Source organism: Chrysoperla carnea, chromosome 4 (genome assembly GCF_905475395.1).
Source record: "Chrysoperla carnea chromosome 4, inChrCarn1.1, whole genome shotgun sequence".
NCBI classification, from domain to species: Eukaryota; Metazoa; Arthropoda; class Insecta; order Neuroptera; family Chrysopidae; genus Chrysoperla; species Chrysoperla carnea.
The window spans coordinates 69,626,195-69,839,754 of NC_058340.1; the positions used below are offsets into that span (position 1 = coordinate 69,626,195).

The 213,560-nt window shown below is 29.7% G+C and overlaps 4 protein-coding genes, 1 long non-coding RNA gene and 5 other non-coding genes across 10 annotated transcripts; 4 read left to right on the forward strand and 6 right to left on the reverse strand.

Moving 5' to 3' along the window:
- Positions 1–53,563: 53,563 nt before the first annotated feature.
- Positions 53,564–55,720, reverse strand: LOC123297704 (phospholipase A1-like). Its single transcript, XM_044879461.1, has 5 exons — positions 55,535–55,720; positions 55,137–55,332; positions 54,925–55,079; positions 53,794–54,412; positions 53,564–53,724 (listed from the first exon to the last, which is right to left on the reverse strand). Exons 1-5 carry the CDS (start codon positions 55,587–55,589, stop codon positions 53,661–53,663), a joined length of 1,089 nt encoding a protein of 362 aa, XP_044735396.1. The 5' UTR covers positions 55,590–55,720; the 3' UTR covers positions 53,564–53,660.
- Positions 55,233–60,158, forward strand: LOC123297705. The gene is made up of 3 exons (XR_006535249.1): positions 55,233–55,316; positions 58,848–58,849; positions 60,060–60,158. It is a non-coding gene; the product is annotated as an uncharacterized LOC123297705 (long non-coding RNA).
- Positions 60,159–79,902: 19,744 nt separating this feature from the next.
- LOC123298891 (hemicentin-2-like) lies at positions 79,903–165,081 on the forward strand. The gene is made up of 5 exons (XM_044880989.1): positions 79,903–79,906; positions 92,720–92,919; positions 113,564–113,774; positions 131,467–131,781; positions 164,957–165,081. The coding sequence occupies exons 1-5, from the start codon at positions 79,903–79,905 to the stop codon at positions 165,079–165,081; spliced, it is 855 nt and encodes a 284-aa protein (XP_044736924.1).
- Positions 165,082–175,576: 10,495 nt separating this feature from the next.
- Positions 175,577–175,648, reverse strand: Trnah-gug. The gene has a single exon. It is a non-coding gene; the product is annotated as a tRNA-His (tRNA).
- A 105-nt stretch (positions 175,649–175,753) lies between these two features.
- On the reverse strand, positions 175,754–175,825 carry Trnah-gug. The gene has a single exon. It is a non-coding gene; the product is annotated as a tRNA-His (tRNA).
- A 94-nt stretch (positions 175,826–175,919) lies between these two features.
- Positions 175,920–175,991, reverse strand: Trnah-gug. Its single transcript has one exon. It is a non-coding gene; the product is annotated as a tRNA-His (tRNA).
- Positions 175,992–186,267: 10,276 nt separating this feature from the next.
- LOC123297490 lies at positions 186,268–188,027 on the reverse strand. The gene is made up of 2 exons (XM_044879165.1): positions 187,918–188,027; positions 186,268–187,495 (listed from the first exon to the last, which is right to left on the reverse strand). The coding sequence occupies exon 2, from the start codon at positions 187,461–187,463 to the stop codon at positions 186,615–186,617; it is 849 nt and encodes a 282-aa protein (XP_044735100.1). The 5' UTR covers positions 187,464–187,495; positions 187,918–188,027; the 3' UTR covers positions 186,268–186,614.
- A 2,753-nt stretch (positions 188,028–190,780) lies between these two features.
- LOC123297491 lies at positions 190,781–192,469 on the reverse strand. Its single transcript, XM_044879166.1, has 2 exons — positions 192,407–192,469; positions 190,781–191,975 (listed from the first exon to the last, which is right to left on the reverse strand). Exon 2 carries the CDS (start codon positions 191,942–191,944, stop codon positions 191,099–191,101), a length of 846 nt encoding a protein of 281 aa, XP_044735101.1. The 5' UTR covers positions 191,945–191,975; positions 192,407–192,469; the 3' UTR covers positions 190,781–191,098.
- Positions 192,470–207,294: 14,825 nt separating this feature from the next.
- Trnah-gug lies at positions 207,295–207,366 on the forward strand. Its single transcript has one exon. It is a non-coding gene; the product is annotated as a tRNA-His (tRNA).
- A 106-nt stretch (positions 207,367–207,472) lies between these two features.
- On the forward strand, positions 207,473–207,544 carry Trnah-gug. Its single transcript has one exon. It is a non-coding gene; the product is annotated as a tRNA-His (tRNA).
- Positions 207,545–213,560: the final 6,016 nt, after the last annotated feature.

The window sequence follows — 213,560 nt, forward strand, 5'->3', positions numbered from 1 at the left end:
TTATGATTTACAAAGTTAAAGAATATTTAACGCATGAAATATTTTACGAATGTGCAGAACGCTTGAGCAAATCTTTAATCACGCGACTAAAAATTACCCAAGAGTTAACGTGAGTGCTCATGAGTTAAACTTATCACTACACTCACATTTATCATATCTTAAAATATGAAATAATGAGGCTCATCGAAATTTCGCATTATTGTGGACTTACGGTCAGTTTATATCTTTATATCTAGACCAAAACTAAAACCTTTATTTTATACAAATATGGGTACTGTGTAGACGACCACTTTTATAAAATATTATATAATATGTACAATGACAGGATTACATTTATTTTACAGTTATATACCTCAGTGTTTTTTACCAGTTATATTCTAATTTTTTATTCTTTTTTTTTTATTTGAGGTTATAATATACAGAATGTCCCTGTTTTATCTAAATCTATGCACATTAGAAACACAAAAATTGTATAGGGATTTCATTCTTTGGATTATGTACTGCAAACTAAGAAAAGCGCCTACACATAAGAAGTCAATCCTCGAAATTTCACAAAAAATCTGTCTAAATTATATCGCAAAATTTGCCCATCGATCGTTCAGGAGAAATTACCAGAATTGCCGCAATAAATTCGTCTTATTTAATATTTTTTCTTAATAATTTTCCTGGAACTGATAGCATTTGTTTTCTAAGCACTGCGATTGGGCGCTTTAAAAAAACCATAAGGGAATTCCGAATTTAATAATCATAACATCAAATATTGATAAAATAGAGAACAAAATTTATATAAATATGGAAAAAAAAAATTTTTGTTTGTCATCGAATTTTTCAACAAACACAATTTTTCACACCACATTAGTTTATTCAAGAACGGAAAAAAAATCCATTTCGTTCATTTACTCTTGTGTAAAAAACAAAAAAAAATACATATAGGTATAGAAAAAGCATTCTCACTCACTCATTACTACTCACCGATGCTTGGTCTAGAGTCAGAGATAGTATTTGATGGTTATTCTTAAAAATTTACATGTGGTCACCATGGTTTTGGGATCGTCACCTTGGTATCGAAATGCTTATATCACGTGTTATATATACTACGTTGCAAGCACCAGTTCACCTTCTCCGACAAGTGTGATGTGGCCTTTTTATTATCTATAATAGTTTTTTTTAACCCGATGTATAAACACATACTTTCTGTTTGTGTGTTTTAGGCCTTATGGCCTCCAAACCCGAAAATAGTTGACCGACTGATTTAAAATTGTGACAGGTTGAATTGAAATCATGCTTACCTATCATTTTTCTTTAAAGTATGGTTGGCTAAAGCTCGATGAATACTAAACTGGGAAGATAATAAAGGAAAAAAAAAAGCAATGATAAAGATAATTGTGTAAAAGAAGCAATTTTCCAATATGTCAGGTGAACATTGTAATCCTCAACGTGTCGGGTAAAATATCGTTCTCAATTAGTAAGCAATAGTTTTAAGTTAGCTGTGCTATTAAAATTTTTCCAAGACCCATGAAAGAACAGTCTAGCAATGAAATTTTTAGAAGAACCAATTATTAGAATTTACAATTGCTAAAAAAATTTTTAGCCTTCTCCAACAATTTTCATTCACGATTATTTCGAAATATAACGTTTTAATTTTTTTTTTCTTTAATTTAACTCAAATTTAAAGTTACTTCAAAAAACAATCAAGATTTTGACATGCATGAACTTTTGCTTAATATCCCGCCGTGCCTTAAAATATGAAAAACTTCTTACGCCATTTATCAGTTCAGAAACAATTTATTTTTTCGCCTAAATTCGTCTAATGGGGATTCTAATATCCCCACCCTTTAAGACCAGTAATCAAATACATTTTCTTCGTTAATAATACTTTCGGCCGATATAACTCGATTCCTTAGTTCACTCAATTGTTTGAGTTACTGGAAAATTAGCTAATGATCCTAGACCTGTTCGATATTATACTAGAATAATATTCACACAGTCTGTTTGTCTGTCTGTTCATTGATTTGATTGCACTGTGCAATATGTATGTAGCTTTACGTATGTAGCTCTACGTATGTATTATTTGTGAAGTTTTTCTCACTTAAACTCTACGAAATTATTTCAAACAAAAAACTTAAGGGAAAAAAACACATTGTAATATAAACGTATATTATGTAAGTGTGGGATTGGGAGTGTATGTGAGAGAGTATGGTTGTACATGGTTATATGGATGTATGTTTGTGGGTTTTCACCATCACAAAATGGTATAAAATAAGTTAAAAACGAAGTGCTTCATTAAACTTTTTTTTTTAAGCAATGTTCGATAATCATTGAGTATACTGTTTGAAAGAAATATTCAGATTTCTGTCTAACATTTGTTTCTCTTCGGGGTAACAAAACACAAAACGTGTAGAATAATTATATTAGTGATTGTCTTTAGTGATAATTGTCTTATCTCATACATAAGTGAAAGTTACAAAACTTAAAAAACCCCTGCCAAATTTTTCGATTATGGAACCCTAAATTTGCACTTGAAACATATGTAATAACACTCTGGATTAAATTACCTTTTTCCTTAAAACCTTTTGAAAAACGCCGCCAATTTTTTTCTAGTGTGGAACCTTAAATTCGAACTTGAAGCTAAGAACACTCTCCATAAAATTACCTTTGTAATGAAACCACAAAAATTAAATCATTAAAATCGGTTCCCGTTTAAGCGCTACGATGCCACAGACAGGCACACACACACACACACACACACACTTCCTTTTTTTTAGGGGGTTTATAAAATAGCAACCCTCAAGATATAGAAAGGCCAAGAACTTTCTGGGTTTTAACCACTTGAAGTAAAAAAGAAAAAGAAATAAAACTAAAATTTACAAAATTTAAAAAACCACCGAGACCACCCCTCCCCCCTTCTTGAAGCATTGGTAGGAACCCTCTTGATTAAATTATACCTTATAAAAAATTAAAAATATAAATTAAGGATGAAAATATCCAAAAGGTTCCCCCTGAGATGCGATGCTATACAGACAAATACACAGAGAGACATGTTAAACTTGCAACACCTCTACTTTAGTCGGAGGTTAAAAATGACTTCATTGTGAAATCTTCAGTGTGCTGTAAAAGCTGAAGTCTGTGAAACTGCACCTAGATTGGATAAAGTTGTTAAATTATTTTCTATGAATATCGAGTCAAGTCACTTCAAGTAAGCTCATTCAGATTCTAGCTCCTACAACAAGACTATTGCTAGCACTAAGTTCTTTTGTTAGTATCTGTCATCGATCCTAACACTAAACGACGCACCAGCAACACACATATAGGCACCTCACGAGCAGCCTGATAGGCATAGTTAAGCCGTCAGTAGTACTAGTTAAAGTTCGACGCTCGATTTCTTCCCCTATACAAAGGTGATTGTCCTCCAGAATACTGCGAAAGTTAGAATTGACTCGAGGGCTCAAAAGATGTCCCGATAAAAAACATGAGCACCTTTTTTCTATCCCAAGTGGGTTTTCCTTACTTTTGGCATCTCAGACAACAAGATAAAAACAATTTTGGTTAGTTGAACACTTTCAGCCTAGCTATGAACACCAGAGTTTGCGGAGATCCTTGAAGTTCACGACTTGACTAACGGACAGCTAAAGCGTCTCATTTTTGATATAAAATTTCTGCAAGAACTATCAATTGATGACTCAATAAATCTTTTCCTTAACCACTCTTTAAATGAATCTAAAAACGTCCTTTCAAGACGAACCTAGTAAAAAAATCGATCGAAAGAGGGGAGAAAGAATTGTTGAAATATAAACGTTTTCAAATTTGTAGATATCAGAATTTCGCACTCGTATATTTCGTATCTAAACAAATAAGTATAGTAGGTAGCTAAACAAAAGTTTTCTCATCTAAATGAATGCCTCTTTATTGTTTATTCCGCTTGTTATACGTTCTCAGTCTCTGACTGGCAACAAACCGTCTGTTTTTCTTATTCTTTAACTAACGTACGTTACCTATCTCTCTGTACTCATTCACTCACTTAGTGAAGGTAGTTTTGTTATATACGTAGAGTTACATGTGCGGGAAAACTTGTGTGGTTTTTCAAAGAGGAATGAAATGAGAAAACTCACATATATGGCAGTGGTGTTGTACATATATATATAAGGTTATGTTATTTATACACAAACCATCAGTAACAAAGGTAACGATAGCCGTAGGGATTCTGTCTACATCTCCAAGTCTTAGGACTAAGTAACGAACTGTGTAAGAATATATTGATCATAGAATTATTTGGTGATGTTTTTTCAGGCAAAGTGTTATACAAATATTTGAGCAATAGATTTCAAAACTAGAAAGTGAAAGTTTTCTAAAGAGCATAATAAGATTTTTGATAAATCTTTTTTATCAAATGGCGGCCATATGAAAAACGTCTAAATATGGAAAAGTTTTGTTTTTTGACATGTTTTAAAAACGAAAATTGGAAGAATGATAAAAGTTTTTTCCAAAAAAACAAAAAGGAAACCGACTTCAAATAAAAAACTTTTCCAAAATAAATCAATATGCACTAAAAAGTAAAAAAATAACGATAGTTTAATGTAGTTAAAACTATTGTTATTTTTGGAGTCGGTTTTCTTTTTGCTAAAAGTTTTTTATTTTTTATTTTGAGATTTTTAGTGAATCTGAAGTACACTAACTAATTTGTCACTAAAACAAATCATCGAAATCGGTTGGCGGGATATTAAGTTAGTTATGCGTACAATTATTGTGCATACTTAATGCTTTAAGACTTTTATAGTTTTCTCAAAATGAAATGGGACCACACGGAAAGCACCAGCTTTAAAACAGATAAAGAATCATCAAAATCGGTTCACCCAGTCTAAAGTTCTGAGGTAACACACATAAAAAAAATACAGTCGAATTGATAACCTCGTCCTTTTTTGTTTGAATTCGGTTAAAAATAATATGCCAGGGCTTAAAAAAAGGTTGTTTAAAAATTTTCAGTGCGATGATTATGTCAAACGATACAGGTTTTTAAATACAAGGGGCCAATTTTTCTCAGCAAGCGAATATCTAGATCCAAAAAGCTCATACGGAAGATTTTTTATTGTTCATTTCCAAGAAATACGAGTGACTTTATATAAAACTTTAATAATTTAAACTTTATATAAAATTTTGCGATACCATTTCGCATACTTTAAATCCTCCGTACAAAGTGATAAGGGGTGATAAAAAATGATGAGCAATAGGTTCCCAATCTAGAAAGTACAAGTTTTCAAACCAGCTATTGCGTTTCGAATGTCGATGATTTTTCGCCGAGATACAGAAATTATGGTAAAATTTTGTGTAAAAATGTATATGTCCAATAAAAAAAAAATGATGGGAGGTAATCTATTCTTAATAAATCAATAATTTAATACAAACAATATTTATAAAATGTATACTTATTTTTTCTCGTTAAAAACGAGAGGCAAAAAATGCTTCTAGGAAGACGTTCGAAAAGACGTTCCTGTATTACACATAATGAAATATAAGTTTTATACTCTGTGTACGATTATTATTTTATGAAAAATATTTTTTAACTTAGCTGAAAATAAATTTTCTTTGTTAGTACTTATTAATATAACTTCGAAAATATATACCAAGAGCAATTTTTAAAATATTAAAGAATGTTTGTAAAATGAAATTCTTAAAAATGAATCCAACCTACCTACGTATGACTATTATTAGCCACTTAACCGGTCCAGTGGCCAAGCTCGTTAAGGCGTCTTCGCTTGCCATGACCACTGGCTGAGAGGTTGCGGATTCGAACCCAGGCAGCAGTAGTGTGAACAAAAATAGTTAATGGGGCGGTAAATTGGTCACACTGTCGTCGCTTGTATAAGAACGAAGTAATCGAATGTAGTTGAAATAAAAAAAAGATTAAAAGCATAATGCTGTGGGTAGCCTCTGTTGGAGAATTAAATGTCTGAGGAACAATAGTAAAACCTTATTATTATTATTATTAGCCACTTAGAATCATTAAATTACGAAAATATGACTCATTATATTTCTATATAAATTCTATTATCATCGAACAAAATTTGACTAAGCTTTTCAAGATCGAATTTTTTATGACGTCAATAAAATTCAAATAAATTATTCATTATATTGAGATTTACTTTGTGGAATTCCTGCTTAAAACTCGACCTGCTAGAGTCACTAGAGGTGCTTAGACACAAAGAAGGTCTTGACATATTGTTAAACGAAGAAACTGACCAAATCTCATTTATTTCAACTATTGAAATAAACAAGAAATTAACATTTTAATATCAGGATCATTGGAAGTTATACAAGTTTAAACTTCAACTTGTCTAATGTTTTTTAGCTTTCCACATACGACTTACATATTACATGTATTTTAATTAACCTGACAAGATTAACTTATAATAGCTATTTTATACATATAACCTACACCTGAATCGATATATTTACAAATTTTTGAAAAACAAAAAATAAATTTATTAAATAATTTTTATTCACTTGACCTTGAATGTAAATAGAAATAGTTTTAGTAAAATAATATTTATTTTTAACAAAATATTGAACAAGTTGTTAACTTGTTTTTTATTACCTTAATTACATAATAAGCAAACAGTTTATAAATCTGTAAAAAATTTTTAATTTTAACTTTATTTTCTGAAGATGATTTTTTTCTTTTGAAAATTTTTTTAAAAAGTGTATTATGCAAAAATAAATAAAGTAATACAAATCTCACCAAAAACATAAATGTGTAAAAAGGCGTAGATGAATTCCAATAAACTCAATTACGTCAGCCCAAAAAAGTTGTGAAATCCCGTAGAGAAAAAAATTCTTCGAAAAAAAATTATAAAAATGGCATAAATTTATTGCGTAACTTTTCCGTAAAGAAACATTAAAGTATTACATTAGCAACTTTTCGGTGACTTCATACCTACACGCACCTGTATAGGAGAACAAAAGATAATCGTTAACCCCCTACTATCTCCCTCCTCCCCTCTAATGTTATGACGTAATAATTTTTTCACAACTTTTATGAAACATCAAAATTTAAATTTAAACAATCAAAGTATTCTTTAGATTAAAGTCAAGCACCTACTTAACAAAGGCCTAATTTTTTTTACTAAAGTAAGAAAATTATTGGTTTAAATTTCTTGTCAAGTTTCTCCTTAGTACGTATTTATTTAATATTTTACTTCGCAAGTTTTCGGAATATAAAAACGAATCTAAAAATAAAAAACTTGCGAAGTAAAATATTAAATAAATACGTACTAAGGAGAAACTTGACAAGAAATTTAAACCAATAATTTTCTTACTTTAGTAAAAAAAATTAGGCCTTTGTTAAGTAGGTGCTTGACTTTAATCTAAAGAATACTTTGATTGTTTAAATTTAAATTTTGATGTTTCATAAAAGTTGTGAAAAAATTATTACGTCATAACATTAGAGGGGAGGAGGGAGATAGTAGGGGGTTAACGATTATCTTTTGTTCTCCTATACAGGTGCGTGTAGGTATGAAGTCACCGAAAAGTTGCTAATGTAATACTTTAATGTTTCTTTACGGAAAAGTTACGCAATAAATTTATGCCATTTTTATAATTTTTTTTCGAAGAATTTTTTTCTCTACGGGATTTCACAACTTTTTTGGGCTGACGTAATTGAGTTTATTGGAATTCATCTACGCCTTTTTACACATTTATGTTTTTGGTGAGATATCACTTCTTTTTGCCAGGCAATAGTATTTAAGTTGAAAGTGTTTGTAACAATTTTAACTCACCATTATGCATACATTGAATTACTGTTGAATACTGAGCCTCGTACGTCAAGAAATATGCCGAACAAGATGTCATCAAAATTGTGTTATTTATAAATATTATAAGGAAAATTTCATTTTCATATAACTGATATTGATTATTATATAATACATTCTATATAATTTACGCCTAATTTGCGTCCTCATGGGTAAACAGTCATGTTTTCGAAAAAATGTTTTATGCAAAAGTTGGTTATTTCTTTATAAGGAATATTTTTTACATTAAAATTTTTGTTATGTCTCTAACGGTTTACAAGATGGGTTCCACAGACCTAGGAATCAATTGACGTATAATGATAATTTACGAACTTGACCTCACTTTTTACGTCCTGAGTACGCATTAAAAATTTCATCTTAATATCTCTTTTCGTTTTTGAGTTATCGTGTTGGCAGACAGATGTGCAAACGGACAGAAAAATATTATGTAACTGCAAATATTTAGGCCTTATTTATGGGTAATACGCACAGCTTGATTTCATATGATAGTTCTGCACATGAATTGATCCTGAAAATTACAACGGCTCATACAGGGGCCTTATATTTTGTATGTGCGCATATTTGGGTCTTATATATTGGTATTGCGCACACTTTGATCCCATATAATTGTTCTGCTCATGGGATAATCTGGAATATAACAACTGCGCACACATTGACCTTAAATTTTGTAAGTGTGCATATTTGGGTCTTATATATTGGAAGTACATACAGATTAATCACAAATTATAGTTCGGCCCATGCATTTATCCTAAATCTTACAACTACGCATACGCTGAATTTATATTTTGTTACTGCGCGTATGTAGGCCTAATATATTGCTAGTGCACGCATGTGGATTACATGAAATGTTACTGCGCATGGGTTGATTCTAAATATTACAACTGCGCAAACAGGGACCATATATTTTGTAAATGGGCATATTTGGTCCTTAAATATTGAAAATGCGCATAAATTAATCTCAAATTATAGTTCTGCGCATGCATTTTACCTGAATCTTAGAACTGCGCATTAGCTTAGTTAATATTTTGCTACTGCGCATATGTAGGCCTTATATATTGCTAGTGCGCACATGTGGATTAGATGTAATAGTACTGCGCATGGGTTGATCCTGAATATTACAACTGCGTATACAGAGACTTTATATTTTGTTAGTGCGCATATTTGGGTATTATATCCGGGAAGTACGCACAGATTAATCAATAATTATAGTTGTGCGCATGCATTTATCCTGAATCTTGCAACTGCGCATACGCTAAATTTATATTTTGTTACTGCGCACATGTAGGCCTCAAATATGGCTAGTACACGCATGTGGATTACATGAAATAGTAATGCGCATGGGTTGATTCTAAATATTACAACTGCGCAAACGGGAACCCTATATTTTGTAAATGGGCATATTTAGTCCTTAAATATTGAAAATGCGCATAAATTAATCACAAATGATAGTTCTGCGCATGCATTTTACCTGAATCTTAGAACTGGCATTAGCTTAGTTAATATTTTGCTACTGCGCATATGTAGGCCTTATATATTGCTAGTGCGCACATGTGGATTAGATGTAATAGTACTGCGCATGGGATGATCCTGAATATTACAACTGCGCATACAGGGACTTTATATTTTGTTAGTGCGCATATTGGGGTATTATATCCGGGAAGTGCCCACAGATTAATCAATAATTATAGTTGTGCGAATGCATTTATCCTGAATCTTGCAACTGCGCATACGCTAAATTTATATTTTGTTACTGCGCACATGTAGGCCTTAAAAATTGCTAGTGCGCACACGAGGATTACATGTAATAGTACTGCGCATGGGTTGACCCTCAATTCAAGCAAGTCTCTGTCGAATGTCCAAAATCGCATCTTTCTATAATTTAGAAGTCCCTTAGAATCGGTATAGCTGAATCATTTATAGATAAATCAATTATAGTGGAAGTGATGGAAAAATAATAACGCCACTAACCTTACCATGTTTTGTTATCAAATCTAAACGTGTATACAAAATTTCAACTCAATCGGTTGAAGATATCTGCTTTAAAATTGAGTAATAAGATTCCCCCCCCCCCCGCCATTTAACAAAATATGGCGGAAGCAACGAGAAAATTCGATCAAGTCAACCATAAAAATTCAAAGTCAGCGTGCTTACAAAATTTCAACATAATCGATTGAGGGTGTCGGCTTCAAAATTGGGTTGCAAGATTATTTATTGTTGAACATAACAATACCATTGTTTTTAAGAAAATAAAATTCGTTGTCATTGCAACAATTAGTAGTAAACACTACAAGACAAATAAGCAAAATGGTTTAAAACTTCTTGTGAAATTATATTTATACTTTTTTTAAATTTAAGGACAAAAATAGTTGGATTTTGCATTAACGAAAAAAACAGGAGTGGTTATTTACTTTCTCGAGGGAAAATGATTGTTTTTTCGAAAAAATGTTTCAAACAAAAGTTGTTTATTTTTATGTAAGGAACATTTTTTACATTTAAACTTTTGTTCTATCTCTTACCGTTTTTTCGAAAATTGCAATTTAATTTTTTACTTTATTTGCTTTTCACGGGAAAACAATTACCTTTACAACAAAATTTTTCATACAGAATTGTTTAATTTTATGCAAGGAACATTTTTTGCATTTAAACTTTTGTTCTATCTCTTACAGTTTTTGTTATAAAAGCAAATTAAAATTTTCCTAATTAATGTAACATAATAATTTTAATATGTTTTCTACATGGTACTTTGAATTTCATAGGGTCTTATTATTTTATTTAATTTTTATAATATTTTAAGTTGGAAATATTGAAATACACAATTAATTTTTGAATATTTATATAATATTTATTCAAATTTAATCAATATTTAATTAAAATTATATAAATAACAAATTTTTAAGCGTATTTAAGTTTTACCATACAAATTGTATAGGAAAAAAAACTAGCCTTCTGATTGGTTCATATTTTACCATGTATTTTTAAATAGGGAAAAAATGCACTTTTAATTAGCGAAATTTCCCATTTCCCGTTAAAAATTTTGATATTTGGTATTTTTTCTGGGGTATGATTTTTCTCTAATTTATTTTAATGAAAACCGCATCTTTCTACCATTTCTCAGTTTTGCTGTGAATTTATGTCAGTCAGTAACAAAATTTCGGGGCGTGGCCGTTTTTTGACGCGTTATTGCTCGGAAACGATGAGAGCCGTGAACGTGAGCTTTGATTTACGGCGTCCCAGGGTATATATCTACTTAAGTTGAAAAGCGCAACATTATAGCTCAAGTAGTTTCTGAGATATAAGGGTGTGAAAAAGGGCTATTTTATGTCCTGTATATATAGTCACAACAAAAACATTCACATTTCACATATACATCATCATACATCATCATACATTACCCTTTCAATTTTCCATTTTACTTATCTACGCTCACGCACTGTTGTGCTATATGATATAACATTTATTGTTTTAATTTCAAATAAATTAATTTGTATAGATACTTTGGAAAAAATTATTTTGGGAAATAATGTTCTTAGCAATTTTGGGCAAGTTATAAAAAGATACGGTACTCAATTTTTTAGATTTTCCAAGAAAACGATGTTACAACTTAAGTAATTATGGTCTTACTATGAAAAAAAACTTGATTTAGTTTGGTGTAAGAATTCTTGACCCGAATTGAAAACGAATAACATTTTTTTTTTCATAAAACAATACTTAAGTTTTTTTTATATAAAATATAATTTTCTTACTTAAAACTTAATAAATAAAATTTGATATTCTTCAAAGAAAATTATTTTTAACTACCATACCACCTAACTTTTCTACCACGTAGGAATACAAAATGAAAATTGAAAAGTTTTTATTAACACAACATACAAACTATAACGTTTACAATATTTCTTCATAAGTTTTTCATAATTTTTCAATTTGTACCTTATTTTTCAAACTGAATTGTGATAGCTGATAAGGAAAAGTAATGCTTTTTTAAAGAGTTTTTCTTTCATAGCAAAATTTCTTGTTACTTTTTTAAAAACTGTAATTTATCAAAATCAATTAATTTAGAATTTCTTTATCATAATATTCAGGAAATATAGGTACAGTAAACCCAAACTCACCTTTCGTAAACCATTTTTGTTTCTGGAAAACAGTTCTTTTACAAAATTTAAAAAACCTCTGACAAATGCGATTTAATTCTTGTATACCGATTTTTGGAAACGTAGCTATAAAATGGTCTCAATCAAGCCGGTTCGACCGTTTAGGGGCTAGGATTCCATTGAGAAACAACACAGACGCATAGATTTTCAAGGACATCAGATGAGATGAAAAAGATACTTAAACAGCTATCATTTTTTGGGACAATATTTTGGAAATATTTTAATTGGAATTCAAATATTTCAGTTGACTTTGTTCTTTTGAATTATTGTTTTGAATTACAGTAGAATCTCGATAACTTAAACCTCGGTAACATAAAAACCTCTGTTACTTCAAAAAATACTATGTTCCCTTCCCATCAGAGCCCAAAACCTCTATAACTTAAAATACGCAACCTCTATAACTTAAATAAATAATCTCTGTATAGGCCCTCAGTAACTACATAGAAACATGTACATACCTCTATATTAACTAGCGTACATAGAAACATGTACATACCTCTATATTAACCTTTACCTAACATAGACACTTGATAACTTAAAACCTCTATAACTTAAAATATTTTGTGTTTCCCTTGGACTTTAACTTATCGAGATTCTACTGTACTTAACTATTTTACCATTTCACTTTTCGAAATGAATGGAGCCAGGTTTATTTGACCATTCATTCCCATAGTAATTATTTATATGTTAAAATTAGAAGAATCATCGCCAATTTTTTAATTTTTTTGGGTACGGAAACCTAATCTCACACTTGAAACATAGCTAAGAAGACTATGCGTTAAATTATCTTTCAAATGAAACCAAAAAAATTAAAATCTGTTAGGCTTTAGGTTTTTCGCTACGATGCGATGCCATAGACTGACAAACACACAGACACACACACATAACGGTCAAACTTATAACACCCCTTGTTTTAGTTCGGGGGGTAAAAAACTCAACATCTACATAGCAATGGTAAACATTTTTTGACTTTCATATTTTAATTTCAGCATACTTTTTGATAATTCTAACTAATTTAACTAACATACCTCTATTGGTAGCTACAAAAACAATAAACTTTTATTATGGTTTTGTGAAAAATTATTCTCAATGTAAAAATCTGTTTGTTTTTCAAGAAATTAAAACTTTTTGTTACTTCTCTAAAAACCACGCGCTGATTGAATGAATCATAAGCGGATAAACAGTATATATATGAAGCACAAAGCTTGAATAACTTTATCCATACACATAATTTATTCGAATTTAATAAACTTTATTTTAAAACATTTCTCACAAAAAGTATTTTTATCGAAAACAAAAAACAAAATGAGAAAAGAAAATTTATAACACACAGTGGTTAATTAATGATGAAGAGGCCGTTTTTTTATATTTTCTTGAAGAAGAATATAAATAGGTATTTAAAAAAGTAAGTTTTTTTGTGTATAAATAAGTAAGACAGAAAAATTATACTATTTAAAACGGGAAGGCGGCAACATTAAAGATGTGAATTGTAATTTAAATGAGTGTGGGAGAAGATCCAGGGCCATGCACGAGTATTTTATAGTCATTTCAGAATGGCTTGAAATATTCGGGGTTCTTGTCAAAGTCTAACAACTTTTTCCTCTCACAAAATTTTCATGCTCGAGTGAACTTCTCTTTCAGGAAACCTGGAAACTTTATAATTGGACGACAAGAGATCTTTTAAGTTTCGAAAACAAAATACTTCTATGTTTATAGAATGTACACCAAAAATTATGAAGCAGAATTCGTATTATTGTTGTAGTTATAAATAATATAAGTTTTTTAGTACAAAACAAAAAATACTAATTATTTTTAACGCGATATTTAACACGCGTAATAACATTCACTTCTGAAAAACTAAAAACTAAAAAAACAGCAAGTTGTGGAACAGGGTAGAAACCTATGAGCAATTATTTGGCTTCTTTTATGATCCAGAAATCGCCGACTAATGATAAGTAAATATATTGATAATATATAATATACATTAAAAAACTTTCAACGGCTTTTCCTCCAAATGTAGTTTTACAAAACGGTTACCACTATTCTGAAAATAGTGTTCGACTTAAATATCTGTGCTACTTGTTGAAAATAACGAAAACCAGTCCCAAAATGACCAAAATCTGCCAAGAAAATAAATTATTCTATTTAATTGACATTTATTGATATTAAAAGACTAGAGAATGTTACTAACAAAATGTGGGAACCGATTCGCACTCCATTTAAGAGCTACCACCGCCAGATAACTGAGATATTGATAACTGGGAGTTTCAACACACCAACTGGCGAAAATCATCTTCTTCTGAAGGAAAATTGCTCGAAAATTCCTATAATTTCTGAAATGAGTGTTATATGTATACTCCAACTGACTCTAGACCTAAAAAATATTTTTGAAAAGAAAATATAGGTTTTTACAATCATTAATTATATCGATATGTGAGTAGAGCAGCGCGCATTGCGGTTAGGGATTTTGAATTAAAAACTAGTAAGATGGAAAACACTGTTTTAATCTTTTGGGGGAAGATTGATGTGATATTCCGTTTTCTATAAAAACGATAATATTAATCCGTTCCTGTTTATTTATGCATATAAATTAAATTATCTTGATATATTTTTCATGTTTTCTTTCAGTTGAAAACAACGACATTCTGTTACACATTAAATTTCATTTATTTCATTTCGAAAACTACACTTGCCATTAAGTTTCCATCGTGCTAGAAGTAAAATATTTAGTTTTTTCTATCCACGTTCAGATGCTGTCAAAAAGATGAAGAAAGCTTTTTGAAAAATGATTTTAGGTGGATCGAAAATTTTTCGTTTTCCATTAATGTGTTAAAAACCCGCTTTAGATAATATCAACTAAATAAAAGTCCTTTATTCCAGAATGTTTCTATATTTATATAATGTCAATTCTGATCGACACTATCATAGAATACTCCCATTAGTATGGCTAAGATAAGGTAGAACGAAAATGTCCACAAAAATATCTGCTAAAAGCAAATAACTTTCTTTTTCTTTATTAGAAAATGGAACACATTTCATTTTGCAATTTGCATTTCTTGATTGAACCTGTAATAATTCTTATAGTAATACGTCAGTAAAATAATGACTAAAACCAACTTTAAGCATGACAAATGACCTTGCACCAAGCATAGCTTACTGATTTATGACGATCGGTGCCCAAATCCATTAATGTTCCGTTTCTGAGTATTTCTTTTTTTTCCACAGGCAAGAAAATAGTTTAGAGATGCTATCTTTAAAGTTATGAAAGCAGAATATATAATAAAAAAAGAATTTTTATTTAATTTTAACCTCAAATCTCTTGTGGAAAAATTATATTAATAATAGTAGTCACACGATGTTCAAGGATAATTTCATTTTAACCTATAATAGGTACATCGTACACAAAACCCGTATTTCCGTATTCATATGAGGTAAAATGCAAAAAAGTAGGTATGCTTTATTATCCAAGGAGAAAAAAGTAAATTTTTTTTTTAAATTACTAACACAACCTTTAGTTATGTCAAAAGGATAACACTACCAAACGAGACAGGCACATAAGGCCATCAGGCAAGAGCAGGTATATATTTACCATACCCAATGTCTCATTTTAATCAGCCAGCTAAAAATACAGTAACACACATATGAGCTGACGATTAAAGACTGTTTTTGCTTTGAAAAATTGTGGTCAAACTCATCTCGTGAAACTACTTTCAGTTTATCATTTAAAATGATGAAAAATTTTCGCAATGAAGTCCCCTTATTTCTAATCTGAAAAGAGACTTACGCCTTAGTAAGCTTCCTTGGAAAAATCTTGTCAGATTTTTACCAGTTCTATAGAAAGTGTCCTAAACTATAAAACAAGTGCCTTAGACTTGACTAATTTGAAGGGCTTGGATAATTCTTCTTCGGAACTTGAGCCCTATTACTTCTCACTGCATAAGAAAATCCATTAAACTCTCATTAATCTTAACCCTGGAATATTTCCAGCTCTAGCAAAGTATAATTCGCCACTGGTCATATTTTTTCCAGTTTCATCGATCCTTGGCAATTCGATCAGTGAATGTGGTGAAGATCCTAGACCTGTTTAACCATTGTTTCTCAAAAACCATATTATTCTAGAAACATCGAGGATTGATTTAAAATTGAACACCTGGTATACGAATACAGAGGTAACACACATTTTTATTTCCCATTGGATTAGTAGATGGTTTGAATAGTTCTTTGCTGTCATCGTTGTTCAACTCTCAGTTGCTGCTTGAGAGTTTGAGAGTATAGCGAGAGATACTGTGTATGCCTGCCTGCCATTTGTGTTCTCTGTATGGTCCTCGTCAACTGTGTGTCGTATATGTCTCTCCCAAACCGTTCCCGTTCCTCTTCTGTACGTTGATAATAACTCGTGTACACACTAACAAGATAACTTTTTTTTCCAATTTTTACTTAATATTAGTTTTTTACTTGCTATGGGATCGTAAACTATCTTATAGATTTTATTTATTTATTTTCTACGAATATAAAATAAATTCCATTAAAATATCTTACGGTTGACGTTTTTCTTGAATTATTTTGCTAAGGTGATTTAGAACTGATTATACAGGATGATCCAAAATGTTTCGTTAATAGCCTCATTAAAAATTTATTAAAAACCCTGGAATATTTTTAATAGTTGTGATGGGCTGGTGTAGTGCATGGTACATTGCACCCAGCCTCTGAAATTGAGGAGCTGTTAAATGAAATTATCAGCGGAAAGGTGCTAAAACACATATATGGTAGCACAATGGGATCTTCTCTCACTCACAAGTGTGTCTTTCGTGGACAGCCAAAAAAACCTGACCTAACCTGGAATATTTATGGGTAAGATATTAAAGAAATTAAAAAAAACAAGTGAAAACAAACAATTGACTGAGTTAATTGTTGAAATACCATGCATAATCAGTGTTGATTTCTTTATCACATTACACATACAAACATGTGACACATACATAACTGATAATCAAGTATAGTGCATATTATAAAATTTCCGCCTAATTGGCGCCCTCATGAGTAAACAGTGATTTTTACGAAATGTTTCAAACAAAAGTTGTTTAATTTTTGATAAGGAACATTTTTTACATTTAAACTTTTGTTCTATCTCTAACGGTTTACAAGATGGGTCCTACCGACCCAAGACCCAGTTGACCTATGATGCTCATTTACGAACTTGACCTCACTTTTTACGTCCTGAGTACGCTGTAAAAATTTCAGCTTGATATCTTTTTTCGTTTTTGTGTTATCGTGTCCACAGACGAACGGACGGACGGACAGACAACCGGAAATGGACTAATTAGGTGATTTTATGAACACCTATGACAAAATTTTTTTCCTAGCATCATTATTTTTAAGCGTTACAAACTTGAGACTAAACTTAATATACTATGTATATTTCATATATACATGGTATAAAAACAGTATCTCTGCGATAAATCATCAAATTTGGAACTGCCATAACTCGTTTGAAAACTTGTAATATATCCCTGAAAATTTTATATCGCCCGTTGCCGCTTTATACGCAGGTTGAAAGGGTGGGGCAATTCCTAAAGTTTAGATTTACAAAGAACAAAATAGAGTTTTTTTTGAAATTTGAGGAATGTATTTTTACTAATTAATTATAATAAGAGTAGGATAATTATCTCGTAAATTAGGTCTCATATCAAAATTTGGTAAAGAATATTTTCTTTTTTTTTTCTCAGTTTTTTCCAGTCAATAGTTCTGCAGCCAATAAGAGAACACCTTGTATATACTGAGTATGAATTTCAATTTAATACTACTTAAGACATCAATGTTAGATTGTATTAATGATAGAAAATGTATCATTTATACTTCAAAATTATATGAATTATGAATAAGATATTCAAGTTTATAGCGAAAACTATATTGTTATCATTGATTAGGGATAAATTTAAGCAGGATAAACATATATTCAACGAACATTATTTACTTTCAAAGATATAAATAATACACTACCGCGAAACATGCACCTAAGTATTAAAATCCTTAGTTACAAAAGGATTTGAAATTGCAACATTCTAAATAATACCAAAATCTACGAACACAAATTGAGACTTGTAAGATTATTATGTACAAAATTTGATAATTTACTAGTATCTTTTTACCCGATTGCGAAACGCACGAGAGGATCATTGCCTATATGTATATGTTTGTTTCTTTTTGACGCTCTATAGACGAAACACGTAGGTGGACTTTAATTATTCTTATGTCATTTGCCTTCAATATGGCGATAAATATGCCTACAAAAGTTCATTATGGCGATAGCCAAATGTTAATAATCTACAATACAGAGGAGGGTATGACCTCGTGACTAACACATTAACGAAACTTCGCGAGTGGCTTCATTTTAGTGTAATTAACAAAATTTTATTTACGAAAACTTTGAAAATTGGAGCGTTAGCATAATAAAACATATAAAAAGTAACCAGGGCAAATATGAGTATCTATAACATATCCAAATCGATAGAGTAGAGGGCATAATCGCAGTGCTTGAAATTCATTGTAACTTTAAGCATTCTTATCTGGAAAACCGCTTTTTTTTTAAATACTTTTTTTCCACCAATTAATATTTAAAAGATCTTTAAAAAATTATAAGAATTCACGCCAAACAAATAATGATTTCACGCTATTGAAAAATGTGTATTAGAACTAGTCATAATGACAAATCGAATCAGCCAGTAAAGTTGTCAATAAATGATTAATTGCAAACTATAGCTAATCATTTAATGCATACAAACACTTTACTATATACGTACCTCTAAATAACTAATCCTTTTCGCTGAACATAACCAAAGTCTCTAAGAACAAGAAGATTACTACTTATGCTTCTAAGAACCATACAAATTACACAAATGAACATAGACTTGAGACACCTTGGTATCAAGTATATAAATTGTATTTCTACGATTTATTTGTCCCATTATTTCCATAGTGGAGGGACGAAAGATTTATACCTCAGAATCCAGGGCCAGTCAAATTGTTTAAAGCTTACTTAAAGAAGTTAAAAATAAAAAGCTCTGCAATCTGAGGTCTTGGGTCTGGAGGATCTATCTTGTAAACCGTAGGAGATAGAACAAAAGTTTAAACATAAAAAATGTCCCTTGTAAAAAAACAAACCTCTTCTTTTTAGTATATTTTCTTGTCAACATCATAGTTTACCCGTTAGGGCACTTATTAGGCCAGAAAATAGGTGTTCATTGACTCTCTATCCTAAGAAGAAGCTTCAAGTGGAAGCTTCTTCTAAAAACGTACGTGTTTTTTATTTGATTATTCCTGTATTTTTAGATCTAGTACAATAATATTATTTAATCCAAATTTCATATTTTTTGTTTAGTTAAGAATTTTAATTAGCTATATTATTAATTAGCTTTATGGAATAATTTATGTTCTAACCTAATTAGCATCCTCACAGGCTGCTAAATGGTAAATGGTAAATTAATAACTGTGATGCTAAATGGTAAATGCTCTTAACGCGAGTGTTGGCGGGTTGACGACTTTTGTTTTAAGAAACCCTAGAAAGACTTTTAACGTGCTCATAGAAACTATCAGCAACCGTAGATTCATAATGCTTAAAAATAATCATTTTCGGTATAGATCGTGCAGAACCTTTCAGGTCTAATTATGAGATTGATATCGCAACAAGCTTTCTCCATGAAACCACTCTAATTTACTTGTATTTTGGATAATTAGTTTTCAAATTCTAGATATATTTTCTAAGCCCATATAATACCATTATGTGTGTAATACCATTGGCTTTGATTCTACTTATAATATTATTATTATTATTATAATCTATATTCAACCAATCAATCAATCAATTGAATTGATTTCGTAATAAATCAATTTCTATAATAGTACTCTCAAAGTAAACAGTAAAAGCATTCATATTACATTACTAGAGCTAAAGGGGTAGGTACATATTATGTGTACGGTATGTATGCAATGTTCGTATATGTATGTATTATACGTATGTATTTATATTATGTTATGTAAACATTAATACTTAGAGTTGATATGTCTTTAAATGTAATATACATAATAATATGTATTATTCAAGTACTTATGTCTTGTATACAGAGTGTATACAGGGTGTTCTTAAATTAATACTCAAAAATTATACTACGAGGTTATGCTAATCAAGATGAATGAAAAAGCTCTTTATCAAATTTAGATTTGATACGTACTTTCCGAGATATTATTAATTGAAAAATCAATAAATCCATCCTATACAAGAGTACGTAGATTCAGGAGGCGTGCACTTTATGTTATTAGGCGTACCATAAAAGTGTAACATCCCTCTTTTTGGGTCAAAATTACCTTATAAACTGAGTTTTATCGAAATTGAAGATTAAACAAATTTTCCCATTTTTTAAAGGGGTTAAAGGGGTACCCCTTTGAAAAAATCGAGAAAATCGCAAAAAAAAATTTTCTTATGGAATTTGATGAAACTCAGTAAATGGGGTAATTTTGGTCCAAAAAGTATAAAAATCTGGTTAATTTAATGATTGGATGCAGAGTTTCGGAGATATCGCAATATTTGGATCGATTTTAGCCCATATCTCAAAAACTATTCGACCAGCCAACAAATGCACCCGAATTTTGTACTTTTTGGGTCAAAATTACCTTATATACTGAGTTTTATCGAAATTGGAGATAAAAGAAATTTTTCGATTTTTTCCAATTTTTTTAAGGGGTACCCCTTTGAAAAAATCGAGATAATCGCAAAAAAATGGTTTATGGAATTTGATGAAACTCATTGGATGAGGTAATTTTGATCCAAGAAGTATAAGAATCAGGTTTATTTAATGATTGGACCTATAGAAAGTTACAACGCCAGAGAGTATCATCAAAGTAGTTCCCCAACCAAAAAATTAAAATCCATAAAATTGTGAACAAAAAGCAGGATATGTGAGGGCTATAACGTGAAAGTATTTGTTTTTACAAGAAGAAATTGTCCAGCAAAGTTGGCGGGTATCTGTTAGCTATTATTATATATTTGCATATAATTTTTCTATGGGAAATGCAATCTTTATAGCTGTATGATAGAATGCAGAAAACAAGCTAAATGAATATAATTATTTCGAACTGAACTTCTTTGAATGGTTTTCTTTTTTTTTAATTTAAGCGACTATCAATCTTTTAAGCTGTATGAAAGAATGCGGTAGACAGCTACCACCTTGAATATTATTTCGAACTGAACTACAGTGTTATAACTTTTCATTTTACTTAAATATCTTTGATAAAATTTACAAACATCACACGGTATATAAAATTGATATCACGTTATTCGTCATAATCATGATATAAGTAAGTCTTTTAAAACAAGTGTTTGTTTTGACAATACAAAGTGATTACATCTTAATGTATTGTATTTGTATTTGTATTATTTATATTTATGTATAATAGATAGTTTTGAATATATCCATCAAGTCGTTATTCATTAAAGTCAGTCTTTACTTTAAATTTAGTTACCATCTTTGAGAATTATAGCAATAGTTTATTATATTGCAAGAATCTAATACAATAAATACTATGCTACTTAATATGGTTCATATAAAATGTACTTTTAGTAAACTTTTGGTAGATTTCTTTCGCATCTTTTAGTTTAGTTTATTAACTTATTTTTCAGTTGATTGAATTTTCTGTCATTTTAACCCAACTTTCTGGCTTTAATTAAAAAATATATGTTAATGTGATTTACATACAATATAACCTTTAGCAGTGCTATCTAGCTCTAGTGTTGTCAACTTATCACTTGATATCACTGATAAGTTGACAACACCAGAGCAAGGTAACACTGCTACGAGTTTACAGAAGGAAGTTTTATCGAAATTGGCAATAACAAAAAAATCTCGTATCCCTTTAAAAAAATCGAGAAAATCGCAAAAAAAAAATTTGCTTTGGAATTTGATGAAAATCGGTGGATGAGGTAATTTTGATCAAAAAACTATAAAAATCAGGTTAATTTAATGATTGGTTGCAGAGTTTCTGAGATTTTGCAATATTTGGATCGATTTTAGTCCGTATCTCAAAAACTTTTCTACCGGTGAATAAATACACCTGACTTTTGTACTTTTTGGGTCAAAATTACCTTATATACTGAGTTTTTTCAATTTGATGACTCTGGTGTTGTCAACTTATCACTGAGACCTCATTATTAAATTTTATTATTTAACTCCCTATGTAAAAAGAGGGGTTTTGTAAGTTTGACTGCTACTTCTGTCTGTCGCGTTGTAGCTTCTAAACGGATGGATCGATTTTTAAAAATAATTTATAACAGAGTATTTTTACTTGTCCATGAATAATCAATGAAAAAAACTGGCTTGATTTTGTTGTAAGTATTTCATAATTAAAACGATTAAATACCCGTATAGTTCAATCTGGTAGTAGAACATTTTTTAGAACCATACAGTCCGTATAAAGTTAATATATTGTATGAATAATTTTATCTGATTAAATTTTGATAAATGAGAAAGTGTGGATTACAATTCACCTTTGTAATATTAATCATTTGTAATAATTATTAATGTTTATCTGTAACATACAGTACAGTATGTTATAAGATGTAGAATTTATTAACAACATCAAAGTAACAAAAACAGAAATTATTTTGACATTTTTAACTTTATCAAATTACCAGTTTTAGTATCTACGTGAAAAATTGCATATTTTTTGTTTTTCCTGAAACAAAATGAAAATTTGTGTAACGTAATTCTTCCAACAGGCATTCTTGGAAAAAATTTGGTAGAAATTTTGATTCAATTAAGAAAATTATGCGTTGGCCTTTCTCTCAAACATCCTATGGTGAAATTCTGACCAGTCAACTTTTTTCTGAAACTTTCCTTTGCGTCGTTTTCTTTAAATTTTATGGGCAACTACAATGCTGGTGTGATATAGAAGCAGATACAATAGTATCTATGTTAACATAAATAATATTACAGTATCCAATAGGGTTTTCCACCAGAAGTATTGTGATATCGCCAACCAGTATGGGTTTGAAGTCCATACTGCAATGACTTGTCCGCCAAAACTTTTGCTAATGTTCCTATTTCCTCAATGGTCAAATTAGTATGGCGTTCGCACCAATACTGGCATAGTGATATCCACAAAAAAAGGAGAACCAACTTGTTTGGGGGAGAAATAGAAAAAGTGTCCAGCGGTTAGCAGCAAATTATAATTTAAAACCTGGCCAAAATAGCGTTAGCGAAGCAAATGGTAGGTATTTGATACAAGGTGTGTTTTGTTACAAAGCGAATCACAATAATTTATATTTGATTAAAAGATACTTAAATTGATTAAAGTAGTTTCGATAAAACCATAATGCGCCATTCTGATCCATAATACTTTAAATACTTTACATTCTTAGTCGATAAAAATTTTGTTAACGAACAAGAATTAATTTTTAAAAAGAGAAAAATTTCATTATCATTACAAATAAATTATTCATTCTAAGCATGTCTAATAATTTGCTAATTAGCTTTCGATGATAATTCAGTCAATTCTGTCACATTCCGAGTCACAGTCTAATTTATATTTCAGTCAGTGAAAATTTTATTTTCAAATAAAACCAAAATAAAAAGTATAGTTACAAAGAGAAAATCACAAAAACTTTTGTCATATTTGTAATTATATTTGAATATATTTTGAATTTTTTTTTGTATATTTTTTAATAAATAAATAAAAATATTTTGTACATATGTTAAAACATCATATATTTTAAACTGCCCTGAACACACAGTTTGAGAAGGATTATGATTTCAAAAAATTTTATGTTGAGTTTTAAACCAAAATATTCATGTCAAGCACTCTGGAATCCATTATTACAAGTTTCGGTTTAATCTATTTGTACTTGCATATCTAAATCTGTTCCGAAAGTCCTTAATCACACTTGACAAATATATCGTAAGTCAGGCAGAAAAAATATTTCAACGAAATCTTTTGGCATTTTTGTGGGGTATTTTCAAAAGTCCTTGAATTTGACTTTGTCATCAAAGGTCATATAAAAGTTATTTCTAAGATATCGCGTTCTCACTCACCCCAATAAAAAAAATATGGGCAGTGATAAGGACTGCCGATAGAAGTGAAAACCTTTTGAACTTTTAGTATAAAAATTTGAAATTTCATAATATTTGAATTAAACTGATCAACATCAATCTGGTTTTCTGATTTTGACATTCCAAGCAACAATTATATGCATGTTTATATAATTTTTATCATTTAAATATATTACGGGCTGTACAAGATTATGACATAAAAAAAAAAACTTTTAACAAAAAGAAAACCGACTTCGAAAGAAAAACGTTTCCAAAACAAATTAAAATGCACTAAAACATAAACAAATAACGATAATATAATGTAGTTAAAATAATTCTCTCAGTTTGCTACATTAGCTTGGCTGACACCGACTCCAAAAATAACAATAATTTTAACTTCATTATATCATCGTTATTTTTTTACTTTTTTGTGCATTTTAATTTGTTTTGGGAAAGTTTTTCTTTTGAAGCCGGTTTTCTTTTTGTTAAAAGTTTTTTTTATTTTGTGATTTTTAGTGAACCTGAAGTGCACTAACTAATTAATCACTAAAAAAAGAATCATCGAAATCGGTTGGTGTGATTTTGAGTTATTCGTTCTCTTGTCGTGCATACTTAATGCATATTTAAGACTTTTATGATTTTCTCATAGATATCGTTATCAGAACTCGATCAAAATGAAATGGGACCACACGTCGCTAAAGAAGTTTTCACTTCAAAAACCTTAACTTACTTATTTCACATTAAAAGATAGTGTTTCCTCCCATAAGTCAGAACCACTATCTCTTAGGGTTCATTTTGTAAAAATATATCGCCTTCAGGATAAAAATGGGACCTGATGGGGATATATTTTAACAAGTTGCATAATACAGCTCATAGAAATGCTCATCTTAGGCTAGACGCAACATCTTGTCGTGTACTTCTGATTCGGTACCTTCTTCTATGAAGCGCAACCGTAAATTTGATTATGAAATTTCAATAGAAATAGCCATTTTGACCAACTGATTCAGTTTCATTTTGATTGGTTTAACAGCGTACAAGGAAGTAATTTAATATCTACATCAATTTTTTTTTTCATACATATTTATATATTTTTGTTTTTATTTATAATAATTAGGTTGTCAGAAAAATCATATTTTTGTTTATTTACAAAACACACATACAATTTTAAAATACAAAACGAAATTTTTATTTATGTCAATGAGATAAAATTATGTTTAATTTAAAAATCCCCCATACATGTTTTTTTTTCTTTTTTTGTTCCAATAGTTTTTTTCTTTTGTTCACAAATTTAACTACAGAATGTTCCAGGATAATTACGTGCAGCCCAAATTACAAGCATTTCGAATATATATTTTTTTAGTGACAAGTATTTGATTGTACTAAAATTTAGAGAATAATGTTTAAAAATTGCTTATACGAGAGAAAATACTTTCTTGAGAAAAAAGCTAAAACGTAAGGGAAAAAATAAACCCTTCTTCTTAAGGTAGAAAGAAGGTAAGAAGATTGAGTATTTAAAAAAAATCCCGATATCTACCAATATCATAAAATGAATGTTATAGTGCCCGCATATAGATATTTTTCTCAGATACGTATATTTATAGATTTTACCTACATTTTTGCTACACTAGGTAAAAGATAAGATATATACAGGGTGTAAAAAATAAGATACGATCCCAACCTTTAAATTTTATTATCATTACGGTCAGTGAACTATTTTTGATAAACTGGAGGATTAAATTCATTCCGAAACGGTTGTAAAAATCAAATTTGTATACGTGTAGCAAGTTAATGCTCGCAATCTCGAAACACTTAGGAAAGTATGTCCCCCATTTGCTCATACACGCCACCTGCCACGCTCTTCTGTATTATCGTGTACAAAGGTCTTTAAACTTCTCCTTATGATAAAACTGTCATTAAATACATCTTAAAATTATCATTGAAATAAGTATTTTTATTATGAAACAAAATTTTTACATTTGTTTCAAATTTGTCTGTACTTTATATAAGTCAAAGTCCATATATGATATTTTTACTAGCTTTTGCAATCTCAACACATTATACCATATAACATTTGAGGGCATTCCATTAGAAAGAAACAAAAAAATTACTTAGTAGCCAGGATTTGAAGCCGAATTCCCTAGATATCCATTCTAGGACATAGTCAACTCCGTCACTTCTGCTCTATGTAAGTAACTCAATTGTATGGAATCCTTCTCGTGTCTAATTCTATTTGTATGTTTGTGTATATAGTACACACAAACAATTCACACTGTTTAAATAAATGATACCTACAAATTATCATTAACTATCCTTTTTCATTAATTAGTATCACTTTCTCTTTCTAGTATGGGACAATCATAATAAATAACTAAAATATTGGCGAATAGATTAAAATGAGATACTTTGTATAAGGAAATAGAAGCTTTCGATTTGTTATGACGCGTTGGTAAAAAAACTTTACCTGAATAAATTTACAAACAAGAAGAAATAATGTAGCACACAAAATTCGTCTTAGCTAGTGATTTGTAGGTAAAAAGAAATTTTTCCATATATTTAAATTTTAATCGAAAATTGAAATTATATAATTTAAAAAAAAAGGTGGAATACATTTTTCTTTTCATTTACATTTAATATCAAAATAATTATAGGCTCTTCTATTGGAAATTTATTCAAAAGTTTTTTCTCATTTTTTTTGAAAATATTATTCTTTTTGGGTAAACGAATAGAATGGGAAATTGATAACAGTGCGTGGGTATTATTTCAATTACGCTTGAACAGCTACGTTTCAATTACGCTATTTAAAGAAAGAAAATTTTTGTAACACGGTAGAATTTACTACTTTTACCATTGTAAATGAATTTCACTCAACTTTCCCTGGGTCTTCATACAAAACTAGCAACCCGCCCCGGCTTCGCGCGGTTGCAATGCTGATACTAAATGTAGTACTGAAAGTCTTTATATACAAAAATGTGTTTATTTAGGACAGCACATAAGAAACCTCTCAGTGTGTCTCTACTATATTATGCATGTATTAATCATAAAAACTTTCTTCTTGAATCAATTTATCTATTATAAAAAACCGCCTTAAAATCCATTGCGTAGTTTTAAAGATCTAAGCATACAAACAAACAGACAGACAGCGGGAAGCGACTTTGTTTTATAATATGGAGTGATAAGGAAGTCATAGGGAATATGATCCGTTTGAGATCAGATCACAATAATTCTGATTACGTAACTAATCCTATTCATTCCGAAAGGGCTGTAGTCTTAGTTGCTTAAATGTGTATACAAATGTTTATTTTTATACTAAATCTGAAAAAAAAAAAGTTCATTTTATCAAAATTAAACTCATAAAGCTCAAAATATTGGACAAGATGAAAATATAACGAAAAATAGTTCCATGTACAACAATGCATTATGTCTGTCTTAAAAATACATAGAAAAAATTTATTTTTACACAAAAAAGCAACAAAGTAATTTACCCTCACTCCAAAAACCCTTTCCATATCTTCTTTTAGCCACTTAAAATGTTTTCAAAAACATACCAGATGATTCGTAAGCTTAAAGACAAACTATTACCGAAAAATATTGATTTTTACAGCTTGTATATTTAATAAGTATGCATTTTTGTTGGATATTTGGAAATATAATTTTTCCGAGATACTCCTTAAATTGTTTTCAAACATTTTATACCTCACAGCACTATTGGAATCATAATAAAGAATCTGGAATCTCCTTTCTTGCATTATCTTTTTAAGTCTCATCATATACTAATCGTTCAGTTTACATGTAGGCATTGCCGTACCACGAGTATGGCAAAGTACATGCGTTTAGCAATGCATCTAAGTAAGAGGTATTATAGATGTTCTATGAAATTGCAAAAGTATGTCATACAACTCCAAGCGTCTTACAACTAATTCAACGCATATCGAAGCTTCAATACAAGTCTATAACATCTCTTTCTTAGATGCATTGCGTAGCGCATGTATTATGTCATACTCGTGGTAGGTCTTACCTAGATGTAAACTGAACACTAGGTATAACAAATCGCTCGGTATGCACAGAAAGCAATACAAACAACTCACTACTCATTTCTTAATTCCCTTTTTCCTTGAGTTCCTGTCACACAGTCATGATAATACCAACAATATTATTTCTTCTTCTCCGTTTTTCGTCCTTCGTTAGGTTATTGTTGTTGAATGATGTTGTTGTGTTGTATAGTTCGATCTCGATATTTCCATGACATTAACTAAAGGTACTTAATAGTTAATGGTACGTGTCACTAAAAGCTCAACCTAGATAAAAATAATAAGGTCTAATATTACGTATGTACATATTATAGATGTGTGTAGGTATACCATACCCCGAAAAAATAGAGGAATAACTTCTTAGAAAGAAAATCCTTTATTTAATATATAATTTAATATAATTTATACATAAGAATTATTGAGAAGAACCATGAAAAATATATTCTGTAATTAATTTATTATACAGGAAGAAAGTACTGATGAGTTTCAAACATATTTCGAGAACTACGTTTTAATAGCGATGGAGCTTAAAATATTACTAAATATTATTATGTGATCCGATCTTATTGGAATTTAAAAATAACACTAATGTGCTTTTACCGAGACCCGGACTCCACATTCTTCAAACCTAATAGAGCTAGGTTAATTTTGATGATAAATTTGAAAAGTGTGGCCCAAATTTAGTAGAATTACATACTTGGTTTATAAAAATTGGATAAAATTTGGATGAGATAGAGCAAAATGAAATTTTTTGGATTCTGATGACGTCATAAAGTTGAAAAATTCGATTTTTTGAAAACATAGGCAAATTTCGTCCGATTTTATTGGAACTTTTTTTGAAACCCACTAACTTTGGGTCATTCTTTTCAGTCGTGATGCCAGTTTTTCGCTAGCTATCACTAATGTGCTTTTTCCGAGACCAAGACTCCACATTCTCGAAACGTATTAAAGCTAAGCTAATTTTGTTCACAAATTTGAAAAGTATGACTCAAATTTAGTAATTTAGTAGGATTACATACTTTGTTTATCAAAATTGTATTTGGATGTGATAGAGCAAAATTAAATTTTTTGGATTCTGATTTTTATTTTGGTTTCAGGTGAGTTTTAACAATGAAAATCTTTCAAAACTACAATTTTTATGGGTGGGGAATATATAAATTTAAGTATTCAACTTCAACTTGGACAAAACGGACCTCGATTCTAGAATGATGTTTGCTTACATCAACTTTCGAGTGAGTGTATTCTATGATACTTAATTTAACGATATTCTTCTTTTTTATATAATAACGAAACACATATAACTAACCATCGCGTTGCTAAATTGCTATTTACGTTTTTTTCGACGTTAGTAGATTTTTTTCTTCGTCAATTCAATTCTATATCTTCCTATGTTTTTTTTTCGTTTGATTTTATCGAAAATATTATTATTATCGAATTTATGTGCTTATCTTTCTACCATTTCCTCAAAAAAAAAGTTACAAAAAGGTATAATAATTTAAAACAATTATTCGAAATGGTTTTCGAGTAGTGATTCAACTCGATTTAAAAATCAATGATTATGTATTTGGTTCGTGTGATAAATATTAAATTAGGGAATATTTCCGATTATGGTTAAATTTTATTTTTGCGATAGCAAAATGGAATATGAAGTGTGGTTTTATCTTATATTATGGTCGAAATCACTTTCTTCGTTTGGATTCAATTAATATTGGGAATATATATCGATGTGATAAGGATATTTCAATAAAATGTATATGTTAAACGTTTATTGGGTAAAAATTGAAAAAATCTGAACCGTTAAACGATTAAGCGAGTAGTTTTTGGGATCGTTAGAAAATTTGTATACGAGAGGTCATAACGAAAATAGGAAAGGTGTCCCACATAAATAAGTAAGGCAATTATTAACAATTCTTAAATTTTTCATGTTCATATTTCCCTCTCCAAAAACAAATTTATAAATCCTAGGTCCCCGCTGGTGCATTTTAACCATAAAAAGATAATAATAAACTTTTATATTTATAAATCCATTTTTTGCAGTATTCATTTTTATCTCTTTGTGAAGGAAAGAAATGATAATTATTATTCTCAAAACATATATTTCAAAAAGAAAATAAAAACATTCTGTTTGTTTGTACCTCTGTAGCTCGATTGGGTCTAGAGTCAGGTGTAGCATTTAACAGTCATTTCCTAACGATTGAAAATTTGAAAAGCTGTTATAGAAGCCGAATATAGCAACTTCTTGTATACGAAAACTAAAGTAAAAAAGTCGATTTAATTCAGGATACTAAATCGGTTTTACGGGATGATAAGCACCAAGCTAATATTATTTATTAATCACTATTTCTCTAATTTTCACAGCTAATATTTCCTTAATTTTACTTTAACAACTGAATTTTGTTTTCTTTCATTCGCTGGGCCCATAACCTGTTAAAGATCCGCAAAATACGAAAGGATTCGTTGATGAAATTATACCACGTTTGTTCTGTAAAAATAGTAAAAAGAAAGTTATTTATTATTGCAATAATTAACTTACAACTTAAAAGCAATAATAAAATTATGTAGAGGTTATGAAAGCTCTCATCACGCGTCTAAACCGAACGATTAGCGCTAGTGCTGCTAGATTAAACATGGACTTGACTACAGCATCTCACATTTTCTTTCTGAAATGATGGTCGCATACTTCTAGTTGACTCTAGACTTACTATATATAGAATACTTCTTGGCTTCTTTCAGTGAATATTATAATATCGCTAAATCTTCTTCTCCTTTAAAACATGTCATCAGATAATTTACAATGCTACAAACAATAACTGTATAACATACGTGTTAGCTGTTTGTAAGCTGTTAACTGGTACGCGCGCCTGTACGCTGTACCTATGTAGAGAAAGGTGCTCTTTATATAACAATACTACACACAGAGGGGTTTACTTAGTTTAGCAACTGTTACAAATTTCTAAGGAATAAGAAATACTATTATTTTAGTTATAGTTCTGGTGTACAGAATGAAACGGTCAAAGTATTTTTTCAAAATATTTAGATTGACTTAATTTCCTTTAATCCCTAGGGGGACACAGGGGCACAACAAGGGATCCCCAGCGAACGCGATTGCTGGCCAGAGTCTTGACTTTACTCAAGGTTTTGCATTCATGTTCTATCTCTTTTTCTACGATTCTTCGCCAGGTCTTCCCGGTTTTCTCCTGCCTTGTGGATTCCAATCGAGTTCAATTTAGATTAGAACTAAAAAATCTGAAAAATTCAGATAATTTAGCAGGAAGCCATATTCCCTATAGTTTTTGCAAGGTTATTTACGAGAAATCTCGTTTTCAATACTCGTACGTTTGAGACTGAAAAGTCAAGAGTTCGAATCTCAGTAGTAGAACAATTATAAATATCGTATTGATGATCTCTGTCTTTTAAGAGCTTCAGATGGATGACTCTTATGATATAAAGCCTGCGTACATTTTTTTGAAAATTTACAATAAGTCAAAAATATTGACCGAAGTCCTTAGCAAGAGTGGAAACATAACAAGAGAATAAATCAAAAGCATATTTCAATTTTGTCCTCTTACCCCAAAACGGATATCATATGCCAGAATTTTTAGGGTTAACATAATATCGACTTGTTTTTTATTGGGATATCATTTTAAGAAATTATCTCGAAATCCTATTATTTCAACTGGATCACTTAGTATATGTTTATATATATGTTTGTCATTAAAATACTCCTACTCCTGGTGAGATCTATTCCCATAGGTAATGTTTATATTCCCTGTTAACTTTGCAAGCATATAGTTAGCTACTTTATTCATGTTTTATCGTTGCATGCTTTTTATAATATCTTTAGAATCGAGCAGAATCAACTGATATTCTTACAAATGCAGTTTATTTTCTTTGAGTGAGGTTGTACTGGCATTCCGGGATACATTTGTATACCAATTATGGATGCCTAGAGTTATCTTATTGGCTCCTAACTACTGGCCATTCGATTTTTTACAATTGCAAATGTTTTCACTACCCAAAAATTATTTTATCTTCCTCTGCACCAATTTTGCCTTTAAGTTGGCTTTAGCTTTCTCATATTTCGAAAACCAAGGCAGATATCGAAAACTTATCTAATTTTATTTTGTATTCTTATCTAATTTTATTTTTGCCTTAGCGCTCGTACTACCTTAACATGCTCACATACTGTGGGATTTTGATCGCTAAAAACGTTCACACTCTTAGTTTAATGTTCTTTTCAGCAAACATGAGTGGACGATTATTGTCTTCTCCAAGATCTAGAGAGAAATTTTATCTATTTATCGCTGACAAAAGATTATTTTAGACTCTTTACTTACAGTTGTCGCTGTTATCCATAACGAAGAAAAATTAGATTCGATATCTGAATGTTGTACTCATTTCACTAGCGGTATTTTTTTAACCTCCTCAAAATAAGATGCATTAAAGCTTTCTAGCACCGCGAATCGCTACATATAAACCATGCATACATACATGCACACATAAACACGACTTGTTTGATAAATTGAAGTTTACTGCACATTTGGAAAATAGCATAAGAAGATGATAATAATATATTTGTTAGCTCCAAACTTGCTCCCTTATACATTCTACCTCGGTGCTTGTGTGCTACTAATGTTGTTGTTGCTATGGGATGGTAGCTAGCGTATCATGTTGGTAACGCGATAGAAATAATGGTATATGGTATGTATGTATATATATGTATGAAACCAAGGTTTTAGTTTGGTTTTAGGATTTACTCACTTGCTTCGTTCACACATATCTACATACATATATGTGCACCTCTCTACTTTATAGAGATGCATCGATATTTATACAAAACCTCAAAACTTGTTTGATTGTTTCCTAACGCTAATTATCACTAGTTAACAAATTTTAGAATAACCGCAAGGAAATAGAGTTAACATCATTTCCTCCATGGTGACGTCAATCAATCAATCAATCAAGCAATAAGCCCTTTATCCTGAACATCCGTCTATTTTGAACTGTTTGTTTTCCTCTTTTAGAGGATATCTCTAAGTTCAGAGTGCCTTTCGACAAAGGCCTCCTCTAACATTTTCCATTGTGTTCTATCTCTGGCAATCCTTCTCCAAAAAGGGCTCACTGTGAGCTTCAACTCATCTTCCCATCTTTTAAATTGTCTCCCCCGTTTCCTTTTTCCATCTCGAGATACCAGCCGGTCACAATTTTACTCCACTTTTCCTGAGTACTCCATTTTAGTTGGTCTATCTTGTCTTGGCTCATATAAAGGTGTTTCGTTTCCTGTCTTGTTTCTTGATTCCTATCATGCTTCTCTCGATTCTTGACAGCATTGTAGCTTATCTCGTTGATGTTTTGAGAAAGAACATGTTTCACAGCCGTATGTGACGCAAGCATATGCCACTAAATACTTTCAAGGCTTTCTCACTTTCTAGGCTAAGCTTGTAGCACTCTAGTGTCATAATTTACATCGATGTATCCCAATGTTTATACACAAATATTGGCTAATAGCCAAACAGGATAACATATAGAATCCCATGTAATCTGGATAGTACATTCTTCATATGATGACATTATTATCTATTGTTCAACCCCTTACTAGTATTACACCATTCCAGGAATTTTAGTTGTGCAAAGTGGTGTGAAAAAAATTGCACGCTAGAATACATCGTCAAGGTTACAGGAAATAAGGTATTTGATTTATGACACTATACCAAAGTTTCTTACAAAAAAAAAACGATATTATCTCGTTTCAAATCTCTGGAAATTTTGTTGTATAAAGTAATCCACTGCAGAAAAAATTATAGTGCAAGTTATTGCAAATTAGAGAAAATTTCAAATCTTACATTTTCAATCAAACCCTATTGTACGGTGTTTGTTTCCCTACAGTATTGTCAAAAGTTTTGGTTGACTGCACGGTACGTATGCTTTTAAATAAATCAAATACATGCTTTGTAGTCAAATATAATGTGTTATTTTTTGCTTTACAATACCACACAACTACAAAAGTATATAATATATATTGTGTGCAAGTAATGCTTATAAATTTGATAATATAGATATCTCTCTTCAATCATCAATACTCTAAATATAGTTGTCTCTGTTCATCAAATGATGGATCGTCGATGGATAAACTACAAGATTGTCTAAATATTTTAGACAATTTTTTATCACACTCTCTAGATTTTTTGATATAGAAATGTCCAATTGAAAAAGATAACCTTTATGATTCATCATTTTTTCAGCCAACTTTGAACGATAAAATAATATTAAAAAGCCCGATGATCTAGGAATTTTTTATGATTTTTGGAAACTTATTTAATCAAAAAATGAATTTATAAAGCTTTATTGAAATCCCTAGTATTATTCAATCCTTGCATATCACCTTTGAGTAAATAAATAAATTAAAAATATTTTACAGAGTAATTTCGACGAACCAACTTGTAAATCAATATAGATTCATTCCATTTCAAATTGTAAACTTTAGGCATTCATATTAGAGAGCTCACAATACGAATTTAGAATGCACATCAAGGCTTAAAACCAATAATTTCAATATTAATACTAATGTGTTTGATGCACACGCTATCTTTATTTCGAACATATAATGGGTGGTCCCTTTTAATCTACATTGGGACACAGCTCGTTTTGTTGTTAACCAACTAAAAAAATAACTTAAATAAAAATTGCAGAGTATGATGGGGTACATCAGATTCTGGAGTAGTTCTTCGGGTTGCTTTTATATCATGTTCTGACATCAAAGTCTGCAACTTTTGTTTGAGTTACTTCTTGATTGGTTTACCATTTAAAATGGTCCATCCTATATATCGATCTAAAAATATTGGAAAAATTAAAACTAAACAAATAACTTTTAATTAAAAAATAATAATTAAATTGCAATAAATAAAAATTATTAAAAAATTCAATTGAATTTTTTCGAGATACCAAAATTTCCTTGCTTTAAGAAAACTAAGAAAAAAAGTATACAAATAAATAAACTTGTTCAAAAGAATAAATTCAAATTATTTTTTGTAATCAATAATTTCTAATTAAAAACATGTCAAAAATCATGGATTTTTTCGATTAAAAGAAGTTTTTAAATGTATTATTATTATTTACTTTTGATAGAATTAAATTATAGATTATTTAAAATAAATATGTTTTGACATATTTAGACATGGAGATAGAAACATTAAAAAGTCAAAAATATGTTAAAAACGTAAATATAAAAAAAAATTCAAAAGAAAATCAAATTTTAAGAAAACTCCCGCTGCAAAAGAGTTAATCTTTAAGAAGTAAAGAAAAAATTATAAAGCAAACATTGATCTCATTATTACTGCCCAAAACAACATAAAGAATTCCAAGTCATTTCGTTACGTGACGACAGCCTACTAAAGTAGACAGCCGATCAGTTCCTCATAATACACAATACATTGTCTGAAGACTCTTTCTTTGTCGTATACATAGGATCGGCCATAAAAACTCTTCTTAGTTCACATATTTTAAATAGCTAATCTCTTGTTTGCAAAACTGTATATACACGACTGTGACTTTCTCAGAGTGGCTATTTTTCTTTACTTACATGACGTAAACACAACAAACATTTACATAATCCATGCTGACTGTACATGGTATTTCAACAGTTAGCTCAGACAATTGTTTGTTTTCTGTAGGTAATATAGGGCTTCCGTTAGCATTGTTCATTTTTGCCATTATTACTGGTTCGTTGTTATTATCAATGTCATTTTAACCGATTTTGATTCCACTTTTTAACTTCCGAGAGGAAGTTAATGTTATGGATCCGATTTTGAATATCTCCAGTTTTACATATTTCTGCGGTATCAAGGCCGCAATATCCGAATCAAACATTTTCAATGTGATGTCTGTGTGAGTGTGTGTACGTATGTGCGTGTGTTCGTATGTTCGTTCGGATTCTTCTGCCTCGATTATCTTGCGAATCAGTAATTACATTAACACGTGACTGGACTTATTCGACGCGTAATCGCGTATTTAAGAACTGAACTGTTTTTAGCAGAATTAGTTGAGCCGTTTTTAAATGGTAATAAAAAAACTAGAAAAAACTGTATAAACAGAATCTGAAAAGTGGATAAAAAAAACAACGTTTATCTATGGAGATAATGATCGTTCCAGCATAAGCTACAGTGCATCCTCGAAGAATAATCTATGAAGGCAAACAATACCTTTTTTAAATGTTTTTCCCTCTCTGGGAAGTTAGTCGTGTGAACTACAGAGTTCGCACTCAGACGACTTCAGTACCACACAAACTATGTACTGCCAATTTTTCGAATAGCAATATTCTATATCTTCTTACTCCTAGTCTATAATATTTTTTTCCAATAAATTTTCCTACAAAAAACTCACTTTTTCCTTTCGTCATTTCATAAAATATAATATTGAAATTAGTCCTGATATCATGATTTTTAATAAACTTCACAAAGAGTTTGAAAATACAAAAATTAAATTTTTCATTCAGAATTATAATCAGAAAGGAAAATATCATTAAAAGTTATGTTTATGAATGGGAATAAATTCGAATAAAATAAACATTTTGTTGTTGTTGTTGTTGTGTAAAATGAAAAAAATAAAATTGTCAATACCTAATTAAAAAGGTGTCAAATAATATATTTGTATGTGTATTATTTTTTTTAACACTTGACGATACTTCTCGATTAAAAAATTCGATTAAGCATGTATGTATTCGTTTTGATACAAAGTCGGTTAGTTAGCACAGTCAATTTTTATACCATGTATATATGTAGTTACCATTTAATTTTAAAAAAAATTTCGGAAATTTGCTTTAGGATGGATAGATGAACGCATTACCTTATTTCATACCTTTACTTTTCGTCAAGCATATGACGCGAAACCCGTACATTCAGTAAAGTCTACACAGCGTCGGATCAAAGCTGGAGCAAGTGTAGTGGGCGCTCCAGGCCTCAGATACTCGAAATTGTGTTGATTATTGAAATACAAGTTAATTTTTGGAAAAAAAAGACGCCGAAAGACGATCTCGCTCTACCTTGATTTGGTGGTAGAACCGGCGCTAAGTTTACGGTATCCTAGAAAAAAATCTTTGAATAAAAAAATAATAATAATAATAACGACACAAATAGAATAAAAAACAAATACATCTCACACCATTAGAAAAAAAATAATATCACACTTCGCTATAGTGATATTTCTAACACAATTATGTACATACGGTAAAGTATTGTACCTAAGAGACTAATGTTCCTTGGATTGTATATATTTGTTAAATATTAAGAAACTAGTAATTATCAGTTGGGCATTTTTTTCTGTGAAATCAAAAATATTTGCGAATATTAAAGTTTATGAATTTGTAAAATTTATTAAAAAATGTTCTTGAAAGTTCCGGATATTGATCTCAGTCCTTCTTATATATCTATAACAATCAACAAGTTCATATTGGTGAAATCCCTCGTAAAATTATTTATTAAAAATAAGTAAAACATGATACTGGGACGTTTTTTTCGCTAAAAAAATTTGAACGAAACATTTTCTCAAAAAAATGAGTAACATATAATTCAACAAAATGTGTTATGTTTATATTTATTAGTATCAGGAAAGTTTACAATCGGATTCACATGACAAAATAGTTTAAAAAAAGATATGAAAATCTTCATATATAAAAATTACGTGTCCCGTTGTTTGTACGCTATGGACTACTAAACTACTGAACCGATTTTAAATTTTATATTTGCAGGCCGTGTGCGATTGATTCAACTTGAAAGGTAGGGTAGCTTATGTCTATTATTTGACAGTCACGATTATCTGTTAGTTCCAAACGATTTTAATAGATGGCAATATCTGAATTGAGTAAGAATTAAATAGATGGCACTATGTTAAAAATACAAACGTTTCATATCAGCTACAATTACTGTTCCCCGTGAATAGTTTATTACAATGTAATATAACAGGAACCACTTAGCCACAGCAACGCTTGGCTGGGTTTGCTAGTATAATAATATAATACAAAACTGGGATTGAAGGTAAGAAACTCTTCCCTACATATACTGTATATAGGTGATATAAAAGGCCTATTGAGAATATTTCATTTAAATACATTCACTCCAACTCTCTTACTTTTGTGTGTGTGTGTACGTAGGTGTACATACATAAAGGCTTTTTTTTATGTTAACAATTTTTGTAATAACAATTCAAAATGAATAGAATATAAAATCAAGGACGTACGGACTTGATTGTTTGGTGTACCTACACTACACTACAACCCTACTACTAATACCTCGAAAGTATATCGAAATAATAGAAACAATTTAGGTTGGTTCGTTGATTGCTCTTTGGTACTTACGGGAGACATATTGTTATGTGTATAATATATAGCTCCCTCTGTATGTGTGTAATGTTATTGTGTATAACGATAATTACGAAAGTAAATGGGGTTTTGTTATCCTATGGAACACAAAAAAAAAATTGTAATCGTTAAGTCCATACGGCATTATACAGGTGTCAACATAGAATTGATGGGACGGGGCATAATGAAAAATTGTGATTATTTCGAAAAATGTTCGTGGAAAGATAAGATGAAACAACTATTTATTTATTTTAAGCTTTTTGCTAAAGTAATCTGCTTGAGTTTTCAATCCAATTTTCTTTAATTTGATAATACATCAATTTTGCGAATGTAATCACAATAAGGTCAGAATTTCTGGTGCGTTTCTCCACGCTTGTTTGTCAGTAGCAATTCTCTACCATGTATTTCCACCGTAGTTTCTAAACTTATCCGACGATCTCTTACGTTGTCTCCCACAATTTCTACGGTTCAGTCGTAGTGTCCAGAATATAATTCACTTTGCCCAAGACTGTATTTAACCCACGAACTAAAAAAAAGGGGTGCTATAAGTTTGACCGCTATGTGTGTGTCTGTCTGTCTGTGGCATCGTAGCGCCTAAGCAGATGAACCGATTTAGATTTTTTTGGTTTAGTTTGAAAGATAATTAAATGGAGGATATGTACCTGAAAAAAATTAAAAAATTGGCGATTATCTTCAAAATCAGCTCAGTTTGGAAAACACTTTAAGGGAAAAGGTATTTTAATAGAGGGTAATCTGAGATATGTTTCAAGTGCGAGTTTAGGGTTCCGCACCCGTAAATTTCACTTGTTATAAAGTTATTTTGACATAAAAATGAAAAAAAAAAAAAAAAAAAATTAAAACGACCGTTCGAATACTAGATTTACAAATATACCCTTTTTAAGACTGTCGAATTCAGAATCTCCCAGTTGTAAGAGCATAAAAAGTCTGTATGCCTGATACTGTTTTTAACTGGTACTTTTTTTTTTACAAATTTTGAAAATCAGTAGAAATATATCAGAACGAGGTAGAATTTTTTTTTTATATAGAAACAGGAAACATAGAGAGATCTATTTATAGATATGATTTTCTTAGAAAAACTAGAATAGCATGAGTTTATACATAGAAAAATATATTCATGTTACATGGTAAGACTATTTTTTTGTACCTACTACACCAAACTAAAAAGGACATACTGTGTGGATTTATACAACGAAAACTCTCTACTCTAAAGTTATTTGTCTGTTCTTTAACATAAATAATAATATTGTTAAAGTTATTGTTTATTTTTGTATTATTGTAACTACTCTTAAACTAAAAAGAAAATTGTCTACCTTCAAGCATTATTTTCTTTCACATATACAAACAAAAAATAAAAATAAAAGTAATAATGTCATTAAAAATAAATAGGCCATTTTATATCTGTTTATCTGTCGCATAACTTTTGTGTTTATCGTAATAAAAGTTTTAATTTTACTTTTTTTTTGACAATATCTATTTGAAAAAGAAACAAAAATTACTTATACTACTTGTGAAAAATATGTTGTTGTACAAAGAACGAAGAAAATGGCGATCAACGTAAAGTGAAAAATTATAAACGACCTATGAGTATGGGGTATGGGTATGGAGGTTAGCGGGCCATGCTCGAGCATCGGGCCTCGAAGCAATGGTTCAAAGCACCTAGCCAAATAGACCCTTGTACTCTATCCCCACTGCGCTTTTCAGTGGCTATTATAACCAACTGATGTACTGAAACCCAGGATCTGCCTAGCGCTGAGTTTCCTAATTTCTTCTGGTTCGACTGTGGCCGGACCAAACCATTTCCTTCGCTGCTGTATGAGCGCCGAGCAGTAACAGAGAAAGTGTATCGATGTTTCTTCTGAATTTTCTCCGCATCTGACATACGCGGGAGATTGTCTTTTTCCAATCTGATATTGGAACTTGTTCAGGTTATCATGCCCTGTGAGTAACTCTACGATGACTCTAATATCAGCTCTGTTTAGTTTCAAGATCTTCTCGGCTCTGTTACCGAGCGAGTTTCTTTCACCCAACAGGCTTTTGGCGATTCACCCTCCCTCGTAGCTGGTCCATGCCTTTAATTGTTGGTTTTTCAGATTATCTCCTAATCTGTTAAGACCTTCTTGGTATGCCATCCTCGCAAGCTTTTCTTGAGTGGGAGCCATGGTGGTTCCCACTCCCAGTTTGGCCAGCTTATAAACGACCTATTATTCAGCAAATTGTTTGCAAAAGCAACACTACTGCAGAGGTTGATGTGCATATTACTCGATTAATCGATAATTATATGCCCAAACGGTATCTGGATTTACTGCAAAATTAGAGATTGCTTACAATAAATAATGCAAATTTTTCGTGCCAAAATCAATTACTGCTGAAATATCTCAGACCACTTCATAAATAAGAACTTTATTTGAATATCTGAACTACTACATATAATAAAGCTGAAGAGTTTCTTTCGTTAAATACTTGTTTAAACGCACTAATCTCTGGACGTACCAATCGGATTCGAAAAATTCTTTTATGGTATAAAAGATACATTATTAGCGAGTAACATTAGCTGTTTTTTATTTTATTATTTGAAATATTTTTCCAAAATTTTCCTATAAAACTTTATTATAATACATATATATTATATTATAATGGAACTTAAAAACTACATAATCGATTTCAAAAACTATTTCACCTCTTTTATTTTATCGATCCCCATTAAATTGTGAACAGAAGGGTGGGTAAGAAAAGTCATGACTGTAACGCACTCCATTATGCTTTTAAAGTTGAAATTTCCCCAACGAAGCGGGCGAACAACTACTAGTTTTGCATATAAACACATACTGTTTAAATTTTTATGTAAGCTAGAATGGAATCGGAAAAAATTCAAACATTAAAATTTCAAGAGTTAAAATTCTGTAATTTTCGTTTCCTAGCCTTTTACTTTCAAGATTTATAAAGGTGATTTAACTAACGAAATATTCGCGTTAATAAAAAATCAAATTTTTCTGTTTCTGGACGATTTCTTTGCTACTATTCATGTTTAAAAAAAAAGTTATTGACATAAAATACTTCGATCAAAAATCAATTTTCATTAAAGTGGACTTGTGACCCACTTAAATGTTCAATTCAATTATAAATAATAAACTGACCTCTATCGATTCTGACGAAAGAAAAATCGAATAATCGTAGTTTAAATTCAATTCGGACCTTTTTTTAGTCTTTAAAACATAAATACAACATAAAATTTTTGCTTTATATTACGGGGAAGAAACGATATCTTCCTAGCAGGAACTAAATAACCTCACATAAAAAAAATACATATTGTACTCTCCGTGTTTTAAACTAGTAATTTTATTTTGGAGTGTTATTTCCTCTACTTTGTGTCATTTTTTTAAATAATATTCACACATTATTTTCTTTCTGATTTTATTACAGAGTGCGAATTCATCACATATTTGTTATAAGAAAAATCAGTCAATTGTAAAGCAATCCATAGACATTCAATACTTTTACCTCCGTCATTTTTTAGCCATTATACTGGATAGTTTACACAAACATCTTAAAATCAATATTTCGCTCATTTTAAGAAATCATGCTAAATTTAAAACAAAAATGATTCAAATTCAGTAATATTAAGAATATCACTGTCGTACTAGTTTCAACATTGCCCAAAAATTAGACAATTTTCTTACACTGAGTTTCTGCACCTCTTTCTAAAATCGTTGCTAGCAATCGAAAACTGTTCATAAAAAAATTAAGTAAATTTTAAGCATGTCTTAAATTGTTACCACTGACCCCGAATACTTGATATTTTCTAAATTTTTTTGGCATTTTTGAATTTGAATTGAGATCGTTTCAGTTTTCGGTTAGAAATAGATGAAAAAAATTGGTAATCATAAAACATATATGCATTTACTTTGAAGAAATAAACAAGAAACATCAAGACCAAAAAATTATCCGTCTGTGGGTCGCTCTAACCCCTCACTGTTAGAACAGCAAAAGAAAATTATTAGTATTCATTTGTATTAAATATCACACAGGGAAAGACGATCATTATAACACAGTGTAACCCAACACCGTTACCGTATTCTTTCTACTCCCCGCTGCTCCCACTAACATCTCGTTTCAACTTTCTTTCTTCTTTTTTTTTTTAAATATAATGACACAAAAAAATATATGACATAAATAATTGGTTTTGTAGTGGGGGTGTGAAAAAAAATTGAAAGGATATATTTATTAAATGTCCTTGGAGTACATTTTCTACTTAATGAACAGAAACAAATGGATTTTACTCTTTTTTTTGTATCTTTACAATTTTTGTAAAATCAATATCGCCCATACTTTAATAGTGATGATCCTTTTTATTTATTCGGCATTCAGTATTAGTCTGCGGAACAGCACTTTTTTTGCTAAGTGATCAATACATACTTTAAACTACGTGAGTGGCTTCTTAAGGTATTTCCAGCATGGTATTTGCAGTTTCTATGTTAAAGCAATGGTACAATTTTTTTTTCGACAGAATTTAACGAAAAATTAAATTTAAGAATTTAATAATGCTTACTATTAATTCCCCAAAGTTTCAGAAATTTTGACCGTTTAAAATGGGAAATAATTATGCCAACGTCCCAATTTCGATCAATTTACGTCAAAATTAATATCTCAAAAGTGAAAATTAATTTCTAAATTTTTTTTTTAGAATTTTATTGTATAAACATTTTTTTCTATTTTTTCTTCAATATATAATAATATAATAAAAAATAGTTGGAGAGACCGGACATTTTACATGCTTTAAATGGGACATGACCCTCAAAATCGCGAACTTTGTCTTTAAATATCTCGCGATCTAAACGGTCAAAAATTATGAAATTTTAGGAATTCATAAATAAAGCTATTATAAACCCGAGAAAAAAAATTCGACCAAATCTGTCGAAAAGTGATTTCATGCTGGTACTACCTTAATAGCGAGTCTACCATACTTTCTATCAATGACTTTTTTCGAAAGTACTGCGTTTTCCAATTAAAGCTATCGGTCTGAAAAATTGCAGCAGGGAATAACCTGTGACTTAATATAACCTATGATTTAACTATAAATCCTTTAAACAATAATTCTTTTTTTTGTATGCATTTCGCTCCGAATTAAATACACTTCTTCTCTAGGTTTATTTAAATTGGATCGTAAGACTATATGATTATGATGAGGCAAATTTTGGATTTAAGTAACGTCACCAAGGACAAAAATAAATTTTTCAACATCTAACTTCTTACTTTAGAATCAAAAGCTTACCACTTACCACAGTATCATGTCTTGATCAATTTTATTTAACATGATGTTTATATCATACAACGATAATAAACACAGGTGCGTAACAATTTATTTGCCTTGGGGGGAACTAATTTTGTATATTCAATAATAAAAAAAAAACAACTAACCATCCAGATAAGGTTATTTAAGTAAAGTTTCACCACAAAATAAATGAACTTTTCACATATCGAAAGAAAATAAAGAAAATGTGCCGCAATGAATACGACTCTTATACGGCTGACCAATTATTTTCTGTTTAATTAAATTATTGTTTTAATCAGGTCTATTGCATTATGAAGCCGAAATAATTTAAGTTTTAGATTTTAAGACATTAGAATCGCAAATAAATATGTAATTAATTGAATTACACCAAAAATCTTTGAATAATAAATTCTAACAAAATTACATCTTTGCTGAATATGTTTACTTTAATTTTGATTACTATTTTCCGAGAAATTTTTATAATTTAATGTTTACGTTGCAAATCTAAGGGATGATGGAAATTACATGCTCATCGACACAAACGAATTTTAAACAGCTTTGAAATTTTGTGAAAAACAATTAGTTGATAGTCTAAAATTTCAATATTCCAAGTAAATATTTTAATAAAGGTACACATGGATTAGTTACTTAACTTGAACTAAAAATCGATTCAAAAAGGGTCGAGAATTTCATCAACATAGACCTTTGGTTAATAGTCTGTCTCTCCTTTCAAAGCTATCAGTTTTTCAATAGTTTGCAACAGTCACGATCTATTAATTGATAGACGTCATTTATCGGCATCTTTTATCGGCATTATAAAGGGTTTCAATTATTTTTCAAAGCATAAACGTGATTGAAAATTATTAAAGCAAGATAGAAATGTTTTTTGAGGGAGATCAGAATTTTTCGGCAAAATGAACTGATTTATTTATATCGATTTACGGGGAGATCATTTTAATTTTCTAGTATAAATTTAATAAAATCGGGGTTAAAAGTGAATTAACGAAAAAACCACTATTTATCCTTCATCGAATTAAAATATTAATTAAATCAACAAAATACAGAACAAGAGCAAATATAAAGAAAAAAATAACATAATGAAATTAACAACAAAGATAGGAAAGATCGAGCGTAGGTGGGAAAAAACCAGGAAATATATACTGTAAGAGACTAAAGAAAGTTGATGGTTTTGTGTGTGTGTATACAGCATGTCCTTAAATTGTTGAGCCTTCCTTTTATGAGTTGTTTATTCTCAGATAAAAGTGGGCATAAAATAAGTTACTTTGGATTGGACATTAGGCTTCAATTTATATAAATTTAAACTAGATTTAATTTAAAAAAGTTTAATAATCAGGTTAATTTAATGATTGGATGCAGAGTTTCTGAGATATCGCAATATTTGAATCGATTTTAGTCTGTATCTGAAAAACTATTCAACCAGTCATCAAATGCACCCGATTTTTGTACTTTTTGAGTCAAAATTACCTTATATACTGAGTTTTATCAAAATTGGAGATAACAAAAATTTCTCGATTTTTGCAATTTTTTTAAGGGGTACCCCTTTGAAAAAATCGAGATAACACGAAAAAAAAGAATTTGTTTTTGAATTTGATTGTATGGGGTAATTTTGATCCAAAAAGTATAAAAATCCGGTTAATTTAATGATTGGATGCAGTGTTTATGAGATATCGCAATATTTGGATCGATTTTAGTCCGTATCTCGAAAACTATTCGACCAATCATCAAATGCACCCGATTTTAATACTTTTGGGGTCAAAATTTCCTTATAAACTGAGTTTTATCGAAATTGAAGATTAAAAATATTTCTCAACTTTTTTAAGGGGTACCCCTTTAAAAAATTCGAAAAAATCAGGTAAACTTAATGATCGAATGCAGCTTTTGCAATCTTTTATCTCTTTGCACTGTACAACCTCTGCAGGAAGGTATATTTTGTTCCCCCATTTCTGATAATGTTCTTTTTATAGAATTGTTAATTTTGGTCAGTCTTAAATGTCACAGGCACCTTATAATATCTTTTACTGACTTTCAAAGCGTTAATTCCAAATGCCATTGAGATGCTTGAAATATTTTTCTATATCTGACTTACCTTAAAACAAAGACCTCTTTAAATTATGGTTAAGTACTTCTGGTACACAGTGTAAACTGCAGTATTATTAAAGAGATATGAAAAGTCAATAACAATTTTCACATATCAAATTATATGATGACTACTTTTCTACGTTGGTATGTATTTACGTATAAAAGTATATTCTTCTAATTTTCCTTTTGCTATGATTTTCCAACACACTTATTTAAAGAACGTCAGTCAATTTTCATCTTTTATGAGTATACGTAAATACATACATATACCTAATAATTGTGGAAATAAAAACGTAAGAGAGAACGTAATGTGCGAAATTTCATTTGTTTTGTATTTTAGTTCGTAATTCCTTAGCAAAAAAAAATGAATTAAATGATTTTACTGCCAGACTTCTAATTGATAATCAAACACGATACCTTTTTAACAAGCTTTTATTTAGTTTCACCTGTCCCGTTGTCTGTCTGTAATCAAATCTTCAAAGTCAAATTTGACCCTCTTCCCGGATTCTGATTGAGCTGAAATTTTGCATATACATGACAATTTTGCATGGTAAGGTTGTAGCGTCCTGATTTTCTTACCACTTCCATCATATTTGATATAAATACACTTTTTTTTAGTCTTAAATTAAAAATTTCTATATAAAATACTTTTTTAGGGACAAGCTTTTAATGTTCTAAAAAGTAGAAAATAATTTTACCTACGAGTCACTCATATACGACTATTTGCAAAAGCTTGAGACGCTTAATATCAAGAATGAATCGAAAAATAATTAGGCATGTGGAGTAAATGAGGCGTTCCGATTCATTTTTGATATTTTAAGTGGAGCGACTCAAGATTTTACAAATAGTCGGGTATGAGTGCCTCATAGATAAAATTATTTTTTACTTTTTAGATTTTTATTCCTCTCAGTAATACATGGATGAAAGGTCATATTCAAAATAAAACAAAAATAAATAAATATAACCAAGAACCACTTTTATAAAAAGCCACTCGCATGCAATCATACTTAACCGAATCAAATTTAAAAGATGTAAACGTATCAGATTTTCAGAAGTAGATAGCAATTTATAATATTCAAATGAAATAAAATGTTGAAAGTATCTTTCTTACCTTACCTACTCCATTTTATACATTTATTAGTGAGCTTTACTTTCATGTACTCATAAATATGGGCAGCTACCTACTACCTTTGTTTTTCATTTGTAAGTTATGCTATACTTGATTCAGGAATATCAGCAGCGTGAAATTAAGTTGGACTTAGACTGGATCATTCAATTAAGATATTTCTTACGATATGAAAGATCACGTAATATCTAAGAAGAAAAAATATAGTTCTACAAAAGTAAATCTTTCAACGCTACAACGAATACACTTATATATAACTCATTTGTGTACACAGTATGGTAGTACCTAAATGGTCTCCGCAACCAGATAAATTGTTCAGCGTTGCCGCTTGTACAACCCACTTATAGATTAAACTAAATATTCGTCAAAAAATAATCTTTGTTTCTTGTTTTTTCGTAAATTAAACGGTCAATTACATTCTGTTTAAGCTCATAGCATCCCTTATTTATTTATTTACATAAATCTAGTTTTGTAGCTATTTTTCTAAAACAACGCGAACTAAAAATGTATGCAAATGTCTTCTAAACAAAATGGATTCCTCTCCTTTGAATGTTAAATTTCAACGACTGAAAATTTATATCAATTTACAGGGCCACATCTATGGAATTTTTCGTGCAAAATTACTGTTAGTCATGTGGCGTTGGAATTACCTTAAGTTTCTATATATACAAGTTCGTTTTCAAAATTATTGACGAGAATACGTCAATGTTTTCGTTTGTCATAGGGATTATTTCGTAAACAAGAGCTCATGGCCTAATGCTATGCTATCTAGTAGTGTATACAAGAATCAAGTTGATATATTTGAGATCTACTATATCGACACCCCTCTTTCGTGGCGAAAAGTGTTTCAATTACTGGACGAAAACGAATATCGAATGTTCCGATTATCGAGTGGACAGTTAATATTTCCAATCAACAAAAGTGACTAGAACCTTTAACTTCTCTCTACTTTTTTCTCTTGTCTATATTAAAATAATTGAATAGTACTTCCAGAGAAATGCAAATAATATGCAGATATTTTCGAACGAACTTTAGCGTTCACTTAAAATTACAATACCTTAAGAAAATAAATAAATAAATATAAATAAAAACAGTTATTTAGAAGAAACAAATGTTATAATAAAATAAAATCCTTTTTTAAAAAGCAATTAAATCCTTTTTATTTTACATAAAATGAAATTGTATATAAAATAATTATATTGTTTGGTGTAAAATTTAAAATATAAAATTATTATGCTTTGTTTTTATATATTTAAATAATATAATATTTATTATAAAATATATATTACGGGTTTTTTTTCTCTCCTTTGTCTGTAATACTAAATTTTATCTAGAGATATTTTGTTGAATATAATATCTTATATGTCTGTGGATATTTATCTCTATTTATGAGATTTGATCATTAAAAGTTGTATTAAAAGTATTTTTAGGTAATCTCACAAGTATTTTTGTTATTTAATTACAGCAAAAATAGAAAATATCGTTAAATTAAGATTTTAATTTTATAAAAAGTTCACAAAAAGCTCCTACGGACTCAAGACCTAATTGACTTATGATGCTCATTTAAGAAACCCGATCTCACTTTTTACATCCTTAGCATGCCATACAAATTTCAGCTCGATATCTCTTTTTTGAGTAATCGTGTTGACAAACGGACAGACTGACCGACGGACAACCGGAAAGGGACTAATTAGGGGATTTTTTGAAAACCTATACCATAATTTTGTTCGGAACATCAATATTTTTAAGCGTTACAAACTTGGGATTAAACTTAGTATACCTTGATATATTTCATATATTTCATATAAAAATTGAAAAAGGTTAGTTTTAGACTTTTAAATTTTTGTTAATAGCATTAAATATTGAAATTTGTGAGTGTATTGTCCTCGGATAATTTGTCGCGGGTGATTTGATTTGCCGGTGTATTTTCATCGGGTGTGTTGTCATGATGGTTTCATCGGGTGACTAGTCCAGTGATAATGGTTTCAATAATTGAGTCAGGTATTAAAGTGGTTCGGCTGTTACGTAATTACTATTCAACTAGTCAAATAGGCAATTTGTATGACGTAAATGTAGGAAAATTCTCTAAAAATATCGTAAACTAGGCAAATTGTTGACGAAAATGTAAAAAAATGCTCTCAAAATTTCGAAAAAGCGTCAAAAATCAAAATTTTGAACAGAATCTGTGATAAATTTTGTTCATGAAAAAAACTTTTCATGATTCACCAATTTTAAAATAAAAAAATTCAAAACTTTTCACCAAAAATGTGTTGAAGGGGCTTTGAACTGTTATTTAACGCAAAAAAAAAAAATGAATATTAACCCGTATTAAAACATAATTTTTTTAATTAAATAACAATAAATAATAAATGGATTTAAAACGTTGTTGTTAACTACAATTTGTTATTGTTATATAAATATCATTATTATCTCGATATGTAATAAAATAACAATAACAATAAATGCATAATAATAAATAAAATGTTATGCAGTTTATAATATGTAGCATTCATTCATTCATCATAAATCAAACAATATTATATGAATGAGTTATAAATGATAGACAACCATCATTCAACTGATGTCTAGCATGGTTGCATATCAACTAGGTATATAGACATAGAAAGATGACTTCTATTGTTTCATTTATATAAATGTTTTACTGTTTTCAATAAAATTGAATCAAAAAAATTCATACTATTATATACAATCGATGGGCAACCTTTAATGTGATTGTAAACCTACAGTATTGTAAAAAAGTTTTGGTTTATTGCACGGTACATACATATAAACCAAATACATGGTTTGTAGTCAAATAATGTGTTATTTTAAGCTTTACAATACCACACAAATACAAAAATATATAATATATTGTGTGATTATAAATTTGATAATAAAGATATCGCTCTTCAATCATCAATACTTTAACTATAGTCGTTTCTGTTCAATGATGGAACTTCCATGAACTCATTATTAAATTAAAATTTTGAATTTATATCATCGACAACCTTATATTTTTATGGTTTTATTATAAACTACAAGATTTTCTAAATATTTTAGATAGTTTTTTATCACACTCTCTAGATTTTTTGATATAAAAATATCCAATTGAAAAGGATAACTTATATGATTCATCATTTTTTTAGCCAACTTTGAACGATAAAATAATAATAAAAAGCCCGATGATCAAGGAATTTTTTGTGATATTTGGAAACTTTGTTAATTAAGAAATGTATTGGGCGCAAAATATTTGACGCATGTGCAGAACGCGTAAGCAAATCTCTCATTACGGGACTAGATAACCTAACGTTTGACAGAAGTTTTGACGGGTTAAAGAAAATACACTAGTAATGAATGGACAATTTGCTTGGACTATCAATTTTATTATGTAACATCATGTACTTCTTTCTCTGTTCCTGTTCCTAGACTCATCAAAATAGATACACGTGTACCGTTAGATATTCAGTATATTGTGTAAGCATTTTTATACTATGTATATATGAAATATATATCAAGGTATACTAAGTTTAGTCCCAAGTTTGTCTTGCTTAAAAATATTAATGCTTCGAAAAAAATTTTGGCATAAGTGGTCATAAAATCACCTAATTAGTCCTTTTTCGGTTATCTGTCTGTCCGTCTGAAAACACGATAACTCAAAAAACAAATTGAGAAATCAAGATGGATCGTCCTTATGACGTTTACAACGTCATAAGGACGTAAAAAGTGAGATCGAGTTCGAAAATGAGCAACATAGGTCAATTGAGTCCGTAAGACCCATCTTGTAAACCGTTAGAGATAGAACAAAAGTTTATATATAAAACAATTTTCCTTATATAAAAATAAGCAACTTTTGTTTGAAACATTTTTTTTTTTTTAAAACACTGTTTACCCGCGAAGGCGCTATTTAGGCGCAAATTGTATAGTAAGTATTATATGGGTATATCAGTTATGTATGTGTAATGTGACAGTGTAATTAACACTGTCTATACATGGTATTTCAACAATTAAGTCAGTTAATTGTTTGTTTTCACTTGTCTCTCTTATAAAATACATACTCTACAAACGTACGTACACAAAACTGTAATAAAACAAACATAATTTTATTTTATTTCTTCCCTACTACGTTCAACGTGTACATAATACGTAGAACGTAGTCTATCTATTATCTATTTTGTAGGAATAACAATTTTATATAATCATTATATTATATTGTGTATTGTACCATTGTTATTATGGGTAGTTAGTTGTAGGACTTGTGTTTACAATACAGGAATAGGTAAATAGGAATGTTTATTGGGAATAAATGGATATCTAAATAACAAAGATGTGTGTATATCGAACTTTAATCGCTATCAAAATATTCTGTTTTTATTGTGAAATATTATAAATGTGAATGTAAGGTTGTTTGTTTGTTTGTTGGTTTGTTTGTTACGCCTTCACGCATGAAACTATTGAATGAAACTTGACAATAATATCAGAATAACACATGAGCTATAATTCATAAAGATATATTTAAAAAATGAAAATAGAAAAATTACATTTAGTCTAGCATTTCACTACGTCATCTATGGGCATCATTTGGAACCATAAATTAAGAATTTCTATAAAAATGGTGAACAAGATACAATTCATGGCCCCCCGTTCTTATATACTGAATGAATTAATTGAAATCTGTACATGTATTTTAACTGTGCAAAACAATTTCTACCCCTAAGATAAGTATGAGAACAAGGGAGGTGAATGGTATCAAGCTATTAATGAATAAATTGCAATTTAAAAAAAATTCAAATGACTCGCTTTATTGCAATAAAAAACTGCTTCTTAAATTAAATAAGAACTGTTATTGTTTCTTAAGCGATCTAATTTTAGATATATTACATCTATGATATATTTACTATCGAAATATTGTGTCCTTTACCCGACTGCGCGACGCAAAGCACTGGTAATGTGTTTATCAGTCTACATGGCCTGATAGTTGCTTGGTCCAATTTTGATGATTCTTATGTCAATCGATTTCTCTTAAGATATGGCAGTAATGAAAATATGGCGATCACCCCATGCTTTAAATTTTTCATTAAAATTATAATTTTTATAAATTTTTAGTGTAATAATTGATGGTTATTTAGTTAATTGTAGAGCGTTTTAGAAATAACACATTTCTCTGCTCTGCCCTGTTTCTTAATTATATAAGACGAACTATTATTGTTGCTTCAGCTATCTAATTTTAATATATTACATTTATGATATACATGACGTTATAAATGTAAACAGAATATCTATATAGATAGATATTTATTGTAATGACCTAATTTTAAAAATTATTATTATTTCTGTGTCATTTGAAATAGATTACTTTTTTTATCATAGATTATTTATTATACAACATCTACAATACAAACAATATGAACCGATTTTGATTCAGATAAATGATATATAGTATGTCCCCGGATAGAGGTAAATAAAACTTGTAAATTTTCTTATTTTTCATTTTAAGAAAAAAAGTCATTCTTTTTAAAAAATTTTGGTTATTCTGAAAAGTATTTAGGCATATTTGAAACTTCTAAATAATGTAGCCAAAAAATTGGAATCACTATTTTTCTTTTTGGTAAGCTAACCTTTCTTAATGAGTTAGCAATTTATAACATATCAAAAATTCTGATTTCTACATATTGCTTTAATTTAGGATCATATCTGTTTTGGGTCAAATTTCAATAAACACCCTATACAAAACAACCCATAAAAGAATCCATAAAGGTAAAATATAAACTAACAATGTACACTAAAAATCATATATTATTGCTTCTGGGCAGGTACCCAACTATATAGGTATATTGTTGTACGAATAAGTTTCGTTTTTATTTGTGTGCGTTCGTTAAGAAAATAACGTTTTCCGTTGAGAAAGACAAACGATAGACGAAAGGTCTTCAGAAATTATTTACCATTGTGGAAAGAGTTGTAAGATATTTTTAGGATCAAGTTACAACATCTATAAAATATTAACTTACAGGGTGTGTATTAAAACATACGTATATGTTAATAGCATGAAAATTTGTAATCTGGCTAGCTAGAATGATTTTTGGATAATTTTTGGAAAAATTTTTTGCCACTACTTTGTTGAAAATGTGTTATGTAGTTCCATTGCTCCCAATCAACGCTCTCAATCATATTTTTGGACTTTTTTTTATTTATTTTGGACTGGCATATGGACTAAGGAATCAGTACACACTCTGTTTAGAAAAGATAGGTATGTATAAATATGTATAACATATCTTTTTTAGTATTCCCAATGCGTTGTTACATAGTACACTCTTTAATGTTTACGACCAGACGATTGGGGTTCACTTTTACTTTTCCACCATCAAAAACTTTCTTTTTCTTTCTGCATATACGAGAAACTGAAACAAAAGGAGTGTCGTACATCATCGTAAACGAAGTATTTCATCTTTTACAGATCTTAAATAATAATTTCTATTTACTTATGGGTGTATTTTAGCAAAAGGTTAATAAATGAATAAATAATTATGGGGAAGGGATCAATTAAAGCTTCAATCTTTTAAAAAAGTGACAAGAAAATTTATCAATTTTCCAAAAATGCACTACAATGACTTTTTTAAGGTACTTTTATTAACAGACTAAATTGTACAAAATAATTAAATAGAAGAAAAATATACATAATAAATAATTTTTGTGGTAAATATCACATTTTCAAAATTCTCGTTTCGAAAACAATAATGCTCTTTAAACATCTACATTAATAGCAAAAGGTTTCTCACTCCTGGTTTTGGTATAAAAGATTCGATTCCTGTAAATAAACAAAAAAAAATCGAATAATTATTTCCAAAAAACGAAAACTTTCATAATAAAAACTTACTCTTCATCTTTGAAAGTTCTGTCACCCATATTTGGTGCATCACTTCGAAAACTATCACAGCTACCATCTTTAACTTGTTTTAAATTTTCGCATGCCCTTGTTGGGAATGCTACAGCATTTGGTATAGTTTCAATAAAATATTCCCAGGATCTAGAATGACTACAACTTCCGCCTATATCAAAGTTACATCCTGGTTGGGAAACTGTACCACCGTTTGGATAATAGTCATTATCTCCTAATGGAAATAAGAAACCTAATAATCCACTTGCAGTGTGAATTACATCCACAAATTGAGCATCGTCTTTAGTTAATCTCCATTCAGCATCACCAGGTGCAAGATTGTATAATGGTAAAGCTGGATCTAATCCAGTGATACGTTCCACACGTCCTGATTTAACATTTTTTCCAGCAATTCCAGCCGTATGTGCGCCTAAACTATGCCCAATTATGTGTAAATTTTCTAATTTCATTCCAGCTCCCTGAACTAAATTATCAATCAATTGGGCTGTGGTCTGTCCAACTAATCGCGTATTTTTAGAAGCTGTTAAGTACCATGGTGCACGAGCTAATTTTCGCCAATCGACAACTATTACATTATATCGGCCACTATTTAAGTAACCTAAAAAAAAAATAACAAAATTTGAAAAATGTATCTGAGACATAAATTAAAATCGAGATTTCCTTGGACAAAATATCTCCTTGACGAAATATTCCCGCTACAAAATACAAGAGACTTGTAGACCCGTGCTAACTCGAACTCCTTAAAGGCATGGTCAGCCCGTGAATCAGTTAGTGAACCCAATCACAAGGTTATCCAAAAAATCAAAGACCCGTAGACCCATGCTAACTGGATCCCATTAAAAGCATGGTAAACCCGTAAATCAGTGAGTGAACACAGTCAGAGGGCTTAGTCAAAATGCCAAAAACTCGTGATAGCTTGACCCCATTAAAAGAGTGGACATTTACTTTGAATATATTTTGTTTTGGGAATATTTTTCAAAGACATATTTTTTATCCGGTGATACTTTATCGTAGGTATTTTATGAATCTGAATGATAAATTTTGTCCGGGGATATTTTGTCTGGAAATATTAACGCTTGTTATCTCGAATGATATATTTTATAGACTTACTATTTTTCGTTTGTTGACCAAAAGGGCTTTTATAGGAATTCCCAAATCCATGAATTAAAATTTTTGTAGGGTATGCTGGATTAAATGGAGAATTTTTCAAATTAGTCGATTTATTTACAAATAATTCGTAATGTTGATCAAGACCAGCTCCGCCCCTAAAACAAATTCCATTTTAGCCAAAATATTTTACATGGATCAAATTAAAAACTTACTTTGTGTATAAGTAAAAGTGGATATTTTTGGCACTCGCTTTTTTCTGTCGTGGATCTGATCGATTTGTTTGACCCATAACAACTTCACCGTTATCCCCTAAGACATATATTGTATTGTTACCAATATCCCCAATATCGGCAGGATCAATGTCCACATTATAATCATCATCTTCGTCTTCGGTTTCGACTTCTTGAGCTAGAAAAAATAATTTTTAAGTCACTACAAATTTTGTTCAAAAAAATGATAAAATTCGAAAAGAATAATAATATTGCTATCGAATACTTCGATTGTTTCTATGCAATTAATAAAATCGTAACCCTTCGACAGCGCTGCATTATGTTCAAATTTTAAAGCAGCTAAGTTTTTTTTTATCTCGGTCAGAAAAAATTTTACTTACCACTCAAGAAACTGATCGTTATTGAAATTACGAATAAAACATAAAAGAACTTCATCTCGATTGTTGCAAAAATAAACTGATCACGAAAACAAACTTGAACTGTGATTTTCCTTGGACAGTGACAAAGTTTTATATAAAAACAGTTTGTTAAACAAAGTGTTTACAATCAGTTAAACAATTCTTTGTTCTCCTTGAGTGATTAAAACCAAAACTATTTCCTTCTTTCGTATTAATAAGTCAAAGTTGGTAATTCTAGCCTGCGGCGTAGGTTGATTAGTACTTCCCAACAAATTATTCAATAAGTAGTGAATTTCCAGCAAAAAAGTGTTAGAAAAATGTAAATTGATGATGATCTTGTGTGTGATTCCCCATTGTTTTGCAGAGATTCACATTAAAATTATAAAATACCGTAACTATAAAGGTTGTATTTTTTAAAGGTTCACATATTTGAGTTTACAAATTTCTAATGTTTTTAACCGATTTGATTTAAAAAACCCCCGAGAAATTTGAAACGTATCCAAGAACAGTCTTCATTAAATTACCTTTCAAACTTTTCTGAGGTATTTTGTTTACCTTTGTAGTAATAATTGTGTCATACTGAATTGTTTACGATATTTCCGTGACAGCTTATCTCATTGTCTTGAGTCAATTTTGAGATTCTTGGGTAAACTAATACTTCATTTCTTTACCTGATATAACAGTAAAACGATCATAAAACGTAAGAAATGGAAAAAGCTGACAAGTTGATAAATGGACAATACTAAGTCGAAAAATAGGACTAAATTTTTCGATATTAAAAAATTGCTCAAATATATGAATATACAATTTTAAAATATACACGTCAAAATACTTAATTTTTCAATAATTTACACATTAATCACTTTATCAGCGGAAATATATATTATATATAGTATATTTTTGTCTAAAAATAATTCCATTATGGTTTAATCTACTGAACCTTCTAGATCATCGACCGTCTACACGAATGCAACACTTAATTATTATGATCATAAATATTTAATTAAGTCCAATTGCATTTGAACTTGAACAGTTGAAGTTTAGATAGAGATAATAATTTCTTATGAAAAATAGTAGTTTTAATCAAAAATTTAAAATGTGGTTTTCCCGTTGATAAAACAAAAGATTTATTATTTATTTTATTAATTGTATAATTATTATTTTTTTCGTAACTTTTTCCTTATTGATTCTTTTTTTTCTTCATTAATTCTTCGTAGTCTGGCATGATAAATATGACGTATTTTCTAGAATCTAGATGAATGTTTGTCATAACATTAATAAAAAATGAGTTAATAAACTTGTTTTTGTTAATTAATTTAAAAAATTGTTTATTTTTTTTTTAAAACAGTTATTCATTAGGTACAGCCGAATTCATTTACTGTGACACTTATTGAGAATAAAAAACTGGGAATTACAAATTTTTGTGCAATCTGAACTTTTTATTTCCTTTAGCTTAATCGTAAAAAAAAGATAAATGAAATTTTAAATATCAATGTTATTGTACTCAGAAATTGTATTAATTCGAAAAAATGCAGTATAGGTGTCACCAGGTCCGTAACTAGGGAAACTAACTAATTTGAAACCCACTAACTTTGGGTCATTTTTTTCCGCTGTGATGTCATTTTTTCGCTATCTATCATAGAGTAAGAGCCAGCGCCTGCCAGACATACGTTGAAGTATAAAAGCTGAAATTTTTTTTGGGTATTCTCACTGGTGTAGGGACCAATCTTTGGGGGCTACAAACCTTGACTAAGGGTTCCTTCGGTAGGTAGCAGGTAATCAGGGGCGCAGCACCCGAGCTCTCTCACGTTAAAGTATAAAAGCTGAAATTCACACAGAGTGTTCAAATGACCATTTTAAGTCAATATTGAAAAAGACATAGTTATAATTTTTACTCCATACTCCACTTTCTGGAAACCTATTAGAACTTGGTTAATTTTGATCACAAATTTGAAAAGTATGAGTCAAATTTAGTAGGATTACATACTTGGTTAATTGGTTTATCAAAATTGGATAAAATTTAGATGTGATAGAGCAAAATTAATTTTTTTTGGATTCTGATGACGTCATAAAGTTGAAAAATTCGATTTTTTGATAGCACAGGAAAATTTGATCCGATCTTATTGGAATTTTTTTTGAAACCCACTAATTTTGGGCCATTCTTTTCAGCTGTTATGTCAATTTTTCGCTAGCTACCACGTTTGTGCTTCATTTCGGGACCAGGACTCCACATTCTTGAAACCTATTAGAGCTAGATTAAAGATCACAAATTTGAAAAGTATGGCTCAAATTTAGTAGGAAGTAGCAACTAAAATCCCAAGAAAAAATAATATGATCCAACTTTTGAGACAGATCGGTATTGTTTTTTTTTTTTGTAAAATGCTGGAACATTATCAAATTTTTCTTAAAGAATATAGCATAAAAAGTCTTTTACTATTTTTTCTCTTTTTTGAAATGACAATGACTGTCTACTCGTACATAAATTGTTACGTACTAGTTAATATGCTTTGGGCATACAGACTATATGTAAGCTACAATAATGTTTTTTTTTTCTTCGTCATATTTATTCATAAAATAATATAAGAATAAGAAAAATGAATGGCATAGAAAAAAAGAAAAAAAATGAAAAAGTAAATTATACCTTTGAGATTTATCTTTAACATACGCTATGCTGCGTAACTTACTGATGGTAGTTAGCTCAAGTTGCGTTATTCTTTATATTATTTTAAATATTTTATTATAAACTAAGAAATAAATACTTTATATTGGACAAATATATCAAAAGACAAAGTCTCTTATTACTTATTGTTGTTGTTTACATTTAATCATGCACACGATATTTACATCATGATCTATTCGACTAATTTTGATATATAATTTGATATATAATATGTTACACATTCGTAAACTAAATATTGACAAATATCTTGTCTAGTAATCTTCGTTAAAGAGAATTGAAAAAAATACACTCGAACCAGGACTCGAACCTGGACTTCTTGGATTCATGTCAAGCGCCCTACCACATTTCAAATTTTGATTAAAACTACTATTTTTCATAAGAAATTATTATCTCTATCTAAACTTCAACTGTTCAAGTTCAAATGCAATTGGACTTAATTAAATATTTATGATCATAATAATTAAGTGTTGCATTCATGTAGACGGTCGATGATCTAGAAGGTTCAGTAGATTAAACCACAATGAAATTATTTTTAGACAAAATCATTTATAATCTATATTTCCGCTGATAAAGTGATTAATGAGTAAATTATTGAATTAAAAACAACGTATTCAGACGTGTATATTTTAAAATCATATATTCATATATTTGAGCAATTTTTAAGTATCGAAAAAATTAGTCCTAGTTTTCGACTTATAAGTATTATCCATTTAACAAATTTTTTAACCGACTTCAAACAAAGAAGGAGGATGTTATCAATTCGTTTTTTTTTTTTTTATGTTTGTTACCTCAGAACTTTTGAATGGGTGAACCGATTTTGATGATTCTTTATCTATTTGAAAGCTGATGCTTCCCGTGTGGTCCCATTTAGCCGCGTTCTGACAACGGCAATCATGAGAAAAACATAAATGTCTTAAATTTTCATTAAGTATGCACGACAAGAGGACGAATAACTCAATATCACGCCAACCGATTTCGATGATTCTTTTTTAGGGACAAATTAGTTAGTGTACTTCAGATTCACTAAAAATCACAAAATAAAAAAAAACTTTTAACAAAAAGAAAACCGACTTCAAAAGAAAATTTTTTCCAAAACAAATTAATGTGCACTAAAAAGTAAAAAAATAACGATAATACAGTGCAACCTCGATATAACGAATCTGAAGGGAACCAGTAAATATTCGTTATATCAAGTAATTCGTTAAACTGAGGTTTGTTATATTGAGGTTAAGTTGGTCTAAAATTCGTTATAAAGAGGAAAAAAGTGTCGGAACCTCTCGCGACATGAATTACATACTATGGAGTATACTAACTGTCATATATTGGTGGGACTTTATACGTTATATAAAGGTTTTGAATTGACGAATTTCGTTATATAGAGGTATTTAAATTTTTTATGTAGTTGAAAATTCGTTATATAGAGGCTGTTCGCAAAAAATATTCGTAATGTAGAGGTATATTTTATATTGACTCTTATGGACAATTCAAGGGGATTGCGAAAAATTCGTTAAATCGAGGAATTCGTTATATTGAGGTTCGTTATATTAAGGTTGCACTGTATAATGTAGTTAAAATTATTGTTATTTTTGGAGTCGGTCGCGGTGTCAGCCAAGCTAATGTAGCAAACTGTTCTGTCAGAGTTGTTTCCTTGGCTGACACCGACTCCAAAAATAACAATAATTTTAACTACATTATATTATCGTTATTTTTTTACTTTTTAGTGCATATTAATTTGTTTTGGAAATAAATTGTTTAACTGATTGTAAACACTTTGTTTAACAAACTGTTTTTATATAAAACTTTGTCACTGTCCAAGGAAAATCACAGTTCAAGTTTGTTTTCGTGATCAGTTTATTTTTGTAACAATCGAGATGAAGTTCTTTTATGTTTTATTCGTAATTTCAATAACGATCAGTTTCTTGAGTGGTAAGTAAAATTTTCTTTGACCAAGATAAAAAAAAACTTAGCTGCTATAAAATTTAAACATAATGCAGCTCTGTCGAAGGGCTACGATTTTATTAATTGCAAAGAAACAATCGAAGTCTTCGATAGCAATATTATTATTCTTTTCGAATTTTTTTGAACAAAATTTGTAGTGACAAAGTCTCTTATTTTTATGGCTGAGCTTTTCATAACAACGTATAAAATTAATGTTTTATTAAAATTCATAATATCTATTTAATACTAAGCTTTCAAGTTTCATTGAAGTTTGCTTCATAAAATTCGATACTAAACTCTTATAAACAACAATCCGTAAATTATTGCCAAAAAAAGTAATAAAACCACGCTTAACTGCATTAAAAAGTTAATAATAATTTAATTTTTTTTTTTCGGATTGTTTGCTTATTGTGTTTATTAAATTTAATTATTCAAAGCTAAAATGAAAAAATCATTTTGATTATAATAGTTTTGATTTCAAAATAAATATTAAAGAACATTATTATTAATATAATGCAAAAATTGAAGTATCTATAGATTTAAAAAAAAAATCAGAATCAATATTTGCATTATCAATGATCATTTTAAAATTTATGGTCACGTATGATAATACACTCATGCATTTTATCATAATAACAAATTTTATTGTTTGATCATATACATATATAAAATAATATTTAAAGTGTGGTGTAAATATTGAATTTTGATTTGTGGTTAGCGACATGCTTTTTGGATCACAATACTCCGCAAAAAAATGCACATGTTAAAAAAAATGCAACATTTTTTAACATGTTTCGATTAACTTCACTTATTCGTTGTGTGCGTAGTCATGGTAGGGCCAATAAAATCGATGCCAGCGCTTCCAGTGAAAAATTTTGGCGATAAAGGAGGATGTTATGACTAATTTGCAATTCTTTACATGTTAATCTTATAGAAAATGTCAAATTAAAATTATTGAAAAATACTAATTAATTAAACTTAATGCATTAAAAATTGTGAAAATAAGAAATCAAATTGCACAAATTTTATTTTTCAAATGTAAATTATCATAATTATTTATTTAAATTTGTGAGACATTAATATTTAATTTTCAATGTAAGCCATAAATGCAATCCATACAATTATATATGCAGCCATACAATTCTATAATAAAGTAAGTGTATCGTTACCATGGAAACGCCTCCAATAAAATTCACTCACGGTGCGAATAAATATACTGTAGGAAAAATGCATTCGACCAAGGAAACGACTCGCTTGGTGATGGTTTATTTTAGGAGCCGGTGGAAAATGTTTGTCCGAGCTAGCTAGCCAAATCCATGCCTTTTTCGATTTACCCCCACAGGGTGGGAGAGAAGTACTCCACTGACGTGACGGTAATGAATAGATACAGAAGGAATATATGGCTTACTCAGATTTACTCTAAGAATCGAAGTATTGTCATGTTAGAAATAGGAAAATATTTATGAAAACTGTTATGCTTTCAGATATTCATATTTCCCTTCTCTTATTCTCAGTACATTTTTAACTGTTTCTTTATTGCAGGAATAATTCAAAAGCCCTGTAAAAGGCGTCGAGGTTATAAAACTGATTTGTTTTGTGAACTGGAATTTTAGTAATTCACAGCATATTTATTCATAGATAATAAATAAATTTTCATTTTTTTCCCAAGTAATAAATGTCATATAACAAAATGTTTACATAAAAATGGTAGTCTATGTTTTAAATTTCTCCATTTATTATTTTTTTTTAAATTATGTAATCCAATATTTTTATTGATCGTTTCAAATAACTAGTGTAGAGATATCACTCATATTTAAAAAAAAAAGTAATTCTTTTATTTTCATCATAACTTTTAATGGCCATTTGAAACTTGAATTTTTTTTACATATTTTTTTTTTAAATATATTTTTTTTATCCTACGGATACATTAAATAACAAGTAACTAAATATCAGAAAAAGTATTTTTAATTGATTTTATTTCAAAAATTATTAAAAAATAATTGAGTGATGGCCAATGGAAACTTGAACTATTTTTATTATATGTAAGGTAAATTATTGTACCTTTTATTTGTTATTTTGCTTAAAAATACAAGCACCTGGACATCTATGCTCTTGTTTGCTGACTCTCTGATAAGAAAACTTTGTCTTCATATAGTTACTGTCTCATGGCTGTATCGAGTCAAACCGAGCACTAGCTAGCGATCAATTACTACCACAATTATTGATTATCTGGTACTCACTCAGGACTACAAGGCCCTCAGATCGGCCAGACGTAGTCATTGCTATCTATAATAATAATAATAATAATAATGGGGTTTAATCTCCGTTTCTCTGACATATACGCCTATAACAGAGGCCACCCACATCATTATTTGTTATTTTTTATTTATTTAATTACAAACATATTTACAATTACATTTTGATGTGGGTGGAGTCGGTTACTTCGTTCTTATCCAAGCGACGACAATGTGATTAATTCTTCACTCCCATTAATTATAAATTGTTCACACTGCCGCTGCATGGATTCGAACCCGCAACCTAAGTCTAAATGGATAAACAGACGAAGACAAACGCCTTAGACCGCTCAGCCATTTAGGCTATCTATAAAACAGTGGTATATGAAAAACAAATTGTATTTTCTTTGGCAAGCAAACAAAAGGAAGGTTGTCTGTGTGTTTTTGTTTTGAAGTACAAAAAATACAATTTTTATTGCAAAAAGTAAAACAACTGTTGGTTTTCGTGTTATTTATTATTATCAAGTTGACTATTGTGTTTGAGATGGTAAAGTTTAAAAAAAACGTCCCCAAAATACCTTGAATCAAGACAATATCCTGTACCAATTAATATAGAAATTTTTTATCTTTTATTCCAGGTCAACATGCCACTTAGTTCTTAATAGAAGAATTCCTATTGACTTTGAGTCAATGAAATAAACAGATTAAGTAGAAAGCTTCCTCCATACTTTAGAGACAAGAGTACTTATAATAGTGGAACTTCAAATTACATAGTGTATAAGAATAATGGTGCTTTTAGAAGATAGTGTTTCCTAGATTATATTTTAAAAAGAAATGGTTCAACGCTCTACAATTAAAACGTAAAATAATATCGAAAAAATATAGAAATTAACATCGAGAACAAAAAAAATATTTTTAATTATACAATATCGAAACATTTTTACCTAGATTTTATAATTAATTTCGAATATAGTTTAAATGCCTATCAGCAAATATACAGCTTTAGAAATTATTGCCCACAAATCAAAATTACTGAATGAGAATAATTCATAGTCTGGGCACGATCGATACGTACGATTTGAAGAAATAAGCTTTATTGCTTTTGCTAACCAAAGATTTTTATTCCTAATTTTTCGTTTCTTTGGATTGAAAAAAAAAAAAAAAAAAAAAAAAATGCAAAATATAAGTCAATCTAAAAATGTATTCCTTTATATATTTTTAATCTTTTATTTATTGAAAAATTTCCATAAATATTTTTTATAAAGTATTTTTTTCTGATATAACAATCATAGTACAAGGGCTGAAGAGCCGAAGGCGACTGAATAATATTTGCTACTTTAGTCGATCCCATTATTATTTAGAATTGGTGAATGTATACTAGGCATGGCCAGAATGTTTCAGGAGCAATGATGTAAACCTTACAAACTTAGTTTTTACAATTGTAGAATGGCAAAATTTGCTCGATCTATTATCGCTTTGATGTAATGAGCTACTTGAGCGGCTTCTCAATGTGGTTTTTTAAACCTCCGAACTAATAAAATAGGGGTGTTATAAGTTTGACTGCTATGTGTGTATAGTTCGTAGGTACGTTTCAAGTTTGAGTTTAGGGTTCCGTACCCGAAAAAACTAAAAAATTGGCGATGATCTTCAAAATCGATTCCATTTCGAAAAAGCTTTTAGGAAAAAGGTATTTTAATGGAGAGTCTTCCAAGATGTGTTTTATGTGCGAGTTAAGGGTTCCGTACACGACAAATCTATCGGGGTTTTTTAAATTTTGTAAATTGCACTTATTGAGGAAATATTATATCAATTAGTTAAGACCTGGGCAGCAAAAGATTTGTATTCTGACCTCATTCCCAAGCGGTATTATTTTTTTACCGACTTCAAACAAAAAAGGAGGACGTTATCAATTCGACTGTTTTTTTTTTTTTTTTTTTAATGTTTGTTTCCACAGAACTTTCGACTGGGTTAACCGATTTTGCTGATTCTTTATCTATTTGAAAGGTAGTGCTTCCTGTATGGTCCTATTTCATTTTGGCCGAGTTCTGATAACGGCGTCCATGAGAAAATTATAAAAGTCTTAAATTTGCATTAAGTATGCAGGACAAGAATACCAATAACTCAATATCACGCCAACCGATTTCGATGATTCTTTTTTAGTGATAAATTAGTGCACTTCAGATTCACTAAAAATCTCAAAATAAAAAAAACTTAACAAAAAGAAAACCGACTTCAAAAGATAAATTTTTCCAAAATAAATTAATATGCACTAAAAAGTAAGAAATAACGATAATATAATGTAGTTAAAATTATTGTTATTTTTGGAGTCGGTGGCAGCCAAGGAAACAACTCTGACAGAACGGTTTGCTACATTAGCTTGGCTGACACCGACTCCAAAAATAACAATAATTTTAACTACATTATATTATCGTTATTTTTTTACTTTTTAGTGCATTTTAATTTGTTTTGGAAAATTTTTTTCTTTTGAAGTCGGTTTTCTTTTTGTTAAAAGTTTTTTTTTATACTAGATTTTAGAATCTGCATGTATTCCTCCTTTCGTTAACATTTTTTAAGAGGTGAAAAGCAAGAATATTTAAAATATTTATTTCATGTGATTTGAGAATCTCTCTTCTTTTCGATGAACAGTTCTCAAATCAAATCGTCGTTTTTCTGGAAGACTCAGTAGTATCGAAATCCTGTAAAAGATAAAATATTAAAAGAGATAAATGGTTTTCGTTTTCATATATTTTTTTTTAAAGATAGATGTAGTGGGGAGGGGGTGAGGGTGAATATTCTAGCAAAATTCTAGTAAGCGCATCGTGGAAAATAGTAAATTTGTGTAACAACACATGGAGAGTAGCGAACAATGTTTGAAGTAATAAATTTTAAGTGGAGATAGTTAACAAAAAAACAAGTAAACATTTGGAATAACAAATTGTCAAAATATTTAAATTTTTTTTCGCTGTTGTGTACTAACAAAACAAAGGGAAATAAATATTTATAGAAAATATATAAAAAGGTCGCCCGCGCGACATCCTCTCATTGGAGAAAATTGTTCTCGCTTGTTGTTGTAAGTCGATTGCCATAGAATAGTATAGCTGTCCGCCTTTTATGTCTTGTGATTACGTAAAACACTCTGTTTAAGGCGTTAACTAGAACAAATTTTCTTAATTGTTTACTGCAGTGTTTCTCAAGTAAGTTGAAGATTCATTGTATTTCAAGAGTACAGGTGTGTACCTTAGCTATTATTCTGAAAGGTAGAGGATTTAACCTTCTGCAATTTATAATACAGCTCTCGCAATAAATTTTCATGAATCTTTATTGGAGAAAGGTGGACTATTGCATAAAAAAAATTTCAATTAATTTTGAAAGAAAATTCCCAAAAACGTTATATAAGAATCAGGTTAATTAACTGATTGGATGCAGATTTTCTGAAATATCGCCATATTTGGATCAATTTTAGTCCGTATCTCAAAAACTATTCGACCAGTCAGCAAATGCACACGATTTTTGTACTTTTTGGGTCAAAATTACCTCATATACTGAGTTTTATCGAAATTGGAGATAAAAGAAATTTCTCGATTTTTTGCAATTTTTTTAAGGGGCCCCTTTGAAAAAATCGAGAAAAACGCAAAAAAAATTTTTGTTTTGGAATTTGATGAAAGTCGGGGTAATTTTGACCCAAAAAGTATAAAAATCCAGTTTATTTAATGGTTAGATGTAGAGTTTCTGAGATATCGCAATATTTAGATCGATTTTAGTCCGTATCTCAAAAACTATTCGACCAGTCAGAAAATGCATCCGATTTTTGTACTTTTTGGGTCAAAATTACCTTATATACTGAGTTTTATCGAAATTGGAGATAACAAAAATTTCTGCAATTTTTTTGCAATTTTTTTAAGGGGTGTCCCTTTGGAAAAGTTTCATTGCATTGTATACTTTTAGGATATAAAAATGTGACTTTTAACTATGTTAACAAATAAAATTTGATTTTAATCATGTTTTAAGGAAAAACATTGTATTTATTTGGAAACATGCCGAAATATTTGTTCAATCGTAAATCCGATTTGTGTAATACACGTTTTAACGGAAAATTAACCGAAATTTTCAATCATAAAAATAATTGAAAACTATAAAAATAGAAAAACCTATTCACATATTTTCCTAATGGACGGTTATAAAACATATTTTATTATAGTTTGCTTTTTTTTTTTTTTTATAAAATTAAATTTAGGTAATGTTTTTTCTTTTCTCGAGAAAGTAAATATTTCATTTCTGTGTGTATAAATGTTCATTGACGCAAGACTTAAGACGGTTCACTACTGCGAATCGCTAAATGATTTTATTGGGTGTACAAACATAATTTGACCAATTGAATTAAGCGGTGTCTAAAATTCTTAGAGTAGTTCACTTCTTCTTTCAACTGATTTCAACCGTTCACCAATTTGAGATGCTTTTTCTTGTAAATGAGTTTCTTTCTTCAGTGTTTTTTCAAGTAAAGTTGTTAAATTATCGAATTTTTGACCTCGGTACAAAAAACTGAAATTTTCAAATGACGAGAAATTAAAAAATTTCTCATTGCTTCAAAATATGTCATGATTAAAAGACTCGAAAATATGTCATTATTGCATTTAATCGAAAGAAAACACGCTAACTACGGAAAATTGCTTTAGTCAAAAGTCAAGGCAATAGAGGACATTCACCTGTGTCCATGACTAAGACCTACAATTATCGATAAACTTAAAGCATATTTTCCCTCGATTAAATGCAATAATGACATATTTTTTTGTTGCATTTCTTCCAAAGTCTAACGTTTTACGAAAAAATGTTTCCAACAAAAATTGTTAGTTTTTATGAGGTTCAAGTTTCTAATTTAAATTGTTATTGTATTTTTTATCGTTTAGGATTTAAATTAGCTATTAGAGAAACCCGAAGAACTATACATCCAATCGAAAAACAATACAAATTATTTTTTGATTAGCAAACTGCAAAACGAGATATTGGGCGTATAGTTTAAAATGGCCCACCTTGTATATCTAGATATACTAAGTTTAGTCCCAAATTTGTAACGCTTAAAAATATTGATGCTACGAACAAACTTTTGTTTTAGGTGTTTATAAAATCACCTAATTAGTTCATTTTCGGTTGTCAGTCCTTCTATCTGCCTATCCGTGGACACGATAACGAGTTCCAAAATTTCTGTTCTTTAAAACCATAAAAGATAGGTATTTAATAATAATAATGGGGGTTTAACCTCCTTATTTATGACATACGTCTTATAACAGAGGCCACCCACATCATTATTTGTTAATCTTTATTAATTCAATTACAAACATATTTACAATTACATATTTGATGTGGGTGGAGTCGGTTACTTCGTTCTTATCCAAGCGACGACAATGTGTATAAATTGTTCACACTGCCGCTGCCTGGATTCGAGCCCGCAACTTAGTCTGAATTGTCCAACGTTCTAAGGCCAACGCCTTAGACCGCTCGGCCATTTAGGCTATCAAGATTAGCTAAGATAGGTAATTGAAAATTTGAAGGTAGCTTCAACTAGTTTTGATGTTGCTTTGAACTACAGGTTGTTCATCAAACATATGTGCTCTAATTTAAAACGCTTTAAGAATCCAATTCGATATAAAGCATAATAATTGACAATAGTTTTTGTTACATACTGTTAAAACATGTAGTTCTTGTATATTTTCCAAATATATATTGCTAAGGGACAGTATATATATGGTATAACAACAGTGTTATAACAAGCGCGTATTTGTGGTGAACCAATGTGAAGTTTTGTTTTTGTGGTATTGGGTACTGCTGCTGGTAGGGTTTTCTGTTTTCTCTCTGTGTGTATATTCTTCTCTTCAAAAACCATGCTTTCTATATCAATTTATGTGTGTATGTATGTATTTTCCACAATGTTTGTTTGTATATAAATAAGATTTATTGTACATAAACTCAACTATATTTGCTTTTTAGCTTACAATATAAATGTAAGTGCGAACGAGAGAGATAGAGAGGTAGCGCTTTTTATTATTGTATAGTTTGTATTGTATTTGTTTTATATTTGGTCTACGACGAAAGAGATCATAGTTTGCAATAAGGTGTTACTACAGCAAATAATTAAAATTAGCAAATACGTAGCGAAAAAATAATTTTTTAGAAGTTTTTTTAACTACGTTAAGGATATTCCCAAACAAGAGAAATAAACAAAATTAAAAAAAACCCTCGACAAATTTCTTGTAAACCAATTTTTGGAAACTTTGCTGTAAAATATTCTCAATCACATCGGTAAGACCGTTTAGGGGCTACGATGCCACTGGGAAACACACAGACGCACAGATAAACACTTTAAACTTATAACACTCCTTCTTAAATCAATATCAAAGTGACATCAAGGACATCAGATAAGTGGTCAAGGACATCAGATAAGATGAAAAGGATACTTAGAGAGATATCATTTTTTGGAACAAATTTTTGGAAATATTTTAATTTAAATTGAATTATTTGAGTTGACTTTGTTCTTTTGAATTATTGTTTTGAATTACTTAATTATGAAATGAATTGAGCCAGGGTTATTTGACCATTCATTTCTACAGTAATTATTTATATGTTAAAAATTTTCCAAGCTGAATCGATTTTGAAGATCATTGCCAATTTTAGTGTACGGAACCCTAAGCAGGAACTTGAAACATAGCTAAGAACACTCTCCGTTAAATTGCTTTTCAAATTAATTCATCCGTTTAGGATCTACGATGTCACAGACAGACACACACACATATCGGTCAAACTGAAAACGTCCATATTTTTTTAGTCCGGGGGTTAATAAAACCCACAAGATGGTCCCCTAAAAATTTTCGAATAATTACCTATTATTTTCGAAATGGATTTTTTGGGTAAAGTTTCATCAAATGCCATGAGCATATGCAATATACAACGTATGTTAAAAATACTTTTAAAATAAAGCCAAAAGCCATCGTTAACTCCCCAATTCCCATTCTAATATTTTGAAAGACGGTAACAACTCCTTGGCAATAGCTTATCTCAACGAACACCATGTACTCTAAACAAATATTTCTTTCTTAACACAACTCGAACTACTCTCACTAGCTATGGCAGAAGAAGAGTATGTTCAGATAGGTATTATAAATTTGATTTGTAGTTTATTGGTTCAGTTCTTCTATTTCATCATCATCATCCCTTATGTGTGACTGGGTGAGGGTGTATGTGTGTGTGTGTGTTAGTATGCCCAACTATCACTAACCTCATTCTTACCCATCACTTCCACTCCAAACCTCCACCTCACTGATTCACTCACTCACAAACTGTCTACTTGTGCAATCGTAATTTATACGTTAGAACAACTCTAGTAACAGGCAAATACAAACATATTCAAAGGTCTGGGGTCGACGTGTTACTTGATGGCCATTTTAGACCTGCAGAGCATTTTTGTAGCCAAGAATTTCTTTTCCAAGGTGCGTGGAAGGTTTTAATTTCACGGTAAGTTTAAAATTAACGGGATCAAACCAAAAAATAGCTGAATAAAAATTCCGGAGATTATTTTGTCTGAAATTCAATAACGCAGAGGGGTGGGATCAAAAATATTTCGACCTTTGGAGTATCGAACAAAATGATTTTGATTTTTCTTTAATATCGTCCTTAGTAAATCTCTACTGGAAAAAAGAGAATTTTCAGGCTACGAGCGACTGTTACTACGCCCGAACCTAGACCAAACTCAGACACAGGCACAGACACATTTGTTATTGAGAAAATATTGTTACAAACATATCATGATGGTTAAAGAGTTGAAGCAAGATGCTACGATTTGTTATAACACAACCAAAGCAAGCAATAATAATATTTGTGCTACGATCTGTCAAAACAAGTACCTACTATCTGTTCATAGACAAGCAATGAGATATATATCTTTTCTACGATATGTAATTGTACAGAAAGTCTAAGAGTATCTATTTATACTTAAAATTTTTATTCTATTTTACTTGAAAACAAATACACATGGACAAAAATAAAGTGGTAGCTTGCCCTGTGGTCGTTCAAGGTACATTATCTACGAGGGTACAAAACTTTGCCACTTATTTTGATTTGAAGGTGGTTTTATTTGACTAGTCGATGGAAGTTAAAAAAAATTCGTTGAGCCCGACTAAATTAAGGAAGTATAAGCACGGTAGTAGGGACACAAATTTACTAAAATATATATTTTCAATTTTTATGTTTTAACTTGACAATATAAGACGAAAAGCAAGAATAAAACTTTTCGATATCTGGAGTAATTTTCAAAATATTGCAAATTAATAATTTTGTTTGATTATTTAGCTTTCGATATTTCGAAAACCAAGGCAGATATCAAAAAATTTTATTATTATTTTTCGTCTACATTCATAAAGATTTAAAAAAAATGCATTATCAAAGTTGAAAAAAAAATGTACAAATAATTTCAACCCTAAATCTAAAATTGACTCGGTGCTTAAAACTTTTGATTCTCAGGAGAAAACTTTGATAATACTGACGTACAATAAATTTAAAAAGATACATTAATAAAACTATGATTTGATTCAATTTATTAGTGGTTTTCCTGGCATATCCTGTAAATATCAGACTGCATCTTCCCTCGCTCACTGCTTCAATAAGTTCAATAAATCATTCATAAAATCTATATATCCGACATATATTGGTTTATATACATAAATTTCTAATAATTCATATCATAAAAGATGGATGAATTACTTAGTTATGTAAATATTCCAGTTTATTTCAATGGAGATTTCTTGTCTCTCCTTATATTAAATTTGTCATTATTTGTCTGGAAATTGAAGGTTATATTTATCCAAATTTAATACAGTGTAAATTTCCGGTTGAATAGAATATTGTGTTACTTATTAATGAAAAGTTCCTCGTTTATATCTGCTTTTAAATTATTGCCATCAAATCTTTTTTCAAGCTTTTCATGATCATATAACCGTAAAAAAATGATTAAAAAACAGAACCTGGTGCCCAATTCTGTCGCGATATTCGTGTTCAGCGACCCAAAAAAACCTCCGAGTAACGAGTTTGGACCGATTATATAACGAATTTCTCGAAAATTCCGAGGAGATGTTGGGGATACCGTTTATCCTTGGCACCAGCTACATAAAAATTGCAAATTTTAAATTTCTTATAAATCAATTTATGTCAAAATATCCTGACGCTCGAACGAATCGAATTCAGAAAACAGCATTCAAATCCGCCTTACTGTTCAAAATTTTCGAACTTTGACTGTTTTTAGTGTATCGTTTCCGCGACTAGAAGGTAGACATTTATGAATAACCTAATCCAAAAAATGTTTTTCTCAGGAATGGCAGTAGGTACCATATTTTACAACTAAGTACTTTTGAATTAATATAGTACTTTTGAATTTGAATTAATATAGGCTATACATATTACATATAAGTTATAACTTTTCCCATTTTGTAGGAACCAGAGCGAAATAATGTATGCAACTGCATCAACTATTTTAAGAGCTATTAATATATTATTTAGCTGCTAAAATTTGCACCCAAAAATAAATTCAATATTTTCGAACTTCACATGTTCATTATTTGATAATTCCTCTGTGAATCAATTCACAATGATTTGTTACGACGCAGCTTTGACCTACGTTAAAGCTAAAGTGTTTTAGACAGACCATAAAAATTTTGTCCTATATATATTACGTTTCTGATTAATAAATGATCGTTATATTGAGTTAGGACATATCAAATTAATATTTGAAATTGCCACAAACATCTCGAGAATATATCACCTTGTATTCCTGTGGGTAATAATGAAGTAGGTGCATCTTTTCCTGAGAGAGCTAAAATATTGATCTAGAATATTTCAATCAGGTGAAAATTTTTTATTTAATATTGTAATTGATATCGACGGATAAATTTAATACTTTCCTCTATTATTAAAAATTAATCCAAATAAATAAATTATTTTATTCTCAAATCAGTAAAATACATTTAATTAAATTATTGGAATTTTAGTTAGTTAATAATAATAAATTTTAGGAAAAATGCCATTCGCAGGCATTTTTGTTATTTCATTTAGAGTGTATATATTTATTTATTTATTAGCAATATCATTATTTCATCAATTTTATTTTACATTAATTAAATAAATAATTGCTTCAATAAAATAATTATTGAGAATAAATTTCATAATTTCTAGGAATATAAAAATAAAGTTATTGTTTTGATAACTGGTAAATGCCTCCGGATAGAAACTGTTAAAGAAATTGACATTTATCTTTCCAAAAATCGTGGTGTTAAAAAATCCGGTCAGTAAAATTGAAGCAACACAGCTTCAAAATAATTAAGCCAAACATATTTTGAAAACAATTTATAACATGTTGATAGAAAAAGATAAGATACGCGAATTATGTATCTTAAAAATCACTATAATAAAAGAAAATAGAATATGCGAGTTCAGGAAATTGTTTGAAGGCGAACAAGAATGTTTGGGTACTTTTTGAGCAATTAATGATTTGAAATTTTTCCAACTCTTACTTTTAAGTTTGTCTCGTTGCTTACTGACATTTAGCGATTGGCGGACTAACTTCTGAGATATTCACTGAAATTTTTCCGGGATGTCCCCCTTTGTAGCCGATCTTCGACTATATCTCAAAAACTACAAATACAATGCTCAAAATAACTCGTTTTTTTTGTACTTTTTAGGTCGAAATTACTCTAGAAAATGATTTTAAATAAAATAGGGGACAAAAACAATTTTCATTTTGCATTTGCAAAATACGAATTTTTATCTGCCATAAATAATAGAGAAATACTCAAATATGGTTCTTTTTGCGATTGAATGAGAAGGTTCTGAGATATTTACTCAAATAATAACTCCAAGAAATCACCCAGCGATACAGTCTTGGTCGATAACCTTATTATCCATATTTATTTGCCAAATTAATCTAGTAAATGACTTTAAACCAAAAAGTGATCAAGAGTGATTTTTTCCAATTTTACTTAAGGGGAAATTTCTTTGGGAAAAATCGATAAAAGTACCAAATAAATCGATAAAAGTTCTTTTTTAGATATTGCCTAAAACCTTATACAAAAGATATTTATTTTGGAGTGAACTCGAATGAAGAGACGAGGCAAGTAAATGACGGGTTTTTTCCGGTTTCCACTTATTTTTACCGACACAGACTACCTTATCGTGAGTATCCCCAGCATTTGAGATATTTTCCACTTGAAATCGTTCTAGATTGGCCTAAATTGTTTATCGAGCCAAGAGCACTCACTAATGATATAAAAAGTGAAAACATGAAAATTTATGAAATAAAACATTAAAGTAAATGACATACAAAAGGTTAAATATATCCTCATATTCTCTATTTTCCTTGAGTAATAATAATCACCTTCACTTAACTAAAACAAGCAGAAAAAGTAACACCTATAATATACATTATAAAAGTCAGTATTAAATAGTGTGACACAATGTGACATGAATGACACCACACACACACACATACTATCATTATCGTCACATTTTACCATAATTTATCAATTTATATAGATGGTGAGAAAAGAAGGTGAGAGAGAAGAGAGGAAAAACTTTTCTTCTCTGCATTAATTCATTTTCCGATATTAATATTTATATCATAAATGTTACTACAAATTACGATATATAATATATAACAAGACATAGGTCGGTTTGGTATAATGGACCATTTGGTGTCGATCATAGTAAATCCTTCCAAAATAACACAGGATATTCAATTAGAAGTTTGGTCAGATGGAAAAGCTCGGTTGGAAAAGCTAAGAATCACTTGTAAATCTGTGGTGCTTGAATGAGAAACACTATAAATCTTCTTAAGACCATCGCATTTCATTCCTCTGAATTCTGAGTCTTGGAATGATTTTTGTTTTTGCTGTTAAAACTGTGTTTTTCTTCCATCCTGTGGGTCTCACCTTTTTTTCCTCCAAGATTTTGTCTCCGATTGTATAGTAACCACTTCCAATAACACACAAATTTTCTTCTATTTCCACTTCCAATAACACACAAGCAACTTCTATTTCAAAAGAACTCTCTCAGGCTGAAGGGTTTGGTTGGCAAAGCTGACAGTCCATCGGAGGTCTGAATCTATTAACCTATTTCAAATCTTCTTTAAACCTACGCATGTCACCTCTCGAAAGGCTTAATCTTGGAGCACTTTTTACTGCCATTTTTTTTACGCACCTCTTAAGTTTCAGGACTATCTCCGACGATACCTGAGCTGTGTTTTTCCTCAATCCTGTGGTTCCCTCTGTGATAAGGCTAATAACGGTAGGGCTCTTTCTTTTTATCTTTCGGTTCATTTTCCTCTAAGATAAAGTTTCCAAATGTTTTTATCAGGGTACATCCCGATTTTATCATATATGGTTGTAGACATTCCATCAAGTTTCGAAAATTTAAGTAATTCGTAAGAAATAGTCCAAATGCACACTTTCGAAATCAAAATTAGCATTTTCAAATGCGAATTACTTTGTAGGTATTGACTAATCGAAGAAATTTTTTAGAACATCCTAAGCACAATATAAAAATTTCAGCTTGATATCTTTTTTCGTTTTTGAGTAATCGTGTTGTCAGACAGACAGACAAACGGACGGAAGAACGGACAGGCAAACAAACTGACAACCGGAAATACATTATATGAACACCTATACCAAGATTTTGCTCGTGTCATCAATATTTTTAAGCGTTACAAACTTGGAATTTAACTTAGTTTAAAAAGCTACGTTCCATTCCTGGACTGCGAGTACGAAAACAGGATATAAAGGTTTCCAAATCGTTTTGCTCAAAAACCTATAGGTTTATTCAAAAATGAAATTTTTTCAAGACAAATCACAGTCCCGAGAGTCTAGGTCTTCAGGAACTGTGCTGCCACCTTTCAATCATACTAATACCAAATCCCTTTAAGACTGTCAATTCTTCATAGTTACCAAAATTCAAAATTGGTTGTCATTTTTATTAACTTCTGTACTTCCCCCAAAAAACCATAAAATTAGCTAGAACTAGAATTTTGGGGGAGTTAACTACAACCAGCTCTCTTTTACGATAACGCTTTTGGTCGTTTAGTTAGTTAACTTAAACAGAGAGCTTTGTGAGGAGCTTGTATGCTTGTGTATGTATATGTGTGTCGTTAGTTTATTCGAACAACAACACTTCGTTCGTTCATCGATGAAATCAAACGTTCTAGCCCATACATACACAAATACAATATTATAACGTGTTCTGACTTGAATATTATCGATATATAGAATAAATTTTCATCAACATTAGATATATATATTTACTATGAAAGTCGAAGGGGTGAATGGGTATACTTTGTGTATGTGTCGTTCTTTATTTCATTCTATCAATCTATCTTCTTTTATTATAGTGACTTGGAAAACTGTGTTTTGTAGATGTGTGCCAATGTAAATAAATTTTATACAAAGATATAAATATTGTATGATCTATTTTACTTGATAACAAAAAACACAGGGTTTACAGACCAGCTAACAAAATTTTCAAATGTTTTATAAACCAATGATTGAGGTCACTTAAGCTACCTGAGCCATTTCATCAGACCCCTGTAAAATTTATAGATAAATTTTTGATAATTATTACTCGCTATTCTTTTCTATAAACAAAAATTGTTGCAAACGTCGTTTCCGAACAACTCGTGGTTAAGTTTAAAGCTAGTTAGAATTGGGCGTAGCAAGCAAAAGCAGCCGATGGAGCTTTGAAGGTTGAGATACAGCTTTCTCTTCCCAGACACTCCATCATCAAAAAAATCAAATCGGAAACTTGGGCTCTCATAGCAAAAGTAAATTTATAGACGAAAATTGTGAGTTTTTTGTTAACAGAAGCATCTAAAATAATTGCGAAAATAATAAGGAAAAGTCGAGAAATAACATTTACTTACCAGCCCCTACACCAAATTTCAAATTTCATTTTGTGACGACATTCACTTCATCAGCACAAATTTTTTTCTGAAATTTTAACTAAAATCACTGGAAGGTTTTATAAACCCCAAAGTATATCTTATCTACAAAAAAGAGCCATATCTCAGGTGCATTTTGATACCAAGCCTGATTTTTTTGCTAACGGACTTTTCAAAATGTATGCATTGTTTTCCATAGGAAACAGAATATATTTGAAAACCGTCATTTTCAAAAAAAAGTCCCCAAAACATCCTTTATATTTTTCTTTGGCCCAAAGAGTATATGTGTACTCCCGTGAATTGCTAAGGTCCAAGCTACAGTTTGATACCAATTTCAAAAATTGTCATTCAGTTAAGATAACTGATACAGCTCTATATATTTCTGATTTCTGATGGCTGTGGTATTCATGATAGGATATATTAACAATGAACACTAAACGTTTTGATTACAGAAAACTTCCGAACTTGCAAGCGATTATTTCTTTTTAACCGACTTCAAACCAAAAAAAGGAGGTTCTCAATTCGACTGTATTTTTTTTTTTTTTTTAAATGTTTGTTACCTCAGAACTTTTGACTGGGTGAACCGATTTTGATGATTCTTTATCCATTTGAAAGCTGGTGCTTCTCGTGTGGTCCCATTTCATTTTAATCTAGTTCTGACACCGACATCCATGAGAAAACCATAAAAGACTTAAATTTGCATTCATTATGCACGATAAGAGGACGAATAACTAAATATCACGTCAACCGATTTCGATGATTCTTCATCTATTTGAAAGCTGGTGCTTCCTGTGTGGTCCCATTTCATTTTGGTCTAGTTCTGACAACGCCATCTATGAGAAAACCATAAAAGTCTTAAATTTGCATTCTTTATGCACGACAAGAGAACGAATAACTCAATATCACGTCAACCGATTTCGATGATTCTTTTTTAGTGAAAAATTAGTTAGTGTACTTCAGATTCACTAAAAATCACGAAATAAAAAAAAACTTTTAACAAAAAGAAAACCGACTTCAAAAGAAAATCTTTTCCAAAACAATTTAATATGCACTAAAAAGTAAAAAAATAATGATAATATAATGTAGTAAAAATTATTGTTTTTTTTTTGAGTCGGTGTCAGCCAAGCTAATGTAGCAAACTGTCCTGTCAGAGTTGTTTCCTTGGCTGACACCGACTCCAAAAAAAAACAATAATTTTTACTACATTATATTATCATTATTTTTTTACTTTTTAGTGCATATTAAATTGTTTTGGAAAAGATTTTCTTTTGAAGTCGGTTTTCTTTTTGTTAAAAGTTTTTTTTTAATGCTAGTATTAGTTTCAATAAACCAAAAATAAGCTATTTGTATTCTGATTATACTATGGATTTACTACCTTTACAAAAGATTTATAGGATATAATAGATCATTCAATATAACGTAAATATTACTGTAAATATACCTTATAATATATAAAATAATATATAATGGTGACTGTATATATATTTATAAAAGAAAAGTATGTTTCAAAAAATATATAATAATTTATTTGTTACTGTAACAATTGAAAAACGTGTCAAGAAATATAAAATAAAGAGGCAAAAAAAAAGTTTTACATTTTACTGGTACATACAAAAACATTATATTTATATATTATATTATATTTATATTTATATATTATATTATATGAAATATTATATAACTTTAGGTGTTACACTTATTTCTTTAAATAGTGGGACGATATCAAAATTATAATTATACCATGCATATATGTAATATGCAAAGTATACTAAAATTAGTCCCAAGTTTGTAACGCTTAAAAATATTGATGCCACGCACAAAATTTTGGTATAGGTGTTCATAGAATCACCTAATTAGTCCATTTCCGGTTGTCCGTTCGTCTGTGGACACGATAACTCAAAAACGAAAAATGATATCGAGCTGAAATTTTTACAGCGTACTCAGGACGTAAAAAGTTAGGTCAAGTTCGTAAATGAGCATCATAGGTCAATTGGGTCTTGGGTCCGTAGGATCCATCTTGTAAACCGTTAGTGATAGAACAAAAGTTTAAATATAAAAAATGTTCCTTATCAAAAAATAAACAACTTTTGCTTGAAACCTTTTTTCGTAAACATCACTGTTTACCCGTGAGGGCGCCATTAGGCGGAAATTTTATAGTACTTGAATATCAGTTATGTATGTGACACATGTATGTATGCGTTATGTGATAAAGAAATCAACACTGACTATGCATGGTATTTCAACAATTAATTCAGTCAATTGTTTGTTTTCACTTGTTTTTTGATTGAGTTTAATTTGGAACGGTGGAATCATAGTAATTCAAGCGATTTTTTTTTAATTATTGAGAAAATTAACAAAACGAGTTTTTAGTTATGATTTTTACAGTTTCATATTTGGAGAAATAAATATAAAACATTTATGAATTTTTACCCATTAAATTTAATCTCTTGAGAATAAACGAAAAATTTTGAGATAAAATAAAAAAACCAATTGTAGTCATACGCCAATAATAAAATTATTTTTTATTATTTTAATTATATATTGTAATATAGTATGTACTACCAAAAACCTAATACAAATTCAATTAATTCTTGGAATGTTGGTAAAACAGTATTCAAAACAATTATTTTCTTTTTTATACCATGTATATATGAAATATATACATAGTATTATAAGTTTAGTCCCAAGTTTGTAACGCCTAAAAATATTGATGCTACAAAAAAAAAATTGGTATAGGTGTTCATAAAATCACCTAATTAATCCATTTCCGGTTGTCCGTCCGCCCGTCCGTCCGTCCGTCCGTCTGTGGTCACGATTACTCAAAAACGAAAAGAGATATCAAGCTGAAATTTTTACAGCGTACTCAGGACGTAAAAAGTGAGGTCAAGTTCGTAAATGAGCATCATAGGTCAATTAAGACTTGGGTCCGTAGGACCCATCTTGTAAACCGTTAGAGATAGAACAAAAGTTTAAATGTAAAAAATGTTCCTTATCAAAAATTAAACAACTTTAGTTTGAAACATTTTTCCGTAAACATCACTGTTTACCCGTGAGGGCGACAATTAGGGCGGAAATTTTATAATATGTACTATACTTGATTATCAGTTATGTATGTGTCACATGTTGGTATATGTAATGTGATAAAGAAATCAACACTGACTATACATGGTATTTCAACAATTAACTTAGTCAATTGTTTGTTTTCACTTGTTACCCATTAAAAAATGAATTGTTTTTTAAAAGGTGCTTGGATTTTGTAGTTTGTAGGAAAATGACACTTAGATCATTAAGGTTTTACTGTAGTCAGTTTGAATTTTCAATAGAAATAGTGATCGAAAACTGAAAAGACATTTCTTAAACCCTTCTGCGATATTTTAAGTGTTAAGAAAAGATTTTGTTTTATTTCAGGAAAAAATCTAAACCATTAAAGAGCTACATGGGCTTTTCATTAAAACTATAATTAGGAAATATTCGAATTTCTTTATTTAAAACATATTAGAATATTGGATAAAGTTTTGGGTACTGAAAATATTTTAAAATGGGTGAGTCAAAGCAAATCAAGGCACTGAATCAGTCAATGAATGAATAATTGAGTCATAATTCGACAAGAATGAAAGTCAGAAAAATGAGAGAAAAAGTTTTAAAAGATATGTTTTCATTTTCTATCGTTAAATCGAATTCTATTTTATCTATAATCCATTTGACAAATTATTAGAATTATTTAAAAAAAAAGGCCTAGGTCGATTTATCTTTTAAAATTTATAACCATTTCAACTTTATTAAGAACTTATATTAACGAAAATTGCATTCAAAAATTTTTTTTTGTACAACATTTCACCTTAAGGGCTTTAGAAAAGACACACCAAAAAAAAGATACAAAAGTTTCCTACTTTTGCCAAACACTAATTCATTTTTGTATAAAACTATATGAAATATTATCTAAAAAGCTTCTTAATAATTCTTAATACATTGCCATAAAAATAAGCCATGGGTGGATGTGACTTTTAGCAAACAAAACAGTAACTATCGTTTGAATAACTGGGAGATAGCATCATAAATAATTGGGAGATAGCATCATCCATCTAAATCCTCCGATCCTTCCAAAAAATTTCTAGCATTCCAAAAAAGTTTCTAAGGTATATAAGTTTAGTCTCAAATTTGTAACGCTTAAAAATATTGATGCTAGGTACAAAATTTTAGTATAAAATCACCTAATAAGTCCATTTCCGGCTGTCCGTTTGTCTGCCCGTCTGTCGCCACAAAAATCAAAAACGAAAAGAGATATCAAGCTGAAATTTCTGTTGGGTGCTAAGGACGTGGAAATTGAGGTCGAGTTAGTAAATGGGCAACATAGATTAATTGGGGTTTGGGTCCGTAGGACTCATCTTGTAAGCCGTTAGAGATGAAAGAAAAGTTTAAATGTAAAAAATGTTCCTTATAAAAAAATAAACAACTTTTGTTTAGAAGATTTTTTCGTTAATATCACTGTTTTCTCGTGAGGGCGCAAATTTTGCGCAAATTATATAAAAGGTTTTATATGGGAATGTCAGTTATATGCGTGTGACATGTATGTATGTGTGGCTATCTAAGAGGGCCTATCTTCTTAGAGGGCCTGACTTACATGACGTAAAAATAACGATTGCGTAATCACCACTGTCTACGCATGGTAATGTTCTTTTTTAAGTTTCGATATTCAGGTTAACAACAATAACTTTCTACCAAAAAAAGTAAAATTGCTCGAATGCTTGTGAAACAAAAAAAAAGAAAATAACAAAATGAAAAAAGTTTAAATATTATTTGAATATGTCATTTTTAAGTAGGTATTACTAGAGTATAATTTTCTTCAACATGATTGTGGGTGTGAGGTTTGTGAAACATTGCTAAAACATTGTATGAGGAGCTAGCTATTGTAAGTAAGTTAGAGCTTTAATGCTTTATACTATCTATCTATGTATGTATGTATGTATGTATGACATATACAATACCACGCTGTACCTCATTAGCTTAATTGCCTTGAAGCTTTAACATTACTTATTACTAAATTGTACCGTATACAGACAGAATGATCCAAGTTATAACATCAGAGATGAAAATGATGAAAATATTTTCAAATAAAAGCTTTTCTTTTTACTTCAAAGAACAAACATCATCTACAAAAATACGTGGGACGTTTAAAAACGTAAAAAAAGTTGATCCCACGTCAGCCATGAACACGTCTCATAACAAGTGAAATTCACAAAATTAAAAAAACCACCGACAAATGCGAATTATTCCTTGTAAAGCGATTTTTGTAAACTTTGATATAAAATGTTCTCAATTGAGTTGATTCGACCGTTTAGGGGCTACGATGTCACTAAGAAACACACAGACGCACAAATAAACACTTTAAATTTATAACACTCCTTCTTAAATCAATATCAAAGTGATGGTCAAGGACATCAGATGAAATGAAAAGGATACATAGAGAGCTATCATTTTTTGGGAAAAACTTTTGGAAATATTTTAATTGAATTTAAAATTTATGAGTTGACTTTGTTCTTTTGAATTATTGTTTTAAATTACCTAATTATTTTACCATTTCACTTTTCGAAATGAATTGAACCAGGTTTATTTGACCATTCATTTCCATAGTAATTATTTATATGTCATGCCTTTTCCAAACTGAATCGATTTTGAAGATCATCGCCAATTTTTTAGTTTTTTCGGGTACGGAAACCTAAGCACTTGAAACATAGCTAGGAACACTTAGCGTTAAATTACACCTTTCAAATGAGACCAAAACAATTAAAATCGGTTCATTCGTTCAGGCGCTACGATGCTACAGACAGACAAACACACAGACGCACACACATAGCGGTCAAACTTATAACACCTCCTTTTGTTAGTTTGGGGGCTAAAAATGAGCTGATATATTATTTTGAGTTGGATCTTTTCAAAAAATCACTCTTTATATATTCATGATAGTATGTGTAAAATATGTGTTTTATACAGTACAGAGACAAAAACTTTATTATTATTATTACATGGGAATGATGGATATTGTAACAGAATACATAGTGGTTTTTCCATTCCTGATCCATTCACACCCCCGCCCCTCATACTCGTCGACCTTTCTCACCCAACCTTACTCTATATATTTAGACATACACACATACATACATACAAAGTCTATGTAATAATAACATTGAAAATATGTCAACTTACTTAAACCATCTATTTTGTGATATTATATCCTGCTATCGTTTGTTAGTATAAACGAAAAACTAACTCTCATCATTATGCTTCATTAGGGCACATAAGGATTGATGAAAAGGACTAAAACCCGTTAATAATCTTTTATAATATCCTATCTTTAAGGAACGAATGGTATGGTATTATTATTATTATTATTATCAAAATGTATTTAGTAAAAAAATTCTAACTTTACAATATTTTAAAATTTATCGTTTTTTTTTTTTGCTTCGTCTTTTTTACATGGCCCAGGTAATTAGTTTTTGAAAATTTCGTATAGATATTTTGATTATATTTGCTTTCATCTTTTGACATAGGGCATTCCACGACATACAATTTTGAGATGAATGGAATAAAAGACAAAAATTAAACTTTTAAAAAACAATTATTATAAAACTGCAAATATTTTCTAGGGCTAAAAACAAATATATTTCGTACAAAAGCGCAGAAAATCCGGAAATATATTTCAAAGTTAAAAATTTACATTTTTATCTTCTAATAAAGTATAACTATATAGTTTTAACGTTATTTTCGAGCCTTTATACAAGAGATTAAGTGTTTTAAGCTGAATGTAAACTTACAGTATTGTAAAAAAGTTTTGGTTTATTACATGGTACATACATATAAACAAATACATGCTTTGTAGTCAAGTAATGAGTTATTTTTTGCTTTACAATACCACGAAACTACAAAAATATATGATATATTGTGTGCAAGTGATGCATATAAATTTGATAATATAGATATCGCTCTTCAGTCATCAATACTCTCATCAAAACTATAGTCGTCTCTGTTCATCAAATGATGGATTTCAATGAACTCCTAATTAAATTATTAAAATTTGTTTTTTATATCATCGGCAACCTTATACTTTTATGTTATTATTATAAACTATAAGATTGTATAAATATTTTAGATAGTTTTTTATCACACTCTCTAGATTTTTTGATATAGAAATATCAAATTGAAAAGGATAATCTAAATGATTCATCATTTTTTTAGCCAACTTTTAACTATAAAATAATAATAAAGCCCGATAACCTAGGAATTTTTTGTGATTTTTGGAAACTTTGTTAATCAAAAAATGTATTTATAAAGTTTTATTGAAATCCCTAGTATTATTCAATCCTTGTATATCTTATATATATATATATATATTTTTTGTAATAACTTGTGAAAAAGGCCGTGTAATTATAGATTCAAAATCCATGATGCATCAAATAATTATATCAGATCAAGTATCATAAACGCATCCCCCAACAGAGGTGGATTTAGTTGATAATAATCGCTTTATTTCATAAATAAAAACAAACAAAAATACAACATTAAACATCATTGTAAAAAAAGTTTTAACAAAAAATGTCAAAATGTCATTTTGTACTTACTCGTGTATTTTAAAATGTGCTCTGCTATAATAGCTATGATATTGTTTCGTTGTATTATTATCTTTCGTTCCGTCACCTAAAGGCTTATTTATTTTATATTCCTATTAAAATTGATGAATGAACACACCACCACCAATGCCAAGCCAATGCGTTCGTTGTATGTATTTATTTATTATTTTGTAAAAAGATAAAATTTTTTAATCATATTGAACTAATATTCAAACCATTTTCTATAGACAAGATTAAGGTACAATAATATAATGAGGTTTGTACACTGATGGGCAAAAAAAACACATCACAAAATATACCAAAATAATTGTTACTTTATATTATCTAACTTTGTCTAAAACCGTCTAGTAACTGAGCTTGTTAAGGCGTCTTAACTTCCTTTGACTGCTGGTTGAGGATTGCGGGTTTGATTCCATACAGCGACTGTATGAACAATGCAGAGTTTCGGAGATATCGCAATGTTTGGTTGGATTTTAGTCCGTATCTCAAAAACTATTCAATCAGTCATGAAATGCAATCGATTTTTGTACTTTTTGGGTTAAAATTACCTTATATACTGAGTTATATCGAAATTGCAGATTAAAAAAATTTCTCGATTTTTTGCATTTTTTTTAAGTGGTACCCCTTTGAAGGGGTATTACTGAACTTAACAAAAGTATATGCTTAAAATATACTAAAAACTGTCTTTGTAATTATTAAAAAAATGTATCATCATCTCTTGGTTTCGTCTCGATTTCTTTGACTGCAAGTATACATTTTAGGTATAATGAATATGCCCTAAAGCTGTAATAAAACTTTGAAAAATTTAATTTTGTTGGGTTTTTAGTTTGAATGAAATTTATGGATAGGTTGTTTGTTGTATTGTCTTTTTCCCTAAAAATTAATTAATTAATATTTAATGAAATTAGTTTTGCAAGAGCTTCGCTAAATATTTTTCATAAAGTAATTGAGGACAATATTTTAAAATAAATCATAAAGGAAAAATAATACATTTACCTTATTTAAACATTTTTCAAATAAGCTGTTATGCAGGGCTGTCCATTAAGATGTTACCACTTAAATGAGAGAGACATATTATCCTAAAATATGTTCATTGTATAACTCATGTATCTTTTTTTTTTGTAATACAAGTCTCCCCCATTTAGGTGGTAACATCTTTTTGGACAAAATGTATTCCATTTACGAGGTAAAATTATTATATAATATAACATATATAATATAACATACTGAACAACTCTGTACCTTTGATTTTATTTTAAACCAAATTTTGAAATCATTTGCAAAAATTTATGATTTTAATGTACATTTTTATAATAGATTTTACGAAATAATAAAAATACGAAAGGCTAATTTTCTTTTATGGTCTCTACTACTTTTTTGAATCACATGGTATATTCTTGAGCTTTAGTGAAATAACATCATAAATTGGATATTGAGAGATAGATTTATCGACATCTATACTAACGTCATCTATATACAAGCAGATTGCCTTAATATATTGCACCGTGTTGAGATCTAATGATCATATCTAAAATATTGCATTTAATATAAGCTGATTCGAAAATCATTACTTGTTTTATTAAAACGGTAAAACAATATCATCCCACTCCACTCTTTACGCATACATGCGCTTAATCGGTGTAAACGCAACGGTATGGATCCGTAAGCAGTCATACCACCATCTTGTCAGGAATGAACGAGACTTTATTGAAGCAACAAGTTACTGTATAGGCTTTTCGCCCTAAGAAACGGTAATTTTTGGATTCTTGAGACGAAAAATTATAAACCTATGCAATAACTTGTTGCTTCAACAATTTCTCAGAAGAAGACCCAAATTCAGTAGTTACAATTTCGACTACCATATGGAAATGCTTGTACTTACCATTTTTTAAGGCCAATAAAATATTCAAATTCAAATCAGATAAATCCCGCCAACTGGCGATAAAAATTTGTACTATTAAACAGGAAGTGGGCCGCTTTTTCAGTAGTTCCAATTTAGACCAACAGATTACTTACCATTTATCAATAATAAATCGTGTGCAATACATTAGATGAGTTTTTTATTTACATTCAAAGAAATTTTTTTATTTAATAGGTTTTTATTTTATATTTTTTTATAGAATAGGCCATATTATACCATTACGGAATAATAAAGCCCAAAAAAGGCTTTTAAGAAATATTTCTAAAAGTTTTAGCTATTGCTGTTATTGTAGTCCTATTTCCAGTTTTCCCAATAATAAAACATCTGTTTGCATAAGATTCGAACGTTAAAGCCATTTCATTGACTTAATATTATATTGAGTTTGACTTTCAAACTTTTCTAACGTATATAATCAATATTAATGTGAATATATTCAAGAAAAACGTACAAAAATTTAGATTCTCATAAACGTCCAAAAGTTTTGGATCTCTTGTACAATAGAAACTACTAGAAATATCATGTCGAGTAAAATTAATTCGTTTGCTGATGAAAACTCACGTTGAGAGCTATACGGAAGGATATTGTATAGATCTGTATAGAAATAATATTAAGTGTTTTACCTACTAAAGTGTGTTCGTTATATTGTTCAATCAAGAAACGTAAACGAATCAAATCTTCAATCTTATATGATTTAAGGTAGTATGAGCGCCAAGTCAAGTTTATACTTGTGGTTGAAATTATTTGTACTTTATTTTTAACTTTGGTGATAAATTTTGTTATAACTTAAAATAATATTAAAATTTTTCGATATCTGCCTTGATTTTCAAAATTACTCTAAATTTTATTCTTAATTTTCATTTTATATTGTCAAGTTATATAACATAATTCACCATCAAAATTGAAAATTTATACTGTTTTTTAATTTGTTTCCCCACTGTCGGGCTCATAAATCCTTAATTAGTCAAACACAACAGGGTTTTTTTTCGTTTTCAATAATTTATTAAGGTTTTGACTAATTTAAATAGTTTTTTTTAATTTCTACCTACTATTATTAATTATTGTAATTGTTGTTTACATTTAATCATGCACACGATATTTACATTCGATTATATTTGATGTAATATGATACATACAGGCGTAAACTAAATAATGACAAATATCTTGTCTAGTAATCTTAATTAAAGAGAATTGAAAAAAATACACTCGAACCAGGACTGGAACCCGGACTTCTTGGATACATGTCATTTCTACCTACTAGTTTTGGAAAAATCTATGAAAACATATTATCCGTGTACCCATAAGACCATAATGTTAAATATGCCTACTTTTACAGTCATTTATTTATTTAAATAGTCGAGTAACGTCCCTTAAAATTTTTCTCAATTGATTTAATTCAAAAAAGAAATCAAATCTTTTATCCAACACTGTTCTGGCGGTCGTACATCCTTAAAGAAAAAAACTTCACCGTATAAACTCATTACAATCATCATAATTCTGATTTTAAGTTCTATAATTGGCTCATTAAAATATTTATATGTATAAATTTACCTAAGAGAAAATTTCAAGAGAAATACTTAAGTAGAACCGTTGTTCTCCTACGCGATAAAAAGCTTGTAAATCTGCCCACTTTTTATCTCGGAGCTATCACAGGATGTTTAATATTATTTATTTTTTTACAGGTCTTATTCACTGATGTCAAAATTCTTACCAAAAATTGTATAGAAAAAAGGAAATATACTAATATTTTCTTGATAGAAAATTCTAGTTTTACCTCGAAAATGATTTTTTTTTTAATTTGCGTAATCTTCTTTTTCCAATATCATTTTAAATATATAAATGTGCAAATTGCACGTGTGCGTATAATGAATAGCTTGAGTTTTCTGCGATTAAACTTTTGATCTCTCAAGGAACGTCTTACTTTGAAGGCTCATATAGTAAAAAATATATGTAGAAAATATTGATGTGTTTAAAAAATAATTGTATACAATAAAAACATGAGTTTTAGCCGAGAAATAATCAGTCTAACCTCTGAAGGTTATATCCACAACGGTACAATACATCTGGCCTATAAATGGGAAAAAAAGACCGTTAAAAAAGAATGGCTTTCATCCATTTTTCAATAAATTTAAATATACATTATGCTTACTATAAAATACGAATATTCTCAAGTAGTAAAAAGTTTTATAAAATACGATCATTAATATCACTTACTACTCGAACATACCATAAATTATTCACATTTCCCACCCAAAAGTTAAAACAACATTTCCATCAAAGCAATCCCTCTTTCTCATTTGCACAATCATAGAGACCGTGAGCCGTGACCGTGATTATTGAATCGAAATTTGTATGATTGTTTTTGTGTTTACCATTTGGGGGATTAACAAATGTACGTTGAGTCTTAGAGAAAAATGTGGTTTTAACTTTGACTCGAGTATCAAATGTCTAGAAAGAGAGTTCTAAGGTTTTTAAGATTTGATTTTCGTACTTCGGAAAATCGATTTACCTGGCGCTGATGTTAAAAAAAAAGCACAATGCGTAGAAACAAATGGTAGAGTGTTTTCAAGTGTCAAATGCTTAAAAAATAGAAAAGTTACACTTAATTTTTTTTATCGGTTTGATAGTAGCATACTTCTCGCCATTTGCTTCTGCGTTTTTTGTTGTCAATGACTTTTCTTTAAGATTCGCAAAGCTTGACTCTTAACTCGACACTGAAGCCACGATTAACCCGTTAGCACTCACGTTATGAGCATTTTATTCACGATCGATTTAAAACATAAATAACTTTAATTTTGCAAAATTTGTGGTTGAAACTCTATCTTCATATAATTATATCTTCAGAAATTGTGAGAATTTCTCTCGTCACGAGAGTAAAAGTATAAACAAAAAAATATTCACTTCGGAAATTTTCGGTCCTGTTTCATGTTCGTGTGCATGTGCAAAACCCATGATCAAATCTGTCAGCATGCGACTAGAGATTACTAAACGGTTCATAGAAATAATCTTATTCGCACCGTGCGTTAGTTTTATTGGAGGCGTTTTCATGGTAACGATACACTACTTTAATTATAGAATTGTATGGATGCATATATAATTGTATGGATTGCATTTATGACTTACATTGAAAATATAATATTATTGTCTCACCAATGTAAATAAATAATTATGATAATTTACATTTAAAAAATAATATTTGTGCAATTTGTTAATTAGTGTTTTTCAATAATTTTAATTTAACATTTTCTATAAGATTAACATGTAAAGAATTGCAAATTAGTAATAACAGCCTCCTTTATCGCCAAAATTTTTCACTAGAAGCGCTAGCATCGATTTTATTGTCCCTACCATGACTACGCACACAACGAATAAATTTCGCTTTATTATGAGCTTGCGGTCAATTAAAAGAGCTAGTATGTCTGGTATACTTCACATACGGTTGTGGGGTACTTCAATCTTCGTCTCTATATAGCATTATTAATAATACGTCATGGTCAATTACACTGTTCGATCTTAAAACAATCTAAAATTGATATAAAATTGGTTGTTGTAGTATAAGGGTGTATTATATTCCCCTATTCTTCCATATTCCTCCCTCACCCAATTCCCAATTTTCATTTTCCCTCGATTTATACACAATTTCCAACATTATTATAATAAAACTAGTATTTGTGTATAAAAACAAATTTACAACTAATAAATCATTTTCCGAAATTTTAGTTTTCCAATTCGTTGGAATAATTATTATTATTTTCAAATTTGTCGATAAAAAAGTTTTCCATCCCAATATTATTTAAATTAGTTTTTCTCTCTTTTGAATATGTGTATTTTTTGTGTGATTTAAATAAATATTTTTTTATTTAAAGTTTTCTTGTAGTTTAGCGATTGACAATAAAAAAGGAAATTGTGTTTATTATATATGGGGTGTTCCGTAAAAAAGTTCTTGTCAAATCAACTTTTAAAGATATTATTAGGTAAAAAAAGTTAAGAAATTAAAACAGTTAATGAGATTTTCATTTATCTGCAGTTCTATTCTGATATTCTCAAAACCCACAAATTCTGTTTTATTCCTTTGGTTTCATGTATTTCTAGAATCGAATCTTTTCTCAAGGAGGAAAAAGATTCGATTCTAGATTTCTTCCCTCAAGGAGGGAAAAAGACTTGTAAGTTGATCCGGAATACTTCGTTTCGTGCAATCACTCCGAGTTTGCAAAATATTGTAACGAGTCTGGTGGGTAGCTGTGAAAGTCGTTTTGAGAGTAATAGAATTAAGTCTGACATCTTAAATGGCTTTGCTAATAACAAAACTTGTACATGGTTTCGATGGAAACGGCTGATATGTAAAATTGTATGTAATATAATAAGTCAGTCGATATAGAGAGTACAGTATGAACAGTCTAAATGAGACAGTTAACCTTCCACGACTCTGTATTTACTTCAATTCTAGTTCGTTAATAAGTGCTATTTAATACATATTTCCTTAATCCTTACCAAAATCGTTGTCTGTTAAAAATACGACCTTATATATTTAGACACCTTATATATTTATTGAATCAGATATAAGACTTTTGTGGTTTGTACTAAAAATAAATACCACACAACATAAGTGTGATAAAAGTTAAATAAGTTTTCGCTTTTTATTCCCTTTTTTCTCCTTCTAAATGTGTAAAAAAAACTACACATTCACAGTTTGCAAACTTAGAAGTTATTACAACAATATTTTGTTTAGCCTCCCAGGTATACGGGTTGTATTTTTTTTAAACTATATATCATTTATTGTGTGCAAATTGGGATTTTGACTGCGTGCTTAGGACTATTCCTCGGTTTTTTCAGTTAATTATTCATTAAATACTGTTTAAATAAATATTTAATACCTTATATTCATAAATATTGACCCAGCACTGAAGTACGTTAACCTGAGTGCTCCTTTTTCTACGCGCTCTATTTCATAAACGGTTTAACGTACAAATAAAAGTTTCAGGAAAAATTTGTAGAAAATTTTATCCTCTACAAATGTTATAATAGATGTTAATACAATTGAAGGTAAAAAAACCAGATATTCACAAAAAACTTATTTTCACGATCTTTAACCTTAAATATCTAAGGACGCGCACGCGTGATCATATGTGACTTTCGAGAGCGCATTTTTACTATCAAAATAAAGGTTTTTTATAAAAATTCAGCTTATTCCGTTGGATTCCGAGGTTTACCACTTTTATTGATTATATTTTTTAAAACTGAATATATATATATATATATATATATATATATATATATATATATATATATATATATATATATGCAGTTTTAAAAAATACAATCTGTATATATGTGTTTATGTACATAATATAGTGGTCTTCTGACTGGAAATAGAATACACTTCATGTAACAATTTTCGTTCACACTTTAATCTTTAACAAACATTTTTATATTTGATTAGCTAATAAAAACTTTCTTGACGTTTTTATCTATCTTTCATTTTCGGGGAAATAAATATTTTTCTTCGTTTTCTCTATATATATTGTATGTTTGTTCAACTTAATATCCTGTTATTCTTTTTTTATTTTTTGGGAATGCAAATTATTCATGTAAAAAAGTTTCCGTTACATCCATACAGGGTGATGTCCACATAAAGTGATCACTCGAGCTTATTTGAAGGGTATTTAAATAAGTACTACAGCTCACTAAAACGTACAAAATGGTTTATTTTTGGAAGCTTATATCTTTTTTTTTTTTGGACAATACAACCATAAATGTTCAGAACAGATTAATCGAAATATAGTAACAAATAATTGGAAGTATAGGAAATTTTCGCCATTGCTTTGTTTGTGAATTGAAAAAACGTTTGAAGATAAAGAAATCGTGGGTAAAAAGTTCTTCCTCGGCGAATTTAATGAATACTTTACATGTCAGCTCTCGCGTTATAAGCATTTTGTCCTTCAGAAATTGTTAGAATTGCTCTCATTACGACAGAAAAGATTCAAGCAAAAAAAAATTAAATTCGGAACTTCTAGCCTGTTCGTGTACTTTCGTTTGTTTAATATAAGTCTTACCCCATAAATTAAAAACTGTGTGATAGAAATATGGTGAAACTAGTTAAAATGAATTTAATAAACTATTTCTCTGCTCTAATATAATCACTCTCAAACAACAATCAATAATCGCGTAACCAAATTAATTAGTAAGTGCAGTTAGAGGTTCTGACTTACATGTACAGAACGCGTGAGCAAATCTCTCTTCTTATCGCATGATTACCGAACGTTTGACGTGAGTGCTGATGGGTTAAAAACAAAATAAAGCAAATTGAATGTGATTGAAGTCAAATACACAGTTGACACCCTGTAAAATAATTTATATAAATTACTAATACATGGAATAATGGTTCTTTTATGTCACAGTTTTTTTTTTTTTTTACTTTCTTCATTTTCATTTTGATTTGACATTTATAATATTCTTTTGTTTCAAATTTAATTAGTGACCCATTTAACTGACAAATTATATCATTCATTTCCTTTCTCAAATATAAGTAAATTTGTTTGTAATAGAGAAGAAAATCTTTTTTGACATCGAAAACTGTTCAGATTGAATTGATTAATAATAAAAATGACCTCGAAAGAAGAAAACCAACAGTTATTTTTTTAAACTTTTCTAATTAGGTAAAAGTCGTTTGGTTTGGGTATTATTTCTCATACTTGCAACTTTCAATTATGTAAAAGCTTCGAAGAAATTATCTGTTTGAAGTGATAGCAAATAACAGCTTTTTGAATAATTAACATTATCTAATCTAATTCTTCTTTTTTTTCTATTTACAGCTGAAATTTGGTGCAGTTCAGTACTAATCAGTAGTAATGCTCGATCGCCAGGTGGAAGATTTCTAACAGAATTTCTTCATGATTGGCCAACGCCTGGTACTGGACCATATTTTGATACATCTGTACCCACAAATATTACCGGTTTAGTTGGACAACCAGTACATTTATTATGTCGGGTGAAAAATTTAGGAAATCGAACGGTAAGTTTCAATTTTTTTTAAACAGTTTTTTTTTTCGGTTAGGGAATATGAAACTTGTCAATAAGTTTTACATAAAGTTTCAATATTATATGTCAAATTAATTACATAACAAATTATTATCTTATACTTATTATTTGAAGCTCATTAGTTAATTTCAGTAAATATCATCTCATTAATTATTAATTTTATTAATTAAGAGGGAGCCAAGTAGACCTCTTGTTTATAATATCGAGAAATATTTATTATATGGTTAATGTACACAGGGAATTCGTTAAATTTTAAAGGCGAAGTTCATTCGTATATATTTTATATTTGTTATCTTGAACCGAAATGAAACAAAAATGGTCATTCCCGCTCTAAATCTCTCCTCGTTTCATAAGCGTAAAATTTAATTACATATCAATATTTAACTTGGCTTTATTTATTATCCCAATTGAATAATTTACCCTCAGCGAATTGTTCTTGCTTAAACATCTTTGATGTCATGATGCTATTCCACCTTGAATATTGAATAAACTCACAGTTATTAGCATTAGATACGGTATACAAACTAATTATATTAATATTATATATCAATTATATTAGCAGCGAATATTATTATAATCACAAATTAATTGGATTAACACACAGCTTTGGTTCGTAAATTCAGTGTACATTCAGAGTAGCTAACTGAGAGTCTCTATAGAATTTGATTATATTCAATCGAATATAGATAGATTCTAGTTCTAGTTATTATGGTAGAGTATCGTACCTACCGAGGAACATAATTATCACTTGTATGTTTTTAAAGCCATTTTTTAACCCCCGAACTTAAAAAAAAGGGGTGTTATAAGTTTGGCCGCTATGTGCGTGTGTATGTGTCTAACTTTGGCATCGTAGCGTCTAAGTGATGAGCCGATTTTAATTATTTTGGTTTCATTTGAAAGATAATTTAACGGAGAGTGTTCCTAGCTATGCTTTAAGTGCGAGCTTAGAGTTCTGTACTCGAAAAAACTAAAAAATTAGCGATGATCTTCAAAATCCATCGAGTTTGGAAAAAGCATGACGTATAATTTTAACAGATAAATAGTTACTATGGAAATGAATACTAAAAAAACCTTTCTCAATTCATTTTGAAAAGTAAAATGGTAAAATACTCAGGTAATTCAAAACAATTATTCAAAAGAGCAAACTCAACTCAAATACTTCAATTTCAATTAAAATATTTCAAAAAATTAGTTCAAAAAATGATAGCTCTCCAAGTATCCTTTTCATCTCATCTGATGTCCTTGACCATCACTTTAATAATGATTTTCGAAGGATTGTTATGATTTAAAAGTGTTTAACTGTGCGTCTGTGTGTTTCTCAGTGGCATCGTAACCCCTAAACGATCAAACCGACTTAATTGGGAACATTTTACAGCTAAGTTTCAAAAAATCTGTTTTTTTTTTAAATTTTGTAATTTTAAGTCTGTTTTGTAAATTGAAAAATTAAACAGTTATCGATAAAAACACTATTTATGTGTCATTAATATTTGGTGGTACCATTGACCACAGTCTAATGCACCTTGAATCAACCTCATCGATTATACCCGCAGTCCCTGTGTTTAACATGTAATCTTCACAGCTCACTCTGAAGGATATCAATATATGTGATTGATATTTTGATAAATCTATTAATTTTTGTTACTTGAAGACGAATTCAATCAAATAAAGTTTATCTTCATAAAGTTGTATCCATGTATCCAGAAACTGAAGAGTGACACAAGGTACAATACTTGGACCTAGATTGCTATTAGTAACACACATAGTACATAACCAACAAATTATGAGCTTCTAATAGTGATAACAAACACTCACAACACTATTATATAGCGCGACACAACCGAGAATATTAATTATCTATAAAAATTTAATCATGTGTGTCGTAAAATGTAAAGGGATTAATTTTGAAAGGGCGCTGCATAGAGGTCCATAAAACTATACATACTATCTTAGATTAAAATTCAAAATTTATTCAAGTCACTTATTTTAGCATGAAAGGAATTTTTTCAAGGTCGCTAATCGTCAAGAATAAATAATAGATATTTATTTAATAATATATTTGGTAGAAGAACAATTAAATTGGGCAGAATATTTACTCTTAGGAGGACTTTTCAGTTTGTTAGAAAGAAAATCGACGTTTTTTTGGATTCCTCTTTTGAAGAAACTATATTATCTAGGTTAGGTTAGGTTAGAGTGGCGGTCCTGGGGTGGGACACACTTAGACCATAGGGTCCGTTGTGATATCGTAAAAGGGTCGACCCATCCCCGGCCACTACTCCATGAACCATTTGGAGCTGTTTAAGAACAGCAGAAGGGTTTTGACGTCGACTGACTTGAGGTCGGTGTCAAAGAGAGGTTGGCTCAAGTAAGTCCATTTTCTCATGACAAGAGCTGGGTAGTGACAGAGAAGATAAGACATTGTCTCCTCCTCGTCACCACTGTGACAGCTCCTGCAGTAGTCGTGATACACTGCCAGGAATAAGTGTTCAGCATGCTTGCCGCCCAGCCAGTGTCCTGTGATAGCCGCAACAACTTTGCGAACAGAGGCCCTTGGAAGTTATTTTCTAGGGCATTACTACATTTATTAAAAGAGTTTTTTCATCAAGAAGTTGAGGAAAATGTCTGCTATGGTGGTACGGAAAATAGAATTCTTTTAGATTTCCAGGGATCAGGATTCTTTTTAGATAGTCATTGGGTATTTTCGTTTCACTTTGATTCTTTATTTATGTAAAATTTATTTTGCCAATTTTTTGTTTATGAATGTCTCATCATAATCAGATATCATTTTGATATCTATTTAATGAAAATTTGCCAACATTGTATTTCTTTCCTTTCCGCCAGTATTCATCTGTTACTATACTGGGTGCTAGAAATGTATCGAAACTTCAACCAAACTCGAAACAAAATGGCTCTAGGAAAATATCCATCAGCAAAGAATGCTAATCTTATATATTTAAACGAGCAATTCTTGTATATATATATATATATATATATATATATATATATATATATATATATATCAACGATCTTGGAAATGGCTCCAACAATTTTCATGAAAATGAGTATGTAGGGGTTTTTTGGGGCGATAAGTCGATCTAACAAGGTTTCATTTTAAAAAAACGTCGTTTTATTCGTTTTTTCATGAAAAACTGAAACCGGCACTGCAAATTATAACTCTTCCTGACATCTATTGGTGTATATCGTAGTTAATGATTCAAATTGGTATTTGTGTGGAGACATTTAAAACGGTCTTCTATTAGTGATAAAATTTGTGTCTTTTTAAGAATACCGAGCAAAGCTCGGTCATCCAGATATTAAAAATAATACGTCGTGAACATTTTTGTGAAAACTAGACAAGTTTAAAATCGAATGCAAAAACAATCAAGAATATACTTTCGAGTTGTCGGTTTTTTATGAGGAATAACTTTCTAATTTAATGTTTTCCTCTATCTATCTCCATAAAAGGGTCAAAGCTCACTTTTCAGTGATCTTATAAGTTAATGTCATCCTCAACGTCAAAGTTTATACAACTTCTTTAGCTCTACTACTTTTATATGAGACTTTTTTTTGCTAAAATCATAATTTTTCGAGATTGGCTGCTGTTCAGGAACATTTCACTCGGTATGATCAATATTTATAATCTGTTTATGATATTTTATGCAGTAATTATAGACAACAAAATAAACCCCATGTCATTAACTTGATATCAAACTATTATATTTTGTTTATACCTATAATATAATATAAATTGACATTATAATTATTGGTATTTAGACCTATCATTGAATTGTATTCTAGTAAATTTATTTTATATATGGATTATAATAGGTTTTGTTATTGCATTTATACCTACTCATCCACTCATCTAATGATTATAGCTTATTATCAAATATTTTTAATTATTGTTATTATTACATATTGGTAAATTCTATTACTGTTAATTTATGTAATTTGAGTATTCGGAAAAACATTACAAAAAATAAAAATGCCGCTTTTGCTTTATCCTTAAATATTTTCTCATACCATTTAGATTATGCATCCATCGCTTATATCGATAAAATCGATGCCAGCGCTTCCAGTGAAAAATTTGGGTGCTAAAGGAGGTTGCTATGACTAATTTGCAATTCTTTACATGTTAATGTTATAGAAAATGTCAAATTAAAATTACTGAAACACTAATTAGTTAAACTTAATGGCATTAAAAATTGTGAAAATAAGAAATTCAATTGCACAAATATTATTTTTCAAATGTAAATTATCATAATTGTTTATTTAAATTTGTTAGACAATAGTATTAAATTTTCAATGTTTGGCATAAATGCAATCCATACATTTATATATGCATCTAGACAATTCTATAATAAAGTAAGTGTATCGTTACCATGGAAACGCCTGCAATAAAACTCACGCACGAGACGAATTGGTATAATCGATGATTTTATGATAATTAATAAACACTTGAACATATTTGTAATAAATATTGTACCCTATAATACATATTATTATAATAAGTATATTTTTAATTAGAACCAAGTGAACTGTATGATAGTTTCAGCAATGAAACGTGAAATTTTCAACTATACTGGCATTACAATTCATTAATATTATAAAAACATTTCATGATGGTTTAGATACATATAATCGAAATGAGAGAATCATAATGAGTTACCAACCATACAAACAGATTCTTTGATATAAGTAGCTTTATCTATTGCATACTTTCTCTGTTTCCCGAAGGATTCTGTTTGTTGGTAAATTCAAACTAGAAATAGACGAAGATAAATAATAATAAAACGTTTGTTTAGTCTGTAATGTTTTATATGATTACTAGAGTGATATCCACCCGCTTCGCTGGGTTTAAAAGTAAAGACTGCTCTCGCTTATACCCTTTCTGTAACACTCGAAATAATGGTAAGGATTGTTTTACACCGGTAAAATAAATGTATGGTTTTCTATTTTTTTTAAATGTATAATAAACATAATTATTCATTGAGTATATAAGAAAAGATGGCCGTGAAATATTTTATATTGACTATTTTTACAGAAATCTATAATTTATGCTAATGTCAAATGACTACTTTTACAGAAATCTGTAATTTATGGTAATGTCAACTCCATGAACAATTTGGAGCTGTTTAAGAACAGCAGGAATGCTTTGACGTAGACGGACTTTAGGTCGGAGAGGCTCTCAAAGATAGGCTGGCTCAAGTAAGTCCTTCTCCTCATGGTAAGAACTGGACAATGACAGAGAAGATGACACATTGTCTCCTCATCCTCACCGCTGTGGCAGCTCCTGCAGTAGTCGTGATACACTGCCAGGTCCAGTTTTCAGCATGCCTGATGCCCAACCAGTGTCCTGTAATAGCCGCAAAAACTTTCGTAACAGAGGCTTTTGGAAGTGATATAAGATCTTCGGAACGCCTACGATTGTACTCAGTCCATATCGGTCTTGTTGTACCACAAGTACGTTCCTCCCTCCATCAAAGATTGGCCTTTTTATTGATGCTTTTGTCTGGCAGCATTGTGCCATTTTTAGCAAGCTCATCGCTTCACATTTTCCTGTGCTGCCAGGCTGTTGGTGAAAATTGTAATGTCCGTACACCTAAAGAAATGCCCTTAATATAAACGAACCTCGATAAAAATTAACCCACTGCCTTTTCTTTTGCTCATCAGGTTTTTTCTTTTAAATAAAATAACTTGATAATAATTACGTTAAGTCATAAATAATTATAAAGAAATAAAACTCTTTGAAATAGATTTCAAGTGACTGGCACGCGCAAATGAAAGTGGTTTTTCCAAGCCTATGGTTCGGTTTCCTATTACTTTCTTACACTGGTTCTACATAAAGTAAAATTTTCACAAATCAAATTAGAAATATGGTAAAGGTGGGAAAACAGGAGAATAAAAAGGGGAGTATATAGTATAGTGTATATAATGAAAATCTAGACAGAAGTAGTAAAATTGTGAATGTTAAAACGGAAGTGATTTTATGATTCATTAACATATAAATTTTACGTCGTCGTATATTCTACCACATTCCCCTTTCATCCCCTTCAACCTGTTCTATGTGTATGTATATTATTAAGGTAAAACTCTCATAATCATTATACTTGACGAATTTCAGTGTGGTAAAATGGGGTGGAGAGGATAGATTTTATAATATATAAAACATCTTTGTCACAAAATATAATCAGATTTTCATATATAAATCTTCCTTCTGTAAGTAGTATTTTCACTTTAAAGATCTGAAAATTCTATTTTCCGAAAATTTCTAGAGTATGTATGTTAGATTTAGTTAGGAGTTTTCAAACTACACAAAGTTTCTTCTACATTTTAATAAATATGTGATGGCGATACACCTAATGTACTTATACAGGGTGCTAAAAAAATCGCATCACATGAGTGTTTCCAGTAACGGTAAATGTAAATTTTTTACGCATTCTAAAAATGGCTACCGGTTGTGTTTTTCTAATATAATAGTAGCCACTACCGATTCGTAGCTATGATTAATCAAACCAGAAGCTGCCATAACATAACAAGAAGAAATCCTTTCAACCGTCTTTATGAGCACAGATTTGTAGCCGCATATGAAAAAGTGTTGAGTATTTTCAGTACTAAAGTTTTATTCGTTACTCCCCAGGTCTTGCTTCGAGAAAATTCACTCACCTAGGCCAACCATTACCTTTCATATTTATAATTTCTTGACTTCAAACCAGTCTCTCTATTTTTGAAAGCTCCAAATGTTTCAGAACATGTCTTCTTTAATATCAATATAAGCCTCACGTTTTAAATGCCTTAAACTTATAGCACCTTATGGTCAGGTGATATAATGTAGTTACCTGAGAAGAAATACAGCCTTGTTTGTCCCCAAGATATTCAACTTTTGAAAAACCATGTATTTTATACAGTGAATTTAAAAATTGGATGGATTCGAATTTCATTAAATTCGATAGACTTTAAATAAATATCGGGCAAGTGTATTTTTCGGCTTTCAAAACAATGTGTCTTTCTCGAGTTATTGGACTGTGAGTACCCATACTTTTTAAACACCTTGTACTAAATATATTTATATGAATGAATGAATAATATTATTAAACTTTAAATAAAATTTACATAAATAATGAATATTTCATAAATATAAATACTTTCTAGATAGAATCTAGGTATATACGTATCTCTAGGTACTGTAGTCATATTCTATACTATTATTATATACAGAAAATAGATAATAGCATCATATAGATAAGGCGATATATAACTTGCTTTGCTCGAGTAAGTATTTATAAATACTTTTTATATAGAAATATGGAAAAACTTAAAATCGTCTTTTACCTCGAGCACTTCTTTTATAAAGATAAAAAAATCACTGATGTTAAAAGAAACTTAAAATAGTGATTTTTTTTTAGAAAAAAAGGTAATCTCTAATTATTATTGAGAAAATCATTATCATGCAATAGCTTAGAATTGAACTAAGATAACAAGCTCCATTTCATTTTCAACCGGCTTTGAATTAATAGGAGAATCTTAAGAAACTATAGTAATTTACAACAATACTGTTCAAATGTATAAATAAACTGTCTAATGAAAATGGTATACCATTAGGGAAAAATAGTAGTAGTATAGTCAGGCCTCGTAATTGCCTTGTTTTTATACCAAGTGTATATGAACTGTAGTCAAGGTATACTAAGTTTAGTTCCAAGTTTGTAACGCTTAAAAATATTATTGCTACGAGCATAATTTCGATTTAAGTGTTCATAAAATTCCGGTTCATTTCCGGTTGTCCGGTTGTCGTTCGACAACGCGATAACTCAACAACGAAAAAAGATATCAATCTAAAATTTTTATAGCGTGCTCAGGACGTAAAAAGTGAGGTTGATTTCGTAAATGAACAACATAGGTCAACTGGGTCTTGCATCCGTAAGATCCATCTTGTAAAGCGTTAGAGATAGAACTAACGTTTAAATATAAAAAATGTTTCTTATAAAGAAATAAACAACTTTTGTCTGAAACATTTTTTCGTAAACATCACTGTTTACACATGAGGGTTTCACGTGTTTGAGAATGAAAATTGAACTATTATCGATTAGTTTGACTCTCAATTTGACTCAGATCACGTCATATAATAGAAATTTGGTTAAAAAAGTTAAAAGTTTTGTGAACTTTTTTTTTCTATGTGCGTTTACGAAAAATTGAATAAAAAAAAATTAGAAAAATCAACTGTTACCGAAATATGAGTAGTTCTTTAGGACAACCTTTAAATATCCGGATGTTTTCATATCAAAAAAGGAAGGCTTTTTATTATAATCCTTTTATGATGAAATTATTTACCGTGTATCGTTTTTAGATATAAAAAAATAACATTTTGAAATAAGAAAAAACATAAATAACTTTAGGGAATACGCCTCGCATCGGATCGGATCGGCTGATATTTTCCTTGGTGAATTTTCCAATTACATTTTTAATATGTTTTAAAATCCTTATAATCGGATATGTTTATTTTATTTTTGTGTGTATGTAGTTTTGTGTTAGGAGTAGTTACCTGCGGGATATTGAGGATAATATTACAGACAGAATACCTAGAATTATTTATTATGTATGAAAAAATAAGTCCAAATATTTATTTTTTTTTTTGCAGTTTTATACTGTTTATTTTTATAATTACTAAAGCTTTAAAAATATTTAAACAGCTTTGAGAGAGAGAGTGTGTGCTATTTTATTTTGACGATGTAGAAGAGAATAGCCATTTTAATCGTACTCCTTAACTTCAAAAGCCTGTTAATCATCAAATTAAGGATGTATGAGCACGGTAGTGGGGGGACAAATTTAAAAAATATATATTTTCAATTTTGAAGAATAAAATTTTTCGACATCTGGCGTAATTTTCAAAATATCGAAAATTGCAAATTTTGTTTAATTATTCAGCTTTCGATATTTCGAAAACAACGGAACATATTGAAAAATTTCATTTTGATTTTTTTGTCTACCTTCATGAAGTTTTAAAAAAATTGTCAAAATTGGAAATAACATAAAATTAATTTCAACCCTAAATCTAACCTGGTCCTACATCCCTTATATGGACGGTGACACTTGGTTTTGTTTTTTAAGATTCCTCCATAAGAGTCAATGTATTTTATATCGATTCAGCAGTTGAATATGGAGTAATATCCGAAACATGTCACATTATAAATTATAATAAAGTAGTTTCGCGAAAATTAAAGTGTTTAAATTTCTAATAGAAGTTTTATTTCTTCAAAATCCTAATTTCATTTTAATTATTTTAAGTTGTTGATTGGGATCCCTAATCGGGAACTGATTGGTATTGCCCAATCGGGAACTGGTTGAGGTTTTCCGTATACCGTTGTTACGTATTTGCGCTACATTTAGGATGAAAGTTTCTAGTCGGAATGTCCATAAATAAAGATACAATAATTTATTTAATCAAAACAATAATGATCTTATCTTTAACAGTCCAATTCACCGCACATTCTTGTGCTATGTGGTCTTTAAAACAAGAACAACAACAATAATTACAATAGTTATGATAACACTAATAAAATGTTTTGATTATTCAAATTTTAATAATCATCATTATTTATTTAATAAGATATATTTGAGAGAATCAAAACGAACCTTTTTAGACATAAAAGATATGGAAGTTTAAGTTTTTGGTTGACATTTGTAGACTTTAAATGATGGTTTGATATTCAAGTTTTGTTCTAACCATTCAATATAAAAGATAGATATGAGAAATTCATTATCAGGACTGTATTTTAATCTTTGTTTCATAATACAGTGTGATTCGATATAGTGTATTTTCTGAACGAAAATTCAGCCTAAATCAGGTTAATTTAATGATTGGTTGCAGAGTTTCTGAGATATCGCAATATTTGGATCGATTTTAGCCGATATCTCCAAAAATATTCGCCCAATCGTTAAATAAACCCGATTTTTTAATTTTTTGGGTCAAATTTACCTTACAAACTGAGTTTTATCAAATTCCGCCTTAAAAATTTTTTCTCGATTTTTCGATTTTTTTCTAAGGGTTACTCCTTAAGAAAATTGCAAAAAATCGATGAAACTCGACCAATTTCGATGAAATTAAGTATAAATTCATTTTCAAAAAAGATTTAACTCACCAAAAAATTAAAATCCATAAGATTGTGAACAAAAGAAAGGATAAGTGAGGTCTTTAAGCCTAGCAAAGCGCTTCTACAAAAGTAATATATATTGCTATTCAGTATGTTTCAGATATTAAGCCCTACCGTTTTTTTCGTTATGAAGCCAACTTGTAGGAAGTGAATACAAGGAAACATATGATATTTGTTCTCATTATATCTGAGATAATCTAACCGAATTAAAAAACTTCCAACAAATGATTCCACCTCTGGTTTAAATAGAATCGATAAAACCGATTATCAAGATTTGTGTTGTTTTATGTTTTATATGTTTGTTGACTACAAAACTAATAAACAAACTGATATAAACATTATAATTGTTTTATGAAGGTCCTTTTTAATTACAAATATAATTATTATATAACATGTGAGAGAGAGAAATGAGAAAGTAAAACCACTCAAATATGTATATGATGATGATTTAAGATTAAAATAATAATATGATTATATTTTGAAATAAATATATACAAGGTGTTCTATTATTGATAGAACAGATAATAATATCAGTAAATTATGCTTATCAAGGCAAATGGAAAAGCTCTTTACCAAATTTAGATCTGATTCCGAATTCAGGAGATTTGATTATGGTAAAAATAGAAGGATGTATGCATTCACGTACCAATCAAACTTATTAAACGAAGTAGGTGTCACTTTATAATGTAGAGGTGACGATCATAAAACAATAATTGATTATAAATTGATTAAATTGGGAAGGCAATACTATAAAAACTATTTTGTTGTCGATATTTATAAAGAAAACAAAAAGAAGAATACATATTTATCAAATTATTTAACCAATAAAGAGACACTTAGAGTGGATTGAAAAGTGTATTAATAATTAGTTTAATACACTGCAGGTAAGTATCACAAATGTCTTAGGATCTAACACAACAACTTTGATAGAGCAACCAGCTATCATAATAAATTATGTGATTCTTATCTGCGGCGTATTGAACTAATATTAATGCCCTATTTAATCCCCTCCGTACGTTGATACTTCCCACATCTAAGTGTCTCTGTATTGGTTAAATAATTTGATAAATGTGTATTATTTTTTTGTTTTCTTTTTTTGTTTTATAAATAAAGACAACAAAATAGTTTTTTTAGTATTGCCCCAATTAAATCAATTTACAATCTATATGGTTTGTATGATACTCCCCTCTTTATTTTAAAGTGACACTTACTTCGTTTAATGAGTTTGATTAGTCTGTGTATGCATAAATCCTTCTATTTTTAACCATAGTTACATCTCTCGAATTAGAAATCAGATCGAAATTTGTTAAAGAGCTTTTCCATTTGTCTTGATAAGCTTAATTTACTGGTATTATTTTCTGCTATCAATAATAGAACACCCTGTATATCAAATATTTCATTATATTTTATGGAAATGTATCTTGTGGATATGTATCTTAAAAACCACACAAATTTGAAACTTCAAGAAATATTGATTTTATCAGATATATGTCATTTTTGTTTGAAATTAAATTATTTAAGACCGGAACAACATAGTGACGGGTTTGAGCGTACTGTTTGCTTGCTTTTACCTTGAAGAGAACCTAAAAGTATTTCACTGAAAATTAAAAGTAATTCCTTTGTCATTGGGCTTTTTATTATTATTTTATCGTTCAAAATTGGCTGAAAAATGATGAATCATATAGGTGTTATCCTTTTTAATTGGATAATTCTATATCAAAAAATCTGGAGAGTGTGATAAAAAACTATCTTAAATATTTAGACAATCTTGTAGTTTATAAAAATACCATAAAAATATAAGGTTGTCGATGATATACCAACAAAATTTTAATTTAATAATGAGTTCATCGAAGATCCACCATTTGATGAACATAGACTACTATAGTTAGAGTATTGATGATTGAAGAGAGAAATCTATATTATCAAATTTATAAGCATCACTTACACACAATATATTATATATTTTTGTAGTTGCGTGGTATTGTAAAGCCAAAAATAACACATTACTTCACTACAATGTATGCATTTGGTTTATATGTATGTACCGTGCAATAAACCAAACCTTTTTTACAATACTGTAGGTTTACAATCATCTTAGCACTAGATATTATCAAAATCATCATACAAGATAGCATTTTAGAAATGAATAGCCAAAATTAATTAAAACAAGATATAAAATATTACCCAAAAATTGAATACAGCAATAAAAAAATTGGCCATTATTAATTCATAAAAACCAATATTTTATTGAACGTGTGTGCATTTAGAAAATTAATAAAAAAATATAAAAAAAAAAAAAAAAAAAAAAAAAAAAAACCGAAAATAATAATTTATTGACGATGATAATATTATTTAACACCGCTAGCAAGCTCCATAGCTTGCTCCAACAGTCGCAGATAGTATTAGCAAGTAATAATAATTGCACGTGTTTGGGGTAGTAAGTCATAAATAATGAATATATTATTTATGACAGGCAATAATAAAAATTTTTGATTAATTATATTGTTGTTTAAATGCATCAAAATTATTTATTTAAAAATAAACAGTTTTTTCATTTTAAATATATGATTTATGCAGTTATTATATTTAACATTCATAAATACAAACCATATTCGAATAGGGTATTATCGTTAGTCAAAAATAAATCATGAAATTTGAAAAAAGTTAGAATTTATGTAAAAATATACTTAAATATTCTGATTTCGAGTCATAAAAACACATTTTTCTTTTAAAATTTTAAAATTAAAAATCGTAATCGTTTTTTTTTTATATTAATTTCTATATTTTTTCGATATTATTTTACGTTTTAATTCGAGAGCGTTGTACCATTTCTTTTTAAAATATAATCTAGGAAACACTATCTTCTAAAAGCACCATTATTTGAAGTTCCACTATTAAGTACTCTTGTCTCTAAAGTATGGAGGAACCTTTCTGCTTAAACTGTTTATTTTATTGACTCAAAGTCAATAGGAATTCTTCTATTAAGAACTAAGTTGCATGTTGACCTGGAATAAAAGATAAAAAAATTCTAAGATATTTTGTGTGACGTTTTTTTAAACTTTACCATCTCAAACACAATAGTCAACTTGATAATAATAAATAACACGAAAACCAAAAGTTTTTTTACTTTTTGCAATAAAAATTGTATTTTTTTTTACTTCAAAACAAAACCACACAGACAACCTTCCTTTTGTTTGCTTGCCAAAGAAAATAAAACTTCTTTTTCATATACTACTGTTTTATAGATAGCAATGACTACGCCTAGCCGATCTGAGCGCCTTGTAGTCCTTACTGAATACCAGCCCCTCATTTGTGAATGGATTATCAACAATAGGGTATTATCGTTAGTCAAAAATAAATCATGAAATTTGAAAAAAGTTAAAATTTATGTAAAAATATATTTAAATATTCTGATTTCGAGTCATAAAAACACATTTTTCTTTTAAAATTTTAAAATTTAAAATCGTAATTTTTAAACTGTTTATCACGTGACCTAAAACGCGGGTAAGCCCTGCTGTGATGTCATGGCGGTATGAGTCATAGACCATCAGTTAGTTCAGTGTAGACAGCTGGGTATAATATATGCATAGATAAAAAGTATTTATATTTATTATAATCAGATGTCTATGAATATATCTGACAAACTTATTTGTGTTATTTCATATATTGATACCCATATTACGTCATCAAATTGGATGCCCGCGTTTTTGACAGTTTAAAAAAGGTTTAAAATTTAATTTAAGTTTTTGGCAAGAAAGCGTGTGTATTTTTCCGAAATAAATTTTTGGTGGCTTTTTATTAGCAAAATAAAAAAAAAAATAGTGGAATACCCTATTGGACTATTTCATAAATATTTTAAAAAAGTAGAACGAAGGACAGAGGGTTAATTGAACTATTAGAACAAAGCAAAAAGTCTGTCGTCACGGTAATATTTGAACAACAAAACAGGAGAAGTTATCATATACCATAAATGGCTATAATCTGCCTAATCTTTCTTAACTTATAAGTATATTAAGTTTAGTCCCAAGTTTGTAACGCTTAAAAATATTGATGATACACACAAAAATTTTATTATAGGTTGTTCATGGAATCATCTAATTAGTCCATTTTTGGTTGTCCGTCCGTAGGTCCGCCCGTCTGTGAACACGATAACTTAAAAACGAAAAAAGATATCAAGCTGAAATTTTTACAGCGCACTCAGGAAGTAAAAAAGTGTCTTGTAAACCGTTAGGGATAGAACAAAAGTTTAAGCGTAAAAAATGTTCCATATAAAAAAGTAAACAACTTTTGTAAAAAAATATATTTGCATATTGTAGGCTATGATCGAAATTTAAAAGAGACTATTTTTACCTGCATATGAAAGTTGCTTGAAACAACAATTTTTACACAACTAAAAAAAAATTTAAAATAATGACTTCCAGGCAATGAGGTTTTGTTTTTATTTGTAAAAAAATTTATTATTCATTTATAATTTATAACATACAAAATGAAAATAAATATTGCAAAACAGATAGCTAGCTAATTAGCTTCGTACAAAATAAAAACAAACAAAAAAATAATGCAGTAATTTAGTTATTATTAGGTCAGAAACAAGTGAAAACAAACAATTGACTGAGCTAATTGTTGAAATACCATGCATAGTCAGTGTTGATTTCTTTATCACATTACACATACAAACATGTGACACATACATAACTGATAATCAAGTATAGTACATATGTAAATGACTTTATAGGTTTCTGCATTACCGACCGACATTTAGTGTATAGTTTGTACACATATTATAAAATTTCCGCCTAATTGGCGCCCTCACGGGTAAACAATGATGTTTACGAAAAAATGTTTCAAACAAAAGTTGTTTAATTTTTGATAAGGAACATTTTTTACATTTAAACTTTTGTTCTATCTCTAACGGTTTATAAGATGGGTCCTACGGACCCAAGACCCAATTGACCTATGATGCTCATTTACGAACTTGACCTCACTTTTTACGTTCTGAGTACGCTGTAAAAATTTCAGCTCGATATCTTTTTTCGTTTTTGAGTTATCGTGTCCACAGACGGACGGACGGGCGGACGGTTGGACGGACAACCGGAAATGGACTAATTAGGTGATTCTATGAACACCTATACCAAAATTTTGTTTGTAGCATCGATATCTTTAAGCGTTACAAACTTGGGACTAAACTTAATATACCATGTATATTTCATATATGCATGGTATAAAAAACGAAAGATAAATTTTTGAAGTTTAAAAATAGAGATGATTTTAAAATAATTGAAAATCTTGAAAACTGATTTTAATAATTCTATTAAACGATGAAAATTGTTTTTACAAAATCTTTGTTGCGTAAAATACAAGAAATAAGGTTGAAAATGTTTTTTTTTTTTAAATTTCATTTTCAAGGGAAAAATTATCAATTGAAAATGATTGGTCTGGTTACTGAGTGCTTCAGGCACTGAACCAGATACAAGCTTCTGGTTATAGTAAGATACAAAGTATGAAAATTTTTCGGCTAGAATCAGCATCCTATAGATTGACGTTTCATTTTCTGGTCATCGCAATGTATTAACAAATGTTTTGGAACCAGCGTCTCCTAGCCGAAAAAATTTTTGGTATAGGTGTTCATAGAATCATCTAATTAGTTCATTTCCGGTTGTCTGTCCGTCTGTCCGTCTGTAAACTCGTTAACTCAAAAACGAAAAATGATATCAAGCTGAAATTCTTACAACATGTTCAGGGCATAAAAAGTGAAGTCGAGTTCGTAAATGGGCAACACAGATCAAATGGGTCCGTAGGACCCATTTTGTAAACCGTTGCAGATAGGACAAATGATTAATAGTAAAAAATGTTCCTTATAAAAACATAAACAACTTTTGTTTGAAACATTTTTTCGTAAACATCAACACAGTCTATACATGGTATTTTAACAATTAACTCACTTAATTGTTTGTTTTCACTTATATGGCCTAGAGATTGGCCTACAAGCAAGTATGTATGCAAAATTTCTTGGAAATCTCTTACGTTATAAATTAAAACTTTTTATCCAGAGTATTGAGAAAAGAGAAAATGGGCTAAAAGATTGCCAATACTGGAACTCATTACCTTACTTCGAATAGAAAAAAGGACGCGTTGTGGTGGTGTATTAACATAATTTTATTCAATCGTCTTATTTTACTATTGTTTTCTATTGTTGTAAGATTGTATAAGAATATATAAGGTACACACACAGAATCCTTAGGGAACAGTTAGAAGAAACACTAGTATAAGGTCTAAACTCACTGAGATATTCACACTATACAATTTGTATATAGATTTGTTGTAGTTTAAAATCCTTATTGTATTCCCAACCTGTTTTAAATATTATTTTTTCTTACATATCTTTGTTTTTAAAGCTTTACCTTGATACCTAAAAACGGAATAAAATTTTGTGTTTTTTTTTTCTCTTCATGGTCGAGGAACTCAGTATATTTCTTCAAGAAGTCCATCAAAATTTTAGAGCAGTATGAAAAATGATACTAGTCAGTCTCCTAATAAATAAAACTCTAGTTTTTTTTTGACAAGGAACTCCTAAATCAAAATAAATTTGTATGTTTAGTATAGAAATTCTAATATAATTAACTAGCTGTTACCCACCCGCTTTGCTGGGCAACATCCCCACTTGCACCCCTCCCTCCACATTTCCTTGCGTTGGATAACATTTTTGTAATGTACACGTCATGCTCTTTTATTTGATACCCCACTTGGGTATATTTGTAAATATTCGATATTTCCTTCCCACTTTCTCGCTACACCTTTCTACCCTCCGAAGATTAAAAAAATTTCTAAATGTAATTTAAAACATTCTGACCAAGTTTTGAACTATTAAAAGCCATAATTGAAAAATATGAATTTTTTATTCATGAACACCCCCGCAACCCCCCTTGTGGGTGGAATTTCGTAAAATCCGTTCTTAGCTGACCTCTACTTGGCAAAAGGAATATTCCTCCCAAATTTCAAGTCTCTAGGTCTTATAGTTCCAGAGATATCGTGATGAGTGACTATCTATCTATCTATCTATCTATATCTATAGAAAGTCTCCTATATATTTATAGATAAGCAACTTTGTATTGGTACGAATTAGAAAACTTGTTATAGAATATGCTTAAAGTTTATCGATAATTGTAGGTGAAAGTCATGGACACAGAAAAAGGTCCTCTATTGCCCTTGTCAACTTTTTTCTGAAAAATTTTTCCGTAGTTAGCGTTTTTTCTTTCGATTAAATGCAATAATAAAATATTTTTAAGTCGCATTTCCTACAAAAGCTGACGTTTTTCGAAAAAAAGTGTATAAATGAAAAAGTTTCTTTATGAGGATTAACTTTTGAATTTAAAGTGTTATTCCTATCTCTTACCTTTTAGGATCTTAATTGGCTATTAAAAAAAACCCGAAGAAGTGTGTCCAATCTGATGTCAAAACACGGTGCTCCCTTCAAACTCTGCAACTTTTGTGTTGATTTTTTAATTACAAAACGATTTATTAGCCATTAGAGATTAAAATTAACCATCCTGTATAATAAAATTGATCATAAGATTTCTCAAAAAAAAACCTCCAGTTATGAGAAAACCGGACGGTACGATTTAAGCATCGGTACGCTATAGCCTAGTAATTACGGTACGCTATAGCCTCCCCCTATCCATTCAATTTTCTGAGCAATAATCTGGAACACCCTGTATTAATATGTTCCTAATAATTGGTACATATTATATTATTACATACATAATTTATAAATTGATCCGATACAAATTATTTTCCTAAAATGCATTCATGTGTTAATATTCGATGTATAGTACCTAACACTGTGGTATAGGTTAGATTTAAATAATTCATCGCATTAAGGTTACGATTATTTAAGGGATGATGTTGTAATAATATACAGAGTGACCCAAAACTACCGCATGAAAAAAAATCATAAGATGAAATTATACGGAGAATATATAAGGGTGAATTTTTGTTGACTTCGAGTTGAGACATAGTTATTCAAATAAATACCTCGATATTCGAAATAAAATTGTATATTAAGAAATTCTATTTAAAAAAATACAATTAAAAAACATACAACAGACTTACATGTCGCTAAATATCGATATTTTATACCATTTATCGATTTTTTATGCCATGTATATGAAATATACCAAGGTATACTAAGTTTAGTCCCAAATTTGTAACGCTTAAAAATATTGATAGTATGAAAAAAAATTTTGTTATAGGTGTTCATAATATCACCTAACTAGTTCATTTCCGGTTGTCTGCCTGTCTGTCCGTCAGTCCTCACGATTACTCAAAAACGAAAAGAGATGTTAAGCTGAAAAGCTGAAACTTTTATAGCGTTAAAACCTTAATAAATTATTGAAAACAAAAAAATCCGTTGTGCCCGACTAATTAAGGATGTATGAGCATGGTAGTGGGGACACAAATTAAAAAAAATATGCTACGAACAAAATTTTGGTATATGTGTTTATAAAATCACCTACTTAGTCCATTTCCGGTTGTCCGTCCGTCCGTCTGTGGGCACTTATCAACGAAAACTATCTGGGCACTTATCAAAAATGAAAAAAGATATCAATCTGAAATTTTTACAGCGTACTCAGGACGTAAAAAGTGAGGTCGAGTTCGAAAATGAGCAACATAGGTCAATTGGGTCTTGGGCCCGTATTACCCATCTTGTAAATCGTTAGAGATAGAACAAAAGTTTATATGTAAAAAAATGTCCCTTATCAAAAAATAAACAACTTTTGTTTGAAACATTTTTTCGTAAACATCACTGTTTACCCGTGAAAGTAAAAAATATGTATAGCATGTATTACATGGGAAGATCAGTTATATAAGTGTGACATGTATGCATGTGTAATGTGACAGAGTAATCAACACTGTCTACATATGGTATTTCAACAATTAACTCAGTCAATAGTTTGTTTACTCTTGTTCATTAATGGTACATCGAATTCAAAAACTCTAAAGGAACTTTCTGATTAGAATTGTATCCTCTAAATTGTTCTACATTTCGCATAACATATTTAAGGATCATCCCGTATGCAAGGAATGATATAATATTTTAGTGTGTGTGTGTATTTAATTTTAGTAGATATCACATGTATTTAGTTGTTAATTATTTGAACTCAAAATGATAATTACTAGAACATTATCAGTACTTAGAGGTACCTTTAAATACATCATATTATTATCAGAGAACTCATTTACATATTTATACCAAATATTATTACATATACAGTTAGTTGAATATATCAAGTAATAATATATGCTAATTATTATTTTGGGAAGGATTTAGGTAAAACAAGGTATTAAGAAATAAAAAAATATATATAATAAACAATTAAAAGACTTTTAAAAACAGTTTTAATACTCAGTATATACAGAGTTGTCGAATAAATAAAGGTATTTCAATTTGACCGAGGTACAGTTCAATCATTAAACAAGTGAAATTTTCAAAAAAAAAACCGGCAAATGCGATTTATCCCTTGTAAACCGATTTTTGGAAACTTAGCTATAAAATGTTCCCAATCAAGGCGGTTCGACCGTTTAGGAGCTACGATGCCACTGAGAGACACATAGACGCCCAGATAAACACTTTAAACTTATAATACTCCTTCTTAAATCAATATCAAAGTGATGGTCAAGGACATCAGATGAAATGAAAAGGATACGTAGAGAGCTATCATTTTTTGGGACAAATTTTGGAAATATTTTAATTGATATTGAAATATTTAAGTTGACTTTGTTCTTTTGAATTATTGTTTTTAATTATCTAATTATTTTACCATTTCAATTTTCAAAATGAATTGAGCAAGGTTTTTTTGACCATTCATTTCCATAGTAATTATTTATATGTTAAAATTATACATCATGCCTTTTCCAAACTACATCGATTTTGAAAATCATCGCCAAGTTTTTAGTTTTTTGGAATACGGAAAACTATACTCGCACTTGAATCAAAGCTAAGAACACTCTTCGTTAAATTGCCTTTCAAATGAAATTTAAAAAATTAAAATCGGTTCATCCGTTCAGGCGCAACGATGCCATAGACAGACATAGCGACAGACACACATAGCGGTCAAACTTATAACACCCCTTTTTTTAGTTCGGGGGTTAAAAATTAATCGGTGATTCAGCTTCAAAAAAGTTTTTATCAAGAAGAAAATCTATCACAGATTCTGTTTATTTCGAAAAAGGAAACATAAAAAAACTTTGATTTTTGATGCTTTTTCGATATTTTCATAGCATTTTTTTACATTAACATCATACAAATTACCTAGTTTACGATATTTTTAGAGCATTTTCTTACGTTTACGTCAAACAAATTGTCTAGTTGACTAGTTGACTAGTCACGTGACAACCGAACCACTTTAACAAAACTAAAAGATATAAAAATGAGAATGTTCGTTCTTCTAAATTGTTTTTCCTTATGTGTTCCAGGTATCATGGGTCCGTCATCGTGATATACATTTATTAACCGTTGGCCGTTATACATACACATCAGATCAACGTTTTGAAGCTGTACATGCACCACATACAGAGGAATGGACGTTACGAATACGTTATCCACAACCACGTGATAGTGGAATTTATGAATGTCAAATTAGTACAACACCACCAATTGGTCATCCATTATATTTAACTGTTGTTGGTACGTTATAGTAACTATCCAGTAGTAACATTGTTATTATTATTATATTAGCTTAGTACGGAAGCCTGAATGGTTCATGATCAATTTATCAAAAAAGTGGCGCTACACTAGCGTTTTGTTTTAAATGTGTACTACCCACAAGTATCAAAAAGTGCAATTGTGACACTTGTGGTTATGGATTCAAACCTTGAAAATGTCAGTCGGTGATAACTATTCTTTAATTTGCCACTACCGAAACTGTCAGGAATTATTAATAATTGTATATCCGGATTTAGTGATAATATGATAATATTTATAATTTGTATTATGTAGTTAGTTAAAATTTTTTATTTGTATTATTTATATAATGCTTTAAGGATGTATGAGCATGGTAGTGGGGGCACAAATTTAAAAATAGATATTTTCAATTTTGATGATAAATTTATATTATTACTTGACGATATAAGACCAAAAGTAAGAATAAAATTTTTCGATATCTGGCTTAATTTTCAAAATATCGAAAATTGAAAATTTTGTTTAATTATTTAGCTTTCGATATTTCGAAAACCAAGACACATATCGAAAAATTTTATTCTTATTTTTCGTCTACATTCATGAAGTTATAACAAAATTCATCATCAAAGTTGAAAATAAGATAAAAATAATTTCAACCCTTAATCTACCCTGCTCTTACATCCCTTATATGGGCGGTGACACTTAGTTTTTTTTCTTTTCTAATTCATTGCTAATATGTTTACTTTCTATTAAAAAGTTTTTTTTAAATTTGTTTTCATTCATTCCAAATGAAAATTATCAAAAACTTCCAAAATATGTCGTTTTTTGAGATTCCTCCATATAAGAGCCAATGTATTTTATATCGATTTTTTATGACTTTTTTCTTAAAAATTTGCACGATTACCTAAGCTGAAATTTTAACCACATATTCTTTGAGTAAAAGACTACCTACAAACAAATTTTGAGCCTTTAAATCAAACATTGTTGTCATGCTCATACATCCTTAATTAGCCTTTTCCCTAAGAAGATTAAACAAAGATTCGCTAGATGGCAGAATTAGGGAGATGCAAATATTTTGATTTCCTGCCGTCTAGCGGATCTTTTTTTTAATCTTCTGAGTAAAAAGTCTAATTAAAGCATTATATTTTTTAAATAATACTAATACAAATTTTTAACTAACGACATAATACAAATTATAAACATTATCATATTATCATTAAATCCAGATATACAATTATTAATAATTCCAGACAGTTTCGGCAATTCTTTGGTTTCGATAATGGCTAATTAAAGAATAGTTATCACCGACTGACATTTTCAAAAAGGTTCGTTTCCATAACCACAAGTCACAAGTGCACTTTTTGAAAGTTGGTTTATATACTTGTGGGTAGTACACATTTAAAAAATAAGCTAGTGTAGCGCCACTTTTTCATAAATTGATCATGAAACATTCAGGCTTCCGTAGCTTAGCTATACATATAACAGTTAATAATATTATTATATTTGTTATATCATTTATGTGTGTGTGTGTTGTACGGTTCATTGTTGTAAATTAGTGTCATTCAATGTGTCATTGTTGACATATTGTTGTGGAAATTTATATATTATATGTATATCAAAATAGAATTTGTTTTATTTGATGTGATAATTGGAGTTTCGAAAATATTTAGTATTAACATAGAAAATATGATTCAATTCAAAATGCACGGTTGTTTAATTTTTAGAAAATGTCGTTTTACCCGTGCTTTCAGGAAAAACAGTAGCAAACTGAACAATGTGACTCTTACTGTCATCTATTAGCGAATAGTAATATTTTTAATTTTTAACTGTTTTACCGACACAGTAACATTAAAAATATATTTCAATAGAGGGCAATGTTAAACGATTAGTATGCAGGGAGCTTTTGGGATGAAAATTCGATCTAGCTACGTTTCGTTTTAAGAAAATTGGGGGTGAAAGTATATATGAAAGTCTGTAAATTTGGTAGTGAATAGGGAATGATAGTTTATATGAAAACTCATCATTTGTGAATTAACTACTTAACCGATTTAAAGATCTATTTTTGAGAAATCGCAATATTTTGATCGATTTTAGTCCGTATCTCAAAAACTATTCGATCAGTGATCAAATGCACCCGATTTTTATACTTTTTGGGTCCAAATTACCTTATATACTGAGTTTTATCGAAATTGGAGATAACAATAAAAATTTCTCGATTTTTTGTAATTTTTTTTACCCCTTTGCGAAAATCGAGAAAAACGCAAAAAAATTTTTTGTTTTGGAATTTGATGAAACTCGATGGGTGGGATAATCTTCCAAAAAGTATAAAAATCCGGTTAATTTTACGATTGGATGCAGAGTATGACTTTCTGAGATATCGGAATATTTGGATCGATTTTAGTCGATATCTCAAAAACTATTCGACCAGTCATAAAATGCAACCGATTTTTGTACTTTTTGGGTCAAAATTACCTTATATACTGAGTTTTATCGCAGTTGGAGATAAAAGAAATTTATCGATTTTTTTTTTTCATATTTTTTAGAAAAATCATAGAAAGTATTCAGAATTCATAAATCATTATTAAAATGAACAAACAAAGTCCCTATTAAAAAGAAAGTCGACGTATAATTTTTGATAAAAATTATCACACACACGTAATACAATCGATACAACAAAATTTACAACCAAACATCGAAAAACACACTAACAAAAAAACCTTCTGATTTCTTTTTACATACAAATACCGAACATGATACCGAATGTATGAGAATCAACGAACAAAAATCAAGATGGAATATTCTATATCTAATATAGATTTGTGCTATGTCGAACATGTATCAAAAAACCTTTCTTTCGGAATAGGTTAGACTAAGTTATATTGGCTACCCACGAAGGGCACACTCAGGCCATAGAGCCCATTGTGATATCATCTATGTGTTTTACCACCTTTTCCACTGATAATTTTATTTATCAGCTCCTCATTTTTAGAGGCTGAGTGCACCTTCTTCATACATATACCATGTACTATACCAGCCCATCACAACTATTAATTAAATTAATTTTGTTGCTAGGGTGGGAATCGAACTCACTACCCTAAGCATACCGCGGACGGAATTGTTTACGCTTTAACCAACTGAGCTAATATGAACATTTTTTCTGATACACCCTACATAATACATACTAAACTTACATACGTATACGAACAACAAAACAAACGTAGTAAAAGAAGATATTTATCGTTTGTATAAATTTTTACAAAACTAATATATTATTCAAGTCAAATGTTTCCTCTTCTACCACTCGTTTACAATACACACTAGTTATATTTTAAGTGGGTAGGTGTCACCATATTCCAAGCACACCATATCTCATCACTTTAATAAAACATTAGATGCGAACTGTGGAAGGTGGAATGAGAAACTACGAAAATATGTGTAAAAAGTCATTTCCGAACAATGTTTTTGATTATGTAGTATTTACTGGATGTTTCAGAATCTGGTTGTGAAAATTATTCATCGATGAAATTATGTTTAATATTTCGTATTATAATTTTCTTTGAAATTAAAGAAGCGGTAATAATTATTGAATTTACATCCCGAACATACAATTTTTTGATCCCCTTTACAGCCTAGTCAATCCCTCTATAATAGAGAGCCGTAAGGTATAAATATTTTAAAATTTCGGAATCCAAGGAAAGTCAGTGAAACTTTATAAAAACTGTGCGACTGCACTGTTTAAAGCTTACTTAAAGAAGTTAAAAACAATAATTTGTGCGTCTTGTCCAGGAGGTGAGAGCTACCGTTTCTTGGGGGTGGAAGCCACTCTTTCTTGGGGATGGAAGCCTCCCTTTCTTAGAGGTCTAAAATTTATGCTGAAAATGACAACAGGAATCGATATAAGTATGAATTCTAAGCAAAAAGTGTTATCGAAACATATTTCAAAAAGTCAATACTGTCCGAGTTATTGGCGATCGAAATTCCAAGTATTTAACGTCAAATAATAGAAAAATTTGACGTTTTTTGAAAAAAGTATATCGTACACTTTTTAAAGTACTATACAAAATCATGAAAATGAAAAAAGTTTCAAGTCATTAGCATGAAAATTGATGGAGTTTTGATGAAAACAAAGTTGATCGGCCCTTGATTTTTATGTTTTATTCAGTACATAAGCTGATGCATTTACCGCGGGAACTAAAATTTATACTTTCTAGGTTCTAAGTTCTAGCAGTTTCGGATAAATATTTTTTGAAATTTTGAAATTGTAAATGCAAAAAAAATTTTTGAAAAATACAAAAAAATCTCTTTATCGTTAAATAATTCGAAAAATAATAAAGTTTCAAAAAACGAACGAACCAGGGACGTATCTACCGCCGTATCAATGATACGGGGACCCTGGACTACAGAGGCCCCTAACGTGTGTAAGCAAAAATTAGTAAAATCTTTTTATGAACAATTAATTGCTCTGAAAACATGCATAAAATCTAAAATTCAAATAATGCATTGTATTAATGAAGCCATGGAATTATTGCTGATAAAATTCAATAGCCATGCATCCTGTTTTCCGGTGGTAATAACAACATGCTTCCTATTCTTGACTTTTCCAAATACAACCCCAACAGCTGAAAGAAATTTTTCAAAATTTAAACTAATAAAAAATTACCTATAGACTTCGATGGGCCAGGAAAGGCTATCAGACTTGTCACTAGTGTCTATAGCGGCAGAAATTTTAAAAAACTGATATCATCTTCAGCTATGATTTAATAGATTCTGGTTTGTAGATTTTCTTTCCTGATGTTCTTGTACATACGCAAAAATATGTTTTGATTATACTTATATATAAATAATATTGGAACTTTCTGATTTGTGAACAAACAGATACAAAAATTTAAAAAAAAGTTGGTATGAAAATTTTTATTTATTGATAGAAAATTTGTAAATACATACATATAGAAATAGACGAAAAAACGAAGGAATAAAGTTTGACAAATTTGAGCAGGAAAGTCGGATTTGAATGCCGTTTTCAGCAATCGATTCGTTAGAGCGTCAAGAAATTTTGTGACCTAATCTGATTTACAAGAAATTAAAAAATATGTAATTTTATGATTGCATTTTAAATTGTCCGTTAATATTAAATTCACAATTCGGTAATAGTGATGAAAATGATTTCAAACTTGTTACACGGTGGTTTTTGGGGTCGCTGAACACGAATATTATGACAGAATTGGTCTCAGAGGTACCTGGTGCTCAAGGTAAACGGGTCGTCGTCGTCTGGTGGAGTTTTCGGGAAATTTGTTATATAATCGGTCCAAACTCGTATCACGAGGGTTTTTGGGGTCGTTGAACACGAATATCGTGACAGAATTGGTCTCAGAGATATCTATAGTGCAAGGTATTCTGGAATTTTCGAGAAAAACGTCATATAATCAGTCCAAACTCATTACTAAGGAGTTTTTGGGAACACTGAACACTAACATCGTGACAGAGTTGGCCTCACAGGTACCTGGTGCAACGGTATCGCCTTCTGGATTTTTCTCTGATAGGAATTCCGTCATTATATTCTTGCTCAGCGACCCCAAAAAAAATTTTGTCATTTTTTGTGCTTCGTTTCTTCGTCCAAAAATATATTTTTTGAGAGTATGATATTTTTGTTATGTTTACCCATACTTTTCACATATATATATTCACAACGAAGCCATGTAGTACCTAAGTATTTCGTTGTGTTTCAGATTAGATAAGTTTTTTCCGTTTTGTTTTTGTTTCATCAAGTTTCTTCTCCATGTTACTCTCGCTTGTGCTGCTGCTCCATCCTCATATAAGTTTTAAAATGTATATAATAATAATATATTCAACATACATAATTTATGCTACTTATACAATGTTTAAAAGTTTAGTATGTTTTAAAATTTTTACTTTTTTTTTTCTTCATAACATGCAATGTTGAATAATTAATTTTCTTCCGTTGGATTTTAAACTTATAACTTTTCGTGTTTTTCGTAAAAGCAACAACGTGCTTGTTGTTAATTTTTTGGAGGAATTTGGTGATCCATATTTTTGAAAATAATATTTATAGTTACTAAAAGATCCCGGACCACTGTATATAGAGAATGGCTTTCGATCAGTTGAGAAATGTCAAATGTTGGAAAAATATTCTTCTTGTCATTCTAAAAAAAAGCCCCAATGAAGACAAATATCGTCAGCGTTTCTCTCTCGCCAACGCTGTTTTCGAGATATTCCATATAATATCCCAATCGTGGATTCAGAAATGTTTTCAGAGAGGGCATTGTAATAAACCTTACATGATTTTTGAGTACTCAATAATTTAATTTGTTTAGTTTAATTAAAAAAATTACTGCTCATTTGCTGCTTGAAATACATTACAGGCTGCGTCAAATCCGGTAGTTCTGATTTTTTGCAGACATCTTATGATATCGGCTTAATGAAGAACCCAAGTTTGTATCCTAGAGCGCCTAACGCAACTTTATCAAAAATCGAAAAACCGTAAAAATCTCGGCTGTTATTTTGGCGATTATCACCCTAACTGACAAGTTTTTGAAATACTTTCTGCAAACGTTATTCAAGTAGACTAAATTTGATACAATATGACACTAGAGCGGACTCTGTAGACCCAATACTTACCTTTCAAGAGGAGATAATTCCTTTCAAGGTTTATCAACATAACTTTATACATCAGAGCTTACGTCCAATCCGGTAGTTCTGTTTTTTCGCAGACTTGTTTATGATGTAGACCCAATGAATAATCCAAGTATTTAACCTCGAACGCCGAACACAATTTTGTCAAAAATCGAAACCAAGGATACTGTTACCGTATTAAATTGACATTACCTCATTTACTTTGCAATTTGACAAATATCTGTAGAATCGATTAAAAAATTGCACTGGAATGTCACCTTTCACATGCAATTTTGGTCGATATCTCTGATAAATAATTCCCTAACCATTAAAAGGAACCACTATTTTTGTGTTTTCTGAATCTAAATTACTCTAGAAAATGATTTTTTCCTTAACCGGAGGTGAAAAATTGTTCCCCGGTCTTTTAAAATTTTCTTTAGGAATACCCTTTAACAAAATATGGAAAATCGAAAACGATTGGATGATTAGTTTTTGATATATCGCCAAAAATGTTCAAAAAGCTTTGATTTCGGATTAGTTCTGAAGATATGGAAAGAACTAAAAATATAGTACATACTTAAAAACTTTTTGATTAAGCAATAAAAATTTCCCAACAATATCCTGTTTATAAAATGAAATCATATATAATAAGCTCATAAACAAAATAAACAAAAAAAAAAATATTGCAACACATTTGCCAAAATTTATTCATTGGTGCCAAGTTTGTAATTTAAATGCAATCTTTTAAACCAAGCAAGCAGCACTCACACAAAAAGAAGTACTTCGTATGTTATTGCTGTATATATTCTATATACGTATATAGAAATGTTATATTGTTCTCTGGTTTTAAAGTGTCATAAGTAGCTCGTATTGTCAAAATGGGAAAAAAGTATTTGTCATATTTTTATTTATTCCATTGAGAGAATGTGGAAATATTTTCTATATAGAAACTGTAATAATCTTATATATGTTTTTTTTAAACATATAATATAACATATATTATAGTCAAATACCTTTGATTACAACACTTTTTAATCAAATATTTGCCAAACAAGCTCAAAAGATCAATTACATATGCATCAGGAATTACATCTTCGCAACATACCCAAATTTACCTAAATTTACAAATTATCCATACATACCTATACTTATTTGCGCTTAAAAACGAAGAGAGATATCAAGCTGAAATCTTTAAAGCGTACTCAAGACAAAAGAAAAGTGCGAGCTTAGGGTTACATACCCGAAAAGACTAAAAAATTGGCGATGATCTTCAAAATCAATTCAGTTTGGAAAAGGCATGACATATAATTTTAACAGATAAATAATTACTATGAAAATGAATGGTCAAATAAACTCGGCTCAATTCATTTCGAAAAGTGAAATGGTAAAATAATTAGGTAATTCAAAACAATAATTCAAGAGAACAAAGTCAACTCAAATATTTCAATTTAAGTTAAAATATTTCCAAAAATTGGTACCGAAAAATGATAGCTCTCTAAGTATCCTTTTCATCTCATCTGATGTCCTTGACCATCACTTTGATATTGATTTAAGGAGTGTTATAAGTTTAAAGTGTTTATCTGTGCATCTATGTGTTTTTCAATGGCATCGTAGTCTCTAAACGGTCGAAGCTAATTTTAAAGCTAAGTTTCCAAAAATTGGTTTACAAGAATTAAATCGCAATTTTCTGGGGTTTTGTAAATTTTACTTGTGTGATATAATTACGTTTTATATTCTATTAAAACACAAAATATGATTTTTTGTCACTTAAACTTTTTAAATTCTATCATAAATGTAAGATAAACTATATTACATTTTATTTCCTGCAACTTTTTCCACTTAACAAAGATCGAATACAAAATCTTCCAAAACCAGAAACGAATCGAATCAAGAAAAACCTTCTTCGAATAATTTAACCTTTCCTTGTTTTCCGAGTTTTCCTCTCAAACCAAAAACGAATGGAATCAAGACAAACCTTCTTCGAAGAATTTAACCTTTCCTTGCTTTCCGAGTGTTATAGCCACGGAACACTCCTTACTCAAATAACGTAATTAAAAAAACTTAAATACTCTCCGGATGCGATAATTTACGGAAAGTCGGCAAAGAAGACGTGGTTAAAGTCTTCAATAGAGATTGACTATAAAACATCATAAAACAAAATTTGAAAATGATGAATCTGAAAGAAAATATCAACACACAAACTTCAACATGTTATATAACTAAGATATTATTATGTTAAAATTTCCATATAATTTTCCATATGTCTATATCTATATACTTCTGTTTTTCCTTCATTTTTCTTTTTTAGTCAGAGAAATTGTTGTTATTTTTGTTGTTATTTCAAGAACTTTTCACATAAAAATGTACAAAAAAAAGTACACAAAAAGTGTATAAAAAGAACAAAAACAGAAAAATTGTTGAAACTTTGTTTTTACACTCTTTACCTACTTTTACCAAACCATTTTCACCGAAGAGAAGAAAGAGAAGATTTAAAAAAAAAAACAGAAGAAAAGGGAAAACCTAGAGACCATCAACACACAAACCCATTGCATATACATAATAATGACTACTTAGGGAATATTTTAAATATACACAAAAGATGCTACCACATCGGGTATCTTGAAGTCGAAAATTAATGATCCATTCTGAAATGTATAACTGAAGATCCGACCAAAGATTTTGTACCACGGTAGATGTTTACAATTCAGAAATTGAGAGGCTAAAATAGACATTGAGATAATTATGAACTACGCTAAATGTTCGAAGCGAAGGTGTTAATGGTTTCTATTAAAGCAGTAAGTCTTAACCTACCGAGCCTTTCAACCCAAACTAACTTAAACAAGCATTTATCCTGAGAAAGAGATGAAGATTTGTTCCTGATGTTAGTAATATCAATTGTTAGAATTTCATCGTTTCATCGAATTTTTTTCACAACGTTTCCGATAACTTCTGATTCATGTTTCAAAATAATGATCTGCTAACGAAAACGATTCTTTTCTAAAATCAAATGAATAAAGGGTTATTTTACCTTCAATTTGAAATTAACTTTGTTCCAGAATTACTTAGTGCCAGAAATAGAGTATACGAAGATTGATGTTTGACGCTAGACTTCCCGAAAATATATATAAATCCGAATACTTCATATGAATCATTATTTTCAGATTTGTATTACTAAAGTATATCTTGAAATCGTTATTTTTCGAAGTCGGCTTAAATTCTGGTTGAATGGAATTTCAATAAATGTGAATTGAATTAGGATTAAACCCTCGATTAATTTTTCAGGACAAATACTGATCGATAAATTTCAGGAATCGAATGCGAATGCTAGTCAGTGAACCAGTCAGACTCTCACACCAGAGTTTCTGTACTTTGATAAATAAAATCCATCTATGGTTATAAAATGAAACCATTATTGTGGAGCCATCTTTTATTATAAATAAAAACTACTCATATTAATGTATTCCGATTTTTTATTATTTATTTATTCTTTTGTTGTTATAGCAAGATTAATAATGTACATTTTGGCAAAATTTCAGCTATTTATGAGATACAGTCCGCTGACAGATAGGCAGCTAAGGAAGTCTTAATAAAAGGGACTCTTATCTTATTATACTTATGTAGTTGTTGGAGTACTTTCACATATTTTAGCAGTTCAGCTCGATTTTTTTGGCTTCCCACAGTAATTAGATAATGATAGAATGAGACAGAAGTATACAGATAAACGTACATAGCAAGTGGTTGTTTGGTTCATCTTTATCGTTTTAACCAAAAAACATTTTCACACTGTAAGTACTTTAGGTGTAGATACATTGTACCAATGTACCAGCCAGCAGTAGTATACAGGACGAAGGATACTCATAGGGATAATGTTTATAACCAAGGATATAATAATATTGTATATTATTATATTTACAATAAAAATATACCAAGAGCCAGGCCTGGCTCAAATTCTGATTGTACGCTTGATCTTGAAATAACAGTCATGAAGTTCTTCAAACTATCTGAAAAACCGAATAAGGAAAAAATGCAACTGGAAGGAATGAAATTTAGTTTTAAATTTATAATTTATTTCAAAACATGTAATCATGTAAATATAATCGTAGCAACAACATCTACTATGGTAGACCATAATATGGTAAACCATAAATACCAAATTGATTGTTATTTTACAACTTCTTGGATTTGTGTTTATCGATAAGGTTAGCAGTATAGTACTATAGTACAGAATTATAGATGGCAAAAGGTGGCTATACGAATTATACTGTTATTTCGTTTTAAGATTTTTTATTTGTTTTAAGATGGGGACATTATTCTTATTATTTTAAATAGCAATGATAGGACTCAGTTTTGGAAATTTTCTACGAAAATATCGGTATGCTTTCATCTATCTTATACCGGGTGTCTCGTAACACGATGGCCATAATTTAAGAGCGTATTCGTGTGCTTTATGTACTTTTGTCTAATCAATAGTTAAGGTGCTGTGTACACTATTGAATTGAACCAATAAAGTAGAGCTATTGATGAGTATTGGTAAAATAAAATGATTATTAAAATTTTTATTCAAACTGCCCCCCCCCCGCTGCAACACATTAGTGCTCTTTTTATAATTGCATGCAGCTGAAGCCATCCTATTTTGAGCTCGCTCATCTCTGATCTGTGATTTATTTGAAAACACAAGCCTTTCCATATGTCCCCAAAGATAATAGTCAAAAAGAACTAAGTCTAGAAACCTTGGAGCCCAGCGATAGCCAAACTTTATTCATATTTGTGCCAGCAAAGTGCATATCACTCCTTAACTGTTAGGTTTTGGACAAAAACATGAGAGGCACTTTCGGCTTAAACTTAACAAAAGAATAAGCTCTTAATCTTTGGCCATCGAGTCAAAAGCACTCTGTATTTCAATTTTATTGAATTCCTAAGAACAGTCATTTCATTATTGAACTGCCATGCAATTCAATTTTCAAGATTTCCATGCAATTAAAAATTATTCTTAATTTTTGAACTTAAATGTCTGGCCATATATAATCTAAGAAGTCGCAACATTTAACAGATCTGGCTCCTGATGGGAATATATATAAGAGCCAGTCAATTATTTATGATGAAATGAAACACACAGATATAGCTCTTGTTGAGAGCTAACTAAATGTCTAACAGTTTATTGTTAAGCTCTCAATGTTGTTTTTGTTATTTTATAAATTCCATTCTTTTATTTATTTATATTTTCCATGTTCATATAATAATAATATAAAGTGGAAATATTGTTATTAGATATAAATAATTGAGATTGTGTATGTTTTTATTTCGGATCAGGTGTTTTTTTTAAGAAATTTGTAAAAAATGGTCGATGAAAATGGTCGTGTGTATGTATTTGGTGTTTTGAATATTTATTTTCATTACGCAAAAGTTAAGTTTTTCATCTTCAAACCGAAAAAATGAATTCGTGGTCGTTAGTTAACTCTCCGTCCGCGGTATGCTTAGGGTAGTGGATTCGATTCCCGCCGTTGCAACGAAATTAATTTAATTAATAGTTGTGATGAGCTGGTGTAGTGCATGGTATATGTATAAAGGAGGTGCACTCAGCCTTTGAAATTGAGGAGCTGATAAATGAAATTATCAGCGGAAAGGTGGTAAAACACATAGATGATATCACAATGAGCTCTATAGCCGAAGTGTATCCTTCGTGGACAGCCAATATAACCTTACTTAACCTAGTTAACTTATAAAACTTTTGGAAGTCATTAGACAATAGGGTTGCCTACAATCGAATAAAGGAAATGTTGCCAGGTTTTTCATGGCTATGATTCCTTGAGCCACCGTAGCGGAAAAACATTATCGGTTCATTATAATCTTTTAAAATTCAAGGCCAAGAAAACTAAATACTTGAACTAAAATAAAAAAACATTTCCATTGAATGACTGCTACTTTTTCCCAGATAATTAACTTGATGAAATAAAAGACCATCATCACATACAACCAGAAGCAATGAATAGAATATTCTATCACATAATCTATAGATTCGGTGAAGTTCTTCAAATTGATAGTTATTTTCTATGCTTGTCTGTTCAGAAAAAACTATAGAATAATTTATGTTTACAATAGAAAACGAATATTACTGCTACACTCAGGTCTATGTATTATTGTTCCAGAAATAATAAAAATGTGTTTTCAACACAACTCTGTGTGCCTGTTCAGTATTCTATTTGCTATTCAATGAATGAACGAATCCTATTCGAATGAACGGACCCCACCACCACATATTATTATTTCTATTATTACTACAATGCTATCAGCATGATTATTATTATTATTATTATTATTATTCTCGAAAATAAAAATGGACTACTTTTCTATAGTTATTACCTTTCTGTATTGTATGTCACAAAGTGGGGAAACTTTGAGAGTGATGAAATAATCCGAAAATGGTTCGGGACTCTTATCTTGACGTAATTTGCACAAAATAACAATAAGGAAAACTATTCTAAATTCCTGACAAGTTTTTTTGGCGATACCGGTAACTATTAAAAATTCCAGACAATTTTTCTGGCGTCGAAACACTACTTGAAAGTTAATGAAAAAATAGAAGCCATTTTTAACAATTTCATAAAAAATAGTGTGTGCATTTCATAGAAGAAGCATATTCCTGGACTCCTATAGTTACTAGCCGACGCGCCAAAAGTTATTCGGGAATGTATCACATCTTAAAAAACCACTAGGCATTAAAAATATGAAATTTGTTAGGTCTGTTTAAAATTCTGGTTCTACATCTCTTACAATCCCGAAAAGATCGTTTTTATTCAGATTTTTCGCTTAAATATAAACTCCAAAAAAAATTAAATAAACATTAACGATGTTAGGCCTTTAAGAGTAATCCACTTCGCTATGGATCCTCCACTTTCTCGAAAAAGTAGCACGGCCAATTCAGGGCCAGGAACGAGAATCTGGAAGTGAAACTTTTCGCTTGTCCAACTTCGCTAAATAGGCAATTTTTTACCCCAGTCAAAGGCAACACAAGGCACCCAGACGAGACCTACCACAGAAGCTGTTGCCGCTTCGCCGTCAGCGTAGAAATGAAATATTTGCGAAACAAAACGAGAGTGTGGTACGGAGTGCTGCACTTCGAATTACTTGGGCGAGAATACTCGGCAAATAGTTCGCGAGTGTCGTATGGGGTGTTAAGGTTCCAGTTGGAATTGAGTGTAATTTTGCATAGTGATATAAAGAAAAATCGGAATTTCTAGGTTAAAATTAATGAAATCAGTTTATTTATCAGTATCTAAGTCACTCGGCAAAGAGTTCGCGAGTGTGGTATGACGAATTAGAGTTCCAGTTGGAATTGAGTGTAATTTTGCATAGCGATAAAAAGAAAAATTTTAATTTCTTGGTTAAAACTAATGAAATCAGTTTATTTATCAGTAGATACCAAGTTCTTAACTGTCAACTTTTTCAGAATTTATGCTCAGACCAAGTCTTTACTCGCTCTTTTTTCCTAAAATATCTATGATTGCCACACCCTGTAAAGTTATTACCTCAATTGTACCACATAACTACTTTTGTATACAATATAACAATTTCTTTACCTCCCTTATCATATCGTATCTCGTTGATTACTCTTTTGTATATTTCCTTTTCTTATAAGTGATACTCATTGCTATCCTAAGTGACTGAAGTGAATGTGTATGGTTATTATCAAAATTTTTTTTTTTTTTTTTTTTTTGGTTTGGAATAATGGATAAATGTAATAAAAATTTGTTGTATTATTTATTACACGTTTTATCCATTTTTATCTGTATAATATAAGTAGAGTATTTGAACATAATATCATTTTTATAGTTTACAAACTATAGTAATTTTCATAAAGTATAGTTATTAAAATCGAAGAAAAATCCAAATTTTATGATGATCTTAAAGGAAAAATATTGTGAGAATTGAAAAAGTTTGTCTCGTTATTTCAGACAACTGTAAATATTACAATTTTGAAAAATTTTAAGAGTAACTATAATGAAATTTTCACAGTAATTGACAATAAATTAGTTCTAAAGTATTATTATTAGATAATCCAACATGAAAATTTTATCTTCTTTCAAATGACCGAGGAACAAAGAGGGTGCTTTGTACAAGTGAAATTTACAAAATTTAAAAAACCCCCAAGAAATGCGATTTAATTCTCGTAAACCAATTTTTGGAAACTTAGCTATAAAATATTCTCAATCAAGTCGGTTCGACCATTTGGGGACTACGATGCAACTGAGAAACACACAGACGCACAGATAAACACTTTAAACTTATAACACTCCTTCTTAAATCAATATCAAAGAGATGGTCAAGGACATCAGATGAGATGAAAAGGATACTTAGAAAGCTATCATTTTTTGGGACCAATTTTTGGAAATATTTTAATTTTAATTGAAATATTTGAGTTGACTTTGTTCTTTTGAATGATTGTTTTGAATTACTTAATTATTTTACCATTTCACTTTTCGAAATGAATTAAGCCAGGTTTATTTAACCATTCATTTCCATAGTAATTATTTAAATGTTAAAATTATATGTCATGCCTTTTCCAAACTGATTTGATTTTGAATATCATTGCCAAGTTTTTAGTTTTTGCGGGTATGTAAGCCTAAGCTCCCACTTGAAACAAAGCTAAGAACATTCTCCGTTAAATTACCATTCTCAAGACAGACAGACCCAGGTTTATTTGACCATCAATTCCAAACTGAATTGATTTTGAAGATAATCGCCAATTTTTTAGTTTTTGCGGGTATGTAACCCTAAGCTCGCACTTGAAACATGCCTAAGAACACTCTCCGTTAAATTACCCTTTCTCAAGACAGACAGACAAACACACAGACACACACACATAGCGATCAAACTGATAACACCCTCTTTTTTTAGTTAGTTAGGGGGCTAAAAATGATTAAATACAGACTTGAAATTTCGTGAGTGGCTTCTTTTTGACGAGTCTATCAAACTTCTCAACGATTTTTTAACTAACGAAAATATGTTTAGTGTATTCATTTTAAATGGTCCACCCTGTATCAATAAAAACTAAATAAACACGATACTACTTAACAAATTTACGTTTTATATTTTTGACATTTGGTAAATTTTATTAACTTTCCGTGATTTTTGTTGCATGTTACATGACTTATTTAAAAAGTACATTCCATTACTATCGTATCGTATAGGTATAGATATAGTTAAAAACAGTAAAACTGTAATAAATATCATGAAAACATACCTGAATGACAATAAAACATTTCAATTGTTTTTGCAGAAATTGAATTGTTTAATAATGTTATATACATATTTAAATGGACGTTCTGACATTCATTCTGGTACAAAAAATGTCGAAAAGTAGAACACAAGTATTTTAATTTAAATATGTCTAATAAACATGTCATTTATATGTTATTTAATATCTTTATATACAGAGTGTCAACTAGCTAAGTTGACTACGTATTGAAAACATTTTTATCAGGCGAGTGAAGCGAGCCTCTACTAGGTTAAAATGTAACTTTTTGGTGGTAAACTTTACAAAAAAAAATACAAAAGATTTAGACATGAAATGAAATGTTGTAGTTCCATATTTATGTCTAGATGTGTTATCAATCATTATTTTTAGAAAAAATTATATAAATAATAAATAATAAAAAACAAAAATATTTTTTATTTATTACATGTATGTATACAATCTATATATATGCAGAGACAGTGGCACCATCTGTGAGCTACATCTAATACTAATATATAATTGGCTACATTTAATATTAATTTTAATTGAGTGGCCATTCTTTCAAGTATTATAAAAAGTCACATAACATTACATAAACAATTATTTTTGCAGTTCTACAGTAGAATAACTTAAAAAATTAAGTGATACAAGAAATGAAAAAATTTTAATTGTAGTTATTATAATTTTAAAGTTATTCATTAATTAATTGTAATTTTAGCAATAAAATGCCACGACGTCGTACGGTGACGGGTCGTAAAGAGCGTGATCGTAATCGATCATTAATGCGTGATCATCGGAAACGACGAAAACAAGATCAAGATGATATTAATTTTAAAATGTATGCAGAAAATTTTGAGATTGCTCATAGATTTAAAATCAAAAATGAATTGAATATTGAAGTTTTAATAACATGAATCATGGTTTACAACCTGATGTTTTAAAGAAATTACCGTTTAATGAGGAACAATTTTAGAAATATCTATTTTATATGATACCATTCGCGAGCCATTACAAAGTTATACTTTTAGCTAGTTATAAGGTTTACGAAAAAAATGTACTCTTTATAAAAAACTCTGCTTTCAAAAATATTAACATTCAGCTATTGACTTTTGACAACGAATATACAGGCCGTCCACAACTTGAAGAAATTCGGTAGGAATGATAATGGTCGTTTAGAAATGTAGACCATTTTCAAGAAATAATAAGAGAAACGGTTCAAGAAGTCACTCCCGAGATATGTAGGAGTGTATTTAAAGCGAACGCGAAGGTGGATACGTTGAGACACAAAAGAACTGTAGTAATTGTAACGTAATCTATGAAAAATAAATATTCTGAATCAATTATTTTGTTATAAATGTTTCAAATTAGCAAATAAACATTTTAAGTAATAGTTTTAGTAGGATTTGCAAAATTTATTTTAAAAATGAATTGGTCAAAACATTCCCTTCGTTAACAATTTCCTAAGCAGTTACCTGCAGTTTGTTTTTGCCTCAACGTATCAACCTTCGGGTTCCATACCCGTAATTGTTCTTTTACAAAACTGTTGAATACGTGATCGCAGGAGAAATAAATTAAATACGATTAAAAATGATAAAAAAATAGCTCAATATAAGAATTGTTATTCAAAAATTTATGTGCGGCTTTATTATCGCGCATCCAACGTTACTCAACCGAACCGTACTTCATTCTCAGATGCAAAACGAATTTCATCCCCACCTAAATTCCATAACAGAAAAATATTCGAAATTCAGGCTTCAAAACATTACCAACTTTCGTATCATTATTTATTCCTTCCAAAATTTGTAATTCTGATTTTTCATTGTTTTGTTACAGAACCAATCACAGAAATACTCGGTGGTCCGGAACTATTCATCGATCAAGGATCAACAATAAATTTAACATGTATAGTGAAATTTGCACCGGAACCACCACCAGGTTTAACATGGTCACACAACATGCGACAAATTAATTTCGATTCACCACGTTCGGGTATCGGAGGCGGAGGTGGTATTAGTTTGGTAACTGAAAAGGGTACAGTGACTACCAGTCGACTATTAATACAGAAAGCAACACAAGCTGATTCGGGTATTTATACATGTACACCATCAAATGCAAATGAAGCCACTGTACGAGTACATATATTAAATGGTAAGTGAATACAGTGTCTTTATTAAATTTGTTAAATTTCTTTAACAGTTTTCTTCATTCATGAAGCTTTGGGTAAAATTTTATGCGCTTTTTGAAAGTTGTATTCCAGAAGTAAAAATATATTTAAAAAATTTATAATTACGAAACCCTGCGACTTTCGTAAAAGTAAATATATAGACAAAATATCATCTGTAAATCAAAAAAAATTTTTAACTGACATTTCAAAAAAACAATTTTTTTCAACAAAAGATAATATTGTTAGAAAAAAAAGGTAATGAACTTTATTTCAATAGTAAAAAATAATTAGATTTTTCTATGAGGTAACAAATAAATATATAAATTTTGTAAAATTAACAATAAATATTTATCAAAAATAAATAACATCGTTGAAAAAGACAATTGGTTTATTCGATTTATCCGGCCAACAAATATATAATTGAACAGAAATACGGATAACAAAAAATTGATAATAAAATGTGAAAATATATAACACAATTTCGGTTCTGTTTGCACAAAATAATGTGCAATACATTCATTTTCTTTTTAGAATGGATTTTTCAAGTACAGATCTAACACGTACAAAATTTCATGGCGCCTTTTTACAAATTTTCCAGTTTTAGTTTATCCAGTTATATCCCATCCATGTATGAATAGAAATCAGAAGTTAACAAAAATGAGAATCAGAAGTTATGTAACAAAGAATGATTTTTAAAAAAAATTTATTGACGTGGATAGGTTTTGATCCGACGGCCTTCCGCATGTGGATCGGCAACATTACACAAGAGACCATTATTTCATTGAGAATACTATTTCAAGATAATAAACTATTAAAAAAGTGGTCAGTTGGTTGGTCGGTGCCGGACCCTTGTTGTCAAGAACGCAAGATAAGATCGCATAGTTATCATAATCATATTTGTCTTGGATTTGTTTGAACGAATTTAAACACGATTGGCACTAAGATCGAAGCCACATTTATCTAACTTTGAGAAAATATTTTTCCATGCAACCGTTAACACGTCAGCACTCAACCGTTCGGTGATTTTTAGTCGTGTGATGGGAGATAAGTTCACGCATTCTGCAGTTATTGAATGATGTTTGAGAGTGAAAATTTTAGTGCAGAGATATAATCTAAATAATTTAATTCATTTTAATTAATTTCACCATATTTCTATTGTTAGTTTTTTTGATTTACTGAGTACGGCTTATGTTAAACTAACAAAAGTACACGAACGGCAACGAAAGTTTCCTAAGTTAATATTTTTTACTTACAACTTTACTCTCGTGATGAGAGAAATTTTCTCAATTTCTGAAGGACATGAAAAAAATATTTTTAAAACTGTAAATATATGGTGAACAAATTTGAGCAGACGAAAATAGCTAAAAATTATATAAAGATAGAAAAAGTGACAACCACATATACCATTTGAAAAATAAAACTTATTAATTGTTTTAAATCGAGCGTGAGCAAAATGCTCATAACTGGAGTTACGAATAATACTTACGGGTTAAGAATATACTGTACCCTAAAATGAAAACCATCCACCTCAATGCTCAAAAAAAAAGAAGCAAAGACCAATAATAATAATAAATATTTCTAAATGAAAATCCCATACACGTATAGAGTTAGTTTTTTCTTTTATGTTATAAAAATATTAACAATATAAAAATATATATAAACGAAATGTTTTATGAGTATATCGAGCATGTTTTGAGTAAAGGAGTGCAGTGCGGTACGCGGTTTGGTATGAAGTGAGTAGAATTGAGTATTGAAGCGCAATAAAAATTGAGATAACTGATTTATCACTTTTCAATGAAGAGAATGTATTTGAAGAATGAGAGAACTACTTGTTAACTAATATTGTATATACAGGATGTTCTTTTTTAAAGTTGACAATTGCTTGAAATTCGAAAAATAATTTTTATCGATAAAAATTTTATTATTAAGCTTGACCCAGGTTATCAGGCTCAATGAAAATCTCATTCTATTCCATACCTGGTAATAGCTAGATGAATACTTTAAGTTAAAAAGTAGTTATTAAAAAAGATATCATTTTTTGTTCGAAACATTTTTCCACAAACCATACAGTTTTGGGGAAAAACGGACTTAAAAGTTTTACCAAAAATGGCTTTGTCGTATTTCTTCTGCTAAATTTAGGCACTCTTCGAACAAAATTATTCCAATAAAAGTGGTTTACTTTTCTATAAAGACCATATTTGTTCAAATAGGGTATTATCGTTAGTCAAAAATAAATCATGAAATTTGAAAAAAATTAAAATTTATGTAAAAATAAACTTAAATATTCTGATTTCGAGTCATAAAAACACATTTTTCTTTTAAAATTTTTAAATTAAAAATCGTAATTTTTAAATTGTATATCACTTGACCTAAAACGCGGGTAAGTCCTGCTGTGATGTCATAGCGGTATGGATCATAGACCATCAGTTGGTTCAGTGTAGACAGCTGGGTATAATATACACATAGATAATAAGTATTTATATTCATTATAATCAGATCTATGAATAATATCTGTCAAACTTATTTGTGTTATTTCGTATAGTGATACCCATATTACGTCATCAAATTGGATGCCCACATTTTTGACAGTTTAAAAAAGGTTTAAAATTTAATTTAAGTTTTTGGCTTGGTGGCTTTTTATTAGCAAAATCAACGTTTTGAAGTACTTTTTCAAAAATAGTGGAATACCCTATTGAATGAAGAAACGCGCAAAAAGCTATTTATAGTCTTATTAAGGGTCACTTATAGGGCAGTATTTTTGCTATCAAATACTGCCTAAACTCTTCGTTTTTCAAAAAAAAAAAATGTTTTTATAAAGAACAACTTTCAAACTTAAAGTATTCGTCTAAAGATGGCCAGTTGTGAAGTAGAGTGAGGTTTTTATTGAACTGGAAAACTTAGATCGAAGACAATACCTTGGAACATGTGTACCGTTCAAACTAACATTTTTTGCTTGAAGCATTTTCCTCAATTTAACTTATTTTTTTGAGTTTGAAGCATATGTCAACATCAAAATTACACCCTGTATACGGACCATAATATTGTGTATCTTTATTTATTTTATTTTATTTTTATATCTATCTCATTTTATTTCTGGTCTATATATATTATTTTATAACATTTTTTAAACAAGATCCACTACTTACATTCATGAAATTCTAATGTCTGATCCACATACAACGTAAATTTAAATGGAATACGGAATCCTAGACTCGCACTTGAAACATATATAAGAACACTTTCCATTAAATTACATTTTCCTTTAAAGCATTTTGAAGATCGTCTCCAAGTTTTTTCGGGTATGGATACTTACTTAAATTACCTTTAAAACGAAACCAAAAAAATTAAAATCGGTTCATCCGTTTAGGAGCTACGATGTCAAAGACAGACACACATCGTGGTCGAAAATATAACACCCCCCTTTTTTAGTTCGGAGGCTAAAAAATAGTCAATTCTTTTAATGCCCTGATCATTCCATTGATAGAACATTGCTGTCTCTTTAAAATTTAAGTCTGCCATATTGACAGCTTGATAGGGTTAACAAAACAGCCCACACTTTCCAACAGCTCCATATGTTGCAGCCATTATTAAAATTGAGTAACTATCCTAACCAATATATAACGCTTTTAACTTCTGTATACGTATAGATGCTGCCCTAACATCCTTTTTAAAATCGTATATACCATTTATAAAATAAAAAATAAAAAAAACACATTCCGATAGCTATTTTATCGTATTTATAACATAACCGATGTAAATGGACTCTGGACCATTAGCTACCATAAAATATATACAGTCACTAATACACTAAACTGTTAACTTGGTAGTTCCAAACATGTATCGTGTACACGGTGAGTTATTTTAATCGACGTGTACAAATCTTTCTTAAAATAATTTTTGAACTCGTAAGTTCCACGAAACCTTGGATTTTTTAATCATTGAAACATGAATTTATGATCATAGCTATTTCAATTTCAATTAAAATATTTCCAAAAATTTTTCCCAAAAAATTATAGCTCTCTTAGTATCCTTTTCATCTCATCTGACGTCCTTGACCATCACTTTGATATTGATTTAAGAAGGAGTGTTGATAAGTTTAAAGTGTATATTTGTGCGTCTGTGTATTTTTCAGTGGCATCGTGGCCCCTAAACGGTTGAACCGACTCGATTGAGAACATTTTTAACTCCCGAACTAAAAAAAGGAGTGTTATTAGTTTGAAAACTATGCGTGTGTGTCTGTCTGAAGCATCGTAGCGCCTGAACGTATGAACCGTTTTTAATTTTTTTGGTTTCGTTTGAAAAGTAATTTACCGGAGAGTCTTCTTAGTTATCAAGTGCGAGCTTAGGATTCCGTACCCAAAAAATTTTGTAAATTTCACTTGTTAATTGTATATACTGGATGGTTTAACTGAAATGGCTCACCGTGTGATAAAAAAATATGAGATGCTACCATTATTGTGACACATATTCCCAGTCCACACGTACGAAGAGTATATCTTCCTTTGAATTATTATTATGGCCTTTGAAGAAAAAAAAACTATTTTATAACTGCTGACATTAAAAAAAAAATATTCATTTTTTTTGCTGGAGTTTTTTTTCTCTCTCTGATGTATTAATAAATCAATAATATTAATAATGAAAAATTGCTTTCTGGAATATCCTTTTTTCCTGGTAATATTACCACAATGATTATAGTATTAATAAACCTTTTCCCAGAAATATTACGGTATAAAAAAACATTCATTATGCAAATTGGAATAGATATTAATCCGGGACAGATTGGTGTAAGAATCAAAAAATTTAAATGTTTCTCAAAGTAGTATTATTTACTATTTTAAAGTAAATATTTACTAAATGTACTTTACTTTCAAAGCAATCAAATCATGCGCGCCGGGTTGATGTCCAAGGGGATGAGCTTGCACCACCCTATTTTGAAGGAAAACACACAGAACAAGATAAAAAGTTCATTGTTCTCCTTAACTTTTTTCCACCACAGCCGCATACGAAAAAATTACCATTAATTAAACGTACAGTGAATACGCTCAACTCGTCAATAAGACCACATCTCTGCTAAAGTTTTCCAGAAGTTTTTCTATTCTTTTTGTCAGAGGCAATTTTATGATCTTCATTTTGAACCATAAATTAAAGATTTCTGTAAAAATTTAAAATAATAAATAAATTTAAATAAATGCGTGGCCATGTTTTCTGATATACTCAATGAATTATGACTATTTTACACTAAACAAAATTGAAAACTGTGCGTATATTTTAGCTGTGTTAAGCAATCCCTTCGAGTGCTATGGAAGGGTGATAAGTGAAACCAAGAGAGTCAGAGACTATAAAGCTGTGGTTGTTACTTTTAAGTCCAGTGAAGCGGGCGGGTATCAAGCTAGTTTCAAATACATTGTACCAAATAAAATTAATTAAAATAAACATGAATGGATATAACAACACCGTTTTATATAAAATAAATAACATACAAAACAGGAAAAATAAATATTAATGAACATCAAATTAATAATATTAACAAAACAACACAACATAGAAACAGAAACAGAAAAAATGACATAAAACATTTATAAAAATAAGAAGAAAAAAAAAAAACATTAACACATAATAACAATCGCTAAACAACATAAAACCCAAAACATAAAAATACAAAATAATTCCTGTCATATCATCTGTCCTTCCATAATTTTTAATAAACGAATGGAAATAATAACAATACAAAGAGGGTAGTATTGTACCTTGTTGGTAGTGTACCTCGAATCGCACTTACTTTAAAGCAGAAATGGGCAAACGTGACTTAGAGAAGTCCCTCAGACTTCTGTAACTAACATACGAGTAAGACAGTGATAACCAAACCAGTGACAACCAAAACTATGAGTAAGACAGAGAGACAAAATTTTTTTCTACCTATCTCATTACTATTAGAGAAACTGAGATAGGTAGAAGAGTCATATGCCCATCTCGCTTCCTCCTCTATGAGATATGCGGACTTGGATAAAGAGACACACAATAAAGTTATAACAATGGTAACTTCGACCTAAAATAACTCGCACATGCCTGCTTTAAAGGCTACCTGCGAGATAAACTAAAATTTGCATTGTTCCCTTAAAGTTGACGGATTCTTCTCATTTGATCTCTGCAGAGAGGTAATGTTTACTATACCCCGGGGGGCAAGCATCTAGGACATTGATTATCTATGTGCTCTTGTTTTCGAGTCAATTAATAAAGTTCAGCGAAAATGTTTAATAAATATTTAAGGATGTACGAGCGCCAGGGCAATTTTGGATAAAAGTCTTGATTTTTTTATTAAATATGAAATTGGACTAAGTCTAAATCAATTCTGAAATTTTTTTGATATAGAAATATTGAAAAGGCTTGGAAATATTGAGGCTATATGATTCATCATTTTTTCAGCCAAATTTGAACGATAAAATAATAATAAAAAGCTCGATGATCTAGAAATTTTTTGTGATTTTTGGAAACTTTGTTAATCAAAAAATGTATTCATAAAGTTTTATTGAAATCCCTAGTATTCTTCAATCCTTACATATATGCTTAAAATTGTGATGATTCAAGGTACAATACACTCCCATAACCATATTCATATAATGAATAAATATATTATTATTAAAATAAATATTGTTGTCATTATTATGTACAAAGTAATTTTCTAATTAATCAAAATAAATAAATTAATATTAATAAAAATAAAAATAAAAAAAATACCTAAATATAAAATATAATTAAAGAATAATAGCTCATTGTATTTTTTTAATTCAGTTTAATGTTTTCTTGCATAAAAAACATATTGTTTTTTTTTAATAATAATCGTTTAATTTTAATATTTTTTTAAAGGAATAATTACCTACATAATATTGACCTAAAAATTTCAAAAATCATTAAACAATTGGATGGGTATTTTTTAAGATAACGTCAAAAATCGATCTGAGATATCGTTTTTCTCCGAATTTTTTTTTTTCGATTTTTTGAACCCCTTAAAAAACTAGTTAATATCTTATAAAAACCCCTTAATATCTTGTAAAAACGAAATAAAAATAAAAAGAAAATTGGATATTTCTATATCCAAAATTCTAGAAAGTGAGATAAAAAACTACCTAAAATATTAAGACAATCTTGTAGTTTATAATAATACCATAAAAATATAAGGTTGTCGTTGATATAACAACAAAATTTTAATTTAATTATGAGTTCATCGAAGATCCATCATTTGATGAATAGAGACGACTATAGTTAGAGTATTGATGATTGAAGAGAGGTATATATATTATCAATTTTATAAGCAGTACTTGAACATAATATATTATATATTTTTGTAGTTGCGTGGTATTGTAAAGCCAAAAATAACACATTATTTGACTACAAAGCATGTATTTGATTTTTATGTATGTACCGTGCAATAAACCAAAACTTTTTTATAATACCGTAAGGAAACAATTATCTTAAAGTTGGGTCACACTTAATGGAAAACAGTGTATAAACCAGTTCACATTTTTTGATCAAATGTGTTCATATCTAATTTAAGGATGTTTAAATCATTATGCTTGTTGATCACTGTATATATATTAAATATTAAATATTCATAATTTTTACCAACCCTTTGTGGCAAGTTCATTTTATTAAAAGATAATTGTTAATGAAATTTTGCACATAATTAATTTATAGCGCGTTTGAAAGGTGTTTAAAAAGAAATAATGAATTATTTATTAAATTTGTTTTAAAACAAACTTTTTTTTTTCAATTGAATGAACCACATCATTCACTTCTTTTTAATATCCATATTTGGTTTTGTAGGTTAATTGTTTTGCTAACTTTTTCAAAACAAGAAATATCTTCATCAGAAAATTCTTTTGTTTTCTCTCACAATGGCATTACCAGTAGACAGAGGGTACAAAATTCTAGCCCAAAAATCTTTTCCACTGTAGGAAAAGGTAACCGAGATTCCGAAATTTTAAACCCATTTTTTTAAGCGCTGTTTATACATGGTAAGAAATCCATCGCCGTTTAGTACAATGTTGGTATGGTATAGAGACAGATACTATAATGTTCTATGTTAGCATGAGTAATATTACAGGATTGAATCCGGCTATCCACCAGTAGTATTGTGCGTATCGCCAACCAGTATATGGACCTGCATTGACTCGCCCGCCATGACTATTGCTAATGTTACTATTTCCTCAATACAGTATACGGCATGGCGTTCACAACGATATAGCATGGCCTTCACACCGATATATTCTTTTCTGCACATGTTGAGGTTATATCCTATCATTCATGAGAAAGTATTGACGAGAAAATATCTACGAACACTCTTACTCAGAAATTAACGTAAAAGAGGTATTACATTTTCCAGCCCATAAACCGTCAAAGATATGTTGAAATTTCAATTGGAATTTGCGGGCCGATTACAAGAACTTTTTCCTGTACTAAGAATGTTAAAAATTACTTTGAAATCGGAGATTTGTTTAGGAATTACAAAGCTGGACACAGTTATCAGCTCTATTGCACTTTTTTTTTAATGAATCCATTAAATTTTTTATAATTTATGCATAAACATAAACCAATCCTTTATACATAAATCCATAATACTAAAATAATGTATCGTGAAACAAGTGCAATAAGGTATCAATTACATACGCAAGTTGTCAAACAATTGAGGTCTTGAAAGAATCGAGTGCTTAACGGATTCGAACATGTTGAACCCACTATTTTATAGTGATGTAGGGCTAGTTCTCTTTTTCTGCACGATTTTCCGTACAGTGATACATGATTTGTTTTTCTGCACAGTGCGGTAAAACAGTACTGATTGCATGAATCAAGAAAAACTATTGAAAACTATTCAAAAAAACACACAAATGCTTTTATTGTATTTAAACAAAAACTCTAATTTAAAATTTAAATTTACTACCAACATAACAACAATACCATACACTAACTACATACTATAAAACCATAGATATAGTCAAAAAAAAAAAATTTATGTATCTATTCTCTACAAAACATACACAAACATTACATAAACAAATATATTATGTAATAATAATACCAACATTATAAAATAAAATAGTTTTTAAAATTGTGTGTGACTTAAACTATTTTATACCCTATAAATGTTATACCAAAAAACATTTACTATTTTAGGGTTGGTAAATGATTATAATGTATTTAAGCATACTATTTATATTTATATACAAGGCTGTTTAATGTAAATTGCGAATAGAAGGCGGTAATAAATATAAAACCAGTTTATTTTTTGTAATTATTTCAATTAACCAAGTCAAAAGCCTATGTAGATAAACTGGTCTTTAAACGTGAAGAGCAGCTCCTGTTCTGAAAATTGGCCATCCTTTTTACACGTCGACATTACATGTAGAACCTTCTTTCACGCACGTTTACTTCGAAAAACAACGATTTAATGATTGTTTTTTTGGAAGTATGTACCTTATCGTTCATATATCATACGGGGGCTGAGAGGCTAGGCCAGAAAAACCTGTAACAATTTTTTTTGTAACAAATATTTATGTCTATGGTAACAAAATATAGTGTAACAACGACACATATGTAATAATAATTATAGCTGTACAATTAATTGATTCTGATATTTGGTAACTTCTGATTCTTGTTCATACATGGCGTTTTATATAAAATTTTCAAGGCATGATCATAAAAGTGATTTCTTTTATAATAATAATTATAAAGAAAATGGCTGTTTTCGTTACTTGATAAATGTAAACTTGAAAAAAAATTATTAAATATGAATTTTATAACCATTTCTTCATTGTCCTTGTTATTCAATAATACATAATTTATAACAAAAGGAACATAGTTCCTTCCGAGTGTCCCACGACATCTCTCGTTCTTATCTTTTTTGTTTTGGTTACGCAATAAAACGGGAATGTACGTAATTGTTTAAAGAAAAAGACCGTTTCCTAGGACGAAAAATTCTAAAACTACACAGTAACATATTACTTCAACAAAGCCTCGTTCGACCACTGACAAGGTGATGGCGCGATCGACCACGGACCAATAACATTGAGTTTACACCACATAAGCGCTTGTGTACGTAAAGAGTGAAGTATCATGACATTGTTTTACCGTGAGATTTCAACTGTGGATCTTATTACCCTCTGGGCTTTATTTTTTGAATCGGATTTAAATTATACACTTTTAGTTTTGTAAAGGCCAGTTTTTTGTAATTCCCGACCCATTTTTTTATCTAGAAACTAGTCTATAATGACCATAATTATAAAGACTACACAAATTTTTAATTAATTGTAAATGATTTCAAAAAATGTAATTCCGCTAGCTCTATAGTTAAAATATAAATTGCGACAAAAATTTAAATTGCGACAATTACTAAGTATAGTAAGTGAGAGTGGTAATTTATTTTACACAAAATTATTTCATTTAAATAAAGTGAGAGAAACTCATTTAATTCTAATTATCATCAAAGTCAAGGTCATTCTTACTCCAGTGTCAACATTAATTTACAAATATGTAAAATAGATGCTAAATAAAGTAACCCTAATCAAAATTCTTAACGCATATTTAACTTGAATGAATTAACCAAAATTATAGTGTATTTATTGTATGATAAGAAATAGTTCTTTTTGTCGAAAAGGAGAGGTTTTTTTTTAGAAAATAATGTTTTATCCGTGTTTTCTGAAACTGAAAAATATGAGTCTTACTGCATTCTATTGGCGACTATTAATATTATTATTTATTTTTATTGGGAGGAACTAACTGCCTTACCGACACTGAAACACTAAAGCTAGGTTTTGGTAGATGGCGTTGTACAGTGACACACGTTTAATATGCAGGGGTTTTATTGGTGAAAAATCAATTTAGCTAGGTTTTATTTTAAGAAAACGTCATTTTCGGAAACAGATCCAACGATTTTCATAAAATTTAGTATGCGGGGAATTTCGGGTGCGAAAAATTGATCTAGCGAAGTTTTATCTAAAATAAATATGGAGCAAAGCTTGGTCATCCAGATACTAAACACTAACTTGATGTTGATATTAAACAGAGGAGGATTTCCATAAGGCAAAGTAGGCACGTGCCTGCAGTAGCGAGGTTACAAAGGGGCATTGTAAAATTAATTGTGAAAGTGTACAAAAAATCATCCCGTTGATATTGACATTTGTACAGTTATTCAAATGTATGACAGTGTAATTGATAGAATTTCTGCAGCAAGAGAAAACATGATTTCTTGATTATCTGATAGGTAAACATTCAGAGTGATAGAATATCTAGTAAAATTATAGACAGGCATGTAGTGAAGATTTTCAAAATAGAAAAAGTATGTCAGTAACGACGTATTTAGGTGATTTCGAAAAAGGTTTTTTTGATCCGTCTACGTTCTTATTTAAGAACGATAACTTAATTTGCTGCCGGAGAATGGGATTTTACTGGTTCTAGAAAAAATTAAAAACTTGCAACTACAGGACTTTAGACTTTTAAAACTACCTACGGGCATAAAATTTTTTAACCCAACTCTGATGTTGAATTCAATTACATATAATTGTTTTTAATTAACTAATAAAATAGTTAAACTACTAAATTTAATATATTCATGCGGTATATTTAATATATATTAAAAAAAAAAAACTAACTAAATATAATAAACCAACAAATATTATGGTTTTAACATAAATATTTGAATTTTATGTTAATAAAAACATTTTAACATATAAATTTGTTTGATAAAAATATATATAGATATGTTTTAATAAAATTAACATAATTATTAACAACTATTTAGTGTGGTTTGTTTGTACAACTATAAATGATAAAATTAGTTTTAGTTTATTAAAAAATATTAGCAGAAACATTTTAATTGAAAAAAAAATTTAAAGGCTTTGTATTAATGATTCTGTTCTGGTCAGTTTCAAAGTTTTCATTAATTTAATTTTTTTATAATTGATAGATGAATTCCTAGCTTGGAAATGGAGCGCGACGAGTGAGATGTAGTTCGATAGAAATGTTAACGGTCGTTTAAAAATGAAGACCATTTTGAACAGATAATAAGGGAAACGGTGCAAGAAATCACTTTCGAGATATGTAGGAATGTATTTAAACAATTTTGTAAAAGAGCAAATGGAACACAAAGGTGGATACATTGAGGCACAAACAAACTTAAGATAACTGTTTAGAAATGAATTACGAACGAAGGGAATGTTTTGACCACTTCAATTTTAAATTAAATTTTGTAAATCCTTCTTATAAAACACGTTAGGTACTTTGTAGATAAAGTAATTTTGTTTTAAAAAATACAAAGATCGTGTCCATTTAACGGTTGCGTAAATAGTTTTTGAAATATTACCTTAATTTTTGCACGAAAAGATGTTTCGGAGTGATTTTGGATCTTGTAAAAAGTTTGCATATCGTCAAATGGGCAGTGAGACAAATTTTCATTTTTGTTTAACATCAAGTTTTTGAAATATTCGTTAAGAAAATCCCAGAAATTTTATTGGATCGGATTTGATAAAAATTTATCCAGAAAATGATTTTAACCAAAATCGAAGGAAAAAAATGTTTTTTTAGACATACCTAGAGGTTACAAGTAATTTTCGTATTTAATAAAATACGAAAACTAAACTTTTGCACGTAAAGATGTTTCGGAGTGATTCTGAATCTTGTAAAAAATTTGCATATCGTCAAATGGACAATCAGACAAATTTTCATTTTTGTTGAACATCAAGTTTTTTAAATATTCGTTAAGAAAATCCCAGAAATTGGATTGGATCGGATTTGGTAAAATTTTATCCAGAAAATGATCTTAACCAAAATCGAAGAAAAAAAATGTTTTTATAGACATACCTAGAGGTTACAAGTAATTTTCGTATTTAATAAAATACCAATGGCCCTGATTGTCCCATTCTGGAACCACGCTTGGTATAAAGTATAATTATAACAAGTGAAAACAAACAATTGACTGAGTTAATTGTTGAAATACCATGCATAGTCAGTGTTGATTTCTTTATCACATTACACATACAAACATGTGATACATACATAACTGATAATCAAGTATAGTACATATTATAAAATTTCCGCCTAATTGGCAACATTAATTAATTTCCAACAAAAGTTGTTTATTTTTTTATAAGGAACATTTTTTAAATTTAAACTTTTGTCTCTAACGGTTTACAAGATTGGTCCCTCGGACCCAAGACCTAATTGACCTATTATGCTCATTTACGAACTCGACCTCACTTTTTACATCCTGAGTACGCTGTAAAAATTTCAGCTCGATATCTTTTTTCGTTTTTGAGCTATCGTGTCCACAGACGGAGGAACGGACGGACAACCGGAAATGGACTAATTAGGTGATTCTATGAACACTTATAGCAAAATTTTGTGCGTAGCATCAATATTTTTAAGCGTTACAAACTTGGGACTAAACTTAATATACTATGTATATTTCATATATACATGGTATAAAAACGGACATACTTCAAGCACATAATTATACATCATTTTTAAAACTTGGTTGAACAAATTATATTAAAGCATTGTTTACACTTCACAAATTATAATTTTTATTTCGCCTTTCAGGGTCAGAAAGTTAACTAGCTTTATATGGGCCACTAAGTTACTAGACCATAATAATATACAAAACCTAAAATAATGTTTGTCACATGAATTATATCACATACAATGAATTATAACAGTTAGCGTAAACTTTTAATAGCTGTTTATATATTCTCGCCATATATAGTTTTGGTTTTACAAAACATTCATTATTACAAAACAAACCATTTAGAGAGAAACAATTAAAGATTATTTTCTTCTGAAAATAATTAAAGATTAATTATATTTTTAGTGAGAGGGTTTTAGTAGGAAAATTATTAAGGATAGGAAATTATTCAAAAGTAAAACGATCATTATTTAAGCATTAGGCAAAGGTTGTATGAAAAAACTATTAATATAAAATAAAATATAATTTTCTTAATATACAAGGTGTCTATGCTAAGTTGGGTATGGGTATGGGCATGAGTATGGAGGTTAGCGGGCCATGCTCGAGGATCGCGCCTCGAAACAATGGTTCAAAGCACCTAGCCAAGTAGACCCTTGTACTCTATCCCCGCTACGCTTTTCAGTGGCTATTATAACCAACTGATGTACTGAAAACCAGGATTTGCCTAGCGCTGAGTTTCCTAATTTCTTCTGGTTCGACTATGGCCGGACCAAACCATTTCCTTCGCTGCTGTGTGAGCACCGGGCAGTAACAGAGAAAGTGGATCGATGTTTCTTCTGAATTTTCTCCGCATCTGTCACACGCGGGAGATTGTCTTTTTCCAATCTGATGTTGGAACTTGTTCAGGTTATCATGCCCTGTGAGTAACGCTACGATCACTCTAATATCAGCTCTGTTTAGTTTCAAGATCTCCTCGGCTCTGTTACCGAGCGAGTTTCCTTCACCCAACAGGCTTTTGGCGATTCGCCCTCCTTCGTAGCTACCTTTAATTGTTGGTTTTCAGACTCTTGGTATCTCCTAATCTGTTAAGACCTTCTTGGTATGGCATCCTCGCAAGCTTTTCTTGAGTGGGTGCCATGGTGTTTCCCAGTTTGGCCAGCTTGTCTGCTCTCTCATTACCGTTCCAACCAGAGTGTCCGGGGATCCAGGTAATATTGACTTTATTGTTCCTCGCCAGGTTGTTTAGACTGTTTTTAGTCTCCTTGACGAGTCGAGATGACACTGTACACTTGGATAGCGCTTTGAGTGCAGCTTGACTGTCTGTGCAGATACTAATCACATCATCCTTCAAATTGGCCAATTGGAGGTGGTCAGCACATCTCATGATGGCTACCAGCTCTGCCTATGCTAAGTTGGGTACATGTGAAAAATTATTTTATTATAAAGGCTAAATTCCACTGAGGCAACATTGGGCGACATGTCGCTCGATATTTGTTGCCAAGTGTTGTTTATTGTAGACGTGCGACAACGTAACACAAAATTCAATTAAATGTCGCATTCGAACTTGTTGGCATTATATGATTATTGATGGATCTATAATCATCATTTTGAACCATAAATTAAAGAATTTTGTAAATATTTAAAATAATAAATGTCAAACAAATCATGGCCAACTTTTCTGATATACTCAATGAATTATGACAATTTTACAATTAACAAAATTGGAAAATGTGTATATCTAGAGAGGGGGAAAGCTATAAAGCGGTCGTTTATTACTTTTAAGCCCCGTGAAGCGGGCGGGTATCAATCTAGTTAAGTATAAATATGGTAAAGATTTATGCATAAATTATATATTTTATTCACTTTATGTATGTTATGATAATAATAAAATCACATTTTGCACACAAAACATTTTGTTTGTGCTTTATGGGAGACTGTTGTGTCTTGGAAACAAAATTTGTGATTTGTGGGCTGGGATAGTGCATAGGCATTAGCATGAAGAGGTGATCCTTTAAAAATGTTTTTAAAGTTCTAGGGAGTAACATGATAGAAGGTATGTGAATGAATCATTACAAACCCTACAAGTTTCTTTTACAAGATGCCTGTGCTAGGAGAGAAATATGTCAAGGTATACTAAGTTAAGTCCCAAGTCGTAAACGCTTAAAAATATTGATGCTACGAATAAAATTTTGGTATAGGTGTTCATAAAATCACCTTATTAGTCCATTTTCAAACTCAAAACGAAAAGAGATATCAATCTGAAATTTTTAAAGCATGCTCAGGACGTGAAAAGCGAGATCGAGTTCGTAATTGAACAATAAAAGTTAAGGTCTTGGGTCCGTAGGATCCATCTTGTAAACCCTTAGAGATTTTATATTTAAACAAAAGTTTAAATGTAAAAAAAGTTCCTTAAGAATCTTAGTAAGGTTTAAAAAGCAAATTTTTTTATACTTTTTGCACATATAAGTTTTTTTCTTTTTTACTTGAAAATAAATACTCGCATAATGAGCATAATGGTTCTCTCGGCTGCTTGACCCTTGGTAAGTCTTCACGTAGTTACTTTCACATAAGGATGGATACACCAAGGATACATTTACATAAAGGTACATCACTTTTCCCTACTCATTCTTATATACATATATTCTAAAATGAATACTACATACTACAAACATTTTACGTTAGTCTTACTAACTGCTTCTATCATCCACTAAAACCACAATGGCATAGAATTCAAGTGTTTTGTGCTATATAACGTATAACGTTAAGTTCATATTACGTTATTAGTCAAGTCACCAACCACAAAATTGTATATACATTATGCCATCTTTACTTTGTTCATGTTAATTATAATACTACATGGTTGTGCAAGAAAATCTCGTTATATACAAAATGTATCGGAAATAGTCGTGGATGTTCTGAGCCTTCGCAAAAATGTCCCTAACAAAGCTATAAGACACACAATCTAGCTATCCATAAAACTGACATCACAGCAGAAAATAATAACCGAAGATTAATGGCTTTAAAAAAAAATACAATAAAATTAAATTAAATTAACCTTTGTTATTAAAAAAAAATCGAATTTTTTTAACTTTATGACGTCATCAGAATCAAAAAAATTTAATTTTGCTCTATCACATTCAAATTTTATCCAATTTTGACAAACAAAGTATATAATCCTAGAAAATTTGGGTCATACTTTTCAAATTTGTATTCAAAATTAACCTAGCTCTAATAGGTTTCAAGAATGTGGAGTCCTAGTTCCGGAATTAAGCATATTAGTGATAGCTAGCGAAAAACTGACATCACAGCAAAAAAGAATGATCCAAAATTAGCGGATTTCAAAAAAAATTCCATTATGATCGGATCAAATATGCCTGTGTTATCAAAAAAATCAAATTTTTATACTTTATGACGTCATCAGAATCCAAAAAATTTAATTTTGCTGTATCACATTCAAATTTTATCGAATTTTGGTAAACCAGGTATATAATCCTATTAAATTTGGGTCATACTTTTCAAATTTTTCATCAGAATTAACCTTGTTCTAATAGGTTTTAAGAATTTGGAGTCCTGGTCCCGAAATTAAGCACATAAGTGATAGCTAACGAAAAATTGGCATTACAGATGAAAAGAATGACCCAGAATTAGTGGGTTTCAAAAAAGATTCCAATAAAATCGTAACAAATTTGATGGACGATTCGCTTTGGGTCGTAATTTTTTACCAATTTTGACAAATCATGTTTTCCATTGATTTACAATCGAAACTTGTAAATTATTCGGTAATTTTGCCTTCATATTCTGTAACAATCTGTAAAAGTTCAACTTCATGCAACAGACAAAATATGTTGCTTTTATTATTATATATGTTTAAGCTCACTAAAAGAAAAACATTTTCGCTCTGAGAAAATGTATGCACATAGAGCATAGTGGTTATAACTAGATTGCATGAAATCCATATAAGAGTATGCATATGTAATCCTTCAAGCTTTGAATAATTAAATATAGTTCAAACAAATTTTATATTGAGTGTGCTTATAAAACTTTCAAAGAAAATTGTAGAAATTTAATTATCAAATTCGAAAATAAACTATAAAGAGATGAAAATAAACAATTAACTAAGTTACTTGTTGAAATACCCTGTATGATGATGATCATACGATTTATTTAGCCAGAAAAACGTTCTGGTCCCGGAATTAAGCACATTAGTGATACCTAGCTAAAAACTGACATCTCAGCAAAAAAGAATGACCCAAAATTAGTGGGTTTCAAAAAAAATTCCAATAAGATTGGATCAAATTTGCCTTTGTTATCAAAAAAGTCGAATTTTTAACTTTGTGACGTCATCAGAATCCAAAAAATTTAATTTTGCTCTATCACATCCAAATTTAATCTAATTTTGATAAACCAGGTATGTAATCCTACTAAATTTGGGCCATACTTTTCAAATTTTTGATCAGAATTAACCTAGCTCTAATAGGTTTTAAGAATGTAGAGTCCTGGTCCCGGAATTAAGCACATTAGTGATAGCTAGCGAAAAACTGACATCACAGTAAAAAAGAATGACCCAAATTTAGTAGGTTTCAAAAAAAATTCTATTAAGATCGGATCAAATTTGATTGTGTTATCAAAAAAGTCGAATTTTTAAACTTTATAACTCTATCGTAGAATTTTTAAACTTTATAGCTCTATCGTAACCAAATTTTATCTAATTCTGATAAACTAGGTATGTAATTCTACTAAATTTGGGTCATACTAATATCAAATTTTCTATCCAAAATAATCTTGCTCTAATAGGTTTCAAGAAAGGTGGAAACCTGATTCCAGAACTAAGCACTTAAGTGATAACTAACCAAAAATAAACATCACAGATGACAAAAATGGCCCAAAATAAGTGTGTTTCAAAAAAAATTCCAATAAAATCTGATGTGACTGTGTTATTAAAAAAATCGTTTGTTTTTTTTTTTTTGAAAAAACGACGAAATAACTTTTTCATAGTTTCCCGAATATTACTTCCCGTTACGACTACATTTTGTTTTTTAACCACCCAATATACAATTATTACAATATTACTTTTTAATTTATTCATAATAGAAATGTCCATGTTTACTATTTAATGATTCTTCTTTTTGTGCCTCTTTACAAATGAACTAAAGCACCATCATTGACTTTCATGAATACGTCATAAAAGCCATTTACGATTCTGTATAATGTTTATTTAAAAAAATAAATAAATAAACATAAGACTACTCCTTTATTTCGGAATTTAAAATAATAAATTAAAAAAATTATGTGTTTACTCTTGTTCTCTATTGGGAATTCGTACTAAGTGGATTAACAGACGGTTTTTAATAAATATAAATCCCTTTTTTATAACTGTCTATGTTTGCTTAGATTAGCATAGAACATACGCCTACCAGCTAGGTCATTCAACTTCGAATGAAGAACAAAAAAACCTTTTAAAATTTTAAAGCTTATGATTTTAATATCACTAGTTAGTCATATTTTACTTGATACATTATTTGTCTACTACAAATCTTGCAACCAAAATTTCAACGATTAATCCGGGAAATACGAGGTTTTATCGGAATGATAAGCATCAATCGAATATTTCATTAATGGATTGGTTTTTACGAGATGCCCTTCTTCTTCATTATCTAAAATTCTTGTTAGTGTAACGCGCACCCACATGCTTCACTTTGCCGGATAATTGTAAATTGTAAATACAAAAATTGTTTTTCCAGAAGTAAAAAGCATGTCAGATATTTTAAATATTACAATTATCAAATTTTCGGACCATTGAAAATTTCATTTTCTATCTTTGTATTCGAGTAACAAATAAGCAAAGCGGATGTTCATCAAAGTAAAGCTTATCGAGAGAAAGTAACTTACGTAATATTAGCTTGTTGCTAATCATACAGTGACTCAAGGTACATTATACAGTGATTCAAGGTACCAAGATACATTGTACAGATACTATCCATCACTCTTTAATGTATCCGTTAAAATAGTAAATTATTTTTCGAATCCTGATTTAGCCATCATTTCTTTGACAAAGGAACTGAAGTAAATTAAATATAAGTAAATTATTTAAATAATTTTTTTTTTAATTCAAATTAGTAAATGGTTTCCTCATTTCCACATTCAGTAGTAGATTTGCATATAATATAAACATACTACACATCCCCCCTCCTGAACGTCACCTCTTCACCGCTGGTAGGTATATATGTATAGGTATAATGTGTCTATCATTAACACATGGATGCCTTTTTCACAATATATGTCACATAAATTTTAAGTCTGTCTGTCATTTATATTCGATGCGATATTATAGGATTAGGGCCCGACGTGGTATTTGATAGTGGTTTCAGAAAAGATGGATATTTATAGAGGTTGTTGCCAAGGTTGTGTCTAGTGACTTTTCCTGTACAAAATCAAGGCATAATTCAATAAAAAATTTTCCGATAATTATGAAATGTCTGTTTTCTAATAAAAATTTTCAAAATTATCGGCCCATAGACGTCTCTCTTTGTTTATTGTCAGACAAGTTTATTTTTGTTTGTTTTTTAAATATCTTAGAAAATTCATTCATTCTTCTTTTTTGAAAATCATCAAGTTTTCACCAAGTTTGTTGATTTTGAGTATATTTTTTAGATCTCATTGTGTTTTTAAAAATACTTTTGATATTACTGTTTTCGTATTCGGATACACCATTACTTTGCATGGGTTAATCTCCACTCAAGTGAAATAAATAGAGTGTCCCTCAGGAATATCTTAAGGTTTAATTAAGCTGAAGCGCTTCTAGAGTACCTTCGAAGCCAAAAACGTACAATAGATCAATTCATTTTGCCGCAGTACAAATGATTTTCAAAGTTTCACTCGTGATTCAAATCTAATCCAAAGTTATCAAGGCATGACCTTGACAAAAGCCTCTCGAATTTATAGCAATTGACTGCCAAATTCTACAGCTGACCCTTGACTTGTTTTATATATCATACCAAATTAAAAAAGGAGAGTCTAATTTTAAGTACATACTCAGACATTATATTATATTTTATGTATAATATGGTAACTAGAGTGGTTTTATAGTCAGAGTGAACAGATTTTACTATTAAGTTAAAGCTGATCAGATAAGATTTATGATTAAAAATTTTGAAATTGGAATAAAAACAAAACGGTATAAGATATCAATGCGATTTTTATTTATTTTAAATATTGAATGACGATCTTTTTTATTTAAAAATGGTTTCATGTTATTATCCGTCTCTTAGACGTATCTTACGGACAAAAAAAATTCGACTCTTCCTATATATCAGATATATTTGATGGCTTAAAAAACACCTTTTTTAATATGTTTAATGTCACCAAATATATCTGATGAAGTGTCGCATTTTTATTGACCGCAAGTATAAAACAAAGCTTTTTACTTTGTTAAAAAATCATAAAAAAGTAGTAACTCCAATAAATTAATTCTTTTTTTGTATGAACGATTTTGTAAGTCTATCATAATCAATTTAAAATTTGATCGAAGCATGAATCGAAATAATCTCTCTTACAATTAATCCGAAAGAAATAATTATCAAAAACAAAATTTTGATAAATCTTATCTTGTAGCCTGTGAATCTTTTATTATACAAAATATCGGTGATACAAAAATTTGGAATTTCTCAATACATTTTGCTTTTACTAAAATTTAAAAAATTTATTAGAAAAAATTGATCTCCGAAATTCGAAACTATTTTAACGTTCATATGAGATTTTCACAAATTAATTATTTGAAAAATTTTCATATTTGAAAAATATAGATCAGTTTTTGGGAAAACTTTTTTTTTTAAATAATGACGTACCAAAGATTAATTTAAAAGTAAATATGTATAAAATACATAGGTAAAATAGAGGTATATTAAATACATGTAAATTAGATTTACGGTTCGCTAAAACCACAAAACCGTTATGTCGACTCGAAACGCGACTCTATACAGTAGAGGTATAACATAGTTAGTTTAGTATACTGTATATAATAATATAAACTCAATACAACAGGAACGTTCCTAAAGGACGCAACCAACACTTTTTACCTTTGAATATCTATATATAAATACAGAGTGAACCATTTTAATCTAGTATGATTAATATCTCATTCTATACTTTAATCTAAAAACAAGTGAAAACAAACAATTGACTGAATTAATTGTTGAAATACCATGCATAGTCAGTGTTGATTTCTTTATCACATTACACATACAAACATGTGACACATACATCAACTGATATTCAAGTATGGTACATATTATAAAGTTTCCGCCTAATTGGCGCGAAGAAATGTTTCAAACAAAAGTTGTTTAATTTTTGATAAGAAACATTTTTTATATTTAAACTTTTGTTCTATCTCTAACTGTTTACAAGATGGGTCATACGGACCCAAGACCCAATTGACCTATGATGCTCATTTACGAACTTGACCTCACTTTTTACGTCCTGAGTACGCTGTAAAAATTTCAGCTCGATATCTTTTTTCGTTTTTGAGTTATCGTGTCCACAGACGGACGGATGGACGGTTGGACGGACAACCGGAAATGGCCTAATTAGGTGATTTTATGAACACCTATAGCAAAATTTTTTCCTAGCATCATTATTTTTAAGCGTTACAAACTTGGGACTAAACTTAATATACTATGTATATTTCATATATACAGGGTATAACAACTTAAACATAAGTTGCAGAGTTTAATAGTCAATTTAAATCCCAAAACGTCAGTTGATCCTCATAAAAAAACCAACATTTTTTACTTCAAACAGTTTTTCCTAAATCATTAGCTTTCAGAGGAAATCTGACTTCAAAATAAGTCATCACTGCATTTAATCCAAAGAAAATACGTTAGCTTTAGAAAGATGCTTTAGCCAAAACTTTCCAAGAGCAATAAAGTACATTTGCTTGGGCCGGAGACTTTGACCTACAATTATCGATAAATTTTCAGCGTATTTTCTTTCGATTAAATGCAATAATGATATAATTTTTAATCGCATTTCTCAATTTAAAGTTTTATCCTATCTCTTACCTTTTAGGATATAAATTGGCTAATAAAGCAACCTGGAGAACTAGTTCCAATCTGAGCTCTACGCCCTATGTCCCCTATCAAACGCAACTTTTTTTACTTTTGGTTAATTACATAAGCCATAATAGATTAAAATAGTCCACCCGGTATACACTGATAGAGAGTGCTTGCACACATAGAGCATAGAACAGATATCACATACACCCATATCATGGAACGGGAACAACGGTAGTAACATCACTGAGACCTATTATTCAAATACTAAGTGTACCTAAATTCTAGATGCTGATACTTTCTATAACTTTCTATTTTCAATTTTTCCGTTGGTCTATCTTTCATAACCCTACCAAAATATAATAAACAAGCATTTTGTAGATATAGTAAATAAATGGTGGAAACGCAGTTAAGTTATATAATATATCTATTTTTAACATGTTGTATGCATTTATTTGCATTCCCACCATATTTATTAAACTGACTTGTTTGATCAATCAAAGATTATGAATAGTAATATTTTATAAGTGTTATAAGTTTAAAGTGTTTATCTGTGCGTTTGTGTGTTTCTCAGTGGCATTGTAGCCCCTAAACGGTTGAACCGACTCGATTGAGAACATTTTATAGTTAAGTTTCCAAAAATCGGTTTACAAGGAATAAATCGCATTTGTCGGGGTTTTTTTTCTTTAATTATGTAAATTTCACTTGTTATTAAAATAATAGGGTATTATCGCTCGTCAAAAATAAATTATGAAATTTAAAAAAAGTTAAAATTTATGTAAAAAAGCACATTTTTCTTTTAAAATATTAAAATTAAAAATCGTAATTTTTAAACTGTATATCACGTGATCTAAAACGCGGGTCGGCCTTGCTGTGATTTCATATCGGTATGAGCCATAGACCATCAATTAATTTAGTGTAGACAGCTGGGTATAATCTATACATAGATAATAAGTATTTATATATATTATAATCAGATGTCTTTGAATATATCTGTCAAACTTATTTGTGTTATTTTTCATATAGTGATACCCATATTACGTCATCAAATTGGATTCCCGTGTTTTTGACGATTTAAAAAAGGTTTAAAATATAATTTAAGTTTTTGGCAAGAAAGCGTGTGTATTTTTTCGAAATAATTTTTTGGTGGCTTTTTATTAGCAAAATCAACATTTTGAAGTACTTTTTCAAAAATAGTGGAATACCCTTTTACTAAAAAAAAAATAGAATTATTATTTTTTAAACATTACTTAAGGATGTATGAGCATGGTAGTGGGGGCACAAATTTAAAAATAGATATTTTCAATTTTGATGATAAATTTATATTATTACTTGACGATATAAGACGAAAAGAAGAATACAATTTTTCGATATTTGGCTTAATTTTCAAAATATCGAAAATTGAAAATTTTGTTTAATTATTTAGCTTTCGATATTTCGAAAACCAAGACATATATCGAAAAATTTTATTCTTATTTTTCGTCTACATTCATGAAGTTATAACAAAATTCATCATCCAAGTTGAAAATAATTTCAACCCTCAATCTACTCTGCTCTTACATCCCTTATATGGACGGTGACACTTAGTTTTTTTCTTTTCTAATTCATTGCTAATATGTTTACTTTCTATTAAAAAGTTTTTTTTTAATTTGTTTTCATTCATTCCAAATGAAAATTATCAAAAACTTCCAAAATATGTCGTTTTTTGAGATGCCTATAAGAGCCAATGTATTTTATATCGATTTTTAATGACTTTTTTCTTAAAAATTTGCACGGATACCTAAGCTGAAATTTTAACCACATATTCTTTGAGTAAAAGACTACCTACAAACAAATTTTGAGCCTTTAAATCAAACATTGTTGTCATGCTCATACATCCTTAAACATACTTTAGATGTGAATTATTCTTTCATTTTATATATTATGAAATTGTGGCAAAAATAAATCGTCAATCGTTACAATAATAGTTGACATTGTGTTTTATCTAGTTACACTCTATATTTAATTCATCTTCGATATATTTTATGTAGGTACCTATACTAGGTATCTGGTTAGAATTATCAGTTGTATGATCATATATGATGTTGTCTCTACACAGTACACATTCATGTTAGTACGCAATGCAGTATAAATTTATTATTAGGAGGTGATTCTTGTGTTTGTTATAGCTCTAAAATCATTTGAAAAATCATGAAATACCAAAAAAACCACTTAATATTAAACGATAAAACACTCTAGAACAAAAACACGCTAAATGTGATTTTAAACGGTAATTCTCAAAAAAAAAAAAACGCGCATATTTAAGATATGATAAACGGAATAAATTATACTGATGTATAAAATTTTTGCCACAGAACAAACAAACTATAGTTTTCTAAAAGCCTTTGGTGTATTTTAGATCTACTCGAATTTTCGAAAAATAATTTTTATACCATGTTTATGAAATAAATAAAGGTATACTAAGTTTAGTACCAAGTTTGTAACGCTTGAAAATATTGATGCTATGAACAAAATTTTGGTATAGGTGTTCATAAAATCACCTAATTAGTCCATTTCTGGTTGTTTGTCTGTCTGTCTGTCGTCAGTTGCCTGTCGTCTGTCCGTCTATCAGCAAGATAACTCAAAAACGAAAAGAGATATCAAGCTGAAATTAGTTAAGCAACATAGGTCAATTGGTTCTTGGGTACGTAGGACCCATCTTATAAACCGTTAGAGATGGAACAAAAGTTTAAACGTTAGAAATGTTCCTTATAAAAAAATAAACAACTTTTGATTGCAAAAGTTTTTCGAAAACATCACTGTTTTTTCGTGAGGGCGCAAATTAGGATCGAATATTGTATAGTATGCATTATATGGGAATACTAGTCATGTGTGTGTGACATGTATGTATGACTGGCTATCTCTCTTTACTAACAACGTGAAAAAAACAAACGATCCCGTAATCAACGATGTCTATACATGGTATTTCAACAATTAATTCAGTCAATTGTTTGTTTTCACTTGTTTCTATTTAAATTTTGTCTATCTGTAAAGGTTTAAAAGATGGGTCCTATGAATCCATAACTCAATTGACCTTTATTGCTCGTTTACGAACTCAAAGTCCTAAAATAAAACTATAAAAATTTCAGCTCAATAATTCTTTTCGCTGTTGAGTTATCGTGCTCACGGGCGGGCAGACGGAGTGATGACGAAAATGGACTAGTTAGATAATTTTTCTTGAACAGCTATACGAAAATTTTATTTGTAACAACAATATTTCTATGCGTTACAAAATTGGGACTAAACTTAATATACTCTGATAATCATACGCAGGATATAAAAATAAAAATAAATAGAATCCTGTATAGTAAACAATTCTAGCATATTTATATTTAGAACCCTAGAACACTGTGGTTAGAATCAACGAATCAGAATCAAAAAACATCGTATCAGAAATAATAAATTTATATTACAAAATTTAATTCAAATTACGTCCAGATAAAAAAGAAATTTAAACAATTTATATCAACAATAAAAAATCCAATTATCGATTACTTTCGAAACAAACAGCATATAGAGAAATAAATAGCAATATACACAAAACACATAGAATATGGTAAAACCATACGACAGAAAAAGTTTTTAAATATAAAAAAAAACGCCGTGCATGAAGCGTAAACTCGATGACTCATTGGTTCAATTTCTAAAATCTAAATTACATTTGTTAGTTACAATATACGGAGCCTTCGGATAAATCTTATATATATGTATAATTTGTCGTATAGTCAGACAGTTACTTCAAGTAGATTATAATTCGTCTACTCAGACTTCTCTTTTCAAAAAAACGTACTCCAATCCATATATGTAATACTCCCATATTGCCAACAGAATGAGAGATAATGATAAAAACATGACGGTGCTTACCATATATTCCTCTCACTAAGCCGAACGCAGAACCGGGATTCTTTTGGGTTTGCGTTTGTTATGGATTTAAGGGCACTCAAATCCATATATATAATACTCCCATATTGCCAACAGAGTGAGAGATGACGATGCTGATCGTATATTCATCTCACTCAGGCGAGCGCAGAACCATGACTGTTTTGAGTTATCGTCACTTCGTGGCCAATAGTATTCGTGGTACAAAAACATCCACAAGCATTATATTGGCGTGCAGAATTTCAAAGAAGAGAGCGATTTCGGCGTAAACGCATAACGTAAATAGCCGTTCCCTCATAGGGCGCTGGCAATATGGGTGTATTACATATATGCTAAAATCACCTTATGAATCTCGTTAATACGAGTTGTATTAGTCCAAATTGAGTTAATTTTTGGTAACACTTAAGTAGTCGGATTAAAATTTGACTTAAAGTACTATACAGCTGCGACATACATAAAACAAACGTTTGAAGTGACAAAAACATAGACATTTTACGAAAACAATGTATTAAACACATAACACCAACCAAATGAGATACAAAAACCACAAAAGTGGGAAAAAAATATATACAGGATGGGTCGTTTTAATCTATAATGGCTAATAGCTCGATTTGTAGTTAACCCATCAAAAAATAACTTCAACAAAAAGTTACAGAGATTGATAGAGGGCATTCTGTTGTGACGTCAGATTAGAGCTAGTTCTTCGGGTTGCTTTACTATCAATTCGGATCCTAATATGGAATAGATAGAATAACAAGTGAAAACAAACAATTGACTGAGTTAATTGTTGAAATACCATGTATAGACAGTGTTGATGAAGCAATCGGTTGTTTTTTGACGTCACGTTAATAAAAAAAGATATCCACTTTTAAATAGCTACACACACACTGATATTCCCATATTAATGCATACTATAAAATTTGCACCTAATAAGCGCCCTCGTGGGTAAACAGTGAAGTTTACAAAAAAAATTTTCAAATAAAAGTTGTTTATTTTTTTATAAAAAACATTTTTTACATTTAAACTTTTGTTCTATCTCTAACGGTTTACAAGATGGGTCCTACGGACCCAAGACCCAATTGACCCAATTGCTCATTTACGAACTTGACCTCAGTTTTTAGGTCCTGAGTACGCTATAAAAATTTCATCTTGATATCTCTTTTCGTTTTTTAGTTATCGTGTCCACAGACGGACGGACGGACGGACAACCGGAAATGGACTAATTAGGTGATTCTATGAACACCTATACCAAAATTTTTTTCGTAGCATGAATATTTTTAGGCGTTACAAACTTTGGACTAAACTTAATATACTATGTATATTTCATATATACATGGTATAAAAACTTTAAATAAGAAAGTTGATCCTAATAAAAAACCCTTTTTTTTTAAATTTTTTCGAAAATCGTTAATTCTCGGAAAAACGTCATTATTACATCGGAAGAAGCACTTCAGCTACAAATAAATGCTTTTGCGAATAGTTGTCAAGGGCAATAAAAGACATTGACCTGTGTCCATGAACACTCGAAGGGATTGTTTTGCACAGCTAAAACATACGTACACAGTTTTCAATTTTTAAGTGTAAAATAATAATATTTCATTGAGTATATCAGGAAAGGTGGCCATGAATATATTAAAATTCATTTATTATTTTCTACATTTTTACAGAAATCTTTAATTTATGGTTCAAAATGATGATTATAGATGGCGCAGTAAAATGTCAGATTAAATTTAATTGTTCTAAATTTTTTTTAAATATACCTTTATAAATTATAGCTCATGTGTTATTCTGATGTATGAGCTATATTGTTCTACCCGTTAAATTATGTATAGAGGCAAGCATAGCCTGTATATACTCGGGATTTTATGAAAATAGTTCGGAATTTAAAGAAAAAAAGAGCCGAATTATTTTAACTCTCAAATGTGACATGTCCTATATGTTTTTAAATATATACCTATGAGTTAGCAGTTATTATTAGTTTGGTACATTCATTCATCCTCACAAAATTTCACATTTATAATATACCTGGATCAAGATCAGGATGAATGTTTAATCGTCATATTTTTCCCAACCACATACAAACTATTTATTACATGTGAACACAGTCTTTGTAAATATTCTTTGTAAGGTAGATTAAAATAAAAATATCCAGAATATTAGTTATGTACAAAAAAGGACAGCAAAAAATCCAATGTGTATATATTTTACAGTCCAGGTAATTAATTACTACGAATTCCTTTTTGTTAATAGTAATCCGTACCAAACAGGAGATTAAAGATAATTCAAACTTTCTCTCTACGACATAGAGTAAGATATAGAATCATTTTTGTGACGGATTGCACATTAATATTTTCATGTACCTACAATTTATACTGTTCTAAGTGTCTCTCAAATTATCAAATTGTAATTGTGTGGGTTGGGTTGGGTTGATATTAGAGTATTTTTTGACGTTTAAAATAAAAAATTACAAAATCAAACTTAAATTAAAAATTATAAATAAGTCAGAAAAGTAAATAATCTTTTATTTTCACAATCCATTCCCAATTCTAGAAATTCAACCTTGTTTTTGTAATTTTTATTAAATTCGAATTTGAAATAAGTCCCTTGTCCAAGTTCACAAAAACCAAGAGCAGAAATGACTTCATATTTTGGCTAGACTTTCCTTATTATATAAATAACCATTTATAAAATTACAATTATATAATTGGGCATTCCACTATTTTTGAAAAAGTACTTCAAAATGTTGATTTTGCTAATAAAAAGCCACCAAAAATTTATTTCGGAAAAATACACACGCTTTCTTGCCAAAAACTTAAATTAAATTTTAAACCTTTTTTAAACTGTCAAAAACGCGGGCATCCAATTTGATGACGTAATATGAGTATTATACCCAGCTGTCTACAATGAACTAACTGATGGTCTATGACTCATATCGATATGACATCACAGTAGGGCTTACCCGCGTTTTAGGTCACGTGATATACAGTTTAAAAATTACGATTTTTAATTTTAATATTTTAAAAGAAAAATGTGTTTTTATGACTCGAAATCAGAATATTTAAGTATATTTTTACATAAAAAATTTCATGATTTTTTTCAAATTTCATGATTCATTTTTGACTAACGATAGCACCCTATTGTGTTTTATGAATTTCCAAGACTAAATAAGCGAAGTAAAAGAGAAATATTTCGACAAAGATGTCATACGAGCCCCTTACGATCCAAAACTGCATTTCACTTATTTTTAATTCACATAAAATGTTATGGTAACGTCCACACATAGACATATATCGTTTCTAAGTTCCATATTTTAATGTATAATATTTATAAAATATAGTTCTCAGAAACTATTATTATGATATATATGTGAACACTTACTTTTAGCCGGGAATAGTGTATACATCCGATATTATTCTTTCTTCTACAACTGTTACTAAAGAACCAAAGATCATACAACGTGTTTCATGAAAATTGATCCAGTTATCGCACCTACAATCATAAATGTATTCATATTTCCACTAACCTTGACAAACTTGATAAAATAGTTCGTCGGACCATTCTGATCAAATGCTCTCACAGCAACAAAAATTTTGAACGTGTAATTTTCGAGCAACGGGTGATCAAAGCTAGAAAATATGATAGCTTTATTATATGACTAGGAAAAAGGCTTTCTTTGAAACTTTTTCAAACCACTTCCAAAATGGTATTCGGATCGTTCTTATCAAAAACTCTAAATTGGTATCAACGCTGCACATACTTTATAGTTAAAAAAACAAAACTACTTGTAAAAAAATTTTGTGGTCGTGAGAGCTTTTGATCAGAGCGATCCGAAGTCCATTTTGGGAGTAGTTTGAAAAACTTTCACCGAAAACTATACGTTAAAAATTTCTTTGGCCGTGGGATCTTTTTATCAGTATGATCCAAAGAACATTTTAGGGTGGGTTAGAAAAAGTTTCAAAGAAAGCCATTTTCTTATCTAGTATTGCGCGGTCCTTTACATTTACCTCACAAAAAAAGTACTTGGAATCTTTTCTAGTTTGTCGGTAGATATGAATATTTACTAGAGAGTTTCTGTGTTCAAATGAAGGTATTTTATCAGAATGCATATAGGCTGACGACTGGTTATCAATGTGGTTTTGGGCAAAAAGTAAAAAATTTGTATTCTTTTGTCTTCAAAAAAGAAAGTGCACAGCTTGAAAAGCGGAAATTGTGTTATATTTTCCCGATATTTCAACTTTCTTTGGAAAAACATAATAAGTTAAAATTGGTTCAAGTCTAAGGGGATACTTATTGTGTTTTAATTGCTTATATTAGTGGAAAACGTGTCACCTCCATTGTAGGACGTGTAACTTCCTCAAGACTATGTGTTGAAATTTGTTGTACGTTCAATATTTTTTCATGATGGATTGTTTTGATCCACTCAAGTGTTGATCAGGTGGGTGCATGATGCACCCCCCTAAATGTAATCCTAACGGTGTCCATGAGGCTAATACTTGTATTATTTTATCAAGCAAGAGTCTTCAATCCTTGACAATTATAAACACTCGTTCTGGAACATTTGGTATTTATACAAAATAGATATAGCTTTTGGCTATTTTAAAAGCTTTTGTATGAGTACACAAATGCTCATGTGTGCAGCAGTGAAAATTATTATTGTAATACATGGTATGTAGATTTCATTCCCCATTACACTATATCCTATACACACATATACATTTACAGTATAATAATAAAGTGTCCACCCATATCATTATTCATCAAAATCAACATTTAAAAGAATATAATGTTGTAGCAAAAATACATGGCGGTTACATTTTGTAGAGCGCGGGGTTTTTTTTTCATGATTCTTTTTGTTTGCTATTTGAAGGATTGATAAAGGAAAGTTTGGTGATTCGATTTTAAAATTGAGATTGCCGTTCTATAATGTCAGTTGTTTTTTGCAAGATAAAACCGAGTATAATTTTTTTAACTTGGAAAGATGGGATAAAAGAAGTGAAAAAGACGAACAGAGATATCAAGCTGGACGTAAAAAGTGAGGTTGAGTTCGTAAATGAGCAACATAGGTCATTGGGGCTTGGGTCCGTAAAAAATAAACAACTTTTGTCGTAAGCATCACTGTTTACCCGTGAGAGAGCAAATTATTCGCAAAGTGTATAGAATTTATTATATGGGAATATCGGTTATATATATGTGTAATGTGATAGAGTAATGAACACTGTCTATACATGGTATTTCAACAATTAACTCAGTCAAGTGTTTGTTTTCATTGGTTTCAGTGTAATTTCGCAGTAAAAATCAAACTGGCGTGCCATTCTGTACTGTTGAAATGTGCATAATACATTCGTGCAGAAAACACAATTTTATTAGTTAGTTACATACAGTATCACAAATTGATTCATCTACCTTCCACTCTTATCTGTCTCATTCCTCATTCATGTTTGTCATGCATATACTCGTAACTCGTATACGTATACTCGTAACTCGTAACTCGTACATTCGTACAGAGTACCAGTTTGGTACAGAGCTACATATCATGTCATTGCTTAATTAAAACTTTACAAAGAAACAAATGACTGTTCATAATATGCTTGTAAAATAATATATTATTAATTTTAAATGAGCGACTGTCAACCATGTTTTATTCTATACAGGATGTTTAGCATAATAATACAGTTAAAGTAAATTTAAAAGGTAATTTAACGGAGAGTATTCTTAGCTATGTTTCTAGTGCGAGCTTAGGGTTACATTCCCGAAAAAACTAAAAAATTGGCGATGATATTCAAAACCAATTCAGTTTGGAAAAGGCATTATATATAATTTTAACATATAAATAACTAGAATGATACCCACCCGCTTCGCTGGGTTTAAAAATATTAGACGTGAAAGAGCAAAAGTCCCAACAAAAACGACTAAAAATCACTAACTCAATTTAGTTATCGGCCTACTGCCTACCCCCTAAAAACGATGGTGTGATTATTTATAGCCTATGGCCATTTCTAGGTTATCATCTATCACCATACCAAATTTCATCAAAATCCGTTCAGCCGTTTAGGCGTGAAAGAGTAACAGACAGACAGACAGACAGACAGAGTTACTTTCGCATTTATAATATTAGTATGGATTACTATGGAAATGAATGGTCAAATAAACCTGGCTCAATTCATTTCCAAAAGTGAAATGGTAAAATAATTAGGTAATTCAAAACAATAATTCAAAAGAACAAAGACAACTCAAATATTTCAATTTTAATTAAAATATTTCCAAAAATTAGTCCCAAAAAATGATAGGTCTTTAAGTATCCTTTTCATCTCATCTGATGTTCTTGACAATCACTTTGATATTGATTTAAGAAGGAGTGTTATAAGTTTAAAGTGTTTATCTGTGCGTCTATGTGTTTCTGTGTGGCTTCGTAGCCCCTAAACGGTCGAACCGACTTGATTGAGAACATTTTATAGCTAAGTTTAGAAAAACCGATTTACAAGGAAGAAATCGCTTTTGTCGGGGGTTTTTTATATTTTGTAAATTTCACTTGTTGTGTTATGATCTCTAAAGCCATCCAGTGAAGCGGTTTGGTTGAGAGATAATTGTTTTTAGTCCAAGCTATATGTTTTAGGTACACTCCAAAAATATAGTTCTTTTGATTAGCTCTACTATGTTTCTAATAAATATTTTATAATGAATTTTAATATATTATATATATAATACCATTAAAATAATATTTGGTTATTTTTGTTGATTTTGCAGGTGAACATCCGGCCGCAATGCATCATGGTATTGGTGCAACATTTACACAACGTACCTCATCATATTTAACATTATTGATGAGTGTAAGCATATGTTCATGTATATTTTACACTGTTTATACATAGCCTTATATTTTTAGCATTCTATAAATTTATTAATTATTATTAATATTTCTTTAATTTTGGGAAAATTAATTTTGTTTACAAGAAACAAAAAAAAACAGTAATAAATAATTCAAAAAATTTATTATAGCGCTAAGGCCAAGCGAAGTATTTAACAATCATTTCATAACAGATGAAAAATTGAGAGGGAACTCTTCAAGGCAATACATAAGGTATCCATAAAGACAGAGGAACATCAGCAATTTTCAAAATGGTTCATTATACCGGACTTGTGAATTGACTTTACTGTAGTTATGGAGGTCGCGTGAAGTATACTATTCGATCTACTTCATTTAATGATTATGCGTAAATTTGATGCGTATTTATTATTATTCGACAGTATTAAATGCACTTGAACCAAAATGTAGTAGATATTCCCATATGGGGTTTTACCACTGGGCAATGCATCGGCCAATATCGGTGGCCGAGCTCCCGAGCCTCGGCAAAATTCCGGCTGAGCACATTACCAGCTTATGGGCGATGTGCTTTTGTCCATTTACCGTATGATTACCAATCTACTGAATTAACCTAAATTGCCAGTTGTATTATTTTTGAAGTATTAAATTCATTGGAAAAGATTTTTCTTGTAAAACAACATCCAATTTTTAAATATTTTTTGACGTTATTATTATTAATATTATTATTATCATTGATAATAAAAGTGTACTTATTCGCTTTAACCTCACTTTTATGGTCCTTTTTTTAAACATATCTTCATATTTTCTTTTTGACATTTGAAAACTGGTAAGGTTAGGTATACGAACGGCAGCCGTGACTCGAGTATACTCTCTATAGAGAAAATTGTCTTCGGCAAATCAACGGTAACCGAGGATCGCCCAAGGTTCGGTCTTCGGCAAAATGCTCGGTCACCCCATATGGGTTATTCCACTTTTGACATGATCAATGATCAATTTGATCACAAAATAGGGTTTCGGAAAATGCAACATTCATTTTGTCCTCCACTTAAATAGGCGTGACGTTTTTAAGTAACCGTTGCTCGACACCTTAAATAATGGGCGTCGAACTGTGTGTACCAACCTCTCAAATTTTCCAGCCGTTTTGAAATGATTCAGTAAAATACCACGCATGCGTTGTTTAGCCCTATAAAATAATTTTTCGAAAAGTAAATTATTAAAAACTATATAAATTTGTAAATAAAGTATTTAAAAATAATTTTTGAATAACAAAACAATATAATTTAAGTTTGTTTTTTTGTAAATATTTATATTATAATAACAATACACGATGTGACACTCTGTATGATGGCATAAAATAAGTGTGACATCCGGTATATTAAATATATTAGTATTTAAGAAATGTATTAAAAAATAATTTACATTAAATTATTAAATATACACGATTTTTCCATAAATAAGTAACTCTATGTTCGGAGACGTTTTCCTTTTATTTGAAGAATACAATTTTTTTTTTCGATCTATTGGTGGGGTGGTATTATCTATAAAAACTTGCCAATAATTAAACATTCGAGGAATGGAGCCCTTTATCAATCAATTCAAAAGGTTCACGGTATATCAAGTTTAATCGACTTTTTTGGGGTTTTTTTGAACAAATCAAACATATTAGTCCATATTTTCGGGCGTAATATTCAACAGTCATTTCAATACGATGAAAAATTTCAATAGCTGATGTCAAGTTAATGCGTAACAACTATTTCCTTTTACGGAAATTTTCTTCCAAAATTTCTGATAAATTTTTAACTGCAAGGCAACTAAGACACTGAAAATTATAATTTGAAACCATTTTTAATTTTGGATAAAACATCGAAAATTGGGATTCGTCGGGTCATAAAATGTAGGAACTGATCTGAAACTGTTACGAGTACTTTACGTTAACTGTACAGTGTTAACTATACAATGTTCAATTCTACGACCGTCTCCCAACCCGAATTCAACCACCTACCAAGCTAGCAAAAATAACGCTCGAACTACACAATAGATCAAAAAAAATAAATAAAATTTATTGTTATGACGTGTAATTGTAAATGGTGTAATTATAATTTTTTCCATTGTAAAAAAAAAATACAAAAAAAAAATAATAATAAATTTTTTAGAATAATAAAAAAAAAATATTTTTAAAAAAATGAATGTTTGCGAATGTGGAAAGTCAAACATTTTTATTTTTTTTAATAAAAACTATTATTATATGTACAGGATGTATCAGAAAAAACTATCCATATTACATAAAAAATTTAAAATGTTACTTACAAAGTCCAAAAAGAAATATGGAACTTATTATACTATTTAAAAAAAAGATCTACGATATACACACACAAAAAAAATGTAATAAATGTGTCACCTCGTTGAACATCCTGTACTTCTACACTTTAATAAATCATATTAAAATAAATATTATAATTAAATAAAAAAATATATCTAATCTCGTTAATAAATGTAAAATATTTAATAAAAAAAAAAATTAGTCCATTAATTAAATTATTACCAAAAATATTGAGATTTATATACGAATGGAAAATTCCTTTTTTTTAAGTATTTCGTTAAAACAAAATATTTTTAAATTTCCCCAAAAGTTTTCTTTTAAATTCGAGCTTTGAATATTACCTACTTTTTGAAACACTTACTTAAAAAAATCTTCCAAAAAAAATGTAAAAATTTATCCAACAAAATAAATTTCTATGTCTTAGAGATAGAAATCCAAGAAAACCAAGTTAAATCGATAGAAATTATTCAAATAAAATCTGTTGGGTTCGGAAAAAACATTCCTTTTCTTCATTTTGATTGAATAACGTTATATATATACAAAAAAAGCGTTTCAAAAATATTCTAAGCTCAAATTAAAAGAAATTACTTCCCAAGCTCCCGATTTTTATATTATTTTGAAGTAAAAATAATTGTACATATCACGATTGAGAAACATTAAGAACAAACCCTAAAAGAACAAAAAAGAACGCCCATAAAACAAATTTTTGTACAAAAAAATTATAATAAAAAATTTTTAAAGAAAATTTTTGAAAAAAAAATACCATTAAATGTCTGATATTTAAAATGAAAAACTGTTTTTCCAAAAGCTATGCTTACACAGCTGAGAAAAGGGTGAAATATGACCAATGTATTTTTGTAGAGAAACGATTACAGATGTTTTCACAAAACCATTTAGCGATTACTTTATTTGTCCGTGCAAAGTGTTTTTCCAATTAACATTTTTCACATTCTTGATTTAAACTAACTAAAAATGGTTAAGTCAGGTTAGACTGGCTGTCTTGGGGTGGGACTCACATAGACCACTAGTCCATGAACCATTTGGAGCTGTTTAAGAACAGCAAGAGTGCTTTGACGTCAAGGAGGGACTTTAGGTCGGAGAGATCGTAAAAGAGAGGCTGGCTCAAGTAAGTCCATCTCCCCATGCCAAGAGCTGGGCAGCTGGGCAGCTCTGCCCTCACCACTGTGGCAGCTCCTGCAGTAGTCGTAATACACTGCCAGGTCCAGGCGCTCAGCATGCCTGCCGCCCAACCAGTGTCCTGTAATAATATTTCCAATTCGATTACCCAAATATCATATATATTTGCTGAAAACATCTGTAAGAAAAGATTTTGAGGTATTGAAGAAAAGTCCTGTGATACTTTAAAAAAAAAAAAAACCGTCTGCTGCTATCATTAAACCGACTCGATAAGATATTCTGTGTGAGCATAACTTTAAACTCCAGGAGCCAGTGATACATTTTGTATTTGTTTAGGAGAGAAAAAGAGATGTTAAAAAAAAAACTTCAGTACCGACTATTTACACTTAGGATGAAACATGCAAGAAATGAATGAAATAATGACCTCGAATTAGGTTCAAAGGGAGACAAAATACTTGACAGCCATTTTAGAAACGCTTATATTTGATGGGCTATACTCACAAAGGGCACCAAATGATCCGCAAACCACAAAAATGCTGAATATTTTTTCTTTTTATTAGAATTGATCTCTGGAAAATATATTTTAAACATAGTGCCAGTGTAATATAATAAATACACGTCTTTTCTACTGGCAGGACTGACTTGACATGTGTCTGTCAGCACTTCTTGAATCATTAGCGACTGAACTAGCCGCAATTCGAGGCAATCTCTGTGAAGAGGCAATAGAAAAAGCTAAGTCTGTTGGTGAAAAATAGGATATTGATACAACCAATACGTGTAAGAAGACACCGCAAAATTCCCGTAGAATTAGCTAGAGATTAATAATAGGTCTCTTTTGAACTATTTCTAGATGATCATATACATTTCAAAATCTAGTCTTGTTTTCTCAACTAGGTATTTTGTCTCAAATTTAAAGCTTGAACCTATGACTTTATTTATTTTACTTTATATTTATTAATTTGCAAGTATATTTTACATAGAATACTATATGGTTTTCGAATTGAGGGCGCTAAACAGGTGTTGTGCTCCGGGGGGCGAGTTAAGGTAGTTACGCCACTGCTTGGCATGCCTTTCATAACAGCCTCATAAATTTCTCAGCCTTTCTGAAAGTACTGTTAAAACATGCATTATATAAAAAAACTTTTAACAAAAAGAAAACCGACTTCAAAAGAAAAATTTTTCAAAACAAATTAAAATGCACTAAAAAGTAAAAAAATTACGTTAATATAATGTAGTTAAAATTGTTGTTATTTTTGAGGTCGGTGTCAGCCAAAGAAACAACTCTGACAGAACAGTTTGCAACATTAGCTTAGCTGACACCGACTCCAAAAATAACAATAATTTTAATTATATTATATTATCGTTATTTTTTTACTTTTTTAGTGCATTTTAATTTGTTTTGGAAAAGTTTTTCTTTTGAAGTTTTCTTTTTGTTAAAAGTTTTTTTTATTTTGTGATTTTTAGTGAACCTGAAGTGCACTAACTAATTTATCACTAAAAAAAGAATCATCGTAATCGATTGGCGTGATATTGAATTATTCATCCTCTTGTCGTGCATACTTAATGCAAATTTAAGACTTTTATGATTTTCTCATGGATACCGTTATCAGAACTCGACCAAAATGAAATCGGTTCACCCAGTCAAAAGTTCTGAGGTAACAAACATTAAAAAAAAAAATACAGTCGAATTGATAACCTCCTCCTGTTTTGTTTGAAGTCGGTTAAAAATAACTAAAATATGATGACACATATAAAATTGATCACTTGCTCTTGGACTATTAAAATTTGCGCTATACAAATTACACACACTTAACGTCAAAACACACTGATTCAATTCACATTCTCACATACACAAAAAAATAAAAATGAAATACATAAAATGCCGTTTTACTAAACAAACAAAAATACTAAATAATATAAAAAATAATTTAGGTCTTAAAAGTATTTACCAAGGAAAAAAAACATACTTAATTTCAAAGAAAAAAAAAACTTTATTGTATGAAAGCGAAAAATTACTTACATAAAAAATTATAATAAAAAAAATGGAAAATGTGAACAAACAAATGAATATTTCAAAAAAAAAAAAAATTGAATAAAATACATTAAATATACGTAAAAAAAAAAAAAATTCTCATGGACTTTTCTTTCCTGTAACCGAAAGTGTGATTTCTCTTCTTTTTCAGATTTATAATGGTAAGTATACTTTAAATAATTTTTCCCTAAAAATAAAAAAAACTTTTAATAAAAAGATAACCGACTTCAAAAGAAAAACTTTTCCAAAATACATTAATATGCACTTAAAAGTAAAAAAATAACGATAATATAATGTAGTTAAAATTATTGTTATTTTTGGAATCGGTTCAGCCAAGAAAACAACTCTGACAGAACAGTTTGCTACATTAGCTTGGCTGACACCGACTCCAAAAATAACAATAATTTTAACTACATTATATTATCGTTATTTTTTACTGTTAAGTGCATATTAATGTATTTTGGAAAAGTTTTTCTTTTGAAGTCGGTTTTCTTTTTGTTAAAAGTTTTTTTTATTTTGAGATTTTTAGTGAATCTGAAGTACATTAACTAATTTGTCGCTAAAAAAAGAATCATCGAAATCGGTTGGCTTGTTATTGAGTTAGTCGTACTCTTGTCTTGCAAACTTGCTGCAAATTTAAGACTTTTATGATTTTATCATGGATGCCGTTGTCAGAACTGGCCCAAAATAAAATGAGACCACACAGGAAGCCAGCAAGTAAAATGAGACCAGCTTTCAAACAGATAAAGAATCATCAAAATCGGTTCACCCAGTCAAAAGTTCTGAGGTAACAAACATAAAAAATAAATAAAAAATAAAAAATACAGTCGAATTGATAATCTCCTCCATTTTTGTTTGAAGTCGGTTAAAAATCAAATGATTTGATGATGTGCCTCAGTTTCTCGATTCTGTCTCGAAGCCAACTGAAATATATATAATTGGATAAAATATCGAAATTTATTCAGTTTTGAGGATTCATAATCATACTACTGATTTTTCTTTTTTAGCTACGTTTCGTTACGAAATAAAGTCCTTATTCATCACATCCGAATTTTATCCAATTTTAATTAACTAAGTATGCAATCGAGCTAAATTTGGGTCATATTTTTCAAATTTGACGTCAAATTTTACCTATGTTTAATATTTTTCAAGAATGAAGGATCCAGGTTCCGATATTTAACACAAAGGTGAATGGTAGAGAAAAAATAACATCAAAGATGAAAAGTTTGACCCAAAAAAAATTCCATTCAGAGCGGATTAAATTTGGAGGAAATATCTAAAAGAATGACTTTATTGAACTTGGTGACGTCATCAAAATCGAAAAAATATAATTTTGCTCTATCACATCCGAATTGTATCCAGTTTTATTTAACTTAGTATGCAGTCCTGCTAAGTTTGGGTGATATTTTCCAAATTTGACGTCCAATTTTATCTATGTTTAATAGTTTTTAAGAATGAAGGGTCCATATTCCGATATTTAACACAAAGGTAAATGTTAGCGAAAAAATTACATCAAAGATAAAAAGTTTGACCCAAAATTAGTGAGTTTCAAAAATCATTACATTCGGATAAGATAAAATTTGACTTTATTATTTAAAAAAAATCAATTTTTTTTAACTTGTTGACGTCCACAAAAATGAAAAAATTTAATTTTTCCCTATCACATCCAAATTTCATCCAATTTTAATCAACCAAGTATGAAATCTTACTTAATTTGGGTCATACTTTTCAAATTTGGACATGCTCAATATTTTTTCAAGCATGTGAAGGGTTCGGTTCCGATATTTAAATATCTATGGCAATGACAGACATTAGCTTTTAAGATAATTTCATGAGTTGCTTAGCTACCGATCCAATACCATACATATTACAATAAACATCCGGTATATTAGAACATCCGGTTGATTTTTTAATCCGATTGGAGCGCGACATAATTAGAAAAATTAACACATAGATACAGAAGTAATCATTCATTTTGTTTTTTTTTTTTTTTGTTATAAATTAATTATTTTGCAAAAATAAAAATTTATAAAAAAAAAAAAAGGTAATTGAACACGTTACGTTTTTGACCTGTTTATTTTTTAATTTACAAAATGAATAATTGATACAAAATTAAACAATTTTTTTTAATTAAAACATATTATTAAACAACTCACGCTATTCATTTGAATTTATGCTACGTTGGGTTCAATAATACAATTTTCTACAATTTTCTAGTTAATGTATGTGTTGTGTTTACTCTATGTGGTGTGTACAGTTCATGAGTGCTACCCTACAGAGAAGCGCTATCAAACTGTACAGTGTCATCGCGACTCGTCAAGGAGAATAGAAACAGTCTAAACAACCTGGCGAGGCACAATAAAGTCAATATTACCTGGATACTCGGACACTCTGGTTGGAACGGTAATGAGAGAGCAGACAAGCTAGCCAAACTGGGAACCACCATGGCTCCCACTCAAGAAAAGCTTGCGAGGATGCCATACCAAGAAGGTCTTAACAGATTAGGAGATAATCTGAAAAACCAACAATTAAAGGCATGGACCAGCTCGCTCGGTAACAGAGCCGAGGAGATCTTGAAACTAAACAGAGCTGATATTAGAGTCATCGTAGAGTTACTCACAGGGCATGATAACCTGAACAAGTTCCAACATCAGATTGGAAAAAGACAATCTTCCGGACAATGCGGAGAAAATTCAGAAGAAACATCGATCCACTTTGTCTGTTAGGCCATAGTCGAACCAGAAGAAATTAGGAAACTCAGCGCTAGGCAAATCCTGGGTTGCAGTACATCCGTTGGTTATAATAGCCACTGAAAAGCGTAAAAGCGTAGCGGGGATAGAGTACAAGGGTCTACTTGGCTAGGTGCTCTAAACTATTGCTTCGAGGCGCGATCCTCGAGCATTGCCCGCTAACCTCCATACCCATACCCGTACCCATACTCTACAGAGGCTTTTTGGAGCGAAAAATCGATCTAGCTATGTTTCATTTTAAGAACGTCGTTTCATCGGTGGTTTCAGGAAAATCTGAAACATTGACTCAAAATATGACTCTTCCGGACATCTATTGTCGACAAAATAAAGTACATAACCGGGACATTCAAATTGATATTTGTGTGGAGACAAATGGTGAATATATTTGTGATAAAATTTGTGCCTTTTTAACACCAGAAAATACCGAGTAAAGCACGTCATCCATGTACTGACAATTAATAAGCGCAATTAACGCAACCATTCTCAGATAACAGATTTATTTCATTAGTTCCTAATTTCAATGAGAAAAGAAATATTCAAAATCGAGCCGTCTTGATGGAAGTCTGTTTCGTGACTTAGCTAGAGCTCTGCTATTCTAATATGATAATTTGGAGGACGCCCTGTATGTTATAATAAAATATTAATAGAGTATAAAAATGGTTTAATTAATTTATTATTTAACAGAAACAGTTTTATTAACTACTTGATATAAAGCGATTGTACTTATTCCGAAAACTGAATTGATATTTTAGTGGCACAATTCAAATCATTGTCGTTTAAGTGCGAAACCAACGAGATCTTTGAATCAGTTGACTTTTTAGAGAAAATAAGCATCAAAAATGTTTTCATAATGTAGCAAATTTATCACAGATTCTGTTTATGCAAAAACCATTACCTAAGGGCGCTTTCCAAAAAGAACACTTTAGAAAACTTTGGTTTTTGATGCTTTTTCGATATTTTTAGAGCTTTTTTTTACATTTACGTCATAAAAATTGACTAGTTTACGATATTTTTACAAAACTTTTTTACATTCGCGTCATACAAATTGCCTAATTGACTAATTGACTAGTCACGTCTTAATTTCAGATATTTAGTTCTTTATTGAATTTAAATAATGACGTAACATAAAAGTACGATTACATAAAAGAAAATTTCCACATTTTGCAAATGAATTGAAAATAAACCTTTTTCCATCATTAAATTTCATCTTTTTCTATTTATGTCATCAATTTCAACATATCACTGGCCATTTTATGCGGTATTCTATTCTCAAAAGCTCAATATAGTTACACAAAGAGCGTTAATAAATTGATAAACTACAAATTAATAGATTATATTTTGACCAATGACCATAGGCAATCATAAATTTCCTGAATGTTTTAGTATATTGTTTGTATTTCTCAGAATTGTTCTATAATATTCTCAAAATATCCATTAATTTTCTAAATGTTATTAGTTCGGGCTAAATATACTGTGACCATCAAAATAAATTTTACAAAGCAGAAATAATACCATAAACACAAAACACATACCCTAGCTAATATACATTTATAACGAGAACGCTTTTGGGTGCACTAATGGAGCTAACGATGTATTCAACCACATATGACGGACGTACGTACACATGCAAAATGTTAAAGTAGGTACTTTTCATATTTACATAAACTTGCCAATTTGAACGGATTTGATATTTTGTAAATATTACCTATCTCTATATATTATAAATGCGAAAGTAAGCATGTTTGTTTGTTTGTTTGTTTGTTACGCTTTCACGTTTAAACTAGCGAATGGTTTTTAATGAAACTATACAGCAATATAGCTGATTTATCAGAATAACACATGAACTATAATTTATAAAGATATATTTTTTTTAAATAAAAAAATTTAATTTAATTTGACATTTGAAATTGCCATAAATTACAGATTTCTGTAAAAATAGTCAATATAAAATATTTCATGACCATCTTCTCTAATATACTCAATGAATAATTACTATTATACATTTTTAAAAAAAATATATTTGACCTGTGTATTTCCCCATCATTATTTCGAGTATTAAAGAAAAGGGATAAGCGGGAGCAATATTTACTTTAAACCCAGCGAAGCGGATGTGTATCACTCTATAGTTGTTTCATAAAATTAAAGCTATACGACCACTGTACGGCCAATCAAAGATGGTAATACGTACTTAATGATCAGCGTTTTTGGAAATTTCGGTTAAATGTGGATTCTTATGTTAAATGTATGAGTAAGACAAAAAAAAAATTAATAAACAGGTTCCTCTATGACACAGCTAGCACATTGCCGTGACCAGGATTCGAACCTGGGTTACTACGGCCACAACGTAGGGTCCTAACCACTAGACGATCACGGCTATTGGAAGTGATGGAAAAATATATTTATCTAAAGATGTTGTGTTAAAAATAACCAAGCAAAAGAAACTAAAAATTTAACATCCATCGTGACTATGTTTTCACTTTGCCGTGACCAGGATTCGAACCTGGGTTACTACGGCCACAACGTAGGGTCCTAACCACTAGACGATCACGGCTATTGGAAGTGATGGTAAAATATATTTATCTGAAGATTGTTCTGTTAAAAATAACCAAGCAAAACAAACTTCAACTGTATCAATGTTTGCACAATGCCGTGACCAGGATTCGAACCTGGGTTACTACGGCCACAACGTAGGGTCCTAACCACTAGACGATCACGGCTAATAGAAGAGTTATAAAAATAGTTCGTATTACATTTTTTTATGTTTCAAACAAACATTCACTGAAGCGTGTTGTTTCTTGTTTATTAATTTCCTTATTGTATAAAAACCTGTAAAATAATTCAACAGATTTGTTGATCGTTGTAACTTTCGAACTAGAATAATTAATTCCTATTTATTTTATTATTAAAATAAAATTAATTTTAAATTTTATTCCATTTTGTTTTGTAGTCCGATAATAAAGGAGGTACCAATGTCAGTGGGACAAAAAACGTAAAAATGAGTTGTGTTCTCTAAGTGATCGATAAAAAAATCTAAAATAGAATGTTTAAAGCTTGGCTTAAAGTTTTATACGATTGTGTAATTGAGAGTCTTCTTAGATATGTTTGAAATACGAGTTAAGGGTTCCGTAACCGAATTTTTTTTTGTAAATTTCACTTGTTGCAGGAATCTTAACGATTCGTATAAATATTATTGTTTTACGGTGAAGCAATTAAATCAGGCATGGACAAATGTGACTCAGAGAAGTCCCTCACACTTCTGTAACTAAATAATGAGCAATACAGCAACAACCTAACCAGAGACAACCGATAATACGAGTAAGATAGAGAGACAACATTTTTTTTTCTACCAATCTCTTTACCATTAGAGTAACTTAGATTGGTAGAAGAGTCGTATACCCGTCTCGCTTCCTTCTCTATGAGCAATGCGGACTTGGATAAAGAGACACACAATAAAGTTTATGGCATACAATATAGTTAAAATAATGCTGACTTTGACTTAAAATAACTCGCCCATGCCTGTATTAAATATATACAAATTTTTCTTAAATTTTAATAATTTATCTGGATTATAAACGGTTACAGACTAAGTTTTTTACGAGGTGAATAAAATTTTTAGTAAAAAATAATTATAAAGCTTCTCTTAAAAAGAAGAATATATATCAAGTAATAAATTCAAACCATATTTTCTACTATAATAAAGTTACAGGTGGCTGCCATATTCAATCTTATTACTTTTTTATATTATTACTATATTATCTGTAAAATTGAACAATATATCCGAACTATACGAACAGGGTGGAGCAGAAATCAGTATGATTTTGAAAACGCAGTAAAAATAAACCCCATCAATATTTTCTAACTGTTTATCTTCTTAAAATTACATAACATAGTATTTAAGGAGATATGCAAGGATTGAATAACACTAGGACTTTCAATAAAACCTTATAAATACTTTTTTTGATTAATAAAGTTTCCAAAAATCACAAAAAATTCCTAGGTCATCGGGCATTTTATTGTTATTTAATCATTAAAAGTTGGCTGAAAAAATGATGAATCATATAGGTTATCCTTTTCAATTGGATATTTCTATATCAAAAAATCTAGAGAGAGTGATTAAAAACTATCTAAAATATTTAGGCAATCTTGTAGTTTATAATAATACCATAAAAATATAAAGTTGTCGATAATAACAAAATTTTAATTTAAGTATGAGTTCATCCAAAATCCATTATTTGATGAACAGAGACGACTATAGCTAGAGTATTGATGACTGAAGAGCGATATCTATATTATCAAATTTATATGCCTCACTTGCACACAATATATTATATATTTTTGTAGCTGCATGGTATTGTAAATCTTTAGTTTTAACTACAATCAGATGTATGCTTAGGAATATAATTTTTGTAGGTGGGTTTTGAATTTGTTCATCATACACAGTTGAAAGATTTCAACTTGTCAGAGTCGCTTTTTCAGAACGCTTTCACGATTTCTCAGCCTAAGCGCAATATTAGTGTGTCCACCGTTCCCCCTTTGATTGAATTAATAAAAGGAAAAACGTACAATTTATTTAATTAACTATATTGATTTGAAAATGATAAAAAGATAATTTGAAAAAATTGATGTGCTTTCTTTTAAGAACGTTTTCAAAATCACACATTTCTCTACGGCATCCTCTACGGAACTTAGTCGAAATGAAATACTATATAAACTGATAAAATAGTATAATAAAGTATTACTATAGATTGTTAGTTCGAATTGGTATGCATGTACGAATAACAAAACTAATCCAATTCCATAGTAATTTTCTAAGGAAATTAGTATCTGATGACGTTTTGTTGTCGATTCGATGTTCGTAAACCAGTTTAGAATTTCTTATTGTCATAATATTATTATATATCTTTTGTTATAAAAAGTACCAAGTAAAATTTCAATTTTAATTTATAATGTATATGAAAAGTGTTCCGTAATGATCGCATTTGAAAAATTAAGTGATGTAGAAAAACAAGATTCTAGGTGGGCAAACATTTGGAAAATAAATATTTTCTTAAAATTAAAAACAATAAATTATAAAAGATTAATCGTTTAACGGCACTCGACAGCGTCAAATTTAACTTTTTTGGGTTCTAGGTTTTTATAGCAAATGGTGCCCTAATCTTTCATTATACCATGTATATATGTAATATATATCAAGGTATATTAAGTTTAGTCCCAAGTTTGTACCTAATTAGTCTGACCGTCTGTCCGTCTGTCCGTATGTGTACACAATAACTCAAAAACCAAAAAAGGTATTATGAGCAACATAGGTCAATGGGGTCTTGGGTCCATAAAAAAATAAACAACTTTTGTTTGAAACATTTTTTCGTAAACATCACTGTTTACCTGTGAGGCGTTATGTATGTATGACATGTATGTATTAGGCGTTATGTATGTGTGACATGTATGTGTGACATGTATGTGTGACATGTATGTATGTGTAATGTGACAGAGTAATTAACTCAGTCAATTGCTTATTTTCACTTGTTTGATATTGATTTTTAATTTGAAGTAAAATAATTACAATTTTTATTTAAGATATATACTTTTTAGTCTGAAATACTGTTTTCTTCACTGTTTAAAAGCGATTTTTCTGATAATATCATCAAATCATTACTGATTAGTATCGTGGTATTTTTTTCATAACATATAATTTTTTATCCTAAATTTAGTAACCGATGCTCCACGTTAAGGCCCTACGCCAGTGTTTAATGTGTCTTATTATAATTCGATCATATTAATATCCATTATTACTTTTACTATACTTGAAATTTAAAATGAAATTTTATTTGGTACACTAATTATTTCTTATAATAAGCAGTTAAATCATATTCAGGGTATCCCAGTCCAAACCACCCAGAAACTATGAATTCTAGAACAAAATGTCCTTTTGTGCTTTCGAATTTGACGAAATATACTTACTACAAAAATAAAATTTATCTATGTTTTTAATCGAGTGTTAGCAAAATGCGAGTGCTTTGTTACATTATTGAATACGTATGGAATTTTCTAAATTTTCGGATGTGGTGATGGTAATCGGAGACACCATGTATATATATTGTTACATTTGTTCTTATTAGATTTATTTATTATATAAAATTAAAAATTTTAATTAAATGTAGCTTGAAAACAATTCAACTTTAAATTCATCAAAAAATATGTTTGATTATCATATTTTATATTTTATTGTTTTATATTAATAATAGCAGATACCCGCCCGCTTGGCTGGGCAATTTCTCCTTTAAAAGCAAAGATTATCACGTTATAGCTCTCACTTATTCTCCCTTTTGTTTACAATTTTATGGATTTTAATACTTTGGTTGGGAACTTTTTTGACAATGAAGTTTTGCCCATGATACTCGTTGACATTGTAAACTTTCTATAGGTCCAATCATTAAATTACCCAGATTTTTATACTTTTTGGATCAAAATTACCCCATCCACTAAGTTTCATCAAATTCCAAAACAAATATTCTTTTGCGTTTTTCTCGATTTTTTCAAAGGGGTACCTCTTAAAAAAATTGCAAAAAATCGAAAAATTTTATTTATCTCTAATTTCGATAAAACTCAGTATATAAGGTAATTTTGACACAAAAAATATAAAAATCGGGTACATTTGATGACTGGTTGAAGAGTTTTTGAGATACCGACTAAAATCGATCCGAATATTGCGATATCTCAGAAACTCTGCATCCAATCATTAAATTAATCCGATTTTTATACTTTTTGGATCAAAATTACCCCATTCACTGAGTTTCATCAAATTCCAAAACAAATATTTGTTTGCGATTTTTTCGATTTTTCCAATTTCGATAAAACGCAGAATATAAGGTACTCAGTATATGAGGATCAACTTTCTAATTAAAGTGTTATTCTATTCTTACCGTTTAGAATCTAAATTAGCTATTAATTAGACACCCGATGAACGAGATCCAATTTGATATCAGAACCTTATGTGTCCACCAAATTCTACAACTTTTGTTCAAGTTATTTTTTGATTGGTTAACTACAAAACGAGATATTTAGGTGTATAGATACAATATGCCATGTACGGGTTCCGAAAATCCTTTTGAACAAATTTAAAACCAACAACATAACGATCAGAAACTCTTCGTTTCAGAATTGAAGTAACTAAATGTCTAATTTTCCTGGACTACAGATAAAAAACAATTTATAATGTCTGACCAAAAATTGTAACAGAAATTCCACAAGATTTGAGTGTTTGTATCTGACATAACAGATATTAAAAATTGTTATATAGAGAAATTGTTATAAAGTGCAAAAATTCATGAAGCATAAAATATATATTAAACACTATCTTCTTTACGTAAACCAAAGTCTACCCATAATATTCTTATATACCCTACATGTATACCAAAAATGTTACTAAGCCCTTTCGGGTCTTATACAATAAAAGATGCAAAGGAGATATATTATACCTGAGCCAAGACTACCAAATTTTGATCGTAAGTTCGATCGCTGGAATAAGTACTCAGTAAAACACTTCCTCGGCGCTTAATTGAATATTCGCAAATAAATACATGGAATTTTATCTAACCAAAAAGCATAAAAACTCGCACACCCGTGTTAGCTTGACTTCGTTAACCCGTAGATCAGTGAATGAACGCAATCACTGGGTAAACCATGTATAGACAGTGTTGATTGTACAATGTTTTTTTTACGTCATGTAAGTAAAGAAAGGCCACTCTTACACACAAAGTAATAAGAGTATCTTTTGTTCTCACTTCCTAAGTGGACATAGTATATGCAATAACAAACAAACACATACATAATATATATAACTTATCAATTTAAAATATATACAATACCTGTATACATACTTTATAATATTTCTAACTTACTTTGCGCCCTGGTAGTTAACAGTGTTGTTTACGAACAAATGTTTCAAACAAAAGTTGAAACAAGTTTTTATAAGGAACTTTTTTTACATTTAAATTGACCTATGTTGCTCATTTTCGAACTCGGCCTTACTTTTTACGTCCCTCTTTACGTCATCGTGTTGACACGACAGACAGGCGGATGGACGGACAGACCGGCAACCGGAAATACATTAATTTGGTGATTTTATGAACACTTATACCAAAATTTTGTTCGTAGCATCAATATTGTCCTACAAACTTGGAGACTAAACTTAGTATACCTTGATATAAATCATATATACATGGTATAAAAATTTAGATACTATTCTGTTGTCTACGCCAAATTATCTTAGTGTGAGACTCGCGTTAAACTCTCGATAGCGTCAGCATATCCTTACCGAATATTTTTAGTATAATGAGTAAAATTTTTAGTATTCCTGTACTTGGTGTTCTTTTTCATGTGCTTTAGCATACTAGACTTACAGTTTGCAAATGCAACATGGCATGATAGTGTTACATGCATTTTTCTTCCACCAAACTCCATAGCTTGAATTATGGCTACAAGTATGGTTGCCAATTTTTTAAATTTTCTTATATAAACGTCTACATTTTAAAATGTGTGCCAAATAAAATAACTCTTCATGAAAAATTTAACGATTAGATGAATGTTTTCGTAATAACTCCGTAATCAAAATAAAAGCGTTGCGTACAGAATTTTAAATGTTAGGTGATTTTTTTGAAACTACTCCCTAAATCGTTAAGTAAACCCGTTTTTTTTTTTTTTTTAATATAAATTTTTCAAATTCTTAAGAATTGGTCCAGAAAAAACAAAAATGGGGTTCTTTTCCAGATATCGAAAAATTTTATTCTTATTTTTCGTCTACATTCATGAAGTTATTCATCATCAGAAAGTTAAAAATAAGGTACAAATAATTTCAACCCCAAATCTAAAGTAGGCTTAGTGCATGTGCTACCTTAAAGAGGCAGTGAATTCGTAAATTTTACATGATTCCACACATTAGTTGGTGACTTGGTGCACATATAATGACGTTTCCTTCTTCAAAATGATAAAAATCCAAATAGTACCCAGTCATACAGAAAGAACAGAAAGAAGAGAGTGTCGTACCTTGGAACAAAATTAATATGTATAACTACATTTGTATACCATATACAGGGCGTTCTGTTATTGACTGCAGATCGTTATCCTGCAAAATAAGGTCATAAAGACGAAGGAAAAAGTTATTTTCCACTTTTGGATATGAGGCCTACTTTGCGAGATAATTAACAAAGTAAATTAACATATCTTTAGCGAATCACAGTTCAATAACATTTTTAATGAAACCAATAAAACACTACTTAAGGTAGTACCTACACGAAAGTGATATTCCAAGAATTTCTCAAAACTCAGAATATAAAATATTTAATTCATAATACACTTGCTGTTAAAATTAGAAGATGATTTACCATGCCATACATGAGATATTAGCAATTAAAAGTGACGCAATTTGTACGTGTACATGGGAGAAGTGTATAAAAATACACAAATTTACAAATATTATATTTATTTACCAATGAATGACGTCCACCATCTCTATGAAAAACTAATATAATGTAGAATACTATATTTAGAAAATATATAAATAAAAATAAAAATTATTTACCATATAGTTTCGATAAAAAACTTAAATAAATAACTCGTTTTAGCGATGATTTTTGTGGAAAAGATATGAAGACTAATGTTAAAGGCATATGTCATAGTGTGTGTGTTTATATGTATACTAGAAACAGTAGTGAGGAACTACAGTCTTGTGAAAATAATATATGGTATATGTATAATAGTCATAGCACAGTTAATGCACTGAATGATAGTATTAGTCCAAAACTTTTTGACTGGACGGTCGCGGAGGAACTACCTTAAAGAGAGGATGTGTTTTATTATAGAGGAAGGCGTCTCTACATGCAAAATTATTACAAAAAAACTCTATTTGGCTACTTTTGTTATTATAAAAACTAAACCATTAAAATCTACACTACGTTTCTTGGTAAATTAAGTGTTGTTTGGTAAGTAAAATTTGTCTTTTTGAAGAAACTGAAGAATAATCTAAGGTACAATACTTTACCATAGTACAAACTTTGTAAACATATTATAATAAAGTCAGATGAAGAGACTTAAGTATACAATGTATTATTAAACAGTGATAGCAGAACGATAAAATGTACTTTAAATTCAAATAGTACCTATAATTTTGATTCCAATTTACAGAGTGTACGCGAAAATGAATGACAAATTTTAAATTCGGTCCTCAGATAACCGGATAATTTTTAATCAGGGTAGTTTTTTCTTGTATCCTATAAAAACTATAAATTTTATCCATCCAAAATAATACCCCTCGCTGGTCCGCCGGCTGACGAGGTTTTTGGCACACCATAAAGGCAAAATTCATTGAAATCTTGCCTATAAATAAATATATCTTAAATTTCTAAAACTATTAGCTCTTAAACTACCTTTATTTTCTTATTGCCAACACTTTACTGTACAAATGCTGTAAAAATTAAATCTTGCGTTAATTTTGGGATTAACTTTGGAATAAATCCTTTATTTATAGATTATAATTTCTCTTGTTACCTTGTGATTAATGTATCTGTTCCAAAAATATATATTTCTGTCGCAAGTCAAAATTTGCGTAAAATTTTCCCAGTGATTTTGTATATATAGAATTCGATCTACTTTATATTACCTGTTTTATGATTGTAGCAAATAACTATAAATACCTAGAAAGGATATCTACTCATGGAAAAATGGCTTACGTGGACGCCACACAACGTCCATATTCAACATTAAAAGTATTAGAAAATTGATAAGTTCGATCATAGGTACTTTTGTTTTTTTTCCATAGGTTTCATTGAAGGAAGAATTTAATTTCGACAATACAACCACGTTGTTTCAATGTTATAAGAAAAAAGAATCTTAGAAAAGAGGCCTGGTTTGAATAATCGGCACTTTAAATTCAATTATAGTACTTACGACAGTAACTTTCTTGAGTTAGCATAGAAAGCTCTGAGTTATCTCGTCCTCTTTCGAATTTCGAGGTAGAACCACTGTATTATAATAATAATAATAATAATTTGTATGTATATAGTCCTTATCATCATGTTTCATAGCATGAATTAGTTCTGAATTGTTGAAATGAGTGGTTCGTTAAGTGTTCAAGTTATAATATGTTAACGGAGGGATGGAGGGTTGTTACCATTAATTATTGTTATTACTTATAAACAGAGTGGTGTACAATAAAGTTACATTTCATATATTACCAATGGCATCGATTATATCATTTTCGAGTTTTTCGATCTCTAAACATACGACCGAGCTACGTTCATTGTTTTAAACATTACGTCATACATGGAGTTTGACTTACTTGACTCAATTATTTCCCTTATCTCCTGTGGGAGTATAGAGCATCAAGAAAAGCTCTTCACCCGTCCTAGTCTCCAGCAAGCGTCTTCAGCTCGCCTCAAGTGTTGTTCCCTTCCTTTGCTACTCTCTCAATTGTCGTTTTCCATGTTCCTCAGGTCTATAAAGAGAACTGATATAATCCTAATGTTTCATACGTTATATATGGCCTTATTTTCGAACCACTCTGTACTATATTACAAAACAACTTTTGTTTCAAAATGAAAGTGATTTATTTGTACCTATCTGTTACGGTAAATTAATAAATTGGTTAGTGTTATTAATTATCAGTAGATCCAGAAATAAGTTGGAAATTAGGATGCATTTCCCAAATTCAATTTCCTAGACTAGGAAAATAATTGCATTATTGCATTTAATGTTTTTTTTCAATGACACACTTCTTATGGGTTCACCAAGATAAAAGACACCTTAAGATATCTTTACACATTAACCGTAACATATACTCAGTAATAACGAACTTAGCCATATAACTTCTTTAGATATACATACACAAAGATCGATTATACAAACTTATGTTGAAATTACATATTATTATTATTCAAAATTTAACTAACCAAACGATAAATGTACGACCGTAAATAAGTCACCCATCGACGATTTCTTAACAAACCAGCTACCCACACCGTTTTCAAAACAAATAAAACAAATTAACCAAAACAGTTTAACTTAAAAGTAAGTTTTCTTCTTGTCTACCCCGTTCTATCCAAATTTGTAATAACGAACTTAAAATAATGGATGAATTATACAGAGTCCACGAAGAAGAAGCTACATTAAAGAAGCGACATTCCCTTAAATTCAAGATTTATTTCTGTTTGTATGTACTCAATGCAAAAAATCGTACATTTGTGCAATGTGTGTTGCCTAAAACGGTTAAATTTCGATAAAAAGTTTTAATTTACTCGATTTAATATAAGTAATCGTTTATAGGCAATACAACTTACATTGGTGTATGAATTTTGTAGAGAAAATCAGTTTGATGTCGTGTCAACTTGAGAGTCGTCTTTTTCGGTCACGGGTTATTTTTTATTCAGTACTTCAGTGTCAGTCTGAAAAGAATAAACTTGTGAATTGACAGTACTGATGCCAAAAGAACGCTGGATCAACGTGGTTAATTTTTTCGGTTTCAAAAACGGTATAAAATCTCAAAATAGATAGGTAGTACACCGTTTACATGACTCCCTGTACATATATCTCTCATCAACACTAATTGTCCTTTGTCATACGCATTTATAACACGCAGAAGATAAATTAAATCGAATTTATGTAAATTTTATATTTTAAGGGAAAGTGGCCAAGTCGAACACTTTTGTAATTACCAATAGGTATTGGAAGTGTGCTTTTGACAAAGGAAACAGAAAAAAAGTAATTTTCATTATGGGTTTTTTTTTATTAAAGGAGTTGCGTCAAAAGGGATGGCACTGAATTTTTCCCGACGGAAATGTAAAGTAAAATGTGTGTCGTCTACAATTCATTCCATCGACTTTTGTTCGAAAGATTTCTTAGATTATACTAATTTTGACTTACGCAGCCGGGAAACGAAATTAAAACAAAAATATTAATAATATTAATTATTTATTTATTTTGAAATTAAATCAATTGGTAAAAACAATATTTTTATGTAAGTATTCTTTATTAATTCAATTATTCAATGTTGGTGTTTCTCGTATGCTTCAGGAAGGTCAAAATATGCTGGACCCTTTTAACTTTATTAACCCTGTTTTATTTTCTTTAGTTTTTTTTAAATCTGCATAGCTTGAAAATTGTAAAATTTCCGTATAAATTAAACAGAAATATTGAAGCATTTATGAAATGAAAATTCAAAAACATTGATGCATTTATCAAACTAACAAAATATTTTAATTAAAATTGAAAATTTAAAGAAAAATAGTTCCTTGAATTTTAGACAGTCTGTATCTTAATTATTATCCTATCTAGGCACAAATTTTTAGCACTTAATCTACGTCGTGAACATTGCTTTTCATAGTGGAATCATTTTTTGTTGCTGTCTCCGCCAAAGGTTTTGGTATCCATTTAATTTCCATCAAGACTTCAAATGATTGACGATTAAACACACAGTTTCTTCTATTAAAAAGGTCCATAGCTTTTGTACCTGGATTAGTCAATGCCTCTCTCCACTCACTATTATTGTTGTTAACTTGAATATATTTTCCAATTGATGGAAAACGCTTATTTTCTGAAAATGGTGCACGAAATGGCAAATTTTTTTCACTCATTGCTGGCATAGTGAAATCGGGTACCGAAATTACTTTACCACATGTTCTTTCATTCAAAATTTTTGCAAACATTTTATCCGAGAACCATATTTGTCTTTCATATAAGAACATCGTACCTTCGTACGGGGTATAATAACCATTTTCTTCAGCTGTGTCTTGGTTATTTGAATCCTTTTTCCACAGAATTTCATGCATTTTTTCAAATGATAGTCGATCAATCATTTGAACATATTGAAATGTAGACGTCATACTTCTTGCTACGTCTAAATTATTTTGCTTCCGGTTCGGTTTATCAATAAATTGAATTTGAGAAAAAAGTGCATACAATTGAGAAAACACACAAATTCTAATATATTTCCCAACCTCTGGAAAACGTTTGTTTTTGTTAAATGGAGCACGAAATGGTAAATTAATTTCTTCTTCCGGTAACTGCTTCACATTGGGTATACTTGCTAAATTATCCAACATTATATCATCAATTATTTTTGCTAACATCCTATCTGATAACCACATTTGGCTTTCATGTACAATCACCAGGCCTTCATAATTAGTGTAGTAACCTTCCATTATAGGAATTGTAGAAAATTCCTGAAGAGTTCCTGACAATAAAAATAAAAATCCGTTAAATTACGTCAAAGAAATACCTTCTGCCGACATAATTTCAAAAGCCCTAGCTCCAACCAATTTCCTAAATTTTAGAATTCCCGAATTTGTGTTAAAAAAAGCATCTTTTATGGCATTTGAAAGCTCAAAAGAAGAAAAAGTAATTGATTAATTATGTTGAAATTTTATTAACCCTAATACCAGTTACAGATCGTTTTGGATGATCCTTAAAGTAGGTAAAAATTATATTAATCAAAAATACTTTTAAAAAGAGCTTTTTAAGTTATAACGGCACATTAATCCGTGTTTAATTAGGGAAACGGATAATTTAAGTGGAGAAAGATAGTTAATGAAATTTTCTACTGATATGGCTTATCAAAAACTTGACAAAACACAAAATTTAATTATATTCACTTACCTGAATAGTTATTTATTGATTATATTTTTGATTATAAAATCTATGTTTATTAGGCATTAATTTTAACGCACAAATTATAATTATTTTAACACACAAATTATAAATTATATTTGCAACTGAACTGCCGCTTTTCAAATACAAAATTAAAAAGATATTATGTAAAATACTATTATAAACAGTTAACTGCGCAACTCCACATTATTTCAATCTTTCAACTTGTTAAGACGGGTATTCACAAACTATATTATTCATAAATAATATTTTATTTTGAATTTTTGTTTATTGAATAACTTGTTTTTGTATATAACTCGTGTATTTTTAATTTTACACGAAAAATGATTATCACCGAAGTTGTTACAAATTAAATTTCCTACAATTTTGGTTCATATCAATTCTTAGAATCGATATTTTTCGATTTAAACCCGAAAAGAGGTGGCTGTGAATTCATGTTTGTTGCATAACTTGTTAATTTTTAAACAATTGGCTGAGAAAATTGTTGAAATATCACGTATAGGCAGCTCTTAAATAGCCACACAAATATAACTGATAATACCATAACCATATAATTTGGGCCTTATTTGCGCTCTCACCGGTAAACAGTGATACATTTACTAACGTTAGAAAAAATATTTGTTTGAATAAAAAGTAATCGTTCATTTATGGTTACGATTTTTTTAGAATCTATACGTTTTGGAAATAATTAAAAACGACAATAAAATATAACAAATGAAATCAATTATGAATTTATAATTGAATTTCATATAATTTCAATGATCCATCCATACAGATTAATTAGTTATAGGTAGATGGGTGCATCTAATTAGTAAACATTGATATATTATTTAAATATTTATAATAAATTATTTAATAATAATATTTAGTAATATTTATTCTATAAATTTAATAATAATTATGAATTCATAATATGTATTGTAATCATATTATTATATTATCTGAAATACAGCATGTCGCGTACTTTTGTTGAAATTCCCAGACGGCAGGCCCCTACTTCCTACCACATACCTCCCTCCCCCCATAAAGAAAATAAGAAAATCTAGCTTTAATAGATTTTATCGATTTTAACATTTAACTATTTTATATTTCGAAAAAGGTTTTTTTTGTGTAGAAAAACTTTTTTTAAAATTCTCTTTTATCTCTTACCAATAACGAAAACGCGAGTTCGAGTTGATCCTGAAGGCTAAGACTCAAAACAAGACCCTCTAAGATTTGTCCCCTTTGATAAGAACAATTTTTGCTTGAAAACAATATATATCATAAATAGCAAAAAGTGAAAAAATACTTAAGGTTTTGTGAAGTGAATCATTCTTCTGTTTATTCTAAATTTTTTTTAAACTAACCAATTTTTAGAATTTTTCAACTAGTAATAATTATTTTTTCAAGAATTATTTATTAAAACTATTCCTGTTAATAATTCGCACTTAAATTAAATTTATCTCGAGTTAGGAAAAGTCAATTGACTTCACCTTTAACAGCCTAAAATACGCAAATTTTAATTCTATGACTTAAAATTCCTTCTATTGCTTATTCGGTTTTTAGAACCAGATTTCGTGATCATAGTGTGTTTTTTAATGTTTTTTTCAATGACACACTTCTTATGGGTTCACCAAGATAAAAGACACCTTAAGATATCTTTACACATTAACCGTAACATATACTCAGTAATAACGAACTTAGCCATATAACTTCTTTAGATATACATACACAAAGATCGATTATACAAACTTATGTTGAAATTACATATTATTATTATTCAAAATTTAACTAACCAAACGATAAATGTACGACCGTAAATAAGTCACCCATCGACGATTTCTTAACAAACCAGCTACCCACACCGTTTTCAAAACAAATAAAACAAATTAACCAAAACAGTTTAACTTAAAAGTAAGTTTTCTTCTTGTCTACCCCGTTCTATCCAAATTTGTAATAACGAACTTAAAATAATGGATGAATTATACAGAGTCCACGAAGAAGAAGCTACGTTAAAGAAGCTACATTCCCTTAAATTCAAGATTTATTTCTGTTTGTATGTACTCAATGCAAAAATCGTACATTTGTGCAATGTGTATTGCCTAAAACAGTTAATATTTCAATAAAAAGTTTTAATTTACTCGATTTAATATAAATCGTTTATAGGCAATACAACTTACATTGGTGTATAAATTTTGTAGAGCAAATCAGTTTGATGTCGTGTCAACTTGAGAGTCGAATAACACGAAAATGTGTCAGTCTTTTTCGGTCACGGGTTATTTTTTATTCAGTACTACATAGTCTCAAAAGAATAAAACATGTGAATTGACAGTACTGATACCAAGAGAACGCGTGGTTTTTTTTCGTTTTCAAATCCGGTATACCTAAAATCTCAAAATAGATAGGTAGTATATCGTTTACATGACTCCCTGTACATATCTGTCTCTCATCAGCACTAATTGTCCTTTGTCATACGCATTTATAACACGCAGAAGATAAATTAAATCGAATTTATGTAAATTTTATATTTTAAGGGAAAGTGGCCAAGTCGAACACTTTTATAATTACAATAGGTATTGGAAGTGTGCTTTTGAAAAAGGAAACAGAAAAAAAGTAATTTTCATTATGGGTGTTTTTTAGTAAAGGAGTTGCGTCAAAAGGGATGGCACTGAATTTTTCCCGGCGGAAATGTAAAGTAAAATGTGTGTCGTCTACAATTCACTCCATCGACTTTTGTTGGAAAGATTTCTTAGATTATACTAATTTTGACTTACGCAGCCGGGAAACGAAAATAAGACAAAAATATTAATAATATTAATTATTTATTTATTTTGAAATTAAATCAATTGGTAAAAACAATATTTTGAAGTAAGTATTCTTTATATTCAAATGTTGGTGTTTCTCGTATGCTTCAGGAAGGTCAAAATATGCTGCACTCTTTTAACTTTATTAACTCTGTTTTATTTTCTTTAGTTTTTTTTAAATCTGCATAGCTTGCAAATTGTAAAATTTCCGTATAAATTAAACTGAAATATTGAAGCATTTATGAAATGAAAATTCAAAAATATTGAAGCGTTTATCAAACTAACTAAATATTTTAATTAAAATTGAAAATTTAAAGAAAAATAGTTCTTTGAATTATTATCCACTCTGTTAATTATTATCCTATCTAGGCACAAATTTTTAGCACTTAATCTACGTCGTGAACATTGCTTTTCATAGTGGAATCATTTTTCGTTGCTGTCTTCGGCAAAGGTTTTGGTATCCATTTAATTTCCATCGAAGCTTCAAATGATTGACGATTAAACACACAGTTTCCTTTATTAAAAAGGTTCATAGCAAATTCAGCTGTGCGAGTCAATGCCAACATCCAGTCACTATTATTGTTGTCAACTCGAATATATTTTCCAATTGATGGAAAACGCTTATTTTCTGCAAATGGTGCACGAAATGGCAAATTTTTTTCACTCATTGCTGGCATAGTGAAATCGGGTACCGAAATTACTTTACCACATGTTCTTTCATTCAAAATTTTTGCAAACATTTTATCCGAGACCCATATTTGTCTTTCATATAAGAACATCATACCTTCATATGGGGTATAATAACCATTTTCTTCAGCTGTGTCTTGGTTATTTGAATCCTTTTTCCACAGAATTTTATGCATTTTTTCAAATGATAGTCGATCAATCATTTCACATTGAAATGCATACATCATTCTACTTGCTACGCCTAAATTATTTTGCTTCCGGTTCGGTTTATCAATAAATTGAATTTGAGAAAAAAGTGCATACAATTGAGAAAACACACCAATTCTACAATATTTCCCAACCTCTGGAAAACGTTTGTTTTTGTTAAATGGAGCACGAAATGGTAAATTAATTTCTTCTTCCGGTAACTGCTTCACATTGGGTATACTTGCTAAATTATCCAACATTATATCATCAATTATTTTTGCTAACATCCTATCTGATAACCATATTTGGCTTTCATGTACAATCACCAGGCCTTCATAATTAGTGTAGTAACCTTCCATTATAGGAATTGTAGAAAATTCTTCTGAGTTCCTGACAATAAAAATAAAAATCCGTTAAATTACGTCAAAGAAATACCTTCTACCGACATAATTTCAAAGGCCCTAGCTCCAAAAAATTTCCTAAATTTTTATTTAGAATTCCCGAATTTGTGTTAAAAAAAGCATCTTTTATGGCATTTGAAAGCTCAAAAGAAGAAAAAATAATTGATTAATTATGTTGAAATTTTATTAACCCTAATACCAGTTACAGATCGTTTTGGATGATCCTTAAAGTAGGTAAAAATTAATTATATTAATCAAAAATACTTTTAAAAAGAGCTTTTTAAGTTATAACGGCACATTAATCCGTGTTTAATTAGAGAAACGGATAATTTAAGGGAAGAAAGATAGTTAATGAAATTTTATACTGATATGGCTTATCCAAAACTTAACAAAACTCAAAAGTTAATTATATTCACTTACCTGAATAGTTATTTATTTATTATATTTTTAATCTAAAATCTATGTTTATTAGGTATTAATTTTAACGCACAAATTATAATTATTTTAACACACAAATTATAAATTATATTTGCAACTGAACTGCTGCTTTTCAAATACAAAATTAAAAAGATTTATATAAAATCCATACTAATATTATAAATGCGAAAGTAACTCTGTCTGTCTGTCTGTTACTCTTTCACGCCTAAACGGCTGAACGGATTTTGATGAAATTTGGTATGGTGATAGATGATAACCTAGAAATGGTCATAGGCTATAAATAATCACGCCATCGTTCTTAGGGGGTAGGCAGTAGGCAGATAACTAAATTGAGTTAGTGATTTTTAGTCGTTTTTGTTGGAACTTTTGCTCTTTTACGTCTAAACGGCTGAACAGATTTTGATGAAATTTAGTAAGGTAATAGATGGTTACCTAAAAACGGATATAAGATCAAAATGATCACGTCATCGTACTTAGGGGGTAGGAAGTAGGCAGAAAACTGAATTGAGTTAGTGATTTTTTTATGGTTTTTGCTGGGAGTTTTGCTCTATCATGCCTAAACGGCTGAACGGATTTTGATGAAATTTAGTTAGGTGATAGATAGTAACCTAGAAAAGGATATGGGCTATTAATATTCATGCTATCGTACTTAAGGCGTAGGCAGTAGGCAAAAAACTAATTAAGTTAGTGATTTTTAATCGTTTGTTTTAAAAGTTTACCTCATTCACGCCATAACGTCTGAACGGATTTTTATAAGACTTGTTAAATATAAAGATAGGATCCTAGGCACGGACACAGGCTACTTTTTACGGCGGGAAAATACCTCATTCCCGCTGAAATCTAGCGTGATCGTGTCAAGAAGCGCATGACGCCATAGCTACTGAAATGATTTTGATGTTTTTTTTTTAACTGAGTGTTACTAAGACTTCAAGTTAGTATTTGATCACTTTTCTAACTTAGAGGGTCGGTAGGCGCACTGTCTATCATCGGGGGTTGGCAGGTAGGTAGTTAGTAGTATTTTAAACCGATTTACATTATTTACTTTTTATATTTACTAAGGAAACATTCGGAGCTATCCATTATGTATCTTAGGTTGCTTTTGACAAATTTTGATGTGAAGTTGAGGACTGGAACACGATAGTGGGACATTGATGCAGGGGGACTTACAGCCGGGAGAAAACAAAAAAACTTATGCGGACGAAGTCTCGGGTAAAAGCTAGTACTATTATAAACAGTTAACTGCGCAATTCCACATTATTTCAATCTTTCAATTTTTCATAAACTATGAGTCATTTAGTCATAGATAATATATTAAATTAGCCTAATATAATTAGAATTTTACTTGGGAAAAATGCATAATAGCAATTTTCCTTCGAAAATCATTAGGGGGCTCACAGGTAGTCTACATTTCGGATTTCGGGATTCCAATCCCATTACGTCATCCGCCATCTTCAATTTGGAGGGCGAATTTTTGTTTATTGAATAACTTGTTTTTGTAAAACTCGTGTATTTTTAATTTTACACGAAAAATAATTATCACCGAAGTTGTTACAAATTAAATTTCCTACAATTTTGGTTCATATCAATTCTTAGAATCGATATTTTTCGATTTAAACCCGAAAAAAGGTGGTCGTGACTTCATGTTTGTTGCATAACTTGTTAATTTTTAAACAATTGACTGAGAAAATTGTTGAAATATCACGTATAGGCAGCTCTTAAATAGCCACACAAATATAACTGATAATACCATAACCATATAATTTGGGCCTTATTTGCGCTCTCACCGGTAAACAGTGATACATTTACTAACCTTAGAAAAAATATTTGTTTGAATAAAAAGAAATCGTTCATTTATGGTTACGATTTTTTTAGAATCTATACGTTTTGGAAATAATTAAAAACGACAATAAAATATAACAAATGAAATCAATTATGAATTTATAATTGAATTTCATATAATTTCAATGATCCATCCATACAGATTAATTAGTTATAGGTAGATGGGTGCATCTAATTAGTAAACATTGATATATTATTTAAATATTTATAATAAATTATTTAATAATAATATTTAGTAATATTTATTCTATAAATTTAATAATAATTATGAATTCATAATATGTATTGTAATCATATTATTATATTTATCTGAAATACAGCATGTCGCATACTCCTGTTGAAATTCCCAGACAGCAGCCCCCTACTTCTTACCACATACCCCCTTCCCCCCGTAAAGAAAATAAGAAAATCTAGCTTTAATAGAATTTATCGATTTTAACATTTAACTATTTTATATTTCGAAAAAGGTTTTTTTTGTGTAGAAAAACTTTTTTTAAAATTCTCTTTTATCTCTTACCAATAACGAAAACGCGAGTTCGAGTTGATCCTGAAGGCTAAGACTCAAAACAAGACCCTCTAAGATTTGTCCCCTTTGATAAGAACAATTTTTGCTTGAAAATAATATATATCATAAATAGCAAAAAGTGCAAAAATACTTAAGGTTTTGTGAAGTGAATCCATTCTTCTGTTTATTCTAAAGTTTTTTTAAACTAATCAATTTTTAGAATTTTTCAACTAGTAATAATTATTTTAGTTTTAATTATTCTTAAAAGAATATTTGCTTAGTTTACGCATCTTCTGATGACGATGAATGTTAAAACATACTGTATATACCATAATAATACCTAATATTTTATTAATTATTTGAACAAATAGGTTTTAATGATAGTTTTATAGCTATCTATCAGCTTATACAGGTGATTTTTTTTAAGTTTCCTGCCTTATATTTCGAAATCGAAATGGAAAATTATAAAAAACGAAAAAAGATACACATTTTATACCGGCTTTTTGTTTATTGCCACAAAAAGGAAACTTTAGTTTGCAAAACTGTAAGAATACAATGGAAAACAATGATATTTACGAAAAAATGTTGCAAACAAAAGTTGTTTATTTTTTTATAAGGAACATTAAACTTTTGTTCTATATCTAACGGTATTCAAGAGGGTCCTACAGACTCAAGACCCAATTTTCATATGCTGCTCATTTACGAACTAACACTTTTTACGTGTTGAGCATGCTATAAAAATTTCAGCATGACTTCTTAAGTGATTTTATGAACACCTATACCAATATTTTGTTTGTAGCATCAATATTTGCAAAGCGTTAAAAACTTGGATCTAAAATTAGTATACCTTGATATATAGTTCATATATACAGGGTAGAAAAACAGGTTGTATTTATTATAACTGTATATATACTTTAAAAAAGTATACAGTCAGGAGTCCTTACGCCCTGTTTAACGTGGATTTTCTTTCAAAGAAAATCAGGTATCGAGGGGACATCTCATAGGCACCTTGAATTGAACCTTTTCGTAAATTCGACTTTTTCGTGGATATGGTATTAGATCAAATGGTTCGAATTAGTTTCTTCAACTATTGCACCAGAAAGAACGTTTTTTTCTTATTACAGCTTTATCTCTTAACAAGTCAAAAAGAATCTATTACAAATAGTATTGAAATGTATGTATTCAAACGAGACTGTGCATACAGCATTAAACGCGTGTTATTGTAATGCTCTTGTGTTTTTAGAATCATTTTAGATGTATATACAAACAAACAATATCATTTTTGAGTGACTGGTAGAGAGAGGTGTAGAAAGTCCGGACAGACGAAAAGTGTTCTGATTACTGCAATATATAAAAAGCAAATCATGCAAAACATTTATTTCATAATTTTTTCACATATTATCAATTTTTATATCAATTTTAACAGATAATAATAATAGTTATTATTAAGTATTATCATAATGCTAAATTAAATAGTTAACAATGATATAAAAATTATTATCAAAATTGATTAAATGAAAATTTCTACAATAAAATATAATAAATGAATTGTTAATAAATAAATAGTACTAAACAATTATTATAGTCTAATAATAATTATTATAATAATGAAAATTATTATTTAATATTCATATAAGTATTATTTTATATGTATAATATAAAATTTTATTCTATTATTTGTGTACTATGTTCTACCGGCGAGTAAATTTAGCACTTTTAACCTGTATACAAAATTAGAAACCAAGCGAAAATCCAGACTTTTTAAAAAGGTGATAAGCAGGACACAGTACCAGCAAATCGACCAAATGCGAATGGGAGTATGAACTCGCTCATGAACGATATAGTGTATTCCTACAAAGGAGATGATTACAAAATATATAACGCCCTAATCAAAATTTTGTACAGTGTATTTGTAAATTAATCAATCTGTAAAATGTTGTTAGTTTGTTCGCTCTCAAAAATTACAAAAGTATACATGCGTTTGTTTACACACCACAGTTTCGTCACATTTAAATTCTAAACTACTGAACCAATTTTGATGAAATTTTTACAACTTATTAATTAAATTAATCACCAGTATACATTTTACATTAAATAATTTTATTTAGGTTCTTTACTTAAATAGCAAATTCAAGCTTTCGTTTTTTTTTATTAATATCATCGATTTCCAGATGTTTAGAAAAGCAAGTCCGAATAATCGTTCTTGTCCCATTGAGGCACACAACTAAGATATTACCTCGTGAAGTGTAGAAAACGTTCTCTCTGCGAGCTATGCCGACCGGAAGAGCTACGTTGCAAATCTTGGTCGCATACTTCAATGAGTTGTGCTACCGATTCTAGGATGGCGGAATTATTTTCACGTTTTGTTTTCCATTTGGCCATCCAGAGTCGGTATTCATTTATAATGCTTGATTCACAATCATTGATGATATCGCCGGTACATCTGAACCACTTTCATCTTTCATCGGTACATCTGATTTGGTTCATTGATAATGGAATCTAATATGGGGGATGTAAATTGATAACAGTAACACGTGCGAAGCCGTAATCAAAAGCTAGTAAGTAAACCTATGACTTTCTTCAGCTAAAAAAAAGTGCCAAATTTATATACAACCTTAAATATTTTAAATAATCAAAAATAGATAATTTTGGATTGAATGGCCCTTATACAGTTTTACAAATATATGTACAGTCAAACCTGGATAAACGAGAGTTCGAGGGAGCACAATCTCATTCTCGGTTATAGAGGTTTCTCACTAACCCGAGTTTCTCGCTAATGCAGGTACATGGATAGCGTTTCTCTCTTATAAAGGTACGCAGCAATAACAAGTCACAGCAAGTACAAATGTAGTAAATATATTTTTTTTGTAGATATAATTCCTCCTAAATAATATAAATAAATAAAGCTCGACTGTCGCTTATAGAGGTATAGATAAGTAGCAGTCTCACTTACGGAGGTCCATGAGGGAAAAACGACTCTCTCTTACAGAGGTTTCTGTTTCTTGCTAATAGAGGTTTTGGGAGCTTAAAATGACGGGTCTTGGCTAATTACTCTCACTTATAGAGTTTTCTCACTTATCCAGTTCTCACTTACCCAGGTTTGATTGTATATGAATAATAGCAATTTTCATAATTGATTACCTTTGAACAATAAAATATATTTCAATTCATAATTATTACGATATTCAGCACGTCTGTTCTGCTTGCTAGGGTAGGTACATGTTATGGAAGTACAAATTATTATAATTTTATAATAATTAAAGGCATCAATGAATTTGATAGATATTTTATATAATTGTATTGTGTTTGTTAATTATTATTATTCATAATTTAATTCATTATAATTAATACTAATTACTAAAACCAATAGGTCTGCCTGCTACGATTTCCTTTTTTTTGTTGCAAACCTGTCATTGACTTTATACTTTTATATAGTGAGAAATGTACCAACATTTGAGGTAATTGCTTAGGTCAGCTAGGGATATTTATTCAAAAAAAATACATTTATCAAAAGAATATAGGGACATTTATCAAAAACACATACATTGAATGTCATTTTCATATCACAAAATGTTTTCCATAAAACATCGTGATTTCATAGAACTTTTTCGCTTTTTGACTTAAAAAAAATACTTATCACGTATCACTTTTACATTTTTTCTTACGAATCTACATACTACAGTAAATAAGCCGGAAAATACCATCAAATGTGGAAAAGTGGTGGAACAGCTCCGATTTCAAAAATTTTTTGTGTACGTATTCCTTAGACCTCTAGGAACATTCAGCCGCACTAACCTTGGCATAAGAAAAAAAACTGAGAAAGTTAGGGTAGTTTTCCCATCCCCAAATTGTAACAGTGAAAACAAATCAATATTTCACCTCAAAAATCGTCTTCCAAGGGTTTTCGAGGTCGCTGATCATGAATTCAAGGTTTAAAAACAACTGAAAATGGTTGAAACTCCATTAAAACTACCCCCAAGAAGTGTCAATAATTAAAAAATTTTGAAGATTTTGAATTTGACCTCAGAAATTGTCTTTCTGCGGTTTTTGAAGTCGTTGATAATGAATTTGAGAGTAAGAAGCAACTGAATGTAGTTCCAAGCCACCCCTAAAAGCCACCCCTAGAAGATACAGAGATAAAATTTAAAATTTTTAATCGAATATCGTTTTTCGGGGGGGTTTTTGGCATCGCTGATCACGAATTCAAGGTCAAAAAGTAACTTGAATGGTTGCAACCCTATTAAAACTACCCCTAGAATGTGAATGATTAAAAAAATTTGAAAATTTTGAATTTTTTTTAAATGTTTATCGTTTTTACATCTGGGGGTAGTTTTTTTGGGCTTGCAACCCTCTTCAGCTACTTTTTGGCCTTGGATTCGTAATCAGCGCCCACAAAATTACCCGAAAGACGATATTCGAGGAGAGAATTCAAATTTAAAATTTTATCTCTGTCACTTCTAGGGGAGGTTTTAATAAGGATGCTGTGACATTCAGTTACTTTTTGACCTCAAATTCATGATCAGCGACTCTTAAAACCGCAGAGAGACAATTTCTGTGGTGAAATTCAGTATTTTCAAAATTAATTTATCATTGACATTTCTAGGGGTAGTTTTAATAGGGTTGCAACCATCCAAGTTACTTTTTGACCTTGGATTCGTGATCAGCGGCTCCAAAAACCCCCCGAAAGACGATATTCGAGGAACAATTCTAAATTTTTTTCTCTGTCACTTCTAAGGGTGGCTTTTAGGGGTGGCTTGGGACAACATTCAGTTGCTTCTTGCCCTCAATTCATTATCAATGACTTCTAAAACCAGAGAATGACAATTTCTGAAAATTCAGAATTATCAAATTTTTTTTATCATTGTCACTTCTATGGGTAGTTTTAATGGGGTTGAAACAATCCTCCATTGCTTTTTGACCTTAAATTTGTGAACACCGAACCTAAAAGCTCCACGAGACAAGATTTCTGAGGCAAAATTTTGAATTTAATAAAGTTTTTGTCTCTATCACTTCAGTTGCTTTTTAACCTTGAATTCATGATCAACGACCTCAAAAACCCTCGGAAGACGATTTTTGAGTTGAAATATTGATTTGTTTTCACTGTTAATATTTGGAGAGTTTTGGGGATGGGAAAACTACCCTAACTTTCTCAGTTTTTTTTCTTATGCCAAGGTTAGTGCGGCTGAATGTTCCTAGAGGTCTAAGGAATACGTACACAAAAAATTTTTGAAATCGGAGCTGTTCCACCACTTTTCCACATTTTCCGGCTTATTTATTGCACTAACAATGGTTGGACTTAAGCAATTACCTTAGTTGTTGATACGTTAAAATCATTTGACAGTCAGTCTATATAACTCTAACGTCAATGAAACCAATTCGAAACTAGTTTGAGATAAAAAATTAATTTTAGGACGTCTGGATTTCGAATATTTCTTTTCGTATTGATATTAGATAAGATTGAAGTTTGCCTGGAACCTGAGACCGATTACGCTTACTGCTTTTACTAGAACACATCGCCGAAAAAGCTGCGAAAATTGCTGAATTTTCAAATTTTCTAGAAAACGTTGAAATTCTCTCTGACCATAAGACATACAAAAATCGAAGGACGTAATCTCGGACATGCGCTAAAAATTGATTAATTACCAATCAAAAAATTATATTTTGTAATAAATTAAACAAAATATTTTGTTTTTCATACAAAATATTTATAAATTGCAACATTTCAAAATGACATAAATTAAAAAAATAGACAAAAATATAATTGATTAATATTTAATTTATGATAAATTTTATCAATTGTATGTACAGATAGATATAATATTTATTCTATTATTATCAGTTATTGATAAAGCACAGGGGTGGAATTAAGAATTATATAAATAATATTGGGTTTTCCATAAATCAAAAATCAATTTGAAAAGAATTTAGAACTTCAGTGGCATCTGGTATAGTCTTTGTAATATATTAATTCAATGGATAATTATCGATCGTTTAGGAGCTACGATGCCACTGACGAACACAAAGACGCAGAGATAAACACTTTAAAGTTTAAACTTATAACACCCTTTCTTAAATCAATATCAAAGTGATGGTCAAGGACATCAGATGAGATGAAAAGGCTTTTTAGATAGCTATCTTTTTTCGAGACAAATTTTTAGAAAAAAATTAATTTGAAATTGAAATATTTGAGTTCACTTTGCTCTTTTGAATTATTGTTTTGAATTACTTATTTATTTTACCAATTCACTTTTCGAAATGAATTGAGCCAGCTTTATTTGACCATTCATTTCCATAGTAATTATTTATATATAAAAGTATATGTCATGCCTTTCCAAACTAAATCGATTTTGAAGATGTTCGTCAATTTTTTAGTTTTTTCGTGTACCTAAGCTTGCACTTGAAACATAGCTAAGAATACTCTTCGTTCAATTACCAGGCACTACGATGCCACAGGCAGACACCCACTTATAACTTTTTTTAGTTCGGTGGGCTAATAAACATTCAAAATCGGTACAAAAAATCAAACAGTCCACTCCTTTAGATAAACTCGTAGAATGTATAGAAAATTTGGACAAAATTGTTGTTCGGCTATAATATGTCCATAATATATATATACAGAGTGTTTCAGTAGAATAGTAAATATTTTAGGAACGTATTCAGAAATGCAAAATAAATATAAAGTTTACATAAGCATGGACCCTATTCTCGGGCATTGGAAGAATAATGAAAAGGTATCACGCTTGAAAATATAATCCATGCTTATAGATATTGTTTAGTTGAATACGTACCTAAAATATTTACTATTCCTCCTGAAACACTCTATGTGTAGGTAATCTCTACGATGCAATACAATGGGACGCGACGACATGGCAATAAAATAATTTTCCAAATAAATCAATTTGAATATATACACGTATCTATAATATCGAAATATTTTGTATATACTGATAATATCGTTATATTTTCGTTCCTATATATTTGAATTATTACAAAATTATTGTTTTGCTAAACTATATTCAATAAAGTATAATTCAAATGACACAATTTATGATTATTAAAAAGCTCTACCTTGTATAGGCGATTCGGCTTACGTAAATTTTACCCAAACATTCCCAAAGCCTCTAATTTTTTCTTTTTAACTAAAATTTACATTCTATGAAATAGTTTTTCGCGATATTTAATCCATAGTAGGTCTAATTTTCTGGAAAGCACGAAAAAAGCTCGAGAACAATCGGAAAAAGATAGATTTTCGAGAAAACAGTATTTTTTCCTTTCCATTTGATAACTGATTTTCCGGTCATGGTACATGAGTAATTACGTAAGCGAAAGTCGTAAAATTCTACTAAAAAATGGGGGGAAAATGGGAGCTTTATAAATACAACATTCTATACGCGTTTGGAGTTTATTACAAAGCGTCGCTTTGTGTATATAGAAACCAGTCGCTCTGTATGTATATAACGTTTTTTCTACTTCGAATTTTAATATTAAGAAACATTTTTATACAAATGATTAATTCTTTTTGAAAATTGTAAATCAGAAAGCCTCTTTAAAATTTACTTTTCTTAATCATCATTCGAGCTAAGAAACAAGCCATGAGATCCACACGAATAACTTCCCAGCATAATGAAAAGTTATAAAAATTAAATAAATAAAAATTCGACCGAATAGAAATGTGTTAGTTTATATAATTCTAAGTATGAAATAAATTGTTCGATGTCTTTAGATGGAAAATTCCTGAATGTCCGTATAAACCAACCATTATTTTTGATATTTATGAGCTATGTGAACAGCAAATATAAGCAATTTATGTAGTTTTCATATTACTAGGTTTCCCCGAATCAATTTATTAGCATATTATACGCCATGAATAAATAGTAGAGGAAAGGATAATGCAATGCCGCAGGATCAGCGCCACTTGTTTAAAAGGCACCACTGCGGAAAAGGCTAGGGAGTTGAAAATTATAGATTTATTAGATATCAACTATCAAAGAAAACCATAAACAAAAGATTTAGGTTCTTTTGAAGAAAACTATCAAAATTAGTCCAGAATACCCATAACAATCCCCTCCTATTAACTTGTAGAATAGTACAGAAAATTGATGACAAAGCGTTCTTTTCTAGACACGATATTTTGAAATTTGCAGAAAAAAAATATATTATTTTAAATATTGCCAAAACGGCCACTTACAAAAATTGAAAATTTAATCCACAATGCCCCAAGCATGGGATATTACAAAACGTTATATCATTTACAACAAATTCAGTCTGGCGTTAAAGATTTTTTTCTCGTATCCGGGTGTTGGCATATTCATATCGTTACCGCTGGTTTTCGTAATTTATCTCACCATAATTGTCCAAAATCATGAAGAATCCTAGTATTTGTTTGATAACAGATAAAGTATGGTAAATAAAATAATAGCTAATAATAGAATACTATTATTTAAATGATTACTCGAACTGTCAACATATTTGGTGTACATAAATATGTTGTAATTAAAAATTTTTCATATAATTAATGATTTATAAAGAATTTTTGACATTATTGGCGTTGAAAATTCAGTTATACCTATATAATATATGTATTATATATGAATTATTTGTGAATTATAATTTATTTTTCGTATTGATTTTAACGAATCTATTTTCTGGTTGAACGGAGCCCTTTTCGAACTCATAGAATGTATGAAAAAATGTTGAATATGTTCAAATCAGTTCTCATTCTAAAATTCTGCATTTTCCATGAACAGTAGACAGTTAGCTATAGGAAAGTTGATAAAGAATTACATTTTATTACATTACAGGGTATTCTATTTATGTTAAGCAAAACAAGTTATTACCATTTAAAGCTTTAGCTTTTTCGTCCTTAGCTTTTTCTCAATTTTTTCTGTAAATAAATCCTCTCCCCTCTAATGTTCAACCGAATAAACTTCAACACAAATTTGTCCATAATATTTGAAAGTGTTAATCATCTCTCAGATTGACTAGATTATTATATTTTCGGGTCTTTAAATACTTTTATGAAAAAAAAATTAACAAAATTCCTATCATATTTTATGTGCTATATGCAATTGTTATTACACATATGTTATACAATTGTCACACTTGACACTCTTTTCATAAAATATTTTTATTATAATTTTATTAAATTACAGGGTATTCTATTTATGTTAAGTAAAAATAGTTATTACCGTTTAAAACTTGTAATTCTTTCGATTTTATTTTGGAGTAACCTGTAAACGCAATTCATTTGATTATAATTGCCAAAAAAATTCAATCGATTAGTAGACTCTAAATTGAGTCTGTTTTGAAAAACGAATAAAAGCTTTAAGAATTTACACATTAAAACCGTAAAACGTCAACACAAATTTTTCCATAATATTTGAAAGTGTTAATCATCCTCCAGATTGACTAGAAATCATATTTTCGGGTCTTTAAATACTTTTATGAGAAAAAAATTAAACAAAATTCCTATCATATTTTATTTGTTATATGCAATTGTTATTACACATATGTTATACAATTGTCACACTTGACACTCATTTCATATAATATTTTTATTATAATTTTATTAAATTACAGGGTATTCTATTTATGTTAATTAAAAATAATTATTACCGTTTAAAACTTGTAATTCTTTCGATTTTATTTTGGATCAACCTGTAAAAGCAATTCAATTAATCACAATTGCAAAAAAAAATCCAATCGATTAGTAGACTCTAAATTGAGTTTGTTTTGAAAAACGAATAAAAGCTTTAAGAATTTACACATTAAAACCGTAAAACGTCAACACCAAGTGTTAATCATCCTCCAGATTGACTAGAAATCATATTTTCGGGTCTTTAAATACTTTTATGAAAAAAAAAATTAACAAAATTCCTATCATTTTTTATTTGCTATATGCAATTGTTAGTACACATATGTTATACAATTGTCACGGGATTTAAGAATTTACACGTTAAAATAAGGTTAACCCTAAAATGATACTTTTATTGTGATCTAGAAATATCGAAGAGCCAGTAAACTTAAAATCCATTTTTTCTTGACGTTTTCAACTCTGACATTTCATTATTTTTAAATTTTTTTAATCAAATATATAATTTTTCTCTCGATTTTTTACAAAAAAAATTCATTGTAGACTGTTTTGAAGATTCCCTCGGCTAAAATACAGTTCCCCAAAAAATTTTACGTTAATTTCGGACTTGGATGTTAAATATTTCATACATTTCAATAATGTATACATACTAATGTACACATATAATACGTACAATGTTCTCCAATTTAAAATAAAGTAACAAGTTATGTACTGCAAATGTAATCATAAATCGCTTGCTATAATTTTTTTTTTCATGTGTTATATTTATATTTTTCCTTCATCCTCAAAGTTGTTGTTTTTTATTGTATATATTTTTTTTTTAAAACAACATATCGTGTTTCAAATAACAACATTTTTCCTAACATTATTTTTCTTTTGTATACAAACATAAATAATTTTCACAGCATTATTTTATAGTCCAATGAAAATAGAAGTTTGACTTGGGATAGAAAATCAACTCATTTGACGAAAGTACAGGATTTTAGACGATCTCGAACCAGTGGTTTTACGAATCCAATTTTTTTTGAGTCAAACACTTGTGTTTATCAAATTGCGAAACAATAAATATGTTTGTGATTTTCCTGATTTTTTTAAGTAGCCCTTACAAAAATTCCAAAAAATTTATAATATTTTTTCACCTCCGATTTGGATGATTAAATATATTTTTACTCCCCGAACTAAAAAAAAAAGGGGATGTTATAAGTTTGACCGTATGTGTGCGTGTGTCTGTCCGTCTGTGGCATCATAGCACCTACACGGATAAACCGATTTTAATTTTTTTGGTTCGTTTGCAAAGTAACTTATTGGAGAGTATTCTTAGCTATATTTCACATGCGAGTTTAGGGTCCAGTACCCGATTTTTTTCAGAGAAGCCAATACCATTATTTTCGTAATATTAAATTATCTTTCTTCTGATACCAATTTCGATTGGTTAACAAATCGATATGTAAATCTGTTCATATCATATGAACAGGTAAGTCAATATTGCTAACTACACCAATCTGTTAACCGATAGAAATCGGTATCAAAAGAAAGATAATTTTATTACGAAAATAAAGGTGTTGGCTTCCCCCAAAAAAACCGTTCATGGAACAAATTGATTAAAATTAATTAAATTAAGCATACCCATGAACACTTTTCGGTAGAAAAACTATGATAGGAGTGTTAAATTAATCAAATTTCATAAAGAATATGTCTCATCTGATTATCAGATGGGTGAAGATCGATCTTATATCAGTAGAATAACATGACATTTTATGGTCTAATTTTATTTGGCTATTTTATTTTCATAAGCTTTTATTTTTTAAAGTTTGCATTTACTATTAATAATGTACAATATTTCCTTTTTTTTGCTGAGATTGCTGCAGTAAGTAAACAACAAGAACAAATCATTAGCTTTTTCTCTATTTTTTTTCTGTAAATAAATCCTCTTCCCTCTAATGTTCGACCATATAAGCGTCAACACAAATTAAAATTTGAAAGTTTTAATCATCCCTAGATTGACTAGATTATCATATTTTCGGGTCTTTAAATACTTTTATGAAAAAAAAAATTAACAAAATTCCTATCATATTTTATGTGCTATATGCAATTGTTATTACACATATGTTATACAATTGTCATACTTTGACACTCATTTCATATAATATTTTTATTATAATTTATCGTTTGCCGTTTTGTTCGAAGACAAACGATATTATTTATCGAAAAATATTATACGAAAATATCTTTATATCGAAATAATTTTCGAAATGTAATAAATCAATCAATATGTAACATATTATGATTGTATTGTTTAGCCAGAGCTATGTATTTTAGTTGGAGTAATGATTTTCTCATACAAAGTTAAATCAAGAGACAGTTTTCTAATTCATGATCATAGTAGATTAGTTTTGAATTAATGTTTACAGTTTACATACTGCTAGAATTCTATGAGAATTGTAATACATTAAATTTACATTGTAAACAACCAAACGTATGTTAAGATACAGATATCTATGTTTATTATTATTTAACGTTAACTGCCTTTATCAGATTCGTGTTAGATTGTCCGAATTAACTAGTTCCGACCATAATATAAACAACGTCGTTGAACGTAATTGAATTAACCAGTGGCGGATCCACGGGGAAAGATCGATTTCAAAGCCCGTCCCTCCCGTACGAATTATTAATATGTCATTTTATATAGTTTAACTTCCAAATAAAGGGTTAAAAATTAAAAAAATCTTTTAAAAAAGAGGAAAATGATAAAATAATCCCCAACATTCTAGACGAAATTCAGAATCCGCCACTGGAATAACTGAAATCCATTCAGAATATTACCTAGAAGTGATTATGAAAATTTCATTACCAAGTGTTTACCAATCTTTTCAATTTGTATGAATTCATAGAAATGATTTTAATATTTATAGCCTGTAATAACATCTTCCAATAGCCGTGATCGTCTAGTGGTTAGGACCCTACGTTGTGGCCGTAGTAACCCAGGTTCGAATCCTGGTCACGGCAATGTGCAAACATTGTCACGGTGGAAGTTTAATTTTTAGTTTCTTTTGCTTGGTTATTTTTAACAGAACCATCTTCAGATAAATATATTTTATCATCAATTCCAATAGCCGTGATCGTCTAGTGGTTAGGACCCTACGTTGTGGCCGTAGTAACCCAGGTTCGAATCCTGGTCACGGCAATGTGCAAACATTGTCACGGTGGAATTTTAATTTTTATTATTTCCTTTCGGCTTTCTCTTTTTAAGTAAATAGCATATTGGACTGAATAAAATTTAACATCCCTTTCAAGAGCCGTGATCGTCCAGTGATGTTAGAATGCTACGTTGTGGGCGTAGTAACCCCACCCAGTGCTGCGTTGTGGGCGTAGTAACCCAGATTCGATTGATTACTTCCCTTTTTTGGTAAAATTATCACGATTGAAGTATGCATAGTTTCATGAATTATATTGTATTTATTAGTGTTTGCATATCGATACATATTAGAAATAAATATACGTTTATAATATAGATTTAGTATTATAATGTATAATGTATAATGTTTAATGCTCTAGAATTATCGCCTTTGTCTTTAAAGTACGGTACTATCATGCTTAAATTTAATATTTATAAAGCCTATTTTACAATATTCTTTATCAATGATCATTTCAGAATTCTAGAAACTATCGAAACTAACTGTTATCCCGGAATCACCCCGAAATAAAAGCTTTTTATTAAAGAACTTTAGTCTATATCTCAAAAACAACTCATCAAATCGGTAAAAGAACCGAATTTTTGTATTTTTTGTGTCAAAATTACAATAAACCAACCTTAAGTAAATTGGAAAAAATTTGGTTTTTTGTTTTCGATTTGGATAAAAATCATCTCTGACGTTAGGCAAAATATTAAGAATCAGTCATTTTTAAAGTTCTGATTTCAGTTAAGTATCTTTAAAAGTGTAACCTTGTATGATTGTGCAGATTTTCAGGAATCTATATTCCTATAAATAACGAAAATATGAGGGTGTCTCCATCTTAAATGCGACACATTGTGTAAAATTATGTAGAGGTTATGATTTGCAAAGCTAAAGAATATTTAACATGCGCAATATTTGACGGATGTGCAGTACGCATGAGCAAATCTCTCATCACGCGACTAAAAATGTAACGGTTGACGCGAGTACTGACGAGATTAAGCCGATACTTACTATGGGGTATTGTAAATATGTACTATTTTTGAAAATGTTATTTAAATTTCAAGTATTTTCAATTAAATTTTCACATGTTGTACTCACAGAAAATAAAATTAATATATTGTCTTTTGTTTCTACGCATACAGTGGAAAAACGAATTTATTAAATCCTTTTATGAATACTTTTAAGTGGGGAGCCCATGACAGTAAAACTTCACTTACACGGATTTCGAAAACGATAGGTATACAATATGGACTAAGTGTGCCATGGTTTATCCCGGCAGAAATATTTTTTTAATAATTACAAGTATTTTGCACTTTCATGGAAATTAATTTGTAAGAGATCATTTTATTACAAATTCTATCTATTTTCAGGAAAATTTGGTGTGACAACTCTTATTGTAGCAGAAAGGTCTGTCATACCGAATTTAAATATATATATATATATAGCCAATAAAATTTTACTCTTATTGCGGAATTACTTTTTTTTTTTTAATTTGTATGTTTTGAGTTCTACTTTCGAAATAACTCGGTGTGATAGCTCAAAACTTGACCAAAATATCTGTCACACCTAGTCCATACTGTACCTATCATTAAATAGTATTGATTCATATGCGAAATTTCGAAATTCGTGTAAGTGCAGTTTTACTGTCACGGGCTCTAGGACTATTATTTATATTTGTTTTAAAATAAATTATTTTAGATCTAGGGCCACAGTCCTTGAGAATCATTTCAGAATGCCTGACAATTTGATTATTTATTGTCAAATACTACATCTGATTCTAGACCAATATTAAAAAATGAATTTTAACTATATGTATATATATTTTCAAAAGAACATTATTATCGCTCATTCTATTGATTGCGTATAATATAAAATAATATATGGTATGAATTATTTTGTATTAATATTCTCGAATATTCTCAATTAAATCTCAATCGAGAATATTCGAAAATGAACCGAGTACAACAAAAGTATGAAACATAAAAGAATCCGTATTCAACGATATTTGTTTTGTTTCTAAAATTAAAGATCATGCGGGCACTCCTTTTGAAACCAGAAGGAAAATCAACAAAATAAGCAACAAATTTTGTTTGAAATATCTATTTTTGTGTTGGGGTATACAGTGTGTCGCATTTAAGATGAAGACTCTCTCGCATTTTTGCGTTATTTATTGGAATGTCGATTTGACATGTTGCACAGTTATTCAGGGTGATGAATCACATTTTGTAAGATACTTAACCGAAATCCGAACTTTAAACTCATAAAAAAATATTTTAAACAACTTTTTGTAATAGTTTTTTTCGATTTCTATAACCATCTCTGACGCTAGGCAAAATATTAAGAATCGGCCCTATTTGTCAATTTGTAGTAGGCTGAGTTTAAACTTTTGATTTCGTTACCCATCAACCTATATGACTGTTACAAATTTCAAATTGATATTCCTATAAATAACGATAATATGAGAGTGTCTTTATCTTAAATGCGACGCACTGTATTTTATACACACGGTATTATCCTTATGCAAAACATTTATAGGTAGATATGTGTATATATTTATAGGCCATGGTATGGTAGGTATATCAAGCCTTCATTGTCGAGTAGGCATGTTTAATTTATTACAATTATGTAAGATTTATTCGACTTGATAATACTATCTAAATCATTCAAAGTAATGTCATTCGGTGATCGTGATACAGGCAGTAGCGTAGTATAATCTTATGTCAAGTCTTTTTTTTATCGGGGAAATAGTGTCCTTTCCAAGACAACTACGCAGACGAGTAATTAGCTATGATGAAATATTTCCAATTTTTGAAGATTTTCTCAGAGGGAGATTTTCTCATTTTCTCTCTAGGGTCAAAATAACCCTTCATCAAATTCCGAAACAAGGAGGTGTTGAAAATTGCTTGAAAATTTTTCTGTCGGTGATTGAGATAAAAATCATTTTCTAGAGTGATCCCTTGCGACGATTAGATGAGAGATTTCTAAGATATCGACACGAAATGGGATATTACGAAGCAATTTCTTCAATCGAAATCAGTTTAAGTTCTTAGTAAATCGTTAATTATAATCGAATTTCTCCTCGACCTATTAAATGATTTAAAATTTATCTATAATATACGTTTTCATCAATCAAAGAAAATTTATTTTAACAATTTAATTTTATTATCTACAGACAAATAATTATAAAATGAAAGTAATTAATGGCTAATCTTTAATAAGAAAATAAAGCCTTAAGTGGTCATTTTATAGTTTTTGGTATTTACAAAATTAAACGTATTATTTAATAAGAGCTTTGAAATTTATTTAAAGTATGTATGAATACAGGCGATTCAAAAGTTATTGGTGGCTTTTTTAAACCGCCCATATACAAATATAGAAACTTGCAATTTAGCAAAATTGTTCAGTCGGATTATTGATTATTGTGGTCATGGTTGATAACGCTCATCGATGAAAACCCAAAATTTCTCTAATCGTTACAATAGGTATTTGAGTACATTTGTTTTTACCTAATGGTTGTTCTCAACACACTGATTGTGTGTGGTTTTGTGCTCGACATGAAAAACAGCCGCTTAAGTACATTTTAAGCACATTTTGTAAACGTTTGTTGAAACTTTGCGATAACTATTATTTCTCTTGCAAGGCTGTTAGATGATCTTGATCATCCGGTATGTTTCGGATACATTCATTAAGGCAGTTCCATCTTATCCAGCCGCTTGTCCAGAAGATTTTCTAAACGTTTGTTGAACCTTTACGATGACTTTTCCTTTTTCTTGCAGGGCTGTTAGATGTACCTGATCATCCGGGATGTTTCGGATACATTCAAGACAGTTTCATCATCAAATAATTTATCTTCGAAACGATTGCAAACACCCTGTATGTAAAAATATATTGAAAACATTATATTAGATAAAATACTAAAGGTAGTATTGTAGATTCGGAGCTAAAGAAGACTAAATGGAGCTTTATTACATTATTAATTGAAGTTGACCCTTTTCAAATATTTACTAAAAGTTAGTGTCAGGTAATTCATTATAAAATGCTAAATTGTACTATAATATGGTTAGTAAAAGATAGACAGACTATCTGTAGTAACCACTCTCCCTTAAGTTTATCAACGTTGGAAAGCATATCAATATTGTTTCAATATATTATGACATATATTAAAATAGAAAAGTTCCGGAAAAATTCGTCATTGAGCATGATTAATTTTCGCAAGGAAAATTTTTGTAGGATCTCGTTGAAAACATACTCCTGAACCTAACAGTGCAGGTAGCCGGTGGATAGCTCGGTAGGATATTGTTTAAAATAGTTTTTATTTAAACAAATGAGTAGTATTGACCGAATCGCTTCGGAATTGGGATCAAAACTAACAAAAAATGTTCTTAGACATTTTTCTCTAAGCCTTCCAGTTTTCGAGTAAAAAATTCATACATTTTGAAAAACGATTTTTATTCCTCAAAAAGCCTATGAAAGCTTACTCAACAACATCCGGCAAAAATTTTTGGCCTTATTAAATTTAAAGTGCTTGATTCTTAGTTGGTAAGAAAGCGAAAAACCACCCAAAAAACAACGATTTTCTGTTCTATCTAAAAGTTTTTTCCCATTATCGATTAAAATGACTCACCCGGTAATATTGATAGTAAAATCGGTCTATATGTATATAAATAAGCCAACCGGATACGATATGTACAATAAACGACAAGCAACAAAACATTATTTAGTTGTTCAACAAAACACTAGGGGGGCTTTTCTTTAAACGTTTATCATTTCCGTCAATTTATTTCTCTTGTTACGTTAGCTTTTCTTATTTACGTCACACTTACGTATCTATTTTTTCATACATTCATATAAAAAAAGATCATTTTCTGGCTGCTATTTCGTTGGAGATATATCACTTGGTATATCTCGAATCATTAGCTTAATTAAGTTGACACATATCTCCCAAAAAGCACCCTTGGTCAACTATCCTCACGGGTTGAGCTAGTTATTATTTTTTCTATTTATTATAACTTGATAGAAATGATGAAGCTTTGTTGTACACGTTTCTAATAAAAAATAATTAAATTCCCTAGATAACGAAACTCGATTACAAGTTAGAAATTTCGTGTCTAGATAATTATCTGATAATTATAAATGCATGCAAACTGAGTGATACCTTCCGTTAAATAATTAATGTCTAGACAGAATTATTAATTACAATTCTATGTAAAATACAATTTGTATAATTAGAAATAAATGTAAAATTTATAAATTAGTGCAAGTTAATTTAAATAATGCAATGTCTGTAAGGGTCATCGTAAATAATTTTCTTCTATAAAATTAAAACATGTTAACAAGTTAGAAGATATTTATATCAGTCGAATCTGGGTAGACAAATGTTCTAGGTATCAATAATTTGGAAGCATAGCGTGTCAAAGAGGCAGAGAGACATCCAAAAATGATCATAGCTTAAAGTAGTCCGGTTGTTTGAACAAGAGCGTGATAGTTCAAAGTCCCTTGATCACAATAAACACAGTTTTAAGGCCTCTTGCGGGGCAAAATTGTGAATTATTTCATTTTAAAATTGTAATTTTTAAGACAGCACCTTATGGAAGAACTCACGATAATTAGCTGTACAAAAATTAATCGGTGATTGAGCTTCAAAATAACTTTGGTTTTTGTTGATTTTACGATATTTTTATAGCATGTTATTACATTTATGTCATACAAATTGCCTAATTGACTACACAGTTTACTACACAACAGCCGAGCTAGTTTATGCGAAGGAGATATTTCCGGATTATTTTAGACCAATAAATGGTTTATCTTACAAATCTATATCTATATATGGAGGTGAAATGACGTTCGCATAACATTTTTTAAAATCAAATTAAATTTATTGAACTGCAGTAAAATACTATTAAAACAAATGAAAAAGATTGTAGTAAAAATGTGACTTGCATTAAAAGAAATATATTTTACACGTGCAATATATTATTTAGGTGAACAAGAGTTCAGTTCAGTTCGAATACGTATACGACACAA

Excerpts from the sequence above, each read along its gene's own strand:
- LOC123297491 (XM_044879166.1), bottom strand. The coding sequence starts at position 191,944 with ATGGAAGGTTACTACACTAATTATGAAGGCCTGGTGATTGTACATGAA.
- LOC123297704 (XM_044879461.1), bottom strand. The coding sequence starts at position 55,589 with ATGAAGTTCTTTTATGTTTTATTCGTAATTTCAATAACGATCAGTTTC. Across the intron at positions 55,333-55,534 it reads AACGATCAGTTTCTTGAGTG|CTCAAGAAGTCGAAACCGAA; the intron begins GTAAGTAAAATT and ends TATTTTTTCTAG. Across the intron at positions 55,080-55,136 it reads CACTTTTACTTATACACAAA|GGGCGGAGCTGGTCTTGATC; the intron begins GTAAGTTTTTAA and ends AATTTGTTTTAG.
- LOC123297490 (XM_044879165.1), bottom strand. The coding sequence starts at position 187,463 with ATGGAAGGTTACTACACTAATTATGAAGGCCTGGTGATTGTACATGAA.
- LOC123298891 (XM_044880989.1), top strand. Across the intron at positions 92,920-113,563 it reads AAAATTTAGGAAATCGAACG|GTATCATGGGTCCGTCATCG; the intron begins GTAAGTTTCAAT and ends TATGTGTTCCAG. Across the intron at positions 113,775-131,466 it reads ATTATATTTAACTGTTGTTG|AACCAATCACAGAAATACTC; the intron begins GTACGTTATAGT and ends GTTTTGTTACAG.